The following is a 284,294-nucleotide window of genomic DNA, read 5'->3' on the forward strand; positions in this document are numbered from 1 at the left end:
CCCGATGTGGCGTCGAAATTCAGAACAATATATCGAAGGCCGCTCTCAAACACACAACGTGTTCAACTCGACACCCGTTTTGGACGGCTTCGGAAGGAGCAGCAGTTTTGGGCGGACAAATGCGCTGGACACAATGATGCCAGCACACACCGGTGTCAAACTAAACTCCAGCTTTGTTGTACTCGGTTTGCGTGGTAGTAGCTAAGCCCGTTGGCATGCGACAGATCAGGCCAAAGTCACTTACGGCTATAACGAAGCAGGGGGCATAACGAAGAAATACCATGTCTCCTTCGACTACGTTATAACTTATAACCAGGCTCATCTGTAGTTGTTGCTCTATAACCAAAAGACAATCCAAGTGATCGGGACATGAATTTTAGGGAATACTTCTGAGATCACAGGGCACGAAGAGCAGCAGCAGCAAAAAAGAACAGGACAAACGGAAGGAGAGAAAGCGAAACAAAAAAAGGAAGCATGTTTTCTGGTGTTTTGCAAAATATTACTTGGAAATTGGAGGATCTTTGAAACGAAAAAAATGGGGAAATCTACGCACTGGTGCGGGGTCTGAATTTCGCTTTAATCGGCGGCTACAACTCAACAACGCAGCGGCAAATGCTCCTCAAAGGAGGCCGGCCTCCAACTAACGCGTCGTTGCCATGATGTCGGCGCATTTATTGGAGGGCATTCTCTGAGAGGCATTTCCTGCTTATTTATTGGATGTAATTCAGCTATAATAACAATGATAGAATGATATATCCTGACGGTAACCGACAACGACAAGGATACTGAACCAAAATTTTGGAGCTGCTCTTTTACATGTAAACAAGAGCTTCACTGCTAAAATTGATAAATGCAACAAGCATTTTGGCGAAAAAAGGCGGTTCGCACGTTTTTTTTTCGCGATTTATTGCCGTATCGTTGCACCTGGCGGCCGCCTGTGGAAGCTGCGACTAGACGTCATAACAACCGCGCGCCCACTGTTCCCGCAGTAGTACGATGGCCATCGCTACTCGCGGGTTTTGCCAGTTTTGCGTCGGCAGCGTCGGAGGTTGGGAGCCTTATCGCTTGGTCTACCCAAACTGCAGTGCGACATTGCGCGTGACGCGACCGGTTGCCTGTCGGATGAGGGTGTCATGACTTCACGCTCTTCACCTCGCGCCGGCCGGGAGGGCTTGGCACGCGCTCATAAAACATTGAAAATAAAAAATATGCGAAGTGACGACTAGATTTCGGTGTAATCGCATTCCGAGAATCTATTTTCAGAGTTTTTGTTCAATTTTAAGATTTTGCTTCAGTATCCCTTTAACCAGATATGCGTGCCAGCAATATCAGCTTTTGAAATGCTGCCACTTTCTTGCATCAACCTCAGAAGTTGGGTTAGTTGGTACATATTCATGGTTAACGAGAGAAAAAAAAAGACGAAGGCACCACGGCATACCCCTCCACTGTGGGTATGTGCCACTCCACAAGAGGCCAACAACAGTGTGTAATCATCCTCAGTTGCCAGGCGACAATGTGCAATCTATTCACACGTATTCATTAAATTCAGTTTGCGCATGGGCACAAGTGCATTCGATTGCAAAACATTTTTTTTCGTCAGAAAAGGCAAAATACGTATGATCCGTGCTCGGTGGATATCAGTCCACGGCTGACAGCAACCTGAGCAGCCCATTCAATGGCCTGGGTTTGAACGCCCAGGTCTCAGCTGACCAACACGGCCTCCCATTGCATTGACTGTAAAACATTTTATTCGCCGGAAAGAGCTTGGTGCTAAGAGGTCGCGTTAAGTGGTCGAGAGTACATAGCCCTTTTGTCAGCCCACTCCACCGCCAGAACTTGCGTTCTGGGGTCAGAGCTAGTCAGCACGGCCTCCCACCGATCGGGCGAAGGAGCGGTAACTAGATCACCCGGAGGTGGCTCTATTTTGCAATCCCATAGGATATTATTGGCGTTGGCTCGTTGGCCAGCATTGTATTATGCGTGTCGTAAAGCATCAGGAGGAGAAGGAGGTAAACTTTATTAAAGAAGAGGTCTTAGGCGCGGATTGGGGTGATGTTCCCCTACCCGCGGTGGGCTCCTCTTCTAGGCCGGACGCCAGGTGGCCGACCGACGATGTCGTTCGGCGACCTCTTCGGCTCGCTCTGTGACTCGAAGTTGAACCTCCGGTTTGGTTGTAAAACATTTTATTGGCCGGAAAGAGCTTGGTAAGAGGTCGCGTTAAGTGGTCGAGAGTACGCAGCCCTCGACGACTTTGTCAGCCCACTCCACCGCCAAGAGAGAAAGGAATTTTAATGAGGGAAAGGTGGAGAGGTCGGCCGGTGGTAACATGGCCCTAGCCTGCTACTCCACACAGGAGAAAGGGAAGAGGAGGAAAAGGAAAGTGCGAATGAAGGCTGATGATGGCGTATTACAATGAGTTCCACGGGTGATGTCCACACACACACACACACACACACACACACACACACACACACACACACACACACACACACACACACACACACGCACGCACGCACGCACGCACGCACACACACACACACACACACACACACACACACACACACACACACACACACACACACACACACACACACACACACACACACACACACACACACACACACACACACACGCCGCGGTGGCTCAGTGGCTATGGTGCTCGGCTGCTGGCCCGAAAGACGCGGGTTCGATCCCGGCCGCGGCGGCAGAATTTCTTTGGAGGAGAAATTCGAGGCCCGTGTACTGTGCGATGTCAGTGCACGTTAAAAAGAACCCCAGGTGGTCGAAATTTCCGGAGCCCTCCACTACGGCGTCTCTCATAGCCTTAGTCGCTTTGGGACGTTAAACCCCATAAACCAACGCACGCACGCACGCACGCACACGCGCACACGCGCGCGCACACACACACACACACACACACACACACACACACACACACACACACACACACACACACTGGCTGGCACTCGCATCGCGGTTAGTAGACGCACATAAAACTAATAAAACTGGTATCTGCAACACAAACACCGACACATGTCATTAACCATGTAGGTTGTGCACAGGCGGTCACAGACACAGCACAGTCTCCCCCCGCTCGAGAGAGGGAGCAGTAACTAGATCACCCGGAGGTGGCTCTATTTTGCAGTCCCACAGGATGTGATCATAGGTGGCTCGTTGGCCACAGTGTTTACAATTTGGGTTGTAAAGATTGTAAAACATTTTATTCGCCGGGAAGAGCTTGGCAAGAGGTCGCGTTAAGTGGTCGAGAGTACATAGCCCTCGACGACTTTGTCAGCCCACTCCACCGCCAAAACTTGCGTTCTGGCGTCAGAGCTAGCCAGCACGGTCTCCTCCAAGTAAAGCATCGTTTAAAGTTCGCGCGAGCTCGTCTCTGCGTCGTTTGATTAACAGCGCCACTCTTCCTCCTCGTTGTTGAAACCGAAACTGAAACCAACAACTAAAACTGTATGCCTGAAAGCATATTAAATTTTTAATGTTTTGAAAATTTGCTTTGTATCTATATTTAAAAGTTCTTCAGGGTATGTTTATTTGTTTTGTATAAGACATTTTTGATAAACTGTCACTAGCGTCCTCTTTTGTAGCTTCATTGTATGTTGACTTCGCGCACAGCACTTGCATATTATACCTATCCTAACCAAGCCAAGTCAATTCGTGAATTTATGCTATTACTTCACGTTCATAGTGTTGTTTCGTTGCTTAGAAAGACAAAATTGTGAGTAACGTGCAATGAGTAGTGCGGACGTAACGTAAAGGAACAAAAATGCTAACAGAGAGAGAACAACAAGGCCTGAGCAAGATCATCGGTAACCTGGAACTGGCCGACGTGATCGCTTTGGCGCAAACTGTCACTTGCAAGCAGATAAAGCTCACAGAAAGATCAGGTAAATCATGCTTCTGAGCACAAAAGTACTAACGTTTGGCTTATCAAACCTGCACATAATTCGGCTTCGCGCCTGCATTGTTCGGCTGCGCATGGCATTGTTTCCTTCTGTTTGTAACTAGTGCCAACCTAAAAAAAAAAAGTACGCACTGTTACCAGGACGCATGGGTTGACGATAGATGCGTAAAGTTTGTTAATGTGTTGGAAATGGAAATGTGTATTGGTGGTACTACTGCTTTACTTGCATTACTAGTTTCATTCTCGATTCGCGCGTTTCTGTGTTTCGCGAGATAGCGGCAGTTCGGTGCTTCCGCTTTCAAAAGCGCGCTATCGTTCCTGGCGCGTTCGTGAGTTCTCATGTGCCGGGAGTTTGGTGCGCACAAGGCGATTTTATTGTGACGGAATGAATGCGTTGTTATGTGCAGTGCTTTGTGTTACCTTCAAGCAATTCGTTTTCTAGTTACATTGATGTAAGTCTCGGTTCTGCGTTGTGTGCCAGGTCCATTATATCCTGTGAACAGTAGACTTCGAAACGCGCTGAGGCAAAGGTTGGAGGCGCGAATAGTTGATTTTCTTAAGTTATCCCATTATGTTAACGTATGGTGTGGGTTTCCCGCCTTCAGGTAATGTCGCACAATCGCACTGTGCGCGCAAGTCGACTGCATGGCAATACTTTCTCGTGTGCTTCGCCTACTAGAGAGAAATGCGCTGTTTTTGCTCGGCGACACCTACTTTACGAAATTCCCCATTGCCATCCTGCATGACGGTTTCATTTTTTAATGTAAGTGTTCTTTGCTGCTTGCTGCTGCATCATCTAAGTTGTTCAGTGTCTGAGCTGTGCTTATGTAGTATGGTCATAAGTTCAAGTGAAGCAAAAGGTAGCAAAATTCGGTCCTTTGCTCTTTTTGAATTCAGGGAAATTGTACTGCAAATTAAGTTCAATCCTGCTATTGCACTGCAAGGCTCCAATTCATATTCATGTGAGCATATTGCATATCCAAACTCCTAGGAGCTGTTTGTCAGAGTGAACAGGCCTGAGCAGAGTGTTTCGTTTACTTTTAGCCTGTACAAAACCTCAGTAGAAGTGTGACTGGCTATGCAGCAACACCGTGTTCATATTAGATTCAAATGTAAACCTAGCTTTTCTGGTCTTCACATGCATTTCACTCTGCCCACCGCAGAAGCCGAGAGAGCCATCCTAAACGGCACCCAGAACCCAGCTGATCTTCTTCGGCGCAAAAAGATCCTGCGTGAGGTGCTGTTCCGCTACCTTTGGAGTGAAAGCGTCTTTGTGGCGCCTGCACTAGCCAAGTCTGATCTCATCAATGCGTGCCTGCAGCATTGGCAGGAAGATAATGTAAGTAAACTGTGTAGTGCCCATAATTATTCCACCAACATTTTTCGTTCATGTCTGCCTGTTCTTTAGTTGCAGTTAAACCTACAGTTTGTTTGAACCGAGGCTTTGGTCCTGTCAGCATCGAGCGTATTAAAAATGCTTCTTTTAATCTGAACTCTGCATGGTGCAAACAGATTTTCATTTCCTTTAAGTTCAAATTATCCAAAGTGAACTGTAGACATTACCGTATTGCCAAATTCTTTATAACTTGACATTGGGCTTTTCAGTACTGAAAAAAGCCAGTAACTGTGCACCGAATTCATTTTTTTGAACTGAAAATGAAAACTGAAAATGGTCAGTATCCTTGTAATGTTCGCCATGGGTTGCTAGCTGTTGAGTACGAGCTACAGTCAGTCACAGGAGAAAAATTAACGAAGTGCAAAAGCCAGGATCACTGTGAGACAATGAGATTGTTGCATTAAGTAGTCTGGTTGTACGTTTTCAGGCATTGCTCCGCTATCTTAGACATAAAATGGTGCAGACCGGGAGTCTGCACCTTGTCCTCAGGCTTCGTTGCTTGTGTTGCGTTGATTGCTCGTAGAATTTCATCACCCAGTTAGATCCATTACTTCGTTAAAGAGATGTGTCCACTGCATTTCTAACCGTGATAAGCCACCATCAACACAAAGCCAGGTACAGGTGTCATGATGCATTATCTCCTGACTTCGGCGACGGTTCAGCCATCACGTATGCCACATGTTGCACAGCCCTCTAACCTTAGGATTTCTGTTGTAGTCACCTTTTCTTTCTTTCCACTCAGAAGTTTTGTTCACATGAAGTGTTTCCTGCTTTTGCAGTTCATTCTGTGAGTAAATGAGTGATCAATGAGGAGCAAGCAAGAAATAAACACACAGTTATCATACCGAGCTTGATCAAGGAATTTAAAATAAAGGCAGCAACTGGGCAGAAAGTCCTCGTTCCACTGGCCTGAGCATAGAAAGCGTATAACAAGCATAGTTCACCTATCATTTTCACACTGTTGCTTTTATGCAACCCAGTTTTTTGTTTTAATAAACTTCATTTATATTTATGCCTCAAGGCCTGATCATTTAACTTCCCCACTGTTTATTTCCTATGGCCTTAGAATTTAATTCTGTGAGCAGTGCTCTAAATGCGCATCTTCTGTGTGTTAAATACTCATAAATCAACTGCTCGTGCTATCAGATAAGCCAAGGTAGTAGTGTGTGACTTTTGACTGCACAGGGATACCCCATGTACCACCGAAAAGAACTGACAGTTCTTCTATCAGAAATAATATTCAACGATAAAAACAAAAAAAATGAATTCTGAAATTAATGCCAAAAAATGATTGCTGATTTTTCAAAAAATAAAAACTGAAAACTCGAACCCTCAGTTATAACTCAGTACAACTGTATCGCCATTCTTCTGCATCGACACACTGCTGTGTTTGCTGTTGTCTCGCAAAATGCCAGCTCATTGTCCTGCTTCTTTTTGCATTGGGAGAGCTTGTCATTCCTGAGAGGAGTCAACAGGTAGTTGAGGTGACCCCGCTCAACTGCGGGGCACCACTCAAAACGTAACGCGGGCAATCGCAGTCACTCAAGTCTGGCCAGTTTCCAGCAAACGGCGCCGAGAAGGATGGCAAGATAACGGAGGCGAGCTTCCAGGAGAAACTGGGTTCGGAGTTCACCAACTGGTTCTTCGCACAGCTGAACGCAGAAGGGGAGAAGTTGGGTCACCAGCACTTCTTTCCCAACTGCCACCTCAGGGTGAGTGTCACCGTGCCTTGAATGCAGTGCACAGCATGAGTTAGCAGCCAGTGCTTGCTTATGCAAGCTGTGGCAGCAAACTGTCATATATTGCATTCACGCATTTGAATCTTGGAGGTTGCGTGAGTTGCTTACTCACTTTTATAGCGACCAAAGGTGATGACTTTTTACTATTCTAAAGCTGCTATCTTTGTTCTCAGCAGCTCGCATTGTTCTGCTTTGTCACCGGTAGGCACATCTTAGGATCTTTCTGCTGCGCAGAATCAGTCTGTATTAGCCCACTTATTCATGGCTGTTGGCAAAGGTTCTTTGGGAAGCCTTGGAAGAAAGAAAAAAAGTGAGAGGGGGAAAAACATGAAATTAATTATTGGTCCTTGTGGGACTTAAGTTGTGAAGTATAACCAGTGATTACATTCTGATTATTGTGCAAAAAAAAAAAATGGAATTGAAAGTATGATGTCTAGTTCTTTTATTGCGCTTCGTTGTTTGCTGAATAACATCTGTACAATGCTTGAGATCATTAGCACATTAGAATTTGAAATGAGATACCATCTAATTCAACTGCTTGGTTCTGGACCATGTGCTAGTCAAGTAGCACAGCTCTCTCCAATCAAATCACCATGAAAAGCTTTTGTGTGCCAACTTCTTGGTCTTCATACAATATTACCAAGATCATGCTGAGCTTGTCTTTACTAACTTTTATTCAGAAGCTACAAAAGGTGACTGATTTTCTTTTCATCTTAGTCTTAGCCACAGCTAAGACTACTTTATGAAGGAGGCTATATTCAAGCCTCAATATATTCTATAGTGCTTACCTTGTACACTGATCAGCTTAACTCCAAAAGCGATGGGCCAAAGTATGTTCATGTCACATATATGTCTGAGAACAAGGTACTTGCTACAAACAATAAATGAGGCAGTGTGGGCAAGGCATAATCTAGCTTTGCCTCAGGGGATCAATCCCATAATGGGCTCAAAGTTGTGGTCACACTGTTTGTGCTGTGGCCGCAGAAAGTCAGAACCCTGCCCAAGTTTCAGAAACCATCTCTTTGAAATTAAAGCACACCTCACTCAAAAACAAAATTATTTTGTTTAATGAAATAAACATCCCTTTGACAAAGTGCTTGTGAAAATATATTTCTGCTTATTAGTAAAAAGAGCCGAGTAATTTAGCCACTGCTTTTGGGTGGTGCTGCTACTCAACTGCGGCAACATCTAAGCTACTTTAATACTGTAAGTGTCTGGGTCTGATGTGTCTCTGAGGCAGCCAAAAACTTTAGCCCCATCCGCATTATGAGAAGCCATACCTTAAGAAATAGAGTCGTTGTATTGAGTGCATTTAGGTAGCAACACGGGTGTCGCCATCTTATCAGCTAGTCCATCCATGCTTTGCATTGCAAGTGGATGTCACAACCACTTTTGCCGCATCAGCAAATCAATGAGTACAGTCGGGGACAAAAGTCTCTGGACCACGTGTTCCTCTAACGAAGCCGATAGCTCTGCTATTAGTCGGTGGCTGGAGACCACAATTGTGGAGGTAAAAGTTAAATTTTTGTTCTTTCATCTGCACAAGTGCGGTCTCCAGCCGCTCTCTGATAGTAGAGCTATAAGCTTCGTTTGAGGAACACGTGGTCCGGAGACTTTTGTCCCCGACTGTACCTCTAGGGGCATTCTCCTCAGCGACTGGAGATGGAATTTGCACTAGGATGGTATGATGCCAGCCATGCTTTGTTGGCTAGAGGTAGCTTTAGTCTTTATCATTTTCAGGGGGAACAATGAAGCAATGAATTCAGAAAATATCACTGCTGAGCAAGGAGTGTTGCTGATATTATTCAGTATTGTATCATATTTTTTTCTGGAAAAGCAGCTGTTTCCTGTATATATATATCAACTGCTATTCAGACAATTTGTAAACACAAGCAGCTTACTTGCAGCTGGCTTGAGCAACAAAAACATGGTAATTTGATTTTTTTTTTATTGTTGCTACCAGGTCAAAGAGAAAGGAAACTACAGTTCATTAAAATTTAGGGGGACACTTAATCGCTGATTACGTGTGACAGCGCGATAGCATCGCTTTGCATCCACCAACGAGCTTGCAACACGGGTCCAACCCGCTCCCATAGATACCCTTGCATTTGTTTGTCAGTGGTTTGACTCCCATTGGATAGTTGACTCACATTATGGCTAGCAATCCTGTGCTACATATTGCTGAGGTTCAAATGCAACTGACCTCATAACTGTGCGACAATTTTTGGGGGCCACAGTCTTTGATCCGAAACCACATCACTCGGCATGCTGATGCGTCATTCTAGGAGTCGATATATATATATATATATATATATATATATATATATATATATATATATATATATATATATATATATATAGACTAGAACACAAAAGGAATTTGGGTGGTTTCATTTTGAAAGCGCTGTTGCGTCATCTGTTGAACGCAGAAGGAAGCAAAACTTTCGGGCTGCCACGTGAGATGATACGACAGAGTGCGCATACGGGAGCAGCGGCCTAATGGCACTTACAGCTGCACTACATCATAATTAATGGCATAATTTGCAATGATCTCGTCTATTATTCTGCGACTTTGAGCGAGGCCATTGTGCTCACTGATGATAGCTTTCGCAGGCCTCTTGTCCACAACCAGGGCAAATGCCTCCGGTTGGCGCAAGAACTTCGCATGTGATTTTCTCCAACCACGCATTGTTAAAAGTCGGCGAAATAATCAGGCAGGCTTCAGTAATGCAGCGAGCGTTGCTATAAATTGTTCATCTGCATCTGTGCCTTTTGCATGATAATGTGGGAGTACCTGTACAGATAGCAGGTCTGATATGGTTTTGTCAAGCCACAATCTCAAACCCTCTGGGGCTGGCACTTGTTGCGAGCCACGAATTACGAACGTTCATAGCCACTGTAATATGAAATCTAGGGCGTAGGTAACTTTGGGAACCCTAACAAAGTGTTACCCTTTTATATTATAAGCACTTGAGCACTCTAGCTACAAATGCAAGCGAGGTGGTTCCAATGACCAAAATGGGCTCATGGCGGATCACGCCACGTGACCGAATTCATTGGCTTCTATCGGTCATGCTGCTGGTCACCATGCTATTTCAGCACGACTGCGCAGATCGATGCCGCTAACATGTAAACACAGAAAACCAACACTGTAGCTGCAGGCTGCACTTGTCCTCCTTGAGTAACTGAGCAGCAGCATTGGCGCAGTTTCACTCGATCGGTGTTGTGATTATTATGGTCGGTCCGTCCAGACAGTCAACCATTGTGGGTTCGAGCTTCATGCGAGCTGAAGGCCCCCGACTAGCCGTCACCAGGCGTTCAGTGGGGCACCGCTGCAGCGCGCGCAACCTCCTCAGGGAGATGAGCGTAAGAGCGGCGCGCAGCAAGGAAACGGGCTTCCAAGTTCACAAAGGAGACGTTTATTGAAGCCATCCTTCAGTGACACACATTCTCAGTTGCCCTGTGAGCCTGTCGCGGTGGCTCAGTGGTTACGGCACTCGGCTGATGGCCCGAAAGACGCAGGTTCGATCCCGGCCACGGCAGCTGAATTTCGATGGAGGCGAAATTCTAGAGGCCCGTGTACTGTGCAATGTCAGCGCACATTAAAGAACCCCAGGTGGTCGAAATTTCCGGAGCCTGTCACTCTGGCGTCCCTCATAGCCTGAGTTGCTTTGGGACATTAAACCCCAATAAGCCAATAAAATTATCTGGGGTTTAGCTTTGTTTAAACCTGGTAGGTTGCGTAAGCCCATTTAGCAGCGTCTTGAGCGTGCCGCTTAGCAAGGCGCTGTTCGTGTTCTTCATCTGTCTCCGAAGCCTCTTGTCGTTTCCTGGCTTCGTCAAGCCGACGTAGCCTCTCCTTTTGTTCATCAGGCGGCATAACGACTAAGCCGGCAAGCGAGCGAACCCCCTTAAACCAAACCACCCTTTGTGACAGAGAGATTGCCTTTCTCAGCATGATGCAGTGACGAGTTTAGAGCACAATGACTGGATCTTACCTTCCATACAGTCGTTGTGTGGAAGTGAGCCCATGGCTTTGGACCCCATTCCTTTTTTTGTGTGTGTATGTGTGCTGCTTTTCCACCTTGTGCAAGTTGTATAGAAAACTTGTGCTTGCAGCAGTAGAGCTTTACTTTATAATGCTTGTCCACCCTCCTGGTTGTCTGTGCATATCATTAGTACTCAGGTTCCAAAATTACATCTTGCAACCCCCAGCACTGGACTGACAGGCGATAATCATTACAACTAAGCTTACTGATGTGGATGGGTTTGTTATATCAGTTCTGTGACGGCACAGTTTAATAAACAGAGTGAGAGCACTGCTTTTCAGCATATTAGGTGCATTATACTGCTGTGCTTACTCAGCAAACACTGACTGCAGAACAATAGAAATAGTGATGGGCATCTCAACTGGAAGTAAATGGTTTCTGGATGCTCACCACTTTGGCACGGAGAGGTCAAAGATTGTCACGAGCAATGCAAGCACTATCTTCATGCAAAAGTCTCCCGATTTTCGCAAGTGCAAGTAGTACTTTTCTCACCGCATTTCAGCTGCACAAATACTCTTCGTGTAATCCTTTGCTGCTGAAGTCAAAATTTTTTCTCTTCTGATGTGTCCTGTGTTTTGTGGTCGTCTTATAGCAATGCGCCAAGACACATACCCGCAAGTTTCATAAAATTTTGCCGCTACTAGTCTTAGACTTGGATGAGTTCTGTTTTCATTGGTGCTCTACAGTTACTATAAGCAGCAAAAACGCTGTTGTGTGTGTTAGCAATGCTTGCAGTGAAGCCTGGTGCATTTGGTATTGATAACAGTATCAATACTTGTCGTAGAAGCTTTAGCTGAAATTAAAAACTTTAACTATATTACCAAGGCAAAGCAGCTCAGATTTAGCCGCAGTGGTTACTGCTGCGTAAAAAACTTGGACAACATATGGAATGAATTGGACAAAACACAACGCTGCTAACATCTCTGGCTTTTGTTGAAAAATCACTTGCTTTTACCAACCGCTCTTTAACAACAAATAGGAACCAAATATGCAAGCATACCATATTGCCTACTTCCTTGTCTGCCTGTTATATTGTTAACCGCATTAATCTGGTCCTGACACTGTGTCTGAGGCAGTTCATTTCTTGTTTTGCATGTGTGAGCAATATCAAGTCCTTGTTGATACACATGCCACAAGTTTTGTCACTTTCCACGTCATCAGTTATTTCCATTGTAAGTTTGGCCTTACATCTGAGCGAAAATGGGGTTTTTTCAAGTACAGGACTGCATTTACGGCATTCACAACGGTGTTCTTCAAAGTGGCTTCCTGTTGTCCTGTCCACGTTTTTGCCGTGCTCCCTTCCCTTAGCCTTTCATTCAGCCTCCTGCCTGTCTGACCTGTAAAGCGCTAACGGCAAGGAATAGGAAAATGGAAAATTGTTTTTTTGGGAAAGGAAATGGCGCAGTGTCTGTCTGGCATATATCTGTGGACACCTGAACTGGGTTGTAAGGGAAGGGATAAAGGAAGGACTGAGAGAAGAAAGGAAGGAAAAGGTGCCGTAGTGGAAGGCTCTGGAATAATTTTGACCACCTGGGGATCTTTAACGTGCTCTGACATCACACTGCACACAGGTGCCTTTTGCGTTTTGCCTCCATTGAGGCGCTGCCGCCGCAGTCAGATTCGAACGTGAGTACTCTGGCTCAGTAGCAAAGCGCCCTAACCACTGAGCCACCACGGTGGGTATAAGGAGTAAACCACTTCTTGATTCTTGAGGGTAGTCCGCAAAGCTTCGGGAGTTTGGTTTGCGTGTCTGATTCCCGTGGCCACTGGTCCACACAGCCAGCTAATCCAATGGGAACAGGCAGTTCCCCGCACTTATCTTTCCAGGGGTGCAGCACTTGGGAAAGGTAGCCTGTGCCTTGAAGTTCCCATTGAATTGTGGGCAACAAATGACTGCTTCTGCTGGTGTTGCTTTGAGCACGTGACTGTTGTGGTTTTCACATTTACGCTCTAACGGAGCCTGAAAATATTTCCAGTGCAGAAAAAAGTACTTTCACATCAGTCTTCTTGCCTTCTCTATTCAAGTTGCACAAGATGCCATGAAAATACAGGATTACTGCCGCTTTCCTTCTGTTTGTTTTCTCATTTCAGCCAGCTTACAGACTGGCCTATTCAGCTTTCCGTCATGCTCAAAGTGAGACCAACTTTTATGGACTGCACTCAAGAATATGTTTATTCCGTACTGTTGGCCTCTCTGCTGATTTTAGCAAGTTGAAATTGTAAATGAAATACCTCTAAGAGAGGTCTGTTGTTCATTTGATACACATGCCTTGGTGGCAGATTTAAGTTTTTGAATTAGTTTTTGCTACATTGCACGCATTCTTTCTTGCTGTGAAGTATTTATTTTTATGTTGTCATTCAAGCAGTTCGGCATTGCTTATAAAGGCTGTGCCTTTGGAATGGCCTGCAGGTGCAATGCTTTGAGAGGCTTGCTGGGCGGGAGAACCCTCCACGTGTGCTCTCAATCCGGGGTTCGGAGGCAGCCTCGCGCTTCATGTGGCAGCTGGCTGGTGGTGCCCGGCGCATGTTCCACCCCAACGTGCGTTCGGTCAAGTGCGAAGTGGAAGAGCACGGACTGGCACGCATCCACGTGGGCGGTGTGGTGCACGAATACAACAGCTGCATGGGACTCTTCGAGTGCGGCTTTGGGTTGGTGCGCGACCCCAATGCAACCGCCACCGAGAGTGACGTCTGGAAGCTGCAGTTTGTCGAGGTGATCCTCAGGGTGTCACGCATTGGTTTCATCACGGCTGCCGTGCTCTCAACTGGCGAGGACGACATCACTATGGAGCTAGAGTGTGCTTGAGGGCAGGCTTCATTGTTTTTCTGCGCCCTTTTCCCTCTTCTGTCCTGACACATTTCTTTTGTAGCCTCCTCTACATAGGGTAGTACTGGAACTACTAGCCTGTCTACCACATGCTTCTCATTGAATGCAGCGTAGCAAGGGAATGTGCGGGAATCAGTGGAAGCCAGAGATGGTTTCCATGGCATTAGGACTGGTGTGGGAACAAATAAAGCAAGAATGAACAAGTGAGAAGAAGTCACATATTATACCCGCAGGCTAGCGAAAGCACGCGTAGCCTACTGCGATCTTCTACATTTCCCTGAAGTCCATTGCCTCCTTCCTTGTCGAGATGATCACTGTTGCGCTTTTTTTTTTCTCTCAGCCATGGCAGATGCATTGATGTTGTGGTGTTGTGAGGTGTTACCAGTAGGTGGATGCCTGCCACGCTTTTGCGAGTAGTTTTTTCATGAAGAAATTCCTGTATATTGTTCAGAAGGTAAAATAAAAGTTCCTAGTTCCTGGTGTAAAGAGCAAGCATCAAACATGCTAGTATTTCAAAGCTGAATGGAGGATAGTATTTGGATGCAGCGCCCCAGTATCACCTTTTTGATCGCTTATTATGTGCAGTGTGCTTCTACGCAGCCAGTATCAAGCACTTATGCAAGTAAATTTTTCTGTGAATGCTGCCAGATGCAGTTTGGTCTTCTGACACTTATGACCTATGTCACTTTGAATGTGCACAATAAAAGAACCGAGCATATCTGATAAGGTGGCTTTGTATGATGATATTCATTGCAGAGACTAATAGTAAACAGTTGGCTTCATATTTTGCAGGCTGTGCTTATCTGTGGATTCTTGTATTATTGATTCGCATGAAATCTGTGTGTTCGTGTTGTCGGCTACCTTTTTGCAGGGAAGTTACCTGCTTCTTTTGAAGGATGCAACTAATGCTATCTTGAGGGCTGCGGCAGGCTTATTTGAAAGTGTGTTCACAGACTAATGAGCCAATTTTGTAATGAGCGTTTCGTAGGCATCTCCTCATGATAATTGACTGATGGGCTTGCTGGTACACCACCATGAGAAAACATTGCTTAAGAATGGGACACGAGTGGGAAACACACAGATGCAGACAGCGGAGTGTCTGTGTGCCTCTTGGCTGTCTCCTTAGGTGCTGTTTTCTTGAAATGAGCACCTCTTGTTCATACGAATGGTGCAGCTAGCTGTGTCCTTGTCAGCCAATTGTTATAGTCTCCTTTAAGCAGACACGTCAACACTTAGGAACAAGCGTAAGCCACCCAAGTATTTGTAGTGACATATTGCAGTTAATATAATTGGATTTCTTGCAAACAATCATGATGGACAGTGTTCCGCTATGCTTATATAAAGCCCTGTTACAATTCACATGGCAAAGCAAAGCCTTTCCTCATGATGCAAAGCAGTAGTTATCGCCTGTCTTTTCTCTCAAGCTACTTGAGTTAAGGCATTGTTTTTTCAGATCTCAAAAACGAGCACCTTCATGCATTATCTTGTTAGTTTTTGTCCTGTACCTAACAATGATGAGCTTCCTTGTAATTCTTACTGCGAAGCACTTCCATATCCATCTTGCGTTTATGCTTTACAATTTGTTATGTGCCACTGTGTAGAGACACACTGTCTGAATAAAATTTGCAGCAAACCAGCTGCACAAGCTGTGAAATGTGACATATTTTTGTCTTTGTTGGTATGGATAAAAATTGCTGTTTGTCGGGGGCTTTAGCAGTGTCACTCTTGTTATTGAGCGCTATTACTGAAATAATTGCTGAAAGGAAAAGAGTGGATAAAGAAAAGAGAAACAGCAAGGCTAACCACATCCTGGTATGGTTTGCTACCTTGTTCTGAGGGAGGGTAATGTTTTTTAGGAGTGGGAGTGGGCGGAAGGAAAAACAAGAGAATGAATGTTTGCAGGCACGTGCAGGGAGTTGTGGTGCGATGGCAAGAGCCATTTGAACAGGGGCCTGAGAAAACTTGTGCTTTCAAAGCCTTGTGAGCTAATGCAGTGGAGGAGTACTGCCAAAATGTTTGCCGAGACTTGGATTGTTATTGAGATGTGACAGTACCATGAGAGTAAGCACCACAAGGGACAGTGTCAAAGATTGTTGTGTATCATCTTTTTGCAACCACAGACTTTGCAGGCAAGACTGTCATGCATCCTAAAAGCATTGTCAGAGTTGCATGTATATTCGTAGCGTGCAGGCATTCAGAACAATGTCTTGTCAAGCCTGTAATGACTAGCACGCACACTCTGACTGAGAACATTCAGCCTGCCACAACTTGCTCTCAGACAGTTCGGTTACTGATGTGGGTGTTGCCAGTCAGCATATTTTCCATGCGTGTTCCTTCTCTGCATCTGAGCAAAATAGCAGGAAACCTTGGGCAGTATGGAATGTGTTGACTTTCTCCAGTCAAGCTATGGTGCCTTACTGTGTGGAGAAGCTGATATTCAAGGTTTTGTTTTCATGACAGAAACAGCATGATGTGACTTAGAATATTCGAAGTGTTTGGGCACTTAAATGAGCAGAGAACAAGACAACAGGCTTCTTATATGTTTGCGCTTTGGTTTCTTGTAATACACATATGCTTCAGTTTGCATCTGCAAGTTTCTCGAAATAATGCAGCAGTCTGTGGAAGTCTGACATGCAGTTGCAGAATACTGTTTTCCAAATTGGTCAAATCTGTCTGTTTCTATTTGGAAAGACTAGAATACACTGCTAACATCATACTATGTATATGTGAAGTAAACAAAACATTGCAAATGAGTCTCTCCAATAACATACAAACCATACCGTCATTAGAAATATGCTCTGCTGAGATTCTTGCAGGAATTTGCATGTTGCTTATTTATAGCTGCATTTCATTCATTTTCTGATCAGTCTAAGAACATGGAATGTTGCATTTTGCTCACAGTTTCTTGAAGCTGTTTAATGTGACCCTTTGTTTATGAAGCAGCTTGGCAGAGCTATTCACAAAGTTTACAAACGCTTGAGATTTGCACAGGCAACACGAGGCATCCGGAAGTGCGACTCATGGAATACAATGGGCAGTCCGATGACTCCTGTTGGCCCAGACAGCGCCACATGGGAATCTGAAAAATGGTACCTGCAGAAAAATAACCAGAGAATGTTTGGAAAAGCATTGATAACACGGGCCGCATTGACCACATAGGAGCCGAAGAAGCATGTGATCAAGTCCATCATATTGTCACGTAGCAGGGTGAGCATGCTATGGTGGGTAATGGGGAGAATCCTAAACAACCAAGAACAGCTGCCGACAAGAGAGCAGCGGCCAAAGCTGGACTTCTGCCTCTACTGAAAGCATGAAAGCGCCTCGCGAGCTTTGCGACAAACTGGCGTCAGGCGGTTACGGTTGCTAAGATGGCAGTATGCACGCCTCAAGCTACTGGTACTTGTTATAACGAAGTTGAAGAGGCAAGGGGCGAACCCTTCGTTATAACCGTTGCTTTGTTGCAGCCGTTGGTGACTTCGGCCGCAGCTGACGCATACCAACAGGATTAGCTGCAACCGTTTAGAACGAGGACAATCTAGCTTGTGTTTAGTAGGTCGTCGGTGTGTGTTCACGTAGGCTTCAACACGCGCACCAAGTACACCGACGCAAGCCAGTGTTTTCTGTGGCTTGAGCGCCTAAAGAATGGATCTTGATGGAATAATGTTGTGAACAACAGGAAGGCGTCTATTTTTAATTTTTTTAGCCCCGTTTTCAGGGCCCTGAAGCCGATGTGAATTGCTGTGAAACAGTGCGCCCAGCGGCTATACCTTCGCGAGCACCCATTTTGGTTCGCTTCCCCGCATGACGCACGAGAACGCTGTCCGCAACACTTCGCTGCATGGCAGCAATGCCTGGTGGATAATGGGTGCGCTAGACCGAATGTGAACGACCCACTATTTGAAAAAGATTCTCATGTGTTTAGAATTCAAGGGACCTTAGCTTCTTGCTAACTCTTTCACACCGTGTCCGATGGCGTTAACGATTATTTCTTTTCAGCAGATAATTGTAGACTGTCAATCATTCGCTATCTAACGCTTCTGCATTATACTTAAAGGGCAACTGCACCACTTTTTGAGAATTCCGTGATTATCAACGGTTCAAATTTATATAGCCTGCAGGTAAAGCATACCAAGTGTTTTTGCGCTAGCGTTCAAAATAGTGACACAATCGACGATTGAATTCTAGGCTTCTCCTCAAAGCACTGGAGAAGTGCGGAAGAGTTTGGTGCGACGTCACGGAAGGTAAGATATCAAATTACCGCTGTCGTTCACCACACCCTGCTGTGCCTCGTTTGATGATGCCAGACAACTTTGTGCGGGCTTTGCCTTAAGTGTCGTTTTTTTTTTTCTTCGAAGCAAGCGTTTATGCTTTGAAAATGTACTGGTACGTTCGACGACGTCATCTTGCGCCCCCACTTGGCGCTGTGTACTGCGGAGAAGCTTGAAGGCCATCGCGATTTTGTTCGGCGATTACGACACCATTTCAAACCTTAGTCCCAAAAAGACTTCGCATGTTTTACCTGCAAAATTCACACGTTCGACTCCTTTAAGGACGTCGATTTATAAAACCTATGCAGTTGCCCTTTAAGTGGCACGGGCTGGGACGCTTTGTTTTTTAAATTCTTTTTAGTAAGTCCCATCATATTAAAACTTCGAACCCGATGCAACTGTTTTGATAATGGCCGCCTTTTGGTCACATGTTATTGTCTTACGCTTTTGTTTTCCTCCGCTGCCATTAATACTAGCTACACCTGCGGAACTTTCCTTGTGAGACGTCGATTGCGCCAAACACATCAAATGCTCTGCCATTCGGTCAAACAATTCCACCATGGAGCGAAACGAAAACTATACTGCACACTTCACCTGAAAAGCACCACGCTCTCGCAATGGGTGGGATATGGTTGGAGAATTGGGGAACTCGAATGACTTTGGCAACTCTCGAAGCGCAGCATAGCAGCAGGCCGCGTGATTGACTGTCGTTGAAGATGGGTGCGCTGGCGTGAAAAATTTCGTCGCGCATAAGGCGACGAATCGTCCAGAGAAAAGCACCATGCGGGCCTGTCTAGAGGCGGGAAAGTTATCCGCATGTTCTATATGCAAGGATCAGCAGAGCAGGTTTTGCGTCATAGTTCCAGTTTAAATGGACGAGTCGAGCGCCGTCATAATTCTGTCGTTATCTGTGCGCTGCTTCTTCGTTCGTTTCGTGCGTTCCACTGCGTATACCTGTGTCTTCCTGTCAATGCGCAGTATACCTGCGTGAAATACACGTTTGAAGTTTTTTTTTCTTTTTATGTCTACTGCGTTGGTGCTTTCTCCTAAAATGCACGTTTATTGGGTGAACAACACAGCTGACTTTCTTGTACCCCAAATTCTGTACGTAGATGAGCATTGCGTCAATTTTGTTATTATTCGCTTACTTTGTGAATGCTTGGGCTGCTGTTTCTCTTTTTTTTATATTTACCTGCATTTATGAGCTGTGTTACTGTATCAACCCCCCCACTGTAATGCCAAATGGCGCTGTGGGTAAAAGATAAATAAAAAATAATAAAATAAAATAAAATAAACTAAGCGCGCAATGAACGGTGGGGTTCTTTATATTCGTTTACAGAAAAACTTCACTTCGTAAAAGCGAGATATCAAATCGTGGGCCTGTGTGGGAGCTTCCAATGAGAATTATATGTACAAGATTTCATCATAAACCGTTTCGTTGTTGCGAGGTTTGGCTGTACTGGTTTTTGTGGCGTGGTATATCATTAGCACAGCAGCTTGACATCGAACCTTAAATGAAGACATTTAATATTGTGGTTTAAAATGTCAATATGAGAAATTTATTGCTCTCTACATCTTGACAGCAATAGTTGCGAAATGCGTATTGTCACCAGTGTTTCGGGACGCTATTTTGTGCTTGTTGCGCTGCAAATATTTTCTCGTTATCTTGTTTCTGGGGGCTAAACGCTTGTTGCTGTTAGACTGGATGTGACCTTAAAATTGATTGAATCAGCATTGGTACGTTCGTCTTGTGCACTTGTGTTATTGACGACGGGCCTAAGGCTGGAAACCAGACCTTATCTTGCATGCACATTCCCATGGATCGGGTTTAAATCCCCATGTCTTTAAAAGCTGTATTGGGCCCGCCGGGAAGCAGCGATTTGCATAAATGCACGACAGAGCGCGCCGTTCGAACGCTGTAGACAACTATGTCAACGACTGTACAACACGAGCGCTGACTCTCAGCTAGCCATTTTATTTCAGAAAGCACGAAAAAAAAAATCGGAGGAGATACTTAAGCTCGCCTAAGGGTATGACGCGATAGCGTAATTAGTGGGTTAATGCCCATATATATGAGGAATTGGTCTGTCTCTACTTTATATCCATAGATCCCTGAGAGTCCTCATACCCTTCCTGGCGCAGTGGCATAGCAGTGGTGCAGCGGCTAAGCGATGCGCCACTGCCCTGGGATGGCAGGTGCTGCCACTTGATGGTGGGCAGGTTGGTCACCATCCGTTGGGGAGGTTGTGATGACGCCACAAGGCCGCCTGCCCTAGAACGACGTGTCAAGGTCACGTGACCGGTCCATTTTTTTTTTTTTACCCATGGCGGGTTGCGCGAGGCCGAGCAGAATATTGTGCACCAGACTGGCCATATAGGGTGGCCACCGAATTTTCGCTCACATAGCCGACGACGATGCCGGTTTTTCTGTAGAACGGCAGCCTTAACGCTATCGCGTTTGTACAGGCTCTGAACGGTTTAAAAACAAATACAAATAGAGAGTCCACGACCCCACAACCTATCTGGGCACATGCCTGCCCTTGTCTCACCGCCATGCTGAGTTGTAGACCTTCCATTTGTCTTTTTATTGTGAACGCATAGCTACTTTTTCATGCTTTGTGAAATAAAATCGCCAGTTGATGGCCAGCGCCCAAGTTGTCCGTCTTTCTCGTCCCGTCTTTCGGGCTGTTTTAAAGAGGGGCTTACACCAATAAGCACATTGGTACGTTCCCTAGAGTTCTCGATATGTGGGCGGTAGAAACAAACTTCTAGACCCTTTGCCTTCCCCGGAGTGAATAAATGACAGGAATAGTGTCTATACAACAAAACCTGATTAATTCGGATTGCTGGCGTTGTCCGCGGAGCGGAAGAGAGCAACCAGCTCCAGGAGCGGCGGGTCTTTCCCTTATCCTTCACCACCCTCCGCTCCTCTACCCATACCGCTGCCACTGGCAGAGTTTTGGCACGTAGCTATCGGCCACGCACACACACTCGCGGCGTGAGTCGCAGCCGCTGCGCCCATATACCTGGCCAGCCCAGCGCGGCAGTTGGGGATGGAGACGGCGCCCTGCCTCCCGGCCACGTCCCCGGCTTCGCACCGCAGCGGCGCCCGTGCCGAGCATTCGCAGCAGTAGGCGGGGCCCGTGTCCACGTGGTGCGGGTTGTAGTGTCCCTTGGTGGCGGCGCAGTCGGACGAGCCGGCAGCCAGCGGCACCGTGTGCAGGTGCCAGTTGTGGTCCGCGCTGCCGTTGCGGGCGTCCTGCCAGCACAGGCCCAGGTCCACGTACGCGTCGCCCAGGGGGTCGTCCGCTGGGGGCGCAAGGGAGAGGAAGACAACGAGATCCATGGAGACGGTTCCTCGAGTCATTTCGAGTCATGTGACACGGGGCGGTCGAACAGACCCCTTTTCAAATTCCAAGTCACTATAGCTGTCTTCTCTTAGCGTGGTGGTGCCTGAATGCAAGGTAGTCGACGCTGGGCATTGAGGTATAGCTTATAGTAGTACGGAGCGACCTGGGTGGGCTGGTAAATGAGACCGGCGGGGAGGAGAAATATAGTATCTGTGGTGTGTGAAAGCTTGTAAGTGATTGTGGACTGGTAAATAAGAGATGGGAGAGGCCTTTGCCCTGCGGTGTTCGTAGTCAGGCTGACGATGATGATGAAATTAGGCCTGCGGGAAGGAGGAATATAGAATCTGTGGTGTATGGAAGCTTGTAAAGGTGCTGTCAGGAAACCGTTATTCGAAAAGTTAAGAAAATGTATTCTGCAAATTATTCGGCCACATCGTGATTCTTCTGAAATTACTTTGAAAGCGTAGTGGTAATCGGTAATTCATCTTGAGATTCGAATTCGGCACCGTTCAAGTGGCGTAAGCCGCTGTCCGGCTCACGAAGAGCGACGTTTCGTAAGGATTTTGCACGCTACCAAATAAGCTGTTGGTGCTCCCTGATGCTGAGCGTTCTGATGTGCACTGTGCTGCAGAGCGTGATGTGAAGGGGTTGGGGGGGGGGGGGGGGGGGGAGTTCGTTTGTCCTTGCGGTGGGTGGCCCGAGGCCAGGGTGAAAAATGAACACACGGATCTCGTCCACTTTTGTTGCCTACGACTCCGGGATCATGATGCGTGAAGCATGTCAAAGTTTCCACTTTGTTCTTCTCCTGTTCAAGCGAGTTCGAACGAATGTCGTGTTTGCCTTCTGTAGGGCCAACAACGGGTATGCGCTGTGAAAAACCTGAGGTTGGCTTGTTTAGTAGAGCTGCGCAAGAGAATCGCGATTAGCCATACTATTCGTTCTCGATTTGGGTTCTAAAACTTAGCGGTCGTGGCTATACTTGCTTTTGGCAAAGGCTTTTTGTTGAACGGAAACAAATGTGCAGATGGCGCTACGGGGAGCTACGTAAACGAATGGTTAATCAGCAAGTGCTTGAACATAGCCATAATGCGCTACTGATCAAGGAACGATGCGAGCACAGCTCAAACGAGGCGAACTGAGAATAACAGCCGCTTGAACAAAATAAACAAAACGGCGCAAATGACAAAAAGAATGACCGGAGACACGCAGTGGTTAATAATGGAAATTTCACTTGCGTTGTCCCTATCATCCATCTCAAACAACTAGCTGTTCGTGCCTGCTCCATTTATAAAAGGCTATAGACTCACTCATTCACATAGGAGGGTTATCTATAAAATTTTTAATGCCATTTTATTTTATTTTTTAACGTTTTGAGCGCCTCTCAGTCACCGCCAATCCCCCGCAGTAGGTACGCGCCATTATCTTCTCGAGGACAACAACAACAGCAGCAGGTCCTGCCAAGTACGTGAGCACCTTCTGCGGTGGTACAAGAGAACGGGTGCTGACGCATAGGTCACCCAGGGCATTGATCCTTTGGGCTTCGATAATTTCTGTCGTGGTAAGCACCGTACTTTTTCTGTACATGCTGCATTTCTCGAACAATGGTTTGCACTTTGTGTGCAATCAAAGCGGTGAAGCTCCGGGTGGCACTTTTTGGAATTTGAGGACGTCATATTTATGTGCCCTTACCTATCATTAAGGCAACGCCCCGTTTGTACGTTTTTCCGCAAGATAATCGTAATTCATAAGCAAGTCCAACGCTATCTACAAACCTATTTTGTTGTTTTGTCTTGCATACATCTTTGGGTTATATATATCATCTGACTGCTAGTACAGCTTTTAGAAAGCTTGCACGGAACGGAGAAAACCACTCGAACTTGGGCACACGTTTATTTACGTATTTTGGGAATGACTGCTGTCTTTTGTCGCTTCTTTGAGTTTCCTGTGTCACAGCCTCACGTTAAACCTGTCCCTGCTTGAGCAAACACATAGCGTGTGCCTTGGCGTAACCAGCGTCGTCGAGACCATGGCTGTCCTAAGCACAAGCAAATAACTGATTCCGAGAGTTTGCTCTAACAGGATCAGAAACGCGAACGTGTCCGTGATAGGGGAAACTCAAAGAATGAGCAAAAGACGGCAGTCATTCCCTGCATGCAGTATTTACTCGCATATTGGTCGGTATAGGTCGACCCCCAAAACGTGTAGAAAGGGAGAAAAAGCAGGAATGTCGTACAGGTGGACGAACGGAAACTCCGAGCCCCCAAGACAACAAAAAACTGGAGGGGACACCTAAGCTCCGCCTTAAGGATATGACGCGATAGCGTTATAGGCATGGAGGAATGGACAACCGGAAGGAGGATGCCACGGGTGGCTAGCAGCGTAATACACCATCTGCCAGCGCTGTCAGGAGGCGCGTGAAGAGTTGCGCTCAAATTCCGCATTACCGACTGTCGTTACCGTCTGTCAAATTTTTCCCTCACAACGTCGATGACGACGACGCCGGATTTTCTGCAGAACAGGTCGCGTTATAAAATTAAAACGACCGGCAGAGCGCAACACACATCGGAGTTCCAGCGGCGCCGTGAAATCTTCGTCAACAGAGAGGTGCACTCCCATGCCGAGCATGAATTCGACACATGTTTCCATAGAACACATTATAGAACACGCAGGATGTTAACGCATACATTTCGTTCTGCAATGCTGTCGAAAGCTGTCACCGACGTTCTAGAGACAAGAATCGCCGGACATTTGAGTGACTGGAAGTTACGTTTTTACGATCATGCCACAGTCGAGGCGGCGCTCCGCGCTGATCTTTGTATAGGTCTTATGTGAGGATCTTCTGCAGTACTCTTTTGTATCAAAAAGGCTCATGAGACATTTGTGACAGCAACTGTCGCACTTTTGTGAAGGCTTGAAGGCAGCCGGGAGACGAGACTTTCCACTTTAGCAGAGTTCCGTCTATTTTTTTGCGTTTGCAGCCGGACTTCGCCCTTGCACTCGCTGTGGCTGTGATTCTCATCGTGGTCGACCCGCAAGTTTGGAGAGCACGATTTCGGATAAACAGGTCGACCTACATGCAAGTAAATACGATACATAAATAATTCCATAATTAGAGCATGCTTCGTGCCTAAGTTCGAGTCTCTACTCCTCGCCACGGCGCGGTGGCTCAGTGGTTACGGCGCTCGGCTGCTGACCCGAAAGACGCGGGTTCGTTCCCGGCCGCGGCGGCCGAATTTCGATGGAGGCGAAATTCTAGGGGCCCGTGTACTGTGCGATGTCAGTGCACGTTAAAGAACCCCAGGTGGTCGAAATTTCCGGAGCCCTTCACTCCGGCGTCCCTCATAGCCTGGGTTGCTTTGGGACGTTCAACCCCGATAAACCAAAACCAAATCAACCCCTCGCAAGCTTTCAAAGCTTATCAGTATTAACAGACTCATGACAAAACCCAAACATGTACGCAAGGCGAAACATCAAAACAGATTTGTAGATTGCGTTTAAAAGAGTTTTTTTTATGAATTACCACTATCTTGCGGAAAAACGCATATGTGGACAAACGGGGCAACGATAGGGAAGATAAAAATGACGTACTCAAGTCCAAAGAGTGCCGCCTAGAGCTTCATCGCTGACTGTACACAAAAGTGCAGACCATTGTTTCGGAGCTACACAACGGGCAGAAAAATCCGAGACCGTATACCACGAGGGAAATCATCGGAAGCCCAAAGGATCATCGCATTGGGTGACGTCAGCACCCCTTCCCTTGTAATATCGAAGCATACCAAACAATGCTCAACAAAAGCATTTTACAGCGGAAAACGGTCTATGAGCGCATTTTTTTTATACAATATAAGATTTCACTATAACAATCAATGGATCGGCCGATCACCCGACGGCAGCCTTGTATTTTTTTTCTTCTATTAACGTTTTAGCTATCGAAAAAAGCTTTCCCCATTGGTTTTCTATGGCAGTCTTAACTGTTCGATGCAATCCATGGAAACACTTAAAAAAAAGATTTTGATATACACCAGAATAATGGACCATCACCTTCAATATTTCCATAACAGTATCTTACAATTTTCCAATTTTCAAAATTTTCTGTGCGAGGATGTTGCACATGAAGGCCTGCAAAAGGTGATTAACCCAATTTTCTTCTTGCCCATTGATTCCGCAGTGTACCTTTTTTCCATTAGTCCCGCATCCTGCTATGTGTATATATATTTAAAATTTCGATTACTGAACGTAGTTGAAAGTCAGCGCTGTGTGTGCCCACTCTGCACCTCTGTCTTTGTCATCTGCGCTATTTTGCCGCCATGAAAACCCATTGTCCTGCAACTTTGCCCTTGTAATCGGAAGCTGCAACAAAAAAAGTTGGAGAACGCTTAAGCTTCACCTTTAAGAGTGGAACGCGACAGCGTGTCGCAGCCTGCCAGGGAGTCCGTGCATGGAACGCCATCGCCCGTTCGGTGCGACGCTTTGCCTCTTGGACAAATCGCTCGGAGTCTTTCGGTTTAATTGGTTTGGCTTTTTGAGGAAAGGAAATGGCGCAGTATCTGTCTCATATGTATCGGCGGTCACCTGAACCGCGCCGTAAGGGAAGGGAGGAAGGTAGGAGTGAAAGAAGAGAGAGAGAAAGTCGCACAGCACACGGGCGCCTCCATGCGTTTCGCCTCCATCGAAACGCGGCCGCCGCGGTCGGGTTCGAACCCGGGTGCTCCGGCTCGCCTCTCAGGAAACCCGGTGCCACGAACGCCAGCATTCTGGTTCGATTCGGGGCCCTGGTTCGATTCCCCAACTCGACCAATTTCCCACTCGGTTTTATTTATTAATGCATCTGGGATTTTTCGCTCACGGCCAACGCCGACGAAGACACCGGCTTTTCTGCGACGCGGGGCCCTTAACGCTGTCGTGTTAATATACATTTATATGTGGTTTATGCTTCTCTTGTTGAACACCCATGAAGCATTCGCTCCATGATTTGTCTCAGCGAAAACCAGCATAGTACAATTTTTAGGGGAATCCCCCAGGGTGGAATAGATTTGTAATCATTAGCACCCACCCAAGAGCAGCCATACGGCTACAAAGGAAAGATATACGGCTGCTACAGAAACTTCGTAGTTAAAGGAAAATTATTCTGGGGCATGCAGTCGCTACCACAGAAGCTTCGTAGTTAAAAGAAAATTCGTCCTGGTATGGGGCAGTCACTCTACCAACTAAGCAGAACGACTAGCAGGTAATAAGGGGAGAGCGAAGTGATAAACAACTCTAAATTGGAACAGTGCTGGCTCAATGTTTAGGGCATCCCCTCCAAGGAGAAGTATACGTTATATGCGCGTGAACGACGTGAAGCAAAGTCCGGGGCAGTATTTTGTAACGATTTTTTCTTGATTCGCTCATTTACCTGTCTGCCATTTGTAGTTCAACTTATGATGTCTTGATTGACACCTAAACGAGCGGTCCCCTTGCAGGCTCCGGAATGGGAGGTGACGCTGACCAATGGCAAGGAAGCGAAAAAATGAATCGCGAAAGGAATCCTTCAAAACACGGGCAGAACAGGCGCAGCGTTCGTGGCAAAGATAGGACCTTGAGTGGCAGTGGTGCGTTACCTTGTTCTGCACGCGTGATGGTGACGGAGCCCCTGAGCGGCCCTTCGAAGGTGGCCCGCGCCCTCGTCAGGGGCCGCACGGAGACCGGCAGCAGGTTGGCGCACACCAGGGGCCGGCCGTCCGAGCCGCGCACGAGCAGCATGCGCCCCACGACGCTCTCGTGCCCGGAAAGGGGCAGCGTCGGGTCGAGCAGGTGCCGGTAGACAGCTCGGTGCCCGGCCACTGGGCCGTACTTGCCGCTCAGGTCACCCACGGGAAACTGGTCGGCGGTTCCCTGGCCCTCCGGTGGAGTGGCCGCGCGATCGACCTGCCGTATATAGAATGAGGGTGTGCATGGAGACTTGGCTAAAGTCTCTAAATTCGCATCGTCAACTATAGTTGTCCTTCATAAGCTATGGTTAACGCAAAAAAGAAATGATAATTTCCGTGGATATACTTTGCGCTACCATACGTCAGAAGGAATATTCTGGCAACGGACCTTTCGAAAAATAACCACCGATGCGTTCACCACGATGAACTGAACGAGCCGTCTACAGCTGGCTAAAACAGATTACGCTGTAAAACAATGAATTTCGAAAGCACGTGATACACCGTGACAAATTTTAATGGAAGTGTGGCGATGTTCACCTTCGAACCAATCGGAGTGTGCAGTCTGTGACCACGTGGTCTGGACCATGCGGATTCAGGTGGTGACCAACCTTCTTGGCTGGCAGTGCGGCGATGTTTACTGACACAACAAGTAATGCCAGACTCAAACTGTTAGCGTGCGACCGCCTTACATACTGAAGGAATGCTCACAAAGTATTTCCGACGCAATATGTAATCGAAGTGAGGACTCCGCCATCCGGAATGATTAATTTAACATCTAGGATAAAGCAGGTGCACAACCTTTCATTTCTATCTGTTTGCCGCCTGCAGCCACGTTAGTGCTTCAAGAGACACTCGGTGTACGCGTATCGCGCCCTCCGCGCTACCTTGGCCGGGTTGTAGGGGTCTGCCGGACCCGGGCAGAGCGTGTCCGCTGTGCCGATGGAGATGGAACCAATCAGCAGCTCCGAGGCCACGTAGTCCAGGTTCTCCAGCTGCACGATGGACAGCGTCGGCTCGAAAGGCGACGGTTGGTGGAAAACGGCCTTGCCATGGCGAGCGCCCAGGTCTGCCACCGCATGGCGCGGCCTCCATTCGTGCAGGGTGCCCTCGGCCAGCGGCTGACCCGTGGGCACATCCACCAGCGTCACTGTCAGCTGGTCCCTGGCGCTGTCACCACCGCCGCCGCCTTTGCACATGTCCAGCACGGGATGGGGGCCCTCGATCACGTGGTATGTCCTCGTCCCCACGGTTCCCGGACGCTGCGACAGCACATGCGTAACGGCTCTATAGCACTATGAAAAAATTCGATGAGGGCTCATTCAAGAGCAGGAAATCGACTTGGAAAGCACACATAAGGCCTAGAATAGATAAACGATAGTCTGTTGGAGTGAGAGAGTAGATGCCAACGAGGAAAGGGTAGCCTGCGATGGGACGTTGCAGACGACTATACCAAGTGGACTCTAGATAATCGCAATATCACGAACTTTTGCCGCTTTTTAAGCGAGGCTTGTTTGCACTCCTTTTTATAACTTTCTTTCCTTTTTCATTATGCCTGATGGCAAACAGCTCGAATAAAAAAAAATTAAGGGTACTGTAGTTGCGGATACCAGAGGCTAATAGGGAATGGTGGGGTCGGAACTTTTATGCTGCGTTATGTTGTATCATCATCACCACTGCGACATCAGCCTTGTCAAGTCCATCTGTAAATGCTTAATGGTACACTCGCCGAAAAGGAAGAAAGTTAACTCGAAGGCAGAGGCGCCTACCGGCGATCTCCAGTAACCCACGTAGTGCGCTAATCATTGTCCACCCCATACAGGCCAGGACAACGGACGAAGAAGCAAGTGACCTAGCAAGGCAATGTCATACAATAAAACTTGTGCCCTCCTTCACCATAGTAAATCATCTGTCCGTACTCAACACTCCGATGCACTCTGCGCTTAGCTTTCCTGAGTGACACAAGTACCATAAAGGATCTGTATAAGAGATGCGAAGACCGAACACTTGGCGGACAACTTTGTTAGTGTTAAATGTACTTTCTGGTAATGCAACAGCCTGCTGTACAGTCCAGCAACTTGCCTTGCCCACATTGAGTTGGGAACAGGTGTCCGGTGGGGTGTAACAGGGTACAACCACGGCTGGTCTCTCCGGCGGTTTGGGCACTTGCGGAGGAGTCACGTGCGTCAGATTCGGGGACTGACCTCCGGGAGGCGGCTGCTGAAGAGGCCCAAGCTGCTCTGGTTGCCTTCGCTGGACAGACCACCGCACCTGCCGGACGGAAGCGGAGGAGTGTTCAATACTGAGTCGCGGAGACAGCGCCCCATGGGTCACAGCTTTACTATTATAAAGTGCTGTTCCATGTGCCGTAGTCAGGACACACTGCAAAAGAATAAGCGCTGGCACATTTGGCGCCTGTTGATCTTTTTGTGTATAGTTAGGTGTTTTCGATTTTTTATGCTTTAAAAATTCGGCCCACTTTTTCCGGTGTTTATTTCTGAACATATTTGGTATTTGGTACGAACCGTTATTTGGTACGAACCGTTTTTTTTTCCCGTGATATAATGTGGTATTATTGTGCGACGAAAAGTCACTTAGAGTTTAACTTGTCTTTTATAGTCAGCGTGTGCATTCGATTTACCTGTAATTAACGTAACAACAGTCGTTTGATGCCGGAAAAGTTTGTCGACAATAAAAAAGTGTAACGAAACTAAGTGATGGAACCGTTGAACAAAAACGCATGTGGAAGTTGATTTCTAAAAGCAGGGCTGCCAGTAATTATCCGGGTTGTTGCACTAGCTTGAGCAAGAGGACAGGCACCAAGTGGCTTGCGTGTTGACGACAGCGATGGAAGTGACGCTTAACTGTCGCGGTAGCCAGAATATCTTTTTTTTTTTCAGGACGCTTATGCATGGCTTAATGCGCATGTCAAGGATACTGACCTTTTTCGGTTAAAGTCGAATCTTGGAAGTTTGAATCTGGCGTACTTTTACAGTTTCTTTTAAATTTTTGGTTTAATCGGAAAAATCCAACCCCCCTGTATAACCAACTTAACTCGTTGACTACAATGTTGTAAATACGCTGCGGAATGCCGACAATATGCCACTGTGCTGCACGAGGTGACACATCGCAGCCTCATATGACAGTGGCGCCATATATGATGCGTTTGGCTTACGGCTCGCGTAAGTCAGTCACTGGAAAAAGCAATACAGACTGTTTCGCCGTTAGTCAACGCACTATGAAGTGCAATTAGCATTTTGCAGAGCCCGACAGCGGGACCACGTGCAGGACACGGAGCAGTAGTAGAATTAACTTTTCAATCTATTAAGTGTCATAAACGGAGCAATTATCGACAGGCCCACTGTAAGGCTAATCCCACCTGCACACAAACACCAGAACTCGTGCCATCCAAGCCAAGCTGCTGCTCTTGGTACATGTCTTGAGCAATGTAAAAGGGAACAATCTTTGAGCATTCATTTATTTATCACTTCACAATTATGTGTGAAACACGGTTTTTTTTTTCATGTTTTGCAACTATTTTTCATTACGCCGTATAACATCCAAAAGTCATTCTCAAATTCAGTGCAGAGCCTGACCAGAAAATTCGCAATTTTGCGTTAAGTTGCTCCGTCTTCATATTCGCCGCTCTTCCCTTCCCAGATTCCCTTCTTGTTCCCATTAATATTGCTCATGATTGCACGTAGAGAACCTATAAAGGACTATAAAGGAGTAGAACATGTTTTCGGGCTAGCTGGTTCAATATTTCAGACATGGTAGTTGCGCGAAACACACACACACACACACACACGAGGGTACGGGACGAGCGCAAACTTACAACTAATTTTATTCAACAGACATAGCACATATTTGAAGGAAAAAGAGTGCACTTCGAGCATGCGCAGCGAAAGGGTACAGCATGTGACAATCAGTAGCACACCAAGGCCAGAACTTACATCGTCTTATCGAGGAAGGCTACCTCACTATGCTATTGCGCTCGTCCCGTACCCTGTCTTGTGTGTGTGTGTGTTTCGCGCAACTGCCATGTCTGAAGTGTAAATGACCTGTGCGTCGCGTCGGGTTCCGTTGGTCCAGTGCAGCTCGGCGTAGACGCTGCCGAACCGGGGCCACTGGCGCAGGAACAGCGTGCCGGCCACGGGCGGTCCCTCGAAGCGTGCGGCGTACGTGGTGACCGGGGCGGCCGGCGGCTGCAGGGCGGCGCACGCCTCACGACCTGTCTGCACACTGCGCAGCACCAGTGCCCGGCCGGCCCAGTGACGGGGCGCCACGGGCAGCGGCGCCTTGGTCGCGACGCGCGTCTCCTGCTCGGAGGCCAGCTGACCGAACTCGCCGGTCAGGTCCTGGATCCTGCACATGGCAGTCACACTTCCTAAAGCTTGCGCAACAACATTTCTTTCAGCTGCCGAGGCACAACCCCAGGCTATGGGTTTACGGTACGCCACACACGAAAAGAAAGACTGAGTTATTAAAGGGACATTGAGCCCAGATCCATCCAATTATTGTTTTCAGTGCAAATTTATTAATTGGCTCTTTCTGGGTGCGTTTACGTTTCTCCGGCAGCAAAACATCCATTTATCGCTGAGAAAATAGGACTTAAAAATCTTCCCGCCTGTCTATTTTAACTCGGCGCACGCACGCACACAAATGCACGCACGCACGCACACAAATGCACGCACACACGCACGAGCGCGCGCACGCCACCGTTCATAGTGCGATTGAGGTGTCCACTGACCCAATGAGCCAGTTGCACTTGCTACTCAGTGGCTTCACAGACACCTCTGTAACGTGGGGAGAGCGGCTAGAAGTGCTTTCACACTAAAATATAGCGCTTTCTGACATCTTGCAAGGTAAGCTCAACGATCCGTCGTCTTTAGTTGACTGGCACAGGCGGCGGCTTTCACAGGGGACAAGCTCGGCATCGAGACACCGGCTAATACAGGGTCTGTTCTGAAAGTAGTAGGACTGGTTTTTTCCTGGGCGAACGGGCGGAAAAGAGCTGGTCTGCGCGTGCAGGATCGTTGAAAGGGGATATAGGGGACCGCAGCTTCGCAGGGGGGCGCTGCGGACGCCAGTGAAAAGCGCCCTCTCCGACCGACTCCGTATTTTTGTCCGGGCAAACCGGTCACCCCTCCCATTCAGTAGCTGCGCGAGCAGCGCGCTTTCCCCTGAAAAAAAGCCAGTTCTGCACGTACTTTGCACGTGTTGGCCAGCGTGCAAATCTCTTTGTGCAGTCCCGAGCTTTTTCCCTCGTGCTTGAACGCTGGCGAGCTTCAGAGGATTAGCAAAATGTACAGGGGCGCTAGAAAAAAATGCGAACAGCACGGCGCCCACGCGCTGCGCAGTCGGAATTTATCTTCAATGCGTTTTTATCTCGGTAGTAACAAAAAGACGCTAGAGTGGTACATTATTGTATCACGGATGTCTCTAGCGTATTTGTGTTGCGAGCCAAGTATAAGCGTGACGAAAATAAATTCCAACAGCGGAGAGCCTAGGCACTCCGCTGTTCGCACTTCTTTCGGTCGCGGCAGTACGCTCTGAGATGTAGGTTAAAAGAAATAGTGGACAGTGAATTTTTTTTTCGCTGCGAACTTGAAAAAAGAACTGCTAGTGGATCAGGCCTACTACGTGAAGCAGATTGTTGACGAAAAGGCCGGTACCGTAACGGCGAAATGTGTATCGCATGTAAATGACGAGATCATTTAAGACGTGGAATTCGAGGTAAATACCATTTTTTTTGGCACGGCCATCTTCGCAAGATGCTTAATTTCGTTGGGTGACTGAGCACTTCGGTGCATGCAGGTTTGTTGGCCAAATAATAATGATTTTGTTACGTGTTTCGATGAATAATGATGGAAATAATTTTTATTTTAACTTAAAATAAAGTGGCCTTAAGGCGACACGCGAGGCTGAGGAGAAAAACGAAAACACGCACGAAATGCGCCTACCAGCTGCTTGCTATATACGGCTAAGAGAAAAAATGCTCTAGTTTGTCAATCGCTACAACGGAGATAAGCGGTTCGTATATTTATTTTAATTCCGATTACAGCGCACGCGCATTCCCAAAACAATTATTTGCAGAGCCATCGCTCATATGCAAACGCTCATTCATGTGCAAGCAAACATTTTGATTATGTTTATTTTTTGAAATTTTTTACATGTAAAGCAACTTCGAAAATTGAGCCCGGCGTCACAAGTCGGAACTTTCAGGCGATCACTGACCTTGCCTCACACGCGTCTGCATAACGCCGCTAGCTGCAGTCAGTCTCCAAAATAAAAAACGGTAAAAAAAATGAGTTTCGTTAGCGCGAGCTTTACTAAACACTGCATGCTTAGTGAATTACAGCAAAAACTGCGAAGAAATAATATTACGCGTGCGACATACCAAACGTGTTTAGTAACAGGAAAAAGCTTACTTCACCCTGCCCATAGCAGTTATCGAGGCCTGCCGTTTCTCGTTCTGATCCATTTCATACGCAACAATTCCGGACAAAAACATTTTTGAATAGTAAAAAATGTATGACCGCATTTTTTTTTCATATACTGGAAGATTTGACTATAGCAATCTCCCATCGATAGGCTTGCATTTTTTTTTTCGTATTAACGTTTTTCCTATCGTCAACTGCTCGATACGAGCGATGAAAAATATTTAAGATTTTGCTGCATATAGAAAGGGTGGACCATTACCTTCAATATTTCCGTTACTGTACGTTACAATTTTTCAATATTAAATTTTTTTTCCCAAGAATGTAGGACATCACCAGGAAATCTGTAGATTTACACGGGCATTCCTTGGCCGTTGATGTTCAGAGAACTATTGTGACAGCCGCACACACAACCAGTTTCTCCACTCTTAGAACGTCGCGGAATTCACAGCGAGCGGCAACACCACTTTTGTGCGCCCGCGAGCAGGACGGCACGTGCTCACAATGAAAGAGAGAGTGCCAGCTGCGCGAGCAGCACGCGCGTACCAGCCGACAGGCTGCTGGCTCAATGCGCTCCGCCGGCGACGTGCCCGGACAGCAACGCCAAAATGACCGGCAGGGGAGAAGTGGCGCTGGTGCAGTGGAAGCAAACTTCAGGTGCGCTTCCCTATAGGGAAGCGCACCTGAAGTTTGCTGCCACTGCACCAGCGCCACTTCTCCCCTGCCGGTCATTTTGGCGTTTCCGTCCGGGCACGTCGCGGGCGGAGCGCATTGAGCCAGCAGCCTGTCGACTGGTATGCGCGTGCTGCTCGCGCAGCTGTCACTCTCTCATTGTGAGCACGCGCCGTCCTGCTCGCGGGCGCACAAAAGTGTTGTTGCCGCTCGCTGTGAATTCCGCGACGTTCTAAGAGTGGAGAAACTTGTTGTGTCTGGGGCTGTCACAATAGTTCTCTGAACATCGACGGCCAAGGACTGCCCGTGGAATTCTACAGATTTCCTGGAGATGTCCTACATTATTGGGGGAAAAAATTTAATATTGGAAAATTGTAACGTACAGTAACGGAAATATTGAAGGTAATGGTCCACCCTTTCTATATGCAGCAAAATCTTAAATATTTTTCATCGCTCGTATCGAGCAGTTGACAATAGGAAAAACGTTAAAACGAAAAAAAAATGCAAGCCTATCGATGGGAGATTGCTATAGTGAAATCTTCCAGTATATGAAAAAAAAAAATGCGTTCATACACTTTTTCCTATTAAAAAGTGTTTTTGTCCGGTGTATGAAATGGATGAGAACGAGAAACGGCAGGCCTCGATAACTGCTATGGGCAGGGTGAAGTAAGCTTTTGCCTGTTGCTAAACACGTTTGGCATGCTCCACGCGTAATATTATTTCTGAGCAGTTTTTGTTGTAATTCACTAAGCATGCAGTGTTTAGTAAAGCCCGCGCTAACGAAACTCATTTCTTTTGCCATTTTTTTATTTTGGAGACTGACAACAGCTAGCGGCATTATGCAGACGCGTGTGAGGCAAGGTCAGTGATCGCCTCAATGTTCCGACTTGTGACGCCTGGCTCAATTTTCGAAGTTGCTTTACATGTAAAAAATTTCTAAAAACAAAAATAATCAAAATGTTTGCTTGCACATAAATGAGCGTTTGCATATGAGCGATGGCTCTGCAAATAAATTGGGGATGCGCGTGCGCTGAAATCGGCATTAAAATAAATATACCAACCGCTTATCTCCGTTGTAGCGATTGACCAAACTAGAGCATTTTTTCTCTTTGCCGTATATAGCAAGAAGCTGGTAGGCGCATTTCGTGAGTGTTTTCGTTTTTCTCCTCGGCCTCGCGTGTCGCCTTAAGGCCACTTTATTTTAAGTTAAAATAAAAATTATTTCCATTATTTTTCAGCGAAACACGTAACAAATTCCTTATTATTTGGCCAACAAACCTGCATGCATCTAACTGCTCAGCCACCCAACGAAATTAAGCATCTTGCGAAGATGGCTGCGCCAAAAAAAAATGGTATTTACCTCGAATTCCACGTCTTAAATGACCTCGTCATTTACTTGCGATACACATTTCGCCGTTACGGTACCGGCTTTTTCGTCAACAATCTGCTTCACGTAGTGGGCCTGATTCACTAGCAGTTCATTTTTCAAGTTTGCGCAGCGAAAAAAAAAAAAATTCACTGTCCACTATCTGAGAGCGTACTGCCGCGACAGAAACAAATGCGAACAGCGCAGTGCCTAGGCGCTCCGCTGTTGGGATTTATTTTCGTCACGCTTATACTTGGCTCGCAACACAAATACGCTGGAGACATCCGTGATACAATAATGTACCACTCTAGCGTCTTTTTGTTACTACCGAGATAAAAACGCATTGAAGATAAATTCCGACTGCGCAGCGCGTGGGCGCCGTGCAGTCCGCATTTTTTTCTAGCGCCCCTGTACATTTTGCTAATCCTCTGAAGCTCGTCAGCGTTCAAGCACGAGGGAAAAAGCTCGCGACTGCACAAAGAGATTTGCAGGCTGGCCAACACGTGCAAAGTACGTGCAGAACTGGCTTTTTTTCAGGAGAAAGCGCGCTGCTCGCGCAGCTACTCAATGGGAGGGAGACCGGTTTGCCCGGACAATAGTGCGGAGTCGGCCGGAGAGGGCGCTTTTCAGTGGCGTCCGCAGCGCCCCCCTGCGAAGCTGCGGTCCCCTATTGGGAATGCTGGGGAAAATCGGCAGTCGGCTCTCGGCCGTTGAAGAGAGGAGGTCGCTTGTACTGTGAACCCCTGTCTAAACGTCTCGTCACGCAGAATCATCGAGCGTTTACTGGATCAGCGATACGCGATCAAATTTTGAGTAAATTTTGGTAAAACGGGCAAAGAGACTCACAACATGATTAAGGAGGCCTACGGTGACGCTTCCATGGGTAGATCAGGTGTTTTTTGAGTGGCACAAGCTGTTCCGAGAAGGTAAGGAAAGAGTGGAGGAAGACGACCGCTCCAGATGCCCTTCGACCAGCAAGACCAACGAAAATGTGTAGCGAGTGAAACATTTACTGAACAGTGATCGTAGAATGAGTATCAGAATGATTGCTGATGACTTGAGCATTCATCAAACCCAAGTTTTTGAGATTATGACAGTAAACTTATCCATGAGGAAAGCGTGCGCGAAGTTGGTGCCGGGAGTGTTGTCAGAGGAGGAAAAGGTCAACCGGTAGGATCTTCTTCATCATGTGAATGAGGACCCCGATTTTTTGCCCCGCACAAGGCGGCAACGCTGCCTCAGCCCCCCTACAGTCTCGACTTGGCCCCTCCAGACTTTTTTCTATTCCCGAGAATAAAATCGACGCTCAAGGGGAAACATCACGGATCGGTAGAGGTGGTTCAACAGGCCGTGACGAGGGAGCTAAACAGGAATGCTGTTTAGCTCCCTCGTCACGGCCTGTTGAACCACCTCTACCGATCCGTGATGTTTCCCCTTGAGCGTCGATTTTATTCTCGGGAATAGAAAAAAGTCTGGAGGGGCCAAGTCGAGACTGTAGGGGGTAGCTCCCTCGTCACGGCCTCGTCACGGCATTCCGGTCCAGGCGTTCCTGGAGGCGTACGAAAACTGTAAAACTCATTGGCAGCAGCGTGTAGGTACGGAAGGGTGCTACCTTGAAAAATGGTAATTGTTTGTACTATTCTCTTCAATAAATTTTGTTTTAAAAAATGAGTCCTACTACTTTCAGAACAGACCATGTACAGCTTTCATCCCGCAGCATGGACACCTGGGATTATCCACCGTCTAGTGGGAGCCGAGCGCGGCTTTAGACAGCTTGCAGAACCTACTCGCAAGTTGCGGAGAGATTGCGACTTGCGTAAGAAATTGACTGCGGCCGGCGCGCCCTAATTCACCCGCCCAGACAGCCTGCCAAGCGAAGAGCGATCTTTCCCTCGCGGCTTCTGTGTCGAAAAAGCAGTGTCCGACGGAAATGAGTGCGCGAACAGGCCAGCGTGCATTAAGAGGGGCACACTACACGCATATCTCGACAACAGGCACGCCCCGTCAGATAGTGCTGACAAGCAGTTCAGCTATCGTTCCCGTGGTCTCTCCACTGTTGCTCACGCCTGTACGTCCATACGAGGATTCTCTCTCTGCTTATGGCAACGAGACGCCGCATTAACGCGTGCAAATGAGCTCAAACTCTGTTGGTGATGCCGCAACCATGCACTCTTAGTCAGCCATTGGTCATTACGCAGCAGAGAAGCGACTGTGTTGGTCGAAGATATTTGGGAGGTGAGGGGGCTCGTTGGGATATGCTATGTACAAAGGAAGCCGACAGGCCTCGAAATCAAGTAAAGCAGGCGGGAATGTTTTTTTTTTTTTTTACGCGGTATATTCATTAGAAGAGAAAATTAATTGCGTGATAACTTTAAATCGGGAATAAGTAAAAAAAAGCAGATGAAAAGGCGACAACTTCCGCAGAGGGAATCCGAGCTCACTATGTACACGCAACATGCGGAGATCATGGGTTCGGATTCCATCGGCGACTTCTCTATAAGATTATCGATTATATGTAAAACGTTTACGCATTTAATTTGCTCTTAATTGTATTCAACAACACGTAAAAAAAAGCGTCACTCCCGTTTGCTTTCCTCACGTTCAGTTATCTTGGCTTCTTTCCAGCACCGTTCTTTGTTTTCAACGCTCCCGGGTGTGGCGTACACACAGCCGCGCTGGACAGCACGTAAACTCACCCGCGCGTACACTGACTCACCGCTCGCCGATCCACTCGTAGTCGCACGGCGCGGAGGAGTCGTGTCTGGGCGGCAGCCGGTGTACGGCCCAGCGGAATGTCTCTCGGGGCTGGCCGCCCACCAGCGAAGCGCGCACCGAGAACCCCGCCGCCGCTGCAGAGGCCGGTTCCACGTCAACGGCGCCGCGCAGACCGGCCGAGTTGAACACCGCCGTCAGCGGCGTGGTCGCCGCCAGCGCTGCGCCGAGGATGGACGCTGCTGCGACACGCACTGGTCAGCGCTGATCTTCACTTTGACCATACTTCTAGCACCATGGCCCGTAGTTTGTGTACACCTTCGCGGGGAGGCCACGGTACGATTTACCAGTGTCTAAAATCGGATCACGAATGGTAGGCAAAAATCATCACGTGATCGGCAAGTATACGAGAACCAAAGCGGCAGATGCATGTGTGACATACAGGCATGCTCATTATGATTTGAAACACTTGAGATATGAGTTTCTTCATTAAGTTGTGCTAGCCCCGTAAGGCTGAAAGGTTAAGCCTCTAGCTGCAGTTAGAAAGGCAGTGCTTTCTGCTTTGTTTTCACCGACGTCATAGCGGACGCCATCTTTGTGTCTGAAAAGCGCAGCGAAAATCGAGGCGTTTTGTTAATTCGCTTTTCGCCAACCGGTTTGCGCGTACACTGTGGAAACTAGCCACAGTACCCAAAGATGGCGCCCATGACGTCACGTGAAAACTATCCATACAGTCGTGCCTCGTTGATACAGAATTTCGGTTCCAGATCAAAACTGTCCACAAAGCGAGTCATCCGTTTACTAAGAGGTCTTGAAGAAAAACGAAACAAAATATTCAGAAGAAAAACTCAGTGTGCATAGCCGTGTTCTGTGATGTTGAAATTATGCGACGTGCATTATCCTCGACGCCATTATCTAGCTAAGTGGCGAAGAGCGGAGAGCACCGCAGCATGGGCGGGGCAGAGATTGTTGCGTGGTAGGTGCTTTATGGAGTGACGCGTTTGATTGACGTCGCTTTGCACCTTCCGGCAGGAGTGCGGTTTTCGAGTGCACGAACTAGCTGAGTTACAGCGGCGAGGGTAATCGCGTTTTCTAAATTCTAAAAAATGATATGGCGATTACTAACGACCGGCTACAAATATCTCATTAGAAGCGGGCGCCGATCGGTAATTGCTAAAAAGTTATTAGAATTTAGGTAATTACTTGACTAGCCTGACAACATTCATTTGTTTTGACGTCCACTAACAATGGTATCAATGTGCCGCGAAAAGTTTCGCATTACCTAAAAAACCATATTTTTTTAATTACTGGCGGGCTGCCCTGAAATACCTGGTACAATAACTTCGTGCGATGACTTCGTGCGATGACTCCTGCATGACATGGGTTTTTGTTCGGCATATCTTTCCGACAGCCGCATGTGTTGAGAGAGGCCATGCATATTGTTATGCACGCTTCATAGCACTATTCCGCTTGGGGATGCAGAATTACTCATGTCACTCAGATTTGTTGTAAACATCCGCTTCCAGAGGCTATTGATGTCGGTACGAAAAGGACTTCCGCAGCGTGAATGGCACGACACACAAAAACTATGCGACGATCATCATTATGAAGCGAAGTGACACTGCCTCCAAAACGCGATAAATGGATATTTCGTGGACGTGTAACCAATAAATGCCGCTGCTCCACGTAGCCACGGCAGGATCATAACACGCATGTATATAATAGGGCACTCAATAAATAACGCAACACGTTTTTTCTCTCAAATAATTTAAGTTTAGAACTTTTGAAATTTTGTGTGAGACTTTCTTGAACCTTCCTAATTTTCAGTTGATGGCAGCGCTATAACCAACTTTCAGAATGCCTTCCGTAATTGAGGCGCGTACGTTACAAACAGAGAGCTGTGAATGAAATCCATCTGGCGGAAAACGAGACCATCGCAAATATTCAGAGAATGTCTACGAAGACCTGGCAGTGGGTAAAGGCGGGGACACATGTGCGAAAAGTGCGTGCGATTCGCTGCGGCGCGTCGTTGCGACCGTCGTCGCAACGACCGAACGCAGCTCGTCGCATGCGTCCAACCTGCTGGATGCCAACGACGAGCCGCATGCGGCAAACGCAACGACGGGATGCGGGAGCCAATGCAAGCGCGGAGAGCGGCAGCGTCATGATGACGTAGTGGCTCAGGGCGCTCGGGGCCGAGCCATGCCGCCGGGCCGGTCTGCCAGCTTTGATGCCGGCCACCGGCGACTGAAAAACGCACTGGTATTGCTTGTTCACGTTCTAGCAAGCCCAGGGATAGATGCATGTCGAAATTACATCATTTCTGACGATCGTTGGTCAATACCGAGTTGCTCGTAAAAGGCGATACAAGCAAATTTCATCCCACAGCCGCTTCGGTGCTGCTGCTACTTGGTGTGGTTCGTCTGCCGTCTGCTAGCTCCGTTTCTGAAGGCGTCGTGGAAATCGAACATATCTCTTATTATGGGACGAGTTCGGAGTAAAGCGATGTGAATAGTAGGCCTTTTATTATAGCACAGGCGACTTCCGAAGCGCCGTCAGCTGCGGTTCCAACGCGAAACCAAGTAGGCCTAGCGACGACTAGGGCAGCCGGGACCAGAGCGCAGTTCGTCGCCCGGCGTTGCCGCAGCCGGTGTCGTTGCCGAAAGATCCTCTTTTGCACAGGTATATTGTCGTTGCTCGAATCTAGGAAGCATCCTCTCTGGTACATGGCTGTTTTGTACTTTCTTGTGCGAACGTGAAGTACTCCGAGCATGCCGGCCGGCCGGCCAGCCTGGATCCCGTCTGGCGGCGTCATAAAAACGAGCTAAAGTGTGTTCTTGACTTAAATAATAAACCCTGGGATGAGAAATGTGAAAAATATGTCATTTTTGAGGATCGCTGACCAATACTGAGCTGCTGCTAAAGGTAACGACTGCGATACAAGCAAACTTCTTTCCACAACCACCCCGCAGCTGCCGCTGGCATGACGTTGGGGTCCGGCTCGCCTGGCGCTCGCTCGCTTCGCTGCCGAAGGCGTCGCGGAAATAGACCGTATTATTACTTTATTGTGAGATGATGCCGTTGACAGTAGAGCGATGTGTGGAGTAGGCCTTTTATTATAGCTCAGGCGACTTCCGAAGCGCCGGCCGCTGCGGTTTCGATCCGAAAGAGGCTATAGGCCTAGCGACGACCACGGCAGCCAGGCAGTAGCAGAGCTCGTCGCCCGGAGCGCCCGCGAGCGGTGCCGTTGCCGAAAGCTCGCAACATATGCAGGCATGCTTTGTCGCTGCTCGAGCAGACTTTCTGATAACAAGACAATCTTGTATTTTCTTGGGATATTTGTACACGATCACAAGCAGCGCTGAGGCACCGCTGCACGGCGGCGAAGTGTGACAGCGGTTGTGGGCGGAGCTTGGGTAGAGCGGCGCAGCGATGCTCACCGCTCCGTGTGTCCCTGCTTGCAGTGGGACGACAGTTCGCACGCGACGATCGGTGCGGCGCGTCGGCGAAGTTGTCGCACATGTGTTCCCCGCTTAAACGTAGGCGAATCGTTGGGCGAAGCGTCTGTCACTATGAGAACAACCACAAGGAAATCTGTCTGTACTCCCGTGTTCCGGCTTTCCGCACACAGCTGTAACGCCTGAAACTTTGCAATTATTCGAAGTGATGCACGAATCACAATCGAACAGCTCTCTGGACAACTTGACATCTCTGTTGGTAGGGCCGACATAATTGTCTGACAGTTAAGGTATTCAAAACTTTGCGCCTGCTGTCTTCCTCGAAGCCTAAAAGAGGATCAAAAAGAAGAAAAATCATTGTCGAATAGCTTGCTCGTTACGAGGCTGATATTGACGATTTCTTGTCAAAAATTGTCACAGCCGATGAGGTATGCGTTCATCATTTCCAACGTGAATCAAAACGGCAATCCATGGTGTGGCACTACACAATGTCTCCTCGGAGCAAGAAGTTCAAAACTGCAGCCTCCACTGGGAAAATCATACAGTCGTATGGGAATCTGAAAGGGTTATTCGGATGAACGCACTCCCTAATGGTGAAATGATCAACCCCGAAGCCTACTGTAAGACTCTTCAGAAATTGAAGAAGCGGGTCATGCGCGTTCATCGCCACAAAAATGTGAACGAACTTTACCTTGATGACAGCGCGAGGCCACACGCAAGTATGCACACCCGAAAGGGGATCACAAAATTTCGGTAGGCTCCCCATCTTCATACACCCTATATACTGTGGATCTCGCGAATTCTGACTTCCATCTGGAATTTTGAGATGCATTCCTTCCTGCGATGGCATGCCGATACCACAGTGCGCCGGTGGCTGAAGTCCATCGCTGCTAGTGGAGACCTTATTTAAATGTGGTGTGCTTCTGGGAGACGCGCGACATCCCATACAGTCATTTTGATGTTTGGTTCGGTTTATGGGATTTAACGTCCCAAAGCGACAGAGGCCATGAGGGACTCTGGAGTGGAGGGCTCCGGATAATTTCCAGCACCTGGAGTTCTTTCACGTGCACTGCCACCACACAGTACACGGGCCCCTGGAATTTCGTCTCCATAGAAATTCGACCTCCGTGGCCGCGATCGAACCCACGTCTTTCGGGTCTGCAGCCAAGCACCATAACCACTGAGCCACCGCGGCGGCTCCAGTCATTTTAATGTAACATATTTAAGTTCTACGCAAAACCTATAGAAAACATGTCATATTTTTCATAAACGACTATTTGCATATCTATATTTTAGTATCTACATGCAGATGCACTCACCACCGGCCATTAGAAATGAGGGGATAAGCTGTTGATACATGGCGAGACGTTCGTCGCTGCCGCATGGATGTCCGACCGGGCACTGTGCACCCACAGCGCGTTGGAAAACCTGAGCCGGCGATGTCGCTCGAATCTTTGCTGACTGCCCAGCAGCTCCCTACACGCGAAAGACGATACAGCCGTCCGCGGCGAGCAGCGCCCCAGCGAGGCTATGCATACCCAGACGAGGTGTTGACGGCTGTGGAGCCGTAGGCTTTCTCGACCGTCTATCGACGACATGTCGTGCGGTCCCCAATTACAACACCGGATAAGCGTCTGTGCTTCGCTGGCACCATCAACGTAAAAAAACAAACAAAGGAGGGGACACTTGAGCTCCGGCTTAGTGGTATGATACGATAGCGTAATGTGTTAATCCCACATATGCCGAAGGTCATTCTTTACATTCATAGGTGCCTAGGGGTTCTCATACCCCTCCTGGCGCAGTAGTGCAGCGTTTAAGCGATGCGCCATTGCCCTGCGATGGCAGGTGCTCCGAGCGATGGATCTTGTGCCGCCCAGGTTTCTCTTTCCGAGCGAACAATCATTAATTTAACTGCCATCTGCCACGGTGGGCGGCTTAACCTAGGTGGGCCACTTAGGTCACGTGACCTCGTGGGGACATCACAACCTGTTCACCGGATAGCGAGCAAACTGCCCACCGTGGCAGGTGGCAGTTAAATTAAGGATTGGTCACTCGGGAAGAGCAACTTGTGTCACATAAGTCCTACCGGCGGCAGCACCTGCCATCGCAGGGCAGTGGCGTATAGCTTAACTGCTGCACCACTGAGCCATTAGGGGTATGATGACCTCCAGGGATTTATGAATGTAAAGTCGAAGATGGCCAATTCTGTATATATAGGTATTAATTAACCCATTAGCGCTATCGCGTCATACCCTTGAGGCGGTGCTGAAGTGCCCCCTCCAATTTTTATTGCTGTTGTTACTGCTGTGCTCTTGGAAGTGGAGGTAACCGGGTTGACGCCGACTACGGCCATGATGATCAACGCGAATTCAGTCCGGCCTATTCCGTCAGTCCGGCCGTCTGCTTCTTCTGACGCGTTCGAGTGACAGTGTGATCTCGAAATTAGAGACTTTTAGCATAGCGGAGACGTGCTAGCTTTAGACCTATACCGGTTTACCGGACGCCTGCTGCGCAAGCACAGAGATCCCGTCTTGCCTTACCCATGCCGTGCACTGGAAGGGTCCGGTAAACCGGTATGCGTCTCCGCTAATACGCGTCCGATATGCTAAAATCCTCTGATATCTATCTCCTCTTTCTTAACAAACATTGGGAGGCGGAGACGGTTCCCGAAGATTGGAAACACGCCGAAGTAATAATGATAACTAAACCTGGTAAAAAGCTTCAAATGGAAAACCTCAGGCCTATATCGCTCACGTCGTGCCTTGACAAGTTTTACGAGTGGGTAGTTATACTCTAAGACTGCATGCAAAATTAGATGGAAGCTTAACGACTGTGTACCCCATACCATGTTCGGCGTCAGAGCAAAACTCTCGACGCAGGACCTTCTCCTCCAAATACAAGAAGATGTGCTGCGAAACGTACCCCGAACGGGTGAAAATGTCATAATGGCCGTGGACATCAAGAGGGCATTCGATAACGTCAGCCACAGAGCTATCCTTACGGGCCTAGACAACCTGTATTGCGGACGCAGAATCCACGTCTTCGTCAAAGCCTTTCTGTCCGATAGCACCGCCACCATCGGCATAAGAGACCTTCGATCAGACAAAATTCGCACTCTAAACAAGGGAACACTCCAAGGGTCAGTTATCTCACCCATACTCATCAACGTAGCTATGATAGGCCTAGCTTGAAAACTAGAAAAGATCGAAGGCATCAGGCATACCATGTAGGCCGACGACACAACAGTGTGGGCAAACACAATTAAGCTCCCTCGGAGAGAAGGAAGAAAGGCTACAGGAAGCGGCCTCCTGTGTAGAGCAATACCACGGAGAAAGAGGACTCGTGACAGTGGAAAGGCATGCAGCTAGGAGAGCGCACCGTGCTCAAAGAATCGAAGACCAATACAGTAGCGACCCAGCTGCAGTTTATGTCGGCGCGGCCCGAGCAAAGAAAGACAAATACTTCGCCACCATGGTGCAAGCGACAGAAGACCAGCCCAGGTTCTTTGCTGTAGCAACAGTAACTTCAGCAACCGAGGCCGAAGAAGTAGCCATTGCCTTAGCTCTCAGGGACGAGAGCGTAGGCACAATAATTAGCGACTCTAGGTTTGCAATCCAAAATTATAACAAAGGCCTGATTTGCTCTGCAGCCGCAGGACTAATCAAACAAAGCCAAAGGATGAGCTGCGTAGAAATTGTTTGGGTCCCTGCACACGAGAGAAATGCGTGAAACGAGAAGGCGAACCGATATGCGCGAGCTCTAGCAAACCGGGAGGGATCGGGGAGTGTCTCGGAGTTCCACATCAACGAAACTTTCACTTACCGAGACATGACCAATCAGCTCCGTGAGGCGCGGAAACTTTACCCTGCACCTCACCCGGACCTTACCGGACAACAGGCCAGAAACCTACGTAGGGCCCAAACTGGGACAGTCATGACCCCCATTCTTCTGTCTAAGATTACCACACAACCCATTGATCCCAACTGCATACATTGCGGTCACATAGCAGCAGACGAACACATCCTTTGGGACTGTAAGGAAAATCCACCTCCAAAATACCTTCTACCGGCTCCCTTCCGGGAGGCCTGGCTTAAGCTCCTGAGGAAGCCTGACAAGAACACGCAAGCCAAGCTTGCGGACTGGGTGGGAAAGGTCGCCCTCCCTTAGGGGGCCATTCATCCCGCCCCATTGATCTTTTAGATCAATAAAGTTTTTCCAATCCAATCCAATCGCATGCTCGACCGAGAAATCGGAACTGCTGCGAGTCTGGAGAGGCAACAAAACCGGACTGTCCCAACCAACGAGGATATGAAACTCAAGGTCTACATGGAAGGGACGCACATACCGGAAAGGACAACAATAAGAATCTTAGGCATGTGAATTCAATCCAACCAGCGCAGTACTCACATTTTCACCCTGCACAAAGCAACAACGCTACAGGTCGCACGCATGATCACCCGCATCACCAACAGACGACATGGCATGCGTGAAGAGGACACATTAAAACTAGTCAGAAACCTGGTAGTTAGCCGAATCACATACAGCCTACCCTACCAGTGCCCCAATAAAAGCGAAATACAACAAGCGGATGCCCAGCTACGCAAAGCGTATAAGACAGCGCTCCGACTACCGCGCAACACGTCTACTGAAAAACTTATGGCCCTAGTATTGCAAAACACCTTGCAGGAGCTACGAGAGGCGCAGCGTGAGTCGCAAAAACTCTGGCTGTTGAAGACAACGACTGGAAGAGCGCTCTTGCAGGGACTCGGATACCGCGAGCAGATGCGAGAAATGACGAGGACGGAAACGATCCCCGACGAGCTTCGCAAGTCCTTCAAGGTAGAGCCAATACCAAGGAACATGGACACCAATCTCCACCGAGGCAGAAGAGAAGCGAGGGCCGAATTCACCGAGAAAGCATACGCTCCCCAAGGCACCACCGTGTATGCAGACGCGTCCTGGAGAGGAAGAGAAAGCAAAATCGCAGTGGCCGCGGTGGTCGATTCGTCTCTACGCAAAACGACCAGCGCGTCTATGCGAGGCTGCACAGCTGCAAAGGCCGAGGAAGTAGTTGTTGCTCTAGCGGTGGCGCAGGGCTATAGAACCGGGAGGTCGCTAAATATACTCACGGACTCTCAAACAATCTGCCGAAATTACATGAATGACAGGATAGGTCGTCACGCGCTCAGTTTACTCCTCGCAGCGAGCGACACAGTTAAAAACCATGGAGAAGAAAAGAACAAGACCATACACAAAATTGTGTGGGTACCGGGGCACACGGGGGTGGCAGGGAACCAAGGGGCCGACAGGATAGCTCGAGGATACATTACTCTCCGAGCATCCGACGAGACCGCAGAACTCGCGCCAGCTTCCAAGGAATACTCGTTCATACTAGAAAATTATAGAGGCAGAAGAAGGCGATATCCCCCGCCGCACAAATCTCTCAACAGAAAGGAAGCTGTCACTTGGAGGCAATTACAGACAGGCTCTTACCCAAACCCCCAAACCTACATATACAAACAAAATATACCTTACGATATACGCGGACAAATGTCCCTGGTGCGACGAAGAACCCACTCTATATCACATCGCATGGGCCTGCCAAAACATAGACGTGGTCCCCAAAATACAAAACCAGAGTGCGGAGCAATTAGAGACTCTGCTGTCCAGTGACCGCTGTGAAGCCCCACAAGGTCTGGTACAGCGAGCTCAACGGGCGGCAGTGGCCAGCGGAGCCCTGGTCTGAGGGCAACCGACCACTGATTAGAGGCGGACGACGTCGACAGAGAATACCCCTGGGGATACAACCAAGGAGATAACGTCTCTGAAGATGCCCCAAAAACCGGAAAAAGCACTAGAGTAAAATAAATTTTGCCCTTCCTTCCTTCCTTCCTTCCTTCCTTCCTTCCTTCCTTCCTTCCTTCCTTCCTTCCTTCCTTCCTTCCTTCCTTCCTTCCTTCCTTCCTTCCTTCCTTCCTTCCTTCCTTCCTTCCTTCCTTCCTTCCTTCCTTCCTTCCTTCCTTCCTTCCTTCCTTCCTTCCACAATAGGCATCGTGCGCATCAATCAGCAGGTTCCAAGCTTTCTCCTTCTGTTCTCCTCCTTCCGAGTTAGCCAGACCAAATCGAAAATTGCCGATTACACGGTATAGGATTTATTTACAATTATTTACAAGTGGGATGACACAATTAACTTTGCCGACAGGGTGCGGCCTCTCTGCACAGCGTCCAAGTGCGTTTTCCTCGTCGTCTCCGCTACCGGCCGTACCCTCCGGAGCCTTTTCTTTCCCCCAGTGTCCTCCTCGGCCAGCTTGTTCTTGGTCGCTTTCTCCTCTCTCCGTTGTTTTTCAAATTCCTTGCGAAAGATAGGAGCCCAGGCTGGTTGACTCGTTTCCCTGCTGGTTCCAGGCTGCCTTGGCTCATTTGTCATCGACTTGTGGCAGACGGCGTCGTTGCATTTCACTCCCATCAACAGCCACAAGTTCCCTCGAGTCGCGGACGTGGCTGGATTAGAGAAGTTAACGCCTTTCGACAAGTTTCCACCTAAAAAGCAACTTGTCAGGCAATTGACCGGACGAAACCCCGCCGCTGTGCTATACCCCGCACTGAATCGTCCGCTGCGGCACGGAGCCATCCCAGCAGGCACAGAAACTGGCCACTGGTGGCGCTGAAAGCAGCGCCGATGGTGGAGGCGCCTGGAGGGCGCACGGTGCTATTGGGGACTTTCAGAACACAGATAGGGTGCATCAAGAGCTCTAATATGGCAGCGTTACGAAGGACTGCGTCCGGAGTCAGCCTGGGTAGAATCGCGCTTGTTTCAAAGTTTCGCGATAAGCTGGCAAATGTTTGTCGATGGTGGCAACGTCGTGCGAGCCAGTCTATTTTCTCGTGGGCGTAAAAGAAATAAACGAGAGACAAGAAAAAAATGCTTTCTGGCGTTTGAAAACGGTCGTCGTAAAAGCTGCCAGTCGACGCGCAACTTGGAGGAAATTTAAAATCCATGACATCGACGATCGAGACATACACAACGCGTTAATGACTATACCGGAGAATCGGGTATGCAGTACCCAGCAATGGTCAAATTGTCATGCTACTTCGCAGGAAACAAGCTAGAAGAGTTCGCCTTTGCTGACCACTTTCGCTTGAGCTTCATCTTGTACAGCGGAGCCCTTTTGCACTTTTTCGTGCTCATAGATTTTATTAGCAATGCTTTGAAGGAACCGAGTTGCGCTATAAAAAAGACAGCCACAGGAAAAAGCCAAGAGACAGACAGAGCGCAATGTTTATTAGCAATGTGCTACTATATATACGACCGCAAATTTGTAATCCTGTGTGCAAGTGAAAAGCGAGAATTATGAGATCACCCTTTTCCATGCACTGTCTTCTCGGAGCAATCAACCACGCCTTATGCTGGTTGATGATTTATGCGGGTTTAACGCCCCAAAGAGACTCGGGCTGTGAGGGACGCCGTAGTGAGGGGCTCCGGAAATTTCGGCCACCTGGGGCTCTTTTATGTGCTCTGACATCGCACAGTACACGGGCCTCTAGAATTTCGCCTCCATCGAAATTCGACCACCGCGGCCGGGATTGAACTCCCGTCTTTCGGGTGAGCAGCCGAGCGCCACAACCACTGAGCCACTGAGGCAGCACATCGTATTCTATTGTTGTTCTATAGCCGTCCATCTGACTGATTCCAGCTACAACGAGGGTATGGGGCAATTGAAGTGCAAATAATGAGAACGAAATGTAACTGGCATGACATCATTTTATAACTCTTCCCCCGCTCTCCATGGATAATAAAGCATCACATAAATAAAGCATCACACACGCATGCCCTATAGTAAGCCCCGCAAGCACAGCGACAAGTCATCCATACAACTTTTCGCGCTTGAAATGTGCCCATTAGTCATGTGTGCTCAGAGATGTTTCATAACAAACAGCGCTGTTGTTTGCATTGCCCTTCCAGTCCAGGCAAATAATATTTTTGTAAAAGGTTGGTTGTCTGATAAAAACTGCGCTCTCATTGTCCTGAAAGTGTTCCGTTACAGCGTGGATCGCAACATCCGGTTCCCCATGTTCTATCTGCATTCCTGGCCTCATAAAACTCTTGCAATGCCGCTTAGCCGCTCTTCTACCTCGTTAGCGCGCAAACACCCATGTAACAGCCCTCTTAAGAAAGATTTTTGCAGGAAAACTGGCAGCAACGTTAGAATATGCCGACGAACTACTCAGGCAACGGAGCAAACCACTCACGTGGTTCCGCGCGCGCCGATCCTTCATGGGCTAACACCGCAGCGGTGGCTCAGTAGTTATGATGCTCCGCTGCTGACCAGAGAGACGCGGATTCGATCCAGGCCGCGGCGGTAGCATTTCGATGGAGGCGATGTCAGTGCACGTTAAAGAACTCAGGTGGTCGAAATTTCCGGAGCCCTTCACTACATGCAGCGTCCCTCATAGCCAGAGACGCTCAGGGGTATTAAACTCTCCAAACCATAAACCAAACTTTCTTGGACTATAGTTTGCGGCTCCGCCGCAGCGTATAGTGCCGATTTCGTGAAAATCGCTAATAGCTGTCAGCAGGCGCAGCTACTTTATAAAAGCGGTGCTCGGGCGAAGAAATTGCCGGCATTGAATTGGAAGGCTCGAACCGCTCGCTGTTAACAGCTTCCTCTTTTTTCTACTCTTATAGAGAGAAGCAAGACGTTTATGACAGTGGATTTTCTGCTTTCGAGTAACCTGTAGTATGTGCCACTGAGCCTGAGGACATCATCATCATCATCATTAACCTGCACTCTAAACACAAATACACCTGTATGGGAGTAAAAGGAGCTTTACTCCCTTTTTGACTCCTTTCTGTTTAGAGTGTGTAGTGCTGCGCGTCAGGAAAGCAAAGCAAGAACCGCCTACAGGGTGCGTACGGAGCGCTCAGTAACTTTCCACCGTGTTCGACCGGAAGCCATTCCATGGGTAGCGCTGTTTCCGGAAATACGTAGCGAAAACAACGTACCCAAGTTCAGAGGACTATGTGCCTCAAGTGAGGGCAGTTTGCGCAAAAAAAAAAAAGTCATTACACGGTCAATTAATTACGAGTTTAAGTCATCCTAGCGTCGCTAACAGTCGTGCTAATATTATAGCGAAAAAGCACCACTTTCTGACGTAATTTGCTCTTTCAACGTAACTTCAGGATATCTCTGAGGTGACGTTGAACGGCGAAATAAGTGCCGCGGAGACCTGCCGCTGATACATGGCACTGTAAACAGGTTGTAACGAGAGCCCGACATCACTGCACGTCGCGCCTCGACCTGCAGACAGTAAACACTTTCTTGTTCTTGGGCAACTTCATGGCTTCGTGCGACATAACCGAAAGAAAGGGCACGACGATAAAGGGCTGCGCAGAGTGACAGTAGCAGCGTACTGGGCAGTTGAAAAGAAAGAGCCTTATATTAATAACAGTGTTCTTTTTTTCACATCTCTTTACACTTAAAGGTAAGTGAACGCGGAATGTCAGGTGAACACTGTGCACACTGGTGCTTTCATATAAGATTTGCGTTAAATGCCGAGTCTACTTTCAATCTGGTCTATAGCACCTGGATTTTTTGTTTTGCTTTTTTTTTTTACTTCTGTTTACTGCGTTACTGCAGTCAGTGAAGTGGCATGTCAGTCTTAAATCTGACTCTTTTTCTCTCGTGAGGAGCTATTATATTCCTCACGTCGTTTCTCAGCTGACCCTTGGTGACTTGCGTCAGCAATAGCTAGCAACTCGTGTTCTTTCGTTCTATACACCTCGTATGAAATGTTATATAGGCTACACGTTTTTGTCCGACACCCTTGGTATTTGAGTGTCTCGCTGCCGTCACTCTCTACCTCTTCCATGACGCGACGGAAGAAAGTTCAAGCGCGTTTGTGCTGATGTCTTGGCTGCTTGACGTGCTGTAGGCTGTGACGTGCGATCATTTAACGACGGACACGGGACGATACTGCACCATTCCGACGGCCATTCTGGTGGTCTGCACGTCATAAAAGATAGGTGTTCCGGTCTAAACCGCAAGGGGGAGAGGTAGGAGAGGGCACATGGTGTGAAGTGCAACACACTGCAGTCGCAGTCATCAAATTGCTCGCAAAGATAATAATTGCGAAGGCTGCAGATACGGCAACCATATAACGGGCACCCTCTTCCATAGAAATTTACGGGCGATAAGGGAGGAGCGACCCGTGCTCTCTACACGTAGGATATATATACGATAAGCCCAGTCGCCGCAGCCTGCCTTTGTACGGTTCCACCCTGTGAAACGCCGGCTGGCGCTACGGCATTGTTTCGTCACACGCTTACGAAGTGGCACTGAATTGCAGCCCGTGAAAGAAGTGTATACTTTGTTTACATACGAAAGCGGGATATATATACCCGAGACTTGGCCGCGAAAAAGTACTGGTGTGAGGACAGTGCGCGACCATGAAAGGAGTCGCCGTTCTCGTCGTCTTGCTCTGCGCTTTGAGCCTCCCACATCGCGAGGCGGCGTCACTCGCACAAGGTGATGTTTTGCTTATTAATATGTGTTGCGCATTTTAATGTTCACCTGTGAGAGCTGTTATGTACGAAACATGTTTTCAACGGTATAATTTTGTACGACGATGAATTGCTTCTTTGCTCAGGCTGTTCTCCTTTTGAGGCGGCTCGTAATTTAGAATCACCTTTCTTTAATTGACGCGATTACGCATTTAACCTTTTCCCTTAGCTCTCCGGGTAGGCTTAGCTGCTCTGTCTCTGACTGCACAAAACATTTGTGTTTGCTACTGAAGGAGGTGTATGCTCATTCAAAAAACAAGCTGCCACTCGCCAGGGCAAGGAACTGTTGTGCGCATGATTGTTTGTTTTTACTCATCTAAATGGCTTCTCCTTAACTCTTGGAGCGTTGCTATAACAGAATTATTGTTTTACCCGAAGAATATCTCAAAATAACAAGAGAATATGCGCTGCGTGATGGAGAATATAATGTCGCGTCAATGTAAACTGTTGTTCAGAAAACACTTTTCATAAGCGCTGCATGATGTGTGACAATGCATTAAGTAAGCAATCAGGGAAAGAAAAAGAAGACATTGGCATTACGCTATAGGACATTTGTGCTCCACTCAAATAATCGGATAGAGAGGCATAGCGCAACCAAAAAACAAGCAACCGTGGTCGCGCCAGAAATGATGATTTGATCAAATAGTACGAGTCAATGGCAGTGCATGTGATACGAGCAATTTCTACTTTGCATTCATACTGACTATCTCAGCTTTCATCCCTTCTCGTGTAGGCATTTGTGTTAGCACAGGTCTTTAGCAATCTTACGTCATTTTATTCACGCGACACAATGGCACTGAAAAGATAGGTTCTGGACGTGACCCAGTTGCACGACACGTTTCGAGAAACGAACAATGGCCACTCAGAAAAAGCCTACCCCTGACAACCGCCTTCTCCTGGCGACCACCCTCATGATGGACAAGTGGCTCTCTGCAGATAGTTGACGTACTACCGACCGGCCGAGATAGCCTACTAGTTCTCGGCAAAAACGACTTGAAAAGAAAAAAGTACATTAGTCAGACCATAATAAATTACGTTCGATTTACAGTACTGGGGATAAAAGCAACGGTACTGAAGAAAATTGACGCACTCCTGTGTTAGCAGTGGTCACAAGCGGCATTGAAAAAAAAAAAAAACTTTATTGCAATGTAGATGCGTTGTGAGAGACCCTGTGTGCAGTAGCAATGCTTGTCTTACTAAAATTGTTTTTTCTCTCTGGTGTTTAACGTCCCAAAGTGACTCAGGATATGAGAGACGCCGTGGAAGAGGGCTCCGGAAATTTCGACCACCTGGGGTTCTTTAACGTGCGCTGGCATCGCACAAAACACGGGCCTCTAGAATTTCGCTTCTATCGAAATGCGACCATCGCGGTCGGGACCGAACCCGCGTCTTTTAGGTCAGCGGTCGAGCACCATAACCACTGAGCCACCGCGGCGGCTGATTGACTGAATTTAACTGGTCTACTAAAGTTGTGGCTAGAGTCAGCGACAGCTAGGTACGTCCCATGCAAGGCAGGGAGAGATTAGTTGTTGCTGGTTTTGATAATGAGCTATTTTTTATCACATTTAATTCCGTGTAAAACGTGTGAGGAGGAGGGTAGTTCTGTCAGAATTTTAAATTCCGGGAGTTGGATCTTTGGGGGACCAAACATCGTGCTGTATTTGAATGGTGGGTGGAAGGGTCTCGTTTCTGCGTGTCAGAGTCGTACCTAACAATTCCTGACGAAAATCATTTTTCAACGGAAAGAACGCAATTTTTTCATATACTGTAACATTTCACTATAACAAGCAATACATCCGCAGATCTTCCCTTGGCACGCTTGCATTTTTTTGCTATTAACGTTTTTTCAATAGTCAAAAATGTTCCCCATTTGTTTTATATGGCAGTCTTAACTGCTCAATGCGATCGATGGAAAAATTTTAAAAGAAAGATTGTGCTACTCGTCGTAAGAATGGATCATTTCTTTAAGTATTTCCATAACAGTACCTTACAATATTCCAATATTCAAATTTTTTTTGCACAAGAATGCTGGACATGAGTGATCCTTGCTCCCCTGACGAGTGGCATGTACGGGCACTTAAATCTGCAGTTGAGACATTGTAGCGCTTCGAGTGCACTGCGTTTCTTCTCACGTTGACAATGATTCCGTTCCCTGAGAATGCTCGGTGCCGGCTCCGTACCCGCACGGGCCATCAAGCTTGCAGTTTCGTTGTCTAGAGCATTCACATGACCTGAGATCCAAATAGTTTCGCGCTGTCTATCCTCGTGTTTATTATGTTTGTTTTTGTAAATGCTGGCTTTTAAGGGGTGTACGTTCTTACCTATGATACATGTTTCTGAATGCTCATTGTGAATCAGTAAACATTCAAATGTTAAATATGCTGTGTTGTGTTGGGTTTAGTTGCTCATAAGCTATCATCCGCCAAGCTCAATGTATAAAAAAAATTGTTCCGTGCATAATTTTTATAGAACTGTGACGAACAAGGGTGGTGCATAGGGCCTATAAAGTTAATTCGTGCTACCTATAGCGATAATGAAGGAAAGACATTTTATAAATGCAAATAGCACAAGCTTTAAAGAAGGTCGGGTAACCTGAGCGACCATCCTTGGCCGGGAAAGGATCTCGAGGGTCCCAACAAACCGAATAAAGACCTCGGCCTTCTTCTCAGGAATGAGAAAGTGGCTGAGGTGTATCATAATATCAAGCGAGGCACTGGGTCAGAATTTACAGTTTTTCAAGAAAACCACCTTCTCTTGAAAAACTAGAAACATAAGGCATGTCAGCAACTGCATTTCCACCTAAGAGTAGCGTTGGGTGGAAAGGGATGCACTCATTGTAAAACTGAGTAAAGTACTTCTTCCTTAGTTTTTGGAGTTACGCGCATAAGTATAAGATGTGCTTTACTGTAAGTTTCAGAAACACATTTTTTTACACATCTTTCAGGAACATGTTTGTCTTGTTTTGTCAGCAGGAAACTTCGTGTAAAGTGTATGTTTCCAATGCGCAAACGACATAAAATTAATCCTATAAAACATTCGTGGTGACTACAAGTCCATTCACCCAAGACGGGCTTTACAAACTGCACCTTGTTGTTTACTTTGTTAATGTAAATGTAATGTTAATGTACTTTGTTAATGTTTGTTAATTAATTTCATGCAGTCTCTATGAGGACCACTGATTTTCTTTATTTCACGACTGCGAGCTTGTGCAGCACAAAAGTCGGCTCTTTCATTTCCATCTATTCCAACATAGCTAGGAACCCCGCAGAATTTTATCATATGTCCCTGTCTTGTGACTTTTTCTATGTTCTGTACAATGCTTCCTACTAAGGGTTCGACTGCAGTTCTGAAATGTAGCGCCGTGAGCAGGCTAAGTGAACTTATTATGCTGTTCTGAATACTGTTATTTATTATTCTGCCTACAGCTACAGATACAGCATAACATTCGGCAGTAAAAATGGATGCACTTTGGTAGCCTTACTATTTTTGTCAATTTCCTTGCACTGCTGCCCTTCCGACATAATCTGCTGTTTTTGAGCCGCCAGTGTAAAATTCAGTGCAGTTCACACATCTTTATTGGAGTGCCAGGTACTTCTGTATTATAAGTTCGTGTGGTGTGTGTGTGTTTTCTTTTTTACGAAAGTGTGTTAATGTGAAATCATAAGAAACTGGTTGACTGCTGTGGGAATTTTCGGGATGCGTCCATGTGGGCTCGTTAATTAGGTGCTCTCCGCTGTTTTAGCCACGCCTAGTGGGAGGCTTGCAACGAGCAAATATGTACACCAAGCGCCTCAAGCAAAATTGCAAGTAGTCTGAAAAAAAAACGCCGAACTCCGCGTTGAATCAGATGTTGTTGTTTTTTTTTTTCAAGCCACTTCTCGGCTCCCCATTACTCAGCGGAAGTTAGGACAATGAAACTCACTCATAAGCTTCATTACTGCGTACAAATCTTCCCACGCGAGTATTGACCCGTTGTCATGCACGGCTTGCGCCGCAGTGGAACGCTATCAGCCAAGCAGAGTCATCCCTGTTGATCGTTAATTACACCGTGATTACTTTCTCTCGACCAAATGAGATAACAGTGTGGTTCGAGACGGAATGAACTTCTCTGCAGCGTTAGAATGGGAACGGAAGCACAGAAATCAGGAAGCATGACTAGGAATCACTGTGGTGGTTTTCCCAGCATTCCAACCATGAGTGTAATGTTGCGAAATATCAAAATTGCGGGGAAGGGTGAGGGGAGGGAGGGAGGGAGGGAGGGAGGGAGGGAGGGAGGGAGGGAGGGAGGGAGGGAGGGAGGGAGGGAGGAGGAGGAGATGTGGGGTTGATTTTGGCGAGCTTTGGGGGCGTGTTCGAAGGGCACGCGGGAATCACTGAATGGTGCATTTTGTCCCCGTTAAACTACAATCGAAGGTGCGGCGCTAGCGTAGCGCCATTCCTCAAATAGGCACAAACGCATAAGGTGTCGAAGACCGGGAGTACCATGTTGACTTTGGGTAGGAATTGTTTTTGCGACAAAAGTAAATCGATCGTTCGATCCATTTACCGCTTATTTGATTAACCGATTTACCGAATCAATATATCAATAAATCAACTAACCAATCAATCAATCAATCAGTGCTCCCCATAAAGAAGCTGGGACGCAGGATCAGCCAAGGTCTTCACCGCCGTGTACACGCGCTCGACCTCGCAGATGGGTCCCGCGTGTTCTTCTGCTACTGGGGCAGCTGGTCGCACTACCGCGACGGCGCGGGAAAGTTCTCGGTGGGCCAGATCGACGCGTCGCTCTGCACGCACCTCGTGTACGCCTTCGCCAAGCTGGACAACGGAGTCATCGCCGCCTTCGACCCGTACCTGGACCTCAAGGACAACTACGGGCTCGGTATGTGCCACACGGACAGCTGTATATACGCGCGGGTTTGTGTGGAGTGATTTGACGTTGCCCTATAGCATTATCATCATCATCAGAAGCAACAGCCTAGTTACGTTCACTGCAGGACAAAAGCCTCTTCCATATCCATTCAGTCAACCCCGTGTGCATACATATCGTCGTATACGCAGCTGGTACGCGCGTAAAAATTACGAAGGATAACATGCGCGAAAAACGCGTGCCGTGCTTCGTTATAACGAAACGTTTTATTACGAAATAATGGATATAACGAAGGAATGACGTTTTCCTTTGGAAGCTCGGTCAACACGGGCTGTAACGAAGTAATCGCCGAGCTCCTTCTACTTCGTTATAGCGATGGCCAGCTGTATTTCATTGCCGTCTTTGCACGCTAATCAGTTGTATAGGTATATTTCTCGATCTGAGGACGAAAATGACATAGTGGACCGTTAGATCTCACGCTGTGTGTCAGAGATACCAAAGAATTACACTCTCATTCACTAATGTCATGCCTGGCGCATCATAGCCTTAGCTGCTTTTGCGCCATAAAACTCAATATAAATAACTAACCAATATCATGCTCCATAAACTTTGACAATGGATGTGTACGCAGCAAGATTTCGGGTTCGGCCTCTACCAACTAGCAGCCGTCAGCCTTCTGGCATATCTTGTATACACTTTCTCTCATGAATGTCCTCACTCTAAACCACGGTGGTACGCCTCACCCAAAGCACGGCCATCCACCTGTTGCCCATCATTTCAGCGAGTGCTAGAATTTCGCGCTGCATCGGGCTCCATTTACGTTAGATTTCACGACCAAGTTGGTCTGTTTTCTTCCCTCTGAATATCATTTCTTTACTCCGTGCTAGTTATCTTGCTTTCTGTCAATGCTTCAGCCATGCGTTAGCTTGTCTCCTGTTCAAGGAAACCGCTCGCTCGCACATCGCACACTGTACGCGTAAGCACGCGTCTCTCCGTCCAGGCATGTACGAGAAGGTGAACAAGCTGAAGACAACGCACCCGCAACTGAAGACGCTGCTGGCCATCGGCGGCTGGAACGAAGGCTCTGAGAAGTACTCGCGCATGGCCTCCACGTTACAAGGGCGCAAGCGCTTCGCGCAGAGTGTGGACGCCTTCCTGAGCAAGTACGGCTTCGACGGGCTTGACCTCGACTGGGAGTACCCGGCTGCCAGGGGCGGCGTGCCACAGGACAAGCAGAACTTGGTGCTCCTGCTGGAGGTATGTCTATATACCGTACGCTTCTTCCGGTGTCGCTGCAGCCATAGGCGTTGCTTCTTTGCACGCTGAAGTCTAATGTAATGGAAGAACAGCTGTTCCGATTTAAACCCAGCAGCAAAGTTTGTACCTTAAAGGGCCACAGAAAACGGCGTTCGAGCTTGGCTTTAACATGTCTGCACTATGTAGAGTACAGGCCACCGAGCATTAATGTTGCGTGCTAGACCTCAAAAGCGAGCGAGAAATTGACAATACATTGACAATACATACATTGACAATTGACAATTTAAAATTCCCGCTTTCGCATCTCGCGGCGACGGGCGGTGCCGGGCTTTCGCGGGAAACCTGGCATACGACGTCACGTCGTGCGAGTGACGTCAGCAGTTGGAGGTTATCATTGGTTTACCGCGCCGAATTCTTTCAGACGTCACGTAGCTACCAGGGCGCGGCCACTCCGCGCTCGCCAGCACCCGGCGGACGAAGGGGTTTAGTAGGGGAGGGGCCGGATGGTTGGGGCCCGCAAGAGGGGCGCCGGCGTTTTGGCGTGCGAAAATTGACGAGAGGAGAGGGAAAGGCGCGAAGACGCGGAAGTTCAAATTTTGACTGCACATAACTCATCTTTCGCGATACACATTTAAAAAATTCTTGCTGGAGGATATTTGTGAAGCAGCGTCCTTTAACATTCCATACTACCACAACTTTATTGAAAGCCCCTTTCTGAGGCTCTTTGAGAAGAGAGCCAGGATGAGTATTTCTTTTGTGCCTACACGAATCAAACTGTTTAGTTACAAAGGGCACATCCTCAAGATGATAACGATGTTGTGGCTGAACCGGTTGTAGCGCGTGGGCACAAGCGTTGCGCCTAGCCATGGTCGAGAGTACCCTCAACCCAGCGCCACCATCTGGACGTTATTGTCACTGATCTCCAAGTGAATGCGGGATTTTTCAATCGCGAAGTACGACGACGGTGACTCCACTTACTCCGGAGAAAGCTTGCCGTGAACAGCCATAGCTGTCTTAAAGGCCTATATATGCTACATCTGCATAAATTTGCTCGCGGTTCGTTGGTGTATACGCAATCTTCCGGGCTCGCCATCATTTGCATGACTGGGGGGCAGGACAGCTGTCAGTGATGGTCAAGTACAAGTTTCTCGCAGCAGCCGAATAACTGAGAAGTTGAGATGCAACTATGGCTGAGTGATTCGTACTATGCAGAAGGAACTGAAATGGAAACGAAAATTCCCTCAACACTTATCCTTTCAGGAGCTAAGGAGCGTTCTGAGTCCCAAAGGGAAGCTTCTGACAGCGGCTGTTTCTGCAGGAAAGGCAACTGTCGACGTAGCCTACGACGTGCCTGGAATTATGAGGTATGTGACGTTGTAAGCCAACTGAAAATAAGCTATGTCGACAGTACCGTCCGATAGTGCAACAAGTGCGCTTTCCAGTGCCGTCACATACGCCTCAGCAGCAATTATGTGCCGATTAGTATAGGTCAGGTGTGTTGGGTCATCGGGATATTCGCCTGCCGTCGCGCCGTCATATGGTTATGAAAGCAGAAAAGCTAGCTCTAAAGTTATGTTAAGGTTCGAATGATCTTAATTATGGGCTACGCGTTTGCAAAGACGTGGAAGAACGACTAAGCAGTGGAAAGTTTCTTGGAGTGAGTTTGGGTGTTCAGAAATTGAGAATGCTCCGAAAACTACTCTCAGTTGCCATAACGACCTTTGAAGCTGTGTTATAGGACTCTACTACCTGTCTCGCACAAGTGTTTTCAAGGAGAAAAAAAAAAGAGTGCGAACAAGGACGAAGAATGGGAAGTACACAACACAGGCGCTGTGTCACACAAGTATCCCTGATATCTCCATTCACTTTCAGCTGTCCCGCCAAGCGATGGAGGCAGCGTTCATAGCCTCGTGTTCTTAAACGAAAGACGCTTTGGCCCGCGATCTGAGCCAGCAAGAAGCGCTGTGCTAGTATAAAATGCAAGTGCGTCTAAAATATAGCAATGCAAAAATGTGAACGATAATCCTTGTTGCAGTATCGCCGACGATCAGCTGTTATTACCTCGTGAATTTGGCACGGCATCACAGTTGTTTTTTTTTTGTTTTTTTTTTGCATGTCGCAGTAGAACACTCAAAACAATAATTTCAGTGGCTTCGGAAGCAATCAATAGATGGCGCTGTTCTGAACCCCCCCATATTTAACTATAAGCAAATAGCTCTTTCTTTTCCAATACGCCCTGTATATTACAGATGCTTTGTCAAGAACTTTTCACGCATCATCGAACCTCTCACTCAGCTGATGATGATGATGATGATGATGATGATGTAGCCTTCCCTTTGTAACGGGCGGGCGCCTACCAAAGGTGCCCTGGCTGGCAGCTTACAAAGGTAAATGCGCCATCTAGTGGAAAGCGCCGCAAGCGGAAGCCTTCAAGGACCTTCAGAGTCGCTTACAGTCCCTTCCGGTCCTTGGACATTTCGATCTAGACGAAGACGCTAAGATCGAAATTCATACCGACGCAAGCAGCGTGAACCCATAGGCGCCATCGTCAGAAAAATGACGGTCTGAAAAAAGTGATCGCTTATGTTAGCCGTTCGCTGTCGAAGGCCGAGGCTAACTATTCGACGTCCGAGAAGGAGTGCCTTTCATCTGGGTTACACCGAAATTCCGTACCTACCTGGCGGACGACCATTCATGATCGTCGGAGATTGTTATACGCACTTTGCTGGCTTGCCAGTTTGAAGTACACCTCCGGCCGCCCCGTTTGATGAAGCCAGCACCTCCAGGAGTTCGACATCATCGTCGTGTGCAAGTCTGGACAGAAGCACACTGATGCAGATTGCCTGTCGCGAGTCCTTATCGACAAGCCACCGCAAGGAGACGATGATGACGCCTTTTTGGAGCCGATAACCTCCAGCGACTTGTGCAACACCAACGCTCAGACCCTGCATGAGCTGCAGCGCCTCATCGAATACCTTAGGCAAGTCGTGTTCACCCCCCCCCCCCCCCCCCCCCCCAGAGCGTTCAAACTTGGATTAGTCTCATTTTGTCTTGAGAACGGCGTTCACGTGAAGAAAAACTTCGCCCCTAACAAGACTGCCATCCTTCTTCTTGCCTCCGCGAAACTTCGTGGGGAAATTCAACAGGCCTCGCACGATGAGACAACAGCTGGGTAACTTGTCTTTGCTCGCACTCTCAGCTGTCCGCTCACCTCGCTCACTACGTCAAGAGTTGTCGTGACTGCTAACGCCGCGGAAAGCCTCTAACAAGACCAGCAGAATTTCTACAGCCAATTCAACCACCAACGAGACATTTCCAACTTACCTGGCCCCTTCCCCACGTCGACATCTTTCATGTATATGCCACTCCTGCTAAGGCCGAAATACTGGCCTGCAGTATTGTGAAATAAATAAAATAAATAAATAGTAGCAACCGATTACCTGACCCACTACGCCGAAGCGAAAGCTCTGTCCCGTAGCAGCGCCGCAAAGTCTCCAAATATTTCGTTGAAAATATCCTCCTTCGCCACGGTGCCCCCTAAGTTCGCATCACGGACAAAGGAGCTGCGTTACTGCCGAGCTCACCCACGCAGTCCTGCAGTACAGTCACGCAATCCGCCGAAGGACAACTGCATACTATCTGCAGACGAACGGCCTGCTTTAAAAAGACGATCGCAGACATGTTTACCATGTAGTATATACGTAGACACAGAGCACAAGACCTTGGACGCCATTCTGCCCAACGTGGTCTTCGCCTACAACACCGCAGTACAGAAGACCACCCAGATGACACCGTTTAGGCCCGTCCGCGAGAGAGAGAGTCCACGACCATGCTCGACTATGCTCGACGCAATGTTGTCAATCGCCACCGACGAAGACAATCTCGACGTCAGAGCCTACCGTCAGCGCGCAGAAGCCCGACAGTCTGCCCGATTACGGATCAAAGACCAGCAGCGGACCGCTGCCAGAATCTACAACCTACGAAGACGCAACACGGAATGCAAGCCAGGATAACAAGTCTGGGTTCGGACGCCCGTTCGGTGCCGCGGATTGAGTGAAAGGCTTTTGCGCCGCTATTTCGGCCCGTACAAGGTTCTTCGTGGACTAGGTGAACTGCACTATGAAGTCGTCCCTCATGGAATGAGCATCCCAGTGACCACACGCACGACTTGTCGATGTCGTCCGCCTTAACCCGTATTATGAGCGCTAAATGACACTGTTTTTCCATCCTCACTGTTTATTTTGTTTACAGTCCTTGTTTATTTTTGTCCACCCTTCGTTTTGCTTTAAAGCATCGGGTGGATGGTTCTTTGAGAGGAGAGTAATGCCGCGAAGCTTTGTACAGATTGTTCATTCGAGCTGAAAGCCTCCGGCACGCGGCTTTTATCATTTGGTTTGTTACGCGAGATGCGACCAGATTTATCTCGAATTATCGCAGCCACGCGCAAGTGCTTCCGCGTTGTTCTCGATTGTTGAAGTTCCTTTTCGCGCCTTATCTCGAAGGTTCCTCGCCAGCTTTAAATTAAGCGCGGCCGAAAGCAGCGGAGATTTTGTCCTTCGACAATCGCCGAGCACGTTTATCGCTATCGCCTCTGCCGAGTTGTACAGGGGCGATGGAAAGAAACGCGAACAAAGCGGAGCCTAGGCGCTCCGCTTTTCGCATTTCTTTTCATCACGCTTTTACTTCGGTGGTAGCAAAATTACGCTAGAGTCGTCCATGATGCATTCGAAGACGACTCGTACGTCTTTTTTTTTTCTTTTTTACCGTGCAGGTAAAAGCGCGATCAAAAGAAATTCAAACAGTGGAGCGCGTAGGGGCCGTGCTGTTCGCCTTTCTTTTCATCGCGACAGTAAAGTCGGCCAAATCTAGCTGGCGTGCGCGACGGCCCCTTTTTCTGCGCTCCTGAACTTTACGACGAAACAAACTTGCGGAAAGCTCAGTATTTAGCAGAGGCTTTGTGAGCCTGTGCTTATATTCGATATTTTCGCAAGTTTGCTCCGTCATACGCTGCAGGAGCACGGAAAACGCGGCCGTCACGCACACCAGCTAAAGATTTGGCCGACTGTACAGTTATTTATAGGCGGAAGTTATCCCAACAAAGAGTTCGTTTAGAAACCATATCAGTCTGCTGGTTCATCGTCCACGGTGTTGTCACCACCACTTGAGAATATACATTAGGAAAAGGAACTAAAAGCACAGTCATTGGGGAGTTCTGTGTAGCCTGTGTTGACCTATGGAGAAAGTAATCAAAAGAGAAAAAAAAAAAACACGAACACTTACACGACTGGGCTTTCAACACCGGTTTCCTGAACGGCAGGCGGCAGCCAACTCAAGAACGAAGCGCCAGATGCCCCTCAAAGGAACCCATTCCAGCCAATGTCGTCGACCGATTTTCGTGACGCCATTGGCTGTAGGGGGTCCTTTCAGGGGCATTTGCCGCTTCGTTCTCGAGTCGTATTCGACTGTAGAGCTGTAGCTCTGCAGCCAAGGCTGGGCAGAAAAGGGAAGAGACGCACCTTTGTCCCCTGGCCGTGGGAAGCGTGTTGTTCGTTATTCGGGTTATAAGCGGGGTGGGGTGAAGGGGAAAGTTGGAAAGATGGTGCGTGGTCGCTAAGGTTGAGGTATAGCCCCCCCCCCCCCCCCCCCCCCGACACGTGTACAGAGGCCTATTTCCTTCTCTTTCCTGCCAGTGCAGTACAGAGCTGATGATTCAATATTATTAGTTCAGTTCAGTTCAGTTCAGTTCAGTATATTACCTTAAAAGTCCCCCGTAGGGGCATTACATAAGGGGTGGGTTTTTATACAAACAATAAGGATCATGGTAAACAGTTATTGAAAAAATGGTCAGATACAAGTTGCAAAAACGAAGATGGGCAGGTAGTAGAAGCGATTTCGTGGGGAAGGCCATTCCAGTCTGAGGCGGTTCGGAAAAAAAAATGAAGCAGTGAAGGTGGTGGTCCGGGCACGTGGGCGCGCAACTTGAAGTGGATGGCTGGTTCGATATGATATGCGTGCTGCTGCTGTGATGTATGGTGCTTGATTAAGGGACGAAAAAAAGAACTTGTGGTACAGTGAAAGGCTAGCAATGCGACGTCGACAGAAAAGCGATGATAAACCAGATTCTGCTTTGAGAGATGAAACGCTGATATTATAAGAGTACGATGAATGAATAAATCTAACAGCGCGATTTTGAACTGATTCTAATGCGTCGGCGAGATATGCTTGGTGCGGATTCCAAATGGGCGGATTCCAATCTGGTATTTTCAGTGATTACCACTTGCATTTTGTGTAAGTCATGTGGCATTCTGTCGCGCAACACTGTGCTCAAAATACAGAGGCAAGACAAATACAAAGTCAAATACAGAGGCAAGCCAATAAGCCCCCCCCCCCCCCCCCCCCTTTTTTTTTCGATTATCAGGGCAGCGGGAACCGAGATAGCTGTGCGAAGCATAATACTGCGACCACTGATATTGTGTAAGTGATACCGGTGCGAAAGTAGCGCGTAAGCGATATTGCATTATCGGGCGTATCACTTTTAGAGCACTTGTAAAAGCTGAAAGCCTCAACTCCTTCCGCTCCCCTGCTCGTATCATTGCCTGATCATTCTTTCACAGCTTTAGCGGACACAAAAAAAAGTGAACGGACGCTTCGGGTTTTAACGCGTGGTTGAGAGCAAGTTTCTTCTCACAGAGAACGGCTGTGTAGAAAGTGCGCCTTGCGTATCGTCGGACGGTCATAAATAGTGTGTCCTTATGCATTGCTCTAAATACTGCCTAGAAAATTAGTTTGACTCATAGTCAGCCTTTTGTCTAATGCACGATGCTATACGCTTGTCTGTTACCCTGGACAGCAGATAACGCTATGGCGATTCCCGTGCCTCTACTTTCAGTCGGAGCTTTCGACGTATCCGCTCGGCTAGTGCTTCGTGTGTCCGATTCAAGTTGGACAACGCCGTTCAAAAAGAAAAATGTCGAGATGCAGAGATGACACCAACATAGGCTGTCAAAAGTTACGTGTGGTGGCGTTCTGGATGAGCAAGGACAGGGTACAGTGTTTCGATGTCGTAGCTATAGAACTGCAGCTTTAACTATAGCTAACTTTAATTTGATTTATTGATTTATTGAGGTTTAACGTCCCAAAGCGACTATGGCTATGAGGGACACCGTTGTGAAGGGCTCCGGAAATTTCGACCGCCTGGGGTGCTTCAACGTGCACTGACATCGCACAGTACACGGGCCGCTAGAATTTCGCCTCCATCGAAATTCAGCCGCCGCAGCCGGGATCGAACCCGCATCTTTCGGGCCAGCATCCGAGCGCCGTAACCACTGAGCCACCGCAACGGTTTATAGCTAACTTTAATATATGCTGTAAAATCCAAATATTTTACTATACGTAAAGCTCTTAATTGTTGCCCGCAAACATAATGTTTCACACGAAAACGTACAGTCTTTGTCAAAAGTAACCAGGCTGCATGGTTTGATTCTCACTCGTATAACAGGGCCCTCACGGCTTCCCTAAAGGTCAAAAAGTTCTTTGAAGGTGAGAAGAGGGGTTCTTCTTACCATACAGATATTTAGAGCTTGAGGGCTGACATAATAGCTTAAATATGCGACGAAGAAGAAAAACGTGCAGCCTGGTTACTTTTTACAAAGACTGTACATAATCAACGTTCCAGGTATCTGGACTACGTGTCCGTCATGGCGTACGACTTCTTCGGGTCGTGGAACAGCTACACGGGACACTGCTCGCCTCTCGGGGCCCGTGAACATGGCAGCGAAGAGGAGAAGACGCTCAACGTGGTAAGTGTGGTTCAGCTATAGTGTTACAAGCGAGACTGTACTGTGTCCAGATCGTGAGCTGTCAAATGTCAACACAAGGGTCGGGGACTTAAGTCAACGCTTGTTGCGCTGCTTGTTTATTTTTTTTTTTTTGCCCACTTCGCAAGCCGTTTTTTTTTTTAATCTGTAGCTGTAAGAAACGTTATTAGGACACAATTTAGACGCTTTGCACCTTGAAGTCATGGACACTTTATACATAAAGGGAAATCGTTTTCTTAAACGACCGGGTGACTGTCACATTCTCGCGTAGCCAGTTTGATGGTAGTTCGTGCCGGGCAGACACCGCCCGATGCTGACGTGCGTCCTTCTTTGTCGTTTTTAGGAGAGCTCCATCAGGATGTGGCTCGACAAAGGCGCAGACCCAGCCAAGCTGGTGCTGGGCATGCCCTTGTACGGTCGCACCTTCACGCTGGCCGACCCGAGAAATGACGGATTCCTGGCTCCCACCACGGGGCCCGGTCCCGCTGGGCCCATCACCAGGGAAGCCGGCTACCTAGGCTACAACGAGGTAATTAGCACCCAGAGAAACGGATGTTTCTCCACTTCGCGTAGTCCACTAATGAAAGGACGCTTGGCCGCAGGCACTCCGCACAAAGTGCACGTTACAAGTGAGAAAGAAAAGCGTTAAAGGGACAAACACCAGCATGCATGCGATTTTTTTTAATTGATTGCTTGGTTGGTTGTTGGTGATAACTCTTAGACCCACTTTAGCGGATCAGGTGAGGGTGGGTGAAAGGGAAGGGGTTTTGAACAAGACGGCGACGGGCTCTCGTGACGCCCTAGATGACCGGACACTGTTGGGCCGCGGCGACCTCCAAGGCCCAGACCAGGATGCGAAGCTGCAGCTCCGCTTGTGAGCTGCGCAGAGCAGCACAGCTCCCATGGCTCCTGCGATTCCGTCCCTTGCAAGGGAGGTTTCAGCTTGTTTGTGCAAGTTTGATATGTGTGTTTAAAATCCGAACTGCTGCGGGCATAAGTGACAGGTTGGAGATTTCCCCCCTCTGCGCATGAGGGAGAGGAGGAAAGGTTGGCGGTTTGTAATCTACGCCATACCACCTGCTCGGTTTTGGTCAGGGAAGGGTGAGGAGGTGGGTATATTTGGCGGGAGTTTCTATAATGCACAGTGATGTCATATGTTTGTTTGGCAACAGAAGATGCATTTACTGCTGAGAAAATCAGGTTTAGACATTTTTCCCCCACAACTTGATTCAAACTCGTGACGTCATAGCAGAAAAGGATTCTGTGATCATCGTCTGAAAGTGAATAGTGGCATAGTCAAAGCTTCACAGATCCGTGCGCTAAGTATTCTTGACGTCATCACAGTTGGCTTTCGAAAACAGCCGGTGGCCGCAATACCTGTATTTAATCTTTCTCTTGTAGCGGTTACAAATGCTGGTCCCTTCAGCATTACTTGCACGCCCCTACCTTGTAAATGCGAGGTATGTAACGGATATTCTTTTGGGCAGTTTATTCAATCGTCACTGACAACGGCTTTGAAACGCAAAAGCAAAGACGAAGTATGGTACTCTTTGTGTAGAACGTTTTCATCTCTGTAACTGAAATAAACGAACGCATACTGTTAGCATGAGTAATGAGTGACGCAGCATGAGTATATGCTACGTTAATGACCTAACTACTCAAACGTAACTTACAACGATTAATGAAAATGGGCCGTGAGCGAGTTCAGAAAACATTGATTTGAAAGTTCTTGGACGCGCACAAGCAACGAAGCTTTTGTGCATGGGCTGTTCAAGACGGGCGCTAAGGTGTTAAAGATGCTCTATTTCATGCACTTTATTCTCAGCCGCCGTTATGAAAATTATGGGAGTTCTCCCAGATGCCACAGCCGCTGTGCACATTTAGTACACGCGTGCGTACATGGCATCGCCGAGCATATTCCGCGAGACCAGTAGACCGTGAATGACGAGATCTATACTCACGCTTTAATGCGAAAGCGTTACTAGCCAAATTAGACGAAAATCCGTCGACGACCGTCGTTGTCGAGGCCTAGAGATGGTCTCAAAAACATGACGTCATCACGCCGTTCTTCGAGCTAGGTGCACGCGTTGCGTCAAGGCCAAGCGCGCTACAGGAGGAGCAGGCAATGTACAGCTCACAGTTCCGAACGAGCGCCGGTCTTGGTGCTCAACAAACAACGCAGCCTAACCATCTCGCAGAAAGAACTTGGCCACGCAAAAACTAATGCTTTAGCATTCCCCCACACTAGCAGTCCTAAGTGTCGCTACCGATTTTTTTTTAGATCTGCTCCCAGCTGCAGTCGTCCAAGGACTGGAAAATAACGAGGGATCCTCGCGTGGTCGCTCCGGTGGCAGTGAAAGGAAACCTGTGGATCGGCTACGACGACGCGCAAAGCCTCACGGCTAAAGTAAGTGAAACGCTTAATTCATGTTGTAGCTGTAACGTATCACTTCGACAGGAGGTGTACAATCCAATTAGAATCTGGTGCTTGGAAATATTTTAATACCTGTAGGTAACTTACTCAACAATTCTGGACAAAAGCATTTTAGAGCGGGAAACCGTTTTCGAACGCATTTTTTTTTCTTTCATATCATGTAAGCTTTCAATATAACAATCAATATATCGGCAGGTCACCAGGCGGCAGTTTCGATTTTTTTTTTCTATAAACGCTTTTGCTATCGTCAAAAGCCTTCCCCTCTATGGCAGTCTTTACCCTTCGATGTGATCGATGAACAAAAAAATTGCTAGACATCAGAAGAATGGACCATTACCTTCAATATTTTCGTAACAGTATTTTACAATTTTACAATTTTCAAAATTTTTGACCGAGAATGTTGGACATGCTACAGTATATGCTCGAAGTGGGGATAGGGTCGAGTTTCATGAAAGAACCACCCGCAGTGGTTCATAGTTTGCTATTGACGTTCTAGTGCCGCAAACGAGGCCGCGGTTTCGATTCCCGGCAACGGCAGTTGGATGGCGGTGATATGTAAACGTTTCACAGGGCTGCAGTCACGAGTCCGTAACAAGGTTAATCGACTCTAGTGACGCGGGGGAATACCGGAAATTTTAGAAGACGCGGTTTAGTTTGTGGGAGGAAATCAAGAGCTTCTTCGCGTTGCCATGACGCGTATGCATGACGTCACTATGCGCTGACCGATCAGCGTGGTGGGTGGCCTGTGCTTGAGGTGCGGACACCAACGACGCCGTAAAACCGGGATAAATGCCAGTAAAGGCCGATTGTGATCGTGCGTGCTGAATGTTTGATCTGTATACTTTCACCAAGTCCTAAATGTCAGGGGGTCTGAGACTCCCCACCAGTATTGCCAGGGAATCGAGACCCCCCGCGCTAGAATGTAGGGACTGCATGAATCCTAAGCAGGCAACCATTTTTTATTGTTGTCAGTGGTGGTCGAGACATTTCTTCTCTAATGCTTCGAAAATTCCGCCGTGATTTTTAGTAAGAATCATTCACGTGTTTTCTGAAAACGCTAACAGCTGCGCCGCCACCACAGCGGCGCATGCGTCATCAACAGCGTCTATGGCATGGAGGAAAAAAACTCCTCCATTGTATAGTACCTAGAATTTACTTATATCCATGGTCTACGGAGTCTCGTAGTGGGCGCACGGTGCGGAGGAGGCCCAAGAGACGCACGTGCAGTCCAGGTGGCATGTGCTGAGCGAAGCGACAACGCCGCGTGAGCTGCCGTCATTCGTAATGAGCGCGCTGGCAACATGTCCCGTGGCGCCATCTACCAGCATCGGTCGTGCCATGGGGTCGTGCGGGTCGCCATCCACTCAGTTTTCTTGGCTAAGATACTGTAGCTAAGGTTGGACCCCGTTAAAGAGTGCTCACGCACTAAAAGGAAAACCCGTGACCTCACAACACAAGTCAGTTTAGAGCTGGCCACTCAACTCCAAGGTAACCCAATATAACGGGAAACAATGAGAAAATCCAGCGGCGCGGGAAAAAGGATTGCGGTCTCTAGGGTACCTCCATGCACGCGCGCGCTCTACGGCACACTCGTGCTCTCCGCTGCTCACTGCTCCAGCCATGGCTCCAGCAGCCCAGATGAGCTAGCGGTCACGTGACATGCACTGGCGGGATTGTTGCGCGCGCGCCAAAACGCGCGGGTTTTGAACGCCGCCCGAGATACAGATGGTTAGGCGTACTTTTTTAATCGATTTAGGCTGGCTTTCGGTCGCTTTCTTCGACCTTAGCGACTTGTTCGGCTCCACAAGGCTGCCGTTGCCGATCACGAGACCACTCGATCCTTTGCTTTAGCGTCCACCCGCGTAGAACTCCATGTTTTGGACACTTCGCGATTCTTCAATCGATTTGAATCTCGGAACTGCAGCACTGCTGCCGACGAGTCCCCGGACGCGCCAAATGAACGTACCGGTTGTGAAGGCTGGCGACCGAGGGCGATCTACACCCTTCTTTGCGACAGACGGCGCCACCACTCGTGCTCTCACGCAGCCACTGCCAGCGCCTAAAGTCATTCTACCAGAGTAGCTCCATAGCGAGTGGCGCTGCTTGCGCCACAATACATAACCACATACCCTTGTGGTGATGGCCGAATGGTCTGAAAAACTACCGGAAAACTGATCGCTCCGCGCCGGCGCAGGTCCGAATTCAGCTCGGCACTGGAAGTTATTCCTGCGACTAAACATGTCCAAAGAAAATTCTGATGTCGACTTCGCCGTCGAGATTGTAGGGTATAAGCATTTCATGCTAGAAACGGCGACAGAACTGTAAACCCGTCTTAAAAAGCACTCCAAACACCTCTTTCGATGGGTATGTGCCCGAGATCACAGCATGTAGACGCATTGTCGTGTTTCGTTTTACTGGCAAAAAAAAAAAAAAGGCGATTCTCACGAAAACATTTCTTCTGGGTCTAAATCCTAACGCATTCTACGACCTTCGGGTCATCTTTCCATACCTGCACAAATAAGGAACACACAAAGTTACCTCTGACAATGACGGTTCTGACCGCGTAGTGGCCGTTTTATATCCGTGTGAACATATTGTAACGCGGCGGCCAGCCGAAGAATGAGGCGTGGTGAGCGATGGCTATGAGATGATTTAATGGCCGCTGGCCTAGCGCGGGCGCTCCGTCCCGCGCCACTGCCAGCTTCGTCTTCGTCACACTACCCGGGGCCTCCGAGCGATCGTCCCGATCGGTGACGAACAGACGGCGAAATGGCGATGGTCTTGAGTGAAGGATCGAACAATATGTAGAAGATGGTGCAGTGCTGGCCGCCACGATGAGAAAGATGAGAGAATGAGTCCCGGTCCACGAAGCATCCGCGCCGTAGGGTGCCAGGAGCTGACGGCCGTGGTCTCTGGACGCACCGAACGGCGGGGGCAGGGGGGCGGTGTCTTCATGTTTGGGTCTTGGGTCAGTGGGGTCTTGGGTCGGTGGGGTCTTGGGTCGGTGGGGTCTTGGGTCGGTGGGGTCTTTGGTCGGTCTTCGTCACAATATAATACAACCTGTATATACACGGCCTCTAAGCACTTTTGTAAGCAACCGTTCATGGAGAATCATAAAGCTGACTGTTCCTATAGATCAGCATTTTTTCCTTGAGGAAAGTTCTTACCATGGCTGCCTTCACCGAGGAGCCAATCACGTACGTGGGCAGCAAGTCATGATTGACCTCAACACTTTCTCAGAGGTGCCAGAGGTGGCATACGCACAACTTGCATCTCTTGTTTATATACCTTTCTTATAGTACAACTCACGCACCAAGAAATATGTCCACCCCGAACAACCACCCCAAGCTCAGCCTGTGAACTGTAAATGGCCACACTGAGCAACCAGTGACTGGCTTAGTGCGCAGTTAGTGCATCGTCCAATGAGCAGCGTGTTTCTACATGTTATAAATAACAGTTTGCAAGTACGCAGATGCCCACTTCTAAAGTGAACACGTGCCGCGTATTGAATGCTTGTGAATGAGCACGCACAAAGGTTACCCTGCTTCTTGCACAAATGCAACAATGTGGATATCGCATTTAAGGGGGGACATTAAAACTAGCTTTTTTGTTTATGGCTAGAATCTCATGAAATTTTGCACATTTTTCTCTTCTCATTCCAAATATGTAATCAAAATTGAGCTGGTAGTCTTAAATCTTACGAAGTCGAGAGTGTAATTAGGTAATTTCTTACACAGCTTTAATAAACTCTCTCATTGCATTTTGCTGCTTTTAATTACATGAATTGATAGCCAGAGGGTTCCCATACCCAGTGACATCCTTCATTTTTCGCTACAGGTATGCTAATTGTAAATTGCTATCTACATGCGGCCTAAACAAAAGAAGTAAGAATGTCATCAGGTATGAGAATTCTCTTGCTGTCAATGCACGTAATTAAAAGCAACAAAATGCAATGAGAAAGTTAATTAAAGCTGCGTAAGAAATTACCTAATTACACTCTAGACTTCAAGATAACTTTTAAACTAAGACCGCCAGCTCAATTATGATTGCATTTTTGGAATCAGAAGAGAAAAATGCATCGGTGTGCAGCATTTCATGAGATTCTACCCATAAACAAAAAGGCTAGTTTTAAGACCCTCGTCCCCCCTTAACTTCATCACATGCTCCTGTGTTCCTCTTAGAAGTAGAAGACACTGTGCGCTAGCATAAATATGACAACTGCTCGCACTGATCTGCCACTTTTCCTGTACCACAGGTGGAGTTTGCGCGTTCCCTTGGCCTTGCTGGTGCCATGGTCTGGTCCATCGAAACAGATGACTTCCAGGGAGCATGTGGAGCAACAAAAAATCCTCTTCAGAGAGCAATAAGGGAGGCACTAGCCAGTAATACTACCCTGACAACTACAACTCTAGCACCTACAACACAAAGTGCTGGGGCTTCAACAATAACGGCTTTGCCTTCGACGGCATCAACAATAACAACACTGACGACATCAGCGACAACACTGACAACCACACCTCAGACAGTGTTCACATGTAAGAACGAAGGTTTTTATGCTGATCCAAATAATCCGCACAAATTTTACCGGTGTGTACAACAACCTGATGGAAGCTATATCACTTATGCCTTTGATTGCGCACCTGGCACAGTTTTTAATGCTACACTCAGCACTTGCACGTTCTAAGTACTGGCAAATATGTAGTGGTCGCTGCAACAATAGCAATGAACACCTCAAAATATGAGCTGACAATACTTAACAAGAATACCGGCAAAGTGTTTTGTCAAATATGGAAACTGAACTGGCCATTATCCAGCAAGCCACACTCATAATACTGGTGCATGGGAAAGGCGTTGAACAGGAAAGGCTTGGTGCCGCAGGAGCATTGCCTAATGTGACTGACTTTATACACATATCACCAGAGTGATAAAGACAACACATTCCCTTGCATATAACACTGCCATTCTTCTAATAGCAGCCGGTGTTCTGACGAGAAATAAATGATTCTATATGACGTCACTTCTACTTGGCTCTTTCTACAATTGAAACAGAAGGCAATTTTTTGTCAACACATCAGACAACTGCCTGCAAGGCTAGTTTCTTTTAATTTAACAGAAGAGTCAACGTGTCAGGCAATGCTAACTTACATGATCTGAAACCTTGGCTGGCCAGAATATATTTGCCAAGAAACAACTTTTGTGTCTGCTCAAATGTTTAGTGTGTGTCTATTCAAATAACAAAGAGGAGCCTCTTTCCTGTGTTAACAGGTGTTAACTTTAACTAAGGGAAAGGGTAAAAATTATGCCTTCTCAAATGTTTGACTTGGCATAGCAGCTGACATGCGACGTATTCATTGCTGCCCTACACTGACTGCATATTTCTAACACTCTAGTTACATTGATGAAAGAAAGATGACTTGTACTGTTATACAGCAACAAAAGACAAAAACCACTTGAGATTTTCTGTGTGTGCCCATAAGGGCTGAAAATTTGTACAATATAGCAAACTGATGCTCACATGGTTTTGACATAAAGCAACAGTAACAACGTAAATATTACGAATTGAAATGATAGCCCGTTTGTGTCACTGGCTTGATGCAATTACTGAGCCCAATCTATAAAAACTGCTATCTAGGTTATAATTTAGACCCATTAGCAGACAAGCAATTTCATGGAATGGCTGAATGATAACTTCATGAATGCATGCAAGCATTTTGTGTACTTGTTGTTACCATAGAGCCTCAAGATAACCATCAATTCTACATTTTGTCATTATTTTACTCGGTAATAACTGAGAACCTGTTGTGATAAGGAAAAAGAAATTTCCCGAGTGCACGTTTGGGTAACTTGGACTAATGCCAAAAAAACAATAAGTGCAGTAGGGCACCTAAATGTCGTTTCTGTGACAGTATAAATTATATACAGAATGAATTTTCCATAAACTCAGGGTGATGTGCAAATATTGCAGAAATCAAATTCTTGTGGAAGTTACCCTTCTTTAGAGTAGTCAGCATTTGCTAAGCCACAGCCTATAATAAAATACAAAAATCCAGCACTGGACTGGACTTCACATGTCCTGTAACAGCAATAACAGGAACGGTTACAGACAACAGCATGTGCAAAAGTACTTTGAATGCCACAACCTCTGCAACTTCTCCATGAAATTCCTTTATGAAGGCATTTCATGCAGACTTTGAGCCTCCTGTCAGAAATGAGATAAGACTGGTAATCTCTGCTTTTCTATTATCCCATTAGCAAACAACACATCACAACCAGTCACTACAAGGCCTGCCTCATTGTTGCTCAATGATGCCAACAGCTTTCAAAGTACTCCTACAAGGAGCTACTTAAGGGGGGATGAGGGTCTTGAAAACTCGTTTTTTATTTTTCGACATAACTTGTTGAAACTTAGCACGCAGGTGTATCATGGAATGCTGATTTCAAATATGCATTTAGATTTCAAATATCTCACCTGAAAGAAAATTTATCGCAAAATAACGTTCAAATTAGGCAATTTCTTACGGCCTTTATAGTAATTTATCAGTTAAAGAATGACTTTTTAAAAATAAGTAGACATTTGCAAAGGCCCAAAGCACATGCTAAAGCTTTCTTTTTTCCTTTAAACATGATATATGAGCAATTAGGCGAAGTGTGGGCTAATTACCGCCACGTCATTTTTCTTTCCAACTTTGTTGTTTATTTATGATCAACAAAATTAGTTTCTAGACATTCTGTTAGCTTTAGGATGTGCTTTGGGCCTTTTCAAATGTCTGCTTATTCTTTAAAAATGTTTATTTAACTGATAAATTACTAAAAAGGCCCGTAAGAAACGACCTAATTAGGATATTTTATTTTGCCATATATTTTCTTCCAGCTGAGATGTTTGAAATTTAAATGCATATTTGAAATCAGCATTCAATGATACACCCAGGTGCTAAGTTTGAGAAAGATATGTTAACAAATAAAAAAAAGGTTTTCAAGACCCTCATCCCCCCTTAAGCAGCGTATACAAAGAGGTTCTTTGAAGCGATTATTTCAAAACAAAGTAATGTCACAGTAATGGATTTATAGCCAATGAAGTCATTTGGAGCAGCTGCAGTAAGCTTCGTTGCAGTGCTATGCCTAGCAAATAAAGTAAAACCAAGAAACCATTGCTTGGAATAATGTTTGTGACTAAATGAAAATCAAAAAAAGAAAAATAACTAAAGAAAAAAAAACAGTACTGCACAGCACGGAAAATGCAAAAGGAGAGAGAGTCACAGTCACACTTGAAACTGCCATAAAAATATAAATGGGATCAAAGATAAAATCTCAGTTGTGTGTGAAGCAGCAGCCTTACATTTTTTTTTTTTCACTTTTTTTTTTAGTCTCTAACAGATACCACCGATATTTTTTTTTTTTTTCGATTTATTGCTTGGTCACTCACAAAATCACTGAAGCCATTCAGCTCCATGCTCTTATGAATAAAAAATTTGATCTAGACATGTGTTCTGTCTCAACAAGCTCTATTAGAGCTTTTATATGAATAGCCAAACATGTTTTCATCTGCTCAGTTTTCGACTAAAGAAATACATCCATAAAAGAAAAAAATACATAAAAGATGGGAAGTATAGTCATAGATGAGATAATGAGAGGCTGTAGACAAATGAGGTCAAGAGAAAAACGCAACCGAAATGGACATAATGCTAAGTCATCAGTTCAGTATGATCAGTAAGCTTTTGTTAATTTGATGTTGCAAGTACAGGAAAATTTCGGGATATCATGATCAAGTACCCAAATTTTCAATGCACTGACAGCATTGTAAAAATTTAAGTCTTCTATCTTGTTTGTTTCATAACATAAGAACCACTACGCAAACCAACACTTATTAACAATAAATGGAGTTGCATGTAGTGGCCTGGCAGTACGAAAACACACCACTGTGCAGTGTGAAAACACACCATTATCAGAGCGCGACACCACTGATAATGCTATGGCAGCAATGTCCGGAGCTACCTCAGCCATGGTTCAGGCAATGCGCTACCTGTGAAGCAGGGTGGTGTTCATTGATTTGCGAAAGGAATAATTGAGTCATTGGTTCATTGATTTGCAACATGATACCCTCCACATTAGGCACTAACTCCCACTGGTTGGTGTTAGCAGCACCTTCTGTTGCTAGTTTGGAATCAAATACCCTGACGCAGTGTCAGAGTAAATGGTGCACCACTTCCACTACTGTAGCATATTCTATTTAAATAACAAGGATGAGCACCTGTTTAGGAAAACCCCACACAAGTGGAAACAGTCGTGTTGAAAGAAACAAACATGGCGTACTTTCCATAACCCTTTTACTAAACTTCATAAAAAAACATATTGGTATATATAATATATATGTATATAGTATTTATATATAGGTATGTATACATGCAATGCAGTGTATAGTGTGTTATAATACAAATGTAGCTGCATTGTTAAGCAGACACAGGTGTGGGGGGCATGATGGTTACCACGTGCATGTTGCCACACACGAGCCAAGTGAATCAACAATGAGTGGATGATGACAGGTGTGCCAGTTCAACAACAACAATGGCACACATGCTTGTTAAACTGATATCCTAAGGAAAACACCCAGGTAAGAGCACATTGCACAAAACAACCTGCTGCTACTATACTGTGTACAGCAGCTGCCCGACACCAACGGCTGAAGGGATGTTGAAGTGTAGCCCCATCATATGCGGATGCACCATATACCGTAAAATGCCTCGAGTGAAATACCAAGACCTCTAAGGTCTGACATGTGAGAGCAAGATGAACTTGAGTGCATGAAAGAAAATAAAGACCAACAATTAGTACAAAACAGAAAAACAGAACCTTGATTAGTAAAACTCGTTGAAAGAAAGCAGCACACTTAACAAAGAGCAGAATTACACTCGTCACCCATAACTAAGAAGTGTCTGAACACGCTCTTCAAAAGCCTGACTTTGAACCAGCTGGGGCATTGCTTCAACTCCTTGTGGCACATTTTGACGCTTCTTTCCCTCTCGCTAAAAACCGTTGTGTACATCTATACAATGCCACGCACCAGAGGAGGTGATGTAACAATAGCGAGTCAACTATTATCAAACTGCACATTAGTGTATAAATAAGACAATGCATTTTTTGTATATTATTTGATATAGCCTATTTAACATTGCTCAAGAAGGCGTAGCACTTTCAATCTCATAAAAGAACTAAATCAGCTAAAGTGAAAAAAAAAAAACAACAGTTCTCCACTAAGTTAACAACAATCCACTGCACCTGCTTGATCGCAACTCCCCAGCACAAGCCACAGCAAAGCTGGGAAACAAAGGGACAGGCTTCGTCAGGCTGGGCACAAGTGTCCAGCACGGTATGCTCCCAACTCAATGCCTTCAATGCAAAGGTGCAAAGCATCAAGCCAGGGAGAAGGGCTTCAGCTCCAAGTCCCTGAAGTACTTCCGGCAAAGCATGGCACGCACTGAGGGGTACTTGTCATACTTGAACAGCGCAGCACGTCTGGCCGCCAGTTCGTCGTAGATCTTGATATAGTCACGGTAGAACAAGTCTGCAGAAACCGCAAGAGAGAGGCAACTTCACTGTTGAGATATTTTGGAACTGTGCACAGAAACAAGAAAAATGACAGTAATAAAGACGGTTTGCTGCTTCAGCTGATCTAGCTACACAGGCACCATGCATCCATGTTCAAGCCACTTTCAAAATGCCTCTTTCCTTTCAGTGTGAGTGGGTGCGATCTTTTTAACAATGCAAAAGCCTCACACAACAACTCAGCAAACAGTCGAAAAGGAGGTGGTCAAGAGAGCATAAAAGTCTTCCTGTACAGTTGACACCATGTCGAGAAATCTGGCCACAACTACCCATCACACATTGCACCACAATCCCATACACACAGGGTTGAAGTTGAAGTTGAAGTTGGGTGACGAGGGGCAGCCCCCACTCACTCTGGTTGAGCGCGTCCTTGCCAAGGGTGGCCAGAGACAAGAACAGCACATCCCGGTAGAGGCTCGGCCGGCGCTGCTGGCTGCGTGCCTTGTTCCTTTCCCTCACCAGCAGCTCCACCGCCTCTCGCACGTTGCTCTGCTGCACACAGCCTAGCACTCGCTCTCGCAGGCTGCGAAGAGTAAAGAAAATCACGCCAAGGCAGTTATTGTCAAGGCGCCAAACAGGCTGCATGTGCCATGAAATGCGTACGCAAACTGCAGTTTCCATAGAATGAAGCAACGCTGAGTTGACAGCTCTCGCTGATTTTAAAGCTAAGCCCTAGCTACCAAAGCAGCAATGCTGCAAGCAAAAGGGAATTCTGCAACTAGGCATCTTGTTCAGCAGTTCGATGGCATAAAAAGCGCCATAGGATGAGGTGCTTATAATGCAGCATATTTCCTGCCTCTGCTAAAGCTCTCCAATGGGTCACTTTGCCTACCAACTCCATGATACGTTCAGGCCAGATCAGCACAACAGTACTGAAGAGTGTAGCTATAATCGGGTGTCTGCTGCACCTAACAGGAACCTTGCAAGGCCTTTCCTCAGGGAGAACATTCGATTTAGTCGGCAAGAATTTGGCGACTAATACATTTTAAGATACTGCAGAATACAACATTCTTACAACCAAGCCAAATCATAAGGTCAGAACAAAGGGTGGAGACTCCTGCAAGACACATTCCCCTCATAATGACAAAGCAATGAACAGAACGATACCGATACTTAAGTTAGTTGCATGTGAAGCTGCAAGCTTATGAGAACATTTTACAGAAATTTATTGACCATGTGTTCTTCGCAGCATTCGACAGCCCTTCACCCCCAAAAAAATTTGCCTAGCTGCAGTGTTAAGAACTGCAGTAGAACATTTTAAAACAGAATTTTTCAATGTGAGGACATCCCTTTACCAGATGGTAGCCTCACCTGGAAATCATGACCGTAGAGTCGATATAGCAAATGACAAAGTGCAGCTTTCAAGCACTAAGGTAGCTTATCACTAAAACAAGTTTAGTAATATATATGTCACAGAAATCTGAAGTCGCATTTCGCTTTTCACATGATAATGGCTATCATGACAGCATGTGGTGCTCGATACAATCCAGGACCCCAGAAACGAAAAGAAGCTACTATATGTGACTGTGCTCTGACTGCGATACGAGACACATGCGGTGTGCCTATGATTTATTGCTACACATCCCCACAGCGTAAGATCTCGAAGAGATTGCGTAAGATCTCGAAGAGATTGCACAAGATTGTAGCAAAATGGAGGCCACACAGGACTAAAGCAATGTGGTAAAAGCAGCTGCTCACACGCGCAGGGTCGGCCACACAGGGGACACAAATGGAAGCACTGTAAGCATAGCAGTGGCATCGGTTGTGTCATTTCATTTTATAAAACATTTTAAAAGATGATTAGGCAAGATTAAACCCTAAAAGTCACTGCGATTTATTGAGAGCGAGAAGCACGTCCCTCAAGTTTCTTACAACAAAAAATTAATTGCCTCCCCGACACAGGGGCATAGTCATGAAATGTAGTACACTCACTATGGCTTCTGCAAATGGACTACCATTTGAAGGAGCGAGAGAGAATGAGGTGCGGTGCTGCCATCAGATTTTACCAGACTTTCTTGCTGAACTAAAACATAAATTCCTATCTTAACTCCAACCTCTACCCTCATTATTGTAAACATGGGTTGATAAAAGAACACATGGTTGATAAAATTCAGTAGACTGTCCCTTTAAGCATTGAAAGAAATGCATTACCCTTGAAACTTTGCATGCACATGAACAAGAAAGGAAGATGATGAACCAAGGGCATACTGTCTTATCCCTTCCTTACTTGTGTGCATCTAAATTACCAGCAGCGAGAAGATCAGGAGAGTATGTTTACTTCTGATCTGAACCCTTTTTTTTTCTTTTTAATTTTGAGGACTTGCCATGCGGCACAAGTTGGGGCTGCCAATAGTATGCCATAGAAGAAAACACGAGCAGGCCCTAGCTCTTGGTGTTATCTGTCAGCCCACTTACTAACAAGACTCACTGATATTCTGCTGGCTCCACATTCTAGTGAGCCTTATTACTGATATGCTACCTGTTGTATGAAGCAAACTGCAGGCAGAGCTGACACTGCAGCCATATCATTTTGCAAACATGAGACAGGCAAAAAAAAAAAACACAGAAAACAAAAGATAATGTGACTGATAAAAAAGTAGTGTGTGTGTGCGTGTGTGCACGTGTGTGCGTGGGGGGGGCATAGAACAACGATCATTAGAACAAGGCTCATATAAACCAACAGCAATGCCGAAACAACTGGCATATTCTGCTTACTAAATTCATAATACGCACCTCTTTGTTGGTTTTGTGTCTTCCGTGACCAGTGACTGCACCAAGGATGACATGTCTGCCAAGAAGCACAAAAATAACAAATTTCAAGCATCGAACCAGAAAATGAATTAATTTCATAAAAAAAATTAATTTCACAACGAACTTCTCAAAAATTCCTAAAAGAAAACTAAAATAAAGTGGATACCAGAGTAAACACACACAAGTTAAGCACTGCTTTCATCACAACAGACTTGCTAAGATCAAATATATGCGCATTATGAAACTATCTTTCTGTCAGCCGACATGCTCTGAACAAATATTTCCATCACAAGGGTCAACATGCCTTTCATAACAATTCTGCATGTCAGCAGGAATACAGGATCTGATTTAAATGACACAATGAACATTCTTTTATTAAGGAACTTAAGTTCCCTGAAAAGAACTGCTTCACTCAACTGTTTTTGCCCAGCTGCGAGTACATGAACGGCACCATGTTGGTGTGCAATCGAGGGTTGTCCCAGCAGCAGCTGATCCCAACGGTCTTCCCTTCGAGAGATTGCCACTGCTCAGGGATCTGGAAAAAATAACACATCAATAACAAATGGGTTATTCCTTCAAAAACCACATCAATGCCATTCTCATGCTTTCCGAAAGATGAACAAATGAGTGCCAGTAGAGGAGCCAGCACAGATACAAATTGTGCATTTGCACGGCAGTTGCATAACATCAATCACAACTATGGTAAAATACAGAGCACATTAGAAAATCGTTTTGACACTTAAGGGCAGGCATGGTTTTCGAAGGCGAATTTTTTTTTTTTTTTTTTTTTTGCCACAAAGCGATGACAATTTGCACACTTGTTGGGAAGTGCACTAAATGAATAAATACACATTTTCACTCATACATCTTCTGTCGTTTTGACATTATAAAGTTTTATGTGCTTCACTACTATATTAAACTTGCAGAAAGCCTGGCTTGGCAACAAAACATGGCAGGAGCCTAGAGTCACTTTTAAATTTCAGCCAAAGGAATGGTTCATGCAGCGAAATTCTACAAATATTTTGATCATCCTGAGTCTTTCCTACACAGAACATTATACCCATATTTGCATAATGCGCTCTCACCCGTCATTAAAATTAGTGACAGAGTGAAAAAATGGGAAAGTAATTCAGAATTACAGGAAAGTCACTGCATAAAGAATTAATCACAGAACACAATGTAACAAACTGCATGAAAATACATGAAGCCATTGTCATGCTACACTTTCTGCATGCAGGGCAGTCAGGTCAAAAAACACTTTTGGCATTTTCACGAAGATCTCGGCCAGTTTTTTGTTACCTACGGTCCCAAAAACATTTTTAAAAGTCACTTCTGGGCTGTTTTTGGGAAAAACCTTTTGGCGTATAATTAGACAGATCTTGTAGCTACAAAATCTGGTGCTCTCTAAAACTCAGTTTTTGTCAAGATTTTCGTGATTTGAAATCAGCGTCCCCCCTTGGGGAGTCACCTCTGCTGACATGAAATTGCCCAGCAGGTTCCAGAAAACACCACAAACTCAGCTCAGTAGCAGTTTATCCAAAATTCCACATCTAAGATATTTATTGCATGAATGCATTTAGTGTTTCACAGAAGACACAACATTAATCTGAGTGTGAATGTTTGACCGAAAATCATCTCACAATGACTCCAGTGCAGTGGATATTGTCCCATACCATCGTATCGGAGTCTGCAGAATCACTTTATCAAGAACTACCGACTAAAAAATAATTTTGTTAACTACCTCGAGGGACCAGGAGAATAGGTTCCATCAATCAGGAGTTCCATTTACAGAGAGAATAAACAGAATGGCACATTAAGAGCATGAACATTATTGCAGAAGTGTAAGCAATAGGTATGAATATTTTTTACAAAGTGCAGCAAATGAAAGAAAAGGAGAAATTTTATCATCACTCTTTCTACCCGCGAAACACAAGTGGAAGCAGCCACTTATTCAGCAGCTAAAAAAAAAAAGGTTTTACATTATCTTGCTTGTTTAGCTCACCTGGCGGTCCCTGACAAGAGAGACAGCCTGCAAGCAGAGTTCTGGAAGGTGGCTGGGTAGGTTGAGCCGTTTGAAGTACCACACCTGCACGTCAGCACACCAGTGAGTGTAAGGTACACTACTAATCATCAAGCCCTGTCCACTATACACCAAAAATCTTTACAGCACAGCTACTTTGCAAGGAAAAAGCAGAAACAATGCGAAAAACATTACAGGGCTCTCACCCAGCCACACCACTTGTTAGCTTTTTTTTTTAACAAGCAACAAACCACGCAAATGAAGCCACGACATTAGTGCAATGAAGTGCATTCAAGAAAATCATCAAATGATTTGAATGTTGTAGTCAAAAGTATTTGGCAACAGCCAAGCAAAATGCAGAGAGGAACAAGACTTCACAGCCACTACAGTCGCTTAGCAATTTTTCAGATTTGAAGGTGATTGCTTTAACATCTAAAGATTGGGCAGTCTGAAAAATTTAACTGATTTGAAAGAGTCTCTTTACTTCAATGCCCATGTGCCAAGTAGCCTGCAAAAAAACTTTCCGCAGCAAGAGCCTCCTGGGCATTTTGACACCTCCTTGTGATCACACCACTTTGGACCTGTGTGTGTCACGTACCCACCCAACAGCAAGGCAGCCATTTTCAAGAGCTCAAGAGATGGCTGTACTGTTGTAACATCACTGACATGAGCACATGTGTAAAGTGTCAGTGTAGAGGTGCAAAAGTAAACACGCCACTGCAGGCATTGCATCAAGCACACCATACAGACACAAAATCGAATAGAGGAGATGATGAAAAGAACAATATGCAACCGCCAACATGCTTAAAGTCAAGCACTCTCATAGTGCTGGTTTCTATAAGACCAAAGTCTAATCTTGAAATGGCAATAAAACTTTGCTTATAGTTTGCAAAGGCTCAAATAACATGAGTGGGACTATGAACGTTTGCAAACCTCACTCTGCAGTGTAGTACTACAAATTTTGCCCAGTGATGGCCCCAGCATAGCAATATGCTCCCCATGCATTATGTTGCTTCCTCTTTGTGCATTTCAAACTGAAGGAATTCGTTTCAAACCGAAGGGATGGGGTCGGCGGTTTGGTCGGTCAGCCACGGTTAAGCGCGTACAACGCATTTATGCCCCAATTTCAACCCCACGAAATACAAGCAATCGATTATGAGGCACACAAAACTTTAGTCACAATTATACGCTAACTCTAAAGAAATGTGTGACGGTGCTGTGAACGAGTTTGAAAAATCGAGCAAACCTGAGATTTCACCACCCAAGAAATCACCGGGAAATGCATCCTAAGGAGGAGACATTCAGTGGCTCCACCTCACAGGCAGCGACAGAAATAAACATGACAAACAGTTCCTGTACGAAAGTGTGCCATAAAATGGGAGGGAGAGGCATAAGCAGAGTCACACGTGCCAGGTTCCAGTAGAGGATGGGGTGGTGATCAACAAAGCCAGCGCTGAGGAGGCAGTCGTCACCCTCGTGCTCCAGCAGGTTCTCCACTTCCTTGCGAAGCACCAGCGGGCTCAGGTACGGCACCGTCATGGGTTCTAAAGACACGGATGGCCCCAGGGACAGGCTGAGCCGGGATGGGCTTGCTGCGAGCACATGCGCAGAAAGACGGATGCATAAACAAACACTGCAAACAACCAGATACACTGAAAATAAAAAGAAAGAGAGAAGAATGCAGAGAAGGGAGAAGGTGAACGACACCTGTTCTATCTTCTCTTTCATTTGTTCAAGACCTCTCAGGAATAAAAACTTGGCTTTCTGGTACTGCACAGCAATAGCACTACATAGATGCTTTGAGCAGGTCACAACCAGATGCATGCAGGAGTCATTTGGAGGCGGTAACCATACATACAAATGCTTTTTGTGTTTTTTTTATGGCGCCGACTTTAAATACAGCCTATTTAAACAGCACAGAAAATGCACACAGACATTTCAAAATGCCACTTGGCAGTCTGTTTCGCTGCTGATCCTACAGAAGAGCCCAGACCAAGAAGACTGTATTTCACCAGTTCCAGCAATGACTGCACCTCTTTAATTATGACCTTACTTAGTTGTTCTGCTCATGTGTCAACGATGCAGCTCCCATGACAAATATTTTTGCCCTTCACAGTTCAGATTATGCCCGCACAGTGAGCTATTAGCTTGCAGCAAAAAAACGTCACGGCCTCACCTGACCCCAACTTGAAAAGTGGAGTGGTACCAGCGGCACTTTGTGGGTCAAGCAGCAGCTCAGCTGATCCCAGTCGACCTGTGGCTGTTCGCAGCCCCAGGGGTGCGTCTCCCACAGTGACGCGGCGAGTGCGATGCTCAGCACGATCACTAATCTCATTAGAGCTGGAGGATGGAGTTGCCTGCATTGCCATTCCAAGAACTAGTTGTGAAATATACTGCTAACAGAGAAAATGCAGCCGTCAATTTGTATGCAATCACAAATACACTATGCCATGCGACAGAGAGTGCAGCAACAGTAAGCTGCAAAAGCATCTCCTCTGCAGCGCACACATGCAAAAGGGGCAAAGCATCCGAAAACGACAACAGCAACAACGAAGAGGCCCCAGTCACTGCCACCCTTGCCATCGCTGACATGGATAAGTTGCTAGCTTTATTTCACGCTAAAGACAATGCAAAAATGCTAGACGTCTACAAGCACCACAAAAGATCTTCAGATCTCATGCTCACAAGCACTAACCCACCTTTATGGTTAAAACTGTCAGCAAATGCCTCTGTACTTCATTCTTGGTAACATTTTTCAAAATCGTGGTGGTCTTGGACCATGCATTTTCCCAAATAATATGTTCCTCCCCCTATTCTTACTTGTATTTTATAGAAAATATACCAACAAGGTTTTACTGCATGGTAAAAATGTCCCATGCAGTTCAAAATTTGTATAGCTAGTGTTAAGCATGCATCGATGTTCTGTGCAGAGTCACTGCACTCAGCTGGCAGGAACATGTGCTGAAAGCCTTGACTAGCACAATGCTTGGATAGGTTGTGCATATGGCTAATAAGCTAGCAGCTGCAAATTTTGGGAGTCGAAGTCCTTATAATGAGTAAGGCTCCTAACTTTCTGCGACAACAAATAATTTTAATTCCGCGAACTGAGAACAAAGAATCTGCACTATTCAGCAGGAAACATCAAACGAATGAGGTACCAAGGTATGAATATAGTACAATTTTTTTAATTTTTTCCCTTGAGCTTTTCAAGTTAGCTAAAGCAAACTTCGGCATCAGGCTTACGAACAAATAGGAGAAGCCAGCTTTTCAGTGACCTCGTGACAAAGTGTGTAAAGTGCAAATGTAAATGTTTAAATCCCATAGAATCGCGGGACACTAGAAGCCTTAATAATGAGTAATAACAAGTTGCAATCATATAAATAAATAGAAATGGGCAAATGTTTGCAGTGCATCTTACACTGCCATATTTCCATATATCAGTTCACCAATATGCCGACCTACTACGCAGTCCTGTTTAAATTTGTTTTTATAGGATACTGCAAGCCCGGTGTTATAAAAGCGAAATACCCAAGTATGAAAAGAAATATCTTATATATCAATCAATAGCAGCACACTTTCAGAGGAGTCGAGTGAATAAAGACAAATTTCAGGCACTCCATTACACCCGGGTAGTCTGGGGAAATAGAAAATTTGAATAAGTTTGTCCTAGCAAAATATGATGTTGGAGAGAAGGGATGAATAGGATGGGTTAGGTGCATTGCAAGAGGAGTTAGGCACAGGTTAGGATCTAAACTAGGTGTGTGGTTAAATTCAGTACATGCAGACTAGACCTGCGTTGACATACATAGTATTTTTCCATTTCAGTTCATTACACCATTCTGCTTTTCCTGAGATGGCAGATCTATTACCCTGGTGTATGCACCATGTATGCTTTTTCAATAAAAATGTCCGTTAAGAGTCAGCACTTCTCCTGTGCATTTCTTCTGTCCTTAATCCCTAGCGCTGTTTCAAGCATTAAGATGAATCAGAACCATCTCGCTTCTTATAAGAACAGAGCTGCTTGCTCACGGGATGCCTTTTTAGAAAAGTGATGCGTTCTCACCGCCATGGCGTTTTCATTGGCAGCAGCCAGTGGGATGTCAACAGGGGCTGACAAAGCCCGGTTGCTTGGACTCTCCAGGTAAGAAGTTCCTGCCTGCCCAGGTGGGCTGCCGAGGGGAGACTCGGGACATGAGTCACCCACCCTGGGCCCGTCCACTGCAAAGCGTGAGACAGGATACAGGGCAACTGTCTGTGTAAGTACCCCTGCTTCCCATGCGACACATGATAGACAAAAACCAACACACTACGCTGTTTTCTAATGAGAATTCAACAAGCGAAGAACTAAATGTAGTACAATACCACAGCCCCCTTCCAAGAGCACCTAGAATTAAGTAGAGGAGTTGTTCATAGGGTTGCACTGAATCATTTCTTAAAGTGCTGCTAACCTAGCCTTGATGTTATGCTAATCTCTCAGCAATTACTTACTCACAAGTGCTGCCAACAGCAATGATAGAAATATGACTCAGTAAACTACTTCTTTAATAAAATCTGCGACCAACTTCCACTACCGCTTGCACAAAGCCATTACAGATGCGCTGACAGCTTGTGCCTTCTCCTGTGGCTGACTCCCTTACAACAGCGGTGAAGACAAATTCTCGAGGACAGTCAGGACTTGACATAATGAACATGGCTATAACAAATTATTGGCTACATCGAACTCTTCCAATATTTGTTTAACAAACACATGCAATTTTTACTTTATATACTGAACACAGTTGGCCACAAAACAGATACACCGCACTCCCCAGAGCCAAACTGTGCGCGCGCAGATGGCAGGCATCGCCGCACTAGATAAGTGACTGGTGGTGGTGCGGGAAGTGGTCGCACCAAGGTTCGCGATTCTATCTCGCACTAGTGTCCCTATATCTCTCACTTGCCCTCAGCGCCATGGAAAATACAGCGGCATGGAGGGCTGGTAGCCAGCGATCAGCCTGCGTTCACACCCCTTGCATCTGTTGATAGTCCCCTGAAGTAACGGGGTGGATAGTTGTAGCCTTGCAGTAACCATCCTGCACTTGTCTACTGTCATGGAGGTGGTGAAAACAGAGATAACTTTCGCCCTGACGTACCATTTCCCACGTGACGCGGCTGTAATGTGGAGAAGCCACCCCAGCTGGCACGTGGCCTGCTGCCGTTGGGTGCTGGCAGTTACCAAACAGACGCTCGATTTTTTGCAGCCTCTAGAATCGCCACACGTGCCTTTGAAACGGCGCAGAAACTTTGGAAGAGGTTTCTCCCTACACTCTCGCAACAATCACCTGAGTTGCCGTCCCTTCAGTGAAGAAACTGCGTTGCTCTTCCATATGTTTGTGACAAAATTTCAAATAACAAATTTTAGCTATATCGAACTATTACATGATTTTTAATGCGACAGCATTAGGACTGCAATGAAGACAAAACTGTCTGGCGGTGCAGTGTCTGTGTAAAGCCTCGATCTGTTCAGTGGTGTTTAGGGGAATCTGCCTCTCTCCACCTACCATTTGTAGGCCATTTACATCTCTCTTTCTGCCCCCTCCTTCTCTCCACTTGGATGGGAGAGAAGGGACACGTTGCACAAAGAATGACTCAGCAAAAACAAAAATGAGTAAGAAGGAAATGACTCAGACAAAAGCAGGCCTACGTACAAAATTGAAAGTCTCCTAGGGAACTATGTGTGCAAAAATGAGGCTTGCAAGAACTATTACTCCTTGCAGTGCTCGGGAAGAGCAACCTCACAAGCCCCACTGATAGCTGTGTTTTCAACAGCTACCTGCCAGTGCAATCATGCATTGCTGAACCACTGCACCACTGCACCAGTAGTGGTGTGAGAACTCACCGCTGTCTAACAATGTGACACATTTTTCTTGGTTGCGTGGTCAGAATTGGAATGGAATCAGAATTGGAGTACAGTGGAGAGAGAAAGACAATGGACTCAGAATCTGAACAGAAAATTGGAACAGAATCAGAACTGGAATGATTGGTGTGTAAATTGGTGTGTAAATGAAGAATTCTACTGCATTTCCTCTGCATCAATCCAATTGATCACTCCTAAATTTTTCAACTGTTCACTCTGACGAGGTTCAACCATATTTGCAATCTTAGACACTAATCTCTCAATCTAACCAGGCTTAGTAATTTCCTTCTGTGGCCCTTTAACCTGTCCTTATCATGATTCTTTCAGAAGTCTGCAACGCACGCTTTACATTATACAGCAAAAACAATGCCCAGATTTTTGAAATTACGCAATACAAGAGGTTCAATAGTTACGACACATATATAATATCTACTCTTCACATTCTGTTTGACATTCAAAGCCTTCTTCTCTATGCTGTGTCTATCTTGATCCAGTTTCAAACACAAGCTGCCAAACTTCAACTGGTGATTGGAGGAACTATAACCCTAACAGCGCTTTTCCAGCTCAACCATAGCATCTTTTAGCAGAGTGAACAATGAGCACCACTACCACCTGCTCCAAAGAGAACAACACATGCATTTCCAATAGACTCAAACAGATGTGAAGGAAAAGAAAGAGAAAGAATGCACAATGCTGGGCGCTCACCTGCATCTGGGCTCTCTTCGAGCAGCAGGAAGCCATCATTGCCGCTGTCAATGCTGTCTGGCCTGCTGGCATGAAAGTCCCCACCTCGCGTGTCAGGCGTAACAGCCCGCCCTGCTGCGTTCTCTGGGCTAGGCTCTTTGGCCAGCGGGCTGCGTTCAGGGCTGAGCCGGGAGGACGCACCGGCAGCACTAGGCAGACTCTCTGTAGAGGGCGCCAGGCTGCCACCAACCGGTGACTCCTCCACCCGGTAGTCCTGCCGGGTGGAGGACTAATGACTCACGGTCAAGTCGTGAACTGTTGCAGTACTCGATACAGGATCTGCCCCATTACAACTGTGCGGTGTTGCGTAAGCTACAAGGCAAACTTGGGTGGTCACTACTGAGCAGCAGCAAGTACTGCCATGTTTAAACAACTATCACACTGCACTAAGAAAGTGTCGCTTCCTTCTGTTGTCAGAAGCAGATGACGCCGGCCCTCACATATATGCCACACAGGAACACTACATGGTGGTGTAACAATGGCTTCACAAAATGGCTAGTGCCAATATTTGCATCCACAACACTGCAGGACTAAGCCTGCAGTTCCGATGGAAGATGAAAAGGTAGTCGAAACTGGATGTTACTTAAGCTAATCACAAAAGAAGGCTACAGCAGGTTAGAGAATTGTATCGAAAGCACAAAGCTTTCAGACTTACTGTCACTTGCAGTCTCTATGGTCACCAATATGAAGTGCTTACCTTGATGCTTACAGTCAGAAGTGGAACAACTGTTCCATTGCAGATGTAGCACCTGGAAACACAGGAGAAAATCAGAGTAATCAGTAATACAATTGGTCTTACTGAGCTACCATTCTAACTAAAGAATAAACTGTCTACTCCAAAAAAACAAGGAACACTATTATATACATTTTTACAAGCACATGCACACTGCACTTTCTCTTCCACACAATAATTTTTCACTGAAAAGCAGCACAAATAAAAGTTTATGTAAGATTAGCTGCTACGACATGCTTTAAAGCAATAACCTCACTGGCCCAGCGGTCCCCAAACACCGGATCTGGCTGCCTTCATGGGCAAGGATACATAGCAAAAATGCAAGCTCAAGCAGCTTTGAGAATAGTGGGAGTGACAGAACTGCAAAGATTCCCTGATGCCTATTTCTGATCATGAGCATGGACTTAGCACTACAAGACTCCAAAATATAAATGAAGCAAGCAGAGTGAAAGCAACCAAACATGGCCAAATATGTATTCTAGGTTTAGCAGCTAAAATCCAGTTCATGTCAAGTGTTGCACATGGATTTCAGACCAGCATAGCTATATTTGAAAAAATTTGCTACAAAAAAAATGTTTTACAACTATACTCCACTTCAAACATCAGCTGCAATGCCGTCGAAGCTAGTGCTCTTGTTTGCCATGATAAAAAATTTGGAGGGGACACTTAAACTCTGCCTCAAGGGCATGACACAATAGCTTAATGGGTTTATGACCACATATACTGAATTGGTCATCCTATACTTTACATCATAGATCCGTGGAAGTCTTCATACCACTCCTGGTGCAGTGGTGTAGCGGTGCGACATTGCCCTGCGATGGCAGATGCTGCCATCAGTGGGCCTTGTGCGACCCAGGTTGCTCTTCCCGAGCGGCCAATCATTAATTTAACTGCCACCTGCCATGGTGGCCAGTCTGCTCACTATCCGGTGGGTAGGTTGCAATGACGTCGCAATGTCACATGACCTAGGTGGCCCATTTGCCTCCTAAGTTGCTTCTCTGGGGATTTTTCATGAACTTTTCGCTCACGGTCAATGACGCAGACGCTGGGTTTTCTGCGACACGAGCTCTTTCACGGTACTCATCAAAAATAGTTCCTTGCGATGATCGAAAAATAATAAGTGCTTTGACTGCAGGCTTATTATATGATACACTTGTCATAAGCTTGATTAAATGTACTCTTACTGCTGACGACACAATGTCGCTTTCCCATGCCTTAGACCACTTGGCCACAAAACAAGCGTGGAATAGCATGTGCGCCTTCATTCACAGCATTGCACCTGATGTGTGAAACGGACTATAGCCAGCACTGATAGCGCTAGCTGTCAGCACCCCAAGAACGAAATTCATCCAACTTTAAATAAAATGCCTTGTATGCTGTGCTGCATGTATATAAAAGCTTGTTAAATCAACCCGCGTTAATTCAGAAATACGGATAATTCGAACTGCCAGTGCAATTCCAGCCAGCGCTCACGTAAATCTACGGCACCGCATGCCCATTACGGACACTATGGATCTCGCACCAGTTAATCAAACAGGCTCTCAAAGGGAAGCCATGTCCGAGTATGAATGACACGGAAAGAGATCGTCAGAACAGCCCTACTAAAAACATGCTCACAACAACGGGTGTGACGATGAAAGGACGGCCCAGTCCTCGTCTCTGCGAACACTCCGATTGCTTAGTTTCGGTTTCGCATTTCCTAGCTTCGCGCCAACCCAAAGAGATGGCTGCTCAATCAGTCAGCAGCAGCCAGCCAACCAAGCCCAGCTCCACGTCGCTTCGAGCCCTTACTGACGTATCCGCTGGTGTTTACTTCCCCCTTATATTTTCTTGCCGCTTTGGCTCCGCTGAACACTTCCTTCACTTCTGTCCGCATGGTTCCGTTCTTCCGGTGTGCTGAAACTATGCATTTCCCGCAAGCCATTCGCCATTTGTGCTGTGAAGCCTCACGTGCAAAAACTATGCCAGTTATGAGGGATGTGACGTGTTGCTCCGTGAAAGATGCCAAGAAGGCCCTTACTATTTTATACTGTTCTGGTTCGACGGTCTCAACAGAGCGCACATAGTAAAGCACTGACAGAGGTGTGAAAATAGTTATTGCCGCAATGTTCACACATCAAAAGCAAGCAACCATTACCCAGTCTTTCATAAAATAAATTTAGTGCGATGCAAGCATTTCTTGGAAAGTCTTCCGAACTTTCGTATAATTCAAACCATTTTTTTTTGGTCCCCCCAAGTTTGGATTAATGAGCTTTTCCTGAATATGATTTGCAAGCCCACTACTGTGCTATGCTGTGTGAATAACATTATCAATCTCAGTTATCTTGAAGGCTGGAACTGCCTTTCGTGTAGAACCAATACAACCACCTCTCAACATAAGCGTGTTTGGATGCCTGGGCCCATTTTAAAATTAGTACAGCTGTGGTAACTTTACGTATGTAGTAAATATCTCACATCCTACGCAGTGGTAGTTATTGTCGTCTTTAAGAAAACAAGTGAAATGCCCACATGCTGACTACCCACTGCGTAGCTCAAGCTAGAACAGACACCCACCTGGTATTGAGGTTTGAGTCGTCTGCTGACCAGCCATCCATAATCTCCTCGTCGTACAGCAAGCACTTGCAAGTGTTGCACTGGGAGCAAGAGGTGATGGAGACCTCCAGTGCCACTCGACTGGTGCTGCCACCACCCACTGCTGGTAGAGCCATCTCAGAAGGTTCTGCAGGACGCAGCAGTGAGGTGCCACTAGCGGCTGTGCTTCCTGCGAACAGACGCAGTAAACGTAACATAGCTAGTCTATACTATTTGAAAAAGCAGGGATGAAACCAAGACAAGTTGAATCAAGCAGTATTTGTGGCGCAGCTTAGACAATTTATAACATAACCATTTACAGCCAAGCCCACTTATAACAATATTCAAGTGCCATGGAAATGCCATTGTTATATCCAATAATTGTTATAACAGGGTTGTGCCGAAAAAAAGAAAAGATGACAAACTTCACCGCATTTATTGACAGTAAATACCTGGAGGGGTTTGATTGTTCTAATGCCTGTAAAAGTTCGTTAATTCGAACTTCAGGGAACCGGAACAATGTTCACCATTCACTGATGACCAAAGCACCGCCATCACTGCGCCACCGGGAGCTTCGCGCACCTCCACGTCACAGGAATCAAGCTGTCTTTCCGGAAGTGTTTCTTATGGGAAATTCAAGAAGCATGCAGAACCAAGGGTGCGGTGACAGCTGACAAGAGAAAAACCGCGCTGGCTGCATGCGCGCGCACTGCAGCGACTGATTGGGGGTACGCATGGCGCGCATAGCCAGTACAGCAATGCAGCAGCTCTCCTTTTGCTTTCGTGGCGTTGCTGCGCCAGCTTAGTCCATTGGTCGGCCCCACACATGCACGCTTTTGTGTTGTAAGCATGGTTTTGCTGGTGTGGTTGTAGCATTTCCTTCTTTTTTTTTTCTATAATGGTTGACACTCAAGTACCAGATTTAATTGTTATAACCAATAATGTGCCTTGACAGCATTGCTATAAGCAGTTTATTTTACCATAGAACACGTGGCAAAGCTGTTGGTGCTATGACTGACCATTGTTATATCCGTATTGTTATAACCAGTATTGTTATAAGTGGGCTTGACTGTATATTGCAGGCTTGCGTAATGTCTTTTTTTTTTTTTTACTTCTGGTGCACCCCTATAAGCTACACCAATTACTTAGCTGCACTGAGGAAGATCCAAGATATTCTGTGCAAGTCAAAACCAGTGCATCATATATACTACAGTGTGCAATTTAGCTCCAACGTAAGCCAGTGCCCCAACTACCCCTGAAAAAAGGATGTATCCTGCAGCATGCCCCCTTAATAAGTACATAGTTCTTTGTAATCCCATGCTAGCTCACTTTCCCTTTGTCGACTTCTCGCACAACTGCCAACTTTTCATTGAGTGCTATTGTGCTGGATATTATTGCACCTTTAAAGCTACAAGAGCCCTTAATCCCCTAACAGACACACTTTGTTTTTTGAAAATTGGTACCAAAACAATCATTCAGTACCCGTGTTGCCCTCTGTCGGCAAATAAAAAAAGAATGTTTCTGACGAGCAATCATTAAACATGCCATGAGCTGAAATTAACAGTCAGCTGATGACAAGGTTAGAGCTGACCACCACACACCATGCTAACAAGTACAGCACAACCCATCTCAGCAGCCCCGCGAGCACTGTTGTATGCCAAGCGTGCGAAGAAAAGTAATACAAAAAAATAAGAAGCAAAAAAAGAAAACTATACGACAGACAAAAAGTGAAAAATCACAAATAACAGATCCCCTTTCTTCCAAAAATGCATTGATTTCCAGTATGGTAGCCAACCCGAGAATTTACACCCGCCCACATCAAATGAAAACCAAATAGCCCTTTTGAACTGCTTTAAAATTAATGAACGCCACAGCAAATGAAATGGTAACAAAAGCGGAGACATTCAAAGATAAAACCACGAAAAAAAAAAGGAAGATAAAATATTTTTGCCAGCCCAGGTAACCCACCTATCACACTGTCTGCCATGAGCAAGTTGTCTTCAGGGGCAAGCTCTTCCAAATTCTCATCTCCACCCTGCCCCATCAGCAGATCCATGCTTGCACGGCGACTCGATTCTAGCGAGAGTGAGCTCTCCTGGTCGTCGTCTTCAAGTAGCAGATGCTCATAACCACGGGGCAAAGAATATGCTGAACCTGCAAAAAACATACCAATCACTTTCTTCTTCAGCACCCCAGATATGATTCTTACAGGCATATCGAGCGAAACAGAGCTACATTGAAATAGAGTGCTATGAAAACATTTTCTTAAAAAATATTTTCAGCCATTGTGCTGTTTTAGTGCACGCTGTTTCATGAAGCAAGAAAAGGATAGGGTGCTGAGTAGGCTTACTGGTAGAGGTGCGTAATTATTGAAATTTTCTAACACTAAATGAATATAAATATGAAAAAAATCACTTCAAACCTCAAATTATATACATCTGTTCAGTATGAAAAACAATTTAAAAAAAATACAAGTAGGGAAACATAGTTATTCACGTTTTTTTTTAACAGTGTCACTACCGCAACTGAAACTGAAAGCACCTTTCCAGCAAATGAAAGCACACAATCGTAGTGTTTTCCTGATAGTTTAAACTTGATCTTTCAACACTTTACTCAGATACTGTGGTTCTGTGATGGTAGGATTTATGAAAGCCGGTGATTTTCGATCTCTGCTGGTTATTCGAAGATTTCTGAATGTCCACTTCCCAAACTAATACAAACCCAGTAACAAAAAAATATATATATTCGATTCGTAACCAAAATTTTCAATATTCGCACACTACTGCTGTGATCGCTAAAACTGGGGCCTATCAGCCTTAACATGAACTGAGTAGGCCAATGTGAGGCACATTTTAATACCACCAGAGAGCTTTCAGTTACCTTAGCAACATAAGATATCGCTACAGTTGGACATGGCTCAGCCTTTCATGGCATTCACACCTTTACAAAAACAATAAAGCTGAGAACCGACTTTGAATTGAATAGCACTTGAAGAAATGAGCAACTAAGTAACTTGGCCACTGAACCAGCTCAACAAGCAAAATTCAGAACCAAAGATGATGAATGTAACCAATGTAACCAATAATGTAATAATGTAACCAATGTCTACTTAGAATTGCAGTGGTTACTAAAATAATGCATAATGTGCCTCTATGATGGCACTATGCCCAGATGTCGGTACACTTGCCTAGGCACTAGAACAGCATGCTTCGGTGAACATTTGTGACATAAGTTGCTGCCTGCTAGGCTCAATATACCTATTTGAGGTAGGAGAAGTAAATCACAATCCATGCGAACTTGCATGCAAGAGAAGGTGTTGTTTCAAGTCCTAGGCCACTCGCAAATGGAGCTAATGTACTCTCCAGTGTGCCATTCAAGCGTTTTAGATGAGTGTGTGGATGTCTGTCTGCACATGCCTGCCTCTAAGCAGAAAAGGCAGGAAGAGTTTTAAACAGCAAGTTCAGACTTTCCCCAGTTGGCTGTAACCTTGCATTCCTTCCGCAAATGACTTGTGTTCCTTCCACACACACAACATCGACTGCATATGCCACACACAGCTACACAACGCTTGTGCATGGTTGCACAATCAGAGAGCTAGACTGTTCCTCACACAGCAAAGCATGAGGCAACATAGAAAAATGAAAAATGTGAATAGCTTCCTCAATAGATGTATACAAAGCAACAGAAACGGTGCATGCCAAAGGAAGAAGGTGTCACAAACCTCTAGTCGGTGTGTTGGAGGCCGAAAGGGACTGCCTGATTTCTGTAAACTTGGAGGCCATGGAGGTCGCTGCCAGGCGTAGGCTGTCCACCAAATACTCTGAATGGCGACTTGACAGTCGTGACAGACCAAAGGTAGAAGACTGTGGTGACTGGCCACTTGTCAACGGAGGGGCCTCCCGTGAGCTCGGTGGACACTGGGGTGAGTAGCGACGGCCTGGTGAGTACGGCAGCGTAGATGACCGCGAGAGACCCCGTGGGTTGGACACAGCAGGGCCATCAGCTACCACAGTTGACTCCACTGGCACTGTTGCTTTGGTGCTGAGCACAGGTGGTGAATCCTGCAGCATGGACAAGTTTCAGCGTCGCTACAAGTCGTGAAAAAAAAAAAAAAATGGGGGAGAAAAAACACTGTGGCAATAAAAGAGGGAACAGGTCAGAAGCAGGCATTAGTCCCATAAAATACGAAAGCTGGCAGTTTGTCATAAAGGCACGAATAAGTCTGAATGCTTGAAGTCCAAAAATCTCGCTGGAAGCTGCCACTTTGTCTTTGGTCAGACATACTGGCAATTACAGTTTGCCTACATTATGCACAGTAAGCTTTTTTTCCTTAGAGAATATTTCCATATAAAATAGGGAACAAATTTCGGGAGAAATCAGGTCATGTCCACAGAATCAGGAAATTCAGTCAGAATTCGGGAGTTTCCCGGGCAATTCAGGAGAGCTGGCAGGTATGTCTATAGCACTCCACTGGATACCACAGTTGTCTTTTTGAAAATCACAAGGAACTATTCCGCGCATTATCGGCACCACCAAAAATTGCAAGCGTCCGCTTTCCCTTACTGACCTGTTCCACAAGGGACTCCATCTGTGAAGATGACCTGGCTGGCGATGACCGGGCTGAGCTGGACTTGTTGTTGGCATGAAAGGTGGAACTTCTTGTCACGGAGGACATTTTTGAGCCCAAGGAGAACTTGCGTGTCTTGAGCCCCAGTGTGGACGAGAGGGAGGCGGCTGCCCCCGAGAAGTCCATCTGCTGCCAGGCATCCCTCAGGGGACTCAAGGTGGAGCTGATGAATTCCTTGGACTGCTCCAGGGTGCGTGCCAGGTTGGCTGGCGAGTTCCCCGTCGAGAGGCGGTGCATTGGGGCCGGCCGTGGCCCAGTCCGCGGAGGAGTGGTAACTTCCGACCGGCTGCTAGGGACAGCATCCGTGGTGGGGCTGATAGCGACGCAGGTTTCTTCTTGTTGCTCCTCCTCTTCCTGTGGGGAACACAGCTGCAAAAAACAGGCGCAAAAGTGGCAGCTGTGTCCACCCCTTGGGCCACGTGCAACTGGACCAACCAGTTAGTAGCCCATGACATGCCGTTCGCGTTGCAATAGAAATGACTTTAAAAACGATGGAAACAACACAGACCTTGGCAACAGGGCTCTCTGAAGGTGCCTCCGAAGTGACTGGTGTCTCAGCGAGGGCAGCCAGGTGGGGGTCGCCTTGTCCCAAGGACGCGTCCTCCCCTCCACCCAGTGTCCAAGACCTGCCAAGCACACGCAGGTTTCTTCTTCTGTCCAGTCCACAACAGTGAGGAAGCCAGCGGGGGTGGGAGGAGTGCAGTGTGCGAAGCAGGGAGACAGAAAGCAGCCACATGAGAGAAGAGTGAGCTCAGCTAGAGGTGGGCAGAAAAAGCGGTGCTACAGAACAGGGTGCGAGAGCGGCACGAGGGACTGAGGCACAAAATACGTGTGCAGAGGACTGGTGCAAAGAGTGGAATGCACAGACAGTGACCGCGCATGAATGGCAGAGCAAGAATTCAGGCCCCAAAATATATGCCTTCAAGGCTCAGGTCCGATACTGTTCACCGAGGCTAAATCGACAACTAAAAGAGCATCCCACAGAAGAACTACTAGAAAACCTCAGTCTTGATTAAGTCAGCGACTGGCCGTCAATTATTGAGGCACTTTAATATGAACTGAAAAAGCAATGCACAAATACGAAGCAGATTCTGAATGCAAACATCAGATGCTAGGGAAACAAATGTATGCAACTGTTTCATCTAAAGGCTTGATCTTTCTATGTTTAAAATTGTAGTGCATGTAAACAGTCCTTATAGTAGTAACAAAATGAAAGAATCAGAAAATATCCCTAAACACAGAGAAGTGTTGCATCACACGAAACAGGGCACCACACCAATGCGTACCGTTATAAGAAAGAGCACATTTCTGCCACAACTGTCATAGTACATTCAAAAAGAAAGATAAAAGCAGATTTCAAATGACAAGATATACAATTAGTATAAAATCGATAATAAAGAATGAAAACAGCCCCGACATCTACTGACAAAGAGGCTGCGAAAAGTATAAGTAATTATGTATAGTCAGGCCAGAATAAGAAAATGTGAACACTCATATGGCATACTTTTCTGCTTTTCAGCGAGACACTCTTTTACAACCAGTTTATGAATATGTACAACAGCACGGCCTTTATTAAAAAACATGAATCAGGCTAGTTGTACACAGCAGCTGCAAGTGTGCAGGTAAAATATTCTATGCACACAACCAAATTTCCCATGCGTACATGCACTGTATGAAGCAAAGACACAGAGTTACAATACTGTACACACTCAGTGATCAAACTGGCATTGCATATTTTAGTGTAAGTGCACATAAAATGTGAAAGGAATTCTGTGGTGTAAACTGTTCCAGCTCAATGTTTTTGCGAAATCCAGCTATAATATGCATTAGCAGAAACAGAGACCTAAGGTTGCGTTTCACACTGTTCAAATAGCTCTTTTAACTACTCCCTTCTACACTGTGCTGGACACCTTCAAGTTCGCCCCACCTTAAGAAATATGGGAATACACACTGCACTCACATGTTATTGGGTCGTCGCTGCTGCGCACGGTCACTTGCACTGTGGTAACGCCGCCGACCGCTCTGCAGCCTCCCAGCCATAATGCCCCCGTTGCTACGCAAAAAGGCACTTTGCCGCATAGCTTCACTTGTGATCAGGACCCCAGCAGAAGGCACTGCAAGGAACAAGATAGGCATAAGTGTGAACTCTTGCAGCTTTGACTGCTCCGCAGCACAGACACATGAGATACTGAAAGCGAGTGTGCTTACGTGCATTGTGCCCCAGACATCTGAATGCAAAGAGCGGTCAAAGTAAATGGAACTGCACGTCACAGAAATAGCTATTTCTATCCCACTGTTTTCTTATGCAACAAAGCTTTCCAAAAGGGTGGTGTAATGATCATTTGCAATGGGACTATTGAGAGCATCCAAAACAAAATGCTTCCATTACACCTTGCGAATAACTCGGGTAAAATCACCGTTGGCAAAGGTAACACAGCCATGCAGTTTGTGCTTTCACAGTACAGACAAGCCCACTTACAGTAAACACTGACTTAATGTGAAGGAAAGTAACGTGGCAGTCATGATTCAAAATAGGGACATGGAAGTGACCCACACAGAATGAACATTAGTGGACATGGGACTCGGTTACAGCAACCTACACATTCCCCTAGAATGCTATGTACTAGTTACATCTCTTGAAGGGCTAATTTTGCTACAAGGTGATCAATTATGTTTTTTGAGCTTGCATCTGCAATTTACACTCCCACAACGCTGTGGTTCCACAGTGAATGGCAAAAAAGAAAACACAGTGCAAGTAACAAGCATGAGACAAGAAGGATCAGGAAACGTAGAGGGTACCTATAGCATCTGTTAAAGAGGATGCGCTTCCGAGGGCTCCAACTGAACCGCGGATCAAGCTGTTCACCCGGTTCCGGAATCGATCTGACTCCCTGAAGTCCAGTTCCTCAAAGCGCAGGCTCTGTACCACACCACTTCTTCTCTGCCTCTGCTGGTGAGCTGCAATGACAGTTTGCATTCAAATGTTTTAATTTTCAGTCAAAGCACATCGCACTAAATGCCACTTCAATCAAATTTCCCCGACAATGAAGTACCACTCCCAGAACTTCCACCGCATGTAGAAAATAGAGCGTCAAGACTCTCTCTCTCTTCAATGGAAATAACTTCAAAGGCGTATTTCACTCCAAGTTCTCACAATGCATAAACCTTTTCTTGGCCATTTGAAATTTTTAAAGATGCCAAATTACTTCCACACATTAAAGAACAGGCACTGTAGGTAAGTAACAAAAACTCGGGCTATTGCATTATGCAACTGCTGGTGCTGAAGAGAGGAGCAAAGCCAAAAATGTACTACAGGGGAACCCATCTGTGCGGCAGCCTGACTCAGAGCCCTGAACTGGCCCACCTGTCCTCTCCTTGCCCAGCTGAGGCACGGCCGACAGCTCCTGCCACGATGTTTTTGAGGTCTCGTCTTGGCTGGTCGAGCCATAGCCTGCGTCCGACTGGCCTCCTGCGGCAGTGTGAACCCCGGTCTTGGCCACTGCATCTACGTCCAGCAACCACTCCCCAGTCAGTCTATGCACCCGCGACATACCCAACAATGTGAAGGGGTGGGGTGGGGGAGGTCGAGCACAGAAATGGACTCCCGTGAAAAGAATGCCCCACCTTTAAACCTATCAGCAGTCAGCATCGCCACCTCTTTATTTAAATAAATAAATGAGCAAAAACATGCAGCTTCTGCACGTCAGCACAGGGCTTAAACAAAAGTGTTTGTTCAAACTCAATGATTATTCTCCTCCGCTCTGACGCCCAGATTCAAATCTCTATTAGCTATTGCCAATATACTACAGTCGAGCCCGGATATATTGAACCTGGAATATTTCAAATTATTGGATTTATGAAGCACACAGATTATCCCCTTGAAAAATCCCATGTAAAAGCATAGAAAAGTAGCACCACATATGTAACTCCAATTTAGGCAGTCATCCGATATATCGAACGGGCGCCGTGCCCCAGCAAGTGGCATTTCTCCTAACACAATTCTTCGATCACTTATGCACGGAGACGGGTCAGCTGCACGGCCTTGGACCTATGGTAGCACTAGCGCAGTAAATCGCGGGCTGCACTCGAGGGTGGCCTTTGGTCTCATCAAGCCACATTACTGTCATGGAGCAAAGTCACCCTAACTAACTAAAGCCTAGCAGCAGCCCCCGCGTGACGTGCTTCATTTGCTTCGCCGCTGAAGACATCGCACAAAACGAAGCAACTGATAGGCAGAGGCTAGTTCCGAAGCACCATCCACTGCGGCTTCAATGTGAAGCAGGCTCGGCGTAGCGACGCCGTTTGAGTGGTGCATTGCCGGCACGCCGGCGAGCGACACTTCGGGTCAAGAAGACCGTGACTAGCATGGCTACAACATATTCTTGCTTCTAGGTGACAGGAAAGGTTGTCTACTGCCATTTCTTGCACGTCAAATTACTGATAAACTGAACTATTTTATATTCCCCTTAGACTTCAACATATCCCGGTTCGACAGTAACACTGAGAATCTTCATTTTTCAGCACCTCACTGTCCCCAGAAAAAGCATGGTTCTGAATGCTAGTTTTCTGAATTTTCATTTTTGAACGCTCATTTGGCCACTGCTCTCCCTCCAAACCTTTCTGCTGTCTGTCCTTTCCTTTGCATCTCCTCCATACACTCCTTTTCTATGCCCCCTCTTCCACTCACCTATGTGACTCTGCACCCGGAGGCAGTAAGGTAGCACTGCCCCCAATCTGTGCTAGTATTCCCTCTTTCTGCTTTTGCACTAAGTGCGTACATCTCACATTTGTGTACAGCTGTACACAGCTGGTTTCATTTGGTTTAACGTCCCAAAGCAACTCTCAGGCTATGAGAGACTGTACGAGGCCTCTAGCATTTCGCCTCCAATGAAATGCAACCTCTTCGGCTGGGATCGAACCCGCATCTTTCAGGTCAGCAGCCAAGCACCATAACCGCTAAGCCACTGCGGCGATTACAGCTGTACATGAATGTGGCTACACTGTGCATGGTGCAGTAGGTAAATAAATCTACTATATAACAATGTACCTACCGCTACATAACACTTCCCAAGGCACGATGCACACTGCACAGCCTCTCCTGTGACACTCCACACATCTCACATAACCACAATTTTTCAGTAATGATGTACCTTTCAACTATGCCAATACATGGATTGTTTGTTATAAAAAATGACTCAATCTGCCTACATGCCAGGATTATTAATATTACAAATTACAATTATTACTACAAAGCAGCCTTAAAATAAACCTTTATGGTTTTGCCAACACGCAATGAGCAAGATACAAAACAAAGGCTACTTAAAAGGACGACCACCTTTTGCCCAGTGTCCAGTGCCTCCAAAGCAGCCTATGCACAATGCATTAACCAAACCGATGTGTGCATAGAACTGATTATTGCATCCAACCCTCCAGGTTTCCAGTCCACCTGCTAGCAATGGCCGCTTGCAAATGCACATGATTCGGGCAGAAATTGGCAACTATTGTATGACCATGAACTTAATTTGGCATAGACCCTCATGTTTGTGAAAAAGTATGACCATATTTCAGACTGAAGCTACCACATGTCCCTTCTGTCTAAAATATGTCATCTGAAAAAAGCGTTGATGCCGAGAGCATGGCGTGATATCTTCTCAAGTAAAGTGATAATCAAGTTTTCCACTACCCCAAAGACTCAAACAGGCTTATTCCATCGAATTACATAAAAACTTAGGCTGTTTCATCTACTCATACTCTTGTGAGCTTTGCTACAAAGTGCATTCACTTATGAGATGAACTCAACCAGGCTTATTCCATCGAATTACATAAAAACTTAGGCTGTTTCATCTACTCATACTCTTGTGAGCTTTGCTACAAAGTGCATTCACTTATGAGATGAGCCATGACGTCAAGTGTCACCGCAACAAAACAATGAATTAAGCCTCTTGGATGATTTACACCGTCAACAACAGATGCAGCACTCCTCAAAACTAGGTTATTACAGCTATGCAAAAATAAGCTTTCTCCCCTCCAATATACAATCAGTTTCTACCATGAGAAGACTTTGTTTTAGACTGTAGAAACTCTGATGACCGAAAGTTCCATAAATGTCTGCAAGGACTAGCATGAAAGCTGCAGCTCAAAACATCCAAGGATCTTCAATGACGGGTAGAAGAAACTGCACACAACTACTATGTGCAGGGCATTCCTTAAGCAGTGCTTGTGACAGCAAGTATATGAGAAAAGGGCTGCATTCTGACCCGAGCTGGACCGGTCGTCCGTCTTGATGAGCAACTCAGGAAGCAGCTCCGGAGTCACAGCCACGGGGTCGAGCTGAGGCCGCAGGGTCTCTTCGAGACTGGTGCGGCTGCTGCCAACACTACGCGGGGCGTCAGGCACTGTGGAGGCCAGAGAGCCCTGGGACCGCCGCAGAGCACGCTTGAACTGGGACACTGCCAGCACAACATTTCGCAGCTTGGCCCAGTGAGCACTGTCCCCGGTAGGCCACGCACACTCCAGCACAGCCTGTCAGAAAAAAAAAAAAAGTAAAAGATGGTCACTGATGACATCTTTTTTTGAGCACATGCCTTGCATGCTGCAGAGATCCCTCTTTTAAAATTGGAAGTGGCTGTTGTAGCTCAGCATCAAGTAATGTTTCCTGTCTCCTTCACTCAAAGAAGGGCACTTGCTTGATACTACATCTCCCTAACGACAGAACGATCCCGCTGCGTCGATACAGTTGATTCTGGCGGAAAAATTATTTGAGAGCAATGGAAGAGTGTGTTGGAGTCACTTCTATCCCAGCCAAGAAAGACAGGACGTCGAAATCTCAATCCTGTTCGTGCTGCTTGGAAAGAAACTGTGCAAGGCCTCTGTCACTGGATTCCAGCTCTCAAGCAGTTTTCAGGTATACTTGCCATTCAGCTACTGCAATGGGCAGTGAATATTCCTTTGGCTATAGTTATCCTGAATGGTTTGGGATTTCGTTCGAATTGCAATAATGTTTGTTTTAAAACTTTCCTGAGGTCTCAACCTCCTCCGCATGTCAAGTCAAACCTCAATGTAACGAACAAGGATATTATGAATTATTGGCTGTACCGAACTCTTCATAAAAATTTTTAACAAACACATGCAATTTTTACTTTATATACTGAACGCGGATGGCCATGAAACGGATATATTGAACTCCCCAACTCCAAGCAGTGCCCGCTTGGATGACAGGCAGCAGACTATGCCGCACTACACAAATGATTTGGTGGCGACGCGGCAAGCGTTCGGACCAAGGTTCGCACTTTTACCCCGCACTCGTGAACAGCGGCACTTAAGATACAACGGCACGTGGGGGGTGTAGGCAGTCAGCACGCGTTCACACCTCTCGCACACGTCAGTAGTGCCCTGGAAGCAGCAGCATGGAAAGCTGTAGGCTTGCAGTAACCATCCTGCGCTCAAGTCTGCTGTCACTGAGGGGGTCAAAACGGCAACAGCTTTTGCTCTGACATACCGCTTTCCACGCGACACGGCTGTGGTGCAGGAAAGACACCCTAGCAGGCACTTAAACCTGCCTCTATTGCCCACTTGTGGTGCTGAGCGGAGAAGCCAACCTAACTGCACTCATTTTTTGCGGCCTCCAGAATCATCATGAGTGCCTTTGAAATGTTGCTAAAGCCCAGGAAAAGGCCTCTTCACTTTTAGTAAGGATCTCCTGAGCTGCCATACCTTTGGTGACTAAATTGCATGCGTTTCTGACAAAATTTTATACTGCAAATTTTGGCTATATGGAACCATTTTAAGATTTTTTGCCTGTTTGCTATAACGAGGTTTCACTGTATATTTGTGCAAATAAGGTAAATTAGTCACTTTTCCATTGTTCTGTCATTCCTACTGATGTCCATAAGAAAAACTGTATCAAAAAATGAGAATTTGGCTGTCAACACGAAATATCGTGGGAAACTAGGGGCATTATTCACAGCCAATGCACTGACGCTGAAACCTATGTTGCAGCTTTTTGAATGAGCAAGCAAAACAACCATTTTATATGAGGTTTTGTCAAAACACCAAAATCTAAAATCTCCTTGCATACACCTCTATTCACCACCACTTTCGAAAATGGCCCACATCTAACTCAACATCCCAGAGGCCAGCCCGCACATCCTAAAGTCAGCTGAGATGAAGCTCGCATTCCTGCAGACTTAACATGTAGGTACCCAATAACCCAATGCACTTGCACCTCACAGTCCAATGGACCTTTTCACAAATTCTGCAGCGCCACCAAGCGGTCGCGCAAAGCACTCTGGGAAAACGGAGCGCCGCGGCGCCGCGCTCGTGTCTTTTTGTCCGTCTCTCCGACAGCGCCTGACCACTGGAAAGCCTTTCTCTGCCATCTCGTCGCCATCGCTGTTTCTTATACCTGTGCTACACGGGAACTTTCGAATGACATCTGAGTAGAATTACATTCGAGAATTGGAATGACATTCGGACTCGACGGACGCGCGCGGTGCTACACGACACTTTCCAAACGCATTCGAAAGCCTCAGCTCGTTTTCAGTGCACAACGACGACGACGGTCACACTAGTCCGACAACGACACTATATATATCACGCTCAACAGCAGCATGTTATTATAGTGAAATATCTAGTTTACTATGATATGATTGCAGTGGGACAAGTTTTCCAGGCCAACGACACCAACGAATCCGATCGGCGGACGGTCAGCCTTGTCGGCGGCTGAGCGAAAGCAGTGATGAGGCGGCGATGTGAATATGTTCGCACTTCTAAATGAGCGAAACGAACGGCTATATTTCACATGTGCACACCTGAACACTCCCCAGCGATAAGCACTTGCCAAATTCATTTCCGTCGACGACGACTCCCTTCCCTTGCGCGACGACTAGGCCTAGCGAGTCCGCAGGGTTGGATATCTATGATTGCGACGGTTGTGAAGAGCGAATCACAAGCTTTAGCGAATGAAAATGGTCACCGAGTGTAGTTTTGGCAACAGTGACCTGAAATAAACTATTGCTTACATCGCAGGGCATGCATATGATAAACGGGAAACGCCGGTGTGACCCAAACTGTCGAGCCGTGCTTTACGGCCAGCAGCAGTCGTCGCCGTCGCTAGCTTGTGGATAACAAGTTAGGCCGTTTCAGTTAAAGCGAACGGTTGCCAAACATACTTCTGGATAAAGTAGTTTAAAATAAAGTACTGGTCACGTCGGAGGAAGCCGGGACAAGAAGCGAGAAGCGCCGGTCCTGCGCGATGTCAACAGCCCGCTGTCAAGTGTTTCTCAGGCGTGCGATCGTATCATCGCTTCCCACACATTATCGCACTGCGTAAACAAGCACGGCTACAGTCGGTAAAAAAGAAAACAGGTTGTTTAATGTTTAAGAGAACTAAAGCGCTGGTTGCGTTTTATGTCATGAAAACGAGCACTAGCTGTTCGTACGCAGCGATGTAAACAGCAGTATGAGTGCAGTCGTGTCCATCGGCGCACTCCTGAGAAATTTCATGCTGACGCGGTAAATGTTCATTGCTGTAATATTATCTTCAAGCACTCCCTTAGACAGACTAACAGATAACCACCACAGCAGTGCGCTGCAACATTTTGCTAAGAGGCAACCAACAACGCTCACGAGAAGACGTACAACGCCTGTACACGGCGGCACAACACAGCAACACGCTTGACAGCAGCCGACGAGGGAGGCGATCGTTCCTTTCTCCCATCATGCTTTGCACGGATCCGCTAGGGGATGGCGCGGCGCTGCAATTTGTGGAAAGGTCTACTGTTCAACACTGTTCTGAAGACATTTACAGCACAGCTGAGGGGAGTTGTGGCACCAAAATGTAGCAAGAGAATGAAATGGTGCATTTGCTGTTAGGCTGAGGTGCACTGTTAAGCCATATCCTTGCCGCAACCAGCTCAAGAAGCAAAACACAAAATAACAGATGTTCTCTCAAGATATTCTGCATAAACATGTTATTACTGGTGAAAGTTACAGGCCATCAATTTGCAACTTGCAACTGTAATGAAAACAGTTTTTGTGCGCTGAACACAAACGTCAATCATCAGTGAGAGATGGCCGCAAGTAAAGCATACTTTCATATTTACAATGATGCAACACATGCCAAATCTTTTTTGAGTCAAAATCAATAAGGTAGCACAGAAGATATTACCACAAGTACATGAAGATGCACAACAAAACCCATGCGAGTTGACAGAAGAGAAACAAAGTCTCAAAGTAAAGGTTGTGTTACCTTGTTATAGTAACCATAGGTGATGGCATTAGCTTGAACGCCGTGCTTCTTCATGTCAAACAGGATCTTGACTGCAAGAGCTGGCTGACCGTACTGGCCACACAGCAGCATGAGAATACGATAGGATACCTGAAATGCAACGAAACAACAAACAATGTTTCCATATTTGGTTATCACTAGGGGTGTGCAAATACCGAAATTTTCGAATAGGAATCGAATATGAAAATATCTGAATATTGAATCGAATATCTGTTCAGTACAAAAAAAAAAAATATTTCAGAAAATGATAAACAAGCAAATGTTGTTGCCTTTACTTTTTCAAAATAGCGCATGGTCTTTGCAACTGAAGTGAACAAACCTCGACAGACTCAGCACTGTACAAAAAACATGATGTGCACAGAAATGTATACTGCTTAATCTGATCAGACAGCATAACAGTATTCAACCTGTAATGTGATCATGCAAAATGATATCCAAAAAATGACAAGACTGGCAACAAGAAAAAAAAGATGGCGGATATTAAAACCTCAATAATTCGGAGTTCAAGGGACCGGAAGAAATGCCTGAATTATCCACAGGTCGATTTGTAAAATGCCCCATGACCCCTGAAAAAAAAACAAAAAAACTGCCGATTATGTGAAAACACGGTAAAGCCTTATGAGGCAGCTCCATCGCGCAAACACCTATAAGCCCATGAAAAGTGCTCAGTTTCGGCATGCTGGAGGAACAATGCGAATGTAAGCGAGTGGGGAACACAAACTGGCGTCGAAACGGCAAGACTGCTTCTAGAAAGGAAAAAGAAATGACCAGAGATGCATCAGTCGGCGTCTGAAAGAAGCGCGGAGCTGGAATCGGACTACTGACGGATGTGTGGGCCAACAGCTGCCGTCGCCACGGGTGAGCAGCGAAGCTCAGAAACCGAAACTATGCAGCAGGCAATTTTTTGACCTAATGACAGGGGCCCTCCGATCATTGTCAGGCTGGCCATCGCATCTACTTAAAAGGTGCATGGGTTACAACGCATCATGCAATAGGCGAAATATTTACACAATCGCTTACACTGCTGTGACACCTTGACTCGCCCCTTTTGGAGACTCATGCAAAGTTCTGCATGCGGGCTTTCCCGCATATCATAGTTTACCAAAATGAGATGGCGGACCTCACACAAGGAGAGTTATGAAGGTGACAGGCCGAATGCCGTGGGTGTGGGCATTGAGTAACATATTAAGGAATGATTAAAAAAGCGAGTTTTCACACTGCAATCGTTCGAAGTGGGTCATCGGCCATCTTGTTCGCAGCACATGTGATATGTGAAAAAGCCTGCTTGTGGAATTTCGCACGGGGTCAAGCCTAACAGCATTGGAACACGACCAGTCCAAACGGTAAACGACGGAGAAGAGAAGGAACAGGATCTTTGTATTGTTTCCCTGGAACTATAAACTTGATCGTTGGATAATCTGCCCAGATATTGTGGTTTTGCCAGAGTCAAATTTATGAGAGCCAGCGCGGTATACAGTTGAACCCCTCAATAACGAAAGCCCTCAAGAACGAAATTCTCGCGGCAACGAAAAATTCTGGCACCCCCGGCGAACTCCCATATGGTTCAATGCATTTGTCCCCTCTCAACAGCGAAGGGTTTTTAAAAAGCAGTCCCGAATTAACGAAAGTTTGAGGTAATCATCTGCAACATTTTTTCGGCACATCAGCCAGTCGGGAACATAGAATGGGCAAAACTGCAGCAGCACACTTATCCGACAAGTCGGGCCCGTTCATTTCACCTGCCAACAAGCACCGGTGCAGCCATTTTTGTTTCCTTTCGGTTGGTTCGGTAATGATGATGATAGCAAAGCATTTTCTTTTTTTGCCCGCTGAAAGCGGATTTTTGCTAGCCCGTCTGTTGGCGACTACGCACGCACGTGACGACACCGCCGGCCAACCGGGGAAGAGCAAGGAACCCTTTTTTTTTCTTTTCGCTAGTGCGCCGACCACGCTATCTCGCCGATCTCGCCGTCCGCCTTGTGCAAGCCGAATTCGGTCGCGACTTGCTTGTGTACAGTGTTTTTTGTTGTTTTTTTTACTGTCGGAAACATGCCGCCTCCGAAAGTTTTTGACGCTGCAGGAAAAGGCTGCAATCATCGCCGAAGCTGAAAAAGGCAGAAAGAAGACGGACATTGCGGAAGAGTTCAGTATCCCGTGCAGCTCACTTTCTACGATTCTGAAATCAAAGAATGGCATCATGAGGAATTCAGCGACGACGCTATTATCGACAGTGTGCGCAAAGGAAATGAGGCAAGTGACGACGAAGACTGCGATAACCAAGCACAAGGTAAGCAAGTAAGCTCGCGTGATGTGCTTGATGCTTTTGACGTTATCCGGACTTTTCTCGGCGACCACGACGACGACGAAGCTATGCATAGCTTATCAAGCTGTGATGCCAGAGTCGTCAAGCTCCTGCACAGCAATGTCAAGCAGAGCAAAATAAGCGACTTTTTTCATTAAATTTTCGTTCTGCAAGGTAATAGTTGTGCTTATTTGTCTATTTTCGCGACAGCGAAATTCTCACGACAACGAAAAGGTTTTCCTGCCCCGGCGGTTTTGTAATTGCGGGGTTCGACTGTACGATCGCTGGAAAGTATTTGGAAATTCTCGAATATCAATTTTGCGCACAGAAATACGAACTGAATATCTAAATTTAAAATATTTGCACACCCCTAGTTATTACTAGTCAACATAAGCACCACGTGCAATGAACCTATCGGTTCGTTACTACACTAAAAGGTTAGGTTTATGGGGTTTAACATCCCAAAGTGACACAGGCAATGAGAGACGCTGTAGTGAAGGGCTCCGGATAATTTCAACCATCTGGGGTTCTTTAATGTGCACTGACATTGCAGAGTACACAAGCCTCTAGCATTGCGCATCCATCGAAATGTGACCACCGCAGCCGGGATCAAACCCGTGTCTTTCGGGTCAGCAGCCGAGCACCATAACCACTGAGCCACCACGGTGACTGTTACTACATTTAAAACAGGTTCACTTCATACAGCAGCAATAAAAAATGATAAGTTACTTCAAAACAATGCTTCATTAAACCATCACTAGGGCAGTGACAATGATGGTGATGTATCAGCTGACGAAGACAATAGGGGATATTCAAAATTCCGCAAGTGCACTTTCCCACATAACTATGTTGCCCCAAACAAGATGGCCGACTTCGCTATAAAGGAACTAGGTGGGCTACAGGACAGCCGCTAAAGGTGTGGATAGAATGTAAGAAACGTATATTGGAAGAATCAAACAAAAAAAGTCTTTCTTGCTTTGTCTCAGCTGGAAACGCATGGTCAGCCATCTTGTTTGGGACAACATTGTTTTGCGGGAAAGCGCACTTGCGGAATTTTGAATATCCCCTATTGTGGCACAATGGTCACTGCTGGATAAAAAATAATTACAATTTACCACAGTTAACTAGGAGACATGTAACACGTCTAATTCTCCTACGTCTTTTATCACTACTTAGTTTGCTCAGATCAGTTCTCTATGCTCAATAATGGCATGGAAGATGGCAGACGGAAAATTTGCCAAACAAAAGCGAACCTCATCAGGGGCAGGCAGCTTGAGCTGCTGCATGCGTTGCAGGATTTCATCAGCCACACGCAGGGCCTTGGCTTTGGACGCAAAGGTCTTGGTGTAGGCTGGCAGGTGCATGAACCAGATGCTGTAGCTGGTGCCTGCTAGACACCTGAGAAACCACCATTCAGGACTGTTACACACAGCACTAGACACTACCCATACATGATTTCAGTTCACAGCAGGTCTGGCATTAAAACAGTAGAGAGACACACTCACGCTAAAAGCGCCCTAGTGAATAGCAATGCTGTGGGCACCACTAAAGAATTTTACAGATTTGACAAGCCAATTCAGATTAACAAATATGCCAATAAAATCTATGAATAAGCACAAACAGACAAGATTGCTGAGTAAGTACAGCTGAGGCCAATTGCAAAAAAATCATGTTATACAAGAGACTGCTAAACCTACACGAACCTACGTGTAGGGACAGTGGGGCAAAATGTAAACTTTGTTACTTAGCATCATTTAACTTATAAACTTAAAATCATATCAACTGGATAGCTAGCTGAACTAGCTGTATGCGCACTACAATTTAGGTTAAGGTTGACAAAATTAGTCTTTTCTCAATCAGACAAAAAAATTGCAAAATTAGCCTTAGTGGGCAAGAAAACAGTTGAAAAGGACCGACTTTGTGCACACCACTTTTTTCGGGACACTGCAGCACAACCAACCAAGCGTCCTGGATTAATGTGTGAATTTGTTTATTACAATTAATTATTCCTCTTAATTTATGCAAAGTTTAAGCGGGTCTGCTCCTTGCATTTTTACAGGAAAATTATTTTAACAGCAGGCTACACATGGGGCAAAACACGGAATCGTGGAGTTTCTCAGGGTCGAAAGTAAAGACAATGACTTTCAGTGCTTGCTCTGAAGCTCTGCCTTTCTTTTCTGGCTTTATAGGATGGTCCGCACATATCAGAGGAAAATATTGATTACAAATAGGCGCGAAGACATATAAAAAGCCCTACAGAACATCAAGCAGCACTGGTGCCACCAAGTATCTTAGTGTCCCTAAAGAGCCCTCCACAGTAGAAGAAAATGAAAGAAGGCAAAGGGCAGGAACTGGACAATGTTTCTTAGGGATCTAAGCAGCATACTCTTCCTGACTACCAAGAACGCCCACTTTTAAAACAAACCGTGACGATGGAGCAAGCTCAGTTCAGCCTAACCTACTATAATGCCCAGATGTTCGCATTCACACTGTACAAATCAAGCAGTGTAAAATGTGCATTCGACAAGGGTGAAGCACAAGAGTGACATTTGTGACACTGGAACAAAGGAGTTGAGAAGAAGGCTGGAAACTCAGCCTGGATGTAGAACTGCCAAGCTTGCAGTGGGTCATGGAACAAAACAGCGACAGGCTGTGTTTGCACACAGTGCTCGTCATGCCAAAAGGCTCACTAAGATAGTGTTGGTGCCCATAGAGTAAACTTTGTGTACATTCATTGCGAGACAGAGCAATGACTGTTTTTTGGGGAGGCACCTCCTTTTGCCATGTGCATTGTCTCATTTTGCTCCGAGGGTTGGGGCACGATGCAGTATCTTGAAATTTCTCCCCAAAATTTTCCTGTGTTCTGCTTCATATGGCCTTTTCATATTTAATGAGCATGATGCCAGGATGGTAGCAAATAATCCAGCAATATTTGTTAATCAATATTTGCGAAAAATAAAAAAAAAATATGATCTAGAAATGTGTGTTGAGTTTCACCCCACTCTTCCCTATCTGCCTACTTACAGCAGGTGACAACTAAATTACAGCAAGAAAGTGCAGGCTTACTTTGCCCAGCTGACGGGGCACTCGGCTTGTATCCGGGCAGCCTGCAAGCAGTATCAAGACAATGTTCACTCAACAACACAACAACATCCTGATAAGCAAGTGAAGATAGGCTGTCATGTATTTCTAGTCTAAAACTTAAGGGCCTGACATTACACCCATGCATTGTTGACTGGCATGAATGACATTCACTACAGCTGTCATTACGACAAATGCTCCAAAATATCAGTCTAGTCTTAAAGATTTCAGTTACCAGCATTCCAGAATTGCCAGGAAAGTTGCTGCAGAGAAATGACAGGACAACAGAACTTTGCAGAATGTGACAAATGATTAGATGCCTATATTAATGGCACAGTTCAATGACAAAAGAATGGTTCAGGAATCATGGAAGTAATGAATCCTAGAAGCAGCTTTCACAGCACAAGATGTCACTTTATTTCGATCACCTGAGACTTAAACAATGTCAAAAAGAAGAAAAGAAAAGGAAAACTGCACATACTTACAACAAACAAACAAGCAAAACAAAGCCACTTCAAAAGTAATTTCATCAGGAGTTAACGAATGATAAAGCAAACCCAGTTCACCTGTTCTTGGGAAAAGTTATCAGCGTAGGCACAGCCCACATGTCTCCAAAATTAGTTATGAAGAATAGAGTTAGAACAAGTCTCTCCCCACATGCTTTTATAAACCGCACGAGACCAACAACTGTGACACGTTTTAATTATTTCTTCATGTTTCACTTTTCACTAATTTATAAATGTGAGACTTCAGGTCTTTTGGTTCACATTATTATAACGCTGGTGTTGAAGCTTTGACACTTAACATGCAAGCCAACCACAAGCTGCAGTGGTGTTACTGATTCAACAGGAAACTGAGCCCACAGTTTCAAAATAGAGCAGATGCTTGAAAGACAGTTTCTACAAAATGATGTGCACCTGCTTTTTGGGGTTTTTATTCCTGCTGATGAACTTGGTTTTACTGCCTAAAATCTTCATTCAGAACTCTTCAAATGCTTGCTGTCAGTATGTACCTAATAAGCACATGTTACCCCACTTCTATCATGCTCTTAAACATTGACATCTAGGCACTTCTTTTGTAATATTTGTCATTCCAAGACTGCGACATCCTCGCAGAGAACACAATGAGCCATTCTGCTGTATAAACGAACACTTGTATGGAAACCCTAATTAATATGATAGAAGCAATGAGCACCAAGCACCAAAATTCATGCACTGAGAACAAGATATAATTAACAACCACATGTTAAAGCTACTTACACCTAATTTTACATAGCATCACAAAGGCTAAATGTAAAACTTCATGCTTGATCTTGCAAATGATGTGGACCTTCAATCCACCAGTTTCACTCGTATAATTTTGCTCTTAGAGTCCCTCGACCAGCCGACTGCTGCATTACAAACAGTCACAGGATAAGGCCAAAGATCAAGCATTCTGCACACGAGTAAACAAAGTATGAAAAAAAAAGTGATGGAGAGATGGCAGGTGTGCAAACTGTGCGAAGAGCAGGGTTCACTTGTAATTGCAAGGTCCAGCAGCAGCCTAACGTCTGCAAAAGCCTCCTCACCATGTCAAAAAGGCTCACATAAAGCAGATAGTTCAGGCTCAACTTAATTTTTGTTTCTCTTTAACTTACTTTTTGCTTCTCCTTTCCAGTCACTTCACTGCTAGTGACAGCACTGCGCATAACAGTGTTCCAAGGCATGACCTTGCAGGCCTGCCCAACTCACCCGCAGGGCAGATTTAACCTCCTGCTTGGTGCGACGAGCGACAGGGCTCGCTGACGGCTGGAACTCTGGTACCACCCGCAAGAGGGAGGTGGCGGGCTGCCGGTGAAACAGGGCCGAATTCAGGGACCCAAAGGTGCCAGGGCTGCCATTGATGCCTTCCACCAGTGGGGCTTCAGGTGCCGAGATGAACACAGTGTGCTCATGGCTTTGCAAGGACCCTGCCACCTGAATGGCGAAACAGCACATTTCGAGGCCATTACCCTCAGGACTGCAGCTAGGGCTTAAGGTCAGGGTGGGACTGACGGGGAGTAAAGGACTCCTCGCTAAATTCTGGAGAGGTCGCAGGCCCCTGTGTGCTGGCGATCAGCTAATGCATGCAACATGAGTCGGTTAGCGTCTTGTAAAAATACCATGTATACTTGTGTAAGGGCTGCACCACTAACTTGGCAGCCAGTAATCTGTTAAAAAAAAAGTTAGCAAAAGAACTGCTTCATGCGCGCATAGTTTTGTTCATGTGCTGGGAGTTGAAAGACGATAACTGCCTGCGACACTCAAAACGACTAAAAAAAAAAGTGTGGCCCTTACACAAGTGCTATTACATATGCAGTAATATTTCCAGTTGTTGAAGTCAGAAGTACACGCAGAAAACTAAAAGAATTACAAATGGAACCCTTTCAACTAGCAACCCTGGAAGTGAACAGAAAAACGAAAACCTGCGAGATGTGGACATTGTTGCACACAGTGAGTGTAAATGTGACGCTACTCAAGTTGAGCACCAAACAGCTTGCATTTTTGGCAACAGAAGCTAAACAAGTCAAAGATTCCTGAGAAAGTTCAGGCTCTTCATAAGCCACCTCATCAGAGCAAAAACAGCACAGGCTAATTTATTTTGCAGCATCAATAACTAAAGCTATGACAATAAGTGTTTCAATACCGAAGTACCGGCTTCAATCCCACGCTTCCAGAACCGCATACCTAAACCACATCAACTTTTGTACTACACAAAACTTAAAATCCTAGTACGGCAAATAACAAGCAACACAGCATTAAAGTATGATATAACTCCCACCATTTCTGCAAGTTCAACAAAGCCTATGGGAAAAACAATCCACGTTATAATGGAACTAAACGTAATATTGCTGACGGCAGCATCCATGCCAACAACCACTCTTAAAGGTGCACTGAAGAGGATTCTTAACATGTCTTTTTATCGCGGGAACTCAATCCACACGTTCCTAGCATTCTTAGAAACAGTGACTTATTGCCCTGTGTGGCCGATTTCCCCAATTAAAACGAATTAACATCCGGCTCCCGCCTTTTTTTTTTAATTCTGCCTCATACGGTGGGCGGAGTCGACCAACGCGTGGAGCGCCTTTCACCCAGTCCTGTGGAGGCTTTGCTGTCGCTTCATTTTGTTTTTTAGGTTTCCATGAATAAATAGTTTCATTCACAGATAATATAGCCGCAAAATAAGCCTGAAGAAATAAAAATACGCGCGGACTATTTGCTACTACGGACTACTACGTATTACTCCGCCGATGGCAGAGCGGCAAGCCGCCACGGGACCGGGTGAAAGGCGCTCCACGCGTTGGTCGACTCCGCCCACCGTATGAGGCAGAATTAAAAAAAAAAAGGCGGGAGCCGGACGTTAATTCGATTTAATTGGGGAAATTGGCCACACAGGGCAGTAAATCGCAGTTTCTAAGAAAGCTCGGAACGTGTAGATAGAGTTCCCGCAGCAAAAAGACAAGTTCAGATTCCTCTTCAGTGCACCTTTAATCAACCACCGAACAGCATACATTGAACAGTCGAAAAACTAAATGTGGCAAGATTGCTGACATGTACAAAGACGCACCTCCAAAAGCAAGTGCTCAGCAGAGTCACCAGCAGCGTCCACCCTTTCTGTACATTCATCAAAGAATGCCAGGCTCACATCTTTGTCAGAGACAAACGAGCGCTCCTCAATGAAACGGGTGAACATCTGCGTGTGCATCATTAGCTGATAGAAGCGGTGGTAGTTCCGATCTCGGCTCTTCATAAAGCCTGCAGGGAACAGAGAATGTAGCAGTCAGTCCCACTATGTCCAAAGAAAAATCGCACAAAGAGCAATGCCAGCATACAGCTACTTCGCATTACTGCCATAAACTAACTGCAGCAGTGAAATGATACGCAGAAGTGCTACGCTGGCCAAGAATCATCAAGTTTCCAAGTGGCCACAGAAACCAAAAGGAAACCACACAAAAGACGTTAAAAACACAAGTGGTGCGAAGCAATACATTTATAACTGGCATGGCTATATAAATCTTAATGTGCATTAGCTGTTGCAAAAGCCCAGTGTTAAGTATCATCAACTAAAAACAATTCTCGCTACCAAATGCCCCTTATATCTGCTCCTGATTACAGCAATAGCAATAACGATGGACATGAGGAAAAGCATCAACACGATTCAAAGCTCAACGTTGGTTGGCTGGTGTTTGCAAGCAGAAGAGGTTAGCCTTACAAAGCACTCAGTGCGCTTTACTCAAAGCACCAGCATGACTTGAGGCACACACAAAATACCAGTAAGCATTAAATGCTCAAGGAGCTAAAAGAGCTCACCATTGAAGTCGAACAGTGAATTAGGGTCCGTGACTCCTGGCTTTGGGGCAGTGGTGATAGGCCGGAGGTATGAGCCAAAGTCTTTAAGGATGGCTGCCATAAACCGCAAGAATGCCTCCTGGATCTCCAGCTCCAGTCGACGCTGAGCACAGGCGTTCACGATCAGTGGGCACAAGGCAAGACAAAGAACTGCAACGACATACCTCCTTCTTGTGGAGCCCAATTTCCCGATCAAAGGGCCCCAGGGCTCCTGCTGACGTCGGGTTCTGTGCAGCCACGGCTGCCATGCCAGCAGCATTGCTTTCGTACATGCAGACCTTCTCGTACAAAGACTGCAGGTTCCCACGCAGTGTCCGGGCCGCTTTCTGCATGTAAGGGACAATTAAAGCCTCTGCCCCGCTCGTCTACTCTGCCACCCCCCAAAAAATAAAATGAGCGCATTACGACAAGACATGCAACAACTACAGAGGTGGTTATTGCACGAGGTACAGCTCATCAGTGGTTTAATTATGGGCATCACTGCTAGCACCTCATGACAACATTAGTAACATTGCTAAATGAGGTTACAACCCTCGCCACACTTTGAGAAAGTCGGTGTGTGTAGGGCAGCCCACTTAAAGTCCAGCCTAAAGTCCAGCGGAAACTTCAAAAGGCAAGTTGTATATCGTACAGAATAAGTGACAGCAAGTATCCCCAGCAAGTGGACTGTGGATGTTGCTTTGTCTCACAAGGCTGCACAGTGCTGGCTGGTCTTACTTGCTGCTCATCAGCTGCACTTCACTGTAAGCAGACACTGCACTATAAGCGTAGACGCAGCCCACATGGTTTGGGCTCAAGAGAATTGCTGACTGTTCCAGCATCTCTCACGGTGACAGCAGTTTTAAATGACAAAAATTTTTCCAATTCTCAAACACTACCGCTCCAAGCTCTTGAAAATAATTGCAACAGCTTTTCATTCCCTTTCAAAACTGTGAAACTGAGCAGGTTCAGCCTACAACTCAATTTCCACCTAGTTCTTGGAGACACGATACATGTCTAAACTTCTGGCAAATACTGCGTGCAGCTACTGCATGAGCCTTTCTATGTGAAGCGCACATTTAGCCCGGCACCTGAGCCTCAGACAGTGTGCTCTATTATAAAAAGATGCGTCTTTGAGAGACATCTCAGCAAAGTGAGAGCAAGATATACATCACTGTTTACCTTGGGAAGAAGCTTAACAGTAAGGAAGCTTTTCTCTTCGTTTCTGGAAAAACGAAAAGGAAACGGCAAGCGCCCTTCAAATTTCAAGCAAACTACAAACAACACATGCACAAATGACACAACAAGATATTGTAAAGCGCACAGAGAAGGGACATCAACTTTCACAAGAAATTTGTCGGCAAATATTTCTTGTACAGTCTAGCCCGTTTATAACGAAGCCACTTATAGCGAAATAGTGGTTATAACGAAGGGATTTCAATTTCCCATTCCCATTTTTGCATTTTCAATACATTTTGGGTCTGGTTTTAACGAAGTAAATAAGAGCGCGTAAGCGGATATAACGAAGAGATTTAATACCAACCAAAAATAATGTGCCAATCAACACATTTTTGCGTCCTTGAGGCGTTTTTTTCCGCGAAAATAAGAGCAAAATTCGGCTGACAGCGTCCTTTCGTGGCGTCGTCTGCTCTCCTGCGGAGCGAAAGGTTGCTTCACTGCACCACATGGCACGCCGGTCTCATGTTGCGCCGTCCTTGAACAGCGTCACGGCGTAGAGCAGTAGAGCACGCCACGGAGGCGGCGCCTGCTGGGAACGAAGCTACCGCTGATGCTGCCGCTGCGACGGCCTGCTTGGAGCAGCTTTGGGATTCCGCTAGCGACTTGAACCTTGTGCCTGCGGGTCTAAGCCACAAGGACTTCGTTTTCACCGACGAAGACCTTGTTGCCACCGAGGACTTGACGACTGAAGAAGTTGCCGGGAGTGTCATGAAAGAGACCTTGACGGAGAGCGCCTCCGACAGCGAATGCGACGATGCTAGTTGTGCCCCTAAGCCTGTCACCTCCGCAGCGGCCATCGCAGCTGTTGACACGCTACGGATGTACCTCGGGAGTCCGGAGTTCGACCAGATCTTTGGTTCGCAGTTGGATGGTATGGAAGCCGCAATCCTGAAGTCCGCACTCGCGAAACGTGTTCAGGGGACGCTGGACAACTTCTTTCAGCGGCAATAAATCGGTATGCCGATTTTTGCATTTTTTTTTTGTAGTCCGCATATTACGAAATAGCGGATATAGCGAAGTGATTTCCGATTCCCGTCGACTTCGTTATAACCGGGCTAGACTGTATCAGCAATAATTATTTTTTGTTCTTGTGCGTCTGAGCTGAAAAATTTTAAGTGCTCAAAGCAATATCTATGGAGTCTATGGTTTTCACCTGCACATACAAATTCTAGCCTTTTCAGTTTATTTTGTTAATAGGAACTAAAACATAAGAGGCAAAATGCTCACATAAAGATCGTGTTTGTGTCGAGATCAACGCAAGCCACTTCCTGTGGTGGCTCATACATGTCAAAGTACCTGGAATCCACACCTGCAACAGAACAAGCTTTTATTGGCTCATGCAAAAAAAGGTCAGTGCTTTTCACTCAGAGCAGTTTCTCAAAAGTAAAGCTTACTGAAAGAGGCTGGTCATCAATAAGAGAAAAAAAGAAAGCTAAGCAAAAAGTACAAGCCAAGCACCCTGCAAAATGCATGTTCTGGCATTAATTAATTAATTATATGCCAAACTGATAACAGCTGCACTGAACTCCTTTCCAAGTCTTTCACTTAACTTCAAGCATAATGCCCACAATAATGAAGAAACTGAATAAGGCACTGATGAAGGACTGAACATTTTTGTACATGTTGAGGAACACTAATGTGAAATTTCTGGCATAGCTGATTACATTTACCTTCCCCTGAAGTTCCATACACTGAAATGCAAGACATGAAACTGAAACTGCATCTAATGTTGTGTTCAACCACATAAAAAATAAAGCCACAGAAAGCATAGGGGACAATCTGGCAATCGTCTCTAGAAAAGAAATGTTTAAATGCAACCTTGAGCAACTGACCACAATGCATAAAAGTTCTAGGTATCAATCACTGATGTTGCTTTCCTGAAATAAGAAGGCTTTATGCTTTGATCTATATTGCGGCAGATGGAAAATACAAATAAAATCAAAGCTGAAAATCACAGTGCAGTAACAACACAGAGGCTCATACACTTAGCCAAACTACACAAGGACACTACATTAAAAGTCATAACTTAGGAGGGTAGACGTGTAGGCCAGTTGGTGAGACACGAAGGAGCTAGACACCGCAGCGGACACAGGACAGAGAAAGAAGACGACACAGGGCGCCCTGTGTCGTCTTCTTTCTCTGGCCCGTGTCCGCTGCGGTGTCTAGCTCCTTCATGACTCAAAGTCATATTCAGCACAAATTCTATACTGCCACTGAAACTGTTCACTACACAAAGTTTCACCACTCTCTGAGTAACAATAGGCTAATACATAGGGCAGTCAAATAATCAGGCAAAAGAGAGCCCAGTTCTTAAAAGGAGCCCAGTGGAAGTGAGGCATACCAACGATAAAGGGCAGGGGAGCACTCAGCACATCCGAGAGACCCAATGGACAGAGCGGGATGTAAGGGCATTGCCAGTGGAATGGGAACATCAACTGCAAACAAGGAGAGGCAGAACAAAACATTCACCATGAGTTAACAACAACATTCATAACAAGTTACCCTTCAAGTGTTGTTTTTGATACCTCGTGTACAGACATCCCGCGGGGGAGCAGGAAAGCGGCCGAGGCAGGTAGCAAGGTGACTGTACTAGTTTATTGGTTTTCTTCTCTCACCGGCTTGTGCATAATTATAGCTAAGCAGAGAGCTCTGCACGCACACACTATGTTATCACTGGAATACTACTTTTACCAGAAGATGTAATGTGAATAACATTTCGCACCAGTCTTATCTGAAGCATTACTGTTCAAGGAAATCAGGAAAGAGTCATTCAGCTGTTACCCTATAAGAAATGCAGAAGAGAAGCAATGTTTTTAAAAAAAATCTGGATCCCTTCAATATCTGTATCAGATGTCAAGCATGTCAAGAGGAAGCATCAGAGCTTCTGAAACAGTCTTACAGTGCTACAACACTACTCTGCATATGCTCACATTGTGGTCTGGAGAGCAACTACCACCTCCTGACAGTTCAATACAAGCAGGAAGAGCACTCAGCAAGAGATGTGATGATAATTCATCACAGCAGAATCCAGATATAATAAACTCACATATGGTAAAACCATATGCAGAGTAAATGAAACAGTCCCATTTGACCTTCCATGAACAACTGTACATTTTGTTTTGTTTATAATAAGGACATTGTTAATAATGAAAAAAAGAGTGTTTGGCCAGAGGCAACGTACTTCCCGCTAAATGGTGACATCGGAGTATGCGCGCAGTCTACAACATTTTGGCGAGGTAACACTGCACACAACATGGAGAAGGGAGAAACCGTACGCTGCATTCAATGTGCAGTTGGCTGCTTACCGCCACCAGAGCTTCTGCCACACTGGTAAGCACATCCGGCCGCAAGGAGTGAAACAGCATCTTCTGCTCAGTCAGTGCCAAAAGTAGAACACATAAGCAGTTGTCAGGGGCCAGTGTCTTCAGAAACTCCCTAAATGATGCACCACTGAAAATGCAAAATTGACACATGGAGAGCCCACACCACTTACTGTCACTCCTAAAGGAAGTTCGCCAGAAGAGCTTTACTAAGCTCTGCCCACACAGGTGCTAATTATGAGTGAGCCTAATTATAACCATTATATATCTTTAACCAGATAAGTAGACCTAGTGGATTCAAAATTTACACTTGCTTGCCAGACAAAAAATGCAACTGCAATCAGGTGAACCAGTTTTTTATTACACATCATTGTATATGCCACACTTGAACAAATAGACAAAATGCATCATATACCACTGTGCAATCTACAGTTGCTCAACCCCCAAAACAGCCTCTCATATTTGATAAATAATAATGAAAATGCTAGGGCTGCTCAGTACTCTCTCTCTCTTTGTTTATTACAAAAATTTACAAATTACATATACAGTTGAACCTCATTATAACAAATTCAAAGGGGCCTTGCAATTTCTTCATTACAGCTGTTGCTTCATTACAGTGATACATGGCCTTGGTTGCAGCTGTCACATGACAGCAGTTTTTCTTGCCACTGGATATAACGAGCAAAACATAGCCAGTGTTTAGAGCATCGCCTATGCGAGTTGCAGGAGCTCTGAACAATCGCACCGGGCACCCTCCCACCACGAGGCTGTGTGCTCCAACCGAATATGTCGGCCCTGCCAATGCGCACCCTTGTCTTCCGAACCCGCATGGACATAAGTGCCTAAAAAAATGATTTTCGAAGAATAATGCTGCAGATGACACGTAGAGACCTATTTTGAACATTTAGTGCTATTTTCTTGTCGTTGAAGCCAATTAGGGCCTCCATAAAAGAGAATGCACAGCAGTGATTTTGTCATGAGTACCTGTTTATTTATTTATTATTATTTTTGCTTTGCAGCCCAGCTCATGAGCATGTCAGCCACAACATTTCTCCTCATGATACCAATATACCTTGTGGAGGATGCGCATTCCAGACCGAAGGCTTTGATGATGGCCATTTTCTGGTCAACGAAAATTGTTTTGCAGTTTTGCTGCGACAGCTTTCCCTCTGAAATCAGCAGGACCTCTATACTCTCAAGCACACCTAGCACACTGCCAAACAGTTTTAACCACTAGACCATAATGTGAAAACGGAAACCTAAATGCACATGAAACCAGAGAATCAGAGCGCGCTCACAGCGGGCTTGGTGCAGCGAAGAGGCTGAAGAACACTGGAACTGCAATTTGCCACATCAAATTGGTATGGAAGTGTTGGGCACCATTACAAACTGACGTACTCTGTGTGAAATGGCCAGTGGGGTTCGCTGGATGCTCGTAATGCCCACTGTAAGAAAATCTTACTGCATGAAAACGAGATATCAAATACACGGGCTCCAATGGAAGTATTTTAAAGGAAATGACAATTACTTCATTATATCCATTATTTCATTATAACGAGGTTCGACTGTAGCAGCAATGAACCATAAGGCCAAGAAAACCAACCACCACTGGGTCCTACCTAAGTGGGAGCGGAGTGTCTTCCAGCTGAGACAGTGAAATATGCTCATCTTCCAGCTGAAAATAGAAAGCAAGGTTACGGCATAAGTGATCACGCTAAATCAGGTTGTGCACAGCTCACACAACTCACCTGTATCCATATTCTTGGTCGCTGTACAGAAGGAAACGGGATGTCCAACATGAAGTGGGAGATGTACCTGAGATGGAAATGATTATTTAAGTCATCGCCTATAAACTCCTACTTGCAACTTGACTCAACGGAAGAAAACACCAAATACAACAACACATCATTCAAGGCAAATGTCACTAGACCCTGTGACAGCTCGCACTTAGCTATGCCATTCCTGCTAACCGAGGTTATGAAGCCAGCAATGCATATAGCTCCATGTTTGTTTTGGGCAGAATACAACTCATAATTAAGTAATACCACGAAAGAAAAAAATTATGGCATAAACTGGGCCCATAACTTAGCAAAGATCTAGCCAAACAAGTGTTTACTGAAAACTCATCTGTTACACATGGTGAAAAGGCCTTAAATTGTGCTTTTGAATCAGAAATACCAAGAACTGCAATGAAGAAGATATTAGATAAGAAGAGTAAACTAGACAGCATCACTCAAACTTCCAGCTTCCTTCTGCTGTCCTTCATGCTCTCTCATTACAAAAAACTACAAATGAAACTAAACAGGTTTACATATGGTCATACTTATAACATGTATAATTGGACCCTTTCCACTGAATCCCAAAGCTACTGACGGTCACTGCTAGACAACTGTTATCAAAAACCATGCTCTATGTTCTAAAGGACATTTGCAGTTTATGAGCCTCAGCAGGAGTCTATGGCTTATACCACTCAATAAAGGCACCTGATAATAGTAATAAAAACCGAAATGGAAATCCCCTGATTTGCATAGGTCAAATGATCCTGATCACACGATGAATGAATATATTGTATAAAATAAGAAAAGGGAGCACTACCCATTTCATCTTGTTAGTGTTCCTGTTTAAAATACACTTCCAATGAGAAGTTTTCTTTATTCTCTCGTGATTTCTTTATGCTTCAGCTTCTCTAGCAAACAAGACCCAACTTTAAAATAAAAGCCACCACACTGTATATGTGCACATCACAACAGACGCATCACTGCCACAGATCCGGCGTCAACCTAAAATCTTATCCATTTCCTTCTCGAATAATTTCAACATGAAATAAACCTCCAAAAATAATCTCATAATGCCAGGAAGGTTAAGGAGTTTTTCGAGTTTTTTTTTGTGTGTGTGTGTGAACTTTAATCAAACCTCAATAAACAAGCACAGATATTACAAATTACCGGCTATAACGAACTGTTCCTAATAATGTTTAGTAAACACCTGCAACTCTTTCTACATATCGAACGCGGTTTGCCACAAAACGGATGTATCGTACTGCCGCTGGCGAGCGCCAAGTTGTGCCCACTCGGATGGCAGGCAGCAGGCTTTGCCTCACTACACAAGTGACTGGTGGTGGTGCGGCAAGCGACCGCGCCACAGTTTACGCTTTATCTCGCTTCTGCCAACAGCGCCAAGGAACATAAAGCGGCGTGAAAAATTGGTAGCCAGGCGGTCGGCACCCGTTTGCGCCTCCAGCATGGTCGATTGTAGCCTTCCAGCAGCCCCCTTGTGCTCACGTCAACCGTCACGGGGGTGGTGAAAACGCCGTTAGCTTTCGCCCTGGCGTTCCACTTTCCACACAACACCGCTGCACTGCGGGGAAGCCACCCTAGCTAACGTGCGATTTGTTGCAGCCGCGTGCTGGCGGTGCTGTGCGGGAAAGCCAACCTAGATAGCGCTTGGCGCTCCTTTTTTCGCGGCCTCCGCAATCACCGCTAGCGGCTTCGAAACGGCGCTAAAACTTTATACAGTCAAACCCGTTTATAACGAATAGCATGATTCAACGCGAATAGTTCGTTATATGAAGTATTTCGTTATAACCGAACCCGCTTTTAACGAACCTTTAACAAACCTCAGTAGCAAATTCGTTATACACGAGTTAGTAAGCCGGCTTGCGAAGACGACAGCCGTCAGCGTTTGGGTGCTCCTGCGCATTTCCTCTGATGGCCGACTTGTTTTTCAAGATGGTGCTTAACGTGCTCCTCGGAATCTTGAAGTGCGCGGCAACGTCAGCCTTTAATCATCTCAAGTTTGTAGGAAAGCGGCACGGCACGCCGCTGCTTCGTCGTCATCTTGCAGGATGTAGCGGCGGAATGTGTCGGCAGCAAAGTAGGGACGTCTGGAAGCGAGCAGCACGACTTGCAAACGCGAGCAAAGAAAGCTGAGAAGACGCGGGAAAGCGTCGCGGGGCCGCGCATGCGCAGTGGAGGGAGCCCTAAGCTACTGCAGAAAGAGCCTCCCGGGCCGATTGCCCTGCATTTCACGAAAGCGCGGCGCGGGGGCAGGCAGCGGGGCGTCGCGACATGGAACCGGCGCAGTACCGCGTTGGCGGTCCTTTGACGACCGATTGCACGCGATAGCGGCGATTGCGGCACCGATTGCGGCACCGATTGCGGCCCGGAAATGGCTGCCTAGAGATACTGGATGCGGGCACAAAGGCACGTTGGCGGGCGTTTGGTGAGCGATCGCGCGCGCTGAGAGTTCGCTGTATCCAATGTGTAATTCGTTATAAAAAATACATTTCATATGGATAACGATATCACAACTTCGAGTGTTCGTTATAAGGAATAATTCGCTCTATCTGAGTTCGTTATATTCGGGTTTGACTGTATAATGAATTTTGGCTATTCGTATTTACTCGCGTAATTTACGCACTTTTACTTTTAAAATTAGGGCTTCAAAAGGGGGGTGCGCAAATAACACGAAAAATTTTCTGAACATGTCGTAAAATACTCTACAAAGGTAATAACGCGCAATATATACTGTATATTGCCGCGTATTTCGCACCCCTCGCTGGGAAAAAACAAACAAAAAAACATTGACTCTAAATATAGGACGCATACCACCTCCCGCCCCGCCCCACGTTATATAGTCCCCCCCCCCCCCCCCCCCCCCGCGCCCCCGCCGGAGGGGGGGGGGGGAGGTGGCAGTGGCAGTGGGGCGCATGGGCAGCTCAATGCAATAAATGCGCAACGATACAATCGTGACACCAGCTGTGGGGGGCAACTGAGATAACAGCGATAAAACGGGGCGCCTTCGCGTGCGGCCTTGCTGACTAGCGGCAAACCGAACAGCAAACGGCAGGGCTGTGGCATGTTGTAAGTTGCGCGTCCGCGCCGAGGGTGGCGCCCCGGTCGAAACGATTGCAGCGATCCTGGTATCGGCGGTAAACGGGGCTGCAGTTAAGCCTAATAAAAGTGAAATTTTTCGACCACTATCAATAATAAAAACATGGTTATGAACTAAATTATAACCAGCCATAGGTATTAAAAATAAGACATCAAAGAAATTAGTTGCGAAGATGACGACGCGGGTAACGCGGCAGCAGACGACAAGCAGACGACGCACGGTCAGCCGCGCAAGCGAAAACGGCGACGTCGGCGACATTCACACTGCAGCAGCGTCATTGGCGCCATGTCGAGTCACACAGTGAGCTTTTCTTGGAGTATTTATACTAAGAACTAGCACTGCAGCATATTATGTTGTCCCTAGCCCAACGCACTGTGATTTCTTCTACATGAGTCAAAGGTTGAAAATTTTCTCTGCCTTTCTCTGCGTGTGTTTATTCATAGCCACAGACTGATGCGTTTCAATACAGGTCAGATGTTTTACTTCTCTGCTATTTACCTAAATCTCTTACAAAGTCGCGTACAAACGTATATTCAGTCATGTAGCATTTTATTATGTATACTGTACCTTGATACCTTTTTTTATCCCCTATATATTCTCTGTGCGCTCATGTCTGCTAGGTTTACATAATGGCGTTTTTTTTTAATTTTGATTTGTAGGATGCCTGTTACTGATACTGCAATGTCACTAATCACTTTTTGGACATCGATTGTCACTGCTGATGTTCTTTTAATAAATTGTTCTTTGCACAAAAACCATTTACGCTTTTCGTTCTCGATCGAGCGCAGCTGCTAAGCAGTCGCGCCGCTCGCCACCATACACCATGCTACATCAACAGACACATCGAAATACAAAAGCGAGTGAGCAGATTCCGTAAGTACTTAGGAAATCAAGCGTGAATGCAGCGCGGGATCAGTTAATCACCACTATTTACAAAGCTTGGATCGAGCTAGCGGCCGCCGGCACCAGGAACGCGCGGGTACAGTGCACTGTAGCGCGAGCAACCGGCCACAACCAGCCGCCTAAACGCGCGCCGCCATATTGGATTTTTGATGCGTTTACCGCCTCTCCCAGGTGCCGCCACCATCGCCTTCTAAAAAAAACGTCCCCATTGGCTCTATGAGAGTGTCACTCCCTTGCAAACGGTTCGGTATAGTTTCGGATTCTGGCGCGTAGCGGAGGGTAGCGGAGGTTCCCGGAAGTTTGCTCTCGGAATTTTTCTTCCCGGAAAGTGAACGCAGCGCAGATAATCGGCACACAGTTCGTGTTCTCGGCACTCGAAACTTTCGCAAACGAACACGGAGACGCGGCCGCGCCGATCTTTCCAAGCCTGCCTTGCGCGCGCTCTCGTGCATGCTCGTGGTCTGGCGCAGCAAAGAGTGCAAAATATGCGAGTAAAAGGTTTTTTTTTTTTTTTTCACAAATCCGCGTAAAATGTTGGAGGCCAGCAAATTATGCGAGTAAATAGGGTATTTTACGAATTTCTGCCTGTTTGCTGTAACGAGGTTTGACTGTACTACCTCCACTATTTTGCATTTCCTTTCTGCAGTTTTCTCCTTAATGCATTCATTCTTTTCTTTCAGTGCAATTAATCGCACACAACTTCCCCTTCCGCCTTTTCTATATTAGCGCCTACATGTCACTGCAGGAATAAGTGTCTGAACGGGCAGTGGGTAAGTGACGTCGATCCATCGATCGATCGAGCGAGCGAGTGAGTGGGCGAATAAATGAACAATAAGATGAGCAAGTGAGCACAATTAAACAGGTAAAATCTGAGTAGAGGTTGCAGAATCCAGTTTTGAGTCAACATACAAACACCAGAAGGCTACCTGAACAAAAGTGCTTACCTTTCCACTGAGACAGGAGGGTTCTTGATAAAAGACAGTCGGTAGAGGAAGCGTAGGAACTTTTCAAAGGTGCGGAAGAAAGGCCAATGGGAGAGCAGACAGATGGACTTGTTGGCTGAGAAAACCTCTTCTTCAACTGGCTGCGGCTGGCCCGACCTGTTGCTGCTACTCAGCTGGGCTCTCTGCGCATCCGTCAGCTGCTCCTCGGGAAAGCGTTCATAGAACGTGATGGATGCTCCGTACACCTGCGCAGCCACCGCACAGTGCACAGACGTACAGACGATTGCACACGCAAAGACAACGGCAGGGCTGCGCCAGGATTCTTGTCTCAACAGCTTTTTGCAGAAACGCTCGGAGATGCGCAACCAAGGCGGTTAGTGAAGTCAAGTTCATATTTTGCTACCGCAGTTTCTTGAACTCGACTTGCACTAATTTTATAAATGAAGCGGCTCAGCAACACAAATCTAATAAGAGGTAAACAACACGGTTAAAAGAAGTTCAAAAGGCAGGAAAGAAAAAGGGAGACCATTTTTTGGTAATGCAACATAAACAGTGAAAATAAAACAGTCCATATTAAATGTCATCACATCCAAAGAAAGAAAAAACGTCTTTGCACTGGGTATTAGACTTATATAGAGAAGGCAGGGAGCAAGAAAATCTAGCAAATGCAAAGCAGGAGGTTATATAGAGATTACGGGTGTGCCTTGACACTTCCTTCACATCAGATACAGTCTATAACCGAATTTTTGGACTTGGAAGGCCCAGAGAAATGGTTCGACAAATAATCGAACAGTGACTTTTAGCTGTTTTAATGGTTTTGAAAGGCAGCTAAAACTTCGCAAGAGGTCTCTCCCTGCCCTCTAGCAATAGTTTCCTTAGTCGCCATCCCTTTGCTGACTAAATTGCGCTGCTATTGCACGTGTTTCTGGCGAAATATTATAGTATCATGAATCCCGGCTATATTGCACTAATATTTTACAATTTTCCACCTGTTTGCTAAAAAGAGGTTTGAGTGGACTCCATCAAAGATTGGGGCACACTTTCGCAGATATAGGGTCAATAGTATAAACCTGCAGTTCACACACCTTACATGTTCATGTTCCTAATGTATGTAACATATGTGCTCCGTCCTGAGCTGTCCGTTCCCCCTGGCCTAGACTCCTTTTAGAGTGTAGCTCTTCAGCGCCCATTCATGGGTTGAGCCATGTCGCCACCACCGGTGCAACCGAGCCAAACCATAAATAAATTAATAAAAATGAACATTGCAAAGACTGGGATTCGAACCCACGGCGCCGCAAACTATCGCTGCACCCGGACAAGCCTCGTGTTAAACTGCAATCATCCACCATCTTCTTCAACTAATACTGCTGTTGGACTAATGCATACATTCTTGCCTGCTGTGCACTGCACATCGTCGCCTTCATAAACTAATACTACCATCGAACTAATATCATGGGCAGACATGCTGACGACCCAGCAAAGCAAAACAATGAGGCTACAGATACCGAGAGCATTAGGCTATCACCGCAGCCAATCACGCCTCGTGTTAAACTGCAGCACACTCTCATGTTCTGCATAGCACATTGTCGCCGTCTTTTGCTAATACTGCTATCGAACTAATATACCCATTCTCGCGCACTCTGCACTGCACGTCGTCTTCATCAATTAATATACTACTATCGAACTAATATTGTCGACAGACGTACTGACGACCCAGCAGAGCAAAAAAGTGAGCCTACAGAGATAGACACCTACAGAGCTGCGTTCAAACTTCGCATTACCGAGTATCTTAATCGTCCCTAGAAGTTTTTGCTCAAGCAATCAATGCCTTCCACCATGCATGCAATAACCCTTAGTGACACAGGCACGAAGCAAAAATACCTTGTCAGCTGAGCCAAGGGTGAGCACAAAGGTGGAGAACGTTGGCCTTGGCTGGCTGGCCTTCTTTGGCCAGGCCTCCACCGTGGCTCCCATGGGAAGGCAGAAGAGGGGCACCTGCTCAGGCAGGGGAAAGCTCGCATAGTCTTCCCTCGGGAATCGTTCCAGCACAGCTAGGGGGGGAGGAGAAGCAGACAAACAAGAACACAACATTGGACGAACAAGAGGAGGCACTAAGGGCAGCTATACTACAGTAACGGTCGATTTAGATCACGGTGTCGAATTCACACCACAAAGACTAGGCCTGCTACAGAGAGACCGAATCCTAATCAATGAGAGAAAACACAAACAGGCTTCAGCAAGGAGCCAGGCCGAAGGTACCCCCGCAGTGCACCGCATTTTGCCGAGTCATATGACCGACAACCTAGATTCAACACCAAGAATGAATGTATGTGTGTCCCCTGCAGCTGATGATGAGTTTTATGGTGCGAGGGAAACTTTGTCCGAAGAGTGCCACGAAATTAGGTATTTTTCATCTACACAAGGTGGGCTCATAGACATTTCACCAAATTTTTCACCTCAAAGAAGCAAGCAACTGGCTGGGAAAAGCTTATGCCCATCGTATCCCCAGTGGGTGCTCGACAGCACTGAGGATCAAACCCCATACCTCCCACATGTGAAGTGAATGCTCAAACAACTTGGCAACCACTGTAGTTGTTCTTTTCAAGCAAAAGCTTATCTTTCAAAACGAAAAACTCGTTTTGTGACTTTTACTTGAATAGGCTATCATACAATCCCCAAGTTTCGAATAATCACACTTTTTTTCTTGAGTACCTACAAAGGAAGTATTTATTTGATAATAAATCAGCCAACAGACACAACTGTGAGATACATTGCTTTGTCTTTATCCATAATACAATTGCCACACTGAATAAAACACATAATTTTAAAACAAGTGCATAAGGAAGTCCCAAATCTTGCTGAGATCAAATGATGAACTAAATTAAGACTAGAATTACTCAAAAAATAATGACATAAAGGGTCAAACTGCCTTGCACGCATGTGCAACATGATGATAAGCTTATTTTTCATTCTCAGAGATTTTATATCATCACCTATAGTTTTTCCAGCTCTTTCTGCTATATGCTTCTCATCGCCCTGAAAGCAGCAATGCCACACTGTTTTTAAGAAGAGAACCTGAACAACACGATGACACATTCTGCAAATTTATTCCAAAAGTACTATAAGTCTAAATTTTTACACATTAGGTCCAAAAAGAAATTAAAAAAAAGAAGTACTGAAACTTCTTAGCATCGATAGTTTAAACACATGGAACTGAGGTACAAATACTACTCCAGAAGTCCAAATACTTCCTCTATCCCTTTTATCATGATTATATTTTGCAAGAAGGATCAAAGCAAGTAATAAAGTGATTACAGAAACAGAACGGCACTGCTTACCTGGCTCATAGCAAATGAGACTAGGCCTGTTCATGGACTTCTTGTAACAGAGAAAAACATCCGAACCAACCTGCAAATTCATGCAAATACAGCAATGAATGGGAGTGGGCTAATCACAAGACACGGCATGCAAACTACCACAATGCACACTATACACCAAAATCATGAAGCACCACAGCTACAATAATCTTTGTCGGCATTTCAATTAAGCACGCAGAAAAAAAAAATAAATCAAGAAGCACTGACCATGCCTTTGTTGAGATTGCGGTCGATTTTGCAGTATGCATGGGGAGGCGTCTCACCCTGAAATAAAAGCCGGAAAAGTCGCAAGTCGTCCTATAAAAATGTTTAAACGAAAGCAGCTGATGAAATTAGGCAACAAAGAGAAAGCAAACAACAAAAACTGACTAATAAGCAGCATCTTCAGGGATCAGCAATAGCACAAGAACTTCAGCTGTGCACTCCTTGATACAGTTTGATCCATGTATGGTGCTTATTCACAAGCTCACCAATACCCCTTTCGGACATCAGAGCAACAGCATGCATTTATCACTCAGAACTCTAAATACCTTAATTTCCTTCAATGCACAACAACTGTGTCTTTCTGAAGGTGTTTATTTTCTAGCTCTTTTCAAAGCCCTGCAGTACCATCCCATGATGTCCATGAACATGTCAGTGGCATCATCCCGCTCCTCCTTCAGGCTGAATTTTAAATGTTTCTGCCTAATGAAGAAATAATGCTAGCAAGCATGCATAAACTTGGTGCTTGCCTTGTTGGCGAGAATGACGCACAGGTCAGTGACAACCAGCTGATTGCAAGGGGCATTCTCAGATGCCCTGCGGAAGGTGAGGAATGTTCGAGAGCCACTGTTGTTAACATTAGCCGGTCGCCCATAAGGTGTCTTCTTGAGAACCTCGCTGTCAGCCATGACACGCTGCTTGTTTTCATACAGGACCCTGGCATAGGAAATAGAAAAAAAAAAGGCTACATTCAGAGAGTGAGCAAATGAGGAGTTACATTTAACTTCATGAATTTCACTTTTGGGGACACTTCAGTGCTACTAGTGTGTCTACAAGACACAGTGGCTGCCTGCCTGCTTTCACCGCAGGACCACATCTGGCTCGGGCTGTTACCCATCACAGAGATTTAGATTTGGGGCAATAAGAGAAAAATATTCAGCCATGAAAAAGGTAATTAGGACTCTTCGTTTGCACTGCTTTGTTCCCTAACATAAGCACTTTACGACAATGGCAAAATTAATACTGTGGACCGACTGAAAGACATGAATACTGTTAAAAATGCACCCGCAGAAAGAGGCTGACTGTTTTATGAAATTGTTGCAACGCGAAAGCCACTCAGTGGACACAAGAACAAGAAAAATAAAGCTGGAATAGTAATATAAAAGCTAGCCACCTCACTCGAGTATTTTTGTGCTGTCTACGCTATCAGCAAAGCATGTGCAGTCTTGGTCAACAGTCTTCAGGCCAGAGGCTTTTCGTATGAGCCACATAACAGAGCCATCATGGCAACATTAAAAATCAAAGGGCCTCGAAATTCTAGAAGAACTCTCGCAGAAGAAAAGCTTGGTGATTGACATGTGCTTTGAATGCTCCGTGTAGCAGAGCATTCAAAGGATATTCATTCCACTACAAGTGAATATTGTGGCCTGAAGTCTTCTGACGAGGACAGGGGGGAACTGTAATGCAAAGGCTAGATAACCGCTGGTCCTTGAGAGTAATGGAGTGGATTCCAAGGGAAGGCAAGCGTGGCAGGGAGTGGAAGAACGTTAGGTGGGATAAGATCAGGAAGTCTGCGGGCACAAGGTGGGTGCAGCTGGCAAAGGACAGGGTTAATTGTAGAGACATGGGAGAGGCCTTTGCCCTGCAGTGGGCGTAATCCAGCTGATGGTGATGATGACGGGGAAGGGGGGGGGGGGGGGGGATTTTTATGAATGTTTTTGTGTGGCTTTGTGAACATTTCGTTTTTTCACTTACCCAATGTCCACAAGTGGAGGCTTATCCCTGCCCCGACGGTAACAGAGGTATATGCTGGGACTCCGCAGGCTCCCATGGTTCAGATCAGCGGGGAAGCCAGTAGGGGTGTACTCAATGCACTCAAATCCGGACGGGGGCACCTCACCCTCAGTGCGCACAATCACGGCAATATCCGTCACGGGCATCCGGCCAAAGTTGGCCCGCGGGGACTGTACTGCCGAGAAGTCCTCTTCCAGGGGCCGTGGGTTGGCGGGAAGCCCGGCCACCACAAAGTAGTCTGCCACACGCTTTTCTTCCATGGCGATGCGGGGCCTCTGGCACCTCAGGTGAGAGGCAGCACGTTGTGTAAAGTGTCACTCCTCCTCTCCGACAGCGATGTCATTTCCTGAAAATACAAGGCCAATTACTTCAGCAGCCGGCGACAGGCTTCACTTAAGCACAGGCACAATCCTCCAAGAAAGACGTTTTTTTTAACACAAAGTCTCAACACGTCAGGCCTGTAATTGATGAACTCTACCATCTTCACCAAGCAACATCACTGGAAAAGCTAGTGAGCTAGCTGGTAGGCTGCCACAAGCTGTGGGAATTCATTGGAATGCATTTACCTGTAGTTAAATAAATCTAGTCTCAAGCATACATCTAAAAATGAATACTTCCCAAATAATCGATCTCCTCAAAGAAGCAATCTGCTATTAAATGAAAATCCTAAGTCAAATTACTGCCATGAGCAAAAGGAATAAATGACTCCCCAATGACTAACACTTTTTTAATAAATGGGCAAGACCTCATGACAGCCTTTTGCTCCGCCTCTTTGCTTATCAGTTCTCCATGACTGCTTGGTCCACTCATATGGCAACCAGTAGTCAAAGATGCTAACTACAAGCCTTTTCTCACGGCTCCACATTGTACACCCTACGTCCCAGTCAAATATATGCAAATTCAAAGCAACACTTCCTATGCAAGAAAGCAAACAGCTCTAACCTTGCTTTCTCTTCAGGTTTCTACAAATATGAAAAGCAGTTGAAATGACCAGTGTCTGAATCAAAGCACAAATGAAACAGGCTTACTTGTGATAATTAAGTAGAATGATAAGCCTGAAAGATACTAAAGAAGCTTGAAAGTATTACTACACAGGTCAGGAACCAAAACCATGTGAAGACAAATAGGAAAACAACAAAAGGAGCATCAGACAATGCCACACAGCGAGCATTCTGACAGACAGTACCATTTAACAAGCATGCAGGAGAACATAAATTGAGCCCAAAACATAGGAACTGATTACCATTAACAATTTAAGCTATATCATCACATTTAAAGGCCCAAGAAAAAAAAAAAAACCATAGCTGTTTTCCTTTCATTCTTGGAATGCAAACATGCATAATTTCAACTTGTAAGAAATCTTGTCCCTTTCAAAATCACAGTCATGTGAACTGTAATGAAAAGCTCTTTAAATAACTTTCTTAAGAGCCAAAATGAAAGCTAAAAAGCGCAATGTCACATGCTTATACATTTTATTGCCTACTCCTTACTAACATGCAGGGCTATTGTTTGCATAGTTTTCATGGTAAAGCAACTCATCATAAGGACAACAGAGACTTATCTACCAAGCTGAGTCCACGCTAAGCTTATCACCCTCTCCTGACATCGCTCCATGAGCTCATGCCTGCAGCTTATGTGCTCCACTGCGCGTGCTCTGGAAGGGCTTTTCAATACAACTAAAGGAAATCTGCACTGAGTAGTGTTAATATGCTCAAAACGGAACTATGCATATTGTCTGAACTTCGTACCGGGAAAACAGCATGAAAAAAAAAAAAAGTTGACTAGATAGAACAGACAGGATGTCCTGTCTATACTGCCATTTCTTGGTGCCTTTTTTTTTTTTTTACGGTATTAACAACCACTTACTTCCTCAACTTTCGATACTTCTACTGTGTACCGATTAGATTTCAGTGCTTTGCATGTGGTATATGAAATCACAAGCAATGTGTCGTTCTTGTCACCAAATCTAATATACTGTTCGGTCAAAGCTAGTCTATAAATGCAAAAGCATTACATCTGCACTTAATACCAGTATCGCTGAGCAGTAACAAGAAACAAGGGCACACATATTTGCCTCAGAGCAATGGGCTGTATTGCAAATCACAACAGAGCGGCGGTCACATGTAATATAAAACTGTGTGAGCATCAGATGAACCACACGAATGAAATTAAGACACCAGCTAGAATGGAAAGAGCAAACACAATCGAAAACTCTACCTTTGTATTTTCAAAGGATTATATGCATATCATGATCTAAGAATTCTCACTGCAGAAAAAAAAAAAAAAAGACTCCTCTCTGTACATTCCTACTGTGTGAATGAAAATTATGGCTTTTCTTATGATAGAAATCACAATGACAGCACCCAGATATCCAAACTTTATGTACCAGATTTTCTTGCACTGAAGTTTGCTGTTGCTCCCCTCTCATCATTTCATATTTCTTGTCTTGTTTCCTGTAATCTCTTGCACCCATTGTATGATAAGACAGTTGACATATACACTCCTTGCAACCTGTTTGTGTAAGATAATTTCTTGCAAAGATTTGACGCCAAACGTTATTTCATGACATACATGAATGCATCAGTGAAGATGTTATTGCTATTACACAACTAATTTACTAATTTCACAAGATGCTGACACTTAAGAATATGCAACAACAAGCAAATATGTCATGTGCCAGGCTTGAGAAGGCTGCCTACAGGATTTATTCCTATTTTTTACCTTATTTACATAAGATAGTCACAACCAGATAACATTTTTCATCCAGATTTTTACACTTCACAAGTTACAAAGCAAGCAAATTCATGCAAACTACTACATAATTTATCATGCAACCACACCACTAGTAATTAAGACCAGCTTCAAGAAGGATTAACATTAGTGCCTAACATTAGTGCTGGCACTCAGCTGTATTTAACAAGTTCGGCACTCATTAGGAGTCATCTGAAAACACCTACTCCAAAAGAAAGGCATTAGATAGTATGTTTTTGAGCTAGCACAATCACATGGTTCTACAAAACGAGGCAGAATGCTCACAAATGAAGCTCGCTGCTGTTTTCTTCCCTGTTAAACATGTTCACCGGGCAGGGGTTTCACTTGCAGATGCATTTTCTTGCGACTCGCTTAGGGGGCTTCCATGCTGGCTCGTAAGCGGCGATTCCTGCACAGCGTTTGGGGGCATTCGTTCGCCGAACTGGTTGAGCACACTCGGTCGAGGCGACTTCTGAATCGTATCAAGGCAGCAAGGCTGCGCTCGTTCAAAACACGATCAATACTCAAGCGTTATCTTTGAAGAATACCCACAATATCTACGCGCACGGACACAACACGCCGGTTCTCTATGCGTCAGGCGCGTCAGTGTCGGGAAAGCTGGAGCTAAACGAGTACCACACCTCAGTGCATACGATAAGCGGCAGTTGCTGCGCGCGGATCGCAACACGCAGCTCTCTACTAGCCGTCTAGCCGTATCGTTTGTGTCTGCGACAAAGTTCACCTTTTAAAGGGCCACCCGCAACACCAGTAAACTCAACGAAAGACTGATGAAATATCGCCTAATTACACCACCACCGATGATCGAAGGCGTGTTTTCATAGCGCGCACAACAAGCTGATAGTTCTGAAGTTCTCTCACAAGACACTACTTTTGAAAAACCTGCGAGATGTTAGAACCACACCTAACCGACAACCAACCAAATCATGACACGAGCTGCTCCTGTTGACAAATATTGCGGTCGTGCACTGACCCTCTGAATCGGACTGGCTGGTTAACGAAACCAGTGCTATAGTTCTCATATTACTCAAGGGGTTAAAGGGGGTCTGTTAGTAACGGTAGTGTGCACGAATAAGACGCCTGCATTCACACAAACGCCGCAAATAAGCCTCGCATTTCTCTCTAGGTGTGTTTGCATGTTTATCCGCGTCGGAGAGGCACGACGCAAGAGCTCATCTAGGAGGCTAGAAAAGGAGGCTGTACCTCATAAGGTCACCGAAGACAGCCTAGCGGTTATATATGGTGCTTTCGCTCTGACTTTTTTTTGTAAGCACACAATCGCACGAGTAGCACCGCACGGGGCATGAGTCATTCAAAAATCACCTTGCGCACACATGCCTGCCATGTTTGTTGAGTTCCGCTGAGCCTTCAAAGGTTTCCGGTTTTCGGCTTCGGCTACTAATCGCACGTAGCCTGTTGGCGCTGCTTGACTCCGCACCATTCGCACCAGCTCGGCTGTTTGCGCGTGTTTTGAGCGGAGAGAAGTTCGTTTTTTGGCTGCGCTTGCTTCTGATTGCGGAAATTTCTCGCTTTTTGCAGTGAACTTGCAGGTGTACGCCGAACCTGTACGCTGAAGAGCAAGCTGATGCGCTCACGGCCGCTGTAATTTAATTGAGTACATCCAAGCTTTCATCGCGTATCTCAAACGAACGCCGCTTAGTAATGGGGAAGACAGAATGCGTCGATCGGTTCTTGGAGAAAGTAGGCGATCTAGAGCGTCAGCTGTCTATCAAAGAGCACATAACCAGGCTAGAAGGCCACATGTCGCTGGTCAAGGACCTACACGAAACGGCTACTCGCATCGAAACCGACGTTCGATGGGTACTGGGCCAGCTAGCTATCATGCTCAGTGATGTGAAAGCAAGTGCTGGTCAAGAGGACGCAGAGGATGCAGTGCTTCTCGACTTGGCGCTGTTGACCAAGAATGCTGCCGGTGATCGCTGTTGTCCGTGTCAGTGTCATGCAAAGAGCGAACCCGCACCATCAAATTCTGGTGACGGCACCCAGGACTGGAAACCGCCTGAAGGTTCAGATGTGAGAACCGCTTCATATTCCTTTCCAGTGTTGACTTTATTAAAACTTCTGGAAACGTGGTGATCTATTGCCTGCTTAGTTGTGAAAGTTCTGCTCTAGAGTAGCTACGAGGCGCAGCTCTGCTGTGGGAAAAATGATCAATTAATTGCTTAATCAAGGAGCCGAATTCACTGACTGAAATTGGCATCTCTTGCCGATAAGGGTAGACAACTGGACAAGCTAAACGCTTTCGGTAGCTTCAGTGCTTGCACATGCAAAGGACGAACAAATTGAACTTATTGTTTGCTTGTCTTCGGTAATTTACATCCTTGATGTGTGTATGCATGCATAGTGCGCTTGTGCTGTTTCATTTGTATGCACGTCTGAAGTGCAACCCCCGCACAGGGCCTTTTGGTAGAACGGTACGTGTGCGCAACAGGGCCCTTTTATCCATTGTGCCTTATGACAGCTCTTTTACCCCTGCACAATGCATTGTGGCAGAATTGTATGTGTGCAAAACAGTGCCCTTTTAGCCATTGTGCCTTATGGCAACTCTGTGGGGAATATTATTTGATAAAAGCTCATGTATGCAAGCCAGGTGCTATTGGTATCATACTAGCTTTCGTCTATCTAGGGCCAGAGAATCTCACTGCATTGCTCATGTCCACATGCAGGTCACAGTAGCAGACTTGGTGAAAAAGGCTGCACAGGAAGCGGTTGATTCTTCAGACTACATTTTCAATGAAGAGTACCAGATGTACTATAGTGTTTCAACAGGTTGCTACTACGACCCGGTGAGTCCATTTATAAATGCTGCTACTGCCGAACCTCTGTTTATGTACATGCATTTACATATGATTATGTGAACAAGGCCTATTATTGGTGAGGCATGTTTGAAAAACAATGCAGAAAAGCAGACTGAAGGAATCGGCTCGTAACAAACTTTTGTTCCATCGTGTCTTCCTTGCCCTGCGTTTTGCACTGCATTCTCAGATGTGAGAAAATTTAACGCATGTTTATTTTCCATGCAGTCAACACAGCTCCTCTATGAGCCAACATCGGGCACCTACTACCGCTACAACACAGAAATGGGAAGCTACGAAGTGCACTCTCAGGTGGAGCCCACAAAGGCCCACAAAACTCGGAAACCAAAGCGCAAGGTCAGTGATCTTTGCTCGAGTTCTCTTAAAAAAACAAAAAAAAAACAGTGACAACGACGGGCTTTTGCATATTGAAGCTACATCTCCTCACCTTTAAGGCAGAAGTTGTATATCAGCTTTCAAGTTACTATGACATAATTGGTAGGAGCTGACATAACTGGTAGGAGCTATAAGGGCACATCAAACATTCGTGCAGTCTAGCTGCTGTGTTGCTTCCAGTCTGTTGCCTCCCTCTGTGGCTTTAATCATGGTGATATTTGCTCTGTTGCTGGAAGCAGAGTAGAACCATTCCCTGATTTCTTATGGCAGGAAGTGATGAGGGCACATTCACAGTGGAAGCACTGAAAAGAAAGGTTTAAAGTACTACTCGTAGGGTAGGAAGGTCATAACAATAGTATTGCACCCTGTACTTGAGCACCCATTTCAAAGGCCATTGACTTCACTTGACCGGGGATGGCACATTCTTGAAAGCATCCAATCAGCGGCCCAAAGGAACCAGCCAAGCAGAATGACCTTTCTTAACGGCCGTCAGCTGAACACTGGAGTTCTCAGCTATGACTTGGCATACCGCAGAGAAAATAACCTACTCAGCAAAAATTGCATCATGGCAACATTACTTAGCAAGTATCGCATACACTACACGTGCTGCATCATTTTTAGCCCCTGTACTTTCCACCGTGCTATTTTGTGCTGAGAGGGGAGACAAAGCCTCAGGGACAAATAAATGTCAATTAGTATTGTTTCAGAGCCCTTTTAATAACGGCCTTTCGGCCTTTTTGTTAGCTTTAGTTACAACGTACAAAATTTACTTCAGCACACTGCCGACTGAAAGCAGTGACTATTAAGTGAAGAATTTTATGAAGGATGTTGCTTTGTTTGCAAGGGACATAAAATGTAGTCAGTGGTTAACAGTCCCTTTGTTAACAGTTGTTTTCAGAACATGGAAGCTAAAAAAAGATATAGATTTTTTTACAGCTAAACCATGAAGCCAGTAATTGAGGGGTGTAATCAGTATTATATGTGAAACCTACAAAGTGCACCTCTCAATCTCAGGCTTTGATGAAATTCTTGTGCTGTAGCATTAGAGCTATCGTCACACCCAAAACCCCTCCGCCGGATGTCAGGAAATACCCCCGATTCTGAAATCAGACGCAAGGTGGCCCACCCCTAAAATTTAGAACTCCAAAATTTAAGAGTGCTGATTAAGGGGCTAAAGACCCGTTAATGAGCACTGTAGCTACTTGCCTATTTACTTTTACCTCTTCACTTATCAAAAGACAAGTCTCCAAGGTGGCGATCTGAATCCTTGTACTCTTTTTAACATGAGATCACTTTTATGCAAAAAAAACTGGCTTTTTACAAAACTTGTTAACAACTGCGCTGATTGATTAGGTAGTCTAACAGAGATTTGACAGCATAAATTTTAAAATGAAGTCAATACTGAGAGAGGATAACACACATCTTGTTTCGCTTTCTTTTGTGTCCATCCAAAAATTCATGTTATTGTAACCTGTTGGCTCTCTGCAGTGATGACTGTCTTCCAAGTTGTTAATCACTCAAATGTGTAGTCTTTGCTTATTCCTCGTGCATTATAGCCTTGAGGTGTATGCATGTACAAGCAGCTATTTCATGTGCAGTTGTGATAGGCACCTATGTTGCCCTTGAATCCACATAAATGTACCTCGTCGCCATTTGCAGTATATTTTTCTGTGCATATTGAGGGCTGCCGTTTTGATTTCTTGAAGAAAAATGGTGTTGTAACCTTTCATTTGCAATTCTCTTTGTGCTGTGGTGACATGTCGTGAACAGAATGACCTGGACTAGCTATTTGCAAGTTGCTTCTTAATTTGTGTGTTTGGTCTCCGGTTGATACTGTCAGATGAAGCGTATGCTTTTGGGAACCCCAGCACTTTTTTTGTCACTGACAAAAAGGTTGTGAAATTGGCGTGAGCAGTCCTGTACAAACTGCCAAGCCAGAGTCGGCTTGCGGCACGAAAATATTTTATGCAAAACTTTGGTTTAATATTTCTGCTTTTTACTCTATCCTTAGAGTAGCCGAGGTTGCTCTTCTTGCTGGCTTCCTTTTTTACATCGACAGCAGATTGTAGCAGTTTGTTGAACTCATGTCGCCATCTTCCGCATTTGTTCTCCTTTTTGTTCTCTGCATCACCTGCCTTATATGGATGGATGAATCAAAGTGTGTGACGCTTGACACAGTCGCAACACGCGTCAACCTTACACCCCATGACCAGTCACTGCACTTGACTACCCTGCCCCCTCAGCTAAAGACAGCCACCAGAGCTTACTTGTGGCACTAATGCTTGTGTGGCAACATATGTGCATCCTACACCCCTACCTGGAGTTACAGAGCACTCGAACTGGCATCAGCGTTTCCCACCACCCCAGCGCTGTCTCTGAAGTTCACATCACCACATGGACAAACATCTGACAAATTATTTTTCCTGTTCAAAACACATAAAATTTACTGTAAAGTGGGGTAAAAAAATTACATCTGATTTAGCTTGCTTGGCCAAATGCGAAGTATGTGCGCTAGCACGTAGCGTCTCATTTCGCTTTCGGTTCGAGGCTATACCCTGGCGTTCCATGGGGTAGTACAAGCTTCCCCCAGACCTGGTGCTCATCGTCTCTGAGGTGAAATGCTTGGGAAAATGAGTTGTTGACCCCGCCTCATGCAGACCAAACACGTTTACCGTGGCACTTCTTTGGCCAATATACCCTTGCACCATAAACACAAATCATGATCACAGAGTTAAACATTCCTTGGAAATGAAGGAAACAATCAGCTTGGAGGAGCTGAGAGGTGCTGGTGCACCCCATAAGCACAAAGCTTCAAATGAGCTTGTTATTGGGAAATGGTAAACATTTACTCATTTTTTCTGTGAGCAAATGCCCCAGAGTCAAACACCCAGTTCAACTTTATTTTCACTCTGCACAAAAGTAGTGTTTGCTTAAGCGAGGATAAGTGTATTTGGCCAAATATGATTACTATTGATCACCACTTCTGTGTTTAAGTGATATCGTGCTCACTTAGAAAAGCAACTGGACTGTGTACTGTCATGGATGGATGAAATGCAAGCACAGGAAGACATATTAATACACACATTGTAACAGTGAAGGCTCCGTGAGTATTTATGGTAGTGTAAATGTACTGTGAGCAATTGACGTGACTGAAATTATCAGTCTTCGGTTAGCTGCAATTACAGTTCTTTCATTTGAAAGCATAGTTAATATCACTATTCAGTTAAGCCTCAAAATGCAATCCAACAAGTAGAAAAAATAATTAGTTGCTTTTGATGTTACTTTCCTTGAAACTTTTATTAGCAGTCTATGGTGTGTCACATAAATTTAACAAGACATGGAAATGGGTGGAACATTTTGCAGAAACGAAATTTTAAGGCAACATTTTTGCCACTTACTTGGGGTACTTAGCAGTATTTTATTCATAATTAACTGTTTATTAGATAATAGCAATTGAATGTTTTATAGCTGGAGGTTAACACAATGTTTCAATTAGAAATGCAAAAAGCTGCCAGCGGCATCATTTTTAACACAGCCATTAATTCACAGCGAGGGAAAGAGGATGTTCGAAACAGTGGCATCAGTGGCTGCTTTGAAAAGCAGCACATCCTGCTTGATGCTGACTCCCAGCATCAGAAGGTCCTTCCTTGCCTGTCCGTGTGACATTCAGCGGGCTGAAATCCAAGTCAGCCTTTTCTGTGTAGGCTGCTGCTCAATCTAACAAAGCGTGGTGCAAAGTAAAAATTGCCTATTCCTATTTCTGCAGGGGATATTGGAAAGTGGCAGTTCTGTATGGGGGTGCATTCTGTCCAGGCTTTGAACAGCTGACGCGGCATTAAGTGCATTAGCACTATTGTGGCCAAGGTGCAGCCACAAGTCATGCAAAAGGGGCAACCACGAGCCTAGCATCACATGAAGTGTCACGAGAACTGAGCTACTTGTGTGCTTGGCTTGTCTCTGCTTGCCCCTTTCCATTTCAGTGCTACTTGGCCATCCAGGGTGATACTGCAGGGCACGTGCCTATGCGAGGCTTTTAGCACCTGGTCACTTTTTGCCTTGAAGGAATTATGCCATTTCGTGTCATTGTTTGCCACCAAGCCATTTACTTGAACGTGTACTGCTTGTGGCAGCTTCTTTTCTGAATCGGTTTAATTGTTACGACCATCGGTCACTAAAGAAATGAATGTTATTTATGTTACTGTCTGAAGAAAGTAATCAGACCATTGCGTAATTGTTAAAAATAAATTTATTGTGAGTAGTGCATTATGCACCTGCACCTGTAATGCATTATGTACTAATCATGAACGTACGGAAAAACAGCACAAGAATGGCGGAATTAACACAGACATATGCACAGTTTTGCCATGTTATCTCTGTCTTTAGTGTTGTCTTTAGGATCCATGATTAGTGCAATCATGTTTAGGTTTCTTTCTTTTTTTTTTTTTTTAGAAAGAGCTGAATGCGAGTGAAGCGCACCACTTTGCAGCACCAGCCAGTCCACTTAGAATATTTGCATGCTAGTTCTTTCTGACTTAATAAATGACTTGCATGTCAAAGCCAGCAAACAAGTCATCAGGGTAGCCTGCTGCAGAATACCTACTGCTTCCAACAGCGCAAGAAACTTCAGCCCAAAGACAAGTTCGCTGAAGAACAGCCCATGGAAGAAGGCGAGTTGGAAGACAGCTGTACCGATGAAGGCACCAGCACGACCGACGAGAGCAGCAGTGCGGACGAGGAAGACGCAGCTAGCCAGCATCCACCGTGCATACGTCTTGTGCTCAGAGAGCCTCAGGACATGGTGCAGCACAGGCTGTTCTTGGTGACCCTGCCAGGAGCCGTCTTGGGCACCCATGCCGATCATGCAATCTGTCTTCCCGATTTGGACACTGTAGATGAGGCACGAAACCCTATTTCTCAGACACCATTTTGTTTCTCATTTTCTAACCTCACGTTTTCCAAATAGTCGAGCACAATTGTGGCAGTGCTCTCTGCCTGGGCCTACTCCAGAGCCAGGCACAAGATATGCTACAGCTGTGCTCCGACTTGCATAGTTTTGGGCAGACAATTGAGGTATGAGTAGCTTGAACCCTATCTTGGTGGCGTAACCAACAGAGGTAAATCTGTGGGATGGGAGGTTATACTAAATATTTATGAGACAAAAAAAGGAATCTAGAAGGGGGCTCAGATAAATCTATTAGCTAAATGTATATATTTGAAAAGAGATGACAGTCAATGAAACTAATGAGAACAAAAGGTTTGGTTTGGTTTGGTTTATGGGGTTTAACGTCCCAAAGCGACTAAGGCTATGAGAGACGCCGTAGTGGAGGGCTCCGGAAATTTCGACCACCTGGGGTTCTTTAATGTGCACTGACATCGCACAGTACACGGGCCTCTAGAATTTCTCCTCCAAAGAAATTCAACCGCCGCGGCCGGGATCGAACCCGCGTCTTTCAGGTCAGCAGCCGAGCACCATAACCACTGAGCCACCGCGGCGGCAGAACAAAAGGGAATTGTTCATTACTTTTTCTGGCGTCATTGATTAAAGGAGGAATTTGAATAATTAATTTAGATAACAGAAAATTTTGCAGAAAGTTGTGGGAAAGCAACCACGTGCCACCGCTATGATTCAAACCCATGATATGCAGTGCTTAGTGCTTTACCGAATGAGCTATAATGACAGCTGTCTTGCCTTCTGCTTTCAATGGGATCCATGGCAGAGAGAAGGCAGGAAGATGGGATCCTTGGAAACAAAACAAAATGAACAAGAGTTGAGGGTAAGCCTCGGTCCGCTCAGGATAACAGACTGAGGCTCCCCGTCAACCCTTGTTCATTTTGTTTTGTCTTTTCTCCTTTCAAGGGCACTTGAGAGTATTCACCAGAGCCACACCCTAGCCATAGCAGGGAACATGGTACATCCTGTTATACTGAAAATTCCACGAAGAACATGGTTGAATAGGAGAAGCGGCAGCTCTGCAAAAACCCTCTTATACTATCTATGGCATCTCCCAGTGCATCTCTTTATTCTTGTCTGCTCACTTGGTAAAGATAGTAAAGGGACAAGTTCCAGCTTGCGTCTGCCGAAAGATGCATTTTTGGTAAAAAACCTGCTAAAAGGACGCTGACGTAAATCTTGATCATAGTTGTTGTATGTTAACAATAATCTGTGCAGTGCACTATTAAGCCATTCTAAAAAAATTTAATTTGTACATAAAATGCAGAAATAGAGAGAACCCTTGGCGACGTCATTTGCACTCGAGCGAACTTCCCACATGATGTCATAACGAATGGCGTGCAATTACTGTTATCTTGTACTAAAACAATGGCCAATGCTTCTAGCTCAGCCAACACAGCAAGCTCGAACTGTGAACAAGGCTTTCATCACAGCAATTGCCACCCAAAGCTGTAGCACCTGTGCACAGAGTGTATGGAAAATACTACTGCTTTTATTGCAGGTGTTGTGCTCGAGTGCATTATGAGACACCATGAATGTGACTAAGGGATCCTGAACTCCATTTTATGAAAGCAAACGAATGTCTTTGATGTCTCCCTCTAGTGCAGTCCACGCAATCTACCTAGCATTGAGCATCTCTGGATGCTGAGTTTTGTTTTACCACTGTTTTCTTGCAAGATACGTGAGACGTACCCCAGCCCAGGTAGCTGCACCAGTTTTCTTCATCCTGTTGGCGCTGTTGGCCTAAAAAATTGTCCCTTTACATTCCAGAGTCATGCAGAACTGCGCTACTCTGCAAAGCAGGGTGGCTACCTTCTCAAGGATCTTGAGAGCCAAAGTGGAACATCTTTGAATGGTGTTACATTAGAGCAGGTCTGTCCTTGCCATCTGTCGCATGCTGTCGCAAGTGCTCCAATGGTGCAGCTCTTTAAAGCATTTGTCGCATTCAGATAAGTGCACTACATTTAGAAGCTGCCCTCAGGTATCATAAACATCATAGCCTTAAAACTTTGAAGTGTGCAGTGCTGTATATTTTTTTAAATGCATCAGCCGCATGGCTTACATGGGGAATACGCGAGGGACAGTCTTGCATAACACTTTTATATGCAGAATTTTTTTGTGTTATAAAGCACACAACTGAGAATTAAGCATGCAGAATTTGCATAATATGAACCTAAGATTTTCTGTGTGGTAACTTTTTTTCCCCTATAAATATTCCTAATTCATTACGGGAAAAGCAAAGATAATGATTTCATACAAGAATCGAAAAGCAGCCTAGTCTTGATACTGAGGTCACTGTATTTGACTGTCCAAGATTTTGCTGTGCAATTTAAATTGTCATATGCGTCATGTTTAGATTTATTTCCGTATACAGAAATGCATTGTTATTGTTTCCCATTGTTTCAAGATGCCCTTGTAACTTCAGATCATTTAAGTGCTGTATGTTCGCAATATTTTTCTGCAACCCTTGCAACAGGTGCCAGGAATGCTGAAATACATGATGGCACATATAAAATGGACTAGGGACTCTGCAAGTGCCATTCTATTTCAACAAATTGCTGACTGCAGCTTTCAAGTTTGCTGCTGCCTATTATCTTTATTTCTTTGCTGATACAAGTTTGCTCATTCAGTGTTTGTCTTTCCAGGCTTGTTTTGCCATTGTTTTTGTAACAGCACTGCCTGCACTTGATTGTGCTGTTATTATGTCCTAAAGAAACCATGCACTCATCCATCCGACAGGATCAAGAGTCGCTTGTGCAGCACATGGATCAGCTGCAGCTGGGCGCTGTCCAGCTGGAGGCGCACATCCACAAGGGCACCAACACTTGCACCCGTTGCGAACCGGGACTCATGGGTGCACCCTCTGGCCAGCAGGAATCCAAGCGGGCCTCGTCCCCCAGCTCTGAGGCCAAGCGTCGGGCTCAGCTCAAGAAGCTCAAGGCCAAGTACGGCCTTCAGGTAAGTTCCACTGCAACTGTGCTAGTGATGCCTTTTAGCATGACTATTCACTTGGTGCATTTAATGGTGCACTGAGAGCACAAAAATGAGAGAGGTGCCTTTAGTGCTAAGGACTAATATCATAAGAATTCATAGCCTCTCCCTTACAAGTTTGTGCACAAACCTGCACGGCCGTCTTTTTTTTTTTTTTTTCTTCAGCAGGCACCTCCCTTGTAGCATATAATCACTATGCTGAAAGCAATGTGTGCTCAAAAGCTAGTGTATTTTAATTGCGACGCTGCAGGGCATGGAGTACACTGTGAGAAGTCCTCCAAGGGGCTATCAGGATCGTGCTCAAGAGCGCAGAGGAACTGTAGGAAGCAAGTTTCCTCATGAACGAGAATCTGAACCAGCCAGTGTAGACAGGTATGACACCACATTTCGTCTTTGAGACCTTGAGTTGTGTTTGAAAATGCACGTTATGCCTACTGACTAAAGGATAGAGCTTGCACTGTTTGATCCACATGCCTTGGTAGCCATTAAAATGCCTGATAGCATGGTAGGAGCTGAGAGTGAAATGTCATTTGCTCATTTGTTTAGCTGCAGTCTTTATAGTTAACAACAAGAGCTTTGTTGTACTGCACATGTGTTATGCGATGAATCCCAAGACTGACAAAATATCAGTGCCATGGCTGAATGGCATAAGGCACTGGGTTCAAAGCTTAGAGAGGAAAGTTTAAGCCCAAGCGGCACAAGGAACGTTTTCTGTCAGCTTCAGAGAAGTACATCAATGTTCATTTATGTTATAATTTTAGTTCCAGCTCATGCTATACAAACATAACTGTCTGTGTAGGCCTCTTGCTCAAGACAACATAGGCTTCAAGCTGCTGAACAAGATGGGCTGGAAAGAAGGTGCTGGCTTGGGAAAACATGAGCAGGGAGCCACGGAGCCTGTGAGTAAAATGCTTTTGTGTGTATGCTAGTAGCAACAATCTGCTTAACATTACAGTATGCTTGCACATGAATCATAATTGTGTGTCTTATGATAAAACTATAGTGACTTATTCTTTGAGGCCTCCAATTATAACTTGTTACATTAGTACATAGACACAACACAGAGAACCTGCTGAGCCTGTGAATCTACACGGCATGTCATGAAGATTGTTCTTATCGATCACAGTTACTGACAGTGTGCGTCTGGTCATACAGTACATCAGCCCCACTGTACCGTTCTTAAACTTCACCAGTGGCAGCCTTTTTTTTTTTTTTCCTTTCTAGTTGAAACGGCATAAGTGGTGGCTACCATTTTTGCATTGAGAATGCCCTCTCATTATCACTTCCATTATATCCGTTTGAGTTGCTTAGTTCTTCAAATGCTGACACAGCTTCCCGAATGCAGGTCAAGGTTTCCTCGAAGAACACTCGTACTGGGCTTGGCCACAGCGGCCCCAAGGTGGAAGACCAACGAACCCACATTCGCAACAAGACACGGGAGCGCTATGAGGCCATCGCTGAAAAGGAAGCTTCTGCTGTTTTAAGCCCAGAGCAGGAAAATACATAGCACAGCACATTGCAAATTGAAGCTGTGCATGAAGTTACTAGTACGAGCATTGTTGCATTTATGTCCTCTGTACCGTCGTTCGACTGTATGTCAGTGTGTGGTGCATTCCGACAGCCAGGAATGATGGGAATGTGTGATTCTGTTTATCACAGTGGACACACTATGAGAATGCTCGTCCTTAAGATAGGGATACCTGTTGCCAATCACCTGGTAAGTTTCTGTGACTGGAGAACTACTGCCGTCTTTAGCTGATGGTAAATGAAAAAAAAATAGGTCAGTTCATCAAAAACCAGATGCTTCTCTGGACCAGTATTTTGCTGATGTACCGATATATTCAAACTCGCAGTGCGCTTCAGGACATGCAGTACAACTTCTCAGATAAATGCAGCACTGTTCGCATGAGTCAGATGATTTCTTAACTGCACCTGTTTATCCAAATTTGTTATTGGAGCTGTGCGTCTTTATAATAAATTTTACATGTTTACCTTTCCCCGAGCCTTGTTTGCAATACCATTTTATTGGGTGTATGTCATCAGAACAGGTCGCACCAAATGGGCCGGTCCGAGTACATGAAAATATTAAGTGGTACATTTTGTGCTTTGTATCCTCAATCACCATTTGCCCATCATGGTGGATCAGTAACTGCGGCATCTGCCCAAAATCACAGGATTGAATCCCTGCTGTGATAGCTGCATGGAGGTGAATTGCAGAAGCACCTATGCTCTGTGCGATGTTACATGGCTGAAATTAGCCCGGAGGCCTCCATTGCAGTATTTTTTAGTCCATGTGCAGCTTCATGAAAGCATTATACTTACTCTGGTCCACCTTGAAACCCTGAAACCTTACAGTTTAAGTAAATGCACAGATGTTCATAACCATGTGACCGCAGATGCAGAATGTGTAAGATATCCCTGCTTTACATATTCCTGAGGTCTCCGTGTAGTCATATTTAAGGCCCCTAGTTTCCTGCAATTCTGCGAAAAATTGTAGATCTAGGCATTTTCATATAATTTTATGTTAGTAGCCCCTTTCCCCTTCCTTCCCTTCCCCCCCTCCCCCCAGGAAAAGGGGACACTAAAATACAGAAGCAGCGGATACGTTGACGTTATATAAGAGGCAACACTTCAGATGCCGCTGATACACAATGTTTAAAGGGGCCCAGAAACAGAATCTTAGTTGACTGTTTTGCCTGTTGATCGCATACAGTGAGTTACAATGGTGCTATTAGCGTCGGTAATACTGCGTATATTCCGTTTTTTAATATTTTAATGTCCTCCCAAAAACAACTTCATGGCTCTGATGGTGTCGCCACACAGTGGCGGGTTTTTAGCAGCGGATATGACATCACCTGGCGCGAGCTTGATGATCGGACAAAGAGTAAATATACTGCAAATTGTGTGAATAAATAGAGACACATTTTGTCACCTGTCTGCGTTTTATATTAGATCAACAAAAACAACTTGTTTGTCTTAGATAAAAGCCCTGCAAAGCAAGTAAAATAAAAATACACCACCAGGGGCGCTCTGACATGGAAACGACGCTGCCAGTCTCAGCAAGAACGAGTTACAAAGAGCAGGCAACCATGGAGTACAAACTTCCGCGACGTGCTCTGGCTGGCTGTTTTGATTGGTTGCGCCAGGTGCCGTCATCGGGAGAGCGAAATAGGAGTGGGAAGCCCCGCCAAAATCGAGTTGAGGGCAGCGTTTTGTTTGCTTGTATTTTGAAATTTCTTCACTCAATAACTCCCGTTCCTGTGCATCGATTCCTGTAATTCTTTTTAAGTCAGCATCTATGTGACATAAAGAACCCACCTGAAGTATAGCCGGTATCCCCCCAAGCAGTGTTTCGCAGCCCCTTTAAAGCTGCCTCGTCCTGCACCCATTTGCCCTTCTTTGCTTTCCCTACACCGCTCAACTATTTCAGTGACGTCTCCCCCTCAACGATCTACCCCGCCTTCTTTCCACATCTATAGCCAACTTCTCTGTACTTGCACACTGAGTGCTTTGCCCCAAGGTCACGAAAAACTGGCTTCTCCTCGCAGCTTTTAAGAGTAGTGGTGAAGGTCTCTTTATGTGCCTTGAAAAATCTTGGGTGAAAAAAAAAAAAAAAATTCGCGTTATATTCATACCTCGGTTCTAAATATAACGCGATGTGCATTGTGAAGCATTATTTGATTTGAAGTCTCCTGCATGACACTGCAGATTCTCTGCTCTCAATTAGCAAAATTTAAAATTTACTGCTACAGAAATTTGGAGACCTTAGTGATATCCATTGGTTTGCAAAGCAGTGAAGCCACAAATGCACCCTTCACATGAAAGATTTGCCTGTTCTGTGACAAAAAGTAGAGCAAGCATGAAACGGCTAAGTGTACTGTCACTGACATCAAAACATGCGGCAGGTGCCCAGCGTGGGTGTTCAGCATTTATTGAAAACTGCAATGCATTGCTCATTGCCATCATTGTAATCTTGAAGAATTTTTGCCTCATATCACATGAAATGTGCACAAAGTCAGCAACACTGCCAGAATAAGTGAATGCTGGTACCGATCGACTCACAGTTCAATTGTTGGTACACCAGTCTTGGCATTCTGAGGATGGCTATTCAATTCCCCTCTCATCCAGTGATGTACGATTATTTTCTGCTTTGGTACTTTGTTAATGACAGACCATGTCTGGACAAGGCTCTGTGGCATTCTGCGAGATTCTGAAGTCTTTACTAGATGAACAACAATGCACCTGTGCCTCTGGGTGAGACACTACGAAATGCCAGTGATTAGCTGATCTTGGGCTTACTCTACCATTAAGCACTTCATGCCTAAACCTTGGCATAAAAAGGTTGTGCCCCACAAAAATTAAACATTTATTTGCGCAAATTTCTAAGCTGTGCACAGAGTGGCAACCAGCGTCTTTTTTCTGCACTGATGATACTACACAGGCAGCAAAATTTATCACGCTTGAACACAAATATTCCATCAACTTTTTTTTTTAATTAGGAATAGATTGCAGAATTCTCCTCACTAACAGTGTTTCAATACATGTACAGGCAAACTCATTTTTGTAAGCGATGCTGGCACCACAAGTAAAGCATTTGCTGATTTAGAGGCAAAAAATAGCCATGCCCATCGTTCCTCAAAACTTATTTTGGAGAGGTGGTGACAGAACCCACCGCTATGAAACACGAGACTTTACATTAGTTTATAAACACGTTGCTAACCTATGACTTGAATGATTTCTTCTCTGAGGGTGTCATGCTCGGAAAACCCTAATAAGTTAATATGGTAGGCTGGTGTGTTTCAGTATATTTAAGATAGCAAAGAAGCATTTATATGTCATGAAAAAATGTCAAAAGTGCAGGTTCCTTGCTGCCAGTGCCATAGTGGCACAGCTATATGCATATATACATGCGGATGTGCATAGTAGCTGCCCAATCGCAAGCTCTGTACATGCCTACGGCAACATGGCAGCAAAAAGTAACATGCGAGCTACCAAGTTGCACGACCATATAACATTGCATAACTGCCCAGACCAACAGGCAACATCTGGCGTTGACCAAGTTCTCGAGAACAGTACAGAGCCCTTGTTTATGGAATATTTAATGTCACACAAGGGAACAGACAGATAAGGATTTTACTATACACACAAAGTAACAAGTTTGCAGTCGGCGTCACAAAGACCCGTATTTAACGAGTGCCGAGGAGGTTCCTACTGCAACACACTTTTTCACTTCAGCAAGACTGCTCTGGGCTGCCTCCTCCTGTCTTAAGAATGCTGCCTCAGGTTCAGGTGTGGGTCTTACCACATTAGTGATATGACAAGAACACAGTCTAGGAAAATGGAATGTTACAGGCGTCTTCCCGACCTTGTGTATTCGCTACAAGCTGCTCGAAGCTCATCCAAGAAGCTAGGGAGAAATGAAAGAGAGAAACAAGCCAAAAATCATGCTCAAGAATGTCCATTTCAGCACAATCTTCATTCTAAATCACCAGCAACAAAGATTACAGCATATCATAACACCATTTTCTATTTTTTTTACTCACCTGGAGAAATTATGGACACATGTTCCCCCCAACATGATACGGACTGTTGGATTGGCCACGTTGAGCTTATATATGGAAAGGGACTCCTCATAGGTCACTCCACCCGCAATGAACACTGTTATGTCCTGGTAGCGCAGAATGCTACCACTGCAGAGCGAAAAACAATGCACATGAGCCAGTTGGCACCTTGCAAACAATCAACATTATGAACACAGCATCCACACTAAATGAAAAGGTTCAATAACAATGATAAGCCACGGCAGAAAAGTGCCGTTTGTTTGGCAGCCTCCATTTCAGTACGAAGCAATGCCGTGAATAGCCCTGACACTTTTACTAATCGGTGTGGTGTGTTATGCTCAAGAATGGCTGGCAACAAAGTTGCAAAACTTTAGTCAATAAGAAACACAAAAGATGGGTGATAAAGCTTCCAGAAATTCGCCACACCTAATTCATTTTACTTTTAGCTGCCTCGTCCTATTTTGCTGACGTCGTTTCCTACTGTCTAGTATCTATTAGGGTGCGCGGTGAGGTACAGCCTTTTTCAAAAGTTTAGAGCTTACACACTTTGGTTCTACTTCATGTTATGTGCCTTGTTATGCAATGCCAGCATTCAAAATTTCTTGAAAGTGACAGGAACTTATCTCCTTGCCTCTCCAAAATTTATGGTTTTAACGGATGCCTTAGGAACCCCACAACATCGCTAAAAAGCGAACCCATCAGGTGCCTTACATCTGACAATGACAGAACATATTATAGGCAAAACACTGCTCTCCATTTTGCTGCAGTGCATGGTGTTGCCCTAAAGATCACAACTGATAAAGTCTTGCAAATGTTACCTGTCTGATGGCGCATATGCTTGAGGGTAAGCGTTGTCTCTCAGTCGGCCTCTCAACAGGTCTTCCAATATGTCATAGACAAGAGGGACGTGCTGTGTGTAGATGTTCTCCACACCCTGAGAATCAACAAATTTAAGCTGTCAGCATGTGTAAAAATGTCTGCAAACATTTTCCTCAGAACAGAATGTGCGTAGCTTACAATCTGGTCACAGATGAGCCTTAGAACATGGACAGTTTCTCACACTGGGCAATTCTTTGATCACTGCGCAGAGGCTAGCCTCATGCAATGACTTTCAGGGACACTTACAAATTTGCAAGACTCGATGAGCAGCGCAGAGCCTCACAACAGAAAACGACACACACCGATGTTGCTGCATTTCTGCTGGCACATTATGCTAAACATGACGCAGCCATCATGTACTGCTAATGCAGAGTCCAATTCTGGCCCAGAAAAAGGAATTTCCAACACTTTCCTGCACATGTTCAACACACCAAACCGACAGCGAAGGTGCCATTGTCATTGAAAAGGCCAGCAAAACAGTATTCATATCTACAGAAAGGTGGCTGTGGAACTTGTGGAAGGCTGTTGTTTTATCCACGTCTTTGTAATATACAACAGCGTCTCGACAAGTAATGATGGCACAGAATGTTGCTGTCCTGAAAATTATTTTTAGCCAAGTACGTTTCTTTTGCTTTATGTGATCAGTACACTGATCACTGTATACTAATTCCCAAAAGGTGAGAACTCAAAAGTACAGTCCATGCTCTGTCAGCTTTTACCCCTGCAGCACAATTAAACGGTTATGAGTTTTCTTTTCAGTGCACAGCAGGTGAACTCAAATTCTCAAATTGCTTTGACTATATATTTTTTTGAGAAGGGATTGAAAAATGAAATGCAAAAATCTTGTTCTTTTTTCCCTCTTCCATGTGTAACACCACAAAGCTAAACTAAAAGCACATAATGCAACAGCAACTGCACTAAATATGTTTTGGCAAATATTTAAGCACAATTTTTCAACCTGCAAGAGCTCTCACCAACAGGGACGCTTGATACATGCAGGAACTGGGAACTTTCGATAAAGATTGAGTGCAACCAGAATGAAGTGGGACTACATATGATGTGTTATCTTGGAAGATTTGCCATGCCACGCGAGATTACTTGTGCAACATTTAGAAGCTGCATATTTGTCAGTGAATTGGCAGTGCTGCTCAAAAAGGAGCACAGATGATTATTAATAATAATAAAAAAAAAAACATTTTGTGAACAGAACATCGATGCATTCAACTGTACTAAGGTACCTAAAACAAGACTGCTTTGCTTAGGCTTGACACCAGTTTCTCCACTGAAATACTGAAAGGCGAATGCAAAAGCTGTTTTAAAAGGCAGGCCACACACTTATCCAGGTTAAACTTTTATTGCATTTAAAGAGTTTCACTGTTTCAATGATTGATGAAAGCAAAACTTCATTCTGCAGTCTTCAGAAGCTGCTAGGTTTCTTGCAAGGTCACAAAGAGTTTAAGACATTAATATTTAGTGATACTGAAGCATTTTTATTCTGACCCAAAATCAGAATTCTGCTTCCAAGGTCAACTGTAGTGAGAAAATAAGGCTTCCTTTTTGTGACACCTTCACCACATAATGTCACCCATTACTAACATGTGCAACTTTCTCTCTTAAGTTATAGAATTAAAAAAAAAATTGTTAAAAAGCCAGCCATGCCTGACAGAAAAACATTTAACTTCAATGTAATTTTCCTACACAACATGAACAACTGCCAGTCCCTTCAATAGCTTCAAGAATGAAGAACCACGTTCACAAAGCATGGATGCTGAAATGGGCACTAACCTTTAGACCTTTGATAACCTTCTTGGTGAAAGCACGCACATTGTCAGCACTGAACTTGTCAACAGGTTGAAGCTTACGTTCTTGAAAATCTAATGCTGCTGGTATCATCTATATATAAAAAAAGAAATGCTTACTAAAGCAACCATTCATACGTCTACTAAATACGCAGAAAATGGTGTAACAGCCACATTTTCTTTTTTGAATTTAGGTGTGAATTTTGAGGGTGCGGCCCATGCATGACTTAAAAAAAAAAAACTTATAACTTAGAACTTATAAATTATATAAAACACATAATTTTTTTTCAATTATCTAGTCCAAAACAGGGGGTGTAGCCCATACACAGGTGCAGTCCTCACTCGAGATTATACAGAACACCTAAAGTTAGGAAAAAGTGACAAAAATAAATGGAAACAGAGGAGTGACAACTAATGTTTCACATATTCACAACCGAAAGCCACTCCATGAGCTACATGAGAAGCTGCAATGAATGGCTCATCACTAGTTTTGACCACCTGGTGCTCTCTTCACCTTCAATAAAATCTTAGCTGACCCGTATTTTCACACTGCCCCATGTTCAGTATATATAGCCACAGGAGCCAGGTATGAAAAGTGTAAGCTCATATTCGGTACTAAGAAGCCTCAGACATTGAGTTACCACATCAAGTAACAAGAGCAATCAGCAGCTACAGCAGAACCTTGATGACACGAATCTCACGGGGTCGCCAAAAACATTCGTATCATCCGAAACGAACAAAATCCGAATGCAGAAGCATGGGGGATTCATTCAGATCTGTTAATGGCTTATGGCTGACGAAATTCATTTATGGGCGCAGACCATTGCTCACTACTCACAATCTGTACCGCGCAACTGGCAATCTCGACGTCGGCAATGCATGGGCTGCACACCACCGCTCACTGCCACTCGCGTGTGCCGCGCAACTAGTGATTGCAACGTTGGTGACATGCAGGCTACACTTAATGCTCAAGGGTGTGGTTGCGACATGTGCATTCATATAGTAATCAGCAGTGGTGTGGGAGGATTGGGCACATTCAAAATTGTGCACCTTTATAGTACACAATGCACTCTGGCCGAGAAAGGTACCATCCCGAAATCCGTGTCAGCCATGAATGCATCCTTGAGATTCTACTGTCCTCAGCCTTTAATGGAGCTTGCAATTTGAGTAAAAGGAGTCATCTGCATGAAAAATACTGCGTGCATGTGTGGTGACGTGCCGCACTTTATGCACTGTTGGAGATCACAGTAATCTATTAAAATGTGAGCAAGCTATTACGTGGTGCCTCCAAGAAAGCGGACCACAAGTCATACACACCACTTCACTGTTCAAGAAGTGAACCTTAAAGCGAAGTGTGCATGCGTAATTATAAATAAGCCAGATTCCAAAACCATGCGTAATATACCATAAGGAGGTGAGATATGGCAGCATCAATATCTGAAACAGAAATGCTGCATGCAAAGTCTTGAGTCATTTCTATTCCTTCCCGGTCATGATCGTCAACTGAGGGTTATTGTGAAATAAATAAATGAAATAAAATAAATTACTACACTCCTTTCTTTAGCTATCTAATGTGAAAAACACTGTCACAAAGGGTAATTATATTAAAAAAATGAATGCCCAAACCTTTTCCAATGTCAAATGATGTTCCGGCAAAAGTACCTTCTTCATATGCAATTGACGACTATGCTCGAGCGAAGTTTTCAAGAAGCAGCATGGTGGAGGTTAAAAAAAAAAAAAAAAATATGTTTCCCACTTGGTGAACTTCACCAATGTACTATATTGAAAGGTTTTACTTACATTATTAATAGCTACAGTTCAAACAGTGTACAAAGGGTACCAATGTGCATCTTCATTTTTTGTGTGTGTGTGTGTAATTGTGAGTTGACATCTATTTCACGTCTTTTAAATTCTAATAGCACAGTTAACAAACTGCAGCACAATAGTGACTGAATATGACGCACTTTGATACTCACTCGCAAAAGGGTCTCCGAGATGCCTCTCGCTTTCAGGAGTTGTGTCAGGCCACTTAGGTCATTACTGCTGTGTTTGTCAAAGTGCAAGGCATACAGAATGACTAACCGGAGACAATCAATGTCTCGAACTTTGCTGCTGCCAATCAAGTTTCGTATCCTCTGCAGAATGAAAGAAAAGCATTCTCAAAAGTTCATCCATTCAAATGAGGAGGAAGAACAGCAAAATTATGCATAATGAAAGAAAGTAGCACTCCTGCCTTACTGTGTTCATTAGTGAATTTCAGTGAACTGAAACGCAGAGAAGCGACAACAGCCTCAGGTGTTTCGGAGGCAGATGCTATGATCACTAAAGGTGGACAGGCCAGCACAAGAGAAGGAAGTATAAGGCTCAGTGCTCTTCCAAAATGATTACAAAGATAACAGGCCAAAGAATGAACAATTAAAGCAAGCTGTGTTTGTGCTACCTTTAGCATAAGCAGTAGCAAGAAACGCAAGGAATTGAACACCAACCTAGCATGACTATGCCATTTGATCTCACTGCAACTGTAATCTGGAATTCATAAATGAATGGCATTGTGATCACTTGATTGAGTACAGAACAGAAAAGAAGAAGCTGACAGCTTACAGATAGTCTGCCTATTACAAATATTCAGATAATAATGAACATATCAGATGTGATTTCAAGGTTTGTTGTTGATGGGCATGCTGCTTGGTTTGTGGTGCCAAGGAATTCATGCACTGCAAAAATTAAGGATGGAAAGCTGCACACTCAAGCTTCTTAGAGCACACAACATGTCACAATGCACACATGCCAGAATACAGTAGCATACAATGGTGGAGCCTGGTGTATGCCTCTGCTGAATGACTCAACTGACATTTTAAAATGCTAAACATGCAAAGGCAGGCAGTAATGTCATTTTGCACAAGTAATCTCAATTGCCTTCCCTAATGTAACGATTACTAAAATAATGTGACAACAATCTCGTTTACAATCACCTCTTAGTTCAAGCCATGCTCCAGAGATGATGTAAACTGCAGATGTAAACTGCAACAGTACAGCTTAGCACCACCACACTGCTGAATAGAAGTTAAAAGCGTACTAATGCATGCAGGCATCACATGGTAACTGCAATTTTCCTTCACACACCTTGAGGAGGTCCGAATGGTCCCTGGTAGCAACGATTTCTTGTTCAACCTCAGACACCTCAAGCAGGCTGTGGGCACCAACTAGACGCGACAGCTCACCCACAAGTGTGACATGCTTGGCCACTGTGCCCTGAATCTTTTTGAACTGCGGATAGTGCTCCACAAAGGCCTGCACAGGGAGAGACATAAAAGTGAACTTTTCCATTCTTTTCTATTCCAACGTGGTACCACAGGTGCATGAAGCAGACAATACAATCAAGCCTGCGCGCAACACCACTCATACCAGTAATCCTGATGTCAACACAACAAAGCATCACTATGAACAGGGATTTCAAAATTTCCTAAAAAGTAAGGCTAACAGTAGGTGAAACACGAAGGAGGTAATTTCTTCACAGTCCCAAAAAACACTCAAAATTAAATGCCACAAAAAAAGTGCACTTTCACTGAGATGATGCTTTATGAAACACGCTGCGTAAAAGCAAGGTAGTCTGTTAAAAAATAGTACACACAATTACAGGAACATTTCAACATGTTATAATTGCCATAGGTAAAGGCCATTTAATATTTACAGTACATCAAAGAACTAGAAGCAACAGTTCAAAAAGTTAAAGGCATTTTTTTTTTTTTACTAAAATCAGAGTTCGTAGCTGCTGTATGCCTGTTAGATACCTGTTCCAAGTTTTAGTAAAACATGCTTACTGGCTAGCTGGTTCATGTCCAGGGAAGTAAAAACTGTGCAAGCAAGACGGAGACAAAAGGAGACATGCCTTTGGTGCCACTTTGTCGCCAACCTGTCTGCACAGTTTTTTCTCACCCCTCAGGATCTGCATACCTTCATGTCAGCTATGGACTCCACTTTCTCATGGCTCTTGGTCTTGGCTTGAAATTCTTCCATAAGGTCCTTAATGTTAGAGCCAATTTCACCAAAGTTCTTGTACATATTCTGCGCAAAAAGAAAAAAATGGATTAGTAATTAAAGCGAATGCTCTTCTACACTAATCACGCTGGGAAACTTACACTGCTATAGAACTCGTCATTATCCTCGGACAGAACCATGTCCCTCAGGTCCCGTGAGATGCCAGGAACTTGGGCAAGGTTGACCCTGTTGTTTTGAATTTTCAGCAACTCATGAACCATTGCTTGATATGTCCACTGCAAATGAAAACCAATGTTTCTATACATAAAATGAGTGCCAAGAAATATCAGCACATTCAAATATAAGAAAAATGCACTGCCCTATTAATACTGGCACGTGACACACAAAATCTATAGCAGAAGGTTTGGTTTAGTTTAGTTTATGGGGTTTAACGTCCCAAAGCGACTAAGGCTATGAGAGACGCCGTAGTGGAGGGCTCCAGAAATTTCGACCACCTGGGGTTCTTTAACGTGCACTGACATCGCACAGTACATGGGCCTCTAGAATTTCTCCCCCAAAGAAATTCAACCGCCGCGGCCGGGATCGAACCCGCGTCTTTCGGGTCAGCAGCCGAGCACCATAACCGCTGAGCCACCGCGGCGAGCAGAAGGTTTGGTGCAGGCAATGGGAAGTATGATTCAGTGAAGACCAACAGCAAAGCAGGTGCTCGCTGTAAAAGGGGATGACATAGCACAGCTTTTCCTGACCAACGAAACAAATCCCATAGGTCCCAATGTAACAATGCTTTGAAGTAAGACACACAGCAAAGAAACACTACTGCTTGTGTACACTTCTGATACCAACCCAGTAGCAACTTGGTGCCACAAGCACCCACTCGTGCAGTATACCAGAGGTCTTCAGGTGGACTGCCATATGCGGAGGCAAGAAAACACCATGGCCCTTTGTTTTCCTACCAAATGAGCATTCTGTAATGTGAGCGGGAGATCATCAGGCTGCCGACAACTTAACCTCCTAGCAGACTTGGACAAGCCAGGCTCGTCACACCCCAACTGACATTTCTGGCTCGCGAGGAGTCCAGCCTGTCGTGTGTTTTCTGGTACTCAGTGTTCAGTTTAAGATGAGTAGGGCTTGTTCACAGCATTTTCTTGGTTTGCCGACAGATGGTAGCACGAGTACTACATGACCATTTTTGTACAATTTCCGAAAAAAAATGTGTCACTTAGGTGGTTAAGGAAGTGTACATGTAGAAAATAAAAAAACTGCCCAACCTTCTCGGCTTAGCAACTGACGTATGGGATCAAACATCACGGGCACTCGTTATCCGGCGCCACATGAATGCCTGTGTACCATAATTATACCTGATTCTAATGTGCCCTCTATAACTCGCACCAAATTTTAATGCTGACAAAAATAGAAAATGAAAAATGCGAAAAAAAAAATGAAGAGCACTACGAAATAGACAATATCTGCAGCAAAATGCCAACTGAAAATACAAAAAGGAATAACCACCAACTTCTAATGACGACACAGTGGAAGTTCCAAGCATGGCTTTGCTTGCATATCCTATCATTGCATGTATGCCATTTTAAGGCTGAATTTTCGTGAAAAAGGAGCAGGTTAGAAATGGGCCAATACGCTACACGCAAATTTGCACCACTGCTACTACGGCATACCGCAGCACTCGACCAACTACACAAACACTGCTAGACGCCATCCCCCGCCAGCAGTGGGAACAGACGTACCGACTACTACACACAAAATGCAACAAAAATGAAATTTCTCCTGCCTCTGCAACACACTTTAACTGGGAAACGCTCAACACTGCGAGAAGAGTTTGATTAACTACCTGTTTTCGCATGGCAGAAAAGCTGTGGTGCTCCACATAATAAGTAGCGATGATAACCACTGTCTCCATGGTTCGTAAAGGGCAGAAAGCCTTCACGAAAGATGCAAATTTTACCTGTCACGATGGCGACACTAAGCAACAATCATTCTCGCAACAGGCTCACGCTCATGTTGAGCAGTTTTGCACTGGTGACAGTGGCAAGCACTAGCTGAAACCACATGGCTAATATATATGTAAAAATCTTGCTTCAAAGGTGAATTGTTCACAGGCATATGTACTATCACTTGAAAACTAGAACAGTGTAAGTTTGGGTGAGTTTGTGCTTCATACTAACAATGCAGCATCGAATACATAGACAAGACAACAAGGACAAAGTGCTGACTTCAAAATTAATTTTATTTAGGACGCACACACAAATATACATGGCTGAGTAGAAAAAAAGAACAAGGAAATAAAGTAAGAAAAGAGGAATGATGCAGCAGTGGCTACACAAAATTATTTATTACTGTGCATGCGCAACTTTTTTGTGTGTTAGTGGCCATTCCCTGCATTTTCCGTCTGCCCGTGCATTTAATTCTGCGCTATAGGTATGTATGAAAACTGAGTGCTTGATTACAGTGTGGTAGCACTCACAGTGCAAATCCCATACCTTATCTATTATGGGCTGCTGATACTGTTTAGGCTTCTTAGGGTGTTCAAACCTACACTATTTTACCGAAGCCCGTGACTGCATAAATGCTAACAACCCTCACTGCGAAAAATATGAAGCACAAAACATGGATGGTGGGGAACATGATTTGCTGCTGGGTCAATGGGTGCTAAATGGGTTTTATGATACAAATGGAAATTACAACTTGCCTGGTTGAGCAGTGGTGTAACCACATCGCTTCTACGGTCCAAGATCAGCAGCAAGGGCGGTAACTCGGGCTTTCTGAAGTCAAAAAGCTTGGCCTCTCTCTTCATCCATTGCTACAGAACAAAACAGTACACAAGATTAGATGCACACAACTTCAGCAGCTAACTCCGATAGCAGAAGCTCAGAAAAATAACAATCAACTGGCATGTACGTCCATTTATTAATGCATAAAAAGGCAGATTGTTTCATCTGGTGTCCCTTGAAAACTGACAGCTCAATCTGTATGGGTATTTAACTAATCTGAGTGGTCATTATTCATCGGAGCCTGCTGCGAGTTCTGTGGTACGACTGCTGTGCTGTTTCACAATAACCATACGAGTCTTACAAACCACTCGCAATCGCTACAACAGGGCCAAAACACTGGCAGATGTCATGGTTGGAATTTGCAAATAAGCTACACGAATGCACAGCTGCGGTTGTAGTACTGGACCATTCAGAATGTACCTGACCATCACACAGTCCTGCTCAAAATGTTACAGCAAGTGAACAGCCTACAGTGAGGCCAGTTAGGTACACCCATATAATGACAATGGGCAACACTTCCAGCAGAAGTTGCTGTAGTCTATCTTTCTGAAAGTAGCAGACTTGAGGAGGGCAGCTTTAAATTAAAAAAAGACAAGCACATGCTCAGTGCTCATTACTATGATCCATGTAACACAGCACACTTTCCGAAATCTCCTGAAATAAGTATGTGCCATGCAGAGAACTCCAGCTCGCACTTACGCTTCTCACAAAGGAAAAAACTTCAAATCCCAACACATGCCGGATTCCATCAAGTGTTATGCATTACATTCTTACGGACCATAACCGCAGTGTTTGGCAAAGGGCCTCACCGAGACCCCTTCAGCAAGCCGCCGTGCTGGCTCCGAGTTGCACTGATACCGCACCACCGGTGCCTTGCGCAGGCTCAGGAGTAGTGCCCCCAGGCCCTGAATGCTCCTCTCAAAGGCAGCTGTGCTCCAGCGCTGACCCTGCACACATGCAGCCAAGGGTTAGCACACATGCTTCATTTGGGTAATAAGGGAGTAATTACTCATTGGCATCCACCCGAGCGCAGCCATACGGCTACAAAGGAAAGAGAAACTTCGTAGTTAAAGAAAAATTCGTCCTGGTCCGGGGTTCCAACCCAGGGTTTGGGTAAAAAAAATGCCAGCATGCTGCTTTTGCAGAGATGGGCGGCTGCAGCTGGCACAGGACAGGGCTTATTGGAAATTGTTAAGAGAAGCCTTTGTCCTACAGCGGACAACACTGGAATGATCACTATAGCTGCCATTATTATTATTATTAATCAACAGAATTTCCTTTAATATGATATGGTGCCATTTATGACGAGTTCATTCAGATCCCTGGTCACATGAAAACTTGTGCATAAAAACGGTCTTTAAGAACGGGTTATCTTGTGCAGTACTAAAAGCAAAGCCTCACCTGAAAGCAGCCAGACAGGTTGAAAGAAAAAAGGTGAGGTGCCAGGGCAACGTAGTCCCCGAAGAATTCTTTGACCTCCTGAATGCACTCCTGGTCATCGGCCTCAGCAAGCTCTTTGATGTCACTGCGATTGACTGTGTTGCTAAAATCTGAAAGATAAATAACACTGAAGTGTATTTCCAGCACTGTCACTACAAACTGCGGCCTTCTTTTTTTTTTTCATGTTTTGTCAAGGCGTCAGCTAACAGAGGCAAAAAATGCCATGCCAGTCACACAGGCATTAGTTTAGGAGACAACAAAAGCATGGATAAAAATACAAGTAACTGAGGATTCTTTGGTTGCTTTGATTGTGCTAAAACACACCGAACTTTCCTATACTTAATAGTTTTATCATTATGGCACAACAGCCACAAATAAACGGGACTGCAAGCAGCCTCTAAACAGCCACAACAAAATATTCAAAATTTTGGGCACAAGTTACAAAAACCTCTCAGCATCTACAAAACTGATGCTCGAAGAAAAAACAAAAGACACCCAAAATGTGAACTTGAAGAATACAAACGCACTGTCAATAAAACCTGCACTGCACAATGCTAGTTAAATATCAGGGCCAAGAACATAGTTATTTGGATAGCTTAAAGAGACACTAAGGACAAACTGAATCTCAGCTAAATGTATTGATAGATTTCTACACTCTTATCATAATGAGGCTACTTCCACTGAAAATTAAGCTTTTATAAGCCAGTAATGGTAAAAAATGAAATACAGGTGTCGCCACTGCCAGCTATTTTTGCAAGCAAACTGCAATGACGGCAAGATATTTTTTGTACATGGATCCCAAGGTCTAGGCTACACCACCATTTACTTCCAAACAAAGATCACGGAGTGCATTTCCATCTTGCCATCGCAAGTTTGCATCGAGAGGCAGGAAAATCTTTAAATCCAATTTTCTCAGCAACAAATGTGCCTTTTGCTCCAGACAAGTATCATCGTAGCTAGAAAGCGCCGTGGAATCAATTTTTACTAAGAACAAAAATTAAATAGAGCTGTCCTCAGCATCCTTTTAAATTCAACAGGTAACGGTCACCAGCAACAACTCAGACATTGTAGCACTGATCAGCAATAGCCTAGTGAACTAAGTATTGTGAAGTGAAGTGTGAAGTCAAGATGACATATGTACTTTCTTTTAGCACAGGACTGATAAGTACAGTGGTGAGCAGCCTTGTCTAGAGCGCTCGGGCGGTGCACTTCCTTGCAAACAAATCCAGATTTTGTGGCAGCCTCTAGGGTCCAGCTGCAACGCTTGCACGGAAGTAGCGCCAGATAGCCTCGTAAACAAAGCAGGCACGAAAACTTTGCCCTGTAATGAGGGGCTGCTCTCTAATTTCGGTTTTTGTTACCAAGTGCGCACTGCCCAAGCGCTCTAGACAAGGCTGCTCACCACTGTACACTGTTATTAAGTCAATGCTCGTTGTCCAAAGTATTTTCGTAATTACTTGTTGCCTGTCATGATGGTCCAGTTGTATGGCAAAAAAAGCCTTGTTCCAAAATGGTGGCAGGGCTTACGACAGTTTACAATTTTTCTTTTCCTTTTTTTCATAGATCATGCAGCTAGTGAGATCCATAAAACATCTGAACACATCACAGAAAATTTCAAACCAGTTAAAGTCGAACTATAGTCAGATACAACTCAAGAACGAAGCAGCAAATGCAGCCTCAAAGGAGCCTCTCCAGCCAATAGCATCGACCGACTCTCCCCTTCTCCCCATTGACCAATCCTCTTGGGCCTTCTGGCGTGAAATCACAGGGGGTGGCAGATGAATGGTGAATAACCATGGCTTAATCGGATTAACTGCTGCGTCATGAAAATCGGTCGATGCCATTGGCTGGAGGGCCTCATTTGAGGGGCATCTGTCGCTTTGTTCTTGAGTTGTATCCTAACAAAGTAAATAGTATGAAAGAAGCCAACAGCCACAGCCCCTCATTCCCCTTCCCTTGTTTGCTTAATTGCTTAGCGAGGGCCTCGGTTCTGGCAGCCTTGATGCCATAGGAAGCATAAGAGGGTTCTCACGCAGCTTCCACCCTCTCTCAGTTCGATGACGTTCTACATCACACCTGCGGTAACTCAGGACGTTCCACGTCCGCCGCTTATGAACGTGGGTGGCGCTGATGAACACTCTCAAGGTTAGGTTACTTGTAAACATAAAATACCCCCGAAAAGCAGAAGATCTGACAGCCATCGCCATAGCTCAGAGGTAGAGCACCGGACGTGTAATTCGGAGGTCGTGGGTTCGGATACCACCGGCGGCATGTGGTTGTTTTTTCTTCTGCTTTTCTAATCAGTTATCTTTAATCGATAACATATTAAGTAATATTCTAAATTGATCAACACCACAAAATAAATTTAAAAAAAAATTAAAAATCCCCTGTGCCCCTTGGTTTCTGTGGCTGTTGGCTTCTTTCATATTTATAACGAGCCCCTCATTCCCCTTCCCTTGTTTGCTTAAAGTAAATAGTATGTGGAACAAGTAAATAATGTGTGACATTCCTTCTTTGGTATAAGGCCTTCTATCAGCAATCAACTCACAGATATAGTATTGGCCGTAGCGGGGATTTCTCAGCTCCTGAACAAGCAGCTCTATATTTTCCCTGATTGGCCGCAGGAATGCAATGCACTTCAGGTGCTTCATAGGCTCAGTGCCACCACACATGTCGATCCTTTCAAAGAGGTACACTTCCTTCAGCAGCATCTCCGACTGGGCATACACCACGCTTACGGTGGTCGTCTGAAAAGGCAACAATTCAGCCAAATAGGTGTGAAGAAAGTACCTTCATTTTAGAGCTGCGAGATATGGCCTGAAGATGCAACACACAAGTAATACTATAAAGCAGCTTCCTCTCTTTTCAACCAAGAGAATAACAGCGGTTCCCCACTTTTTTCCGTACTGCTATAAGCAAAATGAAATATGGTCACTCCTTTAGCTTGACACATATTTAAATTATAAGGAGGGTGCCTCCGGATGTATAAGCCTGAAAGCAAATTCTTATGTGATGGTTCTGACACCACCACTGTCTAATCAAAAAGCTGGGCACTTGACAATGAAAATATCACAAAAACCAGCTGCCAAAGGTTTGCTTGCCTTTCATCACAGGAACAAGAGGGAAATATCATAAAACGCAGTATTCAACATAGCTTCAAAAGCACACGAACACTACATTCTATATAACCTAAGCCATGAACTTTTCTATCCACACCTGCTCTCCTTTTGTAGTGACCAGCTGACTTCACATGCACAATGCAGCAAGACCTACGTACTACATTGTAACATATATAAATGAAAAACATATGTCTCTAATGCCACTGTTATCACCCTAAACTCGTGTTTAAAATTGAAGCGTAGCCAAAGCAGCGACGTTTGCAGCCTAATACACTGCAATTAACCAACCTTACTATTCAGCCAACATGTAGTAAAGAATGACACAAAAGTGCGACAAGTATTACCCATCATTTTCAGCACCGTGAAGTTCAGCCTTGGTAATAGCAATAAAAATTTCGTGAGCTATGGGCAGAAAACTTGCTACACATTCACATACAGCACATTCATCTGCTGTGCATAACAAAACCACTTTAGTTTTTTTTTTTCACAGGAAAGACGAACAATATAAGCGTGTCAGGCATGAGGTCGTTGCTTTCATTTTCAACACATCTGCTGCAATGTACTAGACTGCAGCAATCGCTCACCTCCTAGCTGCCAAAGGGGCGATGACATACCTAGTTTCAGTAATAAACTAGCAATAAATTCCTTCATTTAAAACGCTTCCCACAATTAGCTTCCTTGTTCTAGTGGGCGATAATTTATTTATTTATTTAGGGATACTGTCAATCCACTCGGCATTTTAACAGGAAGGGCGCTGGAACAAGGCACATCAAAGTATAAACTACAACAACGTCATGAATAATGGAGACAAAGAGTGAACAAGAAGAAGGATTGAAGAGCAATATAAAACGACTACAGTGTCGCACTTAATTAAGGTTCAATACATAAAAGTCACGGGTAAAAGCAATAGGATCGTCGGATTGTACAGTTAGTTGAAGACAAGGTAACATAATCAATACATGGGATATATATGACATTAGAAACAAACAAGCACTGGTAAGAAAAATAGCAAGGCAATAAAAAGGAAGTTGTCAACAAAGGTTCAGAATTCAAGTGTGTTTACGAGTGAAGATAATTTTCTACTGACTGAGTGAAGATATCTAGTGATGTGCTGCGGGTAATGGAGTGGTCAAGGGTGTTCCATTCTCTTATTGTAAGTGGAAAAAAGGAGTATTTCAGGCAGTCAGTACGAAATGTGTGCTCTTTTAATGTTTCTGAATGTCTGTGACGTGTAGGTCTCGTCTCTGGGGCCATCAGGTACCTATTTTTGTCAAGGTTAAGCTGATTATGGAGTAACTGGTAAAGTAATTTTAGTCGTGCAAGTTTAGCTCTATTTTCCAGAGTGAGAATGCCGGCTGTCTTGAGGGAAATATCATAAAACGCATAAAATTACAACATACAACATACAGCAGAAAAAAACACGTAGCTCCTGTTTTACTGCGGAAAACAGCGGTTTTAAATTTCAAGACAAACACCCAGACGAACAGCCAACAACATAGGTGCACAGATGCACAAAGTGAACATGCTACTTTAGCGCGCAACTTTTGCTTATTAACGCAACACAGCGTGTCATTCAGTGGTGACACCTACGTTTTGATGCTCCCCAAAAATGAACTCGTACTGCGGAACCGGCACGTAACATGCCAACATAAACCTGAAAAAATATGCGAAGCTCTGCGCCCTGACGACACTTAAGTGACAAAATATCATTCTGCTCGACCCCATGCTAAAAACTAACATTTAGAAAAGTCGAATGGTACGAGTAAACGTTGACTTACGGTTTCCTTATCCATCATTAATACTTTCATGCCCGGCCCACTTTCTTCTATCATCTTGTCAATGTAGAGTCGGATTGCAGCAACGGCGCTCATCTTGTTCCGTTTTCAGTTATCCGCTCAAGCAGGGACCAATATTATTCAATGTTAGAGGCCTCAACGAGGCACAGGTCGCTCGCTCGTTCGATCTGTCACTGAGTCCTGAGAACACCTGTCCGCAGATGTGACCCTGCCCCTCTACGCCCTACTGACAACACAACCGAAACTATGAGAAACACATAAAGAAAACTTCAACAGGCGCAGGTCACGTTTGCATGTAATGTAACTCGCAAAGAAGGTCATAGCGACTCAGTAAAACGAAAACAGCTTGCGAAAAACGAAAACGCCTCCTCTAGAAGAGGAACACTTGCGAACTGCCGGCGCCATTGCTGTTGACATATGATCATGTTGATACAGTTTATCCGCCTCTCCGCTTCTAAATCCAGCCAAAAAAAAAGAAAAGAAAAGTACACGTCTAACAAGCAACTTAAATTTTGCTTTTAAAAAATGCCACTCTAGTGAAAACTGCTAATCATGTTTAGATTAATACTTAAGAGCGAAATAATTCTTGTGTCGCTCGTGGTACTCTATGGTAGCCAGCGATCAAAAGGACACTGGCATCAGCACAAACATACGCACGCACTCCGGTGAGGTGTGTAACCCGGTGCTGATGCGGTGAACAAGAAGCATGGACTATTCCGCTTTTCTACTGGTTCGTTAATGTCGCAGGTGCCTAAGTGCTTCGTATAACCCAAGTGATGGAGCTGTACGTCTGGAAAGGAGACTGGGGCTTGCCCAGCATCGATACTGCGTGCCTCGAAATCATGGTAATTCATTCACTTGCATCCGATCCAGCCTGATGATTCGAGTTTATATCTAGGCAGCGCCTGGAAGTTCTGCTGTGCTTCATCTGAAACTTCCATCATCCTTTGTGCACAGGCGTATGCAAAGTTTTCCGGGGCACCATTGAAGATCAGAGAAATTCGTCGGCCCTGGTTTGGTACGTCACCTTTTGGAACAGTTTGACCAGCTCGGCTTATCTGCAGATTTTTCTGCCACTTCCAAGTGCTGCTGTAAAACGGCGTGCACGGTAGGCAGCGTAACCGAAAAATGCTGCTTTGCTAGCGCTTCACTAACCTGGCAATTATCTTGGCGATTTAGTCATGCATTGAAAACCTGTTGCTGTTGCAGGATCGTTACCTGTGATGCGACATGGACCTCAAACAAAGCTAACCAAGTTTCGAGACGTCGTGGCTTACCTCCGAAGGCAGGCAAGTGTGCGCCATAATGCTGATTGCGCCCCAGAAGCTCAGTTTAACTTCACAATCGTAATTCCCCTCAATATTTTTGTATTCTTGTATGCAGAACTACAGCGCGGATATACAAATGACATCGCAGCAAAGTTCGGACGCAACGGCCTATGCGGCCATGCTGAGACATAAACTGAAGCCTGCCTTGGTATGTACTTTTGATTTGAGGTGCGAACCTTTACAGATACGGCTTGATTTTCTATTCTTGTAATTTGCGTTTGTTTATTTGGGCTTTGCAGTACGAGACTTGTGGCCACCTTCTAGTCATTTTATTTTCAGATGGCAAACCGTCTTTCTTCGTTTAGTTAAGAAGCTTCTTGGCGGCTAAGTGGTCCAAATACACACTGTAAGGGAAGTAAACTAGTATCTGCCTCCTTACAGTGAGGTATTCTGTGCTGTCGAAATCTCTATAAATCTTTGTCGGCAATTGCAGACTTTGTGACAGCAGTCTCAAGTAAGCATCAAAACATACTGACCTTTGTGAAAGTGGCAGCCGTTAGAAATATTTTATTTAGCTCATCCAAGGAGACAAACTGCGGCACATTTTTAAAATGCTCATCACAATATAACTGCATCTTCATCGATTGTTAATGTGTGGTAAGCGATGTATCACTAATATTGTGCCAGTACTTCTGATGGGTTGATAAGTGGGCAAATGGGAATAGGTTCATGGTGGACATCACTACAAAACACAGGCAGTAACACATAGCCCAAAAGGCACAAGCCCAACCTCTGAGCTGGTTGTTTTATTACAGTAATAGTAACATGTGCACTTGTGTCGACAGCTGACTGTTGCAGCGCTCCATTTTTTGTTGAGAGGGAAAGTGGTAGAAAGGCCACTCAGGTCATCTGTTTGCCCTTTGTGAATGCATCGTGACAAGGTGCATGTAGAAATTAAGGGTGTTTCTAACAAGTGCTACGCCAATTAATACAATCGTATAAGTTGTGTAGAGCAATTATAAGAACATACATTCACTAGCAGGCAGTACAGGCTGAAAAACGGTGTGCATATTACATCATTGCTGACAGCATCCACAGCCATGCTAGACTGTGAAGGCATTTAATGTTTGGCATATAAACTTGATAGGTTTTATTATATGAATGCTGTTCACGAAAGACATGCATTCGCTCACTTGGGTTGTGACCATTTATGTGGATGGTGCAGATGCCCAAACAGTCTCTTTTAAAGGCACACCTTATCCTGAATGACCCCATTGTCAAAAATGCCAATTCTTGCCACAGGGTTATCACTTTTTGTATTGCACACTAAAGAATCGAAAGAGGGTGCGTTTTTGTTTCCTCATGAATGGTATTAGAAGGACTGAACTGGAGTCAGCACGCAGCTCACATGCAGTACTAGTTTGGTCACGAAAATGGCTGTCCCTTCCTTTACTTTCATAGGTGATTTGCCATGTATGCGACCACATAGCAAACCTAAGTAAGCTATGTTATACCTTGTCATGGGTGTAGCACACATGTTGTTCAGGTAGATATGCCAATATACCACATGATATATAGCATAACATATAACATATGCATAACCACATAACATAGCCTAAGCTGTGTTATGTGGTTATACACATACAAATTAATGCGCATGAAAGTACAGTGCAGGACAGTCAACGTCAGAAAACAACAGGGTCGAAGTGAATTGTGCTACGAAAAGGACGCTCTGGTTTTCTTCCTAGTCAGTGAAAGCTTGGAAGAAACAGTTGTGTCTGCTTTCTGCCAGTATCATGCTACATGCTACTTCCTGTAAAGGAACTTAGTGTCTGCTACTAAGCTTCCTGTGTTAAAACCTTGCACCAAGTTGAGCATGATCTGTTTTTGGGCATTGCAGCTGTACCAGTGGTGGATTGATGCTCAGAACTATGTGGAGCTGACGAGGCCTTGGTATGCCAAGGCCTTGGGCTTTCCTTTCAACTACGTGCTTCCTGGACAGATGCAGCGTGATGCCACTGCTGTCCTCAACTCAAGGTTGCAAGGCCTCGACCTGGAAGGAGAGCAAGCTCAGATTGCAGTACGTGCTCTGCTGCATCAAGCAGTATACCAAATGGTGCCTATCTGTGTGGTGTGCATAACCCTCAAAGAGCAATTGAATCCACTGTTGTAGTTTCTGGCTGTTTGCAATATTTCTCCAATTCTGTATTGGCTTACACTAGATTCAGCCTCACGGATTACTAAATAGGAGTGAAGGGACAGGAGAAATCCTAGTTTTGTTGATCGGAACTGCATCAGGTTTGAATCAAGCTACAGGCTTGCTAATTAAATCCTTACCTTGTATACCGGATCAGGAACTGCTGTTTCAGATGCATATGCAGCTTCGCTATGTTACAGCTGCACAGGTATTGCATGCATTATGTCTGTTAATAAGCCTTTTGCAGCCACCGCTTGGATGCCAGCAGACAGGCCAGCATGTTTGAATTCCATTTATCTAAATGTCAGCAGCTTCCAGAACTTTAATCTGGCGCTTCTCAGTGCAGAGACAGGAAGTAATGCGGGATAGAAGTCTTTCTTTTGGTTACTTGCTCCAATATCAAACATGCAGATAGTCTAGAGTGACTGCATTAGTGTAACTTAACCATCTGCAGCATTTAGTTAGCTGTAAAGTGGTCTTGCTCCTTTCTTTCTTTGCCGTGATTCCCTTCTCGGTCTTAAAAGCTGTACATTTTGGACCACAGTTTGTGGTTTGAAGTGTGTGATATTCTAACCTCTGTGCTCCAAATATGTGATGCAGCCCCTTAAAGAGTAAAAAGGAACTTTGCTTACAGTGTGCCACCATGGAATTATTTCCCATGTACTTTCTACTATTCTTTTGCTGTTCTGTTGTACTTTGAAACATATTTATCGAAACAAGAGGGGAGGACAGCTGCTGTTATAGCTCAGGTGGCAGAACAGTGTACAAGACATGCGGAAGTCATGGATTTTGTTCTTACCTCTGGTGTGTTGTCTTTTATCTACTTTCATGTCAAATTATCTGTGTGAATGGTTACTGAGTTGCTTTCTTTCTGAAAGTAAGAGCAACAAAATAATCCCCAGTGCTTTCCCTGCTATGAGAGCTTGCTAGGTACTTTCTCACATATTTCATACATCTACCCTTTAATGAGTCCATCAGGCCCTGTTCTTGACATGCGTGCACGTTGTGGGGTTTAAAATAGGGGATAAATACGTTCTCCCCGTTTAAGCGCGGCTGACTCAGTTCAAAACCGCGCGGACCCCACCCCGTGGTCGCGTACGCTACCGAGCGCACGGCGACCATGGCGGGCCTTGCTCTGCGGGAACAAAGGAACGACACACTGGCTGACACAAACACGGCATTTATTGCTATAGCAACAATAACGCCAGCTAGCAATAAAATACACTGAGGAATCGAGGATGTCCGACTCACCAGCAAGGTTACGAGCGAACGTTCGCCCACGCTAGGGCAAAGGGATAAACTCCGAGGCCGAGCGGGACGGGCTCGGCGGGAGCAAGTTCCGACCAAGAGGCGCCCGTCGACGAAGAGCGGAGCTTTGCGCGTGAACGTCCACACGCTATCCGGGACCCAGGGAGAAGAGACCCCGTAGCTCCCCGAGAGCGCGCAGCAAAACGACATCCGTGGCGCTGGTGTCGCTGAGACGCGAGCGCCCTCCCCTGTTAGTTACAGTAACCCAACTGAGAAGAGTGCGTTGCGGAGGAGCTAACTACCGTAGGGGGTGCAATACGGGAAAGTGAACGCAGGGGACGAAGGCGTCCCCACAACGTGTACGCACAAGCACACACATACACACTTTATTACTGCTGTGGGTCACACGTGGTACTCTTCCTTTACTTTGCCCAGCTTTTCAAGGAAGCACAGGAGTGCTTGACAACACTGTCTCAGCGGCTTGGGAAGGAACCATTTTTCTTTGGCCAGAGGTGAGTGGCCCAGCTTTCAAGCACCTGGGGGCTGTTGTTTTCTGTGCTAAATGTAAAAAAATATATATATATATAATTTGAGGTTTTACGCTATGTCCGCTCAAGCATGACAGTAGAAACAGGCCGAGGTCAGATTATAATTTCATTACATTTGTAATTGATTTTGAGACGGGAGTTCCACTCGGAAGCGGCCTGATTGTCTACATTGTGAATTTTCTATGCCTGGCCCACTACGGCACATCATGGACAGACTCATCTATGTTTCACTTTACATCAGCATCTGAAACATTGTTCTACCAGTGACTTGCCTTAACTGCCTTCATGAGCAGTAGATGTAATCACAGGTCACAGGTAATCACTGGTCAAACACACGCTACTCGTTGTACCTTGTTGTACAACATGAAAAACTTGCAACATTACTGATATTTCAAGACCTGCAACTTCAAGATAAAGTGGGTGTGCCATATAGCTAGCTGACAGGTTTGAGTTTGTGTTGGATGCCCACATTAATCTGCAACCCTCTACTATACGCACTGTTTATCTCACATGCGCAAAGGTTTATTCATAATGGCTGCCAGTAGCTTAAGGAATTTTTGCTAGATGTTGCTGAAGGGGCACACTTATTTGATTACTTTACTACTGTTCCAGCCCCACTTCCCTCGACGCCATTGTTTTTGCACATCTGGCACCACTGCTGTGTGCACCGTTTCCAAGCTGTGCCCTGCAGAACCACCTCAAGGCATGTGACAACCTGGCTGCCTTTGTCACTAGAATCATGCAGCGGTACTTTCCTATCAAAGGCAAGTCTGTTTCCTTTATTGCAACGGTTTCGTGTGTGATGTGATGCCTTCATACATAACTTTGGAGCTGCATTTTTGTTATTTCCTCAGAATGCAACAATATAATGCTGCAAAAAGTAACGCAGTTGGGACCTACATTAGAGCTCCGCTGCTACGCTCCTCGGTGCTGCGTTTTCCGGGTTGCTACGTTTTCATGAGCCAGTCCCGTCCAAGCTCCCGTAGAAACCCATAAAATACGAATTCGGCTGTTATGTCGCAGCTGTGGCAGCTTTCCCACATGCTACGTCATGAATGTCACTTTGCGATGGTGATTCAACCTGTGCGCGCATTTTGACAGCCTGCATTTACTGTGCGCGGAACGGCAATGAGGCCAAAGGGGAACTCTACGACTCATCGGTGCTTTGCCGCCTCCGTGTTTGGTGGCTTCGGTGTGTTGCACCCACGCCGACGCCCAGCACGGCACGAATCATGCTGCAGCTATTGGTGCAGCTCCATCACCACTGCGGTGCGAGCGTGAATGGCCAAAGGCACGAAAATAAAACTATGCCGTGACAGGTGCCTTGCGGGCAGCACTGCACCAGATGTAGTTGCGCGGGTTGACTCTAACGCATTCTTCTGTCATCCGCGTTTTCCCTGCCGCCTCCGGCTTAAAAATGCAATTTCTAGGTTTCAGTGGATCAGGATTGTGTAGAATAAAGAAAGCGGCCGCCGAGAAAATAGTGCAGAAGGGCACACGCGGCTCAGACTTTGCCCGCTCCACGAGCTCGCCCCATGCAGCGCTATGTTACAGCACCTTCTTTGCTGCTGCCTCCGTTCCACTGACAGCTGCTGAGGTAGACGGAGAGCCATTACAGGGCGTTTAGGACTTTCTGTGCATGTGAGCGGTCGCTAGAGCAACAAAGCCTTGCAGACCTTACTGTGAATGAAACAGACACAAAAAAAAGGCATGCAACAATGTGCATTTTCTTTTTTTTTTTTTCATGAGCGCTTCCCAGCTACAGCGTTTCCTGGCTAGTAGGGTTTTTTGTTTTTTTTTTTCATGGTTCTATGAAAAACGTAACAGCCGTGTTATACTTTTTATTAAGTTCCTGCTCATCTTGTCCCATTGTGTTGTTAGATGGCATTTCAGTGACTTTCTTTGCATCCCTTCACTAATTTCAGAAAAATATTGCTGCATAACACTGCAATCTTGGGCATGAAACGCCATGCAGCCTTCAGATCACTGTACTAAAGCAGTGGCCTAGTGATTTAGCGTCCGCCTCGCATGCGGGAGGTGCTGGGTTCGACCTCTGGTGCCACTGGGTACACCCACTAGTTTCACAGTGGGTACGGGCTTTTGCCCCAGCCTGGTGCCGAGCTTTTGTGGAGTGAAATGCTTGGGAAAATGGTTTTGGACCAAACCGTTTTAATGCACACCTGCCTGACAAAATCAACTGATAAAGACATGCGCAATCAAGCACAAAACCAAGACTGCACAACGAGTACCTTATTATCATTTGCCTCACAGAATGCTGGTGCGTAGCTTTGTGCGTGGCTATCATGCTCACTACATTACGTTGTTTACTACGACACCGAATTTGAAAGAACAAAACTGCAATTTTATTGAAATGCTAGCTGAAATCAAACCACCTCACATGCCTAGATTGTTTGCATGCCACCAAAGCCAACAATCTGTAATGCCCATACAAAACAGTTTTCATTGCTTGAACTGAAAACAAAAAAAAATTTTTTCCTCTAACCCGCTGCGGTGGCATAGTGGCTACGGCATTCGGCTCCTAAGCCCAAAGTCACGGGATTGAATTCTGGCTGCAGCAGCTGTATTTCGATGGAGGTGAAATGCAAAAATTGGAGGGGACACTTAAGCGATAGCGTTAGAGTTAAGGGGTTAATGCCCATATATGCGAAATAGGTCATTGTCTACTTTACATTCATAGATCCCTGAGAGCCCCATACCACTCCTGGCACAGTGGTGCAGTGGTTAAGCGATGAGTCACTGCCCCATAATCGCAGGTGCTGCCACTGGTGGGGCTTGTGTGACACAGGTTGCTCTTCCTGAGTAACCTCTCGCGATCGATCATCAGTTTAACCACAACCTTGTGATGACCTTGTGATGAAATCACAAGGTCACGTGACCTAGTTGGCCCACCTGCCATCTAGGTTGCTTCTGTGGGAATTTTTCATAAATTTTTCACTCACAGTCAACAATGCTGGCTTCTCCGCGACACAGGCACCTTAATGCTGTCACGTTATAATGTTTGTGCGCTGTGCGACGTCAGTGCATGTTAAAGAATCCCAGGTGGCTGAAAATTAATCCAGAGCCCTCCACTTCATAACTCATATGCAGCTTTGAGACATTAAACCCCACATACGATACCATACCTGCCTTCTCTGGCCATGGAAGTCTGGTGCAAATTACAGTCAAGGGCTTGTTAGAATTGGGTAGCTGCAGTAAACTACAAAACAACTGCAGGTTGCTCAGAATGAGTTGTGCAATTAGTTGCACAGTTACAAGATAGCCCTAGTCTAGAGCAGTGGGAGGCCCTCCCGACTGACTCCTACCCGAGCACACAGCTTATGCTGGTGACGAGGGCCAAGGCAGCGGTGGAGGCCAACGGGATCCTGGAATAGGGAAGACCGACCACTGAAGCTCCACATCTATCTCTCCCCCACCCCCTACTCCCTAGCTCTTCCTTTTGAAACAATAAATGTTTTTACTACTACTACTACAAAAGAGAATTTATTTGAGTGATGCCAGATATTATGTGCAGGGTAGAATGGCTATGGAATTCGCCAGTAATGTTGTGAAGTATATGCAAAGCTTCTTCCATTCATCCTCAGAGTGATATTGTATACTTGCTTCACTGTGCAGATGTTAGCAGTGGGGACTCTGGGGCATCGAAGCCATCAACAGAGGAGTTCTCCTTTTCTTGGCTCAACGCACTAGTCTCATTCGGTGTGGCCACGGTCGCCATGCTGTCATATGCTCTGCTATCAGGACTTGTACAGGTGAGTGTGGAAACACCTGCACGAGCTCAGATGCATGATGTACTGCCATTGTCAGCCACATAGTCTGCAAACACCCCCTTTTCTTTTCCCGAGTGGCCTTTCCAGGGCTGTTCGCCCAAAACTCGCTAATGTCTTCCATACCTGGTACCTTTTCAGGTGGAATATACCCGTGAAGAGCCACCACCCCCACCATCCAAAGAGAGTCGAGACAGGGCTGCAAGGCCCATACCAGACTGACAGTATTTGCTAACTGTGCACATCGAGCAGTGTAGTGAGCCCTCCGGCATGCAGGTCCTGGTACGAAGTTGTGTAGCAAACCGTTCGTTACGCATATTTTTCAACTCTGCCCAGCAGATGACAGCAGCTTGCGGCACCCCTGAATGCAAGAGGTACAACAAATCAGTGTGGACATGTTCGGACACGCTTTTTTTGGAGCCAAGCCCAAGTGTGATTTGATCAGCGGTGGTGGACCAAGTTACAAGGGGCTGCTGTCACGGACATGTGGACACAGCAACGTGCAAAAAAATTCATGTAATGTGCAAAACGTATATGGGTAGCGGAGAATAAGAGCTTTCTAGTTAATGCACGCACAGAAAGTTGCTCTTTATTCTGAGAACATTCAACGGCATTGTTTTAACTGTTACAGCCCAAGACACATATATATATTTACATTTGAAGCATATCTGCACAAGATTTGCTAGTCTTGTGGTTTGATTTGCAAGCTCAGACCCACCAACTCTAAAACCTTGAAATACTGAGGTCAAAATCAAAACATTCTTGAAATATGTAAATGTAATATATGTAACGAGTGTTGTTTTGTGTAAGTTATGTTTTTATTATCTAAACTGTTCGAACTATGAGCAAAAATTCTGAACATTCTTTTAAGTGGCAAGCGAGGCCAACAGTGTCGATGCTGCTCCTTTCCTATTTCTGAAAAGTTTTAAATCAAACGGTTGCTCGTGTAACTTTCCCGACTGGATGCTCTTTTCGATTACCAGCAACTCAACCACGCTTTTGACTGAGAAAGTGAGCCGAGTGTAAGCCTTGATTATTCTCCTGAACAAGCTTTGACACTCAGCAACCACATAAATGGTTTTTGCATAGGCCTCAAGTCTGCTGCTGCTCTTATTTGTTGACGGTTCATTTGGCGACGCTGGGGTGCTAAACTGAAACCTGAGCAGCTTCCTTCTCCTTTTCCTGTTTACATGTTCACTCTGGTGGTTTTATCTTTCACCACTCTGTGCAAACAGAAAAGTAGTAACTGTTCTGTGCGAGAGCCTGAGAGAACAGTGCCTTAGCAAGGTCCTCGGAATGATTTATGTCAAGTCATGAAAGGTTGCGTTGTACATGAGCATCACTACAGCGACGTGTGGAGCACTTCTGTTCATCGTCATGTTGCCGTTTTAAATGTCTACAAAATGTCTCGTGTGCCTTTTCAAGTTTGTTGTACGTTTAGATTTTGACGACAGACCGCCCTGCCCTCCTCTAGTTCTCATGAGAAACCCCGGTATACTTTTTCAGAGCACCATGTCCCTACTTCAGAAACTGCAGCAGGTGTGGCTGGCAGTGCGACCATTACTGCAATGAAGTGCTGGTTCATTACATTTTTGCTTAAAAAAAAATTGGCAGATGGTTTAGCATGGCTAAGTGCGAAATATTGTGTGGTAGCACTTCACCTACCTGGTTTAGCGTTGTTTCGCACCGTTTGGAAAACTTGCAAGATGGACAGGCAATGTGAACCTGTTCTTTGAACAGAATGCCCATTTTATTCAAATGATTCTTCATCTTGGGGAAATTGTATAACTCGGACGGGTGTGGTAGTCCCTCTTGGTGGCATGTGCAGCCTGGCCTCCCTTCTAGTGTGCTGCTGCCCCCGTGAGATTTTTTAGATTTGCTCTCTCTTTGTAGCCACACATAGCAAACATGCACATAAAGCACATAAGGGGTGTGATGAAATCAGTGTCGAAGTTCAATTACGAGGGCGCTTGCGCGTGCTCCGAGTACCAACTATGGCAAGTGGCAGGTGGTGCTTGCTGCCTGCCACGTGGCTTGTTGCAAGTGTATCAGAGGCTTCAGTCGGGAATGTATTTACATATGCCCGAAGTCTGTAAAGTGCACCTAGTAGGGCTACTGCACTAAAAGCGGGAAAGCATTGCTTTGAGTCAGTTTCGTTTAGCCACAGCTGATGGTAGAGCAGGTTGTCCTTGTTCTTCAGGTGTAGCATCATCGCAACAATTAAATTTAGTACATCGAACTGGTAATCCTGGTACACTACCACGAGCTGTATAAACAGCAGCACACAGTGTCCAGTTCACCTGGACGTAAAAGTGTTTAAGTGTACACTTGCTTCTGGTGTAGAATGTGCAAAATGCTGAATTTTCGCGTGCCTGGTTCTTACTAAAGAGTCGCTTTCAAACAAAACATACTACAGTCGAATACAACTTGAATGAAGCAGCAAGTGCAACTTCAAGGGCATCTTCAGCTTCATTCTTGAGTTATATCCGACTATAGCCGATGATGTTAAGCTCTTGTGAAGCAGCTCGAGTGTACAGCAGAAGGGAATGAGAAAACATTTCTGAGAATACACAGTCTGCTTTATGGGGTCACTGGTGTGGCAAGCAAGTTGTACTGTTGCATCCCGTGCCCTAATGCTACTTGCCATCTGCCACCCCAGCCCATGATTTCAAGGATAGCTCAGGATAAGCGAATTCTGGCATGCTGTGCTCATGCGGGTGAAGAAAAACAACAAAAGCAGATGTAAGTGATATTTGTTATCCAGAGAAGAAACCACCAGAAAATGTTCTTTATAAAGTATACACAAAAGAACTAAACATTCCAAGCACAAACCGCAACAGGTGCTATTCGTGGCACTGAACTTTCCCACGAGTAGCAAATGTAATGCGAAGGCAAGATAACCGATGGTCGTTAAGCGTAACGGACTGGATACCAAGAGAAGTGTTAGGTGGACGGATGAGATAAAGAAGTTCAGCTGTCATGGGACAGAGTTGATTGGAGAGATATGGTAGAGGCCTTTGTCCTGCAGTGGGTGTAGTCGGGCTGCTGCAGCTGATGATGATGATTACAGCGGAGCAACTGCCGGCAGCGATCAAAGGCAAGTCCTGCTTATAGCCAGCAGCCACGTCAACTACAGCCTCGCAGTAAGCATGTCTGAATGCTTTCAAGCTAAACGGGACACGCCATGGAAGTAAGCAAAGGTCTATGTCTTGCCACTGAAAAATGGGGACATGCCTTGTACAGTGATGAGCAATGCGAGGGGGAACAAACTTTTTCTGATTTTCTGATTATTTATCCACTAAATTTAAGGATGACTAAGGAAGCCCTGCCTGACCGCACACAATATTCAAATTAAGTGAGTTGTCGAGTTATACGAAAATGAAATGAAAAAAGGGGGGCATGTTCGAAACGTTGTTCAATTGCGCGCAGGACTTTTGAGTCATTACCACGGTAAGCAACACAGCATTGTTCAACATTTAAAAATTAACTTCTACAGTGGGAGCGCGTACAGGTTGTCATCGTCACCATGTGACGGGCAGTTGCCACAATTTTGGTCATGCCAGATTAAAATCCATACAGCATGGTCGTGCACCTCTCTCGGTATATGTCAGCCATTGACAAAGCTCTTCCCTGTCTGCCAACACTATTATACTTTGTCATTTTCAGCAGCCAAGGTCAACAGGTAGGTTATATTCCACAGCTGTGCCACTGCAGAGTTCTTTGCAGAGCTCGCACCAGTTGGGAAGCTGCTCCAAAAACTGACTAGTCCATGGGCCCACTTTCAGAGTAGTTACGAATGGTGGCACAATCACAAAATATCCGATGAAAGCTGTCACCATTGTCTTCAGAAAAGCATTTTTTTTTTTTGCTTCTTTTACATCATAATTTATCCCTCAGACTATTAAATGTATGGATTTTTGTTAATGTATCTGTTTCAGTGATTTTGTTGCCACGCAGTTGTGCATTTATCCGCTATCTCGAAGTTTGCAACTTAAACACAGTTTACCTTTTTGACCACAGGTGTCACGGCAGTTCGTAAAACCCAAATTTTGGCCTACTCAGTTTTTTGATGCATGGACCCTTGGGAAGTTTCAAAACTAGTAATATCAAAGAACTCTGGTGTACAGGTCATGTGATAATGTCATTTCATGCAAATGACGTGATTTCCACACAAAAATCTTTTAATATCTCATGCTGTAAAATTGAAACCTGCAGAATGCAAGAAAGTCTGAAGTCCCTCAACAGGTTTCTGACTAGCTCAAAGGCAACCTAGGAGGCTTTTCGAGGCTACTAGCCGCTAGGAAGCTGAATGTACAATTTTCAGAACAAAACTATTTTCAGTACTGTACAAAATGTCCACAGAACTCGAATTGTTGCACGCATTTTTCACCGCCACCTGCCATGGTGGGCAGGTTTTGATGACATCACAAGGTCACATGACCTATGTGGCAGGTGGACCACCTGCTTTTTCACTCACAACGCTGATCCTGGATTTTCCGCAGAACGTGTGCCTTATCGCTACAGCACTGAAACTGTATTTTCAGTACTGTACAAAGTGTTCACAAAACTCAAATCACTGCCCACCTGTCCAGCAGGATATATTTACATTGATTTGCTTTGGTGCAATCGGTGACAAGACAAGCTGTGCCGTGCACCAAGAAATTGGGATCCTGAACTCCGCTAGAGTAAGGCAGAAAGGTCAAGCAGGTTTTGCCGACGCAGGTCGCGCAGGCTCCAGAACAGCAGCTCTTCACCAGGTAGTGCATCCCACGCAAACCACTGCCAGCCTGCACAGTGTGCACATTTTTTTTTTCTAGATTTCTGCCGGTACTTTACCTGTTCACTTATTGCTTGTTACACAACCACACACTAGCACATGCCTTTACTTCAAGAGCCGCTTGCTTCATAGAAATAATATTCCTCCAAATCGACAACTCCTTGGACAGTTTGTGTGACAGTCAAAACCCAGCAGCATCTCTCAATCACAGTTTTGAGCACATTGTCATATGGGTGACTTCACCACGGAGTTTTCCATCAACACCAATTGCCTTGTGAGCTTCCCAAGCACAATATGGTGTGTGTCTGCCAAATTTCCTTTCTCTATGAAGGTCTTGGCTTCTAAATGTCTCGGCTTTTAGGAATCATGCTAATGCAGTGAACAGAATTGCGAAAGAGCTGTCACTTATGTGCATATCCACTAGCTGCTGGCCCTCACTTAAAATCTGCCGCCTACACACTAACTTGCGGTGCATACTTTGACACTGTTTGTTTGCGCTGGAATTTCTAGAAGAATGATGGATCAGTGCACCTGGTTTCTAATGCAAAAAGGTGTAAAAAAAAAAAACACTCCGACTTATTGCCTTCCTCCAGTGTGAAGTGACAGCGAGAGCACCTAGTATATTATCAAAGCCCACCTGGATAGTATGAATGCATGAGTTTTTTGGTCATGACATGCTATGACGGCAACATCACTTATATTTAAGGAAGTCCCCACCCAGCTATTGCTGTGAAAACCACCAATTATATGCTACAGGAACAAAATTGAAGCAGTAATGCTGAAAGTTGCCTCAAGCAAACATGAGTATCTTTATTTTACTATAAATTTGTTAATTATTTAAAATTCACCATATTCACGATCACTAGAGAAAGACGTTAATCGGAAAGTCTCAGAGCATCACAGCAAAAAAATTGAGTATAGCACAGTTTCATATAATCTTATCAGGTTGAGCAATGTTCGCCACTGGACCTCGAGGACCTGAAATGGTCTGCAGGGATAAAGTAACTGTGGCTGCTGCTGAAGAGGACCAATTGGGGATCACTGGGAGAGACTTCTGTCCAGTAGACATAATCTGGATGGCTGTGGTGAAGAAGGAAAAGGAAAGGGTCTACAGATCACCTGAAAACCACTGCAATAAAGACTAGTCTGAGTGTAATGATGGGTGCACTCTGATTGGCTAATCCTGCCTGTACATACACACATAACCATCATCACCATCTGACTCTTGCTATAAGGCACAAGTAGTGTTTTCAGGGTTCATGAACAAGCGCTATTCTTGACCACAAAGTGCTCCCACATGCCGGCTCCACTCAACCACCCATTAAACAGCTCCAACAAATCTTACTGCCACTCCTAATCCAGCACATCCATGGCATGCTAGAAAAAGACCAGTAGAAACAAGGCCGAAGCACCAAACTGGGTGTGGAACATAAAACTGCTACCTCTCTCTCCATTTAACATTCCTTCTGTCGGGTCAATGGACGCAGAAAACAAGAGGTGCAAATTTTACAGGGTTATCCACACTAGGGGTGAACACGTAAGCGCATGGCTGCGTTCTTCTCGGGACCTGCACATCCGACACGGCCACACATCGAAGCAAATTGGCACAGGCACAGAAGGACGTTGAGGTGATGCTTCATTTCATCTGCTACTTCACTTCGATGTACAGCCTCAAAGGACACACTGGTGCCACATTCTCGTGTTCACTCTAAATATGAACAACCCTGTACATACAACAGGTTGTGCTCAAAGGAACCCTGAAATTATTTTGATAGTCGTATTCTAATGCAACAGATCTGTAGAGGTGGTCTTTGTGACTATTCTAGTGAAATCCTAAGTACTCTGCGTGGGCCCAATAATTTAAAATAATTTTTCAAACTGCTGTTCACAGCAGCTTGCAAGCAAAGTGTGCATTCATAGGTGCTCGAACCCAGTGACATGAATGGTGTTGGGACTGGGTTTGCAACATCAGTGCCTCCAGCTTGGTGTCGTACCCAACGAAACGGAAATGTGAAATTGCGGGAAGACAAAGAGTTTTATGCACAAAAGTTCACATCTAGCGGGTCTGGACAAGAAGAGCTCATACATGTTGGTGACGCTCTGTACAAGTAGAGCCAAAGTTCCCCAGGCTCCGCTACATTGCCCCTATGCTACAAGTCGCATTAATTAGCCATGGGAGAGGGTCAGGAGGACCACCCAGTGTCGAACAGCAGCTTGACATGGGTTTGTATACGAGCCTCGCAAGTGATGGCTCTTCGGGGGTGGCATCCGAGCTGCTGGGAACATGCCGCGCCACCGGTCGCATTCTTTCCGCCACTAGGAAGATGGCCCAGGTGTCGCAGCTTGGCCATGACGCAAACGGAGCAGTCCGAATTCACGGCGCAAAACAAAGTTCTTGTACGGCTGTCACCCACTTCTAAGTTATTCTTGCTGGTCAAGATTGCAAAAACGGCCATAAACCCACAAAACGTAGGCTGGAGTTGATCTGCTATCCAAGAGGCTGTTTACTATAGCTCCGTGGGAAACACTTAGAGCCAGACGTCGAGTTGAAATCGCTGCCCAGGCAAACCAGTGGGAAATCTTTCTCGACCATTCTCATTGGGCGTGCACAGGTGGTTTAAGCAGGATGGGGCGCGAAAGGAAGCAGTTCCAACCTATTTTTTTTATTATTATTATTATTCTTCTGCCGCATTAGTGTGTATGAGTTGGGAAAGGGAGGGGGGAGGAGTAGCATCATTTTTAATCACCAATACCCGCGTGCTTTTCCTAACCTCAGTAAATACAATTTCATGACTTTTTTAAATGCGCTTTGGTGGGGGCACAAATTATTCAGCACAGCAGAATTGTCTGACCTGACATGAAAGACACTGGTTTAAAACCGCTGCCACCAAAAAAGGGAATAAATGAGCTCTACAGAGAAACGACAACTATAAAACAATGTTCGACTAGCACAAGCTTCCTTTTGGCTTGGAACACCATGTAATGCAGCGGTTCAGTGATGCGCCACTGCGAGATGGCAGGTCCTCCCAGCGGTGGGCCTTGGTGGCCCAGGTTGCTCTTCCCGAACGACCTATCATGAATTTAACTGCCACATGCCACGGTGGGCAGGTTGTGATGGCGCCACAAGGTCACGTGACCTAGGCGGTCCATCTGCCTTCTAGGTTGCTCTTTGGGCATCACCTGCCACAGTCATGCTCGTCATTTTTCGCGGCCCACCCACATGTTCTGAGAATACTGAACAAATAAAGATGTTTTAATCAATCAATCAATCGCTCACGAAGCTAAAAAACGCCAATGCCGGATTTTCTGAGTAACGGGGCCTGTAATGCTCTAGCATTAAAAACTGCTTCAGATTGCCCATAACTCCAATGCCCTGGTGCTGATAGAAAACTGCAGTCACAAGAGCAGTATCAGCAGCACCACCTGTTCTCAGTGCTACCTCCCAGACTATCACTTTTAGAGTTGCTGCCTCTAGTAGGTACAGCTACAAAGTTGGGGTCACCTCGGCAACTGGTGAACAGTGGCAGTTTGGGCTAGTTGGTTCATTAGGAAGACACAAAGCAGCGAAAAGTAGCGTCTGTTGTTCTTTAGTCCTCCGTGCTCTTTGCGCTGCTTTGTCACTTCTTCACCTCAATAATTTCATTCCCTTTGTTCATTCAATCAGTGTTTACTTTTTTATTCTTGCATTCATGAATTTTGCTGCTAAACTCTTCAAGGTTCACATAGGCACCTCTGAAAACCTTGGTTCCTTCATCGCACAAAATGGGGTTGTTTGGCAGTGCAAAATCAACACAAGAACTTGCTAGCTGATGCTTTTTGCTAAGAGCACAAGCAAGGCAGCTTGCATTTAGTGAACTGTTCAGTCTATCAGGAGTCTTCTGTACAGAAATGATTCACACAATGCCACTGAGCCCCTAATTAAAACAGCAAACAGTGCTACCATTGCCACTCACCAGTGCACACAGCCTCCTTTGGTGCGGTTAGCTCTGTTCCCAGTTCAGCTACCTTGCCTGCCATGAAGATGTTGATCCAATGATGTCCCTGAGATGTCTCAAGTGTCTCCACCACTGAGCAGACACATGGCTCAAGGAGACTCAGACCGGTTTCTTGCTTTGTAGCACGCATGGCAGCTGCCTCCCAGGACTCGCTGAAATGGAATTACACAGGGTGGAGAACATGCCAAATGTACCAGACTGCAATGTGCAAGCTCCTTGGCATGGTTTTAATAAGGGCATGATCTGTGCAGTGGTCAAGTTGTGAGGAACAACCAGAATTAGCACTCATTACACCTGATTCATTTTCACTGCACAAATTTCCCCCATAATGCATTAATGTTGAACACGAAAAATAACCTCAAAAGTAGTTGGGCAACTAAAGATGCAGTACTTCATGGTGTGAGCATCCAGGTAATAATACAAAAATAAAAATACATCAGCAACCTTCCAAGAAATTCAGCAAAGTGTGCTCATACCAGAGATTAGCTCGCTTCTGGAAGCTTAGTCACACTGATGCATAACTGGTATGGTAAAGGTTTGTAAGCAACCTGACTAGCAGCAGCAGCTAAACATTTGACAACATCCTAGCGAACACCCCCAACCCCCCCTTCGAGGTCTTTGCAGCGCACTTTCATTATTTATTTTGCAGGAAAGAAAATTAGAATTTTAACCATAAATACTAGGTTGGCATCTACTCTAGAACAAAAAACATCATGAATTTTTTTTCCTGTCAGAACTACTTTTAAACTAGTATCATTCATGAAGCTGCTCGTGCAAACTGCACACCATTATGCGAATTTTGAGAGAGTGCAGCTTGCAACTTTATAAATAAGGCTATACCTACTGCAAAAATCATATTCCAGGGTGGTTGGCTTTAAATCTGTTGATAGACAGCAGGTGTTATCTCATCAAGATCTGCATTGTCACGGAAATGACAACAGCTGTGGCATCAGCCTGTCACAGAAGGCAGCTATGCCTTGTTGCCACAAACATTTAGGCAAAGCTGCTAGAAGCTAAGGCTGCGACAGCACATACAGGCCTACAGGTACTCACACACTAGGTAGTAAAGCAGAGCACATCTGGCAGCTTGACAGCTCACAATGCCTTCCCCCACTGGTTGCAACCAAGTGAAGTGCATGACAGTATTGCATAAGATGCATACAGCATGCTTTCAACTGCGTCTTTCTAGTATGCTGTCTTTTCTAGTTTATCTTCGTCTTTCTGAGTTTCAAAGGGGGCCAGCAGAAACAACGTATTCTATGCATAGCGGAAGTTTGCACAGTATGGTTACCTGTACACTGTTCATGGGCGTCCGGAGGGGGGGGCAAGGGGGGCGGCTGCACCCCCCTGGAAAATCACTCACTCTAACCGTGAGTGATGGCCGCACACCAGGGGCGGCGGTGCGCTCAGCAAAAAGAGTAAAAGCGGCCCCGCTTCCAGCTTTGGGTCACATCTGCGAAGTGCCGCGTCCGGGGACGCGTCGTTGCAGACATACAGCGGCACCGGCGAGCATGTGTTTCGAGGCGTCTTGAGATGGGTGCCTGTTTCTTTGATCTCTAGAGAGATAGCCACACGGAGGCAGACAGTGCACAATCCGGCCACCGATGAATTCTTCAGGAGGGAGGGACAAATCAGCCGTGTCCACCCCCGCTTTGTCGGGCTGCTCAAGGGCAAGCAGGCGATGAGTTGGCGCCGCCGCCGCTCGCTGTCTCCTCCGATCCACGGGAGAGCGCAGTTCGGTAGAAGCGCCGCTTTCAGAATCTTCGGCAAAGGGGATTAGCAGTTGCTTTTGTTCACGGCGACGCAGTCTCCAGAGGCGCCCACACACCAGCGTTCCTTGCATCTTCTCCGGAAGCCAGCGCCTTTGGTCAAGGCAGCCCGATGGCGCCTGCCTGGCTCGCCTGGCTCGCCTGTCACCTCTGGCTGGGCCTCAAATCCCAACAGCGCCCATGTACTGTGCGATGTCAGTGCATGGTAAAGAGACCCAGGTGGTCGACATTATCCGGAACTCTGTACTACTCCGTCCCTCATAGCCTGAGTCGTTTTGGGGCTCTGAACCCCATAAAAACACACAAAACAAATTTTCCGACCGGAGTGGCGAGTGTCCCTTCCCCTCGGAAGTCGCGAGGCGTTCCTTTCACCCCCAAAGTGCTATTAGGAACGACGACAACAAGTCTCGCCGGGTGGCCGCCAGCACGCCTGTTTCTACTGTGTATGGCTGCTAGCGACTTGAGGGTGATTGCTTTCGGGCCTGCCGCCATGGACCACAAGCACCGAGAGGACCCAGGTGCCAGCTGACTTCAATTACGGAGTTTGCCCGGTTGGAGTGCAGGAACAAAACCAGACCCCCTTCACAAAGTGCCTGCACGTGTAGAACGCCGCCGCCGCCTCGGGGAGACGAACGTTATCTTCCCCATTTGCCGTGACCGTGCCAGGGAACAAAGGGCCTCGTCTCCGGTTGCTCTTTGGCGTGCCCAAGCACCGCGACAAGCTGGCGGGCCTCATCTCCGACCCAAGCACGAGGAACCACTTTCGGCGTTTTCGTGACCTCGCGTCTGGCCTCGAGCGGCGGGTGGCATTTGATGATCAACAGATGTCGGTGACCCGCAGAAACCTTCGGCTGGCCGGAGGCCATCACCTACCGCCGTCAACGCTACCTCGACGACAACCTTCTTTCCCTCAGACTCCACATGTGAAGGGGGCGTGACCATGAGTGCAGTGTCGTGTGTGTGCGCACAGGTGAAAGCTCTAGGCCCCTCCCACTCCGGCAAGGGCGTCCTCAACCTAGGGACTTTAGGGAACAAGAAGGATATAAAACTCGACAACGGATGCGGCAGAATCGTCTCACTTCTAACCACCAATGTAAAATGTAAATAAACCTATTCTCCTTTCGCCATCTACCTCTTCGCTCAGCGGCACTCCTGTCCTGAACCCTCAACTCCAACAGTGCGTATTCGGGGATACTGCGGCAAGTAGGCCCTTGCATGTGTGCGCGCCTCTGTGTTTGTGCTTCGGTATTTTTAGTGGCCGGTTGTCAACGAAGCTGAGAACAATCAAGACAGCGGACGAGAAAACGACGAGCGGCGAGTAGTGTGTGTGCAAATACTCGACTGTGCGGTTGCGCGAGCAAGATGGAGCGAGGTGTATGAAGCTGCGAGCGTGCATTTATCTTGTAAATAAGTTTTCGTTGTATATATAGTCATTTTTTGTTTTCAACGTACGCATTCAACCGTTTTTTCAATCAATGTGTATATATTTTTAACACTACCAACCCCGAAGAACTCCATAGCCAGCTTTGTCTCGCGCGGTTCCGAATGATGGACATTCGGCGCTTCTTCAAGCGTCAGCGGTTGTCTGACGAAGCGTTATCCAAATGCGCCCCTGCAGATTCTGGTGTGATATGTGACAACGGTGTAGCATTTGAACAGAGTGATGCAAGCTTTTATCACCGGACAGTAGCTGATGTCGTCGACTCCATGGAAGGGACTCTGTCAACAGTGAGTTCAGGTAATGCAGCAGGCCGAGATGATTCCATTTCTCCTTTCTTGGGATTTAAGTCCGGATTTGACCAGAGCGATGCAACCTTTCATCACCGGACAGTAGCCGACGTCGTCGTCTCCATGGAAGGAACTTCACCAGCGAGCTCCGGTCACGCAGTAAGCCGAGACGATTCCCTTTCTCCTTGCTTGGGATCGAAGTCCGGAGACAACATCAAGAAAACAAATAACTTGCCTCAAGAATATGACTTAGGAGAGTTTCTAGGCAAAGCTAAACTCACTGGCATACCGGACTTTTTGAAGTTACGTCTTCTTACTAAGCCATGGTCACCAAATGTTACATACGATTTTAAGAAGGATGTAACACCTGGAAAGAGGCCTTTTCGACATCAATGGCTGGGAGATTACGCCCCCTGGCTTGCGTACTCAGCGACAGCGAAAGGCGCTATTTGTCGTTTTTGCGTCATTTTTCCTCCACGTGTTCACCGGGGTACTCAAGGAAGTTTTATCGTGCGCGCTTTCAGTAACTACAGAAAAATGCACGAGGCGTGCAGGGACCACGTAAAATCCCAATGGCACCAGGAGGCAATGACGGCCTCACAGAACTTTATGGATGTGATGAAAGGCAAGCAGCTACCCGTTGTAGAGCAGCTGAACAGAGCACTCCACGCGCAAGTTGAAAGGAACCGTGAGAAACTATTTCCAATAGTTTCCACCATTGTCTTTTGCGCGACGCATGACTTGCCAATTCGCGGCAAGCAGTCCGATAGTGGAGTCTTCAATGATCTGCTTGACTTTCGTGTAGAAGCTGGAGATACTCTACTTCAGGAGCACTTCGCTTCTTCTGCTGGCAATGCCAAGTACACTTCTGTCCGCGTCCAGAACGAGATCATCACAATCTGTGGCGACATCCTGAAAGAGCAGATAGTTACCGAAGCTAACAAAGCGTTTGCTTTTTCCGTTCTTGCTGACGAAACTGCAGATATTTCAGGAAAAGAGCAGATGTCTATAGGCGTTCGCTTTATTGACAAGGCGGGAGCCGAAGTGTGCGTTCGAGAGCAGTTTTTGGGATTTGTAGAGCTGGAGCAATTAAACTCCGCTTGCATCGCCGCGGCAATCTTGAAGTTTTTGACGAATGTCGGGCTGATTCTTTCGAACCTCGTTGGACAGGGGTACGATGGATGCTCTACAATGGCTGGAAAAGAAGCTGGAGTGAACAAAATTATACAAAAACAGTTCCCGAAGGCACTATTTTTCCACTGTGCAAGTCACAAACTAAATCTCGTCATCAACGATCTGAACGACGTCTCTGAAATTCGAAACACAATTGGCATAATCAAACAAACCATAAACTTCTTCCGCGAGAGCGTACTCCGGAGAAAATTGGTGCCGAACATTCCGATGCTGTGTGAGACAAGATGGTCTGCAAAATATAAGTCTATTAGGATCTTCTCTCAGCATTACGTGGCCATAGTCGAAGCACTCGAGGAGCTCGCGTCCACGGAATCATGCTCGAACGCTGCAACTAGACAACGAGCTCACATCCTCTACTGCGCAACAACAAGCTCATCTTTCATCGTCTGCTTGCATATTGTAGCGAAGTACAGCGCTCGGCTCGAACCAGTTACGAACATTCTGCAAGGTGTATCCATGGACTTCCATTCTGTGCATGACCACATCACTGAGCTGCAACGTATTTTTCGCGGCCACCGAACGAACGCTGTAGAGGAGTTCTCTAACATCATGAATGCAGCAAGGGAGGCAGCCAATCACTTAAATGTGGTGATATCTGTGCCAAGACAAGTCTCTCGTCAGGCCCACCGAGACAACTACGGGATTCAGTCGCCGGAGGAATACTACCGTGTGGCAATATATGTGCCGTACTTGGACTCCCTCACTGCTTCTTTAGCTCGGCGCTTTTCTGAAAGCAATGAGAGGAGCTTCAAACTTCTCCAGCTGCATCCATCAAAAATGAAGCACTTGAGCCGTGTTGAGTTCGCTGTTCTCGCCGAAGAACTCCAGTGCTTTTACGGCATCGACAACTTCAAGGAAGAGGCCATCTCTTGGTACGAGATGTGGTGCAACAAAACTGGGGACCCATCAGAAATAACTTACTGCGAGCTTCTACATCAGGCCAAGACATTCTTCCCTGGTGTTGCAAAAGCCATTGAGGTGGCTCTGGCTTTGCCAGTTACTACCTGTACGGTCGACCGCTCCTTCAGTACAATGAGGAGAGTGAAAACGTGGCTACGCTCAACAATGACAAACGACAGACTGGACGGCCTTTGTATGATGAGTGTGCACCGAGAGCGTGTAATGAAGCACAGGAATGAATTTATCACCCGTGTCATCACGCAATTCGCCCAGAAAAATCCGAGGCGTCTACAGTTGCTGTTTACTGACTGACTGTCGTTGCGTGTTTGTGAACATATTGTGCTGTGTGCTGGTCATCAATCCGGGTGTGTCGAGAACCCGTATGCAGCAAGACTGAGCACTCTTCTCCACGAAGTGATAGTATCTTTTTGCATTTTTATTAATTTTAATTGTTTCTTCGTTGATAAACTCCAATGTATCTCTCCTAGCCACGCTTTAATTTGCTGTTTGTAATTTTTCTTTCATGTGTGTATTTTACTTATTTATTTTATTTATTTATAAATAAATAAATTTACTCCGCAAATAGTGCCTTTTTGCTACGAACATAACCCCCCCCCCCCTCCGGCGCCAACAGCCAATGGGGCCCCCCCCTGCAAAAAATTCTGCGGACGCCCTTGACACTGTTAGTCATTTCCGTCCAAGCCAACAGCATCGCTTCTACAGTGATAATGACCCTATGCTCCATCATATTCACGGCATTCTGTTGATCTGTGTAATTCAGAGCATGAGGCTGTGTGAGGGGATAACGCCTTGCTTATGACCTTTTCAGGAGTTAAGGATGACGGAAGGCACACCAAGAAAGGTCAATGTTGTGCTTGGCCAGTGTATAATCCTACCTGATACACACCACTTGGGCAGGTGTGAGCACCCAGCTCGCTGGCAGTGTGCCACATTGCAACAACTTGCTCAAGCACAAGGCAACGCTTTCCACTAGTGAGCACTTGTAAGCCACCCACATGTCTGGAGGCCACTCCATTAGCTCATAGCTTTTACTAAATTGCAAACAATTTCTACCAGTGTTTTAGTGTGCTAGCACTTATACTGCCCACTGTCTGCATTTAACCCCGTATTTAGCCCTGCATTTAGGAAAAAATATGAGGTGAAATTTCAGATGGTCCCATCTTGTTTTCAAGTGGTTCCACTTCAAAGCAGGTGGCTTTATAAATGGCCCCACTTGCTTGGTTTGGTTTGGTTTTGGTTTTATGGGGTTTAACGTCCCAAAGCAACTCAGGCTATGAGAGACGCCGTAGTGGAGGGCTCCGGAAATTTCGACCACCTGGGGTTCTTTAACGTGAACTGACATCGCACAGTACACGGGCCTCTAGAATTTCTCCTCCAAAGAAATTCAACCGCCGCGGCCGGGATCGAACCCGCGTCTTTCGGGTCAGCAGCTGAGCACCATAACCGCTGAGCCACCGTGGCGGCTTGGATTCAAATGGTGCCACTTGAAAGCAAGTGGTTTTTACAAATGGTCCCACTTGCTTTCAAGTGGCATCATTTGAAAGCAATTTGTAAAGTAGGGCCACTAGACTGCTAGCGGCCACAGCTAGGCATCAAGTGGAACCACAATGCATGTGAACATTTGCATATTCGACAAACAAGGCAGAACTAATAAGGTTCTTATAATAACATCTGTCAGCAGCATAACCTACTAAAATGTATTCATCATCTGCGCAATGACGGCGGTTGAAATTATATGGATAACTTGCTCAATGGGCAAGCGCCACTGATCCCAGTATGAGAGCCTCATAAGCGGGTATAATATATGAAAGCAGAAGTGTGTTCTGCAGATGTATACTATGGGAACTCGCTCCACTCCATCCATTTTGGCTTGCTTCTCCACGATGTCCTTTCTACTTACCTTAACTAACTAACAAGGGAGGGTGCTGGCACGGCAGCGACACGAGCACCATGGGCAGCATGACTGCTGCACATGCACATGCCGGGGAGATCGGTCTTCGGCTTTGGCGTGGCGCTCCGCCAGCGAGGCAAGGCCTCATGGGAACATTTTCCCACCAGCTTGTCCTGTCTGGGGCCTTGGAGACACTCCCCTGCCTTAGCGTAGGCCACGGAGATAGAAGGCTTTTAGGAGGCGCAACTCCATGGCCCCGCGGCCGGCGCGGGCGACCAGAAAACGTCACAGAGGAGGAGAGGAAGGGAGGTCGGTTTCCGTGGCGCGCGGTAGATGGCGCTCACGCACGGTGCCCGCTTGGGCAGCGCAAGGCACCGCGCTGCGTGGCGCGGTTTCGGGACGGTGGAGCGTGAAAAAAAAAGCAGTGCGGGAACATATTGGCAGGGTGTTACAGGGAACCCCTCCGTTTATGGTCTGGGGCAGCTAATGGGGTATCAAGAATGTTACCATTCCAGCCGGCTTGCACGGAGAACAGCGGTTAAGTAGTTGTAGACGTCGTGCTTCTAGCTGTGGCTAAACTAGCCAGCCCACGGAGGAGCTCACAATTTTTTTTTAAACATTGCACCGCTCCCTTTTCATCCCCTGCGGTCAGAGGGACCCTGAAGCGGGCTTCCAAACGCTGTACTTTCCCTGTAAGGCGGGTTGAATCCCATGATGGACGAGCCCAGCTGGTTCCTTATCTCCCCTGCCTCTTTAGCTGCAAGGGAATCACAACGCTGTCACCGCTAATTGGGGACTGCACGTATCGATACGGCTTCGTGTCACCGAGCGGCCTCTTTCATCTTGTTGTGGAGCGGTCCATTGTAGCTAGCCATGCCTGAGACGTTAGGCTCTTCTATTTGGCTATTCGGGTCAAAATGGGCTAACACAATGCGTCGCTGCCCAGCTCAGACTGTCTTGAGAACGGCGAGGAAGACGGCCCTGCTTGTGCACAGTGACAGCTGGGAAACTCCCCTCACTCCCTGCAGAGGAGCTCCGCCAAATCTTTTAGCAGCTTCGGACACAAAGTGGCGGAAGGCAAGAAACCAAGAAAAAATAAATAAATAAGGAATACTCTGTAACACGTAACACCCTCGAAACAGCGGGTGGGGTCGTGTGCTCTAGTCTCCAGAAGCTGTGTGACCGACGTGGTAGAGTGCTCGCGCTCGAGTCCTGGTCTATCTCCGTGGACCCGGTACGCCTTACTGCCTCGCTGTAGCATACGATGGGACGTAAGTGCTTTGTTCCAAACTGCAATAGCGGGTACAAGTCCTGCAAAGAAAGCGTCATCTCTTTCAAGGCTCCCACTGACTTGTTCCCAGTGATTTGTTCCGACTGAAGAGGACACGCGAATCAGCAAGCTATGATGTACGTGTTGCCTTAATTATGACCGATGCTTGCGCCGGGAGCATATTCACCTCTACATCTTTTTACTTCTTCAGCAAGCTTTGCTGCATGCCTCTCTATTGTGGTCCCTAAGACCCTGACGGTAAGCACACAAAGCTAATATCCTTCGCATGCTTCATGAGTATCCAACGAATTTCCTTCACGACGTGAGTAAAAAGGGCAGCCATTGCGCGCGGCACTGCCCACCAGTAAGTGGAAGAGCGCCGAGCCGCAGGCACATCAACAGTTAGAATTCGAATGTAAATTGCCTCCCGTATTATGAGGCCACGTTTTACCACACGATAACTCAGGGCAGCATGACATTTGCGAAGAAAATGTTGGCCGCGCAAATATGCTCTCCCGCGGAAGCACGGAAATGCACGCGACGGCGCGAGCGCACGTCGTCCTCGGGAACCTGACAAGGGCGGCATCCGGCGGCGGTCGAAGGAAGCAGACTGCACCTGTGACTCCCCGCGGTCGCGGGACAGAGGCGAGTTTCGCCTCCTAAATGCTTCTATCTCCGCGGCGTAGGCAAACGTTTGCTCGTAACCTTCCTGGCGAGTTGGACGACCTCTATTCCTTAGTGTATTTTGTTGCTAGCTGGCGTTATTGTTGCTGTAGCAATAAATGCCTACTCTGTGTCAGCCTGAATTTCATTCCTTCATCTCCCCCAGCGAAAAGCCTGCAGTGGTTGGCGTGTGGTCGGCAACGCACACAATTATGGGTTGAGGTGTGGCAGCTTTGAGCTGTGTCAGTCGCGGTTAAGCGGGGAAAACGTGCTCATCCGCCAATTTCCACCCCACTTACAATACACTCAGCTAACGTTATTAGTGTCTAAGTGTTTCTTGTGTGTGTCTTAAGTTATTTCCATGACAGCATATGCAATTCTCAGCTGCAATTCTCCTTTCAAATGTTGGCACCAGGCTGAGCGGCACCCTGCTGTACTCTCAAATCAGTTTTTCTTTTGCACCTTAACCCCTTAACCGTTTCGGACAAGCAGCGCTCGTCCTTGCCAAGCCGTCCCCAAACCGTTATGGACGACTGTAGCTCGTCCTCGCTGAACAGGTTCTTCCCTTCAGCGTTTCGGACGAACAGCGCTCGTGTGTGGCTTAGATGGCATTTTGCTCGACAGATGGCAGCACTGATCTGTTAATTTCGTTTTCTTCTACCGCATAAACATTTTTTTCCTTATGGCAACTTGGGTTCTAAAAATGGCATCCGGCAGAGGCGACGCGTGTTTTGCTGAGCTGCCTTCTCGGAAAAGACGCTTTTCTTTACCGCCATCTTCTTCACACGATGGTGATTCAGACACCGAAGTGTGCATTGTTTCAGGCAGCGAGGATGACAGTGATGACGTTATCCTGATCAGTTCTTCCGATAAAGAGAGGACAGCTCAGAAGCAAACTTCACGAGTGCACGTCAGTGGATAAAGATCGACGTCAGCAACATCCCTACGCAAGCCCCTCGGTTTCCTTTTATGGCAGTTCCTGGTTAGACCACTATACGCTTGCCTGATGACTTGCTTGAATATATTTATCGCTTACTACCAGCAGTAAGTTGGTTTTCTGTATTGTGAGTATTAACGAATTTGAATATGCTAATTTGACTTCGTGTTTGCTTCAAATATTTTTTTAAAGATTGAATGCATGCTTTTTATTCCAATAATAATCGAAATCAGGAATAAAAGAAATAAGCAGTTTTGTTAAGAAATTCATTGATATAACAAAACGGTGAAGGGGTTAATAATATGTGCATTCATTAAAGGCAAGGGTGGAACCGATTTCAAAACGCAATTGGAACCAATTGAAATATTCTATTTGTTGTCCCATTTGCAAGGGGTCCCTGTCCAATCAACCACTTCAAGTAGTCCAACTTGTGAAATTTCCATCCTGGCGTGTATGCGTGTGTGCATGTGTGTGAGAGAGCGAACACCTGGCAACCTGGCCACCAAGTTGTGAGAAAACTGCCCATTGGAGCAGGTAGCAGTTCAATTAATGATTTATCGTGAGAGGTTGCTCGGGAAGAGCAAGCTGGGTCTTTCAAGCCCCACTGGTGGCAACACCTGCCATCGCAGGGCAGTGGCGCATCACTTAACCACTGCATCAGCAGTGGTATGAGGACTCTAAAGGATCTATGAATGTAAAGTAGAGAATGGACAATTTTTTATATATGGGCATTAGCCCATTACTGCTATCCGAACACCGGAACCGAAGTGAAAGCCAGCCGCCGCGGTGGCTCAGTGGCTATGGTGCTCGGCTGCTGTCCTGAAAGACGCGGGTTCGATCCCGGCCGCGGCGGCTGAATTTCTTTGGAGGAGAAATTCGAGGCCCGTGTACAGTGCAATGTCAGTGCACGTTAAAGAACCCCAGGTGGTTGAAATTTCCGGAGCCCTCCACTACGGCGTCTCTCATAGCCTGAGTCACTTTGGGACGTTAAACCCCATAAACCAAACCAAACCGAAGTGAAAACCAAAGTGCCAGTGCACCTAATTCGCATTTGGCCTAACTATTGAAATCAACATCTCCTTTTTTTAGATTACTCACTCTATAAGGTTTGTTTATGGGTTGTAACGTCCCAAAGCGACTCAGGCTATGAGGGACACCGTAGTGAAGAGCTCCGGGAATTCTAACCGCCCGGAGTTCTTTAACATGCACTGACATCGCACAGTACATGGACCCCTAGAATTTCGCCTCCATAGAAATTCGACCGCCGCGGCCGGGATTGAACCCGCATCTTTCAGGTCAGCAGCCGAGTGCCATAACCACTGAGCCACTGCAGCGACACTCACTCACTTCATGAGGTCTTTTTTTTTATAGCATATGTGCTATTTCATCTGACCCAGTGTAAACTATCACACAGCAACATAATTTGACACACAATATGAGAGCGGATGTTGTGTTACAGCTGTCCGGTTGGACAACTGGGTTGACACATGGGAATAAGTGGTACAAAAAGAACTTGCCAAGCATACCCAAAGTGTAAGAAGTCTCCAGGAGCCATGTAGAGACCCCTGGCCCACGAACCACGGGTCCGTAAACCAAGCAGTGTGCACCCTGGATGTTCCTGGCTGAGCAATAGCACCTCGACACGTACCTGCGGCTCCTGCGATGTGCCTGTTGTAAAGGATGTAAAGGATGTGAAAGCACATGAGAATCAAGCAAATATTGCTGGTAACCAGCACTGCACAGCGATTGCATTTTTTCAGCTGTGCAACTGAAGGTGCATAAAAATGTCATCAAGCAGGCTTGAGGCCTTTCAAAGCAAGGCTACATGAAAAGAAGAGAGGGAGCATGGACCACGTGTTCAAAATGCAGACCGGGATCACCTGCTGAACAAAGGCTATGTTGCAACATTGCAGAGTTGACCAGAACATTGTGTAACTCATTTCTTAATTTCTGGTTCACAGTAGATAATTCCATAAATAAAGCTCTGCGCTCTTGCTGCAGCTATGGCTGTGGCTGCAGTGACTTCCATTGTGCGAATGTGCTGCTAGTATTTCTTGAAGACTGGTGAGCCGGAATGCAGCAGCAGCAGGAGCTCTGATTTGTGCTCTGAAGAATTGAGCACAGACAGAGATATAGAAGCTTAATCTTACAAACGCACCTTTGACAACTTGTATTTCCTTGCCAGACAAGTGGCTGGAAACTGTCCACTTTGTGAAGAACACTGCGATCCCTACTGCTATGTTAGGACCCAAATGTGCTACCCTACCTGCTACACCACTGACACAGCCACTCAAAGCAGGCAAAGGTGCTGCATTACAGTTGAACCCGGATATATCGAACCTGGATTATCTAGAAGCAGCTTTACACAGCGCAACACACAAGGGACAAGAAAGATTGTCTATATCACAGTCAGGACATCTCATTGAAAATCCCATGCAAAAGTATAGCATTATTGTTTGCATATATCAAATTGTCGTTAAACGGAACATTTGAAGTATCAAACTGTGCACCGCAATCCTTAAGTGCAGCTTCTTCCAACTCTTTTCATACGTGGAGATGAATCGACTGCACAGCCCTGAGCAGCTGCCGACAGTGCTGGCACTGTGAAACTGTGTGATGAGGTGAACGTGAGGAATATTTGATGGTGACCTGCAGTCTCTTGTACTGATTTTCCATGCCACATCGCTGTCATGCGGAGTAGCCAACCTAACTAAGCCCTTCTGTTAATGCTAAGGGTGCGTGAAATGTCATCATGCCACTTGAATAAAGTACTGCTTACGTCCGTGGCTCCGCAGGTGCACAAAAGAAGCAAGAGAGCTGGCCAGCTCCTGTTGTTTCTCTCGCGGCAATGTTTTCACCAGGCGAGTTACATTGTCCACGATACTGTCACTGCACTTCTCCAGTGCATGGAGCTTCCTGTCTTTCTCAGCCACCTCACGCTTGAGCTCAGCACAGAGAAGCATGTAGTGGCGCAGTGGGTCTGCTGCTGATGACGCTGGTGGCGGTAACTGTGTTGACGGCTGCTCCGCTGATGATGATGGTGCTGATGGCAGTGCTGCCGGTGGCACTGGCACTGACACTGGTGTGGACGTTGGTGATGGCACTGGTGACTGCGTAGTGTACGCATGGTCCGCTCTTACTGCACACACACACAATGCAACAACATGTCACATTAACAGGGAAATGTGTTGAGCAAGATGAAAGAAACATGCAACACAAGTTATATAAGTTTATAGTAAATTGGAAGACATCTCCAAACAAAACTTTTTAAATTTTAGAAATCCTTGTTTTGCATTAAAAAATTATAAGAAAAGTTTTGGTTGGAGATGTCTCGCAGTTTACTTTTAAGTTACCAAACCCAACCAGACAGCCAATTCTGTCGAAATGTTTAGATTTCAGTGATATAAGATGGAGGGAAGACGCATTAAAGCACTGCTTGCAGCTCAACTACACTGAGTATGGCAGGTTTCAGACAGAAAGGAGGGCTGCCATTCCTGCTGTGTTCAGGGCACCAGCAGCAGACACAAAGTCCCAGCACATGGCTCAGTAACTGTTCCAGCCACTCACAAGGTAGCTTGAGAGCATTTGAAATGTAGTGCACATGCAATTGGAAAAACTAACACTGATCGTTTATATATCCGACAGAAAGTGTCTGAGGGCAAGTTCACGGTGAGAATGACCTAGAGCTGGAGCTGGAAGAATGACAAAGCAATGAAGGCCATTCAAAACCAAAGCACAAGTAGAACACCTGCTTTTCTAATAGCGCAGCCCTCGGAAGAGGGCACAGATGGGTACTGATCATGAATAGCGTGTCAGAATAGCGTGAAAACTGAAATTGCTAGTTGCCAAATATGCCACAGACATGCTACCTGCACAACTAACTATCATGTGCATAGGAGTCTTACTTTTGTCATAACATTCTTACATAATAATAAAAGAACTCCTAATGTGCTGTCTGTTGCAAAAGTTCCAAGACCATTGAGCCCATAGCCATGGCAGAAGTGCAAACATCTATCAACAGGATAGCTGCATCAATAAGTTTATGCGCCCTCTACTGCAAAAGCGGAATCCCTCTCCAGTATCTCTAATTTCAAATGCAATGGGGTGTACCAATAAACTTGTCGTTGTACATACTCATTTCCATGTTAGTCACGGCTGCCGAAGCCTGGGAATTTTTTCTACAAATGGTGCATCACACCCCTCTTTGCACCCCTCATTGCGGGGAAAAATGGCAAGACTTCTGAACTATGGCTGCCATCGTGAAAGCCTACAAAGTGAGTGTTGCTATACTACCATGATAGGAGAGAAAGTGCCAGTACAAAAGCTGTAACAAAAAAAAAACGCCTTTCCAACATGACAAATGTGAACGAACACCTTTGAATATCATTAATGGCCTTTTGCGACATTGCGGGTAGCCCCGTGTTGTGACAATGTTGGTACAGCCTTTGTAAAAAATAAAGAGCCCAAGAGGTTTGCTTCTAAGCTGTGCAGTGGGGCTTTTGCTGCATTCGTGAAAGTTCAACTTTAGGAGGGTAAAGAGATATGGCATGCTGATGCATAACAAGGCACACAGCACAGCCCAAAAGCAGACCTCTTGGCTAGTATATTTCTGACAAAAACCGTACCTAGCCCAATGGTTTGTTACCATGGTTCCACCATACATTTGTTCTCTGCGTGGGCTTTCACTGCAGACTCTATCCCAGCATTTTTCAGGTTTTAAATTCCAAGATGAAGTGTGAACGTTCCCTCACAAGGCCACTTTTACATTGTGCAACGCCAGATTTCTCAACTTCATTTTACAATGTTGCATTTGACAATGTTACACAAAGACACCCATATGCTGTATGATGTCAGTGCATGTTAAAGATCCCAAGTGGTCGAAATTATTCCTGAGCCGTCCACTACAGCACCTCTTTCTGTCTTTCTTCGTTCACTCCCACCTTCCTCCCAGTATGGTTCAGTGTCCACTGAGATGTGAGACAATTACTGCGCCATTTCGTTTCCTCAAGAACCAATTTTCAATTTTACTACCTTTCTGTAACTGCTACTCTGGAGAGCAACCTTAAGAGTCATCATTTACTGCTTGCAGCACTTGTAACTTCCAGGTCAAGACTTACCACCTGCCTGGTAATGTTCAAAGCCTTCCACCCTGCGTGTATCTTTGCCAAACAATGTTGGCACAGCATTCCAGATGAGACGGTTGTAGGTGTGTGCATTCATGAACTGTGAGTCGTGGAAGTGAAGCTGGCAGAGCAGTTTATTGTGGAGGCTCATGCCTGAGTGGTTCTTGAGATCCAGACGGTCACAGTTTGCCAGCCACTGGTTACGCCTGTATGCAAGTTGAAAAGTTTGTGGCATAAACACCATGAGTGCCTTGCTTCACTTTAAACCCATGCTGCAAGCAGACAGTGAGACTGCAGAAAGTGCAGAGGAATCAGAGTTCTCATCAGAGAGATATATTTATCTGATATGACAAAGAAGGAGATAACAAAGGAGATGACAAAGAAGGAGATAAAACAACATGGCAAAGCCACAGCATCTACCAGACGGACAATGGTACAGGCTATCCTACCCTCTGCTTCCACAGGTGTTCTTGCGTGCAATTAATTATAATACCCATTACTGCTCACCAATGCCACTTCTGACCAACGAAATAGGCATCAAGTGCACCTTCAGACCGTAGATTAAAAGTGAAACTTTGTCATAATTACAAACAAGTAGCTGGCTGACTTGGCTTTCATGGTACCTATGGTCGTAGGACTGCCAGATCAGAGGCTGAACAAAAATCAGGGCAGAAAACTCTCTAATATCTGTAGCTGAATCTAGTATAGTAGATGTTTGCTTGCACCAACATCAACGCATCCTCTCAAATCAGCACAAAAATCATTTGCAAATGTCACTGGAGAGTTTCTGGCGCTGCTACTTTGGCTCTGTGGTGGATTATATGCTAGAAAAAAGATGACTGAAAATATTTTCCAAATTGAAGGAAGGCCCAGAAAGTTATAGTCAGACACCGCATATAGTCACTTTCACTGCATACTAGAAGCAAGGGCACTTTCCCACACACACAAAGGAGACTTCTAAGACCATATTATGTAATGTTGCAACAAAATTCACCCGATCACCTGAGAACCTACAGTGGCAAACCATTACTCAACTCAGTGAGGTCAGGAAATTGGACATGAACATACTTCGTACTGTGGGAAAGTGTTGTTAAAAAATAGAAGCGGAAAAAGACTATGTGAAGGCTATGAGGCATTGCAGAAACGCTCACCTCCTTACCAAGCCACACAAGCATGCAAGCGAAAAAAGTGACTCTCACGCCCATCACATACAAATAATTATGTCATTGAACCAAAAAAAAAATTAAAGTTGAAAAACTAAAAATGGTGTGCTGCTTGAGGCCATAAAGAAATAAAGAAAAATTGGACATGCCTTTTCTCATCTGCAGGCAGTCGAAAGTAACGAATTTGTCTTCGCTCTCCGATGCTTGGGCAGTTCAACACTATACATCTGTGGTGGTTCGGATTCTTTGTAACCCGATCTGGCAGGGCCAGTTTCTGCTTCAAAATATTTGTCATTGTTCTGTGGGGTACAAGGAATAAGACAAATTCAGAACAGGCACACGCTATATCAGAATATAACAACGGAAAAAATAAAACAGCATCATGCTAGCCAAATGTCATTCAAAAATTGCTATATTACACGACTGTGGCACCAAAAAAATAATGGCGGAAGAATGTGACCTGTGACAAGACATCATACCTCCTTTTACTACAATAGCAGTACCAGTGACACTTGAGAAAAATTCCAGTGTCAATGTGAAGCATTAGCAAGTGAATCTTCCACCCTCTAGAAGTTCCACCTGCCACTAAACCACCTACCTCAATCCTCCACTAGGCCTCCATCCACCAGAAGCCAATGCACCAGCGGAAAAAGAAGTGATGGCGAAACCAAATTCAAAGACGCAGTGGAAAAGCAAGCTGCCATCCAGAAGCAATACCCATCACCCACACCCCCCTCCCCCCATCCCCCACCTACCCCACACTCCAGAAAAATTGTTGCCTGTGTAAAGCCTTAGCATAGAGTAAAAACACTCATTAGGGTAAAAGCACAAAAGTAAAAATCGAGGGTAAAACCAACTGCTTTTGCAGCTTTGTTGCATCAGGTTTCATGATTGCCCTGTCAAATTTTTACCTTTAGCCTGATGCAAATTCTTGATTCCCCAGCCAGGGTTTTGCCAGGGTTGTAATCGACTGCAGCTGACTCTTAGACTTTATATGCTGAATTATATTCATCAGTGGCCAGAAGCCTCAAAGCACTGTACACACTGAACTTCAGGAAGGCTTATCTGGTTACAAAAGGATCTTCTGTTCTCTACTATTTCCCAGTGCTTCACAAAGCATTCCGTTTTCGCTCCATTGCTATCCTTATTGTACATTGATGATATAATAAATAAGGTTGATGTCACCAATCACAATTTGCAGATAACTGTGTATTTTATCATGCTCCAAGGAACCATGACGATGAAGTAAAAGGTAGTGTAGTGCAATGGGGTGCAGATTGGAAAATGGTGATAGACTCTAACAAATCTTTACAATGTGATACCAGCCGCCGCAGTGGCTCAGTGGTTATGGTGCTCGGCTGCTGACCCGAAAGACGCGGGTTCGATCCCGGCCGCGGCGGTCGAATTTCTTTGGAGGAGAAATTCTAGAGGCCCGTGTACTGTGCGATGTTATTGCACGTTAAAAAACCCCAGGTGGTCGAAATTTCCGGAGCCCTCCACTACGGTGTCTCTCATAGCCTTAGTCGCTTTGGGACATTAAACCCCATAAACCAAACCAAACCAAACCAATGTGATATTAAAAAGTTTCGAGCCTAGCTTTGTTTACGAGCAAATGCTTTATTTATCTATGTTCACACACTACCACCTTGAAAATAATCCCCTTGCACAGCAATACAGCACACTCAGTATTCCTGTCACTGCTGGAAAGTGTCCTTTACGAAGCGTGCCAAGCACCTTCTGTGATTTGCACTGGATCTCCGTAGTGGCATCAAAACAACTTTTGAGGTGGACCTTTATCTTTGGGAAGAAGGTGAAGTTCACAGAAGCTGAATCTGATGAGTAGGGTGGGTGCAAATGTGATATGATGTTTATTTGGATGATGAACAGTTCCACACAGAACTTCACAATCGCACTTTCCTCTAACATGCAGTTGATGATGAAATTGCAGCCGTGGTAACACATGTGGTCAGAATAGCATCAGTTGCACAGCTCCCGATGTACACAGAACAATGTCTTTTGACACACTAGTTTGTGAAGGCTGGTACTTTCTCTGACTGTGCGTGCAGCCCTGTGCTGCCCTCTGTTAGCGCTCTGCAAAACTTGTCTCGAAACTTTGATACCATCACATATATGTCTGTTGCAAACAAGAAATCACATCACCATATACCATACGGTTTTAAAGACACTTTTGTTTAAAAAGTCACCAAGTAAAAATACTCAGACATATTACTCTCATCTGATCTCATTAGAAATGCGCACATAAAAGTTGCCAAGGAAGCCTTTAAAAAACTACTCTCTCACAAGAACCCTACCCCATTCAACCAGCCAAACGAGACAGCTTGCTTACGTCAGCCTTATCAAACCAGCCCTTGAAAATGCGAACATATAGAATAGATCCCACATGCCATAAATAACATTCTCACACTTGAAAGGGTACAAAAGAAAAGCAGTTCAGATTGTCTGCTATCACCACAAACGCATGGATTCACAAACTGAACCTCTTTCTTGAGCTTGCCTCATTACCCAGGAGAACAGAATGAAGGTGAAGTGCAGGAAGCATTTATGCTCACTTTTACATAATGCACCCAGGCTGAATCTTCCTGCTTTTGTGAGGTACAGATGTTCCAGACCGACACAGCATACACACAACTTTACATTAGACGGATTTTTTGCAACAGTATCTTTCGCCTCTCATTTTTACCTACTAGTTTTTTGGGAATGGAAATGTCTAAGCCCAGCCATTATATTGCTCAGTCCAGCACAGAACAATTTACTAAGAATTCAGAGCAAGCAGTATGGACAACAACTTAGCCCTTGCATTGCACATATGTTTCTAAGTTTGCTGTCTTTTACAGTATGCCCTTTAACCACCAGTTTCATTTTCTTGGTTTCACTTGTCGTACGGTTATCATTGTACTCATTTTATTGCTGCATGTGTGCCACTTCTGTAATAATCCCATCTGGGATAGACAGTATTCTGAAATAATGCGACTTTTTTTTTTTTTTCGTATACATAACGTGTTACAGTTGCTCTTTTTAGTTTGTTTTTAATTCTCAAGCACAAGCCAGTGATAAAAAAGGAACTTGGAAACTGGCAGAAATGTAAAGAAATGGGTGCAACTGCACACATTTGTGCTTTGTTTTCATCGGAAAGGCAAAAAACAAAAGCGACGAATGTTTCGACCGAACAGACAGGCTTTGACAGTTGTCAGCACATTCATTGATGCAAAACTAGCATGCAATGAGCAACAGCCGAAACACTGTAGAACCAAAAGCTTTTCGTTGCACACAATACATGAAGGTGGTGGTATATGGGCTCCCAGAGCTGTACATGGTTTATGAGACGCCGCAGTGAAGGGCTCCGGATTAATTTAGACCACCTGGGCATACTTATCATTCCATACCTGCCTCCCTTCCACTGTCATCCCCTCTCCTGCTCCTGTGCAGAGCAACAGACAAAAATATAAAAGTGCTGCAAGCATTTTTGGCTACTGTTCCAAAAGCACGCTCCTCAAACCGACCTCTTTATTTCCTATATTTCTGCGTCTCAATATGAGCATCAGAAAACTGCAAAAAGGGCTAAGGGAGCTAAGTGCTATAAAACGCCTCATCTGACGTTATATAATACTACAACACCTACCGAGAACATAGGCCGTGCTCTACTTTTCAAACCTCAAGAGCTCTCAACAAAACGTTGCTCACAACCATCTCCGCAGACACAGTTGTCTTTGGCTTAAAACCCGCTTTGGATTTATACTCGCATTAGTTGTCCTTTTGAAGCCACTGTTAAAAAATTATATTACAACATCTATTACCAAATGTCTATTTTGCTTGATACCAAGTTCGCCTAAATTGTTTGCGTTTATGTAATTTATTTAAAAAAAAGAACCCTATGGCTCAATGAGTTTGTATCGGTGTGGCTGTCTCGGCGGTCGTCTCGAACTGGATGCACTGGCGGAGCAGACGAAGGCGCCGATTCCTTGTTTCACGCAGAAAAAAACGTAAGCGAACCTTTTCACCGGCACGGCAAATGCTGCGGATGTTTACACGTTATCAAACAATACGTATACAAGGCACTACATTAGAATACAGATAAATAGCCTGCGTTTCAATTGATGCTGGCTTCGCGATTTGCAAAAAAAAAAAAAAAAAAAAGTTTATCAGACGTGGTGAAAACATTTTCTTGCGCCTTTCAAATGAAGAAAACATTCGAAGCAACGTGGAAAGCTGCTCAGAGGAAATCGTGAAGGTGAAACGTGCCAATTCTCGGTACAGGTATCGCTTGCATTCGCGCACATGTGCGCACGCTGAACACGACATGACGATGCTCGTGCTAATCGTGTTCCACAGTTTCCCTGTAACGTGCGTAGCAAAATAGTCAAGTATAACTATATTTGTGTCCTGAAGTTGCTTACTACTACTGTTGTGGCAGCGTTGCTGTTACATTTAACTTTACATCTCGCAAGGGGGTTCGCCCGCCGAACGCACGATGTGTGTCCATAGAGTACGTGTTGGAAGAAAAGTTTCCTCTCTCTCTAGCTTCCAGTGATACTATAACACCTAGGACCAACAGACTTTATTACGCTTCGAAGTACTTACATGGCTTTGCATGCTACTCGACGGAAAGGTCAAAAGATCAACGCGAACGACTGGACCCGGTGATACAGTATTCATTTTGTTTAAGTGTTTAGTTGGCCTAGCTGATGGTTTGGAGTTTTAGGGCATTATTTCAGCATATTCATATGTGGTGAAATAATTAGCGTTTTACAGCTTTCCTTTGTTTGCCTGCGCTCGTGCCGATGTTGACTGCAATTATTTCAGTTATTTGCTCTACATTGGGGAACTCGCATACACAGAGTAACATCATTCCAGTTTAAAGTTGTTGATCGGTCGAATATGGCTCATTTCCACCAACTGCACGCAAGGGCAGCTGATGTTTTTGCACAAATGTCAATGCATCTCACCACTGTCACGTTTGGAGTGCACTCACTTGAAATAACTAGATCCATTAGAGTAAGCTCTCCATTGGACAGGAAAGCCTCAAGCACAAATAGTAGCACATGTGTTCTGCGCACAGTGTAAAATTATTCTTACACCGTGGTTCTGCATCAGATGCTCCCTTTTGTTCAGGTGATCAAATACTTAACACTTTGTGGCTCAAAATAACACACTTCCTATCTCAGAAATGAACATCAGCACCTGTCACTATCTATGATTAGGTTCTAATCAAAGAAAGGATCAATTTTGTCCTTTGTCTGACATCTACGGCCTGTGCCCATTAAATACGTACAATCTTTTCCAAAAGTAACCAGGCAACGGGGTTTGCTCCTGAGCCGTATAATGGAGCCCTGACTGCACCTCCAAAGAAAGGTCTTAAAAGGTGAAGACAAAGGTTCTTCTTACCTTACACAGATTTACAGGTGCCCCACTACACAGCTAAGAAATAAACCTCGTTGCTTGGTTACTTTTGGCAAAGACTGTACATACCATCGCACTCGTTGCAACCTGAAGTATGCCAGCAGTGACGTAACTACAGTTTGCGCTTCATGGCAAATGAATGCACTATAATGCACTTACACTCGGAAAGTGTAATAATGCACTACACAAAACTTGAAGACCATCTGAGAAACACCACCTCTTTCAAATCACAGCTAAATCTTCAACTTTACAGCTCTGCAACAATTGCACTGCTTCATGAAGTAGCTGCAACCATGTATTGCATGCTGTAGATCATGTTGGCTGTTCTATTTCCTACCAGGAATGCAGAAGTAACATTAATCCTCTTGTACGATACTTCTCACAGGTCACTTGTCCGGACTATAACAGAGTTGTTGGTCTTCGAAACTATAACTTTTATTAATAACACGCCCACATGTGCACAAAGCCAGTAGCTCCCAATATTAAAATCAATTCTTAAGGAGATGAAGATATATGTGCGCCTTGAGTAACCAGTAGGAACAAGACAGATAAATGCTTTTGTAGGAAATGAAATGCAGTGATATCTAAGCAGAGTTGCTCAGCTATCATTGTAGCGACACAGCACTGGCAGATTGTCGTGTCTGTATTGCCCATTATGTTTCCATTGTTCTTGCATGAGCAATAACTGCAGTAAACCTTTGCAGCCTGCTGCCCGATGGAGTATGTCATGAACAACCGGGAAGGAAAGCGCGCAGCGTCCATCCTGTTATTTGGTGACGTGACCAACTGCAGCGAGCTTCGTCAGATGGTGTTGAGCGGTGGCCTGCAAGTGTGTCTCATCAGGTCATCCCTTGTTGCCGACGTCTTCCAAGTGCAGTGTGCACTCGCCAAGGCATTGGCAAATCACTCCAGCGGGCGCATGAAGACTCGAAGCTTACCTTCCGAGATTCTGTACGTCCTAAGCCCCACCGGCAGCATTGGTGATTCGCTGCGTCAGATGGGTGCACAGGATTCGGACAAGACACTCATAGTCGTGCGCCTGGATGATCCAGAAGACAGGCACCTCAACACTCTCAAAGAACACATCAAAGGCCGTCAACTACCCTTGGACAGCATTCCACAGTTCACAGACTCCCAGGCACTTGCAAAACTTTTCAAAGTGACCGAAAAAGAACTGTCCATGGGCAGCCTGTTGGATGCTGTAGTGACAAGAATTGCACTAAAGGATACGGTGTAGGTACTCTTTAATAGCAGTATTGCAGCGTACATTTCTTGAAACGTCTTCACCACAATTCATGATATGTTTCCCTTTGACCAGCCACCCCACCCGTATTTTTTCACACACAAAAGTTTCTGAGGATGTCCTTGTACATAACATAAAGCATATTAGTTCACACTGAATGATACTGAATGCAGAGTCATGCAAGTAAGTTATTCGAGAAAGTAGCTTCATGCAGGTTGTGTGAATCTAATCTGAACATTAGACCCACCATGTTTGGCTTAAATACTACAGCAGTAACTATGTTATGGAGGTTTTTGGCTTTGATGGCATTCTAGAGTCTGTCATTACCAAAATGTGGTGTTGCCACATGATATCACTGCTTGCCATACCATCACATGGTACTTTGGAGGCCAGGAATATCATCAGATATACATTACACTGCACCTATTTGCCACCATTGTGATCAACTGGCACAGCAGCAGTGTAGTTGTCATCAGCACAACAGACTGCTCTGTGCAAGGCAGCCTAGGTCAATTGAGTGCAAGCCACCTGAAGACAAAGGGCTGAAGGCTGTAGCTTGTAAGTAGCATTGTGCACTTATTTGTTCATATCAGCATGCCCAAGAATCCATTTGGGGATGTCAGGCTGCATGGTATCCTGACGTGGCAGTGGGCCAGCACATCCAGTTAATCCAAAGTTATCCAGGCTTGCGACCTGTCCACAGTGCAGGCTTCGTGTATTCAAAAGAAAGCATTCGACAGAGGTCTGTATGATTGGGAAAGGAATTTAAGTGAGAAACGAACACTAACCAAAAATGAGAAAACAAGACGTTTCATTTCAGAACCTACTCGGTTCCTTCATAGGTGTGACTTTGGGCAGGTTGCACATTGCCTTTTTAAGCTCTCGTATAGTCAGCTACTAATGTAAACGGTGGGTGTAAGTGGGGGGGAGGGGTTCCAAGGGAACGCTTAACACTCCCCCACGTCTGCTGTATATGCTATAACTCAAGTAAGAGCTTTCTGTATGGGCGCAGTCATGATGTATTCAGCAGATGCGGGGGAAAGTTAACTGCTCCCTGGGAACCCATCCCCTCTGACACCCATGATTTTTGTTCAGTGACCTTTTGGCTGAATACACAAAGGCTTAAAAAGGCAAACTGCAACTCGCCCACAGTCACACCTGATGAAGGCACAGACCAAAGTGTCGTGTTTTCTCATTTTTGGTTGGCATTATTTTCTCACTTAATTAAAAAAGGCTTGGTATACTTACTTAAGCTGAGAGGAATGTCGGAAGGCCCTTGAGCCATACAGAACAGAAACAATGCCAAACTTCCAGGGCTTGACACTTCTCATAGAGTGCAAGTACTAATCGGGGACAAAGCTGGTGTACTCCACGCAGTGGGAGCCGGAGCAACGGAAAACTGCATTGCAACGCCATCTACAGGCGGCATCTGGGATCGAGACAGCCAATGCATGACCATTATTATCAGCAGGCACGTCGCTTGGCGCGTTTCAATGTTTCATGCTTTAGCTCGCCGAAATGCCACAGTTTTTCGTTGCTCCAGCTCCCACTGATTGGAGTATACCCACTTTTGTCCCCGATAGTACACTGCCTTCCTCAGAATCAGCTAAAGACTTTCACACACGTAAGATCGCACGACATGTCATCTACCATTATCAACCCCATTTGCAGGATATAGCAAAGTGTCGGGTTTTTTTCATGTACATTGTTACACAACAAGCAATCATTTGAGTGGAAATTTTAGTTTCAGAAGCTCTAAAATGCCTCTGCGGTACCTCTCTGTGTATTAAAATTTCACATAGTCATATATTAAACTTGGCAGATAGATCTCTTCAGTCGATGCCCTGGCATCTCAGAATGCACGTCGTGGCTGTTTTCGACAGGTGTTGTCCTCATCTAGAGTCATGACAGAATTGCACACAAGTTTTACATCATGGATAATTATTTATTCAATCTATTCGCTCGATACTTGATGAGAATGTACATTTATTAATTAGGATCCACAGTGTGCAATCCCTTTTCAATAATAATGGCGCACATGCTGCCCACCATCACCTGTCATAGCAGGCTAGATGACATTACACAATGTGGCAAATAAACTTGACCAGGCACCTTTGCTAATGTGCTTCACACAATGGGAAACGTAGCAGTAGCTATGGGAGACTAGATTAGCTGAAACTAGCCATACTGAAGTAAACAACATCCATTACTGAAATGCATATGTAAAAGCTTTCCTACACAACCATATGTTCGAAAGGTAATGCAAAATGATAAACAAATACCTGTGTAGTATGCTGAACACAATATTCATAGGTAGTGCTTTTAGGTGTGCGAAAAGCAATTTACATTAGCTTGTGACAGGTCAACACACGGCAAAGACACCTTGAACGTCCTACTGTGTGTGTTATAGTGGCTGTTCTACTTACATCATGGCAAAATAGGCCACATAAACTTAAACATATTTCAAACTTTGCACAATGCAGTGCAGCTGATCAGGTGCTTGGCTTAATCAGTGCTGTTCGTCTCCAACTTTCCTTAACATACACATCGTACCTGCGAAAGATAGCAGGGGCTTGCATGCAAGATGAGCAATGATGTTATAATGATCACTACACCGGGCATAATAGTTCTGGCACAGGCATATCAGTATCTACAGTCACTGAAATCTATGTCCACATGGGTTATTGTCACTGCACCCAACATGACATAACAATGCCTGTGCCACCACGAAATGCACTGCTTGACATTTATGAAGGAAGAAAATGCCATTATGTGGGAAGAGCTCAAAAGACCTCTGACGGTAGTGCTGCAGAGTTTTGCACACAAGTAAAGTGAGAGATTCTGACTCCGCAGCCACTAGAGCACACTTCTCCCAGAAAACCATGTCCTCGTGCACATGGCTAAGTAACCGCCACACAACCCCTGTCTCACAGTCTTTGGAACAGGTATAACACAGCACTGTGTTGCTGTCTGTCTATATTCACTAGCACTGCACTTCCATTACAGCCAAGCGGATTATGTAAAGAAGATGATCTCTGGAATCTGGCCATCTTCAACAGAAGTACCATTGTTGTTTCCAGCAGCATAGGTAAACTGGAAAGTGACTTTGCTTCCACGCGGGCAGTCAAGTGTTATCTTGCGCAGGCCCTTTGTCCCATAATGCGAGTCTGGTCCCTGCAAACACAGTCAAAAAGGGTACTCAAATGACTTGGCCTAAGCTTTTGTCTCACGCAGTTGCGCATAGAGCGAAGACAATCTAGTTTTTGTACAGAGAACATCTGAAGCGAGAAGCAAGAAAAATTGCACACTGTCACAATTAATTTACTCTATAGATTAGCTAGAACAGTTGTCATCCTTAGAACTGTTTGCATAGCAGCCCTCATCACGAAACAAAATGCTCTATCAAATTTCAACCATAGCTAGGCAACACAAGACAAAATGAGGAGGCATGCATACAACAGGCCGCAGCTGAACCCCAAGCCACTAATGCCCACCACGCCACATAAAAGCTCGCACTAAGCATTGAAACACGATGCATCGCAGAACTGACCTTGAGTGTGGCACAAGCTGTGTAGTTGACATTAGGGGCCACTTCCACAGGGCTCTTGAAGAGCACACGAAACCTGCCTGGTGATCCATCACTGTTGAAGCTCGTGTCGTGAGAGCCCAGCACTTGGCCAGTGCCCGTCTGAACCAGCTGAATGTTGACGTCGTAATCTGATGGGCCATGAATAGATCCATACAGTCCATAGCCGAGTACAAAGATCTTTCTGTCCACTGCGAACCTGCGGAAATGGTTGCAAACTTAACACTAAAATACATGTAGCCTTCCTCTTTAACAGCACAGCGGGAAAGTTGCAAGCATTGCTCGCATGCTGGATTAAGCTAGGAAAGATCACTGGGAGTGCAACATAATTCGCAACCTGTGTAAAGCTTTTATACAGGTTTGTCATTAACTGAGCTCTTCAGGACAATACAGCAGAGTTCACTGTTTAACTCGCTCCATGCTCGTCAACACTAGCCAGACGGCGCAAGCCTCACCGTATCCGGTCAGACGTCCCCGAGTAGCCCCACCGACTCTCAGTCTGCTGAAAGCGTGCCACCACTTGCTCCTTGCCCAAGATGCAGCAACGAGGACTCTCCGGAAATGCAACGGGTGGCTTTGGGTTCACCGTAAGGTGCAGGAAAAGAGAGACCAGCTCCCTGTCTGTCAGCAGGCCACTCTGTGCTGGTCCCAGTGCAAACTCCTCGATGCTCATAAGTGGGAAGCGCACTAAGAACAGGGCCCGCCCAAGAGCAGCTCTCTTGTTCTCTGCATTCACAGGGCGTCCTGTGCGCACACACTCCGCCTCTGCCCATCGCAATGCCGCGGCAAACAGCTTTACCTCCCTTATACGGAGCGTATCTCGCTCGAGCACCGCACAGAGCGTGTCCCGGTCTATGTCCACAAAGCCCTCTGCGGCAAGGGCTTCCGCTGTGCACTTGTCAATAGTGTCTAGGCAGAGCGCTGCCAACTGAGGCTCATCAAAGAGCCGTGCCTGTGCTAGGAGCAGGAAGGCATTGTCACTGCTCAACTGCCGCTGCAGAAAGTCGACACAGGCCTTCTCCAGAGCAGGCACTGCATACTTCTTTGCGGTATAGAGGGTGGTCATCACAGTCTCTGCACCAATATGCACTTGGTCAGAGTAGAGGAACTTCAGCAGGGCCAGGAAAGCGGCAGGTTCCACATCGGGGAGCTCCACTTCTTCAGCGTTGGTTGCCAAGGCCCCATTGAACATGGCATCAAAGACAGCACTGCCCACGGAGAGTACAAATTTGTGGGCAGGTAATCGCTGCTGCTGTGCGCCCCTGCCGACGAGGAAGCGCACATCGCTCAAGATTTCCTTGTTGAAGAGGAAAGCCAGCCGCTCCTGAATAGTGCTTTTAGAAGCTTGCCAGTTGAACAACACCTGCAGGAACAGTGAGAGTGGTGCATAAAAGTTTGGTTTATGGTTGATGGGATTTAACGTTTTAAAGCTACTCGAGCTATGAGGGATCCTGCAGTGGAGGGCTTCGGATAATTTCGACCACCTGCGCTTCTTTATTATGCAATGACACTGCACAGTACTCGGGCCTCAAGCGTTTTGCCACCGTCAAAATGAGACTGCCGCAGCCGCAATTGATCTTGCATCTTTTGAACCAACAGCCGAGCACCATAAGCCACCATGGCGCCGTGGTGCATAAAAGTGTGAAATTCTAAGCTAATAGCAAAATCAATGTTCAGAAAATTACAGTTTATTAATTACTGAAAAGGTTACTTTCAAAACAATTTCAGCCAGTTTTTCTTTTATTTCATTTCTAATAAAATTAAGAGAAATAACTGGTACAACATTGGCAAGGTTGCAGGACCCCTTAATAGCTGTACCCTTTTTTTGTATGATCATTAGTTGTCATTTACTGTTCAGCTACACTGTCCAAGTTTGCCACTCTACATACTATTAAGATGCCTCAGACATATATTTGTGTCCCCTTACGTATACATTGGTGCACACAGCGAAAGTGAAGTTTCACAGCACCAGGTGGAAATAACAAACCTACCTGGCCACTGTTTGAAGCAATTGGTGCCACAGAGTCGTCACCTCGTGGGCGCATACCGTTAGTTGTCAGGCACTGTGATGCATCACTGCCCCGGCGGTTCATTGGTGGGGAGGCGTTCGCAGGGCTCTCGACAGCATGCTGTTCACAGCAGGTCCCAAACGATTTGCTCTAAGAAGACACGAGGTAGAGAAACGATAGCCACATTATAAAATCTTTCACCGCCAATAGCTAGACTATGCGTAACAAACACCACAGTCAAAAGGAAATGTTTTTATACTGGTATGTGGAGTTTACATCCTAAAGCTGATCATGGGCTGTGAGGGACTCCGTAGTGGTGGACTCGGGGTTAACTCCAAGCACGCGGGGTTCTTTTAATTTTCATTCTGACATTGCTTGATTAAAATGGTAGCAGTGCATGCCGACTATATTGAAATGCATATTATATCAATGATGCTAGCTTTAAATGCACTTCCAGGACAGCTTATTGGCTGTTAGAAATATGAGAAACGTGATATACGGTAATCCTGCAAAGAAACTGGTGAAGTAAATGAAAGAACCCTCTTCAGTAAGAGAATGTTGCTCAGATCTACATATGTGTCAAATAGATGTACGCTGCATTCAGATTCCATTACGCACATAAGCGCTGGGTCAGGAGATTGTAATTGAGGAGAACTTGCATGGTTAATGCATGGTGCAAACGCTGAGCCGCTAAAGAGGCACTACTTCCAGCAAAAACCCTTAAAGTTTATGTGGCCTACCTGGCTTGCTGCTCCGTCCCCTTCACTAGACGTCATGTTGCTCGGGGTATCATCTCCAATGCCAGCCATTATGCTAGTGCTCAGTGTCTAAAAGAGCAGTTTCCTGCAGCAGCGATGGATCACGTAACGAAACAGTTCACGATTTTAATGACCGAGCAGAGGTGCGACGGTAGTTAGACAAACCCCTTAGAAAGCGGCTTGCGTTTAATCGTGCGAGTAAAACTGTGCCCACAGTAAATTAATAATTGTTATTATTACTTTCTGAGGAGTGACGTCCAGTTATAGGCCCCCAAAAAAAGAAGGAAGAACATTTCTAGGAACATTTAATGTTTAGACGAGTTTAGACTCGTTAATGCTTACGATAAGACTGGCAGTGGAGGCACAATTATATGCTTGGGCGTGAAAACTGCAGACGAACGATGCCAGGGAGTCGGGCAATCGCACGGTGCGCGGCTCAACTGGTTCTCCGAGATCTCATTCTCCAATGGGGGATAGTCGACCTCACGAAAAAGAAGAGAGCGATAGCTTACAGCGGTCTGCAATCTCAGGACAGCATCACCTTACTGCAGAGAAAGTCATGCACCTTTCTCGTGAGACAACTTAAGGCCTCGCGATTCTCATACGAGGAACAAACAGCTGGAAAATGTAGGATGCGGCGGATGCGAGCAATGCCTTGGCAATTACGATCTTTTCTTTCTTTTTTTGATAGGATGTACCGGTGATAACAGTAAACCAGAAATGCTTTACACAGTCGGAGGAGCGTTGATCAGAGTGAAATTACTGCAGCACAAAAAAAAGAAAAAGTAACTGCAAAAACTACTACCAATTACGAGAACTGAAGCTGAAACTGCTCAACAACGCTCTATGGCCTCAGATGCAACTGATCCCGGAGGCCATCACATTGCAGTGTCGCTGCACGCCGTTAGGTAGGGCTAACTGTTTTTCTGAAGCGCGCCAACATCAATCCAGAGACTGTCAGAAGTTTGTGTTTATTCATTTGTCTATGTTAGATTATATCTGGCTTTTACACGCGTGCGTTGCGTGCTGCTGTGGTATGCGATGTGCGTGCTTGTATCGTATGTGTAAAGTGGTTTGCGGACAGTCTGGTCTCTGCATGCAGCGCGAATGTCATCAGAGCAATCCCCGCACGTAAATATGTTGAATGATTACGTTTAGTCATAGCTATCGTTATTAGGTGCTCGCAGCGCGCTTGTGGAGTTTAACCGCTACCTTCCTGAACACGCCTACGTTCTGTTCAACACAGCATACTGAGCCTGCATTCAACATGCTCGCGCACAGTCTGCGACTACGCATGTGTGTTTCTACTTCATATTGCCCGATGGCCAGCGTGATCGCCCGTTACAACCACAAGGAAGCAGAGCCTCCTCCGGTCAACTCGGTGCCTGAAAGCTCCGCGAAGAAAAATGATAAGGACAAGGCCAAAGATCCGTTCGCCCGTTTTCCTGAAAACACGAACCCCAAGACTGGTGAAGTTGGCGGCCCGACCGGACCCGAGCCTACCCGTTACGGAGACTGGGAGCGGAAAGGAAGAGTGACGGACTTCTAGCCCTTCACACTGGGCAGCTTGCAAGGAATGCGAAGACGTTCAGTAATAAAGTGTAATTAAACATGTGGTGCAAGCTTGTAGCCCCTCCATAAAGTGAAAAACAAAAAACAGACCATTCAGTCGAGAGCAGCGTTTTATTTACAATCAGAACGACAGGAGAGCCACCTTTTACCAAAACAATACAGCAAAAGAAAAAAAAAAGATCCCAGCTGGCATTGAGCTACTGCGAAGCCGCCAAGCTCACGGCAAGAGCCACACCCACAGGAATGAAAAATGGGCCCAGCTATGTACACGGTCAGACCATCAGTAACATGCGGCACAGAGAGCATATTGGGGGTTCCTTTGCAGCGTCGGGCCACTGGAGCTCTGGATTAGCACAAAGGTTGCCTGCCACACTCCCATGGGGGAAAAAAAACCTAGCTGGTCCGGGGCTTAGGAGAGGCGCGAGGGGGCAAGAACTCTGGGTGGGGAGGCACTGCCCATCCAGGGGCCACCTGACATTGTTGCGAGCTTTCGGTTCATGCCACACAGTGCTGCCTCCAGAAATGAAACCGCAAAAATGAAGGGTAACGTGCCTTTGGTTTCACTAATTGCCAGCACACGCAAGATACAAGACTAGCAGTCATGCACTTGTGCTCGAGCAGTGTGTACATGAAACTAATTAGTGGCATGAGTGGTGACGATGTGTAGCCAATTTTTTTCCTCTAATTCCTTCATTTCCAGGGACAGCACTGAAATGCACATGTGAAAGCTTGCAGCCCCTCGCGACTCTCCCAAGCCTGCTCCAAAGACAGGCATATGACCAGAGGCACTCGGTGGGGGCTGGCAGCACACCAAGGGGGGCGGTCAGCCAGCCCATTTGTTCCCCCATCCTCCTCCAGGGTGCGGGGGTCATCGGGGCATGGCTGAATCACTTGACGAAGGCGGCAAAGACGCCCCAGAGGACCTCATTCGCGTTGGGTTTGGCGGCTTCGGCCTCCATGTCGAGCTCAAGCAGCTCGCGCACCCGGCGCATGGCCAGCTCGTAGTCGTCATCCGAGAGAGGTGCAAAGGCGTTCTCCAGCACATCCGAGGCATGTGCCAGCACTAGCAGTGCCAAGAGCCGCCGGTCCATGCGCTGTGGGTCGTTGACCCAGCGGCTCAGCACTGCCTCCTGCACTCGACGCACCAGCTTTCCCTTGGATGTCTGGTCCACCAGTGGGTGCGTGGTCATGTCAAAGAGCAGGAAATTCTGCTTCTCTGTGGTCAGCACCCCCTTCTCCACCAGGTTCTTGGCCAGGCGCTCACGGACATTGCGCAGCTGGTAGCGCAGCTTCAAGGGGTTCCATGTCTCACCTGCACACCAACAGATAGAATATGGGAGGGGAACACTCAAGCTCTGACAGGAACACCATCTTCGACAAAGCCTTGATCAAGACTGCCTAAACTATGCGTGAAAGTCGCTCGTAACTTCTCATGTACTTAAGGCATGCAAACTTGGTCTGAAAAGAAAAAAAAAACAATACCACAAAACCTAGTCAATACGTTTTTAAAATGCAGCAAAAACGTACCGCCCAGTAAAACGCGAACTACAGAGACTGCCCAATTTTTTAAAATGTAACTGTTGAATGAGTTGTGCTTTTGGGTTGATAGTTTCACTTCATGGAAACGTCAAATTAGCATTTCTTGGCGCAAGGTCCGAGCAGCTCCTTTTCTAATGCTCACAGAATTCAGCCCACATTTGCTTTGCCGTCAGTGCAAACGAAACTTCTCAACACATCCAATACGGCAATGACAATGGCTAAAGTAGCAGAGATCTCTTACATGTAGTTTTTGGATGCTTGGCCTCCTCACATTAAAAGCCACCGCGGCGGCAAACTATTGCAGTGTTCTTGCTTTTTATGCTGGGTCCCCCAGACCCAGCCCGCTCATATGTAAGCGCACCACTCTAATTCTCAGATGCTACAGCCCATAGCCTTTAGGCACTGAGAAGCAGTAGCTGCATTTCCCCTCTTCATGTTGTGACCCTGCCGTAACAGCCCTCTTGTATGTTGTTCACAAAATGAACAAGGGAGGGGAAAACCTCAGTTTGCTAGAGCCAACGTTTCGACAAGGGGACTTGTCTTCGTCTGGGCAAAGCGTTCATCATCGGCAGGGATTATATAGGGCCTTCGCTCCGAGGAGGAAGGCCCCGGGGGTGGGGAAGGAAAGTGGTGTGGGAGGGGATGCGTGTCAGGAAGGGGAGGGAGGTGAATCATCATTCGCTAGGCTACAATAGTGCAACAACCTATATCCGGGTGGTATGCAATGAACAAAAGGCTTTGAAGGGGCTGCGACGGGAGGGGGGGGGAAGCGCTGGGTGAACCTGCAAAACTCAGATAAAAGGATTAGTCAGTGTGGTACAGGGACATGATAACAAGGGAAAAAAAAAAAGGGGGGGGGGGGCTGGCACTGGAAGGAGAAAGGAAGGGGGGCATTTCCCAGGAAGGACTAGGCAGGGGGGGGGGGAATGGCTCGTGTTCAGAGAAAGCCAAAAAGTGGGGGCAGAGGGGGTAACAGGAGTGTCTTGGTTTCCGAGAACTGGTAGCAGGGGATTAGGAGAAAAAAAAAAAAAAAAAAAAAGGTGAACAAAGGAAGAGGGTGACAAGGCCGGAAATGGGGTGGAAGATATGACTTGGGAAGGGTGCAAGGAGCGACAATATACTTATGTGAGGTTCTAGGAAATAGTCTGACCACGTGCAAGACATTTGTTAATTTAAAATTATGCTGAACCTGGAATGTACCTGAGAGATTCCAGGTTTCCTCTGGACATGTTGATCCCTGTTGGTTGCAGTGTTTTAAATTTGTGGATTAGGAATGCTTCTCTGTATTTTCTGTCCCTAGTCGATTTGAAGCCTGACTGAAGAATGAACAATTTGAGTTCGTCGAATTTGTGATGGCGTTGATTAAAATGGGTCGACACTGCCTTCTGTTCATTCCGTGTTGTGTCAGCCCGGTGCCCGTTTAATCTGGCACTCATTGTTTGTCCGGTTTCTCCGATATATTGTTTCTGGCAGTAGGAGCACTGGAGCATGTAGATAATATTGGACGATGTGCAGTCAAAACTGGTCTTTATATCGAAACTGAAATCGCTTGCCGTACTTTTAATCGTAGTGTCCCTTTGTAAATGTTTGCATGTCTTGCATCTGGGTCGAGAGCATGAAGTTACTGTCGGTGGTGGTTTCTTACCGAGCCTAGCATGCACCAGGATGTCCCTCAGGTTTGTGTTGCGTCTGTATGTTACCCTTGGTGCGTCGGGAAATATTTTCTTGAGACGGTCGTTACCAGTTAAAATGGGGTGGTATTTCCGCAGGATATTGTTTATGTTTGGAAGCGCGTTTGAGTATTTCGTTATAAGTGCAGGAGGTCGTTGACTGTTAGCTTTTGTTCGTTTTTTAAGAACTACATCTCGTTTCAAAGTGGTTGCTCGTTGGAACGCATTATTAAGGGTTGTCTGTGGATGGTTTCTGGTGATTAGTGTGTTTTTTAGCGAGTGGAGGTGTTTCAGGTAGTCATCGTCGTCGCTACATATTCTTCTTAGTCTCGTTGCCTGTCCTACGAATATACCTTGTTTGCAGTGTCTTGGATGATGGCTAGTGAAATCTAAGTATTGTTGTCGGTCAGTAGGCTTCCTGTAAAGTGTGGTTTTGAGCTTGCTATTTTCTAAATGCACAGTGGTGTCAAGGAAATTGACTTGCGTTTTCGAGGAGTTGAAGGTGAATTTAATGCTGGGGTGGAATGAATTGAAATGTGTGACGAATGCCTTCAGGGTCTCAGCCCCGTGCTCCCATATCATGAAAATATCGTCTATGTACCGCAGGTATATGAGTGGTTTTTTTAGAAATGAATTTAGAAGTTTAGATTCTAGTAGCCCCATAAAAATGTTCGCGTAGGTGGGTGCGAAGGGAGTGCCCATGCTTGTTCCAAATACTTGAAGGTAGTAAGAAGAATTGAATTCAAAGTAGTTGAGTGTTAGTACCAATTCAAGTAGCGTGAGGTACACTTCAGTTTCGTGCGGGTGAGGACTTTGAGTTAGAATTTTTAAGAGTGCGTCGATACCTTCATTAATGGGAATATTTGTGTACAAAGCGGCGACGTCAAGTGTGACAAGTATGCTATCTGCTGGGATAATGGAAGCGTCATTCAGAGACTCTATTATGCGGAGAAAGTGCGGTGTATCCTCGACAAAGGAAGGGAGGTGGGTGGGAATATCTGCAAGATAGTTGTTCAGGAAAATTGATAAGTTCTCTGTGGGCGTGTTATTGTTTGAAACGATAGGTCTGCCGGGGATATCTGCGGTAAACAAGTCTTGTTTACCGCAGATATCCCCGGCAGACCTATCGTTTCAAACAATAACACGCCCACAGAGAACTTATCAATTTTCCTGAACAACTATCTTGCAGATATTCCCACCCACCTCCCTTCCTTTGTCGAGGATACACCGCACTTTCTCCGCATAATAGAGTCTCTGAATGACGCTTCCATTATCCCAGCAGATAGCATACTTGTCACACTTGACGTCGCCGCTTTGTACACAAATATTCCCATTAATGAAGGTATCGACGCACTCTTAAAAATTCTAACTCAAAGTCCTCACCCGCACGAAACTGAAGTGTACCTCACGCTACTTGAATTGGTACTAACACTCAACTACTTTGAATTCAATTCTTCTTACTACCTTCAAGTATTTGGAACAAGCATGGGCACTCCCTTCGCACCCACCTACGCGAACATTTTTATGGGGCTACTAGAATCTAAACTTCTAAATTCATTTCTAAAAAAACCACTCATATACCTGCGGTACATAGACGATATTTTCATGATATGGGAGCACGGGGCTGAGACCCTGAAGGCATTCGTCACACATTTCAATTCATTCCACCCCAGCATTAAATTCACCTTCAACTCCTCGAAAACGCAAGTCAATTTCCTTGACACCACTGTGCATTTAGAAAATAGCAAGCTCAAAACCACACTTTACAGGAAGCCTACTGACCGACAACAATACTTAGATTTCACTAGCCATCATCCAAGACACTGCAAACAAGGTATATTCGTAGGACAGGCAACGAGACTAAGAAGAATATGTAGCGACGACGATGACTACCTGAAACACCTCCACTCGCTAAAAAACACACTAATCACCAGAAACCATCCACAGACAACCCTTAATAATGCGTTCCAACGAGCAACCACTTTGAAACGAGATGTAGTTCTTAAAAAACGAACAAAAGCTAACAGTCAACGACCTCCTGCACTTATAACGAAATACTCAAACGCGCTTCCAAACATAAACAATATCCTGCGGAAATACCACCCCATTTTAACTGGTAACGACCGTCTCAAGAAAATATTTCCCGACGCACCAAGGGTAACATACAGACGCAACACAAACCTGAGGGACATCCTGGTGCATGCTAGGCTCGGTAAGAAACCACCACCGACAGTAACTTCATGCTCTCGACCCAGATGCAAGACATGCAAACATTTACAAAGGGACACTACGATTAAAAGTACGGCAAGCGATTTCAGTTTCGATATAAAGACCAGTTTTGACTGCACATCGTCCAATATTATCTACATGCTCCAGTGCTCCTACTGCCAGAAACAATATATCGGAGAAACCGGACAAACAATGAGTGCCAGATTAAACGGGCACCGGGCTGACACAACACGGAATGAACAGAAGGCAGTGTCGACCCATTTTAATCAACGCCATCACAAATTCGACGAACTCAAATTGTTCATTCTTCAGTCAGGCTTCAAATCGACTAGGGACAGAAAATACAGAGAAGCATTCCTAATCCACAAATTTAAAACACTGCAACCAACAGGGATCAACATGTCCAGAGGAAACCTGGAATCTCTCAGGTACATTCCAGGTTCAGCATAATTTTAAATTAACAAATGTCTTGCACGTGGTCAGACTATTTCCTAGAACCTCACATAAGTATATTGTCGCTCCTTGCACCCTTCCCAAGTCATATCTTCCACCCCATTTCCGGCCTTGTCACCCTCTTCCTTTGTTCACCTTTTTTTTTTTTTTTCTCCTAATCCCCTGCTACCAGTTCTCGGAAACCAAGACACTCCTGTTACCCCCTCTGCCCCCACTTTTTGGCTTTCTCTGAACACGAGCCATTCCCCCCCCCCCTGCCTAGTCCTTCCTGGGAAATGCCCCCCTTCCTTTCTCCTTCCAGTGCCAGCCCCCCCCCCCTTTTTTTTTTTCCCTTGTTATCATGTCCCTGTACCACACTGACTAATCCTTTTATCTGAGTTTTGCAGGTTCACCCAGCGCTTCCCCCCCCCTCCCGTCGCAGCCCCTTCAAAGCCTTTTGTTCATTGCATACCACCCGGATATAGGTTGTTGCACTATTGTAGCCTAGCGAATGATGATTCACCTCCCTCCCCTTCCTGACACGCATCCCCTCCCACACCACTTTCCTTCCCCACCCCCGGGGCCTTCCTCCTCGGAGCGAAGGCCCTATATAATCCCTGCCGATGATGAACGCTTTGCCCAGACGAAGACAAGTCCCCTTGTCGAAACGTTGGCTCTAGCAAACTGAGGTTTTCCCCTCCCTTGTTCATTTTGTGATCGCCAAGGACCATCTACCGCACCCTCTCTCTACCATGGACTCTTGTATGTTGTGCATTTCTTTCAGATGCTTCTGCCCTTTGCACCGATGCACTGCGGAGATGCAACCTCGGCAGGTGAACTCTGTATTTCACGCGCCCCCAGATTTGGCCCACTTGTATGTTTGCACATGAGCGTTTGGTCCCTAACCGTATTATATGGTTAGAGTCAGACGAAATTTTGAATGCAGTAGCTTGGAAATCTTGTCATCCAGGACCATATTAACTGAAAGAAAAATAGTGTAACCCGATACAACATTTTTACTATCCACAATTTGGAGTGTATAAACCAAGAATGCATCAATGAGTTTTTACTGTACAAATAAATACAAGCACCACTTTTGTACGGCCATAACAACAATTTGAAAAGACAGGAATTAAACAATATGGAGTCCTGGTAAATAATTCAAAGCCCTTGCACATGCAATCAGCTCCTGTAGCCTACTGTCTGCAAAAGGCCCGTCTGCCAGAAACCTGCATAATCACCATGACACAGAACCTTGCACAGAAGCCCAACCAACTGCTGCCACAGGATGCTGAACAAATGAAGCACTCTTCTGGCCAGTGCTGGCTACTCATGACTTTTTCAATTTTCAACTGATGCCCCTGTGGTATTTGAACTAGAGCAGAACAATGCAGGATCCTTGTGCTTCAAATTTAAGTTCAACCAATAAATGTTTCATCAGATTAATGTTGAGGATAGCAACAACCCTCGCCTTTTCCTGGAAAAAAGCGCCGAGTGTGTGACTGGACACATTATCATCAATCTAACTACGTTCACTACAGGAAAAGGGCTTCTCCCATATTCCTCCAAATAACCCTGTCCTGTTCCAGCGGCCGCTATCTCATCCCCGCAATCTTCTTAATCTCATCCACCAACATGAGTCCTTGGGCAAAGCTCCTTGAGCACTTACGTGTCTAAGTTAGAGTGAGCCCATAGGTTGACCAAACTTTTGTGAGTAAGACTGAGCGAGCACTTGCGATTTTGCCAAGGTACGAATACAACTGTTAAACACTTTCCTTTTAAAGGTTACTGGTAAGCTGCTATTCATAATGCGAGAGTGCCAGCCAAGTGCACTCCATGCCAGCTATTTCACTGTCTGGATCTGTGGTAATTAGCTGCTCTAAGCAAGGCAGGCTTGGGAAAATATGCGCGTTCGTATCGCCGTGTGTGGCTGCGAAAGGTGTGAGGGCCGAGGGGACAAACTGCGCGCAGTTTACCCGAATCGCTTGCACTGGTAGTCGTCTTCCCAGAGGAACAGTTGAGAAAGCTCCGGGCCGCGTGCCAGAATCCGAAAATACCGAACAGTTTGTCGCTCTGTTTGCAACATGTGAGGGCACCGCTTTACCGCTTTTTATCTCCATTTTCCTCTTCACTGCTGGGTTTGCGATTGTATTGTTGTGCGTTTCTTGCTTTGAGCTGCACATACGCCGTCATGCCGTCCTGCGGGGGAACTAGATAACATGGGGCCCGGCTGGAGGGGGATATGCATCTTACAACCCTGTCACAAGGCATCGCTCGAAGGCCCTTCCAGCAAAGGCACCTCTTTTCACCAAAGGACTGAAAGCTCAAAGGAGCAGCAATGCAGCTACACGGTGCAGCCCAAAGGTGAAACAGGCTACTGTGCTTGAGGCGGCTGAAGCGAGTGTTTTAAAATTAAATTTGGGTATTATGTTAATTCGTTGAGCTCAGACAATTTTTTATTCTAACTGCTTCCTTAAAAGAACTGCAACAGCTATTCTCATCAGCAGCAGCAGGTTCTGTGTATTCCCTAGGCCATCAGGGGCACTCGGTTTTCAAACATTGTTGGCTGCATCTTTTTTCTTTTTTTCATTGCTTTTACTTTTTGACATTGGACGGCAATACGATAGCAGGTTCTCGAAGGCCGCACCTTTGAGCTCCAAAGGTCTTGGACAGGCGCCTTCACCTCCAAGGACCTTAGTTCCAAAGGCGCAACATTTGTGCCGTGTAGCTGCACTCCTTACACTTTTGGATATAAGGACCTGATTCTCAGAGGCCTTTGCAGTGCCCGTGTGACAGGGGTATTATTTTTGGAGTCCTTTTTTTTGGGGGGGAAAGGGGGTTGAAGTATAGGCGGCTATATAGCTATAAATTGCGCATTATGACCTTTGTAGTTTCTTTAGGACGTGTTAGCAAAATCTCCGTATAATTTGAGCATCCCCTTTTTGAAGCTTTAATTTTTGAAAAATAAAGTGTGCAAATTACGCGAGCAAGTATGGTAGTTGTGCATGTATACACCTGCCTGCTGTACAATGCAATTCTTTGGATTGCATAAATGACTGTGAATCTGTTAAGCATTAAGCCCTCGTTAACTAAAGAGGAAAATTTCAAGGCAAGCAAGGTACTGAAATTCTCAGTGTACCGATTGTTAACTGCAAAAATTTTATCTATCTTTAATTTACAACACTGACTACGCTACACAAACAGATTCCTTGATTTTAATAAAAATACAGTTGCATGGTAACGCAAGACACACAGCCAACAACTAAGAGTGCACAAGCCTTCAGCCCACAATCACATCAACATGGCAGCAATATCAACTGCTGCCACCTCCATCAAGGCTCAGACACAAGTGCAGAGGTTAAGGTTGTGCAAGTTGCCACTAATACCCACAAGCCCCCCTCCCTTCGACCCCAGTCTGCCCAGATATCATTACAGTGGGAAGCGAACTCTGCCCTTGCCTCATTCCATGAAATTTCCAAGCTTCGTAGCCAACAGCAGAAGTGGTGTTGAGAGGACAGCCCATTCATTACGCTAGCATGACATGCGAGTTGTGCAAACCACAGGCCCTTCTGTTCATATTTTCACACGCCAGATTTCAAGATACCCAAATTTCATAACAAAAGTCTTTCTAAATATAACTGGTAACAAAAAACAGCAATTGGTCGAGTTTACTGTGCAATACGAAAAACTACTAGCCTAACTAATATTTTAACACATGCAAGTTCAATTTAATGAGGGTGTACTGAACTTATAACTCTGTCTTCTTTTGCTTTACAACTGGTGACTGCCGGGCACCGTATGACTACCACCCTGTTGCTTAGTGGTGAAGTTCTGGTAGAGGCTGTCACTAAATTTAAGCTGAGGACATCTACCACAAATGACTGAAACTTGCACCCCTACACCCAAGGCTAGTGCGGGACACTGATGCATCAAATCTACAGCAGACAATGCCAAGAGCATCTGAGTGAAGTTTAACAGCTCTGCATGAGCCCTAGAATTTAAAACTAAACTTCAAAATTTTAACGTGCAGCAAGTACAAAACAAGTGAGGCATTAAAAAAGGAAAGCAGCCAACGCATACATGCTTGCAGCACACACAGCCCCCTCAATGCACTTTTCTGATCCTCACTGTGTGACCTGCAAGCAAGAAAACTGAAGTTCATTCATGGCACCTGCATTCTTAAATGCATGCAGCCACCTTTATATTGCCAGGTTCTCGTAAATCCTACACAGTGGTGATCGTGGCAGGTTCCCATAATGTTGCATTCCGCCCATTGTTCAGTGCCCCCACTGACAGTATGACTACGAGGTGAATGTGACCAGGTGCTCCGCTTCAATGAGTTTCTGCCAGGCTGTGGTAACGCAGCTGCCCCCAGAACAATGTGGTGTCAGTGAACTACTCCTGTTCACATCTGGCAGAGGGCTGAAAATGGTAATATCAGCAAGTCTATCTACTCGCGGCTAGCTAGAGAGGAGGACAGGATGCTCAGAGCAGAGGAAAGGGGCTGCCTGCTGGAAGCAGCTGCTTTTCAGCCCACTTTTTACACACTGCACATTGTCGCCGCCATGCTGCATCCAGGAGCTTGCAACCTGCATAACTGAGCAATCATGAAAACTTCCTTGGCCAGTCAAAACAAGCCGACTTACTAAGAAACATCGCTGGTTTAAAAGCCGAGAGAGGTTGGAACAGTCTCATATGAAAATTTTCTCTGAGCTATCCACACCACAAATGTAGCAGAGCAATCATTTATGCAATAGACTATTATAACGACCCCATTAGCAAAAAAAAAGGCTAAGTTCCCAAAGGGTAACCTGTAAACTCAAGAAGGTGAGCCAAAGTATAATATTAGCCTGCAAATATACAAATGATGAGTGACAATGGTCGCTAATTTAAATCAAAAACATGAACTAGAAGTCATAAGAATTTATCACACAATTTGCAGACACCCACTCTACGCAGTGTCACATTCAAGCCATCAATAAAATTTTACAGCACTACTACTCGTCACAACTAAATGTGCCCGAACAACCCAAAAATGAATCACAACAAATTAATGATATGCAGCCGCAACCTAAAGATATAAGGGAAGAACAACACACATAGAGAGCTTTACATTTGTTATTCCCTCCTTGTGTCTATGCTGGGCTAGTGGTCACCGAAATGGCTTCACAACTTCCTCTGGCCCCCACAAGTATAACCATAATTATGAAAAAAACTGCATTCACATGTGGCAAGGCAGCTCTGGCCGAGATGCCTTAGCACAGCACGCGGCTACTGCACCCAGTGTTCACACTTCCAGAATGCTGAACTGCTTCAAGTGCGACCAACCTCAGTGCAATGAAGAAATGACGCTTTAAAGCATGAAGGCCACAAGTGACCTCGAGTTAAGCTAGATCTTGAAATGCATACCCCATTCCTTCAGACCTCTTTCAGGAATAATGTGCAGCGCCCTGGACTCGGGACAATTGTGGTGATGTCTGAAATCACTCTTTCAAGTATGTCACAACACCAAGTGTACGGCTAATGCCTGAAGAAGCAGAGCAAGGCACGGCAAAAAGAATGTGTGGATCAACATAAATGAACTGCCTTTATAAGCAAACAGCTCCTTTGAGTTATGTACGAGTCTGTGAGACTCCACTGAACTATGGCACATCCACGTCCACACTGCCACACTGCGCCTGTTGATGTACACACTGGACCTGTTGATGTACACACTGCACCTGTTGATGTAAAGCATGTACCTGTTGATGTAAAGCATGTTGATGTACATGGATATATCCCTGGCCGCAGTGAGACGCCATGTCAGAGGCAGCAGAATATGAAACTGCTGCTGAAAGAGTTAACTGGGAACACAGCCTCAGAGGTGTGCATGCGTACCGCTGAGGTAGTCAATCCAAGCTTGCAGGGTCTCGGGGGGCCTGGTTTCCTTCAGGTGGCGCAGTGCCTCATCCAGCAGGACATCGCCTGTGGGTGTGTCCGAGCGCAGCAGCACCTTGCGCAGCAGCAGCGATTTGCGCCGCACGCCACACCGCTCCAGCTCAATGCGACCCCGCAGGGCAAGCTCCACGAGGATGCAGCCCCGCAGGCCAGATGAGATGCAGTCGTTCCAAAAAGATGTGTAGCCCTGCAGGTGGAGACACGACACCCCGCAGCTCATGGCACTGTGTACACAAAACAGCAAAGCAACACGGTCCCTCAAGGCAAACGCACTCTAGTACTGTGTGACAGGCCAAATGATTAGACAAGTACACATTGCTGGGCTCACACAACTCTAGTTTAACAGTTTAGTTGAAAACTAGTGTTATTGTCGTTAGTCAATTCAGGCAACTTTTGGATTATCACTAAGCCGGCTTTAGGGACCGTATGCCCAAACTTCAAAACAAAGTTATCCTGAGGGGTTTAGTAATTACCAACATAATTTAAGCCTTTCACAATATTATTCCATGGCTCTTATTTGTTGTGTTACTATTACTGTTGTTTTGACATATAACTTGCCTGTGGTATTTAAAAACGATGCGTGCTGCTAATTATTCATACTTCTGTCACATTACTTGTTCTTGAAGTGCAGTTGCAAGAACCTGCCTTGTAAAGACAGTGGAGACCCTGCAAAGCTTGCCTCAGAGCATTTTGTTCCCTATCCCTGTATTTTGTGTCTTTAAATTCAAACAAAACTAAAATTGTGCCCCTCATCTGAAAGTGTTTTAGGTGAAGTAGAAAGATGAGAAACCAATGGTAGCATAGTTCATTACTCCAAACTCACCTATCATGTCACTAATAGCCAGAGAAATAGTGAAACAGAAAAAAAAAATACATTTTTAATAACACTCGGTTCAGTCTCCCAACATGTTTCTGATCCTATAGGCTCCATGTCAGAGATTCTCTGGTATGTAATGCAAGCTGATCAGTGTGCAGCAAGTATGAAGTTAAAGTGAGTGTCCTGCAACCCATCTCAGGTGAGAAATGAATGTGCAAGAATATTTTTTCTTTCCCATGTGAGCTCAAACAATAGTCCCAACCTTCGGTTATAGCTTTTTTAGTGGCTATTATGACATTTTTTTTTCCTGCCAACATTCATAACATGCCAGAAGCTGTCCTTACTGGATTTCAAATGTTCTGCATTACAATGCAACAAAGTAACTAGAATGAGGAATCATACCACTAACAATGCCAGGAAATACAGGAGTGTTACAAAAGAAATAACTCAAATAGTTGCCACAGAGTCTCCTGTGGTCTTCAGCCTCCTGAGCTGCCGAATAACTGCCAACTTTGATTTAAAAAATATAGCTAAAGTAAAAGCAAAGTAACAACGTGATTTACTTCCAAACGTCCTTAAGAACAACAACACCACTACACAGAGGTACAAGTTACCAGATATTTTACCTCTGCTACTGGGGGAACTATAAAAATAGAGGTACCATGAACTCAAAAGAGTTTTTTCTTGCAAAAGTAACAGCCAAATGTCGGATGACTATGACGACCTCCAAGTCAGAAAAGCCGGAATAACTGTATTAAGAAACTCCACACAAACTGGGCTTTCAATGCACCTTTCAGCAGAAAAGGCAACATTGTCCTTAGCTGTTGCAAAGGTGTTCCTGCCTCTGACAAGTGATGGTTACACTGTCTGCTTAATGCGCCAGTCAGCTCAATCATTTGACACAAAATTCCATTCATCAGCAAGTATTTTGTACACTCTGTACCATAACTAATACATTCACAGCTATGAGATCACTCTTAGTTCACACTCAGCATTGACTAATACTAAAGTTGGCAAGCTGTTAAGATCGTAAATGTGCATGGCCTTCTGTCTTGGACACAGTTACTTCTTTTTTTGGGCATCCGTATTTAATGAATACTTGGTGGCGCTTTACATTGATTTCGCGGATGGTAATAATAAAGGTTTGGTTTATGATGTGTAACATCCCAAAGCAACTTGGGATATGAGAGACGCCATAGTGGAGAGCTGCGGATAATTTCAATCAGCTGATGTTCTTTAATGTACACTGACATCACAGAGTACAAGTCAGTGCACGTTAATGAACCTCAGGTGGTCAAAATTATCCAGAGCCCTCCACTAATGCGTCCCTCATAGCCAGAGTCGTTTTGGGGCGTTAAGACACCATAAACCAAACCTGTATTATTAACATCCACGAAATAAACGTAAAGCCATACTAAGCCGCATGCCACACAGATCACATCCATAAGGTAGGCATTTCTATATGCGAAACTAAAAAATTCTGGGATTCTTTTACTCCTTGCATGTCATACGACTGGAACCGCCTTCCTTCTTCAGTTGCCACAATTCCTGACCCTGTATTGTTTCGGACTGCTGTTACCGCTTCTATTGAATGATATATTGTGTTGATCACTTATTCTAACTTATCTATGTTTTGGTAATTTACTGTTCTCAGCTGTTTGTATTTTCAGTGTTATTACGTATTACGCACTCCCCTCTGTAATGCTCCTCCCCGAGGCTAAAATAAATAAAAAATAAAGAAGCGTTCATTAAATATGGATGTACAAAAGACAAGTACCTGTATCCAAGGCAGAAGGCCATGGACATTTAAGATTTTAACAGCTCGCCAACTTTGGCATTAGTCAACGCTGATGTGAAAGGCCATAGTTGTTCTGTGAACGAACTGCGCGTCACTTTTCCTCTTTGCCTGGCGTAATACGTGAACTTATAAATGCCGCCGCAAGTACTCCAGCACAAAACCGGTGTCTGCGGCTGTCACGAATATCCGCTTCGCTTTCGACACGCTGCCGGCCTCACCCGACACCTGCAATTGCCTCGGCAGCCCACAAGACAAGAGGGAGCCGCTACGCGCAACACACACTTTCGGGGCTCGTGCAGCTGTTCCACCGAGAGGCCCGCGCACCGACTGGCGGAAGAAAACAGGTGGACAAACGACATGCCCATTTCTCTTTCCCGAGAAATGTGACGGACGTCTTATCAGGGCCGCTACTTGGTCTCCTTTCTGTAACACGTACAATTAGCGCGGTTAAGTCACGCGAGTTAACAGTCTCGGAAAAAAAAAGACCGACGTTTTTAAGATAGGAACAAGTGTAGCGGCGAATATGGGACGCAGTCTTTCGGAAATCAAGCACAACGGCCTACCACATTCCTTTCGATAGCACGGCGTCTCCGAACGCTCAGCTGCACTAAGCGGTCGCGGAGCGCTAGGGTACGAGCATAAAAGGGCGGCAAAGCCTCCGCAATCGCTACGCAATCATCCCGGCGGCCCTGACATGAGGGTGGCTACAGAGCGCGCTGTGCGAGTTCAGTCGTGAAAGCTGTATAGGCAAAACCAGCCACCGGAAGGGGACTTTGACGGTGCATTCTTCTCGCCTAGCCGCTTCAGAGCGCGGCGCGCTCCGAAGCGTCGGATTACTTGCCTCTTTCTCTTTGAGTCCCAAAAGAAGCACTTCTTCCATTAGAGTGAGACGAGTCTCCTTTGAATCGACATCGTCCTCGCTCTCTGGTCGGTTCACAGGCTCGTCCACGTCTTTGCTCCGACCGTCCGGGTTCGAACAAGCGTTCTTTCTTTGAACAAGCCCTTCTTTGCGAAGCATTGTCCCTGGTCGATGCGGATTTTTCAGGCAGTGGGCATGCACAGTCTGTCCCTTATAAACAAGGTTTCACTTGCCAACGCGTACTGCACAAACACATAGCACACACTCCGTTCACGTATACAAGAAAAACCTAGCAGCAGTAATGGCGGACAATGACGTCAAGATTCACTGCTTGCCACCGCCTAGTAAGAGGTGTCGTATCAATGAAGAAAAAGAAAATAAATGGTTTTAACTCAGAGCTATGAAAATATTTATTGAATACTTATAACCAACAATGTTTTCGTATCCACAAAATAAATACACAATCTAACAGAGCGGCTTCATAAGAAACCATTTCGTTTTTCGCTGAAGACTTCCCGATAGCCATGCCGATAGCCACCGAAACCGAAAGCTCCGAAAATGATCAGTAGCGTGACTTTTCGGCTGTAGCTGTAGCTGCTGTAGTTTGATCGTGTCCTTTATTTGGTAGTTTGGGCAAGGTTTTTGTGCCGAAACAAAGGATCTCATCACCATGTCAACAGCGTCGGCACCCGTTGAAGTGCTGCAGCAGCAGTTAACTGTTTGCAGGAACGAAATCGCCAATTTGCGGTAAGCTGGCGGGCTCGTTTTTTGGGCGACCACGCGGGTTTATTTACACTCACTGTGCCGGCTTGTGAAGACATATTATGTTTCTTTGTTCTTCATTGCAGTGCAAAACTTCGAGCAATGAGTGCGCATTTCAACAAACAGTGTAACGAACTCCTACAGGTTCTGGGAAGCCAACGTGGAACCGAAAGATGCGGCACGAAAGATGCGGCAAAGCCACAGGACGATGGTACTGGTTTCATGCTTATTTCGACTCATTCGCGGTGCCATCCCATGCTGCGAGCTTAAGAAACTTTTTGAATGTTTCTCGCGTGAGAATAATAGTGCGCAGCGACGCTCAGGGCCACAATACTAACTTTTTTCTCATGTAAAAACAATTGCACATGTCTCTCGGCTGTGAAAAGGCGATCATACTAAAATTTGCTGAGGGAACTTTTCCTGCAACATTGCAAAATGTTCGGCATGATGCCGTTTGTTTAACGATTGTTGTAAGCTGTATTCAAATGCAAACTCTGCTGTCAGGTCTGCAAAATGTGATGGGCACCAGGTGCAATACATAGCTGCCCGCATTAACATATGACATTAAACAACACATGTTTTAATCGAGCCAGAGTCTGTCTAGACTGTCAAGCCTTTTCCCACTGCTATAACGTTTGACTTGATTGCAGAATCGGCAAACAGAAGGAGTTTTGAGTTCCAGCCTATAGGATATATTCAGACTGCATTCCGTTTCAAGAATGGAACCCCACGTCAGGGCTGCATTTGTCCCAACAGCCAGGCCGTTTTGACATTGGACAAGCAGGTGTTCACTTGCCCTGAGCATAGCCTGGAGGGCCTAGACAAGTTTTCCCATGTCTGGTAAGCACTTTAGTTGAATGTACATTATGAAACCAAGTCGGTGGCACACTGCATCAGAGTACGAAAACAGACACCCAAGGCTCCTTTAGTTTCTTACCTTACTGGCGTTAGCTTCTGGGTAGATCGAGGGAGAGCTGATCAGTAAAGCGAGTGTGTGGTATCTGGCCTGAAATTATTGTTGCTTATTGTCCATTTTGAATAAAAGGGTGTATTTCAGCTGCTGAGTTCGGAGCCTTGATCAGGGAACTGTACCGGCACAGTTCCCCGATACTGTTCCTAAGCAACTTTCAAATCATGACTCCTTTGCATACATAGTTAAACAGAACCATGTAAGCAGATGTAGCCATCCTATTTAGTGCATCATGGCAGAATATTCATGTAATCACAACAGTTTGTCCTGGTAAAGCGCCTGAAAATTTTTCAATTTTTTCAGTTGAGATAAACGTGGAAAATTTTCAATTCGATGCAATTAACTATGCATTTTTTAAACTCTTGGGACCACAAAAGTTCGAATTGTGCAGAGTTAGGATTGTTATCGAGCATTTTTTATTACGTTAATGGGACATGTCTGATGGAATGAATAAGCTAGACATTCAAATTTAGTTTCCACTGTATTGTGAACAACAAAACAAAAGAGTCAGAATCGGAGCTTCCCTAAGGTTCACGTGTACTACTGCAGGTTCTAACAGTGAGGAAAAAAATATATATATCAAGAGCATCTTTTGTCTGGTACAAGCACACATGAAGTTCTTGTATTCAGATTAGTATAACCTCCAAGGCTGCAAAACTCACATCAGTAACCGTTGGCATGACCATCTTGTATTCTTGTAGAACTTTCATGCATGCAGGAAGGCTTCATGCAAATGACAAAATACATTATCTGGCCATGCACCTTCTTACAGTAATACTTCTCGAGCTGGTTTGTTGATTAGTACAGAGTTCAAACTGCGAAGAAAAAAATGCACGTAGGAGATGCACATATAACATGGACACATGCTGATCTTTTTATTATTATTATTATGACCACATTAGCATTGCCTTAATGAACAAGACCACATTTCATTGTTGCCGCTTATTTAAATTCCATTGAAAGCAAAGCAAAATTGACATTGTTACCCGTGCATTTGTCCAAACATCAGAATAAGGTACCATGAAAGGTGGGATCTTTGCATGCACATTGCTTTCTGCAAAATAAAATCACTAAAATGTTTATAGGTTCAATTGGTATCTGTTTAATGCTAAATGGCACATACGCAATACTTTTTACATATGCCATCCCAACGACTGTTTTAAAACAGTTTAAGACAGTTTTTGACAGTCACATGTAAACTCTGCAAGCTGTTGTTCGTTCCAGTTCACAGAAATTATTTACTTTCTTGTTCAGCTTTGGAGCAGGAAAGATAGTAGGTCACAATGATATAAACCAATTATCATTCATGGGACTACACAGAAAACAGTGAGCCCCGCCGCGGTGGCTCAGTGGTTACGGCGCTCGGCTGCTGACCCGAAAGACGCGGGTTCGATCCCGGCCACGGCGGCCGAATTTCGATGAAGGCGAAATTCTAAAGGCCCATGTACTGTGCGATGTCAGTGCACGTTAAAGAATCCCAGGTGGTCGAAATTTCCGAAGCCCTTCACTGTGGCATCCTTTGGGACGTTAAACCCTAATGAACCAATAAACCAAACAGAAAACAGTGAAGGATAAAAATTAAATATGCTTACCTTGACACAGTTCAGTAAATGACAAAAAGTGCAGCATGTTAAAGTGTTCAGAGAAATGTGAAGTGCTGGGTGTTTCATCACACAGTTCGGAATAAAATTTGGACTATGGTAACATCCTGAAAAGGAGTATGTAACTAATATGCCAGTTTGAAACCTATTTTAGTGTGAAGTGCACTCGTGCATTACATATCTGGGTGACAAGTATACAACAAATGATTTTTTTTAACTTGTACCATACATAATGCTGTCTTATTGCAACTTTATTCACACATACAAGACTAGGTACCAAAGTTACAGAACTTCTTCAGGATCTCCCATGCCAAATTTCAGTCAGTGTGCAGTTAAAAGAAAATATAAGCAGCACAGTACTCAGTCACACGTTAAATATTACAATTGTTAGATATCCAAATTCACCTGATATGCAAAAGGATAGTGAAGAAACTATGGCTGGTGCCATGTAAGGTACTCAGTACAAGAATTCAAGGAACTCTCATTCTGCATTTTTGGGCAGTATTAAAGTGCTACCTCAGTACCATATGCAACCGCTGCACCAAGCTATTCATTGTAAATATTGTCATGGGGGGTGACAATCATGTAGACAAGCAGTAAAAATCTTCCAATGTAAAGTGTTTAATGGGCGAACTTGTGCCCTCAAGAGAAACTTGGCGATGGCGGGCACACTTGACAGCCACCACTGGGATATCACTGCTGGTTAAAGCTCTGATGAATGCATTCCTTATTTTGGTGTTCCAATATTCCACGATGATGCCACTGGGATTCCCATCGGCTTACAAGTGCAATCAAAAGGGATTGTATACCTACTAAGCACAATATTTTTTGAGGAATGCAGTACGTTTCAGAACCTTGCTAAAGCCTCTGGCACCAGCCAATTTGAGTAACGACTGTATTTCACAGAGCTGTTTTTAGAGACCTTAATCCTGCAGCCACTACCATGCTGGATAGCGGGTTGTGGACACATCTCTCTTCACTCGTGAGCTTGTGTGGTCTGATCGTTGAATATAGCTAATGCAAATATAAAAAGTACAGTATGTGGGGTGCAGTGTCCCAGAGCCGCATGTAAGCCACGAGAAACTGCAGTGGATGGCAGTGGAATAGAACCTGCACTGGCATCACAAATCACATGGGCACCAGCGAGAGTAACATACCTCAAACATGAAGCGGTATTTTTCTTTTTCAATTTCATTCTGGAATAAAATTATAATGCAAGTTTTCAGTTCAGTGTCAGTTTTATGCCCCACTCAGGTCCATAGCTTCCAGGAGATCTGAGAAACATCATTGATGCAACATCTTGTTTAGGAGTGCGCATGACTGCCACAATTGCTGTCTTCTCCGAGCAGCCTCTTTGACTAGTCAGCAAAGAAATCAGTGGCTTGACAACACTTCGTGAACCTGTGTATTGATGGTTTTTAGAGAAGACATAGCACTTCATTCCTGTGGTTTAGCACTAGTGCTAGTCTTCCCTGTGTATTCAACATGCCATTCAGTTCGCCAGTTTAATTGCAAAGTCCTCTTCCAGTGCTAAGTGATAAGTAGTCATTTTTTCTTTTGCTGAAAAAGTGGCTAGATTTTCAGTAGTAGTCCCCTTTGCGTATAATTTTTCAATCCCAATTTTCCAAATTATACAGGATAGGTGCAATCCATGCTGTGTAGAAATTTGCAATTGTTCAAAATGTTACCAAGTCGTCCCGAAAGGAAAGGACGGTTTTGAAATCCTTTTGAAGCTTCCCTACACAATAGACCTTCTCAAGGAAAGCATATTGCAGCTGCAATTGTGAATTTTTGGTTGACTGTTGCATGTGCATGAGAGCAAGCACATGCCTGTAACAGACCAAAGGCTATATGCTTTTGTTTAGTTGTGTAATAAAGAAAGGTTTGTCAGTTTGGGTGGTACTAAAGTGACCATCACAGTAAAACCTCGTTAATTCTCTAGTCCAGATATTTCATACTGCCGGTAGGCACCAGCCAATGCCCATGCAAAAAAATAGTCATTGCCACGCAGTTTTCATTCTCCGTACTATACAACCACCGCCTAGATTTCCACCAAGTAAATTTACCATGATGCGAGTGGTTTCTGGCAGGTTTTTGAGGGCCATTCATTATTTCGGACATATTTAAAGTCCAAATTAACGAAGTTGTATCGTGTGTTTGCTCCAAGCAATCAGTGGTCGTGCGCCTCTGCCAAGTTTCAAGCCAGGAACACCCTGGCTCATGCTGCCTCTGGCTATGCCGTGTTTTTGTGCTGTTGTACAGGGGTTGCTTTGCCAGACTTCATCCAGTCCCATGTTGCATTCCATGCGTAGGCTGCTGTCAGTGTTTGACCGCAATGCCAGAAAGGGAGGCTCGTCAGGGGCCTTCGCATACCGGAGCAAGGTGCAGCCACCGCGCCTTGGGGGCCAGAGCTGGGGTGTCTTGGCCAGCCGCTCCCCACATCGACCCTGTCCCGTGGGGTTGACCCTTGCCCGGCTGGAATCTGTCCAAGGTGGAGCCATGCTACTCACCCCATCACCTCCCTCCTCTATAACTTTGCAATGCCCGTGCAATGCCCAAGCAGTGCCAACTGATGGTCGTGTACGATCGCACGCATCTTCATTGTCGACTGAAGCTTGTCGGTTTTACTGCACGAACAGCAGGAGAGGCGTTAGCCTAAAATGTCGGTGTGTTTCTCTGCATGACTGCCCTCTAGTGAAGCCTTGGCACTTGTAGTGAGCAGAACGCTAGACCCCCTCCCCAAGAGGGGAGAGGAGGAAAATCAACGGCACCGGCCAGTGCGTGTCATTGGCTGTTTCAACACCATGCCAGGCAAGCCGAAGTGTGTGTTATGCAACAAATGTAAAAGCATAAAAAAAAATCAGCCAGACTATACACCCACTGCCATCTCTCTCCAATTAGCCGTACCCTGTGCCAGCCGCAACCACCTTTTCCCTGTGAACTTCACAATCTCATCTGCCCACCCAGCTTTCTGCCACCCCCTGCTACACTTCCTTCTCCTTAGACCAGTCCGTTACCCTTAACGGCCATTGGTTATCTAGCCCTCGCATTACATGCCCTGCCCCAGACCATTTTTTTTTTTTATTAGACTAAGAAGTCAAAAATTATTAGCGAGCCATAAAAGCCAGCCAGAGTAAAGCAAAATTAATTGGTGCAACTTTTAGGCAGTGGGATACAGAAAAAGGGAAAAGCACTATCTTGAAAGCGAAATCTGCTTATTCAAACCACTGCATCACATTATCTGAACACTGTCAAGCTTATATTATTTTGCCGCTTATTCGGCAGTAGCACTTGTGTAATAGCGGCTATACTGTAGCCAGCCAGTGTATGGCTAGATCACTCTTTGTTACCCAAACTTCACAGTGAAAAAGACCACACTGTAAGCAGCAGCCAGCTTTTATGTGTCCATGTAAGTGCATGCTAGAAACGCACTTTATTGTCTGTCCACAAACACCGCAACTATCTTGAGATTTTCACCAAGTGGGTTCATCCAGCACATGCGACCTCCCATCTTTACTGTGCAGGTTCTTCTTTGCACCTTTCTGGAGTAGACCTCGTGGACGGGACACCCATCTTAGACGTCAAGCCCTACTTGCCTCAGTACGACAGCCCTCAACAGGAAGAACCTTTAGGCAATGAACCAGAAGTTCAGTGGGCGCCCTGGATTGGTGAATCCAGCGATCTGGCCGTGGACTTTACTCCAAAGGCCCGTGCTGAGCTTTCACGTTTCCACGGGCGTGATAGCCACCCTGCCTCCGAACCACCCTGCTCTTGGTGTTTGCAGCACTTTGAAAATGCCGGTGCTGCTGCTAGGGCGCTCGAATGCCTCTTGAAGGCTGACCCACGTTCCGTTCATCGCAAAGAGAACTGCTCGGACAGGCTGTACTACTGTGTCCTTGACAACATTCACGTCACAGCGTGGTTCGATGAAGGACGCGCTGAGGTGCTCAAACTGAAACCCCTTGTGCAGGAAGAGACTAGCCCACTGGATCAGGCGAAGTGCCAGGTGTAGGCGAGACTGAAAAAAGGCTGTTGAATTCGGCTAAACTTGTGTCAGCAAGGAAAATGCCAAAATCCATCATTACATACACAAAGCTTGCTTTTAAAGGCAGGATGTATCTCCAAATTGTATTCCAAAAACTTACTATGAATCAGCAAACAAAAAGGGGGGATTAAATACTAGTTTTACAGCCAAAGTGCATTTTAAGACGTGTGAAGCCCAATTGCATGCTAGCTAAACAATTCAGGAACCTTTATTTTCCTACGTGCAACAAAAACCTTTAGTAGAGTCATGTAAACAAGTGATACACACCACCAAGAGGCCAGTAGTCCGTAAGTATCTTGCATTATGGAAAATAATGAAAGACTGAGCAACAGCAGCAGAAAAAAAAAAATGTATGGTTCAGTTCGTATGTGCATTTAAGTATCGCTCCTGCCTGGCAAGAGTAGTGATGAAATGTGGCTGGCCTTGAATGCAGAAAGCCTTTCCGAGGGCACAGGTGTTGAGCAGGTGCTCACTGCGACAAAACGGTACGACTGCCACAGGAATGCCCGCACCATAAAACAGTTTACTGCAGGTGGTGTGCAGGCTTTCTGAAAACATTTTTCAGAGACCTAATAAATGCTTCTATGCACTCTATGCACTCTCCATCGTTGCTTGCCTCATTACTACTTTGCTAAGAGTACTCATTCTTGTATGATCCAACATTTCAGGCAATTCTTGTAAGCCTAAGTTCTTGCTAGCTAAACAATTCAGGAACCTTTATTTTCCTACGCGCAACAAAAACCTTTAGTAGAGTCATGTAAACAAGTGATACACACCACCAAGAGGCCAGTAGTCCGTAAGTATCTTGCATTATGGAAAATAATGAAAGACTGAGCAACAGCAGCAGAAAAAAAAAAATGTATGGTTCAGTTCGTATGTGCATTTAAGTATCGCTCCTGCCTGGCAAGAGTAGTGATGAAATGTGGCTGGCCTTGAATGCAGAAAGCCTTTCCGAGGGCACAGGTGTTGAGCAGGTGCTCACTGCGACAAAACGGTAAGACTGCCACAGGAATGCCCGCAACATAAAAGTTTACTGCAGGTGGTGTGCAGGCTTTCTGAAAACATTTTTCAGACCTAATAAATGCTTCTATGCACTCTCCATCGTTGCTTGCCTCATTACTACTTTGCTAAGAGTACTCATTCTTGTATGATCCAACATTTCAGGCAATTCTTGTAAGCCTAAGTTCTTGCTAGCTAAACAATTCAGGAACCTTTATTTTCCTACGCGCAACAAAAACCTTTAGTAGAGTCATGTAAACAAGTGATACACACCACCAAGAGGCCAGTAGTCCGTAAGTATCTTGCATTATGGAAAATAATGAAAGACTGAGCAACAGCAGCAGAAAAAAAAAAAATGTATGGTTCAGTTCGTATGTGCATTTAAGTATCGCTCCTGCCTGGCAAGAGTAGTGATGAAATGTGGCTGGCCTTGAATGCAGAAAGCCTTTCCGAGGGCACAGGTGTTGAGCAGGTGCTCACTGCGACAAAACGGTACGACTGCCACAGGAATGCCCGCAACATAAAAGTTTACTGCAGGTGGTGTGCAGGCTTTCTGAAAACATTTTTCAGAGACCTAATAAATGCTTCTATGCACTCTCCATCGTTGCTTGCCTCATTACTACTTTGCTAAGAGTACTCATTCTTGTATAATCCAACATTTCAGGCAATTCTTGTAAGCCTAAGTTCTTGCTAGCTAAACAACTTCAGGAGTTTACTAGGAACTGTTGCATTCTGAAGGAAATGCATTGTATGCTAGAGTATATGAAATTCTATTGAATCATGGCCAACAGGCAAGTCCCAATACGGGCAACCATGTTAATTTGTGCACCCCCAACTTTTTACCCAAATTTTTTAGGGCAAAAAAAATAAACGCAAATTCTGCGCGAGCACACCCGCATGCACGCGGCCGCGCGCAGGGAGGCTTGGGAAGATTGGCGCGGACGCGTCGCTGCATGCGGGGTCGGCAAGTCGTTTTTAAATTGGTTCCGGTATGGAAAAGCCAACTACACACGTTTATCCAGCCCTCGCTCGCGCTGGTGGTCGCTTTCCGGTACGAATGGCTGCGAGAGCAAACTTCCGATAAGCGCCGTAGAATGCGTCGCGCCAGAATCCGAAACTACCTAACCGTCGACTACTCTTTTTATCGCCGCGTATCTCCATTTATCTCTAACGGCTGGCTTGGTGATTGCATCTTTCCGCATTTATTGCTTCGCGCAGCGCAGTCATGCTATCACGCGGGGAGTACTTCGGTCTGGGAGGCGGGCGCGCGCGGGGCGGCGAAACGGGGGGGGGGGGGGGGGGGGGGGGGGGGGGGGGGTATGTTTGTCGCTGCGAGTTTCGGGGTCGACTTGTACACAGTGTACATTGCGCGTTATGACCTTTGTATGTTTTTTTAGGACATCTTCGCGAAATATCCGCGTACTTTGCGCACCCCCTTTTTATTTGAAGCAATAATTTTTAATAAAATTTTTACGAATTATGAGAGTATATACAGTATAAACAATTCTATGCATGTTGTTATCTCTATAACTGTTCATGCAAAGCCGCACATTATTAGACCAATTTTAAGGAGTTTTCTGTCCAAATTTGGGGAGATCCTGATTAGCAACCACACATTCGCTCACAAGTTTGTTCCAATTTGCCTTTTTCATTTTTAATCAATATTTATACGACTGGGCTCTAAATTATGAGACTTAAAAATGCAACCTCACCTTACTGCTAACTATAGTGCAGAGGTCCAAAAGTTTTGTATGTCTACACACACACACACATCTCAAAAATGGCCTTTATAGTACTTGCAACCTCTTAACTGCTGAAACCAGCCAGTCGAATAATTTCCTCAACATCAAGGTATCTAGCAAGCTGCTAGTTTAAAGTTCCCAGAGTTTTCCATGTATTCCCCCAGAGACTATTTCAGTCGGAAATTACCAGACCACTGAAGAGGCTGAAAAATTGAGTGGCTTAGTATATATGGTCCATTCACAGCAGAATACAAATTACAAAAACTACAAACACCTTCAATAAGAACAGATGATCTCTTTCAGAAGTTTAAGACAGCAAATTTTTTCCTAAAGGTAGTCCACAATCAATCAGGCTTAAGCAATAGTTCCTGCCTCTCTTCCAGCTCTGAAGGGTGGCCTCCCTCTTCCATTCTTACAAACATCCGTTTCCAATAAGTGTGGGCAAATATCCAATTTCTGGTTTTGAAGCGGACAAGTGTAATAAAAATTGGCTGCAAATAAAATAGAATATTCTCATGCAGTTAAAAAAAAAAAAACAGAAGATTGGGGAAGAGAGGCACGTCGACAAAAATGATGGAGATTATGGGCCTGGAGGAATGTAGTACCAGATGAACTTTATGCCTTAATTTCCCAAGAATAACAAAGACCATGCTATGAAACTCCTTTTAACATGTACACTTGTCCAGAGAATCTCACAATTTAGTGGTTGGACTATTCAATTTTTTCTGCGTGTGAAAACTTCCGTTCTCCTATGCAACAAGATGAAGAGAACTAGTACTAGGTTTCATTTTAGGAGTTTAAATTAGCACTGATAAATTTGGGTCTAAATTTTTAAGCATGTCAGCAAACGCTGGAACTTTATACTGGCACTGTCAAAATTGGCGATTGTATGGCTGCAATCCACGGTTAATGCACAAGAGACAGGCATCCAATTTCTGAGTCTTTGATGTGGAAATCGCAGAAACTTTGGGTAGTAAATTAGTCATAAAATAATTAAAACCTACAAGGAACAGAGAAATATCAAGTGCATATTTGTTTTTACGATGCGAAAAAACACAGAAGTTAAAAATTATTAAAATTTGCCTGAAGACCAGGGTCTTCCCCTTAACTGCACTCAATTATTGGCACCGCTATAGCTAAGGCTACAAAAAAAAGGAAAAGCTTGAAGCAACAGCTACAACCACTCTTTCCTTCACACATTCAGCGTTAAAAAAAAGCACCATGCAAGCAGGGGCGCAAACTTACCTTGCTTGCGGAAGCCGTTTTCACAGGGGTTGCTCAATAGAAGGATAGTTTTCCCAGTTTCAAGATTTTTCCTGCAGACACCACTTGCTCAGTGTAGGAAGAAACAAACTTCAACAAGACAAGCAGATGTCAGTGACCGTGCATTTAGTGAAACGTCTTTGATACCATATACTTTTCATTTCAACCAGCCACATGAAAGGTGCAAGAATGGCTAATTTCGGTTCACATGGGTCAGACAATGACATCTATAAACTTGTAGAAGCTTGCACTTGCCCACAAGGCAAAACCCCTCTGCAACACCCATCTCAATCTTGCTGGCAACCCAGAGCATGTTACCTTGGTTCATGAACCAAAACTATAGTTTCAATGGTTAATTCAAGTTCAAATCCTGGGTTCCACTGGTGGATCAGGAGCAACTTGCTCTGAACAGGATTGCCCTGCAATGCTCTCCACAGCACGAAGGGCATCACGTTTCAACCGGCCATTTTGGATTTTCTGACACTGAGGTGGGCTTAGTGCTTCTTTGCGAATTCAGAGCGATGCTCTGGATAGCCGAATGGAATTCACCATAGTGCTGTCAGTATGTATGCTGGCTTGGAAAAGTGACACCTTGAACCCTGTCTTCACTCTGGGTATATGGATACACAACCCAGCAAGACAATCATGGTCATGGTGGCAAACATACTAACCCTCCTTTGCAAAGCCAGGCCTGAAGAGGCAACTTCACAGACTTGCAGGTCACTTGCATATGTAAGACAAGGTACAGTTAAAGCCGCTCAAACTTAGCAAAGTAGTGCCAACTCCCCTCCTCCACTTCCTCCTCTTGTTCTGATGCAGTAATGTCTATTCATGCATCAAATATGGCGTCCAATGCATGCCCGGGGAGGCGCAGGACCGCCATGCCCAGTGTGAGGGAGAATAAAAGACTGAAGGGCGACTTCGGGGTGGCATTCTTCAAAGGTTGGCATTACTCTACGAAGTTTGAGGGGCTTTAGGTACAGTCACAGAAGCTTGTTCTTTGGGAAGAGGAGAAAAATGCTGGGCAGTGGACAGCAAGACGGAAGCACTGCTTTGCCACGCAGACTGGCTTTGAGCACTAAATGACACAATGAAAACAATGCAGAATGAGTCTGTAGACAAATGAGTGTATAAAAAACCAAGGTGATGGGGTGGATCTTATTGAGCGGAGAAAAAAAAAAGAGAAAAGAAAGGAGGCGTGAGGAATGTACACTCGCTGGTGCCTTCAGATTCACCTCCGGTAGGGGTGGTATGAGCCATCAGCTTGGCCACCCACAGCCCCTGCCACACCATTGGTGCTGGCTCCATTGTAGCCACCTGCATAGCACCACACAGAGAAGTGCCATTAGTGACAGCCAAAAAACAGTCATTTCTTCACGAAACTGCACACTGAAGTGATTTAGTTGGTGCAGCTTATTATTTACAAGCTGTTCTTGAGTTGGGCTAGCTTGTCTGAACAAGACCATGTCAGCTGGCTTTACGCCACTGACAATAAACTGGCACAACTGCAAAGCACGAAGCCAGCAGAACACTTGCTTTTAATATGTGGGTAGATACACAACTGATGCCACCTCAACCAGAAGCTGTTATCAAGCCACCATCATGGAAGTAAAAGTCAGCACAGTGTAATCCACTTATAACAATACCAGATACAGTCAGGCCCACTTATAACAATATTGGTTATATAACAATATATTGGATATAACAATGGTCAGTCGTAGCACCTTCACCTTTATCATGTGTTCTATGGTCAAATAAACTGCTTATAGCAATGCTGTCAAGACACATTATTGGTTATAACAATTAAATCTGGCAATTGAGTGTCAACCATTATAGAAAAAAAAAAGGAAATGCTACAACCACACCAGCAAAGCCATGCTTACAACACAAAAGTGTGCGTGTGTGGGGCCAACCAACGGACTGAGCCGGCACGGCGATGTCCAGAAAGCAAAAGAACCCGTGACCTCGCACTCGGAAACACTGCCACTGGGCGTGCCGAGGATGCTTGCGTGTCGCAATGACACAGGCAGGAGAAACGACAGATGTGTTCCCCTGAGCATAAAGCCCATGCAGAGAAGAAAGTAGGGAGCCTTGGCCGAGCAGTCCATTATTAACGTTTGTGAGGGGTGTGGTGCTCGCAGAAAAAAAATGCACAGACGCATTTTTCTTCGTTTTTACACTCTGAGCTACGGCTGGCACCGGCAGCGCGTACGTCGTCCCATCTTCCCCTGTCCTTCGCTAATTTCCCCATGGTACCCGCTTCACAAATTTCACGTGTACCAGGGGCAGGCGTCATCGCGTCAGGCGAGCTGCTGCATTGATGCATTGGCTAGGCGCGCAATGCGTACTCCCAATCAGTCGGTGCAGTGCGCACGCGCGTGCAGCCAGCGCGGTTTTTTCTTGTCAGCTGTCACTGCACCCTTGGTTCTGCACGCTTCTTGAATTTCCCTTAAGAATCGCTTCTGGAAAGCTGGCTTGATTCCCGTGATGTGGAGGTGCTTTGGTCATCAGCGAACGGTAAACATTTTCCCGGTCCCCTGAAGTTCGAATTCACGAGCTTTTACAGCATTAGAACAATCAAACCCCTCCGGGTATTTACTGTCAATAAATGCTCTGAAGTTTGTCATCTTTTCTTTTTTTCGGCACAACCCTGTTATAACAATTACTGGTTATAACAATGGTATTTCCATGGCACTTGAATATTGTTATAAGTGGGCTTGACTGTATAACTATATATTGCTTATAATGATCTAATTCTTTATATTTGTCAATTCTCCCATTGCTCCTATGCAAAAATCAACCATATACAGTGATAAAAGATTGGCAAAATAGTGAATCCAATGATAGGATTGTGTTTACTACAAAAATTTGTCTGAAGGTTTGGTAAAAAAATATCATACTTTGAAAGGAAATGACGTGAAAAACTCCGCAAAACGGACCAGCATGGCGAAATCCGCAGGAGGTGTTGGGTACAGCCTTGAGAACCAAGCGCTATAGTATCATTGTTGCAAGGAGGGAAGAGCTTGCTTGGCCTCCACCTCACAACGTTTTCTCCAAACACTTAATTTCCGCAATTTCCGCCTGTTTGTGCGTTCATGAACTGGGTAAAAATGGTGGAGTTTACTAAGCGCACGTAGATGCATCTGGACCCATCCCCCCACTTTTGTCGGCGAAAATTTCTTTATTTTTTCTTCCTTTGATTTAAAGAGGTAGCCTTTCTTAGCATGTTCCTCAGTTTTACACTGTCCGTAGTGCAGACCCTTGCATTGTGCCAAGATGCTGAGCACCCTTGAAAGGAGTGCTGGTGGTGGTGGCTACATGCATAGGGTAATACCTATATGCATCCTGGGAATACATGGGTGTCTTCTTTTTGCTTTGTTTTCCTTTTTTTTTATAACGATCCAATTTCCAGGTTTTCTCAATATCGTTATAACTGGATTGCATTGCAATGCACAGTAGTGCTCAGCTCTGGTGCCAAGAGGGCAGTGTGCCGCACAGAATATTTTAAGTGTTATCAGCAATTAGCCATTGACCAGCATTCCTCTTCATACTGGTATCGGTACTGACCTCCAAATCTACTCTGGCAGGCAATATTTCAGCACAAGCTTTCAACATGACTTGCACTGAGCATTACGCAACATGTTAGTGCTCTCACAAACAGAGGAGCTAAGTGTCTCTTGTTCTATTTTATCTATTTTTTTTATTAAAGAACAAAATTTCGTTTTGCTTTATAAGTTATAAGCGTCATTTAAGTGGAACAAAGTACGAAAAGTTGATCTGCTGAGGCAGCCAACCTTCCCCCAGCATTTGTAGGACACTGATCGGAAATTGAAAATATTTCATAACGGCACTGATGGGTTCTACTGTGCCCAAAAACGGGATGCAAGAACAATGCCACTGATGCCAGGAACCAAAACCAAGTCAACAAAAAACATTACCGGCTGTGGAGGTGGCTGAGTATCCATCGCCATAGCCAGAGCGCATGGGTCCATAGCTTGATGGCTGCTGCTGTCCATACGAACCTACAAATACAACAGCACTCATGAAATGCACCCAAGAAAGAAAACAAAGCAGTGAGAACTGCATTAGTTAAACCTGCCACAGAGACGGTTGGGTTGGTTTCATACAGCCTACAAGGATGCCGACTGTCTTGCCACACGTGACCACAATAAAAAAAGAACACTTCATGAGATCGGACACTTTGGAAAAGAGAACTGAAATGCCAGAATATTTGTGGCAAGGAACACCTACTACCAGGTAGTAAACACAAAATGTCACAGAGCACCTTTCAAAGGCGATAGACCACAGAGTCTCGCTTTGACCAGCGTGCCATCGTATTTCCATGCCCGCTGAAGGTACGCTGTCAAAATCCAGCATGGGGTAAGCCACTATCCGGAGGTGACATGCATGAACTATCACGTGTGAATTCTGCCACAATTGCAATGTAACAGAAGAATTTGTATTGCATAGGTTTTCTCGTGAGCTAGAGAAGGACCGGCTCACGAAAACATAGTAGCTGGGACAATGCAGACTCGTGGAACATAACAGAGTTTTAGTGTACTACAGTTGTACCTGAATATATCAAACTCGAAGGGGACTGCGAAATAGTTTGATATACACAGTGTTCCGTATTTATCGGCCTGGTATGTAAAAAATTATCTCGCAATCTCGCTCGCGCTCGTGTTGTCCAAGTCTCTTTCTCTGTCCGTGTTTTTTTGCACTTGTACGTACCTACTACCTTGTTTGGGTACAAGCACAGAGCACAGGATAGCTTATGATAGTGATAAATACTTTAACACCAGAAGTTGCCTGGACTGCCAGGAATCGATGAAAAACTGGAGTGCGCAGAACTTTTGTCAAGGTGAGTGGGATAGCGGATTTGAGAGGCTGCACTATCTGGCGAATTCCAAGGCAACCACTACTCCTGCTCGGGGCTGGGGTAGGCCTCATAGTAGCCCAGATGGCGCAGCCTGTCTAATCTCCTGCTCCGCTCAGGTAGATGAATACTATTCTGCGTTGCAGACGATTGCAGTTTTTCACCGATTCCAGGCAATTCAGGCAAAGCAGACTATCATAAGCTACCCTATGGTCTGTGCTTGAGCCCAAACACTCAGTAGTTTGCGCAGCAGAATTTTTTACAACCCGGACAGATAAATACGAAACACTCTGTATATTAAATGGAAATAGATAAGATTATCTGTAAACTAAAAGAAACACTAACGCAACTGCCACTCTACTTGCAGTGATGTGCCACACACCAGCGTAATGGTAGTGCACCACTCACTAGATCAGGGGCGGCCAAACTGCGGCTCCTCGTGGTTCTAAGTACGGCTGTACTTACTGTGCCCCCCTCCCCCTTCTCTCTCCCATTTCTGCCTCTCAATACAGCTTTCCTTACGTTCTAGAAAAGAAGTGCACGCAGGAAGCTGTTGCCAGCTGTTGCCATCCTGCAGGAAACCTGCAAAACGATGCGTGTTGCAAGAAATATTTTTAAAAATTGCCTCTCCCCTCCCTTCCTTTGTTGCAGCTCTTCCTAAAGACATTATGAATACGGCTGCCTCGCCATTCCCGGACTACATGCTGCTAGGCATAAGCTTGCTTCACATCAAAGCCATGGCAGACGGTGCTAGGGACCTAGCCACTCCTTATCATAAGATGCCTAATCCTGTTGCCAGTACACAATAAATGGAATAATCGCTCATTAAAAGTGAAGTACAGTTTAGGTTTGGTTTGGTTTATGGGGTTTAACGTCCCAAAGCGACTCAGGCTATGAGAGACGCCGTAGTGAAGGGCTCCGGAAATTTCGACCACCTGGGGTTCTTTAACGTGCACTGACATCGCACAGTACACAGGCCTCTAGAATTTCTCCTCCAAAGAAATTCTAGCCACCGCGGCCGGGATCGAACCTGCCTCTTTTGGGTCAGCAGCCGAGCACCGTAACCACTGAGCCACCGCGGCGGCTGAAGTACAGTTTAAGTGACACCGTTGGCAACGAAGCAAACAAAGCACAGCAAGCGAGGACAGCCGTGAGGCTTTAGTTAGGTTAGATTCACCGCATGGCAGCGGCGTGGCGGAAAAATGAGTAGTATACAAGTCTGAAGGCCACCCTCAATCACACTCCACATTCACCCCGTGATGCGGTTTCGCAATGCTAGCGCTGCAGTAGGTGCCCAAGGCTGTACAGTCGAGCCATCTCCTCGTACGAAAAGTGCCTGAAGAGCACCGTTAGGGGAAGCACTGCTTGCAGGGGTGCGGTGCGCAGTTCGGTACAGCTGTTCCCGGACATATAGAACTCAAAGGGGATCGCAATAATATAGTTCAATATATCAGATAATTTCATATTTATAAAACATGGCAACAGATAAGCTTATTTCTAACCGAGAAGCGTGAATACGGGGAGGGGGCACTCATGCTTACAGTGTGTTTGTTACAACGACATGCTACCCACCAGAACACCGACAGCACACTGCTAGCTAGGTGTCGCTTTCCTAGCTCACTTTGCATCGAAGCCACAACGAACGAAACTTCAGGAAAAGCCACCACTGATCATATGAGGTCTAATTCTGTTACAGGCACACTATAAATGTAGTAATATCTCAATTAAAATTAAAATACAGTTGACTCCTGCATTGCCTTCAGCAGCGAAACAAACCCCACGAAAGCCGCCGCAAGCCTTCGGCCAGCTAAGCTGGCTTCACAGTATGACAACCAGTGTTCCCCGCATGACAGCAGTGTCATGGTGAAAAAAAGCATGCCAGACCTAATACCCGTGCCACACGCGCACAAGAAATGGCAGTAAATGCTTAAGGCCTTAAGTTTGTTAATGACATTATTTTTGGAGTTGGTGCTACACGTCCACATTTAATGCCATTATCGAAAGTGACGATGACGATAACGCTTGCAAGGTGGTCAAAAGTTTCATCTGAATATAAACATTCCTAATGAGCATAATATATCGGGAATGTTGTTCAAATGTAATGTGAAAACGACTTTCCAGAAAATACGGCTGTTCCTGCTTTACAAGTCGAAAAAGTAGCCATAAACTCACATGTCAGCACATAAGTCGAGAGTACCTGTCAATAAGGCTGGTTAAAATGGCGCTCTTTGCAACGAAAATGCGATATAGATGCCTCATCTGACTGAAAGTTAAGAATTAACCATTTCCTACTGGTTAGGAAGTTGTTACTAACAAAGCTGCACGCTTTTCTGCGTGTGGAATGGGAACGAGAGTACACATTGCACGGGCGAATGAGTTGTGGCGAACTCAGTAGGTCGCGAATGGCAGTAAGGCTAATGCCATTAAATTTATGCGTGTGGCACCACACGAATGCCATTAAAACTTAAGGCAGTAAGCACTTAATGGCATTAAATCTGTCCGTGTGGCACGGGTATAAGACCATCTTCCGCAAGTACACCCCATGGCACGGTTTTACAGCACCACCACTGCCGGCAGACGCCCAAGGCCGCGGCAGACCAAGCTCCGTGCGCGAGAAGTGATTACGGGAGTGCAGTTAGGAGAAACTCCACACACAGGGACGCTGCGCACAGCTCGATAAATCGAATATTCTGCTGAAAGGAAGTTTGATAAACACGAACAACACTTCTATACTTTTGCACGTGATTTTCAAGGGAATATTCTGGCCGTTTGATATAAGCAACAATTCGGTATACCTGGGATCAACTGTATATCAAACAGCCGCCAAAAACTGCAGTTCCGTATACTGCTCAACTTTCCTACACTTCTACGCAGTTTTTGCGAAGGGATAACTTGTGCGTTTGATATATCTGGGCTCGTATGTAGTCGCAAGAACCCAGCTGCCAAATGAAACTTTTTTTCAAGTGCCAAAGAAAAACGTTTGGGCACTACAAAGTAAACACAAATCATCAGCAAGAACATTGCGAGAACTTAGAAATAAGTCTCACAAACAATTAGAACAAAAAAAATATACAATCACTGATAGATACATGCAACCACCAGGTTTAAAGACTACCTTTCTTCATCACTACAGAGCGCAAAAAGCAGTCAGTCCTAAAAACACTTATTGCAACAGAACTGGCCAACTTACCGTAACCGCTGTAGGATTGGTCACCAGCACCTCCATAGCCATAGCTCTGGTTGTTTCCCCAACTGTTGTTGTAGCCACCTCCATAGCCTGCACGGGAAATCAGTCTTAACAGCTGCTACTACACAATTCTATCATTTCATACAGAAAGGCCATGCACTCAGGTGCACAGCAAGGGAGGAATGCAAGCGCAGAAAACAGGGTAAGCCCTGAAATCTGATAAAGAACCAGCATATGGGGAACGCTGGGGAAGATGGCCGTGCCACTTGCTAGTTAGTTAGAAATAGGAAAAAGGAGAAGAGATATGGGTTCGTGGGTAAGGGACAGGAGGTTGGCTGAGAAGTGTGTACCATATGTGGGAACAGAGAAGGAGTTGGATATCACAGTTAGTATCTTGGGACCACAAGGCTCAACCCAAGAAGGTTCTAGATGGATATAAACCCAGTCGTGTCTATAACGTTGCATGCTAGAGGACAAACGATAAAAAAAAAGCAACACTTTATAGAGTTGGCTAATATATCATGATCATGAAATCCTTCATTAGCAGACTAACTACACTGAATCGCTTGCTTCCACTCATCGTAATGGTAGTCCGCATTACCACATAGCACCACTACCTGTGGTCAAAGCTGATTTTAAGAATTTTCGTGAAAGTCGAAACTGTCCATGATGAGCAATAAGCGCCCAAGGGACACACACTGTCACGGAGAGCGAGAACACACCCACACTCAGAAACACATGCACACACAAGGAAAGAGCATTAGTTTGTCGATACTGGCAAAAACTTTTTTCTACTTTGAAGGAAGACATTTCGTTATCCACCATGAGATGAATGTACTTTGAACACTAGATAAACAAACACTCCAAAATTTTTGAAAGTGTGCCTCACCCTGGTAGCCAGAGTTCATGTTCGAACCTCCATTGGAGGATCCCCACCACTGCTGCTGTTGTCCACCCCAGCCGCCGCCGCCGCCTCCGCCACCGCGGCCAACTTTGGGCGGCCGGCTTTCCTTGGGCTCCGCCCGCTTGCACTCAACCTGCACACAACACATTCATGAGCAGCCCACCAACAAGCTGGGGTAACACAAGCACAGCACAGCGGAAAAAAAAAGGGGGGGGGGGGGGGGATTCTCTACAAAAGCCCACTCCAGTACATCGCAACGCATTGTTGCTTGAAATGTGTAAACGTGATTCAGCACAGACATGCAATTACTGCAACACGGCACCATTGAGATGCATCACCTTCACCATTTGGACAAACAGTGGTACTCAAGGCCACATAACGAGCATTCCAGAAGCTGAACACACCTGCTTCCCACTGATGTCAACATAGCGCTGCGCAGTCAGCTGGTTGACTGGCTCTTCCGATTCAAAGGTGATAAAGCCAAAGCCTGCAAAATGGACAAAATGGGTCAGCAAGGTGCTGTAGGCCAGGGGCAGCAAGTAAAGCACTTCACAACCATCGGCTCCCTCAAATAAGTGCTGAAGCTTTCAACTGCTATCCAACAGGACACAGGGGGCCAACAGCATGCCTCCTTCAGCAGATATTTCGTTACCCTTGCAGGTCAGCGAGAGCTGCCCTTGCAAGTGGGTGCCTCCTGGGAGCGCTTGCCACGCCACTGTCCCGCTGGTCTCTGAGAAACCCACGTGGGGAGAGGGGCAGGGGCACTGCCTTTCGGCGAGGCTCAGGCACTTGCCGGTCCGACTGCACTCAGGGCAGGAAACTTACCAGCCAACCGGCCCCCCCACGCAAATGGGAAATAACAAAACAGTGATGAGGACAAGAGGGGCCTAACAGCCATTCTAACTAGTAATACCAGGGCCACCCAGTGAAAACGCGCAAGCTGCAGCCTGCCGAATTCCACCACAGGTCAATTTGGCGACCAGAATGCTAATGGTCAGGTAAAATACAAGGATAGCCCCATGGCAGGGACATTGCATGAAAGAGTAAACTCTTGCAGATGAGGTGGCCCCATGCTTAATGAGCCTTTGTTTCTATGCTCTGCGCTCTATGAAGCACAGCTAAGAGGGTGAGAGGCTTTCCTGTACAAATAAGCAGTACAACAAAATGTTTTGCAGGTGCAAGCAACCAAGGATGCAGACATGAAATCTACAATTCATCTTAACCCAATGCCCCGCCGTATTATAGCACAGCTCAGTGAGACTCGCTGAAAGGTCGCAATACCAGTCATATTTTGTGATGTTGCTCAGTGAAACAGAACACAAGTAATTTACAGTGGAAGCCCCAAGAAAGTCAATATTGCAACCCCCTACTAGACATAAAATGCCAATTTTGGTGCATGGGGCAGGCTGCACACGAGTTTTCACTGCGCGACACACCAGTGTTGCCAACCTGTTTTTTGTAACATCCCTACACCGAGTTTAAAAAATCTAACAAATCCCCATGCATGCTTCTCGCATTTCTATATCTGTCGCTTCAAATTAAGCTCTTTCCAAAGCACCCCCCCCCCCCCCCTCTACTTTTTGATAGAATTTTGAGCCCACAGTGCCAAAATAAAGCACTCAATCGTACACCCAGTAAAAATAATGTAGATGTAACTGACAAAGTTATAAGTATAAGGTCTATGGGAGCTATAATTACTTATAATCTAAAATGGAACAAAAAATAAACTGCATAAAGAAAAGCAAAACAAGCACTTTTTTACTTAAAACAATTAGGCCTATCAATGCTCAACCCCATGCTAGAATACAGTAAAACCTCATTGATACGTAAAAAAAAAAAATCAGAATAAAACATTCAGAGAAAACATACTGCCTAATTTCGCAAAATTTAACTGTTGAATGAAGTACAATGGCATTTATTGACCATTTCACCTAATAGAAAATTTGATTAGCATTTCTCAGTAAAAGGTCTACACAAGTCATTTTCTAGTGCTCAAAGAAATAAGTCAGCATCTGCGTTTTCCTTTGGAACACATCCAATCCGCTGACAGCTCTATGAAAGTCGCTACGACCACATCTATCATCTCCCAAGCCACTTACATGAACGCCACCTCTCAGGACACAGCCAAACTGCTCACCATAGCGGAAGCCCCAACAATGTCTGTTCCATACCCTTTATTTGGACAGAGAGCCGAGCCACCTGCCTTACTATTTTGCAGAATAAACTGCCATATATTTCGAATCCTTACACCAGGCTGCTTTTACTAAGCCTTTTTCAGAGGTCATGGACTCGGTTCCCACCAGCGGCATATGTTTTTTCTGCTGCTTTTCTAATCAATTACCTTTAAGCTTGGTTTGGTTTGGTTTTATGGGGTTTAACGTCCCAAAGCGACTCAGGCTATGAGAGACGCCGTAGTGAAGCGCTCTGGAAATTTCGACCACCTGGGGTTCAAGATGATAGAAGCCAGATGGTGTAAAATGCCAAAGAACAGCACGGAAAAGCTTTTGAAATCAGCCTTCGTTAGTGGGCTAACGATGGTCGATGGACACGATAAGAAAACTAATAAGTTGAAGATAGTGCAACTCTACGGAACATTTTTATCACCTGCCATTTTTGGCACATGAATTGGAAACATATCAACGAGGTTTTACTGTACACAGTATCTCTACCACATCCACACACATTTAAAATATTACTAGTCCTAAGACAGGGGGAGGCAGAAAGTAACAGGAGGTGGCAGAAAATTAGGTGGGCAGATGAGATTAAGAAGTTTGTGGGGATATGGCAGCCGCAGCTGGCAAAGAACAGGGTTAACTGGAGAGACATGGGAGAGGCCCTTGCCCTGAAATTGGCGCAGTCAGGCTGATGATGATAATGAGTTATAAGACGCGCAGAGCAAGTCGCGCAGAGCATTAGATTCACCTAGATTGCTTACAGCAAGTATACATCTCCTTCAACCACTCTACACAGTTCTATCTGCTTGAACCCAACCACCTATGAATACATAAATGCCACATACTAAACCCAAGAGTCTGAACGACATGTTCGCACTGAAGTAAACTGCTAGGAAATTTTCATGTAAAACTGCTTTTCAGAAATCCTTCTTTCCCAGTACAGTACTTGGCTGGAACACCCATCCCGCTGATATCTCATCCTTGAATGTTTCATTTTTTGTGAATGAACTACCCAAGTGACCAAAATACTTCGAATGACAGCCCCCCTTTCTTCCTTGCCCTGCCACTGGTATGGTGCTCCTCCTTTACTTCTTTTCTCAGTCACCATTTGAGTGCATTTGACTTCATCACTGCTGGTGTTTGTCTAATGGCATCTTCGACAAGCTTGCACCAAGGCTGCCTCGAAACTAATGCAGTACACCAGGGACCACGGTATAATGGAGCCCTATGCACTCCGGTGCAACTATCAAAGATGAAATAGCCCACCAGTGCACACCAGTGTAGTTTATCCAAGACACTATCAGCGTTTTGATTAATCACTGCATCAACTGTGGATAGTCGTTCACTGCATTCTATATTTTCTTCCTCCTTTTGATTACTAGTCAAACTACTTTTCTGCTAAACTCCTGAGCCCTCTACAACCACACTTCCATTTACGTTTTATCAAATTTACATTCTTCTTTCTTCTGGGCATGCATTTCTTTGATTTTAGACCCCTTTTATGTTTCACGCACTGTGTAACAGTATAGTATAACATTTTCAAGCATTTATTCTGCTTCTATGTAAAAGCCACTCCTGCCTAAGCCCTGCGTGGAGGCCAACAGTACTCGAGAAATAAATATGCGCAAAAATTTTACTGGGTGGCCTTGCACATACAGCACAATCATGCAATGCGTGCTTTCGAACTCCCCATAATCCCTACTGCCCTGTCCAAAAAGCCACTAGTTTACTTGTCGACTTTAACCGGCGGCAGAAGTCTCCAGTGTGCAAAAATTTGTCTGCTACCCAGAAAACTGGTTGAAAACAAATGCATGCTGGAGACACAGGCACGATCCACTTCCACAAGGACTCAACTGCGCATGCAAAGCAACAGGTGCATGCTGTTGACGTCTGCTGCCACCTGTCGTTTGCACCTGTCACCAGCGCCAACTACACATGCACACTAGAACCAGACTTTTTTTTTTTTTTTTTAAACCAGTAGAGCTCAGGAGAGGACAGGAGAGGATAGGCGCGCGTGCACAGAGCCGCTGCGTGAAAAAGGTAGATTAAGCTCAAGGTACCAAGCTGTGCTTTTGTCTGTTTACTCTGATGCATTCAGGCACTGCATGAGCAGTTTGGAGTACTCCTGTTATTAAAGCACAAAGGCAGGAATTTTTTCAGTGTTTGAAAAAACAACAGGGCAGAGTGAGGAGAAATACAAACCATGCAAGATGAATGTGCTGGCTTAGGATTAAAGCTGCTGCGTGGATTACTGCTAAATATTCTCTTCTTTTTCTTTCTTTTTTTTTGCGATAGACTGCTCCTTTGCTGTTGCCAGTTTCCACACTTGCACACACAAAAATAGCTTGCTAAGGTTCGAATTAAAATCTTATTGTGTGCTGCTCATTTTTCCTTGTCTCCACTTTTTTTTTTTGACACCAGACTCCTTCTCCAGCACCAATGATGCATGTGCCTGCATATAAATTACATCTCTTTAATAAATTATCAACTAGGTCCAAGGTCCAGTATTCATCCTGTGCAGTCTGTATTTTATTACTTCTTACGTTGGGGTGCATCATAGGTGTACTGTACTGGGACGGCATCGTCCCCAAATATCACCAGTGGGGTTTGAACTGCTTCGACAATCTTTTTAAAGGTCTTTACAATACATTACGAATGACTGAACAGCCCCAAATACCTATGAAGCCAATGAAATGGCCGAAAATTCTATAATGTAGTGACCAATCCCCATGGTTGGCAACACTGGGCTATGCTAAAAATATCCTAGGTTAATCTCCTTATTGACTACAGTCTCACGCCATTAGCACCAGGGGGCAGTCCATCCATCAAGATTGCATTTTGCAGGGGTTGAAGGCGGCAGCACATTTTCTCAGGCGCTTGCTCGCACACTGAAACAAATCGTTTGGGGCCCGAACCCTCCTGCAAAACCAGAACAACAACACTGTCTGGCTCCCTCCAGAGCGTCTTCATCTTCACCATAGCAGCCTAGAAGAGGGCAAGCCCCGTCCAATGCACGGACACTCACCTCGAGAGCGGCGCTGTTCCTGGTCATACATAATCAGGGTTTCCGTCACCTGCAAAAGCACGAAGTCCCAGCTGAGCTCCTGCCCAGACCGCTAACACGGGAATGGGAGACAGTAACGCCCCCTGCTGACTCACCTTGCCGTACTCGGAGAAGAAGGCATGCAAGTCTGTCTCTGTCACTGTGGCAGGGAGGCCACCAACAAAAATCTTGGTGGAGCTTCCTTTAGTACGACCACCCTGCAAAAGTGCCAGAGCCATTTGGTCACTCCACAAACAGTACATATGGAGACCCAAGCCTAAAGCTAGCAGTCATGGCAGAGAATGTTAGCCAAGCACCACTCTTGACAGCTTACCCTGCCCCCTGGGCCCCCGGGGCCACCACCTCCTCCACCTCCTCCAGGGCGACTGGCACCGCGTGGATTGCAAGATTTTGGATCCACCTGAGAAAAAAAATATACATACATATATACACACACGCACATATACATAAATAAAGTGGTTTTCTGAACATATACTTTGGTAATACATTAGGTCGCCTACAACTAAGCAGTTATTAAAAAGACCACCATATATTTCAGCACACATTGATCACTGCCACAAAGTTTGGATCCCTCCTTATCGTACAAGATGGTTTGGTACGGTTTATGGGGTTTAGCGCCCCAAAGCAATTCAGGCTATGAGAGAAACCGTAGTGAAGGGCTCCGGAAATTTCGACCACCTACAAGATGTTTTCATGATTTATTCATACCCAGAACTTGTGTCAGCTGGAATCACCTTCCCCACAATATTGCTGTAGTTACTGATACTGCTGCATTTCGTAATGCTGCTATTAATTTTATATAGGTATGTGTCTATAACTTTGTTTTAATTTATTAGTTGCTGATTTTTTTGTGCTTTGTTTTGTGCAATGCTGCCTTTTGTTAATACTGTTATTGATTTTATATCACTGTGTGCTGCAACGATATTCATTTTTTTTAGCTGCTGTTTTTGTTTTTGTACTTGTATGTTATTCCCACTCCCCTCTGTAACGCCTGACGGCCCTGAGGGCAACTAAATAAATAAATAAATATCAACAGAACAGCTCACTGAATTTCCAAAGCCAAATGATTGAAGGTTAATGAAAGCTTGTGCACAGTGCGTATGTAACAGAAGCAAGGGGGCGAAGAGAGAGACGCTGACCGTTCGCCCGTCCAGTTGGTGCGGTCCTCCAGCCAACACAGTGGCCACGCAGCTAGGATCACGGAAGGTGACAAACCCAAAGCCACGAGACCGGCCTGTCTCATTGCACATCACCACGCAGTCCACCACTTCGCCAAAACGGCTGAAGTAGTTGAGCAGGCTCTCTGGGTAAATTGATGAAGAAGAATCGGCAACATCACCGTTGAACTGGGCCAGTTTATGATTTCTATTTATTCAAATAAACTTAACATGACACATAAGAAAAACAGAGCATGGGTAACATGCAGCACTTTTGTGAATAAGAAAAAGGATGCCATCATTTCCATGGTGCTCCACAAATATAAACTGGGGCCTTAAAGGGAACGCAGGAGAATTCCATGCAATTCCTGCTCGCTTTAAAAAATGATTCTGTGGCTCTTTCTGGGTATTTTAACTTTTGTCTGTCAGTAGAAGACAAGGATGAAAAAAAATTAATTTATAATTTTTTCTGCCACTCGATTCAAACTTACGACAGTTTCATCAAAAAGGACTGGTTTCCACCAATTCGTAGTTAACGGCGATGCTGCATACCCTCTGGAAACCACACCCAAAAGCTGGTTTGGACACATGCTGTTTACTTGCAAAAACAGCAGCTGATGAAGACATCTATATTTGGGTTTTTGTCTTCTCTAGCTCATAAGTGCTTCATTTTTGTCAAGACTGGTCTCTGTGAGGCCAACTTCAATTTGTCCCCGGTGTCTATTAATGGCCTTTCAGGCATTTACCTACCTCATAACATCGCTATAAAACTATATCAGCAATAAAAAAAAAAAGTCCAACAAATAGTTCACTTAAACATATAATAGCGCTGTCTACCATATATGCCTGGTCATGTGCCAATAACCAATGCAACCACAAACACAATAATAACAGCAAGGGACATATCCCTAAGCAAACAACTGTAATCAGACACCATATAGTCTATGTTAGCATAGCTATCCCTAGCGGCTTTAAAAAAAGAATAAGACACGTCTGCATTGGCAGACAGCCAGGCACAGATACAGCTGTGCACGTAGGGAGAGAGAGAGAGAGAGAGAGAGAGAGAGAGAGAGAGAGAGAGAGAGAGAGAGAGATCACAGCTGCCACAAGCCATACCTCGAGCTCATACCAATGCTGGGATAGAGCTAGCGGCGCAGCTGTATAAACACAAAACTTGCTCTGGCCTGGATGCTTCCATTAATTTTTGAAGTGACGAGCATTGCCAGTAAGGCAGCTGTTTACGCAGCAGAGGTGAAAAACAGCACACAAGAACCACGTCGAAGTCGCAGGTAGCAGGATCAAAAATGGCAAAACTCTACGGTTTTCCAAAAGCAGACAATAAGACGAGACGTGCTAGACAAATCTTTGAAAGTGCAATCTAATCTGAGCTTATAAATAATTGTTTTTTTTTTTTTCAGGTTTTCTGATATGGCTAACTGTTCCTATTTAGACCAAGAAAATGTCCATGTGCTCTCCTAGTGGTATTCTGCAATACTGCCTATGGTTATGAATAATCTCAACTGTCACTAATAAAAATATATCTAAAAATCTGTAAATCCAAGGTAGCAAGCATGGTGTACATCAACCACCATATATGTTTCTCTTCTAAGTGCAGCCTCAATACAAGCACACTAAATAAAAATCTACAAGGTGCCAAGACTTGCAAGTCCCTGTGCTCATATCAGAGCTGTTTTGATAAAAGATTACGAGAGCAATGACCAAAGAATTTAAAGTTCATCCACTTTTAGAAATGTGCTCCTAAAAATTGCAAACAACATAAGTAGCAATGTGTAAGACCTGCTTCATGAAATTAACCTTCATACCACTTTCTGAACTGTTTTATACATGTACTATAACAAAACACAAGTGAGCCCTCCACCCCAGTGTATAAAATGCAGCACCCCTGCCATTCATATGAGCACTGTGTATGGTACAACAAAAGGCAATTTAAGTTGTAAAGTATTACACAACCGCTCTGGATACACCTGACTGTTAAACTACAGGGATCTTTATACAGCTACATTTTGAACGCGAAGCTCAACGTTTTCGTACACATCGAGCAATACGTCTTAACGGTTGGCAGATTGGCCTTATTAGGCATTAAGCTGTACAGCGACAAAAAGATACAAGGAAAGCACAGAACGGAGGCTTACCCTGTGTGGTCTCCCAACTGAGACCCCCAACAAATATCTTCCTGAAAAAAGAAAACAAACAAAATGTACACAAACTTCCAGACATTCTCACTCAACCCCCCCCCCCCCCCCAAATCACTGTTAGTACGGCCCTCCTCAATAGCAAGACTGCACAAAAAATATCCTTCCTCAGAAGCACCACCTGGATAATGTTCTCAATGGCCACCGAGTGAATATGGGAGCTGAAGGTGGGGTTACGACATACAACTATGCAACAGCTGTACCACGTATACACCCCCGAGAAAGTCCCAACACAGCTACAGCACCCACTCCCAAAGTGCCACGCAGAGTATGTGAAGCAATTATCAGAGGGCATAGAATTGAGGCAAATCTGGAACGTACAGCTAATGAGTCGCAAGTAAGCTGATCAACAGCCTTAACTGTCCAGCAAATGCAGCAACATCTATTAATATTCAGATGGGGTAAGACTTTAGAAGGGGCAATAACAAAATATTCTGTAGCAATGACATATTCAAAGCTGTACTGACAAAACTTCATACAGATAGTGCACAGAAGTAGCAATTACAAGAAAGTTTAAAATTTGATGAATTCTTTTTTATTTAAACATTTGCCCCTATTATTCTGAAATGGCTTGGAACCAGTGCTGAAATTAGCAACGTAAAAAGGCACATTTATGTTACCCGAAGTAAACCTAGAGTCACTAGCCAAGAGCAAAAACTACAATTTCTAGAATGTTTTATTTGTTTTCAATGAGTTATTTCGCTCTAGGCTCATAATTCTAGCTCCACTTCAGTAACAAATGTGCCTTCCTACACTGCTCAATTTCAGTAATGCGTTACAAACCGTGGGTTACAAACCACCATAAGATGGATTTTATGTAACTGCTACTTCTGCACACTGTTTGCGCCAAGTTTTACCAATCTAGTTTTGATTATACCATCAAAGAATATTTTAATCCTCCTTCTAAAGGAATGAAGGAGCTATAACTCGTGGTTTTGGCAGCAATTTACACTTTAAATTGGTTTGGTTTGGTTTATGGGGTTTAACGTCCCAAAGCGACTGAGGCTATGAGAGACGCCGTAGTGGAGGGCTCCGGAAATTTCGACCACCTGGGGTTCTTTAACGTGCACTGACTTTAAATTGGCTGCACCGTGCTGTGCTAAAATGCAGCGGCTCTCCAAAAAGTGGACGGTAGTCGGCCAATGTCACCTGGAGCTGATATATCTATACCTCACAAATATGATCGAGAGCAATAAATAGCATTATTTTTGTTATCGTTCCTGTAAGACATTTCAGAACCAATTTTTTTTATTTTTCACTTGCAACTAGTCAGTTTCTTGCAAGTTTCAACCATGGTTTCTCATCGCTGCCGGCAAAAGTAGTAGTTTATCGGTGATACGGACCACCAATATCATTTTATTAACTGTCAATTTTAAAACCAGCTTAGTTCGTGCTCGGCTGCTGACCCAAAAGACGCAGGTTCGATCCCGGTCGCGGAGGTCAAATTTCGATAGAGGCGAAATTTCAAAGGCCCTTGTACTGTGCGATATCAGTGCATGTTAAAGATCCCCAGGTGGTCGAAATTTCCGGAGCCCTTCACTATGCCGTCTCTCATAGCCAGAGTCGCTTTGGGACATCAAACGCCATAAACCAAAACCACCTTAGTGCTCTCAACTGTAGTTTTAATAAAACCTATGCATCATGGTTAACTCTTTCCCTACCGTGCCCATTCAGCATCGTTAGCCCGCTAACGATCATTTCTTGCCCAGATTTTAGAACCTTCTGCGTTGCTAAGGGCCACGCTGCAGATATAGATTGTAGGCAAGGAACCAAAGTTTTGTTTCCAACGTAGTTTTCTTTTGTCCCACGAGGGGGGGCACTTTCTAACGTGCTGCAAAGAAATGAAGACGCGGACCTACGCTCATTGCCCGCCATGTTGCCCGCAGATGACGCCTTCGCCGCTCGACTTCGGAGCCTTCCGCGTTGCTTACAGACACTATGCGCATCTGGCTTGTAGCCGGAGGACTGAAGTTTTGTTTCCGATATATTTTTTTTTGCCCCTAAAAAATGGCATTTTTCGAACGCGCTCCGATGATGCGGTACCATCAAAGTCGCTAGGCAGCCTCCACATGCACGCCACGCGCTCTAAAGCATCTGTGCAAAGCGCTGTTTTCGTTTGATGGAAAACCAACTAGCTCGTGATGTGTTCTTCAATGTCACAACCTCCAGAGTGAAATCTGTGCTGAAATAAAATATTTTAACCCACTGGGCCATACGTTCTCAGGTTGTGTAGTACTTGTTGCGTTTGGTTTTATGGCACATAAGCAGCTAAGAGTATTGCGCACCAAACAGTTAAAAAAAATCTGAATGGTGTGTCAATTACCAATTAAAATATTATAGTTTGTTTATTACATTCCCTTTTAGCGGCACAACTTATGATAAGCCTACTATCGCGTTTTCTCCCTGTACACTGTAGATCAAAAGTACACAAGCATAAGTGTTAAATGACTTCAATGCATCAAGAATGCACTCACAAACTAATCCTACCAAAATACAAACAAATATAACCAGCATCCTCTTTTTTTTTTTTTTTGCCTGACGCATATTAGAACTAACAAAAGAGCATAAATAAATATAACAAATGTGGTGCACAGCCACAAAGATTATGGCCACCCACAACGCCACCTGTAATGGCGCATGCGTGAAAGAAGGTTCAACGACACTTATCTAACACAGCAGGTGCGACTTCTATCCTGCTTTTGCAACCATTCGTACCACGAAACGCAACCACGAAATCGCAGAGCTTTACCCAGCACCCCCTGACGCCACAAGTTCACCTCCAGTATTTTTTACTTCTTATGGTCAAAACTGTGCATTCGCACGAGTCATGTAGCATAATAAACCTGCATATAATTACCGCCGCAACTGAGATATACGCACGTTAAAAGCGTTTCAGCTACAAGCACGATCACCAAATTCGTTGTAGCAAAGTTTTATGCTCGAGCTACAAGTACAAACGTCACTATCGCAATAATCTTCGCTCTCGTAAACATTCCGTAGCTTGCAGCACAAGGCGTAAAAAGGTTACGTCCGATATCTCTCAACATCGGCCGCGCTCGAAATCGAACGCCCGTCATAGCCGGGCGATATCGCCAGTATGATCCTCGACAGAATTTATCATAGGTCACCGCCGCAAAGAAATACTACAGACGATTTACTGCGCCACCACAAACCAGCGCATTCCCCGCGCAGATGAACCAACATCAGGGGCTTCCCTGTTGACGAGGAAAGCTCCCGCCAAGCGGCGTCCTGCCGCCTTCGTTCGCAAAAAAGTACGCGTGGTCATAAAAGAATGGTCGTAAGCACTAATATTGATCGCGCTATGTAGTACCCTTCTCACAGACAGATTACTAAAATTAATCGGCCCATAAGGGACGCGATTGCGACAATCCAGGGTCCGCCACATCGAGGCTTGAGCCTTATGCTGCGCCAGCATCACAGGCGCTGCTGGCATCACCGGCCACGAAATGGCCGCCGCGTTAGGTATCGCCGATTGAGATTAACAAAAGAGCTCTTACCCCTGCTCCTCGTTTTCCCGGCGAGCCATTTTTAGGCGTTGGAGAAAAACAGCTCAGGCCGTTAGCCGCTCTTCTGTTCAGGCGACGTCGCACTAACACCACAGCTACGACGCGTTGGGGCTAAACAACGAGACGGAACAAGGGGAATCAGGGAGGGCTGCAAAGGAAACAAAAGAGAAGAGACGGCGACGATGATGATGATGCTGACTGCGTGCGTCTACAGCGTTGCTCGATCAGTTTTCTGTTTTCGCCAGATGACTGGCGCGTATCTTGCACTTGGCTTTCCTGCGTGGCATGGAAAGGCTACGAACTGATCTATGACGCCATAGTGGTTCTGGAACACGACCTCCTCTATAAACTTTATAGAGGGGGTCGTGTTCTGGAACTGCTTACTTTTCAGCTAGTTTATGCTCATATGCTCCGTAGCAATGAAATACGGCTATTATAGGCAGACAGTTGCAGCGAGACGCTACTGACAATGTATACATATATTAAAACGCTGAACAAAAGGTCGCATAAATCGAAACACAATTATATTTATTACAAAAAATTACAAACTTCCATTCTTGAAATTTTCATTCAGCTTAAGTGGCAGCGGCTACGAGATAAATGATTAGGAACAATTCCGCCGAGATTGTGATCAAGTACTCCACAGCGTCAAGGCAGTCGAAATCTTGGATGACTTCTCTTTTCACCATTTTCAGCACAGAGTTTAGCCACCTACTGAGAACTTTTCAGAGAAGACAATGCTTTTTGTACTTCCACAATGGTGTCTTGAGGCGACTTCACAGAATGCCCTACTGTTCTAGAGTCCTGGTACACTTCATAATCGTTGCCGCCTTCAGCTGTTTTGTCTCCAAAGAAATGTATGGTCTTGTACCCGTCTCGAACAAGTTGGTCAAGACAGTATGTCTTGTCCCACCCGCGTGGGAAAACGTCGAAGCTGATCTGTCCTCCAATGGAGTACTGCAAGTCGTAGTCTGCAAACTTCTCGCGCAGGGCCTTCACAAAGGCTGATCTTATGCCGTGCTCTTTGTCGTAGGCTTCGAAGGCGTTGCGTTCGCTGAGGCTGCAGTTGCGACCAATCGGTGACACATTGAGCATGCCGGAACGAAACTCGACAAATGTTCCACGCTTCTGAGGTATACTCAAGTCGGCCACGTAACGAAGACAGAAGTTGATGACCTTTTGCAGTTTCTCTTCTCCCATGAAATTCAACAGGCTCTGCTGACTAATCAGCTTACCTGCCTTGTGAGCGACCAATCCGTTTTCAGCAAACACATAGTCAAATTCAGCTACTGCTTGGGGACCACCCATTTGCTCTTCTATCTTCACCAGATCCGAGCCTCCGACAAGTGCAACGGCGACGTCTTGTTTTAGCCTTCGCAGGAACTCGGACATTTCGCTAGTGATCACTTGCCGGCTCTTCGTCAGTGTTCCGTCCACGTCAAAGAGAAAGACTGTTGCCGGGAGCCTGGCCATTTCGTCGGGCGTTAGGCTTTCACGATACAAAATGCTAACGACGCTTACAAACGGCGGCACGGCACAACCAGAGGTGATGAAACGTTGAGCAAACGCAGCAGACTACACGCGAGCAGTCCCAGCGCCTCGGCCACGTCAAACACGCCGCTACAAAATCGGCTCGCGTTGCTCTGTAAGCGCAGCCAAGCAGAGCCAGCTAGGTGCGAATCGCATCGCGGTGTTCGTCTATCGACCACCGACCCCCTGTCGTCGTCGGCGTCATACCGGCGTCACACACGACCTTAGAGCAAACAACCAACTGCACTTTAATGGAGGAAACAGTGCACTCGGAATACACGAAAGCGCGAGTTGCGGACGCGCGCTTCCGTTCCGTATTTCCATGCTTGGATCCTTGGCTGGTCCTTTTGCAGCAGTGCCGAACGGCACGTGGACAGCCACTGCTTCGCACACTAGCAACAGAAAAGAAAAACACGACTTTCGATTGCGTTGGTCGTCTTAAAACTTTATTACTGTTTCTGTAAACCGGCACTTTCGACCATCAAAACAACTCGCATTGCCTGGATTGGATTCGATTGGATTTGGCTACTGCCGGCTGCTTAATGGGTGTCATTGTCGATATGCTGCCGGTGATGTGGCGAGGCCAGAGCTACCAGAGCCAACCAGAACGATCATACTGATCATACATCCAGCCATTCTGCGGAGCAGCTCTCGGAGTAGCCCAAGGCACGCTGCCTCATTCGTGTTCTGTGCGTGTGGCGTGTCTGGTGTCGAAAAAACTCTGCGGACGTGATTACAAGCTGCCTGCCATAGACTAAACAAGAAGGACGATGTTGTCGCTCAGGCATTTCCACAGAGGGTGCCTCTTTCAGGTAACACGGAAACTTCGATTCCGATTTCTTTAGAGGTCGACTTGCTGACCGCCAAGGAGTGGATAGCGTACGCGTAGATAAGCATAGGGACAACAACAAAAAAAGAAAGCACGTGAGCGAGTCTAGTTTGACGTCAGCGTGTTATATTTCTCATAATGAGGCACTTTTGACTGACTGCTTTCATCGCGTAGTCGGCGCACTTTCGGTTGAGCTTCTGAAGGTTTCAGGCTCGCTGACACTGGCTTTCTAACGCCTGGCGGAAAATTATTTGTACGTGCACTTGCACTTCGGAGTTCTAAAAGTATATTGACTGCTTCCTAACTCGCACTGTGCAGGCCGTTTCCGCAGCGTGCCGACACAACAGCACGCTCGTGATTGCTGACCACAGTGGGGGCCAGATGCTGCCGTCAACGTTAAACGCCATAGCCGCGGCCAGAAAGATCGGTGGCGAGGTTGCGTGCCTTGTCATTGGCAAGGATGTATCCGGAGTACGTATCGAATTCTGTCCACTGTAATTACAAAAACATTTACATTCATACATGTACAGGTCCATAACCATGCAGTTCGCACACACACACACACCAAAAAAAAAAAAATGTTGTCATTTCTCAACGTAAGTTTAAAACGACTTTTTGATATTACACGCCAAGAGGAAATCTAGCTAAAAAAAACTGGAAAAGTTTGCTTGCCACACATAATTATAGAAGAATCATTAATTGAATGCTAGAACTTTGATTCCTTTTGTATTAATAATAATGGAAGAATCATTAATTGAATGCTAGAATTTTGTTTCCTTTCGTATTGAAGGGACCTGTACACATAACTGCTTGCAGTCAGCAAGGCATTCATCATTTACAGTTAGCAGAGCTTTCACTGCCTTCAATTGCTACTTTGGCTTTGCAACCCCTGTAACAACCTCACCAAAACTTTGCTCCTCTGAAATGAACAATGATGTATTAAAGGAACGCTTATGCACCGCAGGTGGCAGCTCAAGTTGGCAAAGCTGAAGGGCTTCAGAAACTTCTCTTGGCAGAAAATGCTGCTTTTGAAGGCCTTTTACCAGGTTAGCGGAAAATCACTTTTCATAGCCTCGAAGGCCTGTTGGGCAAGTGTGATTGAAGAAAGTGTGTTTTGAAAACTATTTGACACTCTGCAAATGGCAAGCAGCGTCTTTGACTTGCCACGAGCATTTTGTGCAGCTTCGGAAGTAACCTTTGGTACATGGCAAGCCAGGACGATGTAAGGCAGGCATGGTATGCTTTGCAAGTCACCCCGTACCTTGTGCTGATGGGAGAGCACAGTGGGTTGCTCTGAACACATCTGGTGTGCCATAATGTGTTCGATGCATTACTTGTATGTATATAATTTCAGTGCTCACACGACTTGTACTAAATTACGGCTACATGCAGAACGTCTTGCGCCTGTGGTCCTGGCTACGTGCAAGCAGTTCAACTTCACCCATTTGGTTGGTGCATCAACCGCCTTTGCAAAGGCAGGTTCTCCCCTTCCCTTTTGCAATGTGTTCATTCTGAACAAAACGCGAATGGTGAATTGAATGACTGTTGCTAGGCTAGGAATATGTAATCACTTTGCTGATCAGTACTTCCTGCTCAAACCTTATTGCAGGGTTTGCTGCCCAGGGTAGCTTCGAAGTTGGATGTGTCTCCAGTTTCTGATGTGCTCGACATCAAGTCTCCCGACACATTTGTTCGTTCCATCTATGCAGGTATGTTTTTCACTTTCTCTGGGTAAATGTTATCTGCCAACGTGCATTTACCCAGACTGTTCAGACTGTTAAAAAATAACACTCTTCAAGTTCATTCGGTAAAGTTACTTAAACGAACATTGAAGACAACTGCATCCAATTGTTGTTTTCAGTAAAAATTGATTCTTTGGCTCCTTCTGGCTGTGTTTGTTTGTCTGGCAGCAAAATAGGTATTTATCACTGAAAAAATTGAATTTACATGTCTTCCTGCCAGTTTATTCAAACTTATGTCCTTGCCGAAAGGACGGGTTGTCGCCATTTTTAAGTGAATGATTGCATAGCATAGCCTCTGGGATCTGCACCAAAAAATCAGTGTTGACACATGCATTTTATGTGTGAAACTGTCTGCTGATGGCTACACCATGTAAATAATTTTTTGGCCTTCTATGGGTTATAAAAGCTTCATTTCTGATGAGGGAGGTCTCTATTACAAAAGGGTGCTCTGTTTATATAGACCAACTTCTGTTTGTCCTTGGTGTCCCTTTAACGTGCAAGTTTATTTGCAGGAAATGCCATTCAGACGATCAAGGCAAAGGACCCTGTAAAAGTGCTGCTTGTGCGAGGAACATGCTTTGATGCTGTTGGTGTAGGTGGCTCAGGGGTCTCTTCAGAAAATGGTAAGTGTAAGCTGAGGTGCACAAAAATTATTTCACTGTTTAGGGGAGGCTTAGTTATTTGTTAGCTCAGTGACACCATTCACAACTTGGAGTCATTGAGAGTTTACTCATGGTAGGGCATGGAGAATTTGCAACAGAACAGAAAAAAGTTGATATTTTGGATCTGTTAACCTGCAGGAAAAGACTATCATCAGTTCTAGCTGTTTTCATGCATATGCACCTTTGCTTCTGGACAGCAACATGCACGTAACTTTTTTCATGGATCGCATTACTCTAAATGTTACCACCATCGTGGTTTTGTCATGCAGCCCCAACAGCAGACTTTGACACCAGCAAGTCATCATTTGAAGGACAGGAACTCAGCAAAAGTGAGCGGCCGGAGCTGACAAGTGCCAAGAAGGTCATCTCTGGAGGTCAGACTCTTGCACTATTTATTATGTGTTGACTTTGACTGTGTAGTGCTTGCCATTACGCATGCATCATACAATTGTGATGATGCTGGATAGGGGACTTTTAACATGTGCACCTGCTAGCTGCCCTCCATTATTTTCCTACTCATTGTGCTGTAACGCTCTTGTCCAGGACGAGGAATGAAGAGTGGAGAAAACTTCAAGATGCTTTATGATCTGGCTGACAAGATAGGAGCAGCTGTCGGTGCCTCCAGAGCAGCAGTGGATGCTGGCTTTGTGCCCAATGACATGCAGGTTGGACAGACGGGCAAGATCGTGGCTCCTGTGAGTTGCTATTTCCTAAGTTGCTCAATTCAGGCACAAATGTCAAGTTCAGAGGTGTTTCACCATACAAGAGTTGTCCGAAATGTGTAGGTGGGCCCATAGCCCTATACAGTAGAATCTCAATCATGCAAATTTTATGGGGTCACAAAAAGTTCGTATAATCCAAAACAGACAAAATTATTGTGCAGAATTTATGCAGATCTCTTTTCGACCGACAGGGTTCACTTATGGCTGCGCACGCTACTGCTCACTGCTCGCAGCATGCTGATGTACCAGGCAACAAGTAATTGGTCCTCGAGGGTGCGGTAGTGGCTCACGCATTTGTATCATCCGCAGTGGTGCGGGGGGTTATTCGTAAAATTAGTTTTTTGAGGAAAGGAAATGGCACAGTATCTGTCTCACCATAGAGTTTCTTACTATTACCTAGAGGGAAAGCTGGCGGCGCTGCACTTCAGCCACCATGGACGCCCAAAGCATCATGGGGCGGTGAGCTACTTGTCGCGGCACAGTCGTAATTTTTCGGAAACATGGAGTGGCACTACTAAAACGTTTCATTCCAAAAACTCTGTTCGTGTGTGCGCAGACGACTTTCGCGCAAACGCAGTGTGCAAAACCCATAGTAGTGAAAACGCGACGACACACGACGCCAATAAAAGGTTTCACTTTTCCAAAATGCCATTAAAAAACCTCTTATAGTATTTAAGCAACAACATCTTTTTTGAAAACATATTTACTTTTAAAAGTGCGCCTGTTAATTACGAAATATTAGTTTTTATAGTGTTCATCACTTGGCCAATAGGAGAGCGAGTCGTCTCTTATCTTGGGCAAACTTTGCACTTAAATGCTTTTCTGCTCGTTTGTTGCAATCATTAGACAAGATATTGAATATTAGGACGTTTGTAGTTATCAAACTGCTTAATTTTTCTATTATTTTTTGGCCAAAAGTTGCAGTTCCGCAACAAGTAGCTCACCGCCCCATGATGCTTTGAGTGCCCATGGTAGCTGAAGTGGTCTCGAGGGGTCGCCATGCAAACTCCCATAGATTGGCTGCCAGCTTTCCCTCTAGGTAATAGTAAGAAACTCTGTGTGTCTCACATCATCGAGACTTCTTTGTCTCGCCACTGGAGAGCAATGCATTTATTGCGCTGGTAAGCCTGTACCTCTCCTTTCTTGAGCTTCTGTGTTTGGAATTCTGGAGGCATAGCTTTTCTGTTCGGTCTCACGGAGCCGTAGACACCCGTGCGGTACTGGATAAGAAGATCGACGAGGTCGACGGCAGTAACGCTTGCCTAGCAAGGGCTCGAGGAGCTTCACAACTACTTTTATGAACCGTGCTGGAAGGGAAGGCATAAAGAAGGGAGTGAAAGAAGAAAGAGGTGCCGTAGTGGAGGGCTCTGGAATAATTTTGACCACCTGGGGATCTTTAAAGGTGCTCGAAAAAGGAATCTGAAATTGTCTTTTTTACCGTGGGAACTCTCTCTAACTACACCCTCTGGGCATTCTTAGAAACTTTGAATTGTTGTCCTGTGCAGCTGATTTCCCTATCAAGTCTAATTAAACATGCCGGCTCCTGCCTTTTTCTTTGAACTCACCTCCAAGAAGAGGAGGAGTCAGCCATTCACGTGGCAGCTTCGCTTTCACTTTTATTTTTATATATTATGTCACCCACAACTCGTTACGCTCGATGTCATAAATCTAACTGCTGTGATGTGAAGGACAATTTGTTCATTTAACTGCAAGTTCTTCAGCCAGAAAAATAACATAACTGAATAAATAACTGAACACTGTTGTGACTGCAGGAGCTGTATGTGGCAGTGGGCATCTCTGGTGCCATTCAACACCTTGCCGGCATGAAGGACTCCAAGACCATTGTAGCCATCAACAAGGACCCTGAAGCGCCCATTTTCCAAGTTGCCGACCTTGGCCTTGTTGCAGACCTCTTCAAGGCTGTCCCCGAGATGCTCAGCAAAATAGACAATTACATCACCAAGTGATAGTGGGGTACTTTCACTCTTTCACTAATAAATGCAATATTTTATGTATCGACTGGGAGCTCGGCTTTGGTAAAAGCCCGTCTGCAGGAGCTTCATTTTGGACCAACGTGTCATGGCAGATTATTAGGCAACATATGGGGTTGTACAGAAGGGACCATGGAAGAGAGATTCTGAAAGCACATTTCAAACTCCCTTTGGCCTTCCAGTTTTGTTTTTGCTTGTATAAAATGTGTTCCCGAACAAAATGCCACACATAAGAGTTGGCCAGTAAATTGGCAATGTTTCAAGACATCTGAATCTGGATCATACGGTACAAAGTAGGCCAATGTGATATTGCTTTAGTCTGGCTGCTTTACATTATTTTTACCAACTCGCATTTAGTACTTCTAATTCGCTACATGTCGAGATACACTATGTCACAGACAGTGTAAAGAAAATGAAAGCACTTTCTCAATTACCATTTGATGAAGATGTGCTTTAACAGTCAATTTTCCCTTTTTGCAATAAATTTTTTTTTGTAGTAAAATTCACCGGAAAACTTGTGGCTTCTTTTCATGATTAAAACTTCAACACAAAACTACCTAGCTGCTTTTATGTGGCTGGAACATCTGGTTACCTCATCCATGCCCAAGGCCATGAGGACGATGCATTTGGGAGGGGAAACTGAACTCTTCCCTGGATGATAAAAAGTTGTGCTGGGAAAGGGCAATGAATGCATAGACGTTGCTACTTCCCAAACAGGAACGCAATTACTGCATACCAAATCAATTGCACCTTGTTCTGCTCTTCCAGGCAGTGGCTCCAACTCTGCAAGCACTGGCAAATGTATCGACACAATGCGTCAGTGACTGCATTTGCCAGTAAGTAGAAAAAGTGCATGATCTGTGACATGCACAGAAAGGGAGATTGAAGTGTGTACTGTTGGTAGATGCCCTTCATTTCTTCAGTGCAAACCCTTTCTCTTGATGAATACAGGAGTTGAAAGCACTTGGCCACCACCTAGAAAATCTGCTCCCTGCTACTCCACAAGGGGCGACATGCACATGTTTGCTGATCTCTTGTAACAGCATACGCAAAGCTGGGGAACTCTTTCCCCACTACACCACCCCTCTCTGACACTGGCAGAGAGCGTTATTTCTTGCACTCTGCCCATGGAGCTACTAGCACTTTCCTTATCAGTGCAACGGGAAGTTGAGGCAGGATGTCTATGGGTTATGCCTTCACACTGCACGCCCCCATATGGCTCGCACTTAGCCTTTCACACTGACATTTTGCAGGCTTCTTTTTTCATACAGACTTATCTGATACCCATGGGCACCTGCAAGAACCAGTGCTAATAAGATGGTTGGTAAGGCAGTACGGCAAGTGGGCATTTATGCCTTGTAGCTACAATGTAGGCTTTGATGGGAGGCATGGTGGAGGGCTCCTAGTTCGTTTGGGCTGCCCCGATTGAAATGTGGTTACTGTATATCGCCAATTATAAGTCAACATTAATTTTTTTTTTCTCAAAAAATGACCTTCAAAATTTGTGTGTCTACTTATAATCGGAGTCGACCTATATGCGGAGTCATAAGGTCAATCTCTATGGGGGTCAAAAGTCCGTATTTACTCATATAGAACCCACCCCCACTTTCGCTGTTGAGAATTCACTTTTTTAAACGTTAAGATGCTGCACGCTGATAATATCACAGCATGCTTATCTGTGACGAGGGCTCCTGCGGGGATGGTGTATGCAGCGAACTTGTCACAGCATTAAGATGCTGCACGCTTCACAGGAACATCTGCTGCCAACTAACATTGCCTGTGCCGAGTTTTCCATGTGCGGCAGTGGCTCACAAGATGATGACTGCCACTGTGTCCTTCTCACCAGCGGACAAGTCTTAAGAAATTCCTTGTTGACAAATATATGTTTCTTTGCATGACTCGCTTTTCTGAAAACCTTATTGGCGAGCTAGGACAGCAGGGTGAGGCAGTGTTGACCTTAAAACTTTTTTTTTATTTTTGCCCAGAGGGGGCTGAGAGTTGGGGTGTCAACTTATAATCGGTAATATACAGCAATTTATCCGGGTTCTGAGCTAGTAACTTGGCATTTAGTAGCAGATAAAGGAAGCAGGAGGTCTAAAACTACCATTTTTGAGGAAAGGGGTCTTCACTGACTAAAATTAGCAAATAACAGTTTTTGCAGAAATGGGGAGGTGCACCTGCCTTTTCGAGTTGCAGTGATCTGCACCAGTGTCACTACGCAGCTCAAGTCCACAGAGCCATCAAATGATCCTTAAAATGCCCATCTAAGCTGATGTGAATTGAAAAGGAAGGTTAAGTAATGTTGCAACATAAATAGATGTGGAACACACAAAACCCTCAGTAAGTAAGTGGCACCACATGCTAGCGACATTAACAACATGTGCTTGACTGTCCATATGGCTCAGCAGCAGAATTTTCATGTCTGGCATACCACTAATAGTACTTGCTGGGATACTGATGAAAATACATTGCCTACACCTTTAAAGCTGCATGAAATAAATGTCAACATGCGGTAGCTACTCATCCTGTTCCAAGCATCCGAAGTCTTCACAGTCTTGAAATGCTTCCACTATGGTGGAAAAAAAGACAGGCAACAGATTTTTTTTTTTCCGGCTGGCAAGGAGCAAAAATTCAGATGCTGCATAATTACTGGCAGTAAACAGAATTCTAACAATGAAAAAAAAAAAAACAGCATGAATGTGCAAACTACTACAGCCCCATATGGTGTCCAAAGTGAACCAAAAGTTCGAAGACAAGCCAAAAGATTCCAGTGTAAATACATCCCAGATTGCCACACCAGCTGGCAAGAAACTTTCAGTGATGTGATGCAGGAATCCACAAAACAAGAATGAAGCAGAGTTGTGCACATTGGCCTTTTCAGCATTCATTCCACAGTGCTGCATCAGTTTTCCCCTTTCAGCATTTGACCTGCACAATATACAGCCTGCGTGATCTCCTCAGTGGGCAAATTTAAGTCTAAGACAACAGGCAAGCAGCTGCCAGTAAGAAGCTCACGTATGCATGAAAAGAAGCCAGTGATTTTATGCAGTTCATGAGAGAGGAATCAGGGTTTGCAGCGGCCCACAAAGCGTGGGTATAGGCAAGCGTCGCGTATGTGGTTGCGCTTGAGCACCCAGGTAAGGAAACGCTCAAATCCCAGGCCATAGCCACCATGGGGACAAGTGCCGTAGCGTCGCTGGTCCGTGTACCAGTAGTAGTGGCTGGCGTCAATGCCTTCTCGCTCATAGCCCTTGAGCAGTTCCTCATGGTTCCAGATCCTCATGGAGCCACCCACTATTTCACCCACACCAGGCATCAAAAGGTCGACCTGTTTGTAGAGAGGTGGGCAGGAAAAAAATGGTTAGACCTGAATTACAACATTTTGTGATCCAGCAGCACATTTTTCTTAAAAGAAGATGCATCAGTGTAGTGGTTGTGCAGCACCACTTTCATTATTTCTTCTTCTGCAACTGTACAGCAGCCACTCTGATTATAGGACTGACTCAATTAATGACAATCACGTCAGCAAATGGTAATGTGATGGTAGACGGGCTTTTCTATATGCTGACACTAACATTGGTGCCACTAACCGGTGGCTCCAATTAACTGTGTATTGCCTACTCTGTGATATGAGGTTGCTTCACAAGGCCTCTATCGCACTGAATGAATACTCCGCAGTGGTGGAGAGGTAGCACATCTGGCTCGTAACTCAGAAGGCAACGTTTCGATTCCTGCTTGACCACTTTTTCTTTTTGGCAAAAGCGCTTTTCTTTTCTTCGAGACACTTTGCAATGGTGGCTGGATGAAGTCACGACCCTCTTGACCAATGACACTGTACTAACGTCACTACGTCACAACCCTCTTGACCAATGGGCCTTTTTCAGGACACGGACAATGCTGGCTTTTCTCAAGCATGGGACCTCTAATGCTACTGCATCAAAACTGTGCAGAGAAAAGCAGCTGCACAGCTGTTTCCTGCACAGTGCCTGAGCTCAGCTTTCTTTTGCAACTACATTAACTAAGTTCCCACTAGCAACGTGACACAAGACACATACCGACTCCGTCAAACGAGGGTCATCAGCACATCGCTGCATGTAGAAGGACTTTATCTCGGCAGGAAAGCGGCACAGCAGTATGGGCTGCAAGAGAGAACACATCAGTGTAGTACATGCAGCTAGAAATGAGGTAAATTTTTGACACAGCATGCATGAACTACAGCAATGATGCTGTGCAGAGTCTGTGATGGAACTTAAAAGCAAGTATCAGGGGAACGCCAAGACCATGCGCAACTTTTCGGCCAACCCCACGTTTTTATATGACTGATTTTAGCCTGAAAAGAATGTAACATTCGATGTGTTCTGAACCTCTTTTCAGTGTAAGTGCTATGCAAATTATGTATGTGTACTATGAAAGGACACAGGATTAACTTTCACTCAAATAAACATGTGGCAAAATACTCTCCTGCTGCTGTGCTTACTGTGCTCACAGCACAAGGAACCACCCATGATATGGGTTCTCACTCAAAATGGAGCTACTTGGTATGTAATTACTAGACCACTGAGCATCTGAATGGACATTTTACTGAAATAAATTGCAATGCCTGTGCTTTACTCCTAAGCCTGTTTCATAAAGTGCACATACAGCAGAACCTCACTGAAACAATCCCAGTTCATACAATTTGTCGCGGTCTATATGGTCAAAATCGTGAGCAATGAAAATGTCCTACAGAGTTATACTGTTTTGCACTGATAGCTGTTTTTTTTTTATGCACACTATACTCCGTTCCATACATCAAGTGCAACACTGTCAAAGCTAGAGCTCTTGTTTGCACTGGCTCTATCTGTGATCAAAGTAGTGCGTGGAGGTGAATGAAAAATAGTGACTGCCTTGCCTGCAGGCTTATTACATGATACATATGTCATGAGCTTGATTAAATTCGCTCTTACTGCTGACGGCGCGCTGTCGCTTTCTCGTGCCTTACACCACTCGGACACAAAGCAAGTGCAGAGTAACACGCCTCCCTTTATTCTTTGATGCGGACTACTTCTGTTCCCTTCACGGCCTCGCACCTGATGTATGAAACAGAGCATAGAAGTGCATGACTGGGCACCACACTGTGCCACAGTGCGTCGACAAACTGCTGTTTTGAGTTTCATGGAGCCGCTGTTATGAACATGCTGCAGCTGCATCGCCGAAAGACAGCAAACTTCATAATAAGCGCTAGTGTTGTACATGCGAGATGACATCAAGGCCACAGTGCAGCACTGCACAGGTTATTATTTTTCATGCGTCGCACTCACACCCGAGAGCGGAAACAGTCACCGTGCGCGAATGCTGAACAGCGTGCCATGGAGAATGTGAGTGTTGGATGGTGATGACATGCAACGCGCCACTGCTATCTCTGAATTATGGGATCTGTACAACAAGTGTAAACGTCAATTTTTCGTCTGGTTACTGCGTTCCCGGATAATACAATTTCCTGGCAAGTAAGTTCAAAATTTCGAAACATTCTATTCACATTGTTACGTGGTGGTCAGCCGAAGAACGACACGTGATGACCAATGACAATGAGATGATTTTCATGGCTGCCAGCCTAGCACAAGCACTCCGTCCCGCGCCATTGCCAGCTTTGTCTTCTTCATCACATTATGATACATTTAGCGGCCAACAGAAGGTGTGTTAACATACAAACAACCTGAATTTTGGTGCACACGACATGAAGAACTGCAGCGCAATGGCAGTCACTTGCTGCGGCAACTTCTCCGCGGTGCCTAGTTGCAATGGGGCAAAGCATCTAAAAAATGACAACGATGCACTATTATATGAGCAGGCCAAGCCTGAGAGAACGCTACAACAGTCAGCCACTGCAGCAGTTACCCTGCAATACAGATGTGGAAGAGGGCGAAGTTTCTTCTGTGCTAAAACAACAAATGATAACAGAATTCTGCAGGCATTAGAAAAGGAGTTGCTCAGACCTTGTGCCTACTAATGAGATTGGCATTTATAGGAAGTACCACCAAGTGCATGCGTACCTCATTCCATAGCTACATTTTTCAAAATCTTGGAGGCTTTGGACTGCATGTTATCGCAAGTACTATGTTTCTTTCCTCGCTTTTTTTAAAAACGTACTGACGAGGTGCTTCTGTGTCAGCGTGTATAGTACACATCACAATGTTATCTAACTCACCTGCCCTGCCTACACCATACAGACTTCACAGCAGTGCATATTTTGATCCTCCAGTGCATACCTATGCCTACATGTGTGCGAATATTCGATCCGAATGTTTGGTATTCGTCTCGAGCGAATAACATTTTGTAACTCTTGCTGTGTGCATTTTTGGTTTACTGTATTTCCTCTGGGATGGCACTGTGGCACATGCACACCCAAAGTCCTGACTCCATGGACGCTTCTTAGGCGTACAAACTGCATGCTCGTTCGCCCGAGCGCATGCTGGAGTCGGTCTACGTAGTATGCTGGCGGCAACACATGTGAGCAGGTGGAAGTGCAGTGCCCAGATCTGTACGTGCCGGGTGTCTGCAGCAGTGCTACACGCGGTGCTCACACTTTGTAACCAGCACTCCACTTCTGCGAGCCGCCAGTGCATGCACTGAGTGGTCCTGATGGGGCAGGTGAGCAAACAGCTGGCTGGTGTCTGCCGCCTTGTGGCATCCTCAGGGTGAACTGGGCATGCGCAGTGGGCCCCCGTGGAAGCAGATTGCACTGTGCTAAATCTTCCTGATTGGAGGACGCATGGCACCCTTGACTTCCGTGGAACAAGTCAGAGTTGACTGCAGGTGCTGCAGCTGCGCTTATCCGCGTGAAATTCGCTAAACAAGCACAACAGCGCGAGCACAAAGGGAAGCTAGCACGAGACATATAGAGATGGGTGTCCCTTTCTGACGTCTGATGCAAGGTGGCGCTGGGCGCGCGGTGCGCACGCCTACCAGGTGCCGTGGAACCACTGCAAGCAATGCTCATCAACTTACGTGGTTGTCGTCAGTACACGTGCAAAGCTCTCGTGCACATTTTAAAATAGAATTTATGTAAACACAATTTATGTCGATGCATTCTAATACTTCGGCTGACATGCTCACGAGGTCATGATGCTGCAAACAATAGGAGCTACATTCGCCTTTGTATGTTCCAATGAGGACTAAAGCTATAACCGCCTTTCGCTTTTCACAGACAGGCTGCTGTGAATGTCATGCTAGTGTGAAAAGATGGCGCTTCATGATAACATACCTTGTTTATCTTGTCAGTCATCTGACGCTCCGGAAGCTCAGGAATGTCCTCACCAAACTCGTAGAAAGAGCCATCCTCCTTTGTGATGTTGTTCTTACGCAGGTACTCTATGGCCTCTGAATATTGTAGCCTCAAGAAAGGCCGCTCTGGAACAGCAAACTCCTGCAAACGATAGAGTGCAGACTGTCATGCCACAAGGCAACGAGATAGCTGACTATCAACACAAGTAAGACTCTTGGATCAGTCAGCAAGGCTACCTGACGAAACTGTGCAACGATGGGAAAAATTGCTGCATCCGGTTACATAGTTCAGGCCACAGTTACAAGTGCATCTATACTGATATACTGCAAGACAATTTCAGGGCTTATTCGTTAAGCGGTGATGCCCAGATGACACTACCTCACATCACCAAAACTTCAGAACACAAATTGCACAGAATGCCTTAGCTGTTTAAACACAATAATGAGTCAATGCTATGGCTTTGCAAACTCACCAGCATACCAAAAGCCTAAAAATCTGAAAAAATTCTCCTAAAGAGCTGAGTGTCATAGCTTTCACAGACTGCCGACGGTGATTTAGTGTGTGTAATGAGCTACCAATTTTAGGCATGCAACCAAAATAGTAAAGAATTAGCAAAGCTGCAAGACCTCACTTAAGGAACACAGCCTGAAGCTGTGAATACCTTGTTAAAATCTGCCCAATTTAATGATGCCTGTCAACTTGAAAAGGTAGCACTGGCATATCAGTCATGACAGATATGTCAGCAAATCGCTCAAAACCAAACATCAAGATTCATTTATATTTGAATTTTTTGCAGACGTGACATTTCCATCAAATTTTTTTAAATACCCCATTCAGCAACAGCGGCTGCCTGCTATTCAAAACACCAAATTTAATGGCTACACACACATTCACGTGCAGCAAGGTTTTGTCAAATGCAAGGCAATCGACACGCAAACAACAGGCATCCAACTTGGTAGGAAACAGCAGCCTTTTCCATTTACACATTTCATTGTTCTGATACATGACGTCACACTAACCTGTGCAATGAAAGCACAATGCTGATGTTGATGGCGTGCTACTTCTTAACTGCTTAAAGACTACGTAACAGTAAAAATGGATCACTACTGTTGTTATAAACAGCAAGCAGGACGAACTATTACTCACAGGGTTCAGCTCGAGCACAATGGGGGCCGCATGTGATTTGAGAATGCGCTCACATACGCCCACCACCAGGTCCTCCACCCTGTCCATGAACTCGTCAAACGTCAGGAAAGGGCATTCTGCCTCAATGTGCGTAAACCTGAAAAACACATTCGATGTCAAGAGGTGTCCGTTCCTCACCTCTTCTTTATTTATTTACTTATTTATCTGCACATACATACTATCGGTCTTAACTCGGACCCAGACAGGGGTGGGCATTGAAACAAACAACAACATGGCAAAATGCATGTCCACAGAAAGCTGTAGACCAAGCTGCAAGTGCAGGCAATGTGAACACATGAAAGTGACACTGACTTGCAAAAGCAACATTAAGATACTAAACATGATTTGAAGACACCAGCCATAATCTTACACATGCCCCTAACAATGCAACACACAGGGGTTGTTCCAGCAGGTGCACTGTAGTCACGCTTCACATGAAGGTGAACACATACCTACGTGCAATACATAGCAAGCTGTTGCGCTGTACCGATAAACAAGCACTTTGAGTCTTTGTACCACACAGAGAAGCTTGCGATCCAGAAACAAGGTTCACTTATTTTGTTTCTTATTTTACTTTAGCGTGGTTAATAAATGTTAGCAAAAAAAAAAAACGGTAAAATAGAGGCAACTTACTCTGACAAATGGCGCCGTGTGCGAGATTGTTCTGCCCTGTAGGACTGTGCCACACAGAACACATCCCCAAGAGCTGGGACAACAGTTTCCAAGTACAACTGTGAAGACTGTGTCAGGTAAGCCTATAAATGGTAGAAAAAGAGAAATATGAGCAATCTTCGAAGCAGGCAGTTTGAAAAAACAGTACTACACAAAAAGCTCAGTGAAATCACTAAATAACTGAAGCTATTAATTCAGGCCAGAAAACAAAGCAAGGAATATTTAAACCACTTGAGAAAATTCTTGTTTTCAGCAAAATTAAAAGCTTTTGAAGAAGTTCAAATTCAGAAATGCAAATGTAAACAAAGTTCACATGCAGAAAATTTCGCTAAAAAGCACCTGCATAACTGCAATGAATGGCTTAATGAAGAGGAACCATTAACGAAAATATACCTGTTCCCCAAAGTAGTCAAATGAAAAGAGCGTTGAGCCACCTTCCACTTGTGTCTGCACCATGGTCGGAGGAATAACCTCCACATAGTTGTTGCTGAAGAAGTAGTCTCGAAAGCAGTGCATCACTGCTGACTTGGCCATCATTATTTTGGAAAGCTGGTAAAGAGAAGAAATGTCGCATGTGAACCAAAGTGATATATATTAACCCATGCCAGTTAAACAGCTGGACTGGTGTCCAATTGTTCAGATGTAGTCTGCTGTTTAGCACTGGCTGCAGTCACAATAACACTTGCTCGAACCTCTAGTTCTCGGACAGAAAGATACGTAACCGATTCTCAGCAGCATGGGACTGAGCACTTGCAAGAGACACCTCCCACAGCATTTTATGTTGCCATATCCTCTACAGAGGTTGTTGAACAGGCTTGTACTTTGGGCAACAGCAACATTACTACTGTACAAGATTGGTTTGGTTTAGTGGGGTTTGACGTCCCGAAGCAACTCACTGAGGCTATGAGGGACGCTGTAGTGAAGGGCTCCGGAAATTTCGACCACCTGGGGTCCTTTAACGTGCACTGACATCGCACAGTACACGGGCCTCCAGAATTTCTCCTCCAAAGAAATTCTAGCCGCCGCGGCCGGGATCGAACCCGCGTCTTTTGGGTCAGCAGCCGAGCACCATAACCGCTGAGCCACCGCGGCGGGGTATACTATACAAGAGGAAC

The 284,294-nt window shown here is 45.5% G+C and overlaps 16 protein-coding genes across 34 annotated transcripts in view; 7 read left to right on the forward strand and 9 right to left on the reverse strand.

Moving 5' to 3' along the window:
• The first annotated feature begins 3,635 nt into the window (after nucleotides 1–3,635).
• LOC149342903 (uncharacterized protein C3orf38 homolog) lies at nucleotides 3,636–15,584 on the forward strand. 2 transcript variants are annotated; one of them, XM_089545434.1, is made up of 4 exons: nucleotides 3,636–3,902; nucleotides 5,083–5,258; nucleotides 6,872–7,027; nucleotides 13,514–15,584. In XM_089545434.1, exons 1-4 carry the CDS (start codon nucleotides 3,782–3,784, stop codon nucleotides 13,907–13,909), a joined length of 849 nt encoding a protein of 282 aa, XP_089401560.1. In that variant the 5' UTR covers nucleotides 3,636–3,781; the 3' UTR covers nucleotides 13,910–15,584. The 2 variants fall into 2 exon arrangements, with proteins under 2 accessions (XP_089401560.1, XP_089401559.1); XM_089545433.1 differs by having other exon boundaries at nucleotides 3,638–3,902; nucleotides 6,854–7,027.
• A 1,230-nt stretch (nucleotides 15,585–16,814) lies between these two features.
• On the reverse strand, nucleotides 16,815–44,427 carry LOC149342904 (uncharacterized). Its single transcript, XM_089546852.1, has 8 exons — nucleotides 44,424–44,427; nucleotides 38,430–38,667; nucleotides 31,297–31,600; nucleotides 29,318–29,506; nucleotides 28,123–28,497; nucleotides 27,149–27,455; nucleotides 21,225–21,507; nucleotides 16,815–17,023 (listed from the first exon to the last, which is right to left on the reverse strand). Exons 1-8 carry the CDS (start codon nucleotides 44,425–44,427, stop codon nucleotides 16,897–16,899), a joined length of 1,827 nt encoding a protein of 608 aa, XP_089402978.1. The 3' UTR covers nucleotides 16,815–16,896.
• A 7,772-nt stretch (nucleotides 44,428–52,199) lies between these two features.
• On the forward strand, nucleotides 52,200–76,299 carry LOC149342905 (chitinase-3-like protein 1). The gene is made up of 8 exons (XM_089545425.1): nucleotides 52,200–52,409; nucleotides 57,138–57,326; nucleotides 58,315–58,571; nucleotides 59,832–59,935; nucleotides 66,247–66,370; nucleotides 66,732–66,917; nucleotides 68,670–68,795; nucleotides 73,078–76,299. Exons 1-8 carry the CDS (start codon nucleotides 52,331–52,333, stop codon nucleotides 73,504–73,506), a joined length of 1,494 nt encoding a protein of 497 aa, XP_089401551.1. The 5' UTR covers nucleotides 52,200–52,330; the 3' UTR covers nucleotides 73,507–76,299.
• Crag (DENN domain-containing protein Crag) lies at nucleotides 75,853–138,597 on the reverse strand. 8 transcript variants are annotated; one of them, XM_089545414.1, is made up of 41 exons: nucleotides 138,545–138,597; nucleotides 137,489–137,612; nucleotides 136,839–136,914; nucleotides 134,414–134,798; nucleotides 133,189–133,375; nucleotides 132,665–132,721; nucleotides 132,419–132,488; nucleotides 130,962–131,131; nucleotides 129,081–129,325; nucleotides 124,089–124,155; nucleotides 123,960–124,015; nucleotides 122,326–122,470; nucleotides 121,362–121,455; nucleotides 120,248–120,329; nucleotides 118,964–119,006; nucleotides 117,967–118,128; nucleotides 117,764–117,905; nucleotides 117,021–117,208; nucleotides 115,166–115,390; nucleotides 113,421–113,461; nucleotides 111,608–111,752; nucleotides 108,014–108,142; nucleotides 104,022–104,286; nucleotides 101,129–101,269; nucleotides 100,564–100,722; nucleotides 99,725–99,878; nucleotides 98,273–98,417; nucleotides 97,705–98,133; nucleotides 96,859–97,198; nucleotides 95,106–95,291; nucleotides 93,120–93,327; nucleotides 90,531–90,582; nucleotides 89,795–90,047; nucleotides 87,257–87,411; nucleotides 85,370–85,550; nucleotides 84,604–84,785; nucleotides 83,176–83,259; nucleotides 81,591–81,708; nucleotides 81,156–81,210; nucleotides 78,776–78,945; nucleotides 75,853–78,381 (listed from the first exon to the last, which is right to left on the reverse strand). In XM_089545414.1, the coding sequence occupies exons 4-41, from the start codon at nucleotides 134,710–134,712 to the stop codon at nucleotides 78,230–78,232; spliced, it is 5,976 nt and encodes a 1,991-aa protein (XP_089401540.1). In that variant the 5' UTR covers nucleotides 134,713–134,798; nucleotides 136,839–136,914; nucleotides 137,489–137,612; nucleotides 138,545–138,597; the 3' UTR covers nucleotides 75,853–78,229. The 8 variants fall into 8 exon arrangements, with proteins under 8 accessions (XP_089401540.1, XP_089401537.1, XP_089401538.1 ...); XM_089545411.1 differs by having other exon boundaries at nucleotides 136,839–136,912; nucleotides 138,425–138,594; XM_089545412.1 differs by lacking the exon at nucleotides 136,839–136,914.
• On the forward strand, nucleotides 138,399–150,372 carry LOC149342907 (angiogenic factor with G patch and FHA domains 1). 2 transcript variants are annotated; one of them, XM_089545421.1, is made up of 9 exons: nucleotides 138,404–139,255; nucleotides 139,909–140,028; nucleotides 140,266–140,394; nucleotides 145,046–145,330; nucleotides 147,155–147,256; nucleotides 148,124–148,342; nucleotides 148,626–148,747; nucleotides 149,175–149,274; nucleotides 149,721–150,372. In XM_089545421.1, the coding sequence occupies exons 1-9, from the start codon at nucleotides 138,884–138,886 to the stop codon at nucleotides 149,880–149,882; spliced, it is 1,611 nt and encodes a 536-aa protein (XP_089401547.1). In that variant the 5' UTR covers nucleotides 138,404–138,883; the 3' UTR covers nucleotides 149,883–150,372. The 2 variants fall into 2 exon arrangements, with proteins under 2 accessions (XP_089401548.1, XP_089401547.1); XM_089545422.1 differs by lacking the exon at nucleotides 145,046–145,330 and having other exon boundaries at nucleotides 138,399–139,255.
• Nucleotides 150,373–153,457: 3,085 nt separating this feature from the next.
• On the reverse strand, nucleotides 153,458–170,193 carry Vps45 (vacuolar protein sorting 45). Of its 2 annotated transcripts, XM_089545419.1 has the most exons (13): nucleotides 169,737–170,189; nucleotides 167,388–167,586; nucleotides 164,801–164,949; nucleotides 164,209–164,346; nucleotides 163,318–163,428; nucleotides 160,754–160,888; nucleotides 160,569–160,679; nucleotides 159,738–159,905; nucleotides 158,591–158,749; nucleotides 156,601–156,708; nucleotides 154,755–154,870; nucleotides 153,919–154,065; nucleotides 153,458–153,782 (listed from the first exon to the last, which is right to left on the reverse strand). In XM_089545419.1, exons 1-13 carry the CDS (start codon nucleotides 169,827–169,829, stop codon nucleotides 153,722–153,724), a joined length of 1,695 nt encoding a protein of 564 aa, XP_089401545.1. In that variant the 5' UTR covers nucleotides 169,830–170,189; the 3' UTR covers nucleotides 153,458–153,721. The 2 variants fall into 2 exon arrangements, with proteins under 2 accessions (XP_089401545.1, XP_089401546.1); XM_089545420.1 differs by lacking the exon at nucleotides 153,919–154,065 and having other exon boundaries at nucleotides 169,737–170,193.
• Nucleotides 170,194–170,386: 193 nt separating this feature from the next.
• On the forward strand, nucleotides 170,387–180,741 carry LOC149342909 (metaxin-1). 2 transcript variants are annotated; one of them, XM_089545431.1, is made up of 9 exons: nucleotides 170,387–170,599; nucleotides 170,712–170,772; nucleotides 170,964–171,043; nucleotides 171,138–171,230; nucleotides 172,923–173,102; nucleotides 174,903–174,979; nucleotides 175,628–175,779; nucleotides 178,649–178,785; nucleotides 178,942–180,741. In XM_089545431.1, exons 1-9 carry the CDS (start codon nucleotides 170,531–170,533, stop codon nucleotides 179,020–179,022), a joined length of 930 nt encoding a protein of 309 aa, XP_089401557.1. In that variant the 5' UTR covers nucleotides 170,387–170,530; the 3' UTR covers nucleotides 179,023–180,741. The 2 variants fall into 2 exon arrangements, with proteins under 2 accessions (XP_089401557.1, XP_089401558.1); XM_089545432.1 differs by having other exon boundaries at nucleotides 170,402–170,599; nucleotides 170,712–170,862.
• LOC149342910 (uncharacterized) lies at nucleotides 175,009–207,964 on the reverse strand. 4 transcript variants are annotated; one of them, XR_016283083.1, is made up of 8 exons: nucleotides 207,872–207,964; nucleotides 204,381–204,530; nucleotides 203,063–203,274; nucleotides 200,725–201,084; nucleotides 199,472–199,613; nucleotides 187,531–187,724; nucleotides 183,407–183,587; nucleotides 175,009–175,025 (listed from the first exon to the last, which is right to left on the reverse strand). XR_016283083.1 is itself a non-coding variant. In XM_089545427.1 (8 exons), the coding sequence occupies exons 3-8, from the start codon at nucleotides 204,524–204,526 to the stop codon at nucleotides 184,506–184,508; spliced, it is 1,206 nt and encodes a 401-aa protein (XP_089401553.1). In that variant the 5' UTR covers nucleotides 204,527–204,530; nucleotides 207,636–207,670; nucleotides 207,872–207,954; the 3' UTR covers nucleotides 183,628–184,505. The 4 variants fall into 4 exon arrangements, 3 of the variants coding, with proteins under 3 accessions (XP_089401554.1, XP_089401553.1, XP_089401552.1); XM_089545427.1 differs by lacking the exons at nucleotides 175,009–175,025; nucleotides 183,407–183,587 and adding exons at nucleotides 183,628–184,657; nucleotides 207,636–207,670 and having other exon boundaries at nucleotides 207,872–207,954; XM_089545428.1 differs by lacking the exon at nucleotides 175,009–175,025 and having other exon boundaries at nucleotides 182,964–183,587.
• Nucleotides 207,965–208,142: 178 nt separating this feature from the next.
• On the forward strand, nucleotides 208,143–226,236 carry LOC149342911 (EKC/KEOPS complex subunit TPRKB-like). 3 transcript variants are annotated; one of them, XM_089545436.1, is made up of 3 exons: nucleotides 208,143–208,232; nucleotides 210,354–210,882; nucleotides 225,472–225,906. In XM_089545436.1, the coding sequence occupies exons 1-3, from the start codon at nucleotides 208,178–208,180 to the stop codon at nucleotides 225,575–225,577; spliced, it is 690 nt and encodes a 229-aa protein (XP_089401562.1). In that variant the 5' UTR covers nucleotides 208,143–208,177; the 3' UTR covers nucleotides 225,578–225,906. The 3 variants fall into 3 exon arrangements, with proteins under 3 accessions (XP_089401562.1, XP_089401564.1, XP_089401563.1); XM_089545437.1 differs by lacking the exon at nucleotides 208,143–208,232 and adding an exon at nucleotides 208,393–208,735 and having other exon boundaries at nucleotides 225,472–226,236; XM_089545438.1 differs by lacking the exon at nucleotides 225,472–225,906 and having other exon boundaries at nucleotides 210,354–210,897.
• LOC149342912 (BTB/POZ domain-containing protein 2-like) lies at nucleotides 210,877–218,098 on the reverse strand. Of its 2 annotated transcripts, XM_089545423.1 has the most exons (6): nucleotides 217,758–218,098; nucleotides 217,228–217,330; nucleotides 216,470–216,637; nucleotides 214,934–215,841; nucleotides 214,443–214,677; nucleotides 210,877–214,066 (listed from the first exon to the last, which is right to left on the reverse strand). In XM_089545423.1, the coding sequence occupies exons 2-6, from the start codon at nucleotides 217,294–217,296 to the stop codon at nucleotides 213,908–213,910; spliced, it is 1,539 nt and encodes a 512-aa protein (XP_089401549.1). In that variant the 5' UTR covers nucleotides 217,297–217,330; nucleotides 217,758–218,098; the 3' UTR covers nucleotides 210,877–213,907. The 2 variants fall into 2 exon arrangements, with proteins under 2 accessions (XP_089401549.1, XP_089401550.1); XM_089545424.1 differs by lacking the exon at nucleotides 217,228–217,330.
• sau (Golgi phosphoprotein 3 homolog sauron) lies at nucleotides 218,910–234,440 on the reverse strand. The gene is made up of 3 exons (XM_089545435.1): nucleotides 234,081–234,440; nucleotides 230,565–230,811; nucleotides 218,910–220,129 (listed from the first exon to the last, which is right to left on the reverse strand). Exons 1-3 carry the CDS (start codon nucleotides 234,255–234,257, stop codon nucleotides 219,705–219,707), a joined length of 849 nt encoding a protein of 282 aa, XP_089401561.1. The 5' UTR covers nucleotides 234,258–234,440; the 3' UTR covers nucleotides 218,910–219,704.
• Nucleotides 234,441–234,511: 71 nt separating this feature from the next.
• Nucleotides 234,512–242,069, forward strand: LOC149342914 (tRNA (adenine(37)-N6)-methyltransferase-like). The gene is made up of 5 exons (XM_089545430.1): nucleotides 234,512–234,845; nucleotides 234,947–235,071; nucleotides 235,511–235,700; nucleotides 239,744–239,922; nucleotides 240,956–242,069. The coding sequence occupies exons 1-5, from the start codon at nucleotides 234,769–234,771 to the stop codon at nucleotides 241,441–241,443; spliced, it is 1,059 nt and encodes a 352-aa protein (XP_089401556.1). The 5' UTR covers nucleotides 234,512–234,768; the 3' UTR covers nucleotides 241,444–242,069.
• Nucleotides 242,070–246,603: 4,534 nt separating this feature from the next.
• Nucleotides 246,604–266,760, reverse strand: Hrb27C (Heterogeneous nuclear ribonucleoprotein at 27C). Its single transcript, XM_089545443.1, has 11 exons — nucleotides 266,574–266,760; nucleotides 262,996–263,036; nucleotides 260,825–260,988; nucleotides 259,999–260,085; nucleotides 259,781–259,882; nucleotides 259,647–259,695; nucleotides 254,852–254,934; nucleotides 254,433–254,580; nucleotides 253,547–253,633; nucleotides 249,419–249,502; nucleotides 246,604–246,797 (listed from the first exon to the last, which is right to left on the reverse strand). Exons 1-11 carry the CDS (start codon nucleotides 266,600–266,602, stop codon nucleotides 246,712–246,714), a joined length of 960 nt encoding a protein of 319 aa, XP_089401569.1. The 5' UTR covers nucleotides 266,603–266,760; the 3' UTR covers nucleotides 246,604–246,711.
• A 324-nt stretch (nucleotides 266,761–267,084) lies between these two features.
• Nucleotides 267,085–269,530, reverse strand: LOC149342916 (uncharacterized). The gene has a single exon (XM_089545444.1). The coding sequence runs from the start codon at nucleotides 268,053–268,055 to the stop codon at nucleotides 267,294–267,296; it is 762 nt and encodes a 253-aa protein (XP_089401570.1). The 5' UTR covers nucleotides 268,056–269,530; the 3' UTR covers nucleotides 267,085–267,293.
• On the forward strand, nucleotides 268,704–274,086 carry wal (electron transfer flavoprotein subunit alpha wal). Its single transcript, XM_089545441.1, has 9 exons — nucleotides 268,704–268,924; nucleotides 269,260–269,412; nucleotides 269,906–269,987; nucleotides 270,334–270,416; nucleotides 270,551–270,650; nucleotides 271,196–271,306; nucleotides 271,615–271,719; nucleotides 271,889–272,040; nucleotides 273,840–274,086. Exons 1-9 carry the CDS (start codon nucleotides 268,883–268,885, stop codon nucleotides 274,032–274,034), a joined length of 1,023 nt encoding a protein of 340 aa, XP_089401567.1. The 5' UTR covers nucleotides 268,704–268,882; the 3' UTR covers nucleotides 274,035–274,086.
• Nucleotides 274,087–277,074: 2,988 nt separating this feature from the next.
• Nucleotides 277,075–284,294, reverse strand: part of AsnRS (asparagine--tRNA ligase) — a 19,821-nt gene continuing 12,601 nt past the window's right edge. For both annotated transcript variants that reach the window (XM_089545439.1, XM_089545440.1), the window contains 6 exons: nucleotides 283,573–283,728; nucleotides 283,141–283,262; nucleotides 282,469–282,604; nucleotides 281,302–281,463; nucleotides 278,114–278,197; nucleotides 277,075–277,386 (listed from right to left, as the gene is read on the reverse strand). In XM_089545439.1, coding sequence (XP_089401565.1) covers nucleotides 277,123–277,386; nucleotides 278,114–278,197; nucleotides 281,302–281,463; nucleotides 282,469–282,604; nucleotides 283,141–283,262; nucleotides 283,573–283,728 — 924 coding nt within the window. In that variant the 3' untranslated portion in view covers nucleotides 277,075–277,122. The remainder of the gene's footprint in view (nucleotides 277,387–278,113; nucleotides 278,198–281,301; nucleotides 281,464–282,468; nucleotides 282,605–283,140; nucleotides 283,263–283,572; nucleotides 283,729–284,294) is intronic.

This window comes from Amblyomma mixtum, chromosome 5 (genome assembly GCF_055824585.1).
Source record: "Amblyomma mixtum isolate Tamu chromosome 5, ASM5582458v1, whole genome shotgun sequence".
In the NCBI taxonomy this organism is placed as follows: Eukaryota; Metazoa; Arthropoda; class Arachnida; order Ixodida; family Ixodidae; genus Amblyomma; species Amblyomma mixtum.

Excerpts from the sequence above, each read along its gene's own strand:
- LOC149342903 (XM_089545433.1), top strand. The coding sequence starts at position 3,782 with ATGCTAACAGAGAGAGAACAACAAGGCCTGAGCAAGATCATCGGTAAC. Across the intron at positions 3,903-5,082 it reads AAAGCTCACAGAAAGATCAG|AAGCCGAGAGAGCCATCCTA; the intron begins GTAAATCATGCT and ends TGCCCACCGCAG. Across the intron at positions 5,259-6,853 it reads AGCATTGGCAGGAAGATAAT|TCACTCAAGTCTGGCCAGTT; the intron begins GTAAGTAAACTG and ends GGGCAATCGCAG.
- LOC149342904 (XM_089546852.1), bottom strand. Across the intron at positions 31,601-38,429 it reads TACGAGTGGATCGGCGAGCG|GATCCAGGACCTGACCGGCG; the intron begins GTGAGTCAGTGT and ends TGCCATGTGCAG. Across the intron at positions 21,508-27,148 it reads CATCACGCGTGCAGAACAAG|CGGACGACCCCCTGGGCGAC; the intron begins GTAACGCACCAC and ends TTGCGCCCCCAG.
- LOC149342905 (XM_089545425.1), top strand. The coding sequence starts at position 52,331 with ATGAAAGGAGTCGCCGTTCTCGTCGTCTTGCTCTGCGCTTTGAGCCTC. Across the intron at positions 59,936-66,246 it reads GACGTGCCTGGAATTATGAG|GTATCTGGACTACGTGTCCG; the intron begins GTATGTGACGTT and ends TCAACGTTCCAG. Across the intron at positions 66,371-66,731 it reads AGGAGAAGACGCTCAACGTG|GAGAGCTCCATCAGGATGTG; the intron begins GTAAGTGTGGTT and ends TGTCGTTTTTAG.
- Crag (XM_089545412.1), bottom strand. The coding sequence starts at position 134,712 with ATGGAAGAAAAGCGTGTGGCAGACTACTTTGTGGTGGCCGGGCTTCCC. Across the intron at positions 119,007-120,247 it reads GACACAAACACGATCTTTAT|AAACGAAGAGAAAAGCTTCC; the intron begins GTGAGCATTTTG and ends TCGTTTTTCCAG. Across the intron at positions 101,270-104,021 it reads GGACGACCGGTCCAGCTCGG|ATGCAGTGGCCAAGACCGGG; the intron begins GTCAGAATGCAG and ends TGCTGGACGTAG.
- LOC149342907 (XM_089545421.1), top strand. The coding sequence starts at position 138,884 with ATGGGGAAGACAGAATGCGTCGATCGGTTCTTGGAGAAAGTAGGCGAT. Across the intron at positions 140,395-145,045 it reads CTCGGAAACCAAAGCGCAAG|CGCAAGAAACTTCAGCCCAA; the intron begins GTCAGTGATCTT and ends TGCTTCCAACAG. Across the intron at positions 147,257-148,123 it reads ATGGTGTTACATTAGAGCAG|GATCAAGAGTCGCTTGTGCA; the intron begins GTCTGTCCTTGC and ends TCCATCCGACAG.
- Vps45 (XM_089545419.1), bottom strand. The coding sequence starts at position 169,829 with ATGAGCGCCGTTGCTGCAATCCGACTCTACATTGACAAGATGATAGAA. Across the intron at positions 167,587-169,736 it reads TAATGATGGATAAGGAAACC|ACGACCACCGTAAGCGTGGT; the intron begins GTAAGTCAACGT and ends TTGCCTTTTCAG. Across the intron at positions 159,906-160,568 it reads AGTCCATAGCTGACATGAAG|GCCTTTGTGGAGCACTATCC; the intron begins GTATGCAGATCC and ends CTCCCTGTGCAG.
- LOC149342909 (XM_089545431.1), top strand. The coding sequence starts at position 170,531 with ATGGAGCTGTACGTCTGGAAAGGAGACTGGGGCTTGCCCAGCATCGAT. Across the intron at positions 171,044-171,137 it reads TGGCTTACCTCCGAAGGCAG|AACTACAGCGCGGATATACA; the intron begins GCAAGTGTGCGC and ends TCTTGTATGCAG. Across the intron at positions 175,780-178,648 it reads GCGGTACTTTCCTATCAAAG|ATGTTAGCAGTGGGGACTCT; the intron begins GCAAGTCTGTTT and ends TTCACTGTGCAG.
- LOC149342910 (XM_089545427.1), bottom strand. The coding sequence starts at position 204,526 with ATGACAAATATTTTGAAGCAGAAACTGGCCCTGCCAGATCGGGTTACA. Across the intron at positions 203,275-204,380 it reads CTGCCTGCAGATGAGAAAAG|GCGTAACCAGTGGCTGGCAA; the intron begins GCATGTCCAATT and ends ACTTGCATACAG. Across the intron at positions 184,658-187,530 it reads AAAGGAGGCTGTGTGCACTG|CCATCCAGATTATGTCTACT; the intron begins GTGAGTGGCAAT and ends TCTTCACCACAG.
- LOC149342911 (XM_089545436.1), top strand. The coding sequence starts at position 208,178 with ATGCACTGGCGGAGCAGACGAAGGCGCCGATTCCTTGTTTCACGCAGA. Across the intron at positions 208,233-210,353 it reads TGTTTCACGCAGAAAAAAAC|CCTGCTGCCCGATGGAGTAT; the intron begins GTAAGCGAACCT and ends AAACCTTTGCAG. Across the intron at positions 210,883-225,471 it reads ATTGCACTAAAGGATACGGT|ATGCTTCTGCCCTTTGCACC; the intron begins GTAGGTACTCTT and ends CATTTCTTTCAG.
- LOC149342912 (XM_089545423.1), bottom strand. The coding sequence starts at position 217,296 with ATGGCTGGCATTGGAGATGATACCCCGAGCAACATGACGTCTAGTGAA. Across the intron at positions 216,638-217,227 it reads GGGACGGAGCAGCAAGCCAG|AGCAAATCGTTTGGGACCTG; the intron begins GTAGGCCACATA and ends GTGTCTTCTTAG. Across the intron at positions 215,842-216,469 it reads TTGCTTCAAACAGTGGCCAG|GTGTTGTTCAACTGGCAAGC; the intron begins GTAGGTTTGTTA and ends CTGTTCCTGCAG.
- sau (XM_089545435.1), bottom strand. The coding sequence starts at position 234,257 with ATGCTTCGCAAAGAAGGGCTTGTTCAAAGAAAGAACGCTTGTTCGAAC. Across the intron at positions 230,812-234,080 it reads TGGGACTCAAAGAGAAAGAG|GGCTACACATCTTTTTGGAA; the intron begins GCAAGTAATCCG and ends CTCCACCTGCAG. Across the intron at positions 220,130-230,564 it reads TTGGATTGACTACCTCAGCG|GTGAGACATGGAACCCCTTG; the intron begins GTACGCATGCAC and ends GTTGGTGTGCAG.
- LOC149342914 (XM_089545430.1), top strand. The coding sequence starts at position 234,769 with ATGTCAACAGCGTCGGCACCCGTTGAAGTGCTGCAGCAGCAGTTAACT. Across the intron at positions 235,072-235,510 it reads GGCAAAGCCACAGGACGATG|AATCGGCAAACAGAAGGAGT; the intron begins GTACTGGTTTCA and ends ACTTGATTGCAG. Across the intron at positions 239,923-240,955 it reads CCGGCTGGAATCTGTCCAAG|GTTCTTCTTTGCACCTTTCT; the intron begins GTGGAGCCATGC and ends TTTACTGTGCAG.
- Hrb27C (XM_089545443.1), bottom strand. The coding sequence starts at position 266,602 with ATGGCTCGCCGGGAAAACGAGGAGCAGGG. Across the intron at positions 260,086-260,824 it reads ACCAACTGGACGGGCGAACG|GTGGATCCAAAATCTTGCAA; the intron begins GTCAGCGTCTCT and ends TTTTTTTCTCAG. Across the intron at positions 254,935-259,646 it reads GGAACAGCGCCGCTCTCGAG|GCTTTGGCTTTATCACCTTT; the intron begins GTGAGTGTCCGT and ends TCCATTTTGCAG.
- LOC149342916 (XM_089545444.1), bottom strand. The coding sequence starts at position 268,055 with ATGGCCAGGCTCCCGGCAACAGTCTTTCTCTTTGACGTGGACGGAACA.
- wal (XM_089545441.1), top strand. The coding sequence starts at position 268,883 with ATGTTGTCGCTCAGGCATTTCCACAGAGGGTGCCTCTTTCAG. Across the intron at positions 269,413-269,905 it reads TTGGCAAGGATGTATCCGGA|GTGGCAGCTCAAGTTGGCAA; the intron begins GTACGTATCGAA and ends TATGCACCGCAG. Across the intron at positions 270,651-271,195 it reads TGTTCGTTCCATCTATGCAG|GAAATGCCATTCAGACGATC; the intron begins GTATGTTTTTCA and ends GTTTATTTGCAG.